Genomic DNA, 288,358 nt, shown 5'->3' on the forward strand with positions numbered 1-288,358 from the left:
TTTAATTTTTACTTAAATAATTTTTATATTTGCATAAGAATGCCAGGTCATAGTAAAAGGTTCTAAAAGAGCTATTTTACTAAAACCTTTTAAGGTAGATTATCCTTCGTAAGCCACTTGGGATAAAAGGTGACAGTGAACTAAAAAGACAAACGGGAATTTCATTTTTTCTATACGTGTGTGTGTGTGTGTGTGACAGACACACACACATACACACAGAACTTAACAAAAATTAAATGAAATTTAATGAAAATGTAAGACATGGCAGGACTAAAAACTCATCAAGTAGCTGTTAAAAATCCCATCCCCCGCTCTCCCTTTCCCTCCCACACTCTGCAAGCCTCCCTCCCTCACATCCCACAAGTACTTAAAGTCTATTATACTAAAACAATACAAAGAGCTGGATTTTTTGGTTTGTGTTTTGAATAATTAAGTATCATGGTTGAAAAACCATAAGGCAGAGCCAGCAGTGACCATGAGAATAAAACATTTTTTTGCTAGATTTTGAATCTCTGCAGGCTATGGAAAAGGGTCAAACTGACCTCATCTATCACTTATGGGCCAAGCTAGTCCAACTAACATCTGGAATCCACATGTGGCAACACAGGCTGCCTCTTCTTATCTCACTTCCTATCTTTATAGCAGTGTTGGGAATGTGCATATTTGCACTTTTGGAGAGGGTTCATCGGTGTAAGATTTAAGGCACTTCCACAAACATACAACCTTAGATTTGCTGGTTCGTTTTCCATGTGCTTGGGAAAGAGCTGCTCAGAGAGGACTGTGTAGGGAACCTCCTTGCTCCCTCTTCATGTCCAAGACTATGCCTGGATTTTTTTGTTCGTTCATTAATTTCTTCACTCATTAATTCAACAATTACTTATTGAGAGCCTAGTATGTGCCAAGCATTGTTCTGGATACTGGGGATCGGCAGCAAATAAAATAGACAAAAATATCTATCTTCATGGAATTTATATGCTAAGTCATTTGTTCAACCATGTGTTGCACTAGGACTTGGGTCTGATTTGACAGTTTCATTGGGGGAGGAGAAAATAATCACATTAGCATACAGCATGATAAGTGCTCATACAAAGGTAAGCACATGGTACCATGCAGTGAGTGAACCTATCCTGGGGAACCAGGGAGAGCTCCCAGTGGCGATGTGAGACTTGAGTAGGAATTACTTAGATGTCATAGTCCATTTAGCATTGATATAACAGAATGCCTGAGGCTGGTAATTTATAAAGAAGATAGGTTTATTTAGCTCATGTTTCTGCAGGCTGGGAAGTTCAAGATTGGGCAGCTGCATCTGGTCTTCCATGCTGCCATGCTGCTTCCACTTATAGCAGAAAATGGAGGCAGAGTGGGTTGTGCAAGAAATCACATGGTGAGAGAAGAAGAGAGAGCAAAATGAAGGAAGCCAGAACACTTTTTTTTTTTCTCAGAGACAAGGTCTTGCTCTGAACTCAGGCTAGAGTATGGTGGCACAATAATACCTCTTACTGCAGCCTCCAACTCCTGAGCTCAAGGGAGCCTCCTGCCTCAGCCTCCACAGTAGCTAGGACTACAGGTGCACTGTCACTGTTCCTGGAAAATACATACATATATATAGTGTGTGTGTAGATTGGGGTCTTGCTTTGTTGCCTATGCTGGTCTCAGACTCCTGGTCTCAGGCAATCATCCCACCTCAGCCTCCCAAAGTGCTGGGATTACAGGCCTGACTCTTTTTAACAACTGGCTCTCATAGGAACTAATTTATTCCTGTGAGAGTGAGAACTCACTTACTGCTGAGGTATCACGAGGAATCTGCCACAAGAACCCAAACATCTCCTACTAGGCCCTGCCTCCTAAAACCACCACACTGGGTATCAAGTTTCAACATGAGTTTTTCTGGGGACAAACCATATTCAAACCACAGCACTAGGTGAGAAACTGGGGCAGGCATTCCTGGCAGAGGAACAGTAGTATATGTAGTGGCCTGGGGGAGCTACCCTCCAGTGTGGGATGGAAGGGGAGGAGTGGAGGCAGATGAGGCTGGAACTGTAAGCAAAGTTTCATTATTGAAGGCTGATATGGTTTGGTTGTGTCCCCATTCAAATCTCAACTTGAATTGTATCTCCTAGAATTCCCACATGTTGTGGGAGGGACCCAGGGGGAGGTAATGGAATCATGGGGGCTGGTCTTTCCTGTGCTAGTCTCATGATAGTGAATAAGTCTCACGAGATCTGATGGGTTTATCAGGAGTTTCTGCTTTTGCTTCTTCCTCATTTTCTCTTGCTGCCTTAATGTAAGAAGTGCCTTTTGCTTCCCACCATGATGCTGAGATGTCCCCAGCTGTGTGGAACTGTAAGTCCACTTGAACCTCTTTTTCTTCCCTGTCTCAGATATGTCTTTATTAGCAACATGAAAACAGACTAATACAGTAAATTGGTACCAGGAGTGGGGTGTGGATGAAAAGATAACCGAAAATGTGGAAGCAACTTTGGAACTGGGTAACAGGCAGAGGCTGGAACAGTTTCGAGAACTCAGAAGAAGACAGGAAAATGTGGGAAAGTTTGGAACTTCCTAGAGTCTTGTTGAATGGCTTTGCCCAAAATGCTGATAGCAATTTGGACAATAAAATCCAGGTTGAGGTGATCTCAGATGGAGATGAAGAACCTGTTGGAAACTGGGGCAAAGGCGACTCTTGTTATGTTTTAGGAAAGAGATTGGTGGCATTTTGTCTCTGTCCTAGAGATTTGTGGAACTTTGAACTTGAGAGAGATGATTTAGGGTATATGGTGGAAGAAATTTCTAAGCAGAAAAGCATTCAAAAGGTGACTTGGGAACTGTTAAAAGCATTCCATTTTAAAAGGGAAACAGAGAATAACAATTCAGAAAATTTGCCGCCTGATAATGGAGTAGAGAAGAAACACCCATTTTTTTGAGGAGCAATTCAAGCTAGCTGTAGAAATTTGCGTAAGTAGCAAGGAGCCTATTGTTAATCCTCAAGACCATGGGGAAAATGTCTCCCAGCCATGTCAGAGACCTTCATGGCAGCCACCCCCATCACAGGCCTGGAAGCCCAGGAGGAAAAAGTGGTTTCATGGGCTAGGCCCAGGGTCCCTGTGCTGTGTGCAGCTTAGGGATTTGGTGACCTGTGTCCCAGCTGCTCCAGCCATGGCTGAAAGGGGCCAACGTACAGCTCGGGCTGTGGCTTCAGAGGGTGGAAGCCCCAAGCCTTGGTAGCTTCCACATGGTGTTGAGCCTGTGGGTACACAGAAGTCAAGAATTGAGGTTTGGGAACCTCTGCCTAGATTTCAGAAGATGTATGGAAATGCCTGGATGCCCAGGAAAAAGTTTGCTGCAGGGGTGGGGCCCTCATGGACAGCCTCTGCTAGGGCAGTGTGGAAGGGAAATGTGGGGTTAGAGACCTCACACAGTGTCCCTACTGGGGCCTTGCTAGTGGAACTGTGAGAAGAGGGCCACCATCCTCCAGACCCTAGAATGGTGGATCCACTGACAGCTTTCACTGTGTGCCTGGAAAAGCCACAGATACTCAATGCCAGCCTGTGAAAGCAGCCAGGAGAGAGGCTGTACCTGCAAAGCCACAGGGATGGAGCTGCCCAAGACCATGGGAACCCACCTCTTGCATCAGCATGACCTGGATGTGAGAACTTGGAGTCAAAGGAGGTCATTTTGGAGCTTTAAGATGTGATTGCCCTGCTGGATTTCAGACTTGCATGAGCCCTCTAACACCTTTATTTTGCCCAATTTCTCCCATTTGGAATGCCTATATTTACACAGTGCCTGTACCCCCGTTGTTTCTAGGAAGTAACTAACTTGCTTTTGATTTTACATGTTCATAGGTGGAAGGGATTTGCCTTATCTCAGATGAGACTTTGGACTGTGGACTTTTGAGTTAATGCTGAAATGAGCTAAGACTTTGGGGGACTGTTGTGAAGGCGTGGTTGGTTTTGAAATGTGAGGACATGAGATTTGGAGGGGTCAGGAGTGGAATGATATGGTTTGGCTGTGTCTCCATTCAAATCTCAACTTGAATTGTATCTCCCAAAATTCCCACGTGTTGTGGGAGGGACCCAGGGGGAGGGTAATTGAATCATGGGGGCTGGTCTTTCCTGTGCTGTTCTCAAGATAGTGAATAAGTCTCACAAGATCTGATGGGTTTATCAGGGGTTTCTGCTTTTCCTTCTTCCTCATTTTCTCTTGCTGCCACCATGTGTAAGTGCCTTTCACCTCCTGCCATGATTCTGAGGCCTCCCCAGCCATGTGGAACTGTAAGTCCAAGTAAACTTCTTTTTCTTCTCAGTCTCAGGTATGTCTTTATCAGTAGCGTGAAAATGGACTAATACAAAGGCCTCGTGTGTGATGATGTAACAGCTTCCTATTGCTGCTGTAACAACTTGGCTGAACACAAATTTATCATCTTATAGTTCTGAAGGTCAAAAATCCAAAACAGCTATCACTAGGCTAAAATCAGTGTCAACAAGGCTGCATTCCTTTCTTCAACATCTAGGGGAGACTCCATTTCCTTGCTTTTTCCATCTTCTAGAGGCCACCTACATTCTGGGCTTGTCACCCCTTCCTCCATCTGCAAAGCAGCACCATAATGTCTTTAAATTTCCCTCTGACTTGTGCTTCTGTTTTCTACCTTTAAGAAAAGTAGAAATGTGATTAAATTGAGTCCACCTGGATAATCCTGAATCACATCCTCATCTCAAGGTCAGCTGATTAGCAATTTTAATTTCATCTGCAATCTTCATTCTCTCTTTACATCCAAGATTATATATAGTCACAGGTTCTGGGGATTAGGATGTGGACATCTTTGGGGGGCAATTATTCTGCCTATTACAGAAGGGCAGCTAATACTGAATGTAAGCAGAGGAGCAATATGATCAGATTTGCATTTAGAGTAATTGCTGTTATGGTTGTGTGGAGATTGGGCTGGTGGTGGGTTGGGTAGGCTAGGGCAGAATGGAGCTGGGGGTATCTTACAGAGATTTTAAGTGAAAAGCCCAGTTAAGAGACTGTTTCAGCAATTAAGTGAAAAATGACATGTGTCTGTATGCATATACTTTAGGTAACTTAACCCTAGGGTTCTTAGAAAAGTTTAATCTAATTAAGTTTGAGACATACCTCATAGTGTGGAGAAAAAGAAATTGTTTTTAAATCCTAAAGTCATGATTAACTTTGGAACAAAGGTTAACTCTTCATATACAGTTTCCTTACTTTTCCCAAGAAGAAATGTTTTCTTAGTTTGTAAAATAAGGATGTTGGACTAGATTGCCTCTAAAGTTTTCTCCTTACTAACATCTCTGACTCTATGAACAGAAGAGGAGAATTGTTTCCATCTTACCTAGATTGTGGCTTGGAGATAAATTCACAAATAATGAAAAAGACCTTTGCAAACATAAAAACAGAGCTACTGCTAAAGCCAAGTGCTTTCATTTACTGAACTACAAAAGACTAAAGAAAAATGGATGGATATGTGAAATACAAACAATTCTGTGAATCCCAAGAGCTGGAGACTCCATGAAATTCTCAGAGTGTTTTCACAGGAAATATAGCAGGCTTTAGCTTCACTTCTTTTTACCCTCGTGGATGGGAAGAATGGACTGAGAGGTGGATTCTTACCATGTCTATCAGGACTTTTGGTGGCATGCAGCAGAAACTGACTGATATGGTTTGGCTCTGTGTCCCCACCCAAATCTCATCTTGTAGCTCCCATAATTCCCATGTGTTGTGGGAGGGACCCGGTGGGAGATGATTGAATCATGGGGCCAGGTCTTTCCCGTGCTGTTCTCATGATAGCGAATGAGTCTCATGAGGTCTGATAGTTTTAGAAAGGGGAATTTTCCTGCACAAGCCCTCTCTGCCTGCTGCCATCCACATAAGATGTGACTTGATCCTCCATGCCTTCTACCATGATTGTGAGGCTGCCCCAGCCATGTGGAACTGAAAGTCCAATTAAACCTCTTTCTTTTGTAAATTGACCAGTTTGGGGTATGTCTTTATCAGCAGCGTGAAAACAGACTAATACACTGACTCTGCCTTGGGAGGGTCTTGAGGCTGCTGATGGTCTGGGAGGCTGTGTGGACAGGGAGGACTGTCTGGAAGCAAAGAAGCACAGAGCCTCAGAGCTAACTGCATGGACAAGGGGTGCTGCGGAAACATCCAGGACATTGTTTAGCCCCAGCATCTGCAGAGAATCTGGGATCACGTTGTTTCCTCCATTTTTGTGTAACCAGCTGGAGAGTCAAAGCCCCCAGAGCAAACATCTGATTGGTACATGTCCACCTCATTAGCTAGAGAGGAAGCATCCATCCACCTCAGCTTTGCCTCCTATCTGGCTCACTATTCACAATACGAAATCTCCTACAAGGGAGAACAGATTTGAAAAAGTGTGTGGATGTGGGAGTGGGATGGTTGGTTGCCAGATGGCCAGAAAATAACAAACGTCTTCCTATTTTTGTTTTTCTCCCTGGTCCTTTGGCCTCCTCTTGGCTATCTTTTCATTTGTTAACTTACTATAAGGGAGATATGTCACATCCATCTAGACTGGTGATTAAAGTAGGATCTTAATTACCAGGATGAGTCAGGGAATGAGATTTAAAGAGTCACTTTGATTCTTTTGAGATTGCCATTCTGATATCACATCACACTGTAAATGGTAACCCCCACCCCAAGGCAGATTAGGTGGAATTTTTCCAGCCAATTTCTAACTGGTCTTTGTGTTGCAGACATAGCTTATGACTGCTTCTCAGCCAAGGTTGTGCAGGCAGATGGACAGGGGGTGGCTAATAGCCCATAGAGATGATTGCTTTGGGAGATGGATGCATTTGTGACAGTGATGTTTGACCACACAGCCCATGACGCTTAGCTGGTTCAGTACTGTCCTTGCTATGTAGTAATTCTCCTAGTCAGTGCTCAATGGCAGAGATTAGCTAAATTGACTGCTTTGTTCTCTGGAAGGGTCTGTTTACTGTTAATAGGACCAGAGATAGAAAAGGATATTAATTAGTGCTAAATTCCCCCATCATATTGATCCAGAGTGAGAAAACAGATGAAATCCAGCCACTTGGGAAGAAAATGTCTGGATTTTAAGGGGTCACCCTGTGTGTGTCTCTCTGTTTGGCAGAGAGACTGGAACAAGCACAGGCTTGCCAGGAGGAGAGGAGCCAGGGGGCCAGAGTGGAGAGCTCCAGTTCTATGGTTGTCCCTAAGATGCTGGTTGCACAGAAGCAGATAGAACAACCACTTTTTCCGAATTATTGTAATGTGTGTTTGTTTGTGTGTTTGTTTTGACCGAGCAATGGCTTCGGATGAATTGTTGTAATGCTGCAGAAATACCCAAAGCCAAGGATTTGGGGGTAAAAAGCAGCAGCAGCATTTAGTAAGTGGAATTTATACAATAACTCTCTCATCATTGTCTTATGATAGATGAAGATTCCTTGAAGCCTGAAGTGGGGAGGCAGAATATCTGAAATGAAAAGCAACTTCCTCTGTTTCCCATTGGACATCTTATTGTGCCAAGAAAGACAAAGGATGAGCATTCACAAAATGGTCACTCATGAAGCGTGGTGTTGCCAGCAAGCCAAATATGAGACATGTCTGTGCCTTTTTAGCCATTTATGGGTAGCAGCTGTTCAGGAGAGAAGGGTTGGAGGCTGTGTTCACTTTTGGCCACATTGCCTTCAGATCCATTCTGAAACCTTTCCCTGCTCTGCTATGGGTGGCAAATTGGGGGTGAGGAGGGAGCCTGCATTTCCAGGTGCCATTGTTTGCTGTCTTCTGATGGGCTTGGGACCATGGGAGACACTGGCAGAGACTGGAGGCCAGGAGGGCGGCAGGAGCTAGTGTTTCTCTCTGTCTCTCCAGGCTTTGGGCCTCATACTTTGCTACTGCTGTGACTCTTCTGTGGTGGCTCAAGTGTCCCTCTGCCCCCAACATTCCTGCCAGGGTTCTAGCTTCCACCAGGTGCCCAGTCTCTGGGCTCTGGTAATTCCATCTCTCCCCTTTTTCTTTCTAACCTGAAGACAGTAGTGCCTTCTCCAGTGTGGATAATCACCGAAGCACCTCGCTATCCCATCTAGCTTCTCAGCAAATTCCATCACCTGGGTAACCAAGTCCCTGCATTAAACTCTACTTTTAAAAATACTGAGATGATATTCCAAATTAGACCATGACTAATACAGGCAGAGAGGTGTCTTTCTAACAAGAAACATTCCAGAAACTATACAGGACCCAACCTGTCCACCCCCGACCATGGTTTGAAACAACAATCAGCTTCCTCCTTTATCGCTCCTGGGCTCCTCTGCTACAGACACTTGCATCTTTCTGTAGCCTGACACATCTTCAATTTCAGGTTTCTCATTCCATCTGAATTCTGAGCATCTCTCTGCCATCCTCGTGCCTGTCCTCAGAAGCAGCACTGTGTTGAGTAACAGCACTGGCTTTGGCATTGGGCAGACTTGTTTCAAATCTCAGTTAATATCTCCAAGCTCCAATGGCACTGTCCAATAAAGCACAATGAAAGCATCATGTGAGGTTTTACATTTTCTAGTACCATATTTAAACACATAAAAAGAAACAGGTGACATTAATTTTAATAATATATTTAACAAAGTAATTTCAAAAATCATGCAATCAATACAGAAATACTGAGATATTTTACATTCTTTTGTCTAATACTAAATCTTTGAAATATAGTATGTATTTTATACTTATAAAATATATTTTTTCTTTTTTTGAAATGGAGTCTTGCTCTGTCGCCCATGCTGGAGTGCAGTGGCGTGACCTTGGCTCACTGCAACCTCCACCTCCCGGGTTCAAGCAATTCTCCTGCCTCAGCCTCCCAAGTAGCTGGGACTACAGGCACACACCACCACGCTTGGCTAGTTGTTTTGTATTTTTAGTAGAGACCGGGTTTCGTCATGCTGGCCGGGCTGCTCTTGAACTCCTAACCTCAGGTGATCTGCTCACCTCAGCCTCCCAAAGTGCTGGGATTACAGGCATGAGCCACTGTGCCTGGCCCACTTATAGAACATTTTAATTCAGATTTGCCACATTTTAAGTACTCAGTGTTCATATGTGGCTAATGGCTACCTTACTGAACAGTGCAGATCTATAAGAAGAGATAATAAAATTGCTGTAGCCATTTTTCCTTTTTGTTTGTTAAAGGTTAGAGATAATATGTACAATGCTTGGCATACAGTAGGAGTTTAATACAGGTGAACTGTGATTATTATTAGCTATGAGTGCTCAATTTCCTTTCTGTTTCCTTTACCAGCACTTTGAAATTTTCATTGCTCTTCTCTCTCTTCATGGCTTTTACCATGATCTTCCATTTTCAATGGATAATCTTATTTTCCCCTTCAAAGAGAACAGTGGTCAGCTGAATATTTCACTTCACTGACTAGTGATCCATCTGTAATAGAAGCTTTATTAACTGATAGAATAATTTTCACAAATTGAAAAAGTTGGTTAAAATAAACAATCATTAAAAATAATTCATAGTGCATTAAATGTATTATCTTAAAACATAAAGAATGTGATTCCTGGGCAAGATGGCTGAGTAGGAATAGGTCTGGTCTACAGCTCCCAGTGAGACCAACGCAGAAGGTGGGTGATTTCTGCATTTCCAACTGAGGTACCTGGTTCCTCTCATTGGGACTGATTAGACAGTGGGTGCAGCCCATGGAGGGTGAGCAAAGGAAGGTGGGGTGTCACCTCACCCAGGAAGTGCAAGGGGTCAGGGAACTCCCTCCTTTAGCCAAGGGAAGCTGTGAGGGGCTGTGCCATGAGAGACTGTGCTATTCGGCCCAGATACCACACTTTTCCCATAGTTTTCACAACCCGTAGACCAGGAGATTCCCTCAGGTGCCTACACCACCAAGGCACTGGGTTTCAAGCACAAAACTGGGCGGCCGTTTGGGCAGACACTGAGCTAGCTGTAGGAGTTTCTTTTCATATCCCAGTGGTGCCTGGAAAGCTGGTGAGACAGAACCATTCACTCCCCTTGAAAGGGGGCTGAAGCCAGGTAGCAAAGTGGTCTAACTCAGTGGACCAATAGAACAGAACAGAGGCCTCAGAAATAACGCCACACATCTACAACCATCTGATCTTTGACAAACCTGACAAAAACAAACAATGGAGAAAGGATTCCATATTTAATAAATGGTGCTGGGAAAACTGGCTAGCCATAGGCAGAAAACTGAAATTGGACCCCTTCCTTACACCTTATACAAAAATTAACTCAAGATGGATTAAAGACTTAAACATCAGACCTAAAACCATAAAAACCCTAGAAGAAAACCTAGGCAATACCATTCAGGACATAGGCATGGGCAAGGACTTCATGTCTAAAACACCAAAAGCAATTGCAACAAAAAAATTGACAAATGGGATCTAATTAAACTAAAGAGCTTCTGCACAGCAAAAGAAACTACCGTCAGAGTGAACAGGCAACCTACAGAATCGAGGAAATTTTTGCAATCTATCCATCTGACAAAGGGCTAATATCCAGAATATACAAGGAGCTTAAACAAATCTACAAGAAAAAAAAAAAAAACTCCATTAAAAAGTGGGCAAAGGATATGAACAGACACTTCTCTCTCTTTTTTTTTTTTTTTTAGACAGAGTCTCGCTCTGTCACCCAGGCTGGAGTGCAGTGGTGTGATCTCTGCTCACTGCAAGCTCCGGCTCCCGGGTTCGCGCCACTGCCTCAGCCTCCTGAGTAGCTGGGACTAACAGGCGCCCACTACCACACCCGGCTAATTTTTTGTATTTTTAGTAGAGACGTGGTTTCACCATGTTAGCCAGGATGGTCTCGATCTCCCGACCTCGTGATCCACCCGCCTCGGCCTCCTAAAGTGCTGGGATTACAGGCATGAGCCACTGTGCAGACACTTCTCAAAAGAAGACATTTATGCAGCCAACAAACATGAAAAATGCTCATCATCACTGGTCATTAGATAAATGCAAATCAAAACCACAGTGAGATACCACTTCACGCCAGTTAGAATGGCAATCATTAAAAAGTCAGGAAACAATAGATGCTGGAGAGGATGTGGAGAAATAGGAACGCTTTTACACTGTTGGTGGGAGTATAAACTAGTTCAACCATTGTGGAAGACAGTGTGGCGATTCCTCAAGAATCTAGAACCAGAAATGCCATTTGACCCAGCAATCTCATTACTGGGTATATACCCAAAGGATTATAAATCATTCTACTATAAAGACACATGCACATGTATGTTTATTGAAGCACTATTCACAATAGCAAAGACTTGAAACCAACGCAAATGCCCATCAATGATAAACTGGATAAAGAAAATGTGGCACATATATACCATGGAATACTATGCAGCCACAAAAAAGAATGAGTTCATGTCCTTTGCAGGGACATGGATGAAGCTGGAAACCATCATTCTCAGCAAACTAACACAGGATCAGAAAACCAAACACCGCATGTTTTCACTCATAAGTGGGAGTTGAACAATGAGAACACATGGACACAGGAAGGGGAACATCACACACTGGGGCCTGTCAGGGGGTGGGGGAAAGGGGAGGGAGAGCATTAGGAGAAATACCTGATGTAGGTGACAGATTGATGGGTGCAGCAAACCACCATGGCACATGTATACCTATGTAACAAACCTGCACGTTCTGCACATGTATCCCAGAACTTAAAGTATAATAATAATAATAATAATAATAATAATAATAATAATAATAATAAAAAGAATGTACAGTCAGTTGACATTCTTTTGCTATATAGAACCACTTTTCTTTTTTGAGACAGGGTCTCGCTTTGTCACCCAGGCTGGAATGCAGTGGCATAATCTGAGCTCACTGCAGCCTCAACTTCCTGGGCACAAGTGATCCTTCTACCTCAGTCCCCCAAGTAGCTGGGACTACAGGTGTGCGCCACCACACTTGGCTAACTTTTTTGAATTTTAGTAGAGAAAAGGTCTCACTGTGTTGCCCAGGCTGGTCTCAAACTCCTGAGCCTAAGTGATCCTCCTGCCTCGGCCTCCCAAAGCACTGGGATTATAGGTGTGAGCCACTGTGCTTGGCTGGGCTACCTTCTTTTGAGGGTGGGTTAGCTGATTGGGTTCCCGTTGTGATATTCCCACAAATCACACATAACTCATTGTCCATGAGTCTAGCTTGGGATTCTTGAAAGTGGAGGAAAAACTGAAAAGTACTTTTTGAAGAAATATGATTGCAGAACACCCTCTATAATGTGTTGTAGTTGTCCCACCCACACCTACACTAATGACATTTTTAGTGAGCCACACTTGATAGACTTTATAAAGCAATTTTGTTTTTAAGAAAAGGCAACTCTTTTCATACATGCATTCTATTGTTTTATATAATATTTAATTAAAATTTGTAATTCCGATAAGAAATGCATAGGCATACTTTTTTCAAGGTTTTTAACTTGGAACCAACCCAAATGTCCAACAATGATAGACTGGATTAAGAAAATGTGGCACATATACACCATGGAATACTATGCAGCCATAAAAAATGATGAGTTCATGTCCTTTGTAGGGACATGGATGAAGCTGGAAACCATCATTCTCAGCAAACTATCGCAAGGACAAAAAAACCAAACACCGCATGTTCTCACTCATAGGTGGGAATTGAACAATGAGAACACATGGACACAGGAAGGGGAACATCACACACCGGGGACTGTTGTGGGGTAGGGGAGGGGGGAGGGATAGCATTAGGAGATATACCTAATGCTAAATGATGAGTTAATGGGTGCAGCACACCAACATGGCACATGTATACATATGTAACAAACCTGCACGTTGTGCACATATACCCTAAAACTTAAAGTATAATAATAATAAAATTAAAAAAAAAAGAAAAAAGAAAAATAGCTTCATATCCACTAGCATGATTGTATTCAAAAGCACATAATAACTTGTGTGGTCCATGTAGAGAAATTAGAATACTCATGCCTTATTGGTGGGAATGTAAAAGATTACAGGTTCTTTAAAAAACAGATTTTTCACCTTCTCAAAATGTTCAACATATGATCCATGAATTTCACTTCTACTTATATATTAAAGGGAAGTGAAAACACACTCCCACACAAAAACTATATACAAATGTTCAAAGCAGCATTATTCATGATAGCCAAAGAATGGAAACAATCCATGTGCCTTTCAACTGATGAATGGATAAATAAAATGTTGACTAACCATATAATGGAATCTTATTTGTTAATAAAAAATGAATAATTACAAATAAAAAAAAGAAATGCATAGGCATAAACAAGCTTGTGGAAAAAAAAACACCACAACAGAGTTTTTGTCAATGTAGAACTGGGGAAGCGGAAATGCATGGGTTCTAGCGAATGTCCAGTTGACCACACAGAATGCCAAGGGCATCCTTCAGGATGTTCTAGAAGAAGGAGGCAGAGTAGAGCACCATTTAATCAGTGAGTTGGTGAAGTGGAACTGATGATGAAAGTCCCCACTGTATCCAGATTGTCCTTATCTGCATTCATTGTTCTTCTTTTCATTCCTGCTCAGGGGAAGCTAGTTCCCTTATATAGTAGCCAGGAATTCTCTAGAGAAACAGAACCAATTGGATATAGATAAAAAGAGATTTATTAGAAGGTATTGGCTCACATGATTATGGAGGCTGAGAAGTTTCACAATCAGCAGATTTTCCACAGTCTGCAAGCTGAGGACCCAAGAAAGCCAGTGGTGTAGTTCAAAGGCCTGAGAGCTGGAGAGTGGAAGATGAAGATTTTAGTCCGGGGAGAACTGGGAACACTGAGGGTGGAGGGAGATGGATGTCACAGCTCAGAAGTCAGGCAAAGAGCAAACTTAGCCTTCCTCTGCTTTTCGTTCTATTCAGGCCCTTAACAACTTGCGTGATGCCCAGCCACACTGCGGAGGGCCATCTGCTTTACTCAGCCCACCAATTCAAATGCCAATCTCATCTAAAAACACCTTTGTAGATGCAGGCAGAAATAATGTTTTTCCAGCTAGCTGGGCATCCCTTGGTCCAGTCAAGTTGACTCATGAAGTTAAACCTTCACACCCTCCCATCCCAGGAAATCTCTCCACCTCTTCCCCAGATCCATCCAGCCCTGTCTACTCAGAACACTTGCTCTGCCAGTTGGCTACTCTTATTTTCCTGATCTTCTCCTCTTGTTCATTTCCCTAGACCTACAAGTATGCTAAGGACTTCCTAATGCTAAAAAGGATCATTAATGAATAAATGAATTGAGATGCAACATTTCACCAATAATCTGTTCCTTGATCTTGCTCTTTTATCCTTCTCTTCCCATATTTCTCCCCTTGCTGCCAGACTTCTTAAAGGAATAGCTGCACTTTCACTTCTCTGAATATTTCTTCTGTCTAATGCCTTCTGGCCTCCACACTACAGCTTTACTGAAATTGATCTTTCTAACACCCACACTATCCTTCTAATTCTCCATTTCATCCTGATTCTATTCCCCCTCTCCACATTGTCTGCTGCCCTTGGTAAACTCCTTTTCAAATTTTCTGCTCCTGTGACATTTGTGGCATCATCTTCTGAGTAATTATCTCTTCTTCTGATGTGTCTTTTCCGTCTCTCTGTGGTTTTCTCTTCCTTGTTCTGTCTCTTAAATGTTGGTGTTTCTTGGTGTTTCACTTTTCGTATTCATTCAACATATTGTCAGGGCCAGGGCCTGTGTTCTTTCCCTACCTGTCTGGAAGCTGAGCCGCAGATTCTGACACCCATCTCAGCATAGTCCTGGGGAGTAGGGCTGGGGTGTAGGGTGGGGACAGTGAGAGTTCTTAGAAGGAACTGATGTTTCTTATACAGATCAGTGCCTGAGTCTGGCCTTGGGAAGTAAAAGCTGGGAGGCTAGGGGAGACATCTGGGATAGCCAATGAGGGGAGAGGCAGTGGCTACGCTTCCCATGCTTGGTGGGGCAGGGACACTGGAATGCCCACAGGCACCCAAGATCTCTGTCTGGAAAGAACTCAGCCCTGGAGATCCAGCCCGCACCTAAGATCTTTGTCCTGAAAGAACTCAGCCCGTCACCCAGGCAGGGCAAAACTGTTGTGGTCACCAAGGGCAGTAGCACCAGGGGCAGGAATTGAGCCTGGATGAGAGGTCACTGCTGGTGCAGCACAAATGTCCCCCTTTGGCTGTCTCTGAAGGTCCCACTGCTTCTCCACTTCAAAGAGCCAGCATTTGGATGCCATTCATGACAGAAGGACCGGATAGCTAGGTTAAAGGTGTTTTTACTTCTTTTCTTTTCATCCTCTTTTCCTGTGCTTTCACTCGCTGCAAGGAGGGGCTTGAAGTACCAAGCAGGGGTGGCAGCAAGAGAGGCAGATGTGGGATAAGCAGAAGGAGAGCCTAGACTCTGCCTCTGTCACCTCTGGGCCCTGCAGAGAGTTACTGTCAGGGGAGAGGGGCACTAGTGGGCTGGGGAGAGAATCAGGTAGTAGTTAATGCACAGGTTAGGAAGTAGTGGTCTAAGCAATAGAGATAAGAATCATTAATTCAGGTGTTTGAACAGTCATCTTGTGGCAGGATCATGACTGTTTATGTCATTGGAATGAAAATGGTGAAATGTGGCCATGCCATTTCCAGTCACTCAATAGGTATTTATTGGATGCTTACCAGGTGACCAGTATATCTAGAGCTGGTCTTTACTTAGCACTAAGAAAGTTTCAAGCCCCTTCTTGGCTTTCTACAGCTGTTAGTAAGACTCTCCTAGTGACTCTCAGAAAGCTCCATCTTACTGAAGACACAGATGCATTCTTTGCTATCAATACCAGCATCGTTTAATCTAAAATGCATACACCGTAAATCAGAGGAGTGGTTCCATATTGAGGAGGGAATACTTTATTTTTGTACTCCAACAGTTTATTTTTCAAATATTTCTAAATGAACCAAGTGCCCAGAAATGGTGAAACTTTAATTCCTCCAGTTCCTGGTGGATAGGTTCAAAAGTGTGAAAACACTCACCACTATGTTCCTGCCTAAAATCCCTAGGAGAAGGGGGCTCATTTTCTCACCTCTCTATTGCTAAATTAGAATTCAGCTACTTTCTACAGCTGAATTAGAGCCTGTACTTCAGCCAAAACACAGTGTGGATTAGACAACTAAAGACGTCTTTTCAAGTGAAACAAAGCAACTTACGCCAGGCAGGAAGTGTCCAGTGTGGCATCTGACTTTGTATGCGCTCTCAGGCCCTGTGGGTGCCAACAAGAGAGGTGCAATGAGGCAGGTAGTTGTTGGGAACCTGAGCCAAACATAGAAGTTAACAGAGAACCCCCCAGGGACCCGCAGCTGCCACCACTGTTGGTGCAGGTGAGCAGGTTGTGTTTCCATAGGGAGGAGTCAATGTCAAGTGCGCAAGTGTGCGTGTGTGTGTGCGTGCGTGTGCATGTATGTGCGTATGTGTGCGCATATGTGCGTGTGCGTGCATGTGTGATGTGTGCGCATGTACGTGTGGGCGTGTGTGTGTGCGTGTGTATGCATACGGCCTTTCATATATGCTATTCCGTGTAACCCTTTAGATGAGTATTGTCCCATTTTCACGAATGAGTAGACTGAGGCAGACAGAGTGGCCAGTGTAACTGATGCAGGTTAAATGGTGAATACATGGTGCTGTTGGGATCTGAATTCTGGTCTTTGACCCCAAAGCCCGTGGACATCCCATTCCCCACACTGCCACTCCGATGGCTCCTTCTTTTTTTTTTTTTTTTTTTTTTTTTTGAGACGGAGTCTCGCTCTGTCGCCCAGGCCGGACTGCGGACCGCAGTGGCACAATCTCGGCTCACTGCAAGCTCCGCCTCCCGGGTTCACGCCATTCTCCTGCCTCAGCCTCCCGAGTAGCCGGGACTACAGGCGCCCGCCACAATGCCCGGCTAATTTTTTTGTATTTTTAGTAGAGACGGGGTTTCACCGTGTTAGCCAGGATGGTCTCGATCTCCTGACCTCGTGATCCGCCCGCCTCGGCCTCCCATAGTGCTGGGATTACAGGCGTGAGCCACCATGCCCGGCCAAGTGTCCTCATCTGTAAAATGAGACAGATGAAGTAGATGAGCCCAAAGTGCCTGGTACATAAAACACTTAGCAATTATTTGGTGAATGAATGAAAGATTGAATGGAACCCAGGGCTCAGTCGGCTGTGTGTTGAGGATGGGGTAAAGTGGGAGAACTAGGCAGGCGGAGGAACATAGAGACGTTTCTGTACATAACAGAATTTAGAAAGACACTTACTACTAGGGCCACGTGGTGAAACCTGTAGTCTCTTTCTCTCTCCCTTCCCTTCCCTGCCCTGCCTTGCCCTGCCCTGTCCTGCCCTCCTCTCCTTTTCCCTTTCCCTCTTTTTTCTTTCTTTCTTCCTTCTTCCTTCCTTCCTTCCTTTTTTCTCTTTTATTTCTTTTCTTCTCTTTCTTCTTTTCTGCTTTCTTTCTTCTTTTTCTATCTTTTTCTCTTTCTTTCTTCTCTCTCTCCTTTTTTAGCTCCCTCCCTTCCTTCCTTCCTTCTCTCTTCCTTTCTTTTTTTCTTCTTTTCTTTCTCCCTTTCTTTCTTCTTTCTTAGCAAACAAACAAAGATCCAGTTTCAATGGGTTGGTTAAATGACTTACTTTGATGTGGCTACTTTGTAGACCTAGACATACAACTCAACACTGGCTGTTGTGTGGAAAAGAACAGAAGCGAAACTTGAAAGCTGTTGCCTGTTTATATTTGCTGCAAAGAGGGATATGCAGAGTTGATGATTTTCTTGTATCTGAGCCCATTAATCAGTCTTTGAATATGTGATAGAAGTTCTTGAGCCCAGCAGGGAGTGGAGAATGGAATTGCACAGCATATGCAAACAGGAAGGTTGGGAGGCAAGAGTGCTGCTGAGGAAGAGCTTTGGGGGTGGGGGCCAGCGGTTCAACTGAGATGCTGACTTATTTTGTTCTCACTTTTATCTTCAGCAACATCTGTTACCATCATGCATGCTTTGTGATTTTGAGGGAAATTTAAAAGGTGCAGTATGGGTTATCGTAGAAGAGGAAAGAGAACAGCTGCCGGAGCTAAGAAGAAAGTGAGTTGGATGGTTTAGCAAGGACCAAGAGCACTCAGCCCCTGTCCAATGCTCCTGGCATTCCACCGAAATCGAGGGACAATCTCCGACAACCTCTAACCTCACCTTGTACAGGAGCTAGTTTTGTTTACATTTCAAAACAGAGCGTGACCTTAGATGAAAATGAGAGTCTTGAGCACATGGGGCATTGCAAAGGCAAGGACTCCCGCTCACTAATTAGAGGGAGAGAGGGGCATTTTGTTTAGGGGGCACAGTAAAGGCAGGGCCGGAGTACACACGGTTGCTTTATGTTAGGACCCAGTGGGAGACCACTGGTGTCAAGGGATATGAATATTTAACATTTTCCCAAGGAAACACTGAATCTGTTAGTTTTATCCTTCTGCATATAACAAGATGTATGCAAGAGAAAGACAGAGGACAATTCAGGGTCACTGGATCCAACTAGTTATGAAACAGAACGAAGTGAGAGAGAAGCACCAGCAGACTGAAAACCATGTAGAAAAATAACACTAACAGTAACTGTGGTTGACAACAGCAATCTCAGAACTAAAAACTTTTCATTTTTAAAAAGCTTCCTAGTAATTAATAAGAGGAGTGAGAGTAGGAAAGGTGTTTTGTGTTTTTTGTGGGAAAATTATTTTTACCTCAATTTAAAAAAATGTTAATTGGAGGCCAGGCACAGTGGCTCACGCCTGTAATCCCAGCACTTTGGGAGGCTGAGGCAGGCAGATTGCTTGAGCTCAGGAGTTCGAGACCAGCCTGGGCAACAAGGTGAGATCCCGTCTCAACTAAACGTACAGAATAGCCGGGTGTGGTGGCATGCCCTGTAGTCCCAGCGACTTGGGAGGCTGAGGTGGGAGGATCACTTGAGCCTGGGGGGGTGGAGGTTGCAATAAGCTGAGATCGTGTCACTGTACTCCAGCCTGGGCGACAGAGTGCCCCTGTCTCAAAAAAAAAAAAAAAATTAATTAGATGGTACTGGGCTGATACAGTTTATTTCTGTCCATTCTTTCTTCCCTTTAACTGCTTGCCAGCTCTCTACTTTGTTGAGCCTCTATTCAATTACTCAGCTAGTCTTCATTTAAATGATCAGAGATTCTTTCATTCAGTAGTGCATATGATTATCACATAACATTTATTCATTGGGGGTGGGGTTAATGGAAGATAACTATGGGTTTCAGGTAAACCCATATCTGATTAATTATGTTTCAGTGGGAACTCCATAGTTTTTCAACTTATTATAATTGGGGAGTTTACATTCCCCTGATAAAAGAAAAACTTCAGCTGAATTAAATTTAAAAGAGTTTAATTGAGCAATGAACGATTCGTGAATCGGGCAGCCCCCAGAATCACAGCAGATTCACAGAAACTCCAGGGGTGCCTCATGGTCAGAACACATTTATAGACAAAAAAGGTAAAATGGCGTACAGGAATCAGAAATGAGGTACAGAAACAGTGAAATTAGTTACAGCTCGGCGTTTGCCTTCTTTGAACGCAGTTTGAACATTCAGCAGTCTATGAGTGGTTGAAGTATGGCAGCTGGGATTGGCCAGCGCTCAGCCATTGTAACAGGTGCATACTACTAAGCTGGGTTTTCAATTTTGTCTGACTATTAGGCTAAGTTACAGTTCATCCACAAGGACTCAAATATAGAGTACAGAGTCCTTCTCAGGCCATATTTAGTTTGCTTGAACACTGCCATCATGATATTGCAAAATATTTTTTACCAAGAAGCTCAAAGCAATATTATTGAATAGTTATGAAATCAATTGAAAATAGGTAAATATTCTATAACTAGTTGTAGAAATGGAAAGATGTACATTCTGAGTCCAATCTGAAATCACTGCCTACCTCTCTTCAACCTTCTCCTTCTATATCTGTAGTTCATTAATATCATCATCTTCTATCCAGAGACCCAAGAGTTGTCTTTTCATCTCTATGCCCCTAATTCTGTACATCTTATGAGTAGCCAGATCCCTTTGTTACACCACCTACTGATGTCTAAAATTAGCATTTTTTCTCCCCATTTCCTCTGCCCTGGTCAAGCCTTCATTGGCCCATCTGAACTGATCTCCCAGCCTCTGATCTCAGCATCCCCCCTTGCGAACTTCAAGTGCCTCGGATGCAAGCCCCTTAACTCCTTGCCATCATATGTACAAATGTTGCCTGCATCGCCTACAAGGCTGTGAGTTCCAGAGGGGTTGGCGGGGGGGGTCTGTCTGATCCACCTTTGTGTCATCAGTACAATGCCTGGTAGGTTGGCTGTGAGTAAACCTACATGCTATTCATCTATCTGTTTATCCACCATCCATCCCTTCAACATATATTAATGAGGCCCTATTATGGGCAGGCACACTTGTAGGTAAATGAGAATATGGAAGTAAACAAAATAGATATTGCTGTCCTTAGATATGTTGCTTCTTACACTGATGCATACACTTAAACCTTTATAAAGACATTTTATAAATTTATGGAGTCAAACAGATCAGTGTTTTCCTCTATGATTTGTGCTTTTGTGCATTGCATATTTCAGTTCTAAACCATACATAATAAAGCCATAATAAATATCTCCCACAGCAGAATTTTAAGAACTCAGGCTTGGAAATAAAATTACCTGAGTTCAAATCTCATCTTTGCCACTAAAATCTGGACAAATTTGTTAACTATTCTATGCTTCAGTGTGATATCATTGATTACCATGAGAATAATTATTTAACTCATTAAAGTTGTTTTGAAGATTAAATGAGCTAATACAGTGAGATGCCTGTAGAATGGTAACTCATAAATAGTAAGCTTATATTATTGTAGCTAGTATGTTTGTTTCTTATTATTCTCTCTTTCGTCCATCTGAAGTTTATTTTCATTTATGGTGTAAGTTGGGAATTCAATTTTATGTTCTTTTTTGTTATTTTCTTTTCGTATGTGTTTTGTTTTGAGACAGGGTCTTGCTCTGTTCTCCAGGCTGGAGTGCGGTGACAGAATCATAGCTCATTGCAGCCTCAACTTCCTGGGCTCAAGTGATTCTTCTACCTCAGCCTCCCAAGTAGCTGGGATTACAGGTGTGTGCCACCATGCCCAGCTAATTTTTTAAAAATGATTTTTGTACACAGTGTCTCACTGTGTTGCCCAAGCTGGTCTGAAACTCCTGGCCTCAAGTATTATGTTATGTTTCATATGGAAAACCAATTTTTGCCAAACTTCTGTTTAAAATCTTTCAGTGGCCTCTATTTGCTCCTAATATCACAGTACAATTCTTTTTTTTTTCTTTTTTTTTTTTTTTGAGATGGAGTCTTGCTGTGTCACCCAGGCTGGAGTACAGTGGCGTGATCTCGGCTCACTGCAACCTCTGCCTCCTGGGTTCAAGCCATTCTCCGGCCTCAGCCTCCACAGTAGCTGGGACTACAGGCGTGCACCACCACGCTGGCTAATTTTTGTACTTTTGGTAGAGACGGGGTTTTGCCATGTTGGCCAGGCTGGTCTCAAACTCCTGACATCAAGTGATCCGGCCGTCTCAGCCTCCCAAACTGCTGGGATTACAGGCATGAGCTACTGTGCCTGGGCTATCACAGTATAATTCTTGATTTGATCTACTCTGCTCTGTGGAATCTGGACCCTGCCTCTCTCTCATATTTCCCTTTTTTGTGACTCTATCTGTGGTTCAGATACCCTGCCTTCTTTTGTGGTCCAGGAACATACCAGTGTCTTTTCCTCCCTGGGGCCTTTGCACTTGCTATTTTCTCTTCTTGGAATGTTTTTCTCCCCAAGTTTTATACTGATGCCCCAAGTCATTCAGGCCTTCCCTGACCACCCAGTAGAAAAGGTATCATTCTTCCTGCCCTAACAAACCAAGGCAGTCTCTATTTTATCATCATTTCATTAACTTTATTCCATTTTGTTTTACTCATCACATTTCGGATCTGAAATTTGGTTTGATTAATTATTTTTCTTCCCCTGCTAGAATGTAAGCTTCATTGGAACAGAAACCATTAGCTGTTTTATTTATTGCTGTATCCCCAACATCTAGAACAGTGCCCGGGAAATAGTAGATAATAATTAGTGATTAGTCTGTACTTTTCTCCTGATCCAAACAGGCTTGCTTTCTAGATGGATAATACTGGCAACAGTACGGAAGGTTGATTTGAGGTGCTACAGAGTGACTTAGGATGGGGACTGGCTGGACAAGGGCAGGAATGGTGGAGAAGGAGACATGCCGGAGGCCTGGCAAGCTGGCCCGTTATTGATTTATGTGTGCTTGTGTGAGAAGATCAAGGTTTTCCTGGCTTGGAGCCCTGGCGTTGGCTGTGCACCATGCCTGGAATTTCTTTCACTGGCTTATTATTTCAGTCTCACATTAAATGTAACCTGCTCATAGAGGCCTTTCTGGAGGCCTCTCTGTAAAGTGGATCTCCAGAGACTTGGTACAATCAGTGGAGACATTGAGATGCTGAATACCCTGAGAATTTAAACGTGTATGTCAAACATTTAAAGGTAGGCACTAAGGCCATTAGAATGTGAGCTCCAATGAGGCAGGAGTTCTGTCTCTTCTCTCTCACCCTGTTTCAGCTCCTGGCACATAGTAAATACTCAGCAAATATTTATGGAATGAATCAATATTTGGTTTTCCTGTGGCTTGTTTTGTTTTCCTGTTAACTTTGCTTTTCTACTTTGATGTTGCGATGATTAATTTTTTTTCCTTTGGGCCTAAACATTTAAAGCTGTTGCTTTGAATGACGTGTCTGTTTTAGAAGACACTCTGCCAGATTGTGGTGCTGTTTATCTGCATGTCAGATGTCTGCCTTCTTCCCCGTGCCACTGCTTTTTGGGCTGGTTTGACTTGGAGGATATCCCTATCTTGTTACCCTGGCATCTCTTCAGAAATTCACAGTCACAGAGAAGCTTTCGGTGGGGGAAGAGTTCAAGTATGAAATCCTAAGATTCGTAGGCACTAGTTCAAGACAGGCTTGTAAGATTATGGATGATAGAAAGGTAGGAGAATTCAAATCAAACCAAACATTTATTTAGTGCTTGCTGTGTGCAGGAAATTGTAGTGTATGCTACGGGGAATATTTCAAAGTTAATGTGCCCTGAAGAGCAAACAAGGCAGCTCGGAAAGATGATTCCACTCCAGAACAACCACATTTACATTGGGACATACCGAGGGAGACATTGTGGAAACAGATGTGATGCCTGGGAGACAGCTGGCTTTGGAGTGCCGAGGTCCAGCCTTGAGATTTTAAGAATCATCTAGGATGGGAGCAAACATTCAAAATGGCGACCTCAAAAGTACAGTAAGGTCCTGGATAACTCTTCAAAACTGAAAAAAATCGTATTGCAGATTGTATTCACAGAGGTAGAAAGATGGACCCAAGGAGAAACATTTAAAAAAAAAATGATAAAGTCTGGACTGTTTGGCTCACCTTAACTAGGGTATCAGAATTCTCCAGTCCTCTTAATGAGCACTTGGTAAATGTCTACGTCCTAGAATCGGCAGTACACCCACCTCTGACAGAAGAGGCGAGTGCTCCATTCTACAGGTGACAGGGAACCTTCGAAACTGCTGAGCTCTGGAGCTTCCATTTCCCCAGACAGCCCAGGTGGGAAACCAGGATCTGTGTTCCAAAGACTCAGAACAAACATTTCTTAGCGCTGAGCCTCCACACACAGAATGGAGTTGTGATTAATACTCTGGGAAAGGAAAGTTCTGCCCGTGTGGTGAGAAATGAAGCCAGAGTTTGAAACCAAGATGGCCAGGCCCTTACGCACATCTGCCTCTAGGTTGCTATCATTACATCACATGCAAGGAAGCAACCAGGCAAGATGAGACCCTTTGACAGGGAGCAGCAGGCACGGCCTCTGTGAGGGCTCAGCAGGCATTTGCTGATGTGGCGTGTGATCTGCGGGAGCCTCTGTCCTCTCTTCTATGCCCAAATACTCCCAGCAGTCTCTCAGGAGTTTGCCGTGCCCATGAGAGTGAAGGGTGGTTTTGCTCAAGACTGTGATAGGCAGCAAGCTCCTTAAACAACTGTAAACAGTCCTCGGAGTAGGAGGGATATTCACTCACTGTACAGGAACAGTTAGTTGGGTAGAAATAAGCGGGCTAGTCCCTGGAGAAATATGGAACAGGGTGAGTATTTATAATGGTGCAGATGGGGTGGAACAGAAGGAGAAAGCAGAGAAAAATCTCAGAAAGGGAGGCTGGGTTGTGGTGGGTGTTAAAGAGGCAATCTGGGGGTTTGGGGTGTCCTGTAGTTACAGGGCACAGACAAAAATAAGACAGGAGCATGCCAAAGAAAACTCTCACTGCTTCGCCTTTTGGCCCCAAGGCCAGTCTTAAGTGACTAGGAAGGGGGCAGCCAGGTCAGATGGTGGTTAAAGTCATTTGCTCTGAGACATCCTGCTGGGGCTGCATCCCCTTCACACAACAAGCAGATGGATTTTCCTCTTGGCCTGGGGAATTATTTGCTCTCAGGTTGCACATCTTCATAGGAGTGCTTGGCAAGTGTGGGTAAATGCCATCAAAAATTTCCCAGCCCTTTTGTGAAGATGGTCTCTTACCATGCACAGAGCACTTAGCACCTTGCCAGGTACCATGCTTAATATCTCATTTAATCCCCAGGACAACCCCATTAGCAGGTTCTATACTATAATCCCCCATTTCCTAATGTGAAAAGGAGGGCACAAAGAAGTCTAACAGCTTCCTCAAAGTCATGATGGAGCCGGGATTCAAACTCGGGTCCTTTTCTGCAAAGTTTTTGATGCTAACCTCTACACACTTTGGTCTGATTACCAGGAACATTATCTTTCCTGTTATGGTGGTGAGTTGACTGCTGGAATCCCAAAACCCTGGTAATGTATGAAAGGTACATAAATTAGCCATTCTTGACCTTTTCAAATACCAAATAAATTTTAACAAGCCTTTATGTAAAACTGACTTTTATTACAATTAAAAAAGAACAAAGACAATTTGATAAGTGCCTTTAATTACAACATACCTGCTATTTACATGTAATCATACTTTTATATATAGCTTGAATAAGTTTTATTACATGTAAACTATAAGATATTACAAGTTAAACTCCAGTCTTTTCTGGATATTCAATTGAAATACTACTGGCAGAAACATACGAAAACAAATACCCATTTCAGTTCCTCAGGTACCATTACTGGTTGAATGATCAAGATCTGGCCACAGAAGAGAAGTGGAAATATGCATCAAAACAAAACTTATTCTTAACATGACTAACAGTATTGTTATTTAAACCCTAAACATAATTAATAATTGGATCATTAAAAACACAACTTCAATTTATATAGCACCTTTCTTCCGAAGAGTTGAAAGCATTCGTGCTTATCTCTATTATTTCGTTTGTCCCCATAACATCTCTATGAGGTAGGCAATGGTTAGTATCATTATCCCCATTTTGTATATGGAGAAACTGAGGCACAGAGAAGTTAAATCATTTGCTCGAGGTCACATAGTAAAGTCAATGCTGGAACAGGGACCACAGCCCTGTGCTCTTGTCTCCAAAACCCATGTTTCCCTTTACACTAAATTGTCCCACTTGAGAATTTAATTCAATAACTCTACACTTTTCCAATAAATAAAAAAGTGCATTTTTTTCACCCATAAAAATTTTTGAAATACTATGAGCAAGATACAAACATTCTGGGATGGATGGTAGATGGATGCTACACTCTTCTAGAAAGTGCTTATGGAAATGTTTATTTTAATATGAGGAGTTTCTTTTCCTAGTTAAAACAAAGTAGATGTCTTTACAAGAAATATATTTGAAAAAATGCTTCTAGTCACCTACTCAATTATAGCTCTAGTAGCCATATTATATTATCTACAAACCAGGTTTATTCCTGAGTTTAAAAAGAAGAAAATATCTAAATAATAAGTTAAATCTTTGAGATAATTTTTCTCATTTACACACATTTACTCAAGAGACTCAGAGTGGCAGATAGGGAATTGGGCCAACACATTTCTCAGAGAGACATGAGAACTGAGACACACAGGGGCAGCAAGTCTGAATTTTGCTCTCATCTCTGCTCCCTTCGCCCCACTAGAGTCAACTATACGGTTGATACTCGAAGCAAATAAAAAGATAATTTTTAAAAAGTGTCAAGGTCGCAAGCATACTAGAATGCTCACAAATGTTTGCTGACTTGAACGTAAGGTTCAGCTTTCCTGATGCTTTTCACATTGCTTCTCCTCAAGACATGAGCATTGCTGCAGGCATGGCCATCTTCCAGGACATGGGCGGGTAGTGGCACATAGGAATTAAATCCTAGCATGGCTCCAGGAAAAACAAGACAAGTACTATACTCAAAAAGTAAAGTTAAAAAAAGCAAGCATGCTTAAGGGATGGGTCATGAACACCACATCAGGTTCATTTATGAGTCTTATATTAAAAATACATAGAAGCTTGTCAAAGGAATGCTCAAAATCCTCAACCCATAGACTCAGGCTTTTGGTCCCAGCCTCTTCTTCCAGAGAAGGGCACTGCTGTCTTTCAGGGAAGCCTTCACTACCTAAATGAGGAGCTAAAGATTAAAAAAAAAATTCTCTTTAAGCTTAAGAAAAGGAAATAGTTTGCTTTAAACTCATGGTTTCCAACTTGTTGAGTTAAAAACAAACCAAACCAAACCAGGACATGACAACAAGATAGTTCTGAACTGTAGGCTCTAGGGAGCAACTGGTCCTTCTTTTAGCTTTAACTGTGTCCTATTTAGAGTGCCTAACAGGTATACTAGGGGAACTTTAAAAAACTAAATGTATAAAGAGAATGAGCAGAGATATCTGTTCTGCTAATTTTGAAAAAAAGTTACACTCTAAAATGTCCATTCAAAGAATTAACTGTGATGACTTACAGCAAAGTTTTACAAAACCAAATGAAACACCCTGGCTCCTGAAGTATGTAGAAAATGGGAACTTCAGCAGCTGCACCTCCAATTCACCTATCCTAGGACCTAGAAGGTGCTTGGTTTCTCACTCCAAAGTCAGGCAGTTTGCTATAAATGGCCAAGTTATTCTCCTTATCTGGTAGCTCTACCTTTGCATGCTGAAGCACTCACAGTTTTCTTAGGTCCTGGGGGATCAGAGCAAACTGGCTGTAACTTGACATCATCCTTAGGCACTGTTTCCTGGGGGAGAGGGTGCAATGGCTTCATGGTGAAAACATTTTACACTCAATTTACTTTAAAAAGGTTTTTTTTTTGTTTTTGTTTTTGAGATGGAGTCTTGCTCTGTCGCCCAGGCTGGAGTGCAGTGTTGCGATCTCAGCTCATTGCAACCTCTGCCTCCCAGGTTCAAGTGATTCTCCTGCCTCAGCCTCCTGAGTAGTTGGGACTACAGGCACATGCCACCATGCCTGGCTAATTTTTTTTGCATTTTTAGTAGAGACAGGGTTTCATCATGTTGGCCAGGCAGGTCTCAAACTCCTGACCTCAAGTGATCCACCTGTCTCAGCCTCCCAAAGTGCTGGGATTACAGGCATGAGCCACTGCACCCGGCCTAAAAATGATTACTTCTTATAAAAAGGATTTCTTCCCCTTCACAACACTCAGCTTCCTTTTTCTTTCCTGGTAACTATGGGTCTGGTGTTGTCATAAGGATCTACCTTCCACATGCTGGACAGTGGGGGTTGCTGCTTGAGGAGACTCAGGCCAGATACAGATCACTGTGGGGAACACTAAGCTTACTTGGTTAGAGCACGGCACTAACATTTCTGCCTCTGTGAGTTTGATTCCACCACATAATTTTTTAAAAGTGCTTTTCCATGGCCCCTTAGTGTCAACCATTCTTACGAAAGATGTGAGCAACAGTGTACATGTTTTGGCAAAAGTCGTGACAAATAGCACCAGCATCTGCCGCCCTAGGTGGACCTGTGGCCTCATCTTGGCAGCCTGTGAGTTGGGCAGAGCTGTGACGAGGCATGGTTCTGTGCCGGCTGGCAGGGTCTGTGATATGGCAGCACTGTGATCCGTACTGGAAAGACATAATGGCATGTCCTGTGAACAGCAGATACAGAAGGCTGAGTGGGGAAGCGACCCAGGGGTATTGCCACACAAAGCGATAGGCCAGCTAAGTACCAGGAGACAAACTGAGGTGGGAGGAAATAGTGACTTCATGGCCTCATTCTTTAGACTTACTCCTTAAAAGGACTAGATCCGGGGAGGGAAAAGTAATCACAAAATGTTCAAGCTAATAAGAGATATTTTTGGTCTTAAAACTAAGGTTTAAAAATTCCCAGTACTGAAAACAACTTTCTCACTCTTTTGTGAATTGGACAATTTGACCATTATGAAGATCTTTTGAAACAATCAATGAAAATGCTACTAAGTGTCATGAATTATTTTTTAATATTTTTGAGTAAGGGGAGTACTTTAATACTGATTGGGCCCATGTAATAGACAATATGTCACTTTTGGTGTAACTATTTTTATGAGGAAAAAACATTAACAATGAAATGCCAATTCCTATTTATAACAGACCTTTTTTGTTTAGATATATTTCAAGTTTCCCCAGAAAATATGAGGCATGTTAATACAACACAATTATTTAAAAGGTAACAACATTAAAACATTTTACTGCTGCCAATGTAACATACAGACATCTGAGAAATGACAATTATCAACCTTTGTAATACATGATTACGCAAGGTGATATGAGACAACCCAAGGGTAGCACATTTTAAAAAATACCCACAGTATATAACTGGCAAGCCAAAAAAACTTCCTGTATTAACAGAAATGATTACTGAATTGAACGCTTTTTAAAAAATGTCTTTTAAGCAAAAATTGTATTTCTCTTTTCATGTTACATTAAGAATTTGGAATATTATTTTTCAGTTAAGTCAAAGAAGAACTTGAAAAAAATAATGACATACTTCACAAATAGTAGAGACTAGATGTAAACACAGACCTAAAAATGAGCAGTAGGATAAAAAAAACCATGAATGTTTGTTCTCTTCTGGACCATGATTTTAAATTTTAATTTGGTAATTCCAGATAAAGATTCTAATTTATCATGGTTTCTGGACTGATCTCTTTAAGTTAAACACTTTCAGTCTAAGTGTGTTCAACTGGCCTAAAGCCACTGTCAGGAAAAATGTATTTAGGAAAATATACAACACAGGGCAAGAAAATACTACTGTAGAATAAGGAATTTAGATTTCACTGCAAATAAAGCCATATTTGATATTAAAGACACATGTTCCTATTTTCACATCAGTCATTTATTAACACCAAACATTATACTTTAACTTTTCCCCATTACACAGTACAATAAGCCTGTCAAGATTTCCAGGAAGTAATCATCAGTACCTACTGTGCTTCCAGCAGCCAAAGCTAAGCTGGCTGGGTACCAGAAATCAACACCTTCAGGAGAATGGCATCACAAGATTGCATGGACTCATATTAACTATTACAAGGGGCACTGGAAAAAAAGGTCATTTGCTCATTTACAAAATCCTAATTGAACTAAAGCTCTGTAATTATAGCCATGGTATCAGACCAGCTTTTTCGCACATCCTATCACATCGCTGCCTGCTGATGTTTTACACTGCCTATAAAGTCTCATAATTTTAAAAGGGAATGAAACAGAATGCCACAGGTGACCGACCTCTGCTCCTGCTACTTGGGAGTCACGTTGTCTTGGCTTCGTCCTGGCTCAAGGTTACTAGTCTCTTGCTGCTTTGGGCCAAATCTCTTATCTCTTTACATTTCCTCCTCTCAGGCTGAGTCAAAAGTAAGTCACATGTATAACAAAACTGTCTTAAAATACCACTGTTTTTCAGCCAAGAGAATTACGGATGCAATTTAAAGTCTAAATGTATTAATTGGAAAAATTAAATTAGAGCAACTCAAGGTTTTCCTGTAATTACCAAATGAAACTGATTGAAAAACTGTTCCTTCTAATTCTGCTTTTCCAACAAAAGTTCATCACACTAGCAGGATAAACATTCAAAATACATAATAGAACATATCCTAATTAAGCACCAGAGTTGTGTCAGAGCCAAGTATATACACACACACACGTATACGTGTGTGTGTGTGTGTGTGTGTGTGTAGTTTATTACTGGTTAAGTAAATGCTCTAATTAGCAAAAATCATGAGAAATATATACAGTGATATAATGCGGTTAAATTTTAGTTCTCTGTGTTAACTACTTACTGTTAATTTAGTACTCAATTAGAATTAACTCTGGGATTTTGAGGGCAGATAAATCAGTAATTAGCCTTTATCCCAGAAAGAATAGTGGTAGCTTCAAAAGCTTCAACAGACCTAATGATGTAATTTATTCAGGACAGAAAAAAAAATATGTAGCCAACATTCTTGCAAGAATTACTTTCTTATGGAATTTAAGATTTCCTCAAATATTTTCTTTTCTATATAGCGTTTTGTTCTTGTGTAGTTATCTGCCTAGGATACAGACAGGATATTGAGACTATTTCAGAAAGTAGACACACTAAAAACATTTGACAAATTAAAAAAATTTTGCATAAAACAGGTTACCCTTTCCTGCTGACTATACTTAAGAAATACCAAAGTAGCATACAAAATGCTTCTAAACTTTCAAAATATCTGAATAAAAACAAAGATCCTACTTTTAACTGAGATAGATTTATAATTCTTACTTACAAGATAAAAAAATTTCCTAAAATTTATTTTTAAATTTCACATAACCTGCTATAATTCGCTGTAAAAAATGGATGTCAAAATAGAATTTTAAATATACAAATTGTTTTTGATAACTACCTTTCATACATTTTATTTAAACTGTAGCATTAGCTCAAGATGAAACTTTTTAAAAGAAACCATAGGCTTTTGTCCAACTCAAAGATTCAAGCCCAGATTCTGAACAAAGTAAATGTGATGAAATTTATGAAAAACTATACTGTACAGTCAAAACAGTGATGGTGCCTCAGTAAATAACTTCAGTAAAATATCCAGTGCTCCAAATAGCTGAGCCATCTTTCTAAGGTTCACTCTGCTTCTCTCCCCCAGCCCTCATGGCCTGTGCTACCATCTATTCTTTTAGCGTTTATGCTGGAGGGCCTTATAGTTCCTTTAAAAGTACACTGAAAATACTTTATATCACAGCTTATTCTAACCACTGGTTCTCAAATTAAAAGGTATATTTCAGTGCATATTTCATAGCCACATTGCAGAACTAATATTTGAAAACTCTTGGGGGAAATTTTGGTAACAAAATTGCAAAATGACATGATTATTTATGAGCTTTCTATAAAAAGTTTTTTTTTTTTTTTTTTTTTTACTTTAGAGATCATACCTACTTTCCTGCCTTTTTGATAAGTAAGGCATGAAATGAAACAAAAGTTTTGAGCTGTAAGGTGCCTATAAAGGATGTCACTACAGCATTCACAATGCTAGGTGTGTAAGATGACATGGCTGTTACCATGTACTAAAGAACCCCATCATGTGAGAGATCGCTCAAAGTCATTAACACAAAGCAGTGAAAATCATCCAGCAAAGCAGTGCTTATGAGAGACTAGAATTCAGAGAAATGCAAGGTACGAACTTCTCTCTAATCCAAGGGTATTCTGCTGTGATCTTCTAATCAGTGATGATTGTGCTTATGCACACGACATCTTCATGGGAGAGACCAGGCTGATTGCAAAATAATGACAACCAACCAGTTTACCTCAACATAGCTCACTCTGCAATGTCAGACATGCAGTGTAGAGCAGTCACAAAGTCAAGCCATGAATACAGGGATGGAAAAACATTCCAGTGAGCTGGTCTCTACAATTTTTAAGACACTTCATCCTCCCAATTATATTCTTTGTCATAAAGAGGAAAAACAGCAAGATTATTAAATCCAAAAAGTCACAGATGTCACAAGGGGATGAAATAATTTCCTCATTTTTTTTCTTTATCAGTGTAGGAAAAGCTGTCTTTCCATAGCCCACACTCATAATAGCACTTCAACTAGGCTCCTTTGAAAATGAAAAGTGAACAAGTTTCCTAATGCTGGCCTTATAAGATCTAAAGAGATGATTAAATTCAAACCAGGCTGAGCTCTTACTCTGAGCTATTTCAGCCACTGATGTTTGTAAAATATAGGAAGAAGATTCCAATAGGCAATTTGCATTGGCAAGCACTGGACTACAGAATTCATCACTGTTTTCTGAAAAAATATAATTAAACCTTAATGGAATTATGACACTTTTATGAGGTTTATAATTCACAGCCACCTCTCATCATATTTTGTTCTTCTTTCCATTTTTACCATTTCAAATATTGCAATATTGCCCACCATAAACCACTGAAAATGATTATTTATGTATATTCCATTTATTTCTCTAGGGGGTCTAGGTAATTTGAATCAGGAGCTCCAAGTACCATTTAAAAAGGTGAGTCTTTAAAAACCATCAGTGTTTTAAACACTTGATTAGAAAAAAGATAACAGCTCCTTGTAGTGATCTAGCTTATGTGCTTTATGGTATCTTTTCAAAAGGAGAGTATAAATCATTGTACATAAAATCAAAATAGCTAATATACATTTTTTTCTGGCACTTTTGAGAAATTAGGCATTGAACATAAAACATCTTATAAACTTACATAACAAAAATAAATGTTTACATTTTAATCTTAGATTACCTTAGGGTAGCAGTTAACTTATGAGATGCCACACTGTTGGTGTGGGCAGCGGAGACCATGGGAAATACACATTCATGTCCACAGCCCTTCAGCGATGGATGCATGGCTGCCGTCCAAATATGTGGTCTGTGTCCCAACATAAAGATTAAGGCTCTCTGTTTTGAAGGAATGAGTTCTGGGCTTAAACAAGTCTAGAAGTACCACAATACTCATGGAAAATACTGAAAAGATTCGGACGAGTTTTCAAACACTGGGGGAAACACGTTTTTGACTAGAAAAATAAAATAAAGCATCTAAAACTGACTTCAAGTACTTTGGGGAGAGGCTGCTGATATCGAATGCCAAAATAAGAAGGAACAAAGACAGAAGAGACTCCAGGGACGTCCCTCCCCATCCCTTCACCCGCAGGGTCCAGATCCCCAGGTGCTGATGCGCAACTCTTTGGGGAGGACTGGCGAGCTGGGCAGAAAGCAGCAGCCATGGTTTGTCACCATCCTAAAACACCTATATTGAGGGCAAAGGCCAAGCTTTGTGTGAAAATTTCCTTGGGATGAACCACAGGAATCTGGACATTTCAAGGGGGAAAAAGCCTTAAAGTCAGTAGCAGACAGAGAAAAGGAAAGAGAGGAAGAAAAACCTGCTTTTCTGAATGGCAGTACTTTAGGCCGGGGGCATTGTGGTCCTTGGTGAGTGCAGCTTTTCCATACAGCTTGGCTTTCCTCACTAATGAGATGAGACCACTGACAGCTGGGATCTTTTGTGGGTGGTGAGGGTGCAGCAGGGAGATGTGCTTGGGTGTACCTGTCCATCTGGCAGGCAGGGGCACACTCAGGTGCAGCCTAGTCCGTACCTCTCTGTCTCAGAAACTGAACAACTGGGAGAACAGTCGACAGGGCCTCTCCAACCATCTTCAGGTGACTAAAGCAGCATATGAAGTATAGGTTTGTGTCACTTCTTCTCTTCCACAGAAGAAACGTCTCCAGACACTGATCACAGGCTACCCAGGGTTGTCTTCTGGGTTGCTAGAGCCTGGTAATATCTCTGCCTTGCTGCAAGTCACTTATGCTCTCGTAGTCGTTCTCCTTTGGGACGAGACCGTGGTGGCCATTGGTCCCCAGGGTGGCCTTTTCTTCCTCTCTGTTGAGAGTCTGTATCGCTTCATAATCAGGCTCTGGCTCCTCGCTGGGCCTCCCTGCTGGTGGAAGTGTGCTGTTTGGAGTTTTTTCGAAGTCTTTAACAGTAGCATAGAGATCATTACAGGAGGAGGGTGACCTCTGTGGGTCCCCTTGAATGGAGGTGTAGGTGGACTCCGGAACTGTAAGCGACTGCCCCGATTTATTCACTAACTGTCCAGGTTTATTTACTGATGAGTACATAGCTGAGATCTAGGAGACAAAGGGAGAGTTGAATAAACTTCCAGCTGTGACTTCCCCCTCCCTCTTTTTAGTGACAAGCTACATACTGAGCACTCCTGGGTTTCTGTGTGTGTACTCCTTAAAGATTTGTTCTTTCTTATCTGTACTAATTATGGAGCACATTACTAGAGAATAATTACACACACTATCTTCAACTATGTTAACTAGATCAGTCATATTCCCTTAATTCCGTGAAAACCCAGTTCTCTTGGGTCTGCCGAGGAATTTGAGGAGAGGTGGAGTGGGAAGCTCCTGAAGGCCCCGGGGACCTGACCACAGCATGTGTTTTATTTCATTTCTTTATCAGAATGATATTTTGCCTGAAAAGGGGCTCCACTGCTTTACAAAAAAGGACAGAAAACACATAGTAGACCGGTGATTCTCAAAGTGTGGGCTGTAAACCAGCAGCAACAGGATCTGGGAATTTGTCAGAAAGGCAAGTTCTCAGGCCTCATCCCAGAACCACCAAATCAGAACCTCGGGGCTGGGGCCCAGCAACCGGTGCTGATTCTGATGGCCAGTAAAGTATAAGAACTCTGAATTAGACTACTCCATGCTTCCTGCATCACAGTGGTCTCCAACACCCGTTGCTGGATTCTCGTTGGTGGTACACATATATCTGAAAGGGTATTCCTGTCCATTATTTCTTGACTTAGTTGCGTATTACTGGTTAAACAGACATTGACAGTCCAGGTCTAGTTTTCTTCAGTGGGAAAACTCATTCTCGCTTGCAACCAGCCAAGTCAGAAATGACAACTTACAGGATACTATTAAGAGCCAGTGGCTTTCCAAGCACACCCCCACAGTCTCACTAATAAATCCTGTATCACCTCCGATATCAACAGGGATTTCATTCATTGTGAAGATTAAATATACTAATTAGGAGACTTTTGGGGAGTATTATTTTATTGTGAAAAATCACGGTTGGAAATAAGTAAAAATACCCTTCATTACCTGTGTTTATTTTTATCACAGTGATTTGATTCATTCAAATACCCAGGAAATACATGAACATGCTTCCTCACAGATGCCTGGCTTCCCAAGGGCTGAGGGACATTTTCCTGCTTCCACTTTTCTCACATACTGCAGGTGAAGTTTCCAGCTTCTTAAGACAGGCCTGTCTTAAGACAGGCCTTCTTATGTCTCAAAAGCTTCTTAAGACAGGCCTGCCACATGCTAACTGGTCATTTGCATGAGAACTTTTCATTACAGGCTGGTGGCTGGCTCAGTTTGGTGAGGCCTTGACAATCCAAGGGTTTACAGTTCAGAAAAACAGTCTTTGGAAAACTCTTACTATGTTGATCTGACTATCCTAATGAATATGAAATGATTAACATTCTCACCTTAGAGGTTTTAATGAAAAAACTGCTCTCAGAATACAAGAATTATAATTTCTTTGAATTTAATAAAAAAAATTCACTGCTGTTTATAAGGAAGTGCAAACACAGAATGTATTATCTAAATGGTGGTCCAAGCCAAAAATTATATGTGGACAGATTATAAAAAGGTAAACAATGGATGACAATGGTGAGGGGAGACGGCATACCAGCGTATTCATCACCTGGTAACATCAAGGAGGACAAATGTACCTTGACCTAGATTGTAACAATGAGAGTCAGCCCCTCACCACCGTTAGCTTCTCTCCTCAGCTTTCTTCCCCCTGGTCTTTGTAATTAATGCCCCTCACTCTTTGTAAGAGTACTTGGTCTTCTTGGCCTTTGTCCTCATTCATTAACTTGCAATTTAATATTGACTCTGGGAATGAACCTAGTGTGCAGAGGGTCTCACTGTACATTTCAACTTTTATAAAAGCTTCTTGAGTCTTCTCATATTCCTTTTGACTGTTTTCTATGACCATTATGACTATTATTTTTATTTTGTATACAGGTTTCTCTTCCAGCCCCCTTGCTATTTAGCTTCTCAATTTTTCTCTTTAAAACTTTCATCATTATTCCTCAGTCTGTAAATTGTTGCTATATTCCCATAAGTTACTCTCTTCCTTTTCCCCATTTCTCTTCTTTTTCTAATCAATCCTTTCCATAACATTCTGTTAAATTGGGGTAATAGAACTTAAAGCTCAGATCTCAGCTTCAGTCTGGACTGTTTAACATTAAATTACATAAATACAAAAAAAACTTTCATATTTATTTTTCCTCTTTGTCCTAAAATGAATGTCTGTGAGTCATAGTTCTGTCATGTTAAAAATTCATCAGTATAACTAGGTCCTGTTTCAAAAAATACAAACAAATGTAAGATAAGGAGCAATTTAAAATTTTACATAGTCTTTAATTCCCAGAACTCCTATATATTTTACCTTCTTGTCCCAGATGGGATCACTTTGGCTGCAGAGTAGAAAACAGAGTGGAGGGAGGCCAAGGAGCTGCCAGGGATCAGCAGGAGGGGACTGCTCTGGCCTAGGGAGGGGCGGCCGCAGTGGGCTTGAGGGAGGTGGGTACACAAAGAAAACAGTTTGGAGGTGCAACTGATGGGTCTTGGCAATTGACTGTGTTGGAGGACAGTGAGGAAAAGGAAGTATCGAGATGACCCCTAGGTTTTGGTCTGTGCAACCAGATAGACAGATGGCAGGTCCATTCTGGAGGTAGAAACATGGACGAGGGTGGGCAATATCACCTAGGGAAAGCATTTTTGCTCTTTGAACATTCAACGTGGGTGTCTATGTCCATATTCTAATGCTTTACTCAGAGTCCTATAGGAAGTGATGTACCTGCATATGTACTTTGCTCTTGTACATGTACACAATTTACTCTGCTAGGAATTCCAGATAGAAGCTATATACAGCTAGATCAATTAAGGTGTTTAGCTCTCTGAGCATAGCTCAACATTTATATATATACATATGAAATATGTATATATACACATATTTCATATTATATGTATAATACTGGCTTTAACAATTTTAATGCTTCATTGAAAATCTAACTCGTGAATTTTGCACCCTGGTGCTTGGGAATATGCGATCTGCTCTTGTTGGCTGCTATGTCTGACCCTAGCTCCTGCCTGGAACTGTACTTACTGAAGTTAATCTGCTCTCAGCATCCAAATTTCCCCACGGAGACTTCCTCTTTCTGTCTCCCAGGCTGGAGCAAATTCCCTACACTCACCTGTTCTAATTTCCTGAATTTTCCAACCCATGATTCATTTCCTTCTGATGTGGTCTTCCTGACTGCTGACTGCTCCCACGCTGGAATTTTTCTCTTCTCACTCTTCTCCCCTGCCCTCTCTATTTTTCCTGACCCTGCTTTCCTGCTCAGTTTCTTTTCCTGAGCTGACTACTTGTCCTGCCATCCTTCTTGTCTGGCCTGCCCGTCAGTCTCTCCAAGCCATTATAAAACCAGCATCCCAAGTCTTCATCTCCAAACATAGGCATAGGAGAATATTTCAGCTCTTTCAAAGGGTAACATTACAGTGCATTTATTCAAGGGGGGAAGGTCTATTCTTTACTACAGTTTTCCCTTTTTAAAAAGAAACAAAACTTACCTCTTCTTCTGTGAGAGTGGGGTCTTCTTCCCGAGACTTGTATGACAATGAGCTAAATCTCTGTCAGAACAAACACAAGCCAAGGAAAGTAATTCAGCGTTAACAATCTAACCTTTCTTTTGCACATGTTTCCTCATAATCTGTCTAGCAACGTTTTCAAATGATTTTTATGGAACCACGAAGAAATTATGGGAAGAGAAACACTTATGCAATCTATTACCACATGTATGATGTTCGGGGATATCTAGTAGTATTATCCTTAGAGAAATTTCCTCTAATTTTGTATTTGCATCTGTAGGTACAAAGAAGCCAAAATAATTATTTAGACTACTGTTTCAATTCCTAATTGTCACTGAAGGATTGATCATCCATGGAGGATTAATATTTAAAAACATGGTGTTTCTTTATCAAATGCCTGAATTTTATACTTCTACAGTTTGCTGGCGTCATCAGAAAGATCCTTAAGTCATTTGGAAACTTCAAAGCTAATGGAGAAACTGACTCACATTTTGTGTCTTGCCCCCTGCCTGATTTCTGAAGGATTTTGGCTCTTGGTTTACTGATTCTCTAACACATCCCTTGTCTTAATTTTTGGTGACCTCAACAAACGTGTACCCTTCTAAATCCCGCCCTTCAGTTCCTTGACTTTCCCTTCCCCCACTGATTTTATGCTCTATCTGTGTCCCCTCTCCATGTCCACCCCCGGCCTCAGCACCCTCATGGCTGCACCCCAGGCCTTTCTAAACCACAGCCTCTCCACCAGCCCAAGTCCTTGCAACCCCTTTCAGACCAGCGCTCGTTGTCAAAGCTCACTCCTTCTGTAACCCAGTTCCAATGCTCCTTCAACACCATTGGGACCCATTCATGCTTTCAAAGTCTGCCCTTCTCCTTGGTGTCCTGTACTGCTTTACTAAGCTTAAGCTCCATAGTCAACTGCCAATCATACGTGAACTCAACCCTCTAGTGAGCCCTTAAAGCCGCTCCGTATCATCCGATGCTTCCCCAGTATACTCAGTCTCTGCTCAACTCACAGTCTACTTTGCATCTTCTCCTCTTCTCCCCAGACTTCCAACACCTCCTCACCTATCTTCACTCTGAGCAGATGATCTTGCTTCCTAGTTGGCTAAGAAAACTGAAGGAATCAGAAGAAATTTGTATCAACTCTTAGCCCCACCCTCAGCCTCTGCGTTAATCTATTTTCTTTCCTCCCTGTCAAATGGATTTTCCATGTTCCTCCTTCAGGTGATCCCCTCCTTCCTACACACTAGACCCTGTCTCCACATACCTATGTGTGAATACTGAGCCAGGAATTCTCCCAGTGTGGGATCATTCCCAGCCACATGCAAACATGCTGTTGTTTCTCTCATTCTAAAACCAAAACAAACCTAGTCCTACTCCGAAATTCTACCTACTCATTATCTCACTTCCTTTTTTTTTTTTTTTTTTTTTTTGACAGCGTCTCACTCTGCCATTCAGGCTGGGATGCAGTGGCGTGATCTTGGCTCACTGCAGCCTTGACCTCCCAGGCTCAAGCCATTGTCCCACCTCAGCCTCCCAAGTAGCTGGGACTACAGGTGCATACCACCATGCCCAGTTAATTTTTGTATTTTTTGTAGAGACGGGGTGCTGCTACATTGCCCAGGCTGGTTTCAAACACCTGGTTTCAAGTGATCCACCCACCTCGGCCTCCCAAAGTGTTACGATTACAGGCATGAGTCACTGCGCCCAGCCTGTCTCACTTCTTTATAGCAAAATCTTTTAAAGAGTGGTCTAAAAAGTCAACCGAACAATTTTTCTCTTCCTATTCTCTTTCTAATCCATTTCAGTCATGTTTCTGCCTCTACCATTCCACAGAGACTGCTCTTGTCAAGGGCACCAATGAGACTCGCCTTCCCTGACCTACCCGCTGCATTTGGCAGAGCGGCCCGCCACTCCTTCCTTCCTGGACACGTTCTTCACTGCCTTCCAGGACTCCACAACTTTCCTGTTTTTGTTTCCTACTTTGGTCTCTTCTGCTGGTTCCTTTTCCAGATCTCTATTCTTGGAGCTCTTCCAGGCTCTATTTACACTCACCTATCCTGTGACCTCACCCAATCTCATGACTTTTAAAACCACATTCTGTGGATGACTCCCACATCAGCAAATCCAGCCCTGGCCTTTCCTCTTTACCCGGCTCATCAATCCAGCTACCATCTGATAAGCTCTACTTGGAAGTCCAATCGGTATCTCAAGTTGAACGTACCCAACACTGACTGCTGGTTCTCCCCCCAAAACCTGCTCTGCCTGTATCCTCTTCATTTCAGTTAATGGCAATTCAATCTTTCCCACATGTTGGGCCCAGCCTCGTACTCATCACTGCCTCTTCTTTATCTCACTAAGCGTAGGATCCATCCGCAAATCTCTTGGCTCTGGCTTAGCTTTTCTCATCACCTCTGCTGCCTCTTCCCTGATCCAGGCCACCGCCATTTCTAATCTGGTTTATTAGAGTCACTACCCAATTGTTCTCCTCACTTCTACCCTTTATTTCAAAACTGGAGTCAGAGGGATCCTTTGAAAACATAGGCTAGGTTGTGCCATTCTGCTGCTCGGGACTCTAGTGACATTATTAGTGTTCAGACTATAAGCCAAGGCCATCCAGGATCGAGCTCTGGTTCTCTTTCTCCTCACTGCTGTCCTTGCTCTTCCCTCTCCACCCACAGCAGTCCCCTCCTCTTCCCTTAAAAAGCCAGTTGCAAGCTCTAGCTTCAGGGGCCTCACACTGGGCATCCCCTCTGCTTCACGTGCTCTTTCCACAAAAGCACAAACCTCACCCCCTTGGATCCTTTAACTCAAACGTCACCTTCATAGCTGGGCAGACCCTGACCACTCTATCCAAAACTGTACTCCCCACCTGTTTTCTCAGTTCCCCTTATTCGGTTCTATTTTTTTCTCTTATAAACTTTAAACTTTATGTCTGTCTCTTCCCACTAAGATGTAAGTTCCACAGGGCAGGGATTTTGTTCATGTACATGTTTTGTTTCCAGGACTAGAAGACTGTGTGGCACACAGCAGGTGCTTATTAAGATCTTTTGTTAAATAAATGAATGAATATTAAATACTTCAAACCCTCAACTCACTTAAAATTAGGGTTGTTTATATAAAGATGATGGATTACTCATTTTTACTATATTGTGGAAGGATAATTTTATTTCCAGATGATTATTTCCAGTTTTTAACGTGAAATCTGGAGAACTGTTTACTAGCAATGGTTAGACAACTCAACGTCTTATCTTTCTAATGCTTGTAAGTAAAAAGCTTTGTCTGGTTTAGGCAGCATGAACTTTACATCAGGTTTATGGTCTTTGGTTCTATGAAGGGCAAAAAATTGGACTGCATTTTTATATTTTATGAACATGTTCATAAACCCTTTTATTGGTGCTCTCAACAGCTGATTTCATGGATAATATGAAAAGTTGAAATGCATTCAGAGAACAGCACAAAGAATGATTTTCTTGGTCTAATTTATACAAACAGAGTGAGGGTTCACCTCTGGCCATGAACTACGGAAGGTTTTTAAGGCTACTAGTGACTGGCTAACCTGCTACTTGTCCTTCCTACTAAAACTGAATAGAAGAGAGAACCTTCCTCTTTTTCTGTGTAGAAAACAGAAATTAATTATTAGTTGCCTGAAGTAGATGGGCCTAGTTAAATCCCAAAGAGATTTTAACAACCAGGGATGTGAACTTCATCGTGGCTCAGATATCAAGTTATCAGACACATGCAGAAGGTGTGGATTGCTAATGCATTTTACAGCTTTGTTGAATATCTAAATTTAGGAAGTATAGGCTATAGTTTAGAAAGGGTCACAAAATAAGATCTCCTACTGATTTATATGAAGGTTTGTACAATCAGATATAACCAGGGGCACCTGTGAGTTGGTTCCCATGGTACCTGTTGCTATGCATGCTGATTTTTGGGGATCCTGGAAGGGGAAAGGTCACCATGCTGCTGAGGCAGCCAACAAGCAGAATGGGTAAAATGTGTGGGCAAAGTGTCCAGTTTCTGTATTTAATTTGTGGACATCAAAATGAAGCAAACAAGATTTGGCCCTAATTAGACATGATGGAAAAAATGTGAAAATATCCAAGTAAGGTGCTGAGAGAAATATTTGATAAATACAAGTTTTTGGTATTTTATTACTTGGAGGGGGAAAAAGCCAAACACAGCTTACATGAAAACAGCTCTCATCATTCAACAAACTGGAAAGTGTTTGCAGATATTTCCCAGAACAACTCCAGGGCCAGCTAGATTCCTAACCAGAACAGGAACCCACAAAGACAAAACAAAAACGCCAGTGCCCACCTTGTTAGTTTCACTGGTCGTGTCTGTGGCACTCTCTTCCGCCTCTCCCCCTTCCTTCTCCTGAAGGTTTTCATTCTCGTCCAGAAGCTTAACAGGGACAGGTGGTGGGGCCTCCTCTTCTGGATCACATGAATTTCCAAGGATACTCTCTACATTAACACTTTGACGACATTTTTTGTTTCTGTCCACCGAGGCATATTCAGCAAACTCAGCTTTGCCTTCAGTCTGGGGCCCTGGGAGCTCTTTCGAGGCAGAAGTAGATTTTGCCTTGCCACTGTGGCCTTTCTCCAGGTGTGCAGCTGCAGCCACCTCCTTGATCTCTTTCACAGTTTCATACAAGCAGTCCTCCACCATGTTTTCTTGGGAGGAGCTGTCCTTGAGCACTTCATAGGGCCCTTCCATCCCCAGCCCCTGGTCCCCGTCCACACTTCTCGCCGTGAGCATGGTATCCACTGCGCTCTCGGGAGGGATTCTGGGCAGCTCCCGACTCTGATGACATTTTGGTTTCCCTGTGCTGTCCTGGGAATCCAGCAGATCCGAGGCCGATGTCTGGACTTCCTCGTAATGCTGCATGCAGGTCAGAGTACTGTCCTCTGAAAGAACTAAAGCAGCACACACATTAAAAGCGGAGAAAGGCAAGTCTTTCAATAATTATTACCGAGAATCAGGTAATATAAAGTTAGGTTAAATCAAGATGCGTGCTTTTTATTTAAGTCTCAGGCACAAATTATAGTTGTTATGACCATCAGTTGGTATCCTACTTCAATCACAGTTTAAAATAAAGCTGTTCATTATATCTTTCCCAATACAAGATTTAATAAGTTATCTTGGCTCTAAGTGTAGTTCACAATTACTTTCCTTAATGTCACTCCAATGAGAGACTCTTGTAGGCAGATTGTCCAATGTGACCAGAAGATGACCAGTTTGATGCCGCTGAACTATGGGAGGCTGGACACCAGAAAGGCAGCATGTGCAGTGACCACAGTCCCCAGCACCACTGACCCCTGCCTGTGTGGAGGGAATTATTGGTAGCCACCCCCTTTCACACAGGTGACTTTTGTTTGGCAGACATAATAGAAACTACAGGGCAAACATGCACCCGTCAGCCATTAGCACAAAGGGACTGGCACCTCATACCTTGCTTCCATCTCATCCCGCCACCAACATTCCTACCTCAAATTAGAAAAAAACCAAATGTGAAATTCTTGGCCAGCCACAGATATGCTATTGTGTGAAGCTGTTCAGTCGTCCCTTTGTCAACCGTGTTGTGAGTGCCTGCCATGCACCAGGGATGGTGCAGGGTGCTGCAGACACATCATTCAATGAAACAGAAAGCCCTGCCCTTAGGATGCAGACACAAAGTAAGCAAGTTATTCCATTAGTGTCTCACTCTGGGGGAATTAGAAATAGTGTTTCCAAGGGGTATGTGAAAAAATGACAACGGATCCCCCAATCCTTCTGAACTTACCAACACCCCTGTGTGTTCTAAATCCCTGATCATCACGGAGGGGGTGAACTTTTGCTCTCTGGTTCTAGTTGTCTACATCATGGTAGACAGAGAACAGGCACTGGTGTCCTGATTACCCCACAGTTTCCTCATCAGTAAACAGGGGTAACAGGACGCCCTCTTACCTCAGGTAAAAGCATGGTGTAAACTCTAAAGCATGAAGGAAACCTAGCTGCTCCTTCCATCAGCAAGAGTACACAATGCATGATGCAGAGGTTATGCAGAGTGACTGAGTGCGTGCCCAGGGATCAGACTGCCTGGTTCCAACTACAGATCCTTAGCCCGCTGACTATATGATATCAGGCAAATTAGCAACATCTCTGTGGAAGGCAGAACGACCCTGAAAAATGTCTGTCTCCTAATTCCTGGAACTTGTGAATGTGTAATGTTTTGTGGAGGGTATGGAGGGATTAGGGCTACAGGTGGAATTAAGGCTGTTAATTAGATGACTCCCGGATGAGAGGGAAGCCTGGATTATCCAGGTGGGCCCAGTGTAATCACAAGGGTCCCTATAAGTGAATAGGGAGGGGGGAGGGTCAGAGAGGGATGTGAAGAATGAGGGAGAGGCCAATGGATTCTCCTTGAGGCTTCAGGAAGGACCACAGGCCTACGGATGCCCTGATTTTAGCCCAGTGAGACCCATTTCAGACTCCTGACCTCAGAATTGCAAGTCAATAAATTGTTATTTTAAGGCATGAGGTTTGTGGTAATATTGTTACAGCAGCAATGTGCCCAGTTTTGTCACCTTTAAATTGTGAGGAGTAATAATACCTATCTTACAGAGTAGTGTTATTATTAATAACAGTAATCTCGTGGGGTAAATGAATTAGTACATGTAAATGTACTAAAATGTACTAAAAGAGCAAATGAATTAGTACATGTACCAGTCTTAGAACAATGCCTGGCACACAGAAGTGGATTAATAAGTAGCAGTATTCATCCAAATGAGGGGTTCTGCTAAAACTGCTAGGAATACTAAAACTGAGCAATAACACATTTCCTACTTTTTGAGCTATGTATTTTGAAACCTAGGACTTCCAGAGGTGATGAGGCCTGTGTGGAAAGCTGGTGTTTTTGCAGAACTTACTGTCCCCATTGGTGAGTGCCCCATTCTGCTCACTGCTGGCAGGAGCATCTGTTGCCAGGCTAGTAACTGAACGGCTGAACATCTCCTTGTCTGAAGGCTGAAAACAAAAACAAAAACAAAAACAAATGCATCACATTGCTAAGAATCTGGACTGCAGAGCAGAGGAGAAGATCCATGGCTTTTTCAAAAAATTAAAACAGCAGAAACAGAAAACAGAATCTCCTATAATAGTCCCCCCTTATCTACAGAGGGTACATTTCAAGACCCCCAGTGGATGCCTAAAACCATGAGTAGTACTGAACCCTATATAGACTATGTCTTTTCCTATCCATATATGTTATACCTATGATGATGTTTAATTTATAAGTACAGTAATTTAACAATAACCACTGACAATAAAACAATATAATATAATGAAAGTTATGTGAATGTGCTCTTCCTTTCTCTCAAAATATCTTGTATGGTTCTCACCTATTTTTGGATTGTGGTTGACTGTGGGTAACTGAAACTGCAGAAATCAAAACTACAGATTAAGGGGAGCTACTGTTTTTAGATTTAAATTAAGTAAAATAAAATACACTAAATTGAGTTCCTTGTTGACTAGTCACATTTCAAGCGCTCAATAGCCACATGTGGCCAGTGGATACCATATCCAATAGGAGATACAGAACACTTCCAGCACTGCAGAAAGTTCTATTAGACACTGTTGTCCCAGAATCTTAGGGGCACTGGGAATCTTCCAAAGCCATGTGCAGAGCTTCCTGCCTGGTGACCTACACAGGGCTATAGGCAGGTTGTGAGATATCAATTCCCTTAGCTCAAGGCAGGAAGGGAACTGGTTGAAAAAGACCACAGCAGCCTCATCCTTACAACACAGGTGCTGTAAATCATTATTGGTAAAGGTGTGCCATGCTATGAGAAACGTGGAAAGGCATCACCCTTTGTCATGTGAAGGGAACAGACTTAAATCTGGTCAGAGATAGATAAGGCTATTGATTTCTGAAACTATTTTAGAACCAGCAAAGCCTCTGGCTGCTAGGTTCACAGAAACAATAATATGCTGAAAATTAGCTCTGCAAACTTTTTATTTATTTATTTATTTATTTTTTAAGATGAGGTCTCACCTTGTTGCCCAGGCTGGAGTGCAGTAGCATGATTATAGCTCACTGAAGTCTCAAACTCCTGGGCCCAAGAGATCCTCCTGCCTCAGCCTCTGGAATCGGTGGGACTACAGGTATGCACCACTATGTCTGGCTGCTCCCATAAGAGATGGGATCTTGCTATGTTGCTCAGGCTGGTCTCGAACTCCTGGCCTCAAGCGATATGCCCACCCCAGCCTCCCAAAGTGCTGGGATTACAGGCGTGAGCCACTGTGCCCAGCTCTGCAAATCTTTCTTATTCTTACAAATAAACTTAGGACATTTGGAGGGAAGAATGGCATCAATAGTTGGTTTTCTGCAGGGATAGAATGTGTAGATGCTACCTAGAACAATATGCCTGGCTCAGCTATAGCTAAGAGTAGTCAGAAAGCAAGTTGGTGTTCATGTATTTCTTTAAATACCCAACTTGTCTCAGGTTGCAGCCCAAATCACTGCAAATGTGATTTGCTCCCTGTTCTTCTCACAGCCTGCACGTTCCAAGAGGCTATCTCATGCTCCAGGATTCTACAAGGAAAGTTGTGATGTAAACAGCACACAAACCTTTGCTAGTTGGCCTCACAAATTCTCTGACTCTTGATTGGAAGCCAGTAATACACAGCAGATAGTTCATGCTGTGCAATGATCCAAAAGTGTATTGGAAGTCAGCTGTTTCCATCCAATGCAGCTCATTCACGTCTGATGAGCCCCCAGTGAGATGGGTCACTGTGTTAGGTTGCCAGGAACTTGCAATGCAGGTGCTAATATCCCAGAAATGATGTTATAAATGGGCAGGCATGGGTGTGGGGAAGGAAGACTCCCAGGTGGGCCCATAACAGCATAATCGATCACAGCTGAAGTTACCATAATCTAGACTCTAACTACTATTCCTAATCTTTGCTTCTATGAGATGAAGAATCCGCAAGTTGTATAAGATCTAGGAGCTGAAAAGCTCTTAAGGAGAGCTGGGTGGGCGAGCGTGTGTACATGGGTGCCAGTGTCCGGGTAAGCATGCGTTCCTGTGTGTGCTCGCGCTCTCTCACAGACATTCACATCCATATAAATGAGGCTATGGGTTGGGGCAATAATGAATTATATGGTGGATGAGGAAGAAGGCAGGGGATGGAAGCCAGCTTTTTCCTTTTATCCACCTGCCACTCTCTTCCTATCTCGCCCAGGGCTGCTGCTGACCTTGAGTAGAACAGCGGGAACCCAAGCTCTAGGCCAGTGGCTCTCACACTCGAGCATACAACTGGATCACCTGGGGTGCTTGCGAGCCTTTTACTGGGCCTCACCCCCAGGAAAATTCGCATTTCTAAGGAGCTCCCAGGTGCTGCTGCTGCTGTGGGTGGAGGTCCAGGCCACACTGCAGAAGAACCCCTGCTCTAGAAGGAAGTGAGGAATGGCGGTGGGAGCCCTTCCCCAGCCCCACCTCACCACCCAACTGGCACCAGGAGAATGGTGGAGTGACGAAAGGCAGGGGCCTGGAGTCTGCATGGGGAGAAGCGACAGTGGGGCGTTCCCTCCATCCCTCCCACCCTCCCTGCTGAGGCCACCACAGCAGCAATCACCAGGCAGAGCAGGGGCGCTGGGAACAGATGAGAAGTGGCGACAATGTGGACAACCAGGGATGGGAACAGGGCGAGAAACAGAGTAAAGGGAGGAGTGGTGATGAGGGCCCAGGAAAGCTGCGAAGGGTGAGGTGGGCATGTGGATGCAGAGGGGAGGGAAGGAAAATCCTGGGGGTCCCAGGAGGAACGGGGAGTCCTGACAACTTCCTGCCTGCTTGGGCCAGAGGAGTCCTGAGAATTGGCAGGTCAGGAAGCCTAGACTGGAGATGCCCCTGGTCATCTCTGCAAACGTCTGCTGGCTGCGGGTTTTACGCCAGACCTTGGCTCATCCATGCTTCCTTGTTTGCACCCTCTCCTCCCAACCAGTTTTTGCTTGACCTTGAGAAATGATGTCCTGAACAAGAAGCATCTTCTGTCTTAGCACTGCCACAGGACTCAGGGCAGATTCTGAACTCTGCCTTGCTAATGTGACGATGGGCCCCCTCCCCAGCGGCTGGGACTGCTCAGCCATTCAAAAGCACGGGCCTGGGTCAGAGAGGACAAGGAAGGACCTGGACACTCTCAGGCTGTTCCTCGCCAGGGTGGATCCCTGAGGGCCTCAGGATCATCAGGACCCTGTAAGATACTGAGGGCTGGGAAAACGCCAGCAAGGCTAGGTTATATACCTAGGGTGTTGTGGGTCCCAAGCTCCCTCCAGCTTAATGACCTGTTGTTATGGGTTGAACTGTGTCTCTCCAAAATTCATGTCCAAGTCCTAACCCCCAGCACCTGAGAATATGGTCTCATTTGGAAATAGGGTCATTGCAGACGAAGCTAGTTAATATGAGGTCGTGCTACAGTAGGGTGGGCACTAGTCCAATATGTCTGGTGTCTTTATAAAATGGGGAAACTTGGACACAGCCAGCCATACATAGATGGGAGGTGATGTGAAACACAGAGGTCACCATAGGAAGATGAAGGCAGAATTTGGGGTGATGCCTGTACAAACCAAGTCACACCCAAAGTTTGGCTGCAAACCACCAGAAGCCCCAGGAGAGGCCTAGAACAGACTTTCCCTCAGAAGCAACCAATCCTGCCAACACCTTGATTTTTGGATTTCTGGCCTCTAGAACTGAGAAACAAACTTGTTATTTAAGCCACCCTGTTTGCGGTCCTTTGTTATGACAGCACTAGCAAATTAATAGAGGCAAAAAAGTCCCATCCCTGCAGTAGGTTGGAGCCATTTAAGGATCATTCCGGCAGCAGCACTACTGCATCCATTTCAGAAGCCACCGTTTAACTTAGGCTTAGCTCTCCCCGTGGGTTCTACTCAGGCTGTGAGCACATGGGAGCACACTTAGATAAGTAGCTGATGTTCTGGAGCACGCACGGACAGACAGGCAGACGACACGCGCAGGCTCACCACGTTCATCAGGTTCTCATGGTCCCCACTATGCTGTCGCGGCTTCTTTTCCCTGAAATGAAAAGTGAAATGTTGTAATGTCAAATGTGCCCCCTTAAAATCAAGCGCACACTACCCTTTCCTATCCCAATTCTTATCAGCTTTTAAATCTCTCGTTTTAAGAACCATGTTTATTTTGTCAACAAAGACAAAATCAGACAGTGATTTGATGGCCCGTTTGCAGGTGCTGGGGAAGAGGAGTTCAAGCCTCAACTAGGGACTGTCCACCTCCCCTGGCACCCCTTCTTCCGGGAAAAAACATACAAGTTCACAAGGAGAGGACCGAGGCCTGGGCCTGCGTAGAAATTGTTTATACCTAAACTAGCAGAGTAAGTTATACCTTTTTTTTTTTTTTTTTGAGAAAATGAAGACAATTATCTGAGTCTCTGCAAAGTCACACACTGCAGTGGGATGGAGAAAATACAGATTTTTGGCACGCCAGGAAGGGTACATGCTCTCAGGGTGAGTCATATGTACTTCCAGTCTATGGGAAAGTCTGTCAAGTAAAAATAGAATTTGTTTTTACTCGGGACAGTCTAAAGAAAGCCATCAGTTGTAGAGAATACGCCGCCCATCCACGTTCTCTATAAAACAAGGGTGACACCTAGTGGGAACATGAGTAACTACAGAAGCAGGCCGTCCAGGCCCCGGGAAGCCCCGGCCCTGCGGCCTCTTTGTTCATCTTCCCAATCATTCAGACTCTGTCCCAGCCACAGAGGTCTGGGTCCAGGCTGGGCAGGGATTAGGAGGCTAGCTGGGTTCAGAGGGTCTTGGCTTTTCTCCTCCTGACAGATTTTAGGGTAGGAAGCTATTTCAGAATTTTAAGTGACGCTCCTGGAGTTGCTTCCATGGTGGAGGGAGAGTTTGGACAGGGCTGGCTGACGGTCAGCTGGTCTGCATGGGCCTCTGGTGGCATCTAGCCTATCAGAAGGTTATGTGCTTTGTAACAGTTCCAGAATGTCCTGAAACATCACTTCTGGTTAGAAAGAACTTCTCTCTGAGCAAAGATTTCTCTTGTTGGGGGTACTGACATTTTATATGAGACAGAGGAGAGAGAGAAGTATAACTCTAAAAAAAGGACACTGATGATTATTTCATATACAGCATGTTCCTCTCCTTGGAAAATAATCTGTTTCTTGAGAAACTGAAGGTCTACACTACACATTTTTAATCATAAACAATCCCTCCGAAATCACGTAGCAGCAAACATTCTGTGACTTCCGCAGGGTGGTGGCAAAAAGATGCGCATCACACAAGATTTCAAAATGCCCGCACATGAAAAAAGACAAAATCCATTTTGACAAGGGTGTGATCGAAAGAACAGCAAGACTTTCATTCTGGGAAGTTTAAAATATAAGGGCTCTTCTAGTTGCTCCCTAGCAAAACCAAATATGGGTTTTCCTTCAGTGAATAAAGAATGTCCCGAGACGCTCTGCAGCAGAGAGAAGAGAGTTAAAGCTAATGCACAAGTTTCTGGGACGGCTCTGTGGCGGGATTCCATTCCTAACAGGCTTTCCACAGAAACTCTTCTGGGTACAGGGGATGTATTAGTTTAAGGCACAGGTATATACACTCTGGTTCTCACCTGTCACAACTAGAGCACAGGAAGATGAGGAAGGTGATGACGAAGAAAATGGCGACAGCAGCCAGACTTCCCCACAGGGTGATCTGCATCTGTCCGCTGCCCAGCAGGCTCCCCGCGGGCCCCATGGCAGGAGCAGGCACTGGCACCAGCCGAGGGAATCAGTCAGTCCTTCAAAGGTGGTGACATGGAGGCAGAGAGCTGTGTCCTGCAAAGAGACCAGTGCGTTTGGAGAGTAATTCTCGGGTAAAGTGGCAGAATCTGTAATTCGGTCCCTGTCAGGAGCAAGACCTTTGCGCAAAGTCAGGGAAGCGTGTGCTGGATGCTGAGGAGAGCCCCGGACTGGACTTGAAATTGGACTCTGGGCAAGTCCCCTCCATGGTCTAGGTCTTCATTTTTCTTACCTGAAAACGAAAGCGGGAACATACAGCTGCCTGGCCCAGTGTTTGAAGCAATGGATGTCTTATCTTGATATGTTTGGGGGTGGATTCTTCTTGTTCTTTTTTTTTTTTTTTTTTCTTCAACCAGGGTCTTGCTCTGTTGCCCAGAGTACAGGGGCGCAATCATGGATCACTGCAGCCTTGACCTCCCTGGGCTCAAGCAATCCTCTCCTGAACCACCCCCCTGCCCCCCACTGCTGGGACTACAGGCATGCGCCACCATTCCTGGCTAATATTTTTATTTTTTGTAGAGACGAAGTCTCACCATATTGCCTACACTGGTCTTGGACTCCTGGGCTCAAGTAATCCTCCTGCCTCAGCCTCCCAAAGTGCTGGGATTACAGTGTGCCACTGCACCTGGCCTGGATGGATTCTTAATGTCTTCAAATAAAGATTTCAAGTACTCCATAGCAAATAAATCCATGCTCATTTAGGTTCATTAAAAAAAATCAGAACAGTATATAACAATTCTTATATAGCTTTTGCAAAAATGCAACTCATCACCTGCCCCTGCCCCCCACTGCCATCTCTCATCTCCCTAACCCACTGCCATCTCTAATCTCCCTAATCCACTGCCATCTCTCATCTCCCTACCCACTGCCATCTCTCATCTCCCTCACCCACTGTTGTCTGAGAAGGTTTAAGGTCAATGTAACTAATGAAATAGAATGTCTTTATATTCACCTGCATTTATTTATTCTGAGTATGTTATGTATTCTGAGTATGTTTACACTACCCTGCTGTGAGTACCCAATAAATGCATTTTCAAATGAATGAATGAAGTATGTGCTAAGAATACATCCCTGGGAATAAATAAGACCTATTTATAAACAATTGCAAGAGAAGCATAAGAGCTCTACCTAGTACATTTCCGTACCTGGTATGTACCAGGGATTCTGCTAAATGCTTTCCTCATTTAATTGCTGTCACCACCCTGTGTAGGAGGCACTGTTAATCCCCCTTTTACAGAGATGGAAGCTAAATCCCAGCAGAGCGGTGACTTCCCCTGAGTGTCACAGGAGCTAAGTGGCAGGGAGGGATGAGTCCAGCTGTCTCAGACTCCAAAGCCTGTGCTCTGTGTCCATCAAGGAAAGCTCGTTGTCACTGTGGGGATGCTGGGACTCACAGGGTCACTGCACCCTGTCCCAATACTTCGAAACAGAAATGGTCAGATTCCTTGTGTGAAATATTTTAAGAGCTACAGATATTTTAAAAATGGAGTCGTATATCAAATGATCTGTCATCACAGAGGCCTTGTTTAAAGAATATTTGCTTTGCTCAATTCTAGAACATTCTAAATGAAAAGAAATAGCCTTTAAGTTGGTCTCAAGTGTCATGAATAAGCAAATACTTTGGTTTTTTGATAATAGTGCAATATCTTCTTTGAAAAAGTATTTACATTTTCGTTTGCTTCAGTGATAAAGCTGTGACTGTTTTCAGCCATCCCTGAGCACAGACATCAAGACGGCAGGGGTGGCTTCGCAGCAAACCAGGGTGCCTCCTAAAACGGGGAGAATAAAAGCCATTTTGGCAAATGTGGTTCAATTGGACCAAATCATCTCCAGGTGAAACACTGTCACATTTATTTGAATATTCAAAGTTAAAGAATATTAAAAAGCTGAAGAAAAAGAGACTTTTACCTACAATGTATGCAGAGAGAGTTCTGAGAGATGAAGTTGTTTTCCTCAATCTTTGAATCAACATGAACGTCTTCTAAGGCTCTATAATTATATAAATGCAGGACTCCCTGCGTAATACAGAACTTCTTTCTTCCTATGTTTGATTGTATGTATATTGTGCCTGTAAACACGACAGGCGTACAGTAATAACAAGTCAAATTACTTTGCATGTTTGCCCCCAGACAGCTATAAACAAATGAAAATAACCACCACTTCTGTGATTTGTTGATGCAAAGAATAATTCACTTTAAACTGAGACTACAAATTGGCACCACAATAGGTTTTAAAATACATTCAAGCAAGCAGCTAAATCATGATGACCAATGAAAATATATAAAATACATTTTTATACACAGGTCCAAAGCATACAACATTTTAGGAATCACAGACAAAAGGTATCTATCTCCTGTGCAGGCATCTGTTTGTTCTTCATTCATTCATACAACAGATTAATTGATGCCCATTTATAAAATGCCATGTTCTTAAAAAGAGTTTGCTGTGTGAGTTATTCAAAAGCCAGATATCCATTCATGAAACCTAGTGTGGAATCGCCAACAACTCTCTCCTTTCTGTACATGTTTCTCTTCTCTCTCTCCTCTCTCCTAATAGAAGGAGGTCAGTAGAATATGATGAGAGATGTGGGATGCCCAGCCTATTAGTACAGTGCAGGGAGAAAGAGGATGAAAGGGGATTATTACAAGCTGTGGAATAAAGGATGGAACCAAGAGAAAATGTGTTGAAACTCCTGGCTCACTCCCCTTCAATTAGAATTGTCTATAAAGCCACTGAAAGACTTTTTCCCAAGTTCTTACTGTGGACAAAATTCTCACAGCGAACAGAATGATCATCATCAGGTGCACGTTTCTGAGTCAGATGCACTGCAGTCCTCAGGGACAAAGGCCCCAGTTGCGGGGGCAGCTTTCTCCTCTTGGACCCTCTAAGTGCTGCTCTGCAGGAGGACTGTGGGACACCAGTCCCCGTGGTCGTGGGCAGTGCTGGCGGGTTGAGTGGCTGCACCAGCAACTGCCACCTACTCTTCTTTAGGGGCCTGGCAGAGTGTGTGAGTGTTGGTGGTGGGGAGGTGGGAGGAGTGGTGGCTGAGGGGATCTAGACTAACATAATCTTTGATCCTTACAGCAGACGTCCTTGGTGGACGGTTCCCATTTTGGAGAAGATCTGTGCACTGCTACCCTTCTCTCCTGGTCTCTCTCTCTTTTTTCTGGATGTTTGTTTCCAAAATTCTGCTGCCCATGCCTTCTCTGGCTATCTCCTTAAATTTTGGCAGCTCATCTACAACTGAGCCAAGACTGCCTCCCGCTCACCCTCCTGCTCACAGGTCTAGATGGACTTCCTGGTAAATGTGTGTCGGTGGACCGGCTCCTCCCCTGTGCATGGGGATGGCCCCTCCCCATGTGTGCAGATGTACATGGATCACTTTGTGTTTCACCTTCTTGGAGCAGCTGAGGGTAGAGGCCTCATGCAGAGGGCCCAGTGCTCTGCCCCTAGGCTGGACCCTCATGTGTCGGTTTAACTGCCCTTAAATGCAGTGCTTGGGGGTCCTCGTTCTGTTCTTTTGAGTGAGGGGAAGGTGGAGGGAAATCAGTACCCTTTCAGATGGCCAGCGAGGCTTTTCTTAGGATGAGTGATGGGGGAGACAGTAAGCGGATAGGAGGCATAGTGTATGGATAGTAAAAGCTACCCTGAACAGGAAGGTCCCTGTGGCAATCATGGCATTTCCAGACTCTACACTGTGCCACCCAAGGCAGTGCTGTCCTGTGACAATCATGGCATTTCCAGACTCTACACTGTGCCACCCAAGGCAGTGCTGTCCTGTGACATGGTTATGGTCCACAAGGACCATCTTATTTTAGGCTGATTCAATATCAAGTAAGTTATGTCTTGACTATCAGGGATGATCTCTTCCAGCAGAAATATCTGAGCCATTTGGAGGAGCATCCCCTATGTTTTTTTCATGAAGACATTTAAGTCTATTTCTCCGAATCCTGTTCTTACTTGACTCAATAAACTTGCATTCAACTATATAATATTACATAGAATATTATTTCTTCTTTTTTTTGAGACAGGGTCTTGCTCTGTCACCTAGGCTGGAGTGCAGTGCTGTGATTACTGCAGCCTCGACCTCCTGGAATCAAGCAATGCTCCCACCGCTGCCTCTTGAGTAGCTGGGAACACAGGCATGCGCCACCATACCAGGATAACTTTTTTGATTTTCAGTAGAGATGAGGTCTTGCTATGTTGCCAGGCCGGTATTGAACTCCTCCCACCTCGGCCTCCCAAAGTGCTGGAGTTACAGGCATGAGCCACCACACCCAGCCTATTTCTTCAAAGTTTAAAAAATTTCTCTTATCAGACCACATGTGTAAATATTCTTTGAGTTATTCAACACAGGGCAAAGAAGGACCATTTATTTTAATTGTTAACTCTACTAACACTTAATTTTGGCACCTGAATGCTGTACTAAGATGAGCCACAGAAGATGGTAATATTAATGTGATCACAGATTTAGATTAATAGTTGTACATTAATTCTGTTTGCTATAAAATAGGCTTCATTATTGGCTGCATTGATGTAAAGTCATGGCTGGAGACTGTAATATAATACAAGCATATAGTATTGCTGTAAAAGACTCAGTGGTACTACCTCAATCTCCACCCCAATTTTGTATAATTTCGAACTACTGTGAGAACTTGTTGTTTAGCCTTGAGAAAGGTCAGTGCTTATGGTTAAAGGACTTTCATTGGGGATTCTTTCAAAGATTTATCTCATTAATTATTTTGGACTAAAAGGTCCATACTCTCTTACCCTTTTATATCCACTAATTTGTTTTAATGCATAAGTGATTTAATCACTAGAAAAACCACTGGCCTTTAAATTTAACAGCAGGTGTCCTTTTTTTTTTTTTTTTTTTTGAGACAAAGTCTCGCTCTGTCGCTAGGCTGGAGTGCAGTGGTGCTATCTCAGCTCACTGCAACCTTCGCTTCCTGGGTTCAAGCAATTCTCCTGCCTCGGCCTCCTGAGTAGCTGGGACTTCAGGCGCGCGCCACCATGCCCAGCTAATTTTTGTATTTTTAGTAGAGACGGGGTTTCACCATGTTGGCCAGGATGGTCTCCACCTCTTGACTTGGTGATCCACCTGCCTCGGCCTCCCAAAGTGCTGGGATTACAGGCGTGAACCACCATGACCGGCCAGCAGGTGTCACTTTTAACCACAAGGTGGCAGCATAATTCTGTTCTCAGCCCTATGCAGCACTTTCTTTAAGGAAAGCTGCTCAATTATTGTTGGTGCCTTATGCTTGGCATTTGAATTGTCTTCATTAGCCTGCACTATCAGCCACCAAAATCAATTCCAACAGGAGAAAAAAAAAACCACACAAATTAATGAAAGGTGCAGACCAAATGGCAGCTATTTATTTCTTTGGCCAAACATCCTTAACAGGTAGGTTCTCTGATCATAGCAAATTCTATAAATAATAATTTGGTAGAGATGGGATGGCCAGTGAGATTAGATATGGAAACAGACACTTTAGAGTTCTTTTGAAGCAGGTCTAGGTCAGTAATGATAGTCATTACCTTTTTACAGCTGTTGCAGTTGACACATAATTAAACATGATAGAAACCACCTCCACTCATGACCCCTCACTGTTGGATGAAATATGGTCAAGGGCCCAATCCCAGTGGGAATTCTTCCTTCCTGGTCATTACCAGGCGTGGGAACCATGTGGTAAAATGACACTTTGTGGGCTCTAAATTAACCAGATTTAATGATGGCGGAGGAAGCAGATTCTTTGGTGGGTTCCCTGGTCCTGTGAGCACACTGACAGCTGCACAGGCTAAGATGAAATAAACTCTGAACAGAATCCTCAAGCCCCAGAAAGAGTTTTAAGCTAAAGTGTGCAAATTCAGGTAGTCTTCCGTTCAGGTTACAGGGACTGTGCTACAGAAAAGCCTGCCACACTGAACTCTGCACGGATGAGTGTCTGTTGGAAACACATGGGGAATCACCTACCCAGATATTTACTATTCCATCCTGCTAAGGTACAAAGGCTTTTGCCTACACATGATTGTTATCAAGATCGCCCTATTCTGATCCTGCACTGAGTCAGGGGCAGAACACACCCAAAGCACAGAGGGTGGTGGAAGGTAAGCTTTTCTTGTTTATAGATTCCTGAATCCTTTTCTAATGTCCCCACCCAGTGATATCTTGACATCTCTTTCTGCAGCAGTTTAAGAATGAGTGTAGATGAAAGAAACCTGGAATGCCTTAACATCACCAGACCACAGTGACCCTGCTATCAGGACTCACTGCTCATGGGAGAGAGACCGGCACTCATCCTAAAAGCAAGTTATAAATCCTCATGGCTGTCTGTCAGCATAACCTGGTCACTTTTTGTACACACCAAACCTATCGATCTGCACAGAAAACAGGAAAGCTGACCCTTTTGGTGGAGGGGTATGTGGGGCTGTCACTTGTCTTCAATAATACATTAAACTTACATCACAGAAATAATATAGTTTATTGTTTATAAACACTTTTGCCCCAGACAAGCCAAAAGGCAAGTGAATTTGATGGGTAAGGAATCACTTCTAAGGTTGGTTTCCCCCAAATTCTGACTTGGAAGCCAATTCTCAAGGTTCATTTTTAATGGTGAAGAGAGAGAGACAGAGAGAGACACGAGAGAGGGAGGGAGGCAGAGTGCAAGGGCATGGTCTTTCTAGAAGTACGTATCACATGCACTCTGACAGAACCCTGAGATGCGCTTCTATTTGGGCTAATGCGGTACGTTCTACACTGACTGCATAAGGAGCACGGGTAGTGGGGATTCACTTTGCACAAGAAGGCTTCATGGAATGTTTCAGACAGTGTGTATTTTGGGCTTTAGGTTCTATTTCTTCCTGCCTTGCATGTTGGCTCATCCAATCTAATTTCCTTGAGGGCAGGGATGTCTCCACCTCACTTCCCACCATATTCCTAGCACCTCTATGACCTGGGAAATAGGAGCCAGTCAGGAATTTTTATTGAATACATGTTTCTGTAGGAAGAATGGTGAGTAGATTCTCAAGCAGATTCTCAAAATGCAAGTTTAATTCATAATTTATACCACAAGGAAGGGAAGGAGAGTAATAGGGATGAGCGCACTAAGCAAACAATTAAAAAATAAGCTAAGAGTGTCTTAAGGCAAATCCTTTTTTTTTGAGACAGCATCTTCCTCTGTCGCCCAGGCTGGAGTGCAGTGGCGTGATCTCGGCTCATGACCCTTTAAGGTAGATGTTACTGAATCGATTGTAAGGACTCCTGGGTTTAAGTGATTCCCTGCCTCAGCCTCCTGAGTAGCTGGGACTACAGGTATGTGCCACCACGCCTGGTAATTTTTTTGTAATTTTAGTAGAGATGGGGTTTCACCACGTTGGCCAGGCTGGTCTTGAACTCCTGATCTCAAGTGATCTGCCAGCCTAGGCCTCCCAAAATGCTGGGATTATAGGCATGAGCCACCGCACCTGGCCTTAAGGCAAATCCTTCACTCTGGAATGAACACAGCCATCTGGCTTCTCTGTATTGTCACTGAAGCAGCTGAACATCTCCTGAGAAAAGTCACAGCACCGTAATATCAGTGTCTTCATCCCCCGCAGCAGGCCTGTCAACTCCAGTAATCTCACCATGTCCCCAAGCTTAGTGTTCTTCTGACCCCTCTCTGCAATGACAATTTCACACCTTCTCCAGCTCCTAGGTTCCTCACACAAGCCTCAAGGGGGCTGGACCTTCCATTTCTAAAGGAAAAAGGAGCCTTAAACATTGTTGGCTCTCTTTCCAACATTTTTCATCTGACAAATCTAAGCATCCTATGAGTCTCACTTCCTTGGGGCAGCTTTCCTGATGCCAAAACCCTCCCACCTCTCAGGTGTGGCTGAGGCCCATCTTTTACAAGTTTTTTCCTTCCTTACTCAAAATTGAAATTATGAAGCAATTCAAGTGTCTCCTCTGCTGGGCTAAGCCCCAGGAGGGAGGAACTTCAAACTGACCTATCTGGTTCATAACTGTAGCCGTAGTGTGTGGCACCCAGTAGGCACTTAATATTTATTGGATGAATTAATAGTTAAGAGGAAGAAAAGGAGGCAAGAGGAAGTGCATATTGGTCAGATCTTCAAAGGTGGTAAGAGTTGGAAGAAACCCTTTTGCTCTGTCCTCTCAAGTGATGCTGAAACTTGATGGGGGCACAAGGAACCTACAAAAGCCTGCTTGCCCGACCACCTGGCCAGGGTAGGTTGGTCTCCATGGTGCTCCTGCTTGCATATAATCCATTACTGTGGCTTTACCCAAGTTCCCTCCAGGGCCCCCAAGAGGCTCGCTACATACCAGTTTTGACTCATAGGCTTGACATAAAAAGCACCGAAAAATGGAAGTGAGCACAGACTGTGTGTCTGCCAGCTACTTTACTGTGGGTTATTTTATTTCGTCCTCATGACCCTTTGCGGTAGATGTTATTGAATCGATTCTATGGATGAGGAAACTGAGGCTCAAAGTTCAGTGCCTTATTTAGGGTCATGCAGCTACAGGCTCTGTCCCCAGCACTTCCTCTTCTAACACACTGCCCAGCATGCTCTCAGCCCCAGGTATTCACAACCTCCAGGCGTCTGGCCTGTCTGGGACAGCAGCAGACAGGTGAGGATGTGAGAGCCACACCCATCTCCCTGGCAATCTTAACTTCACTCTATCAGGACTTGTTTTAGGGCCAGAGAGAAGAATGTTCACTCCCATCTGGTACACCCACTGCTTACTCCCAGCCATGCATTAATCATAAACCTCCTTCCAAGGTATCTGGAGGGCTTTACAAACATCCCACCAGCTTTGCTGTGATGGATGTGGTGTCTACAGGCAGGCCAGTTTACTGAGACCAGCACTATTTGCAGTCACGCTCTGTTAAGCATTGCTTTGCACTGTTTTTATTTGGCTTCTGAGGGCAGTAATTCAGCCACCTTTTTTTTTTTCATAATAAAAGACTTAAAAAAAAATAAACTTCAGTTTCTTTGCCAAGAGGTTCAAAAATGTACCACTTGACACAAATGCCTCTCAATCAAATTTCCTACTCGTGGCTCATGATATTGAAAAGATCCACTTCCTTTTAGCACTTGTTTAGCCTGGGCTAACTACAAATGCCCCCTTTCGGCAGACAGCTACTACCTCACTGGGACTGCACAGTAAAAGATGCTTGATCTGGGAAAAGTAAACCCTCAAGACTGGAGAAGTAGAATTTAAGAGCAGATGGTCATTTCATATGTCAAAGGAATGTCAACAGAGGAGTTTGTAACACCAGTTCACTGTGAGCTAGTGCCAAATTAGAGAACGCGTCCTGTGGTCTCTCCCACACCATTAGATGTACTGCCATCGTAAGGACTGCTGGCTTAACAGTGCTAATATTGTACCCAGCAATGGCAAAAATGTGGCTGAAATCATTACGCAGTACTTAAATAATGGCTATCTTTATGAAGTTTTAAAAATATTAATAGCCAGGCAAAATATTTCTTGATTCATAAAAATAGAACCAAAATCCTCAAAACACACATCCCTCCAAGTTATTTACTGGTGTTATTGTGAATTACTTAGGGCTGGGGAAATGTTTCAAGAGAGACTAGCTTGATTAGAGAAAGTCAGAACTTGTATTTAAAAATATATGTCCAGAGCTTATCCTCACAGCTTTCTGCCTGGAGAGGGCAGGGAAGGCAGATGACTCAAGGGGTGTGACTCCTAGGCCCCTTGTAGAGGAAGGGACAGGGTCATGGTTCTTGTAGAATGGAACTTCCCCAAGGGTGGTCCCAGTTAGCAGCACCTGGGAACTTGTTGAAATGCAGAATTCTGAACCTTCCCCCAGACTTATGACTCAGACACTCGGGGGTGGCGGGGCCCGGCAACCTCTGTATTAACAAGCCCTGCAGGTGATCGTGACGCACTCTGAAGTTTGAGAAGCACTGTTCTAGAAGAGCTGCTAGATGTATATATGGTGATCTGGGATCTTGTTACAGATTCTGATTTGGCAAGTCTGGAGCGGGGCTCAAGAGTCTGCATTTCTAACTGGCTTCCAGGTGACATCCAGGCTGCCAGTCTGTGAACTACATTTGAAGTAGCACTAGTACAGATGCTGAAGGTTATACAGCCGGATCCCTGGAGCTGGAACCTAGCCTTCAGTTTACTCAAAGATTATGGGATGATAAAGTCAGAGCTTTTGTTTCCTAGGAGCCTTCTTGATTCCCTTAAAGGAACTTGAATATAAGGCAGCTCTTTCCCACTCCAGAGTCTGGTAAAATGGCAGTGATCGGGTACATTGCTGCTACGTAGAAGTACAGACCAGGTTCTGCTCCATTCTTTTCCACTGAATTGCTGTGTGGCCTGAAGCGAGTCCAAGCCGCCCCATGCCTCAGTTTCCCCTTCTGAAAAATGTGGTCATTTCAAAAGAAGCTAAGGGTTCTTTTGAACCCTTAGTTTCTATCATTTTATAAGTTGCCAGTGATTCCTAAAGTCTAAGATAAAAATTCAGGACTTTCCACACAAAGGAGAATGTTGCTCCAGCAAGAATCTTAAATTCTTAATGTGATCAATAGTTTCAACTCCCAGAAAGCACAGTCTTAGTAATTCAGAGGCAAACCTGATGAGGCCACAGCAGTTAGGTGGATGTCAGGAAGAGAAGCCATGGACGGCCTTTTTAGTCAGCATGCAGTGCCGGGAATCACTCCCGACAGCCCTTCCAAAACACCATTTGCACTCTGGCAACATCACCATGGTACACCGGCTGCAGGGCTGACTTACAAGTCTCGTTATTTTTTCATTAACATGTACTTGGCATATTTACATATTTACAATTCAAATTTAGAGTAGCCTTTCAACAAAATGCGAAGACAGAACCAAAACACACAGATGGTGCACGGACAGGTAACGCAGAAAGAAAACACTTCTCCTGAAAGCTTCCGAGGCTGATTAAAGGCATATACCCAAAATATTGAAAATCTTACACAAAAAGCAAGTTGGAAATGGATCCATTTAATTTCTAATCTCAGGACTTGATAAGCTTGAGGAGGTTCCATATGTGATAAGAGATTCTGGAAAGCTTCTCTGTTTCTCTTACTACAGGCAGTCTGCAACTCGGGTTGGTTTCACTGGTTTCTTGACCAATACCTCGCATGATATTTTCTACTTGCTGACACTCTGTCATTCATTAAACACATAATTGATAAATACCTACTATGTGCCAGGCACAATTTCATCTTCTAATCACACCATGAATATGAAACAATATTGGACCACTATAAACTTTGCAAGAGGTAAAAACCTGTTTAGGATTAAGTTCCTAATACAGAGCTGTATTTTGACCACAAATGAAAAGCCATTTATTGTTGAACTCCAAGCTTGTGCAATCAGAACAAAAAAGCCACAAGTTCTTTCACTTCTACCATGTTGCACTAGAAACAACATTTAATCACAATAATTGCTGCTTGATTCTGTTTAGCCTGGCAGCAGAGGCTCCATGGCATTGATGCAGCTGCAATGCCCTTGGACTGATGTTGTTTCAAGCTGAGAACTGTCCCCAATGTGTCTGGTGGATTCCAAAGACAGCCTTTGCATGTTCACACGGTGGAAAGGACTCCCTCCCACGCATGCACTTGACCACAGCCAGGGCCAGCCGGCCTCTGAGGATGGGCTGGATCCCAGGGACCAGGAAGGTGCTGTATAGAGCCTACCTCCCCCACTTTCTGAATGGAAGAAAACTGATTTCACTTTACAGTTAAAGTGAAAGCTTAAAACAGAAAATATTCATGCAAGAGGTGACACATGCATTCAAAATCACACAGAACATAAATGACTGGCAACAGACCAAGTCACCTGGTGAGGAAAAGAGGGGAAGGAGAAGGATGAGAGGGCTGAGGCCAGGACGCAGGGGCCTTGTGCATCTGAGAGAGACAGGACATGGGGGAATAGACTTAGGGGGCTTTCCAGGTAATTGTTTTCTGCTTCACCTCTTTGCCTGTGGCTGGCCTTAATCCAGGGGGAATTCTGAGAGAATGGCATATATATGTATGTATGTATGTATGTATTTATATACTCCAATACATTGATCTCCCTCTCCTCCATTCTCCAATTTAGGGAAGTTAAAATTAAGTCAACACAGGTGGGGGAAATCAGTACAACAGAATAGTAACACTCGTGCAGATCTTGTTCTTTCAGTCTGACATGGCTGAATGTGGAACTCAGTGATCAGAATCAGTCATGCTCTTTGGAAGAGGTTCTTGTTCATTTCAAAGGCTGCTAATACCTTGGAGAGCCAAAAAGACCTTGGACCCGATACAAAAGGCAATATGGAGAAAACTGGAGGGTCTCTAGTAGAGACACAACAATGGGACAGAACATTTCTGAGCAAGTGCGTGTTCTGTCAACTGAAGTGATAAGTGTGATTGTGGCCCTATGGAATACCCAGCCTCCATCTGTATCAGAGCGCGTGTCCTGCAGGTCCGTTCAGCACACCTGCCCCTCCATCTGTCAGCCTCATAGGCTTCACTTGCCGTCCTTCCCAGGCAAAGATGCCCTCCAGAATCCCTCACTCCCTGACGTTCTCCCAGTCCTGCCTTGTAACACATGGGGCAATTTGTTAAAGGGCTGAGGCCCAGATATAATAGAGTTGGAGAGGGGCCCAAGAATCTATATTTTAATTTTTAAATTTAAATTTTAATTATTTTTTGAGACGGAGTCTTGCTCTGTCGCCCAGGCTGGAGTGCAGTGGCGCGATCTCGACTCACAGCAACCTCTGCCACCCAGGTTCAAGCAATTCTCCCACCTTAGCCTCCCAAGTACCTGGGACTACAGGCATGTGCCACCATGCCTGGCTAATATTTGTATCTTTAGTACAGATGGGGTTTCATCATGTTGGCCAGGCTGGTCTCAAACTCCTGACCTCAAGTGATCTGCCTGCCTCAGCCTCCCAAAGTGCTGGGATTACAGGCATGAGCCACCATGCCTGGCCAAGAATCTATATTTTTATCTTGCATCCTAAGTGATTCCCAAGTAGGTAATTCACTAGAAAACCCTTTGAAGGACACAGGTCTCGTGCTTGTGAGTCCTGCACTGCCCAATCCTGAATCTGTTCTCTATCCCTTCTCTCTCTGTGTGGGCACTGAAGTGCCACCTCTTCCTGGTCCCTTTCCATCTCACTGGTTCTGTAGACAAGCCTCACTGTGTTCCTGGTTCATAGTGTGAAAGTAAAAATCTAATCTCATAGCGGGTCCCCAGGGGCAGAGGCAGTGAAACTCCAGAAGTCCACAGGGAGAACTCAGAAAACTGACCCTCCTTAGAAAGCCATGGAGCCAATGGGATTACAAGACCTCATGCACCAAAAAGAATGCAATTCTGAACATCTTTAAAATCACACTGTCTTCCTCGAGATTTTCCATTTTTTTTTTCTATTTGGAAATCATGAATAAAATGGAAGTTATGGGTTAAGGCTGTGTTTATGAAAAGTCTTGGAGTATAATGTGAAGAGTTTTACATTTTGAGTGTCACAGAGGTTTTCAAGTTGAAGGATCATATGTGGAACTCACATTGTATGCCACAGTATTAAGAACTTTTTTGGAGAGGCCTTAGAATATGGATTCATTAAGCTAACATTTTAAAGAGAGCCTTTCCCTGTGCTGAGTTCAAAGCCCTTTGTATGTAAGGCAGTCAACATGGTCACTCTACCCCCAATTTCCATTTTCTTTGGAAAGTAGAGACCAAGGAAAGTCTTCAGGTTGTACAATGAGAACAAATATCACAGTATGGCTCTGACAGCCCTGCCCCCTTCACTTCTCTATGCTACGTTTTCACTCTTTTTCTGGAAAGGGTATTTTAAAGGCATTCAACAGAGAGGCAGAGAGAGAGAGAGTAGCCTATGATACAGCGGCAAGGTTTGCAGGTAGGGACAGGCATATATTAGAGACATGTTGTGGGAAGTGCGGGAAAAAGGTGCCAACAACATCTTCTAGAAATGTGGAAGTTATTTGATTTTAAGTTAATTTATCATAAAAGAAACATGGATCTCATGGAGTACAAGGTTCTATTAAGAACTTAAAAAATAGGCCAGGCATGGTGGCTCACGCCTATAATCCCAGCACTTTGGGAGGCTGAGGTGTGTGGATTACCTGAGGTCAGGGGTTCGAGACCAGCCTGGCCAACACGGTGAAACCCCGTCTCTACTAAAAATACAAAAATACAAAAAAAAAAAAAAAAAATAGTAGACGGGTGTGGTGGCGGGCACGTGTAATCCCAGCTATTCAGGAGGCTGGGGCAGGAGAATTGTTTGAAGCCAGAAGGTGGAGGTTGCAGTGAGCTGAGATCGTGCCACTGCATCCCAGCCTGGGTGACAGAGCAAGACTCTGTCTCAAAAAAAAAAAAAAAAAAAAAAAAGAACTTAAAAAATAAAACACGGGAGCTTGAAGAATGACACATGGAGTCAGGAATGTGAGTTCACACTTCTCTGCCACTGAGGCTTTGAGGAGGTCTGGCTGTACTAAGAGCATAGACTATATTTCTGTGAGTGGCACCTCCTAGAGGCATGAGGTTTGCACTAAATAGCCGTGGCAGTGGCCCTGCCAATGCTTACTGTGAGAAATATAACAGTGGAATCTGGTCCGGGGGAATCACTGTGTGCTTATTTCTCATGCATCTATTACAGGAAAACTTCAAGAAAAATATATTTACAAAACAGGACAAGAAGATGTGTTTTTAGGACAAAAAGAAAACTCATCTAGGAAAATCAAGGTAGCCACTGACATCTAGTAATTGCTATTGGGAAAAGAAGTTAGTATGTATCATTTTGTCCATCGGATTAAATAATATAAGCTATGTGGTTTCATTCTAGTTCTTTTTGTAAGCAATTATTTCTAACAGTTACGTGATTTCTAGACACAAATTGTAAAACAATATGCTATTATCCCATAAACAAGAATAATTCAGTCTTTTTCACATCACATATTTTAGACCTTTCTCCAAACTCTTCAAAATTCTACTTCATTATACTTAATAAATTGCCATGTTATAGTGTTTCAGGAATAAACAAACTTTAGGGGCAACTGGCTCACTAGTAGTCACTGGTAACACTCTGCTTCCCTTTACGAAGAACATAATTAAGAACAATGTAAGGTGTTCTGCAGTAGCCACTTATCTATCATACGTTTTTGATTCTGTAGCCAGGATCCATCTAAGACACCAAGATGTATGACTACAGTATAGTTCTCAAACTATTAATACTCTCCCAAAGTATAATACTACATATAATATATATAATACTACATATTATATACTAATATATAATATATATAATATAGTAGTATATATAATACTACTACTGTAAGAATTTAAAAGGGTAAGGTGAACCTGACAGATCAAATTCCAATCTCACGTTTCCTAACAGAGTGGTGTTCTGCTCCACTTCCTCTCATCTGTGACTTCGTATGGCTTTCAGATGAACTGAAGGACATGCTCTGCCACAGCTCACTGGAATACCAACATCCTCCAGGACTGCAGCTGGCACAGTCCTACTGACATGAGCTCAGGACTCTATGAGGTAGCAGCTGAACCTACTGATGAAGTAATGTCATAAAAGTAGCTTTTATAAAATATTAATATAAGAAATTATCTTGATTTATCTGAATTTCTCATAAAACTATTAAATGACATTGTTCTACTGTGTGGTACATAAAGCTTTATGTGTCTGTGTGATAAACTCCTAGAGATTTTACTTCTCAGAAGAAGGTTTTCTGTCCTGGTGAAGTAGTTTGCCTTTTTGTATAAAAGATAAACTACACATACAAAAATCATATTTCCTTTCTTCTTTTCCCCTCACATGGCTGGCTGGATGCTCAAAGCTGTAATTATCTTTAATTATAGCAATTATCTTCGTCTAGCTCTTTCTTTCCTCTGCCTACACCAATGCCAATTACAAGTTTTTTATTTCATATGTTTTAAAAAACCTTATGTGTCTTTATTATAACAACTTCAATATTTTTAGAAGCAGATATTAATTTCTGAATAATGGATACATGAAACTTGAAGTTTAATTACCATGGACTATTCCTTTATAGATTTTAAAAGTTCTCAATCTCCAGATTATGCTTTAGAAGGAAAATACATTTTCAAAAGAGCAAAGAATAAAAGGAAAAAGGAAGTCAGAAAGGAAAAGACTTTCCCATCAAACTAACCTTAGGGACCATAAGCTCTGATCTCTAAAAAAAATAATGAAGTATTACCCAGATGATAAGATATGAGATATAGAGACTAAGATGCTGAAAATCAAACCAACGGTATCCTAAAGACTATGGCGACCTATTAAATTAGACCAGTGGTTTTCAACCCTGGCTATCCATTGCCAACTTTTTTTTTAAGACAAGGTCTCTGTCACCCTTGCTGGAGTACAGTGGTGTGATCATAGCTCACTGAAACCTTGAACTCCTGGGCTCAAGAGATCCTCCCACCTAGGCCTCTTAAGTAACTAGGACTACAGGCATGTACCACCACATCTGGTTAATTTTTATTTATGTATTGTTGAGATGGAATTTAGCTATGTTGCCCAGGCTGGGCTTGAACTCCTGGCCTCAAGTGATCCTCCTACCTTGGCCTCCGAAAGTGCTGGGATCACAGGTGTGAGCCACTGTGCCCAGGCCAAACTTTTTACAATACACTAATGCCGAGGTCTAACTCTCAAAGTTGGCTTAATAGATCAGGAATGGGGCCTTGACATTGATATTTGTGAAGGTGTCCCCAGGGTATCTGAATATATGTTTGGGGCTGAGAATCACTGAGCTAGACTATTCATTCATATTTCTAAACTCTTAACTAGCAGATGCTATTCCATCTTATTTCTCTTGTAGTATTGGAACATGTCATAATCAGGATGTGGCAATATAAAACAGATACAGCTCATTGTTCCTCTTCCCACATAACGAGTCTATGCTGCAATTCACATAAACCAAAGTTTCTCACATGTATATCCTTAAAGCCCAGGCCAAAACAGATCATGTTTTGAATCTATTCCAGAGGGTGGTATCTGAGCTCACACAACATAAAGACTCAGATTTAGAAGATAGGGATTTTGAGCCACACTTTTTTTTGCTTGTTTGCTACATTATTTCTATGTAGTTTTCTCTGCATCCCTCAAAAGTTATATGGCTATTGTAATTTATTATAGAAATTAAAATAGCATTATTTTTAAGCATTTTCAAATATAAAAATTTCAACAAGAAATATATAAAATCTCTTGGCCTGTTACTTGTTTGAGGGTAACATACCACTGTTTTTAAGCGTATGTCAAAGCTGATCCAAAATACATTTCTCTATCCACTTGCAAAATGATCCATAATTCTTAGAAAGAATGTACAATAAATCAACACATTATTATGACAATAACTTTTCTTTATGATTTAGGCTATTTTAGCTTTTCTATTGACCTTCATTGTTTAAACGGACACAGTACACTTTGTTCAGCTCAGTTTGACCAACATTCATTGAAGGGTTCTCATGGGGCAGGTGGACCCAACCATTCCAGCCTCAGCTGGTTCCTTGGTCTCCTTGACCATGACTTCTCATGTGCTTTTTCTTTCTAGCCCTTGACCATGTCAAGCTTCCCCTCACCTGGAGCTTTTATACTAGCTGTTTGTTTTCTGGAATGAACATCCTTCAGGTCATCATACAGCTGGTTCCTCCTTATTTTTTCAGTCTTGCTTAAAGATCGTGTTCTCAGAAAAGCATTCTATGACCAACCATTCTGAAACTCTCCCGTCCACTCCACTACACTCAGCCTTCATCTCATTACCCTGCTGTCTTTTCCTGTTATCCTTATCTGAAAGCATATTATTTATTGGCCTTTGTGTTTATTGTTGTATGTACAACCTCTAGAATAGAACCTTCATGAGCACAAACTCTATGTTTGTCTTTGCAGCTATAACTAAGGCACTGATATGGTTTGGCTGTGTCCCCACCCAAATGTCATCTTGAATTGTAGCTCCCATTATTGCCACATGTTACGGGAGAGACCTGGCGGGAGATAACTGAATCATGGGAGTGGTTTCCCCCATACTGTTCTCATGGTAGTGAGTAAGTCTCACAAGATCTGATGGTTTTATAAGGGGAACTCCTTTTGTTTGGTTCTCATTTTCTCTTGCCTGCCGCCATGTAAGACATACCTTTCACCTTCCTCCATGATCGTGAGGACTCTCCAGCCACATGGAACTGTGAGTCCATTAAACTTTTTTTTTTATAAGTGACCAGTCTCAGGTATGTCTTTATCAGCAGCATGAAAACGGACTAATACATGCACTTACAGCAGAGCAGGTGCTTAGTAAATATTGATGGAGTGAATAAATGCATATCTTTGCAGTCTTACTAAGAATAGTACCAAATACAATCCTGTATTCTTTAAGGTTGTAACTACTGATGGCTAATAGATAATGAATGTGTACAGTTGCAATTTCATTTTAAGCTATAGTCCCTCATGCAATATGCACATGTTGGGATTTTAATTAGATTCACAGTGCCAGCTACTTTTGCAGAGAAGGCGTTTTGCAGCCTGTGCTTTGCTGACCTCTGGCTGGCTCCAAGCTTCTGGTAGAGAGGGCTTCTCCATTTGCACATTTTGCAATCTTAGTTGTTCCTTTCAATTTCCAGCAGAAGGCAGCTAGACATTAATGTCTGAAACTGTACTTCCAATCGTCTGTTGAGGTTTCTTTAGATCACTTTATCGGGAGTAACACCATGTTTATTTGGCATAGGGTCCTCAGTCTGCCATGGTAAAGTTTTTGGGTCTCTTGCAATTGTTCATTTCCATACATGTCAGCTTGAGATGGGAGGTACATTGCAGAAAGCATCCATTTAATGTTAGTGGACTCATTATAGCCTGGGATCTTTTGTTAGTAATCTTATCCTTCCATTATTACCACATGATACTGAGAGTACTGGCCAAGAAGTCAGCTGCAATATCTTCAGGACAAATCCTACTGACATATGGAATGACAGTTGGGCACTACCACTATTTTGAGGCACTTCTGTTTGGTCTAGACTAGCACTTTAAGCCATATTGATAACACACTCTGCCAGCCTTCCAAACATGTGCCTATGTTTGCATGTCAGCTCCATTCAGTATCTTCAGTATTTCAGATTGCCATTCAGCATAGAAAAGTATATTTGAAACCCCTACCAAAATCAGCTACATTTGTATCTTGTGCAACATGCACAGTTCAGTGCCCTTGCCCAGAGTAGGCACCCAGTAAATATTAACTCCTTTTGCTGCTTCCCTGGCTGGTTTAACATAATCTTATTTTATTCAAAAACATACTTAAAGAAGAATCTGCATCTTCCTGCATTCAAAGCAGCTGATTCTTCTATTATGATTTATAATTTATAATTGAATTTAACACAGCTGTAACTAAAATAAAGAAATAATCAGATACCAGCTGTCCATTTGAATATATTATATATACATTGAGTTTTTAAAATAAGCAGGTTCTTCTGAATCCACTGATGAATTTTAATGTCAGGAAAAGAGGCACAACCAGACATTGTATTGTGTGATGCAAAAGGAAACCCTGGGCACTAGCTAGAAAGTCTAACGATAATGCAAACTCGCATTGATCAAGCCTCTAAGTCTACATACCAGAATTTAAAAAATTTTTTTTCACTTCTGTCACTTAAATCATCAAATAGCAAGCAAGAATTTTGCCTACCCATGTCCGTCAACTCACATCCACAAGACAGAGGTTTGTGTATAAGTTTCTGTGAGAAAATATCAGACCAAATTTCAGACACTGTATAACTATCCAGAATCATTATCATCCATATGCCAACTTAAAAGGCAGAGGTATGGGTCAAAGGATGATGCCAAATTATGGTAACCACACATTTGAGAAAACACCCCAGGATATTGGCTCCTCTCCCTAGCTATGAAATACCATAGTTGTTTAAGGTATGGTCTTGGGTTCTTTTCCTGATTTTGCTGCATATTATCTTCCTGGACACATCATCCAAAACCATGCCTTCATTTCCCATCAGGTTGCCATGATCCCAGATCTGTATCTCTGGCCCAAGCCTCTTTTCAGAGCTGCCATCCCATATCCAGCTGCACCTGGGCTTCTCTGCCTGGGTGTCCCCCAGGCCCTCGGCCTCAGTGTGCGCAAGGCTATACTCTCCATTGTACCCTGCCCCTGGGGTCATCCTCCAGGGCCCCTCTCTCTGGAAATGGTGCCACCTTCAGCTAGTTGGCCAAGGTCAAATCCCAGGTCCTCCCTGTTTACCACCCTCTCTGTTTCCTCCCATATCCAACTCAACATCAAGTTCCCCTTGCCCTTTGTTTTTGAGACAGAGTCTTGCTTTGTCACCCAGGCTGGAGTGCAGTGGCGTGATCTCGGCTCACTGCAGGCTCTGCCTTCCGGGCTCAAGCGATTCTCCTGCCTCAGCCTCTGGAGTAGCTGGGATTATAGGTGTCTGCCACCATGCCTGGCTAATTTTTGTATTTTTTGTAGAGACAGGGTTTCACCATGTTGGCCAGGCTGGTCTCAAACTCCTGACCTCAAGTGATTCGCCCGCCTCAGCCTCCCAAAGTTCTGGGATTACAGGCGTGAGCCACTGCACCTGGCCTCAAGACATATGCTTAATATAAAATGTTCAATATAATATAAATTCTCTACAGTGCCAGTATAAAGAACCATAGAATGTTCAGGGATCTCTGAGATCTCTGAAATCTAGTTCCACATATTTGCATTGACATTTTATTTACTAAAAAATCATTGCGGTAATTTAAAATATTTGTAGGGTTTGCCAGGGTAAAATTCTCAGATTTTGGGCTTACAACTTTGTACATAACTTCTAGTTTGGCAAACAAACGTAAAAAATATGGAATCCCCCTAAAAGATATTATGTGTAAATAGAGTCATCAAATTTAGAATATCAAGCCCCAGATGGCTTATCAGTAGCAACAAAAACTGCTTTCCTTGCCAACACAAATTTTATAAACCGGAAATCATTCTCAGGCATGCAAAGATAGACATATCAGGTCTACAAATACTTATTACTATGTGCTTAGCACTATGTTAGGTACTTCATTACATGGCCCATAAAACATTACTTTAAAAACAAACTGAGAGTTCAAAACAAACTATTTACTCTGTAGCAAAGGCACTGAAGCCTTTCCAGAAAGTGACCCATACTCCAGTGCTGCAGAGCAAGATGGGGACTAGCAGGCTTTGAAAGCCAAAGCAACACCATCAGCAAACCTGTGTTGGGATGTCTTGAAAATGTTAATTAATTTATATTTGTTTTTCTTTTCTAATGACATAAATCGTTGGGGATTCAATATTTCTGTTGTTGTTAACAGCAAATGACTCTAAATGTGATGGAATGGCCACGTAAACATGTCTTTGTACGACCATTATTAAGGAAATAAGGAAGGAGGCTTGTAGCTTCAGAAGCTTCCCCTGTCACTCAGAGAGGAAGAAAGTGAGAGACATGAGGATCAGAGCCACAGTTCTTAATCACTCCACCACTAAGACTTTCTAAAATCTTAAGAGGAACAAGCAGTACAGTGGACATTCAGTGTTTGGGAATGAGGTGCAATCGGGCGGATAGAGGGCCCTTTTGTGGGCTTTGGAGCTTTTGGAGGTGGTGGGTTGGGTAAAGCAGGCTGAAGTCAGGAGGCAGAGCGCAAGAACCATCTGATCTCTATCATTTAAGGACTTAGAAGTTCCATAATTATAAAAAAGCTGGCACCACCCTCAATGCACATTTGCCATATTTCTGCACTACACATTCTTGAATACCCTTTGATGTTCTATTTATTTCAAAGAGTATAGGTATTTTTTGATCCAGTTCACATCACTGATTAGAGGTATTTTAGCTGCCAGATAAATAAATCTCCATTGAATGCAATTTATGGGATCCAAAAGCAATGTGTGGATCAATCTAGAACTATATGAGGCTTAGCTGGTTTTATGAAAATACTCATAACAGTAAAAGAAATCAATAACAATTTATTAAGGTTTTTGTTCTTTGTATAGGTTTTGAAATGAGTTCTTACCCATTATAAAAGGCCTTGAATATTTTGGGAACTGAAACATTGTACTTGACCGTCTCTGGTTCTTTTCCTGAGTTGACCCTTTATGTTGAATAAGCATATTCTACACATTGCAGCTGCCAGACTGTCAGGCCAAGATACACATGCACTCAGAGGCAGTGAGCTTTACCCACTTACATTATATTTCTGCAACAGGGAAAGAATGTATAATGTTTAACCTTTGTAAGAAGCACTTGGAGGTTCATCTGATATTCTATAAAAGTAAGCAATTAAAGAATTTGGCTTAAAATCTGATTTCTAATTTTCATAGGAAAAAGTTAATACTTTCCATGTATTGAACATCTATGATTAGCCTGGTACTTTTTAGGTTGGAGCCTCACCTAGAAAAATCAAGTTATATTTAACTTTTTCTTCACAGGATTGTTGTGAGCTATAGGTAGGTATAGAAGATTCCCTAGATGGTCACAAGTCTTCCCCTCCCTGTATCCTCACTTCTTGCAACGTGACTTTGGAGCTCCTTCCAGCAAGAAATGCTGTCTGTTTCTCTACTCTTAATGGTGGGCTGATTTGTGACTCCCTTTAGCTCATGGAGCTCATTGGAAGCAATGGTGTGTCAATGTTGAACCCAGCCCACATGCTTTGAATGATTCTACTCTCACTCTGGAATTCTGCTGATCCTCTATGTGAATAAGCCCACACTAGCCTGCTGGATGATGAGAAGGTGGTCATCCAGTTGTCCTTATTGTTCCCCCAGTAGCCAGCCAATCCTCAGAAGCAGAGACATCTAGCTGACTGCAAGCTGACCAAAGACACAGGCATGAGCCCAACTGAGACCAGAAGAACCTCCAACCTAAGATGGCCCAAACTATAAAACTGTAGAATGAGCTGCTGAGTAAATGGCTGTTGTTTTTAAGCCGTTAAGTCATGGAGTGGTTTGTTATGCAGCAAATGCTATAGGAGGTATTATTGTCCTCATGGTACTAAAGAGGCACAGTAATTTGTTCAAGGCAAACTAGCTGGTAAATGGTAAGGCTATCAGGTTATTATACCTGCTTTAAGGGCCTACACTCTTAGTCACTTCACTGCCCTTTGATGTAAATGAGAAAGTACATGCTGAGTGCCTTCCACATGCTCAGTTGTCGGCTAGACATATTTTCTACGTTTAGGGAACTTACTACCTCCATTTTGTTTTTCACTAATGAAAGCACAATTTGACAGTTCTCCTTATGCTATTGCCTCACCTGAAATATATTTTCTACCCTTGAAACCTGCTCAAATGTTACCATTTCTCAGGAACACCCTCTAATGTCCCAAGATAGAACTGAAGTTTTCTACCTGTGGTTGATTGCAAAAAATAACCATTAATTGCTCACTGTTTCCTTTCTCCTTGCCCTTTAAAATGTGACTTTTTAGTACCTTCCATCAAGAAATGAAATCTCTTTCCCCACTCCTTGTGTCTAGACTGGGCTTGTGACTTGCTTTGGCCAGGAAATGTGGCAGAAGTGATGGTGTGCCCATTCTCACACCAGGCCTAAGGTGCCGTGGATACTTAGGCATTCTCTAGGAAACCCTAACTCCATATTCCAACAAATCTAGGTTGACCCTGCTGATGACTGAGAGGCCAAAGGAACAGAGCTTGGTCAGCCAGCTTGTCTCAGTTAAAGCTCCCAGAAAAGTGAGAGAGCCCCACCAAGATCAGCAAAGCTGAACCACAGCTGACCATTGTTGCATGAGTGAACCTGGCCAAGACGAGAGGATTGCCCAGCTGAGCCCAGCCTAAACTATCAATCACAGAATCAAGAGCTAAATACATGTTCATCTAAAGCCACTAAGGTTGTTATGAAGCAACAGATAATGAATACAGATCCTTTGTATTCTTTGGGCATGTTTAAACTTATTTTTGGAATAGCATATGTATTCAACAAAGGTCACCAGATGAATAAAGAAATCACTAAATATTTATGCAATTACACTAAGATTTCTCTAACAAAACAGAACTCTGACTTTTTATTTCTAAGTGAATAATTCTATCTTTCCTGGCTGTGAGACAGAGTGATGTTTATAGCACAGGACCTGATACTTAGCAGGTGCGCTCAATAAATTTTAGCTCCCACTGATCTTGTAGGTGAAATAAGATGCCAAACAAAAGTCAAAGCAAACACCATGCGTTGACAAAAGCAGGATGTTACCTCCTAAATCCTTTCAAAATCAGGACAAACTCTCCTGGTATTTGTAGGATGGAGACTTAGGGCAAGCAACACGTGCTTTCTGCCCCTCTCCAGATATTGGTAAGTTTCTTTCTTTTTGAAAATAATCTTCTTTAAAGAACTTCACAGCTACTCAAGCTACCCAATTACAAAGAGCAGGAGCATTCCACTACAGAAAGACCTCCCCAGGAGGCTTTCCTTGCTTGTTCTCAAGGCCTGTATTTCTCAACTTTGGCTGCATATTCAAAGGACCTTGGGAGCTTTAAAAAAATACCTCCAGAGATAGACTTAATTAGTTTGAGGGTATACCTGCACATGGGAATTTAAACAGCCCCTTGGGTAATTTTACTGAGTAGCCAAAGTGGACAGCCACTACTCAACCTTTTCCTAGAGTGCCTCTACTAGTCAAATAATTATGATCAGATTTAATTTTAAAGGCAGTCCTAAATAAACCCTTTTTATATGTCTATAATCAAAACCCAGCACTGAAATACTACAGCTGGAAAATAATTTCTTATAAAGGACAATGACTGGCTCAATAGAAATTAAGAAACAATGATCAGATAAGTAACTTCCTGATAATTAACTCGACAAGCATAATATGAACATTTGGCAAGGTCTCAACTGTCTTAAAGGCCTTAACATAATTAGGTATTCAAAACTTTATTGGCCTAAATTAAATACCACATAACATTATTGACTATATTGAATAACAAATTCAAGCTAAATTGCATTTAAGTGTACAATCTTAAAGTACATTAGCCTAAAATCTTTCTTTCTCAAAGTGTACATTATCATTTGGATAGTAATACTTTATCACAAATTAAGGCACAATTTAATATTTTAATATGATTTTGAGCTCAGATTCAACATGGGTATTTCAAAACAACTGGTCTTGCTTTCCTAGTACATAAGTGACTCACATGGCAATATGGTTTGGCTGTGTCCCCACCTAAATCTCATCTTGAATTGTAGTTCCCATTATTCCCACATGTTGTGGGAGGGACCCAATGGGAGGTGATTGAATCATAGGGGCAGGTCTTTCCCATGCTGTTCTCATGATGGTGAATGGGTCTCATGAGATCTGATGTTTTTATAAATGGGAGTTCCCCTGGCACATGCTCTCTTGCCTGCTGCCATGTGAGACAGGCCTTTGCTTCTTCTTTGCCTTACACCATGATTGTGAGGCCTCCCAAGCCATGGGTAACTGTGATTCCATTAAACCTCTTTCCCTTATAAATTACCCAGTCTGGTGCATGTCTTTATTAGCAGTGTGAGAACAGACTAATACAGTAAATTGGGACCAGGAGTGGGGTGCTGCTATAAAGATACCTGAAAATGTGGAACTGACTTTGGAACTGGGTAACAGGCAGAGGTCGGAATAGTTTGGAGGGCTCAGAAGAAGATAAGAAAATGTGGCAAAGTTTGGAACTTCCTAGACACTTATTGAATGGCTTTGATAAAAATGCTGATAGTGATATGGACAATAAAGTCCCTGCTAAAGTGGTCTCAGATGGAAATGGCAAACTTGTTGGGAACTGGAGTAAAGATCACTCTTGCTATGCAAAGAGACTGGCAGCATTGTGCCCTTGCCCTAGAGGTCTGTGGAACTTTGAATTTGAGACAAATGATTTAGGATATCTGGTTGAAGAAATTTCTAAGCAGCAAAGCATTCAAGAGGAAGCAGAGAATAAAAGTTTGGAAAATTTGCAGCCTGATGATGCAATTAAAAAGAAAAACCCATTTTCTGGGAGAAATTCAAGCCAGCTGCAGAAATTTGCCTAAGTAATGAGGAACCAAATGTTAATCACCAAGACAATGGTGAAAATGTCTCCAGGGCATGTCAGAGACCTTCACAGCAGCCCCTCCCATCACAGGCCTGGAGGCCTAGAAGGAAAAATGGTTTAGTGGGCCAGGGCCCCCCTGTTCTGTGCAGCCCCGGGACATGGCGCCCTGCATCCCAGCCGCTTCAGTTCCAGCCATGGCTAAAAGGGGCCAACATACAGCTCAGGCCCTTGCTTCAGAGGGTGCAAGCCCCAAGCATTGGTGGCTTACACATGGTGTTGGGCCTATGGGTGTACAAAAGTCAAGAATTGAAGTTTGGGAATCTCCACCTAGATTTCAGAGGATGTACAGAAATGCCTGGATGTCTAGGCAGAAGTTTGCTGCAGGAGTGGCAAGCTGATGGACAACCTCTGCTAGAGCAGTGTGGAAAGAAAATGTGGAGTTGATACCCCTACACAGAGTTCCCACTGGGGCACTGCCTAGTACAGCCATGAGAAGAGGGCCACTGTCCTCCAGACCCTGGAATGGTAGATCCACTGACAGCTTGCCCTGTGCACCTGAAAAAGTCACAGACACTCAACACCAGCCTGTGAAAGCAGCCAGGAGTGGGGATGTACCCTGAAAAGCCATAGGGGTGGAGCCGCCCAAGGCCATGGGAGCCCACCTCTTATATCAGCATGCCCTGGATGTGAGACATGGAGTCAAAGGTCATTTTAAGGTTTAATGACTGCCCTATTGAATTTTGGACTTGCATGGGCCCTGTAACCCCTTTGTTTTGGCCAATTTCTCCCATCTGGAATGGATGTATTTACCCAATGCCTGTACCCCCATTATATCTGGGAAATAACTAACTTGTTTTTGATTTTACAGGCTCATAGATGGAAGGGATTTGCCTTGTCTCAGATGATACTTAGGACTGTGGACTTTTGAGGTGATGCTGAAATGAGTTAAGACTTTGGGGGATTGTTAGGAAGGCATGATTGGTTTTGAAATGTGAGGACATGAGATTTGGGAGGGGCCAGGGGTAGAATGATATGGTTTGGCTATGTCCCCACCCAAATCTCATCTTAAATTGTAGCTCCCATGATTCCTACATGTTGTGGACCTGGTGGGAAGAGATTGAATCATGGGGGCGGGACTTTCCCATGTTGTTCTCATAATGGTGAATGGGTCTCGTGAGATCTGATGGTTTTATAAATGGGAGTTCCCCTGCACAAGCTCTCTCTTGCCTGCCGCCATGTAAGACGTGCCTTTGCTTCTTCTTTGCCTTCTACCATGATTATGAGGCCTCCCAGCCATGTGGAACTGTGATTCCATTAAACCTCTTTCCTTTATAAATTACCCAGTCTTGTGTATGTCTTTATTAGCAGCATGAGAACAGACTAATACACGTGGCAATAGGGTTCCTTTTTGTGATTATTTAATTCCTTTTTGGTAGAGTTCAAAAGTGCCGAAAATGATGGGTAATCTTATGTTTTAAGCTATATATTGCATATATAATGCATGCAAATTGCTTTAATGCCAAAATTTCATCCTTAATAAACTCTATGCTGTAATCACAAATGGACCTCCAACACACATTCAGAGTCAGAATTCTCCACGCCACAGGTTCTGAAAAACCTGGTTCGACCCTCTGACTTCACAGATACGAAAAATGACATCCAGAAAGGTTAAATAAGTCAAACAATGCCCACAACACCAAATGGCTGGGAATGGAGCCCAGATCATCTGAGCCTGCATCCTCTTGCCCCGCTAGGGGCATCTGGAAGATAACAGCAGAAGTGTGTTCAAGCCCTACAGAAACAGATGGCAGGGCTGGATTTGGTCTCCAGCTTTTGCCAAATACTTGGATTTTGCCAGCCTTTGCTATAGATGACTATGTTCAGTAGAAGACATTGACAACAGGAGATATCATTATCACTTTGTATACTTCAATTCTTCTTATCACAAAACAGGCTGAAGTCAACTATGGTTTTTAATACGTTAGTTATAAATGAATTTGCTGTATTTTTTCTAGTCTATTATTAACAACTTACGTCAGCATGGTACATGTGTTACAATTAATGGACCAATATCGGTACATTATTATTATTATTTGGATTTCCTTAGTTTGCACCCTATGTCCTTTTATTTTTGGTTCCAGGATCCCATCTAGGATGCTGCATTACATTTAGTCTGCTCATTTTTCATTACTTCAAGTGTGTGTGTGTGTGCATGTGTGTGTGTGTGTGTGTGTGCCTCTGTGTTTGTGTGTGTGTGTGATAGAGAGAGAGAAAGAGGGAGAATACAAGTATTTCTTTTCTATGTAGCAAATTAAGGGCAAAATCCTACAAATTACAATTCTCACGTTCTCTAATGTAAAAGAAAAGGGCAGATGTTAATGAAGTAATCTGTGGTTTCAATTATGAGGAAAACATTGTGGATTAAAGGAAGGTTAGGTTAAAAAGAATTCGACATTTAGAAGGACCTGGAAACAGAGTTTCTGATTCCAGCATGGATTAACAAAATCTAAAAAGCAAGGAATGTAGTAGAGTAGTGTGAGAATTTAAAGTAATAAAAGTCAGTTCACATAGAAGCATGGTAACGCAGAAGAAAGAAAAAACATTGTGCAATTTGTCACCATTTACTTTAGAGGAGTCTGCATTTTAAAATCCACAGAAATGCAGTGATAGTTTCCTTGCCAGTATTTGTGTAAAACATTTTCCAAACAAGACTGATTCATCTTACTCTGAAATGAATTGTTAGATCACAACAGTGAATGTTAAGGCATTTGCATCCCTTATAGAAATGCCAAACATTTTACTATGCCTGATGCTGTACTATAAATAGGGAAATTCAAATGCTAAAAATGTTCTCTAAGTTGCCAAACATAGTTCTTTACCATGTACTTCCTGGTACAAATGACTTGTTCTTCCAAAGTCTGAAAATGAAAGCTAACTGCAATTCAGAAAAATGTTGCAACTTACTTCAATTAATCAAATGTAAAAGTTATTTCATTTCTGTATATTTCTTTTTCCTTAGATCATATTTACTGAAAGGCTCCTTTAGACATTTACCAAAGTTTTATTAAATCATAGTTAGTCTGATAACAGTTGGGTTTTAAAATTAACAATTGGAACAGCCAAGCAATGTCAATATTGCTGGAAAATAACGATGCTTATCTAAGTCATTCTGAATTGTTAGCCACATTTGGATGTAATAGTAGATGTAAAATTTACTTACTATATTTTTTCTAAATAATATATGGGCACAATAGTGTCCATAAATCCATATATTAAAGGTAAAAGGTATTTCATTTCACAATAATGCCCATATATTATTGGGAAAATTGTACTAATTTATAATTGGCATTTCAAAATAGTATGAATATCTATGTATATCTTCAATAAAAAGAGAACATAAAAAACAGTATAGGGATTTGTTTAACATATTTAAGATTAGTATTCATTTGAAGAGGTGATCCCTGATTTTCACTGAGAGCTGGGACAGGAAATTATAGGAGATTTTTCTATGATGTGGACAGGGCAAAGCACAGCAAGAACTGCTTTATAACATGTTCTTCAAATCAGCTGACTACCCCATTGGCCTTTAATCTCCCTTCTGCAACTGACCAGACCTCATATTATCCAATTACCAGTAATCTACTCAAGAACAGCAAGGTTCTCTTTAAATTGGATACAAATAATTATTTTAATATCTTTTCCTGGCTTCTTTAAAGATTTCATGTTTTTTGACTTGCATAAACTTTTGCAAACCTCCATGGAAGATATTTTAATTATTTTAAAATTTTATGGCACATAAGAAGTGCCTTAAGTAAAATTACTTGATTTTAAGTTAATTATTATTAAAGGTTACATTAACAAGTTCATTTAAATACAAATTTTACTAATTCTAGTTTGACTTTTTTCTTATTTAACAGTGATGTGCTACTTAGTCTACTTTAAATTCATCATGTAATGAAATGCATGACTTGTTTTTGAAATTTTTGAAATGACAAATTTTTGAAATGACAAATGGGCATATACTTGGTTTTGGGACCAATTATATAAATTTCAAGCTACAATTAATATGTCATGATAGATAAAGAGATAAAAGTTTTCATTCATGAATATTTGGTAATCTTGCATTTTGGACAAAAATAATCAACCTGCAATAATTTTTGTGTTTAATTATAAAATAATGAGACAAGATAAAGCTTTAGGCTGCTGTTTGTATGCATTTCTCTGCAGTATATATATATATATTTGTGTTTCATTTGACTCTGTTGTCAGCTTATCAGGAACAATGTAAGGAGAGAGAGAGAGAGAAAGAGAGAGAAAAAAAGGGAGAGAGAGGGAAAGACAGAGGGTATGAGTGATATTTATTTCTAATAAATCAAGGTCAAATTACATATGATTATCATTACTTTTTCTTTTATCAACATTGAATTTTATACCATATAAATGTCCTAATAGACTAATATAAAACTCCACAAATACATTAAGATATTTAAGATTAAAAGAATAATGCAATAAACACAGGTTTAGGAAATACACACCCAGTTTAGGAAATAAAACATTATCTACACCATGAAAAGTCTGTAAGAATTTTGACCAGATGACTGCAAATGATAATCGTCACAACATCAGTTGCTTCTTCTGCTTACTGTCTGTAATCAGTTATCCATTCTATGTATAAAGTAACAGTAAATGACTAATTATAAAAACTAATTAAAGCCCCCATGGGGGCTTGCAGTGTTTATGTGAGTCATAAGCATGTTCACTCATCTGACTGGCACTAATAGCTTCACTTACATTAAGAGGTCCTGAAGCAGTATTATTTTCTAAAACGTATTTAAGCTATCATTTTATTTATTAATAATTACTTAAAAAATAGAACCTAGGTTTGAACCTTTACCACCCTGAACAACACAAAACCCCTGGGACAGCTTTGCATCGCTGTGATTTTGTGAAAAGGCTGTTGGAAACCCCGATCCAGGCTCGGCCAATGCTAAGTTAGAGATGCAGGAAGGAGAAGGGTGCACCCAGAACTGATGTGAGGATGCACAAAGGAGGCCATCTGGAGAGCGGCTGACACCCCCGGGCTCCTGGCACACGGCCCCTCCAGGATGGAGAGAATACTCCGGAGTCCAGAGTCAAGACCCAAACACCTCCACATATACGCAAGTTGGGCTGGGCTACAACATGTAATGGTTCCGTAAATGAGGATGATGTATATTAAATGTATGTATCCACAAGACCTATGAAGTGTATCTACTGAGGTTCCAAATCTTGGTGCCATCCCACCACAGAGCTGAAATTTCTACCTAAAAGACTAAAGGGCCATACCACAGAGTTAAAAGCCATGGGAAAAATTTGTTCAAACTGGGAACAGTTGTTTCTTTTAGGAAAATGTTTGTTTTTAGTTTAGGAGTCTGTTAATTACAAAGCTGTGGTCATAGTTCCCTTTTCAAACTGTTCCTTAGAAAGCATAGAACCAAATTTGGTTCTATCATATTAACCATGAAGGATTTCACAGAATGTATTTTGCATAATAACTTCCCTCCTTCTTCCATCTTTTCTACCTTACATTCTCTGTGCCTCATTTTACCCTCACCAATTTTTCATTTGATGTGTTGTGTATTGTATCTTATTCTTAAAACTCTTCTGGAACAAAACAGTCACCAGCTTATAAGGATGAAAAAAGCTTAGGGATAATTCAGTTCTATCCTCCATATTTTACAAATGAGAAATTTCAGGCTCTAAGGTCCCAATAGCTATCAGTTTAAAAAGGGACTGGAATTTAGAGACCCCAAATGTAGCTTATTGATTTTCCCTCAATATCTGTTTGCCTCCTATGACGGTGGATTTCTTTTTTTTTTTTACCTCTCCTTAAGACAACACTGACCAAATGATGTTGACAGACATTTTCACCCACCTGAGAAAATATAAAATGTAGGACATTCTGCATTCTACATGTTGCTTTGGAGAGTCACAAGAAAATTCTGAGAAATCCTGCAATAAGTAAATCAATTTAATTTTGCTGAACCCATGTCTCCCAAACATATCCAACCATGAATAAACCTTTGTTTGTTTTCTCTTTTGGGGGCGCCCAAATGAGAGAGAGCTGCACCCATCAAACTCCTCAGATTCCACTTTGGGAAGTTCTGTGTTAAGACAAGGCCTCCAGGAGCAACTGTCTAAATCCCCATGGCAGTGGGGAGGGAGGAATTGTCAAATGTCCATCCTGGAGAGCGGCTGCTCTCCACACTGGCAGGTCGTGCTACACCACCGTGCCCAGGGCCATGGTATGTCAAAGGGCCCAGGACCCACCAGTGAAGAAGCTGTAAAGGAGGGGCAGGGCAGTACCCTGGTCCTTTCTCTACATGCTGCTCGGGCGTTCCTCTGCAGGCATGTCACAGGATGCAGTTCACCCTGACAGCCACAGGAGGAGGTGCCTGGAATCCTGTTTACCATGTAACAGGGATTAGTCCGCACCCACTTTGAATTCTAGAAGGACAGGGATGACAAATTCTTCCTCCACTGCAGCAAATGCCATCAGTCAATGGGGATAGAGTTCCAAAAATGACAACATAACATGGTGTGTGTACCTCTGTGGGGGCAGTGTGTGTGTTTACAGACCCTAAAGGGGCCTGACAGTTAAGCAAGCTCTGCTATGGTCCAGGAGACACCCGTGTTTAGACGCATGGAGCCCTAATGCCTAGACCCTGGAGTAGATGCCAATGCTGTTTCTACCCTTCCTTGGCAAGTCACTTACCCTCTCTGAGCTTTAGTTTCCTCTTTGGTAAAACAGGAATGTTAATAATAGTAATAGGGTGATCAGGCAGATTAAAGTTTAATACTTGCAAAGTGCTTAGACCAGTGCTTGCCTCGCTGTAGGTACAATATGAGTGTTTGTTAAATAAAATAGTATCATTCACCTATAGTCCCAGCTACTCAGGAGGCTGAGGCACGAGAATCGCTTGAACCTGGGAAGCAGAGGTTTCAGTGAGCGCAGATAGCACCGTTGTACTCTAGCCTGGGCAACAGAGCAAGGCCCTGTCTCAGAAAAACAAAACAAAAAAACCCCAAAATAAAAGAGTGTCAGTAAGTGTTTACTCCAATTTCCCTCGACCGATAAACATTTTCTTTCATACTAGATGGTGACACATAGCATTGGTGAAACAAGGCCCTTGCACGCCTTGCTTTAGGGCATCCTCCCCCGAGCCACGATGATGACACACATGAGGCTGGTGCCCACACTAACTTAGCTGCCTGCAGGCTCTCCCAGCTTTCTGGCGAACTGTGGTCACAGGGTATGGAGACCCAGCTGTCACTGGTGTGTGCTAAAGATCAGGTCTCAGTGGTTACCGGAAATTCCGCAGGAAAGGAACAAGCAGGCAGGATAGGAGGCATGGCTGCTGAGTCACAGATGGGCCAGCAATTACCCTGCACACGAAGGTGTCTTCCAGGGACCTGCCAGTTCTGCTGCTGCAGGCAGCACCTCCAAGGAGTCCCTGGAGGGAGCAGGAGAACCTGGCCCTGCCTCAACCTCACGTCCCTCAGTAATCCTTAACTCAGCTGTGAAAAACAATAAAATAAAAACTGCTTGAAAAACAGACCAAAAAAATGTACCAAATGGAAAGAATAAAGGGAGTTTATTCAAGCCTTGGTGGTTTTTTCTTGCTATCTTTGTGATGTACTTCAAAATATCATCATATAAATATATTTCTATACTTTTTTTTTTGAGACAGGGTCTTGCTCTGTCACTCAGACTGGAGTGGAGTGGTATGATCTCAGCTCACTGCAGCCTCTGCCTCCCAGGATCAAGAGATCCTCCCACTTCAGCCTCCCAGGTAGCTGGGACTACAGGCATGCACCACCATGCTTGGTTAATTTTTGTGGAGACAGGGTTTTGCCATGTTGCCCAGGCTGGTCTCGAACTCCTGGACTCAAGCAATCTGCCCACCTCGGCCTCCCAAAATGCTGGAAATTTAGGCATGAGCCACCACAGCTGGCCAATTTCTATACATTTTTAAAAAGACGAACAAATGCATCATCAAAAAGATTGTCTAACAAATACATTTTAAAAGACTGAGAAACTTAAAAACAACAAAGCAGATAATACGTGTGAATCATGTCACAAGTGGTGGAGTAAAGGACCTGCTTTTGTTACATAAGATTAACCCTTACACAGGCTACATAAAAAGGGATTTGCAATAATCCAATGCTCTACTGTATACTGACACTACTACGGATAGAATTTTAAAAGTCTCATAATTTATATTATGTAGTTTTTATAAAAATATCCAGGGAGCTGTTCTTAAGAATATAGGCCAAGAGGCCGGGCGCGGTGGCTCATGCCTGTAATCCCAGCACTTTGGGAGGCCGAGGCAGGCGGATCACGAAGTCAGGAGATCGAGACCATCCTGGCTAACATGGTGAAACCCTGTCTCTATTAAAAATACAAAAAATTAGCTGGGCGTGGTGGCGGATGCCTGTAGTCCCAGCTACTCGGCAGGCTGAGGCAGGAGAATGGCGTGAACATGGGAGGCGGAGCTTGCAGTGAGCTGAGATCACGCCACTGCACTCCAGCCTGGGCGACAGAGCAGGACTCCGTCTCAAAAAAAAAAAAAAAAAAAAAAAGAATATAGGCCAAGATTGGGCAGCCATGAGAAATTTCTCTTTAAGCCTAAAGACGAGGGTCCCCCACAGCTGCTGTTGGGGCTGCTGGGTGTGGGGCAGGCTCTCCCACTCTCTAGCTCACACTGTCTGTGAACACAGCAGCCTGGCACACATGCACACACACAAGGTCCCCAGACACCTGGGGCTATCAGGGCCCATCATATTGTGCAGTCTCTGTGCTCAGGGAGAAGTGGGAACACATAGCCTCAAGAAGCAGAAATGCCAGGCCTCAGTCACAGCCAGCTCAGTTTCCAGTTCACGGTTTGCATGCTGCTTTGAGCCTTTGCTTTTACAGTTGTTGCCTTTAAAGTTCTGAACATTTGGAGCATGGCTCCCTCTCACTAGCAGTGCATCTCTTACCTCAATGCACATCTTTAAATGCGTCTTTTTTCTCTTATCTTTGGCAGCATACACTTGCTTCTGTGAACCACCAGATGACGTACATAGGCTAATTTTCATTTGTACCAATGTGAATGCTGACGTACAAAGGGCAATATCAAAGCAGGTCTAGTGTGTTCATCAAGTATTTCTAAACTTTCATGATTTTAATTCTTGTTACTACAGTACTTGGATAGGCATACTGCATCTTAAAGACTTTTTTCATGTAACACAGGCATAATGCAATGTGAAGAAAATTATCACTGAAAGGAAAACTGTTTCTCCAAATTATGACTTACGTCTACAGTAATGAGAAGCTATTAAAATAGATTTTTGCAAAATCTCTAAGCTGATCTGCTGCTTAGAATTTTGAGATTTCCCACTGCTCTGCTATTTTCCCATTCTGTACGCACAGCACAGATTCCTGCCAAGCCTATTACAGTGAACAAACAATGTCCTCTCTGTCAGAACAGAGAATGAATAGTATCACAAAATTCTCCTCTAATGTACAGCCTACATTTCCCTCACCCCAAGCCCTTCAGAAGAGAATAACCAGGATGAGGACCGAGGAGGAAAACAGGACTCTCCCCTGGCCAATCTGAAACTGCCTTCCAGAACACTAAGGGCTAGGTAGTATCAACCATATCATATTAACTTCTAAACAGAGAAAGTTGACAAGTTTATTTTCTTTTAAGGGGGATCATATGTTTTTGCATTTCTGTGTGCGGGTACACAAATATCTTTATAAGGAAGGAGGTGTTTCATCAGATAAAACAAGACAGCTTTTAGCTACAGACTGAGCAGCGACAGGGGAACTTCATAGAAATGACACAGCAATTTGTGCTAAAACATTGGCAGCTAATTCATGAATGCCAAAGCTGACTATGAATTCAGCTGCTTCTGTTAAGCCTTTATTCCCACTAAGCTCATGATTCACAAAGAAAGCGCCTAGAGTTACTCCTCTGAAACCTATAGTATCATGCTGACAGATCCTTCTTTGGTCTCTCTCTCTCTCTCTCTCACACACACACACACACACACACACCCCTCCCCACAAGAGGCATTAAAGATATGATTTCCAAAACAAGAACTTCATGAAGCATTCCTCACAAACCAATGAAAGGCTTACTAAAGGCTTACTTAGCAGGTATTTTCATAGAAGAACATGGAGTTCCTTAAAATCTTTCATACTTGTCTCAGTTGGTGTAAAATATTATGATTCAGGCTTTTCCCTCTTGTGACATGAATACAGCATATATTTTATTTTAACCTCTAAAGGAAACTACTCATTTTTTTCCTCATAAAGGATGAAATGTTATTTTCATAATCGAACCCCGCTGGCTTTTGTGTTCACGAGTATCTGTAACACGAAGAAAAAAGGCCAGCCTCTTCTTTCCTCCTCATTTCCCACACATTTTTCGTACAGCTCAGTGAGCTCCCAGATTCTGATGGCATTCTCCTGGTAACACATTTAGAAGAGGCTGCAGGATACCCCAACAGCACTGCTTTCTTCTCTCTCTCTCCCTCTCTCTCTTTCTCTTATGTCACTCTAGGTCTGTATGAGACTAAACAATTAAACCTTTGTGCTGTACCACTGCCATTCAAAAATTCTAGTGATGTGTCCCTTTATTGGTACAATGGTAATATTTACCTTGGAGGAAATGTTTGTCCAGTAGAGTATTCCAAGTTCTGGCAATGTATTCCCTTTGAAATGTTGTGGTGAGAGTTCTCTCTTCTTTCTTGGCCTATAGCCAAAGAGAAGGAAAGTTAGAAAAAAAGGCAGATGGATATACACTGTGAAAGATACTTGTTCAGTTCACTGTAAAAATGCTAGTGTACTTATGCCAAACACTGAGATTTATATTCTTATATTCCTTCCTGAACAAAGCAAACTGAAATGTAGAGGCACAACTATAGACAGTAATAATTAAATAAAAAAATTTCAATAAAGAAAACTTCCTATCTCCCCATCCACCCAAAAATTTTTAATAAAAAAGCCACGTAAGTGTCTAATCAAATACAAATCAATTTACTTGCTCTTTCTATATTTTTCCTAGTTTATGCCAAGTAAACCTCTGTGTTACTACAGTGATACTAAAATTCAAATAACTGTTTTCTGAATTTGAAATAAAACAAGTGATTTATTTGAAAAGAGCATTTATACTTTTTGGTAAGGTAAGCTGTGATTCAGTTCTGAAAATTTCTTATTAGAAGGAGACTTTGGTGCAGCGTGAACAGTGTCACCTGGACGACATGCAGATCTAGCCCCGAGTTGTCCCTTCACGCATTCTGCTGTGGAAATGGGGAAGATGTTCAGAAAAGAGAGGCTACATGGGCGACTTCCCTCGCTCTCCCTCCTGATTCAACAGCTCCCCAATCCTACCTGTTGTTCTGCTGTTTTTGGTGCCTAGCCCTTCCTCCTGCCCCCTTCCTCTCTAGTTCTCTTCCCATCCTCAAATAAGTCTCTCCCATATTGAACACTCACTTTACATAAGACACCATGACAAGTGCAGTAAGAAAGGGAGGAGGGGAGAGGGACGGAATGAATGAATGAACGAACGAACAAACGGATGAAAGAACGGCTGTGTTTATGCTCTAAGGAGAATATCTTGGCTGTTGACTAAGATTCAGAACCTCTCAATCATTTTAACCAACTGAGGCATAATTCCTGATTTCTGACATAACAAACGGAGTGGAACGTGAGCCTTCTAGATTTGCATCTACTGATGTTCTTTTGTTAGAACCACATATTATCATCTTAGACTGTGTGTTGCTTTCTCTGATAGCAGAGTCAGCAGAATATTTATATTATCTTGAGGTATATCTATTGTTTCCCTGACAGTTAGAAAGTGAGAAACTGCTGTCTTTTGTTTGCCACTGCATTTAGCTACATTATTATTTTCTTTTAATAAGTTTAAAAAGATCAGAACAAGACACACAATCATGGGCTGTCTTCTTCTAAGCCGACTCCAGGTCTTTCTGCTGTCAATCTCATCAACTAGGAGACAGAGCTTCGCTGGGTGCAGGGCTTGATAGACAACTGAGTTCCCAAGCCATCGTTCCACTCTTTTATTAGACTTCAAGTCAAGCCTCCTTCTGAACCCCTGCCATGCAGATATATTTAGATGTGGATTCCAACCATAAACCTCTCCACTTTTTCTTGTCATCATGGTCAATCCAGGGAATTCTCCTGAATTAGCCAGAAATATGAGCAAGATTTAATTATCTAAATCAAATTGCTGCAATTAAAAGGTAAAATTTAAAGAACTAACAATTTTTTAAAAAATGTCAAATTCTATTAATGTGTATTAAAAATAATGTTTGGATGTGCTTTCTCTATCACCAGATATGAGTAAGATCCTGACTTGAAAACTGGAGACAAGATTTGACAGTTAATTTAATAATATAAAAATGGTGCACAGTTTTGAATTTTCAAAATATACATTTTGCGACTTAAAAATATTCCAACGAAACAAGGTCATCAAGACACTGTGGTGCAGTCATAAGGATAGACATACAGATCAATACTTTAGCATCCAGGAATAAACCCATATATTTATATTCCTTCAATTATATGGCCAGTTGAGTTTTTGGCAAGGGTGCCAAGACTATTCAACGGGGAAAGAACAGGCTTTTTCAACAAATGGTTCTGGAACAACTAGACAGCCATATATAAAAGAATAAAGTTGGATCCTTAACTCAGACCGCAGAAAAAGTTAATGCAAAATGGATCAAATACCTAAATGTAAAAGCGTAAACTACAAAACTATTAGAAAAAAAACCAAAGGGCTAAATCTTCATGAGCTCAGATTTGGCAGAGGCATGTGACCCCAAAAGCACAAGCCAACTAGAGAAAAAGCAGATAAACTAGATTTCATTAAAATAAAAATATTTGTAATTTAAAGGACAATATTAAGAGAATGAAAAGACAACCCAAAGAATGGGAGAAAATATATGCAAATCGTATGTGATAAGGGACTTATATATGGAATATATAAATAACTCTTATAACTCAATAATAAAAAGACAACCCAACCAAAAATGGGCAAAGGATCTGAAGAGACACTTCTCCAAAAAAGATACACAAATAATCAATAAACACATGAAAAGATGCTCAACATCACAACATAAGTAGCCATCAACAAAGTGCAAATCAACCACAATGAGATACCACTTCATACCTTCCTAGTGATTTGCTCTTGGCCATAATAAACACGTCTAAGCTAATAACAAGTGTTAAGAGGATGTAGAGATATCAGAACCCCATGCCCTGCTGATGGGAATGTAAAATAACGCAGCTGCTTTGAAACAGTCTGTTAGTTCCTCAGAATGTTAAACAGAGAGTTACCATGTGACCCAGCAATTCCACTCCCAGGTATATAGCAAAAGAAATGAAACTATACGTCCACACAAAAACTTGCACATAGATATTCACAGAAGCATTACTTGTAATACCCAAAGAAGTAGAAACAATGCCCCTCAACTGGTGAATGGGTATATACAAAATGTGGTATATCCATACAGAAGAATAGTATTCAGCCATAAAATAGAATAAAATACTGGTACATGTTACAACATGGATGAACCTTGAAAACATGCTAAGTGAAAGAAACCAGTCACAAAAAAATATTATATGATCCTGTTTATAAGAAATGTCCAAAATAGGCAAATACATAGAGATAGAAAGTAGATTTGTGTTCCTTAGGGCTAGGGGAGAAGGGGTGATGAAAATGTCCTAAAATTGATGGTTGCACTTTAAATGGATGACTTGTATGGTATGTGAATTGCATCTAAATAAAGCTCTTATGAAAAATAATATTCCAAGGATTTGGATGTTATAAGTAAGCATCAGTCATTTTTCAGATCAGTCTTAAAAAAAAATGGCAAACCCCAAAACAATTTTAGCTGGAATCATGGGAGTTGTTACACTAAGCAGATAACCTAGCTCCATTGCAAACTATCATGCCCTGACTGGGACAACTTGAGTATAATTCTGATAGACCAAACACTTCTTCAGGTCTCCTTTCATCTTGCTGATTATTTCCAAAGGTGATAGAGATAATTAGGTTATCAGGGTATAGAGATAATAAGGTTAATCACTGCAAATGATTATTGACCCAATCAAACAGAAATCCCATACCTTCAATATTGATTTCTTTTTCCACCGAATGGAATTTTAGGACTTCTGATACTGACGATTTAGTCAAACATGACCTCTCCCTGAAACCCACATATCCTGTCCATGGAATGCCACGCCCAGCAGTTTCTGTTACATCTGGCTCTCTGACAGTTTTCATGAGGACGGTTGGTGACTTCTTAATACTAATGATGACATTCATAAGAAGGCCCAAGCAAGTGAACTCCAGTTCAGGATGTGTTTTTACCAAACTAACCTGAACTCTTGTTCTGGCTAAAGCCACCCAGCAGAACTGAAACAGAGCTCCATTCTGGGACACTGAAACCCTGAGGGATGAGATGGGCACCTGACAGATGGCCTGGGCTGAGCCCCCGCTGGCAGTGCTGAGGAGGGTCTAAGGAAAGGAGTGTTTTCTCGAGGTTATATCCTAACAGTCTCTTCTGGGGAAGGAGTAATGATGTTGAGAGTGTATCTCCCTGCTATCTGGGTAGACAAATACAGGGATTGAGGAGAATAGACTTCAGCAATCTACTCCAAATTCATGTCTGACTTTTAAAAACTGTACCTGGAGGCAAGATAACTACTCAGTATGAGACCAGAATCATGAAACTCAATTACAGATTCTCAAATTTAAAAGAAACTTAAAGGTCATCCATAAATCAACCCCACTTGATACTTGAATCCTTTCTACAATGTCTGTGACATCTCATCGATAACTGCCATGTCAAAAGGACTTGGTTAAATAGAACAGTTCAACGTACTGAGCATGGAATGAATCACAGTGCTTGGAATATAGTAATTGCTCAATATTTATTCACTGATTGAGTGAATTCATTTTAAAAAAATCAGAGTAGGCTCAAGGATGTTGCTATAATAAAACCTCTCTCACTCACAGTCCCTGAAGACAGAGAAGAGAGTAGGATTACCGGCTGCTCATGACTGGCATACTGCTGCAGCAATATTTCCCACATGCAAACATCATTCCAGTAAATACAATACTTTATCTATGTTGCAATGGAAATAAACCAATAAACAAAACTTAGACCTGCTAATCTACCTATGCTGAATTCCCTGCCACAATAAAGGGCTTCCTCCATCCCAAGGAATCCCTTTCTGTCTCTGAGAAGTGTTGTTAAATTTGAGCTAGGAGTAAGAAAGGTTCTTCTGTGCTCCAGAGGCTTAGTGGCTTCAACCTTGTTTGAGTCGTGGTTTTAAGGTCTAGGGCCATGCAGAGCAAGTCCAATAGTTCCCTGACATGGCAACCCTTCAGATACTGGAAGACACCTATTTAAAGAAGTTCCTCTTCCCCTGCTCTTGAGCTTTCCTTCTCTATTCCAAAGAATACGATTTCATGTACCACCTGCCATAACTCAAAAGAACACAAAGGCTGCCAGGAGAAGGGAGCGGGTCCCTGGCCAGGTCTGCTCACAAGAGCAGAGTAGAAGAGCCTGCTGCAGCTACAAAGCCCAACCTGGGAGGGGAGCCCAACAACCAAGCACAACCTCCAAGGAACAAGGCAACATCGACCTGATTTAGGAAATAACCCTTATTTGGGTGTCGGTGGTGGCGGTGGGTGGGGATTTTTGGGGCCCAGCTATCGCAGGGAGGCAAAGCTATCAGCAAAGAGTAAATAGGTTGGTGAAGTCAGGAGGGTCGTCCATTACCATCCTGGAGGTCTAGTCACAGCAACAGAATCTAGCCACTGAGCAGCTACTCAGAGTAAGAGCCACAGTTCTCAAGAAGATCACCTGGCAAGACCAACACAGACTATGAGACCCAAAGAGGATCTTCAGTCCCAGACGCTTGGTTACACAGACACAGAAACAGCTGAAACTTGGAAGGCCAAGGAGTAAGGATTATGGGAGCCTGAGAATCATCTTAGGATACCAGAGCCTACATCTGCATGACAATAACATCGCTGGAATGTGACATAGTCATCCTAGTGTTCACTGGGGCAATAACATCTCAACATGGGAGATTCAGCAAACAAACACAGCTGGCATTGGGCAAGATACTACTGTGGGCGAGGCACAGAGAGAGTATAATTAGTGATGTGCTCCAGTGGACTGTGGGGTAGGTTTAAACATTTAAAGTGTTTTCTGCTTTAGTCAGAACAAATTCAGATTTGGGGAGGGCAACGATGGCACATGCAAGAGGAACAAATAGTGAGGGAACAAGGAAGGCAGGAGGAGATGTACTGGGGGCTGGCACTGTCATTTTCTGGATGTTCTCTTCTAAAAGATCAAGCTCAAAGGCAATTCTCCAGGTGAAGAAGCACTTCATCAGTGAAGAGTGGAACAGGTCTCTTATTTCTGTCCACCCACATTATTTAGAAGGCCAAAGATCACAGAAGCCTTTTTAACAGCTACCCTGACACACATACACACATATATACACATGTGTATATATGTATTAACATATATATACATGCATATATACACAGTTATAAACACATATTAACACATGTGTATATACATTTATATTTGACTAAAATCTAAATTTCTGTGAAATATGATGCTGCTAAGCTTCATCTCTCCTTACTGTTCCTTTGCAATTTAACTGGGGGAGCAGGGTGTTTATACTGATCCCTGTGACATTTCTGCTTCTTAGATTTGGGTCACTGTGTTAAATGTCAAGATGGTCCTAATTCTGTTTCCATCAGTTTTTACATCTGCTATCTCTCCCAACTTTGGGGCATGCATTTATACAGTTTTACTCATGTGAGGCCTAATGTGGACTAAGACTGGATAAAGTTAAAATACCAAAAACCTCTCTTCAGGAAGAGAGCAATTTATTAATCAGTGCTCTCTGGATATGCCTACCAAACCAGTTATTAACCCAGCTAATTACACACATTCCTTATTTGTCCAAATACTAAATGTTAGCAATTTGATATACTTTTGGTAGAAAAAAAAATGTATCCTTAAACTAATGCATGATATTTCTCATTAACCTGTCTGAATTCCCTGACAGGTTTAGTACATTATCAATATAACAGAGATCAACCTCAAAGTACAGATATTTCATTGATATTTCAATATTCAGTCCATAGTAATCATGCAAGAAAACTGTATTAAATATGCTCAATGACACAGCAATTAAAGAGGTAGCCAAAGACAATGCATATGGGCTATGATGCACTGTGCAATATTGGAAAAACATAACTAACAACGCTTCTGCCTCCCTTATCCTCGGATTCTTGTTTTCATCAGCCGCTCTTCTCCCCCTGCTAAGCTCCCTCATGTTTCCTGGGGCTGCTTTTTCTTGCTGCTTCTCCCAGCTGTGCCTCTCGTTTTTTCCACTCCCCAGCTGCTTTGGCTCACACTTTCAGCCTTTCTGGTATTTACTGTGTTAACAGTTCTAGTCTTCATGCCATCTGATGTCTCCTGTTTCATTTTTCACACACTCGAACAGCTGAAATCCCTGATGTATGCAAAGCAGCAGTCCATTAAAAGAGGGTTTTCTGGGTTTTATTTTTTTTTCGTTGAGTACAGAAAAAATGGAAGCAGCAAGAAAGAGTAGTTCACAGAGCTGCCAAAAGAGGCCACTGTGAAGATAAGATGAAGGCAAAATATAATAATAATCAGATTTCTTTAGGCATCAAAAAGATTATAAGTATGACACCGGAAAAATAGTTCTTTCTGCAAATCCTCTTCAGTGGTGTGGTTTAATGAAAACTCTGTAATCTCCTTTCCAAGAGGACCATAATTTTCTTGAATTCTAGGAAGCTGAAGATAAAAATCCTTAACGATGTATCCTTATACTATCTACAACATACAGGACTCAGGTAAGACAGATACAGTTATAATACATACATTGATTTTTTTAAAATGACATTTTACTAGCAAAAATCTTCTATTTCTAAGCATGCTACCTGGAAAGAGGCTTAAAATGCCATAATTTAGTATAAGCCTTATCCGTATGCATCCATCCCAAGTGTGGCTTGGATATGAATTCCTTGCAGTTTCAATATCAGCAGAGAAGTAATCAAATGACCGAAGTGTTCAAAACAGGAAAAGAAATCTTTCTTGTTGGCACAGAATAGAATAGTTTATAATGTGCAGCACGATGTGTTTAAGAGAAGCTCTATAGCATGCTTCTCAGGCATCTGAATACAAAGTAAGATTAGATTCAGTACTTAAATGTTGCTTTAGTGAATAGAAGACATATAAATTGACTCCTCTAATTATTAGCTTATAAATTGATAGTAAAATACAGAATTTAAAACATCTTCTTTTAGGCAATGTAAATAAGCATGAGATAATAGCCAGCACAACTACAGAGGATATTCATTCAGTCATTTGTTCATTTTCTTTATTCACCTCTCAATGTTATTTCCTTGCTTATGAATACAATGAACAAAAAGTAAATATTATTCCAGTCCTTTCCACTCTGCACATTTAGGAACTTTCTTTTGGACTGGGACTTTAGCTGTCATTTATAGAGCTTTGATTGTCTTGGCCTAATGCACATGCCCTATCCTGCCATTGTGCATCATGGGCAGCTAACTGGGTAGCCACCTGGAACACCGGGTTGTCTCTCACAAAGCCTCAGGTCTGCCTCAGGCATTTCCTGATGAGAAACAGTTCTCTGACTTCTAAGTTATCTAATCTGGGGATCACTCAAGGGGTTATGGGGTTGGAGGGTTGCTGCCCCAGCAGAAGTTGTGTGAATGGGTATGCATGTCGGCGGGGAGGGGCAGGCAAGAAAGACTTCCCTTTCCCCAGGAAGCCGAGAAAGTTGTGGGGTCAGTAACTAACTTGAAGTCTGCCCAGGTATGTGTTTGAGATGCCAAACATTCACAAAAATCTGCTGTGAAGTTCCTCTGCTATGAAAAGTCCCAGCCACGGGGTAACTTCCCAGCCACAGAAAGGACCCTGGCCTCCGTTCTTGGGGTTCTGCAAAACTGGCTGGGCTGTTTGTGTTGACCTGAGGCAATGGCTCTGCCTGTGGGGTCAAGAGAGAGACATTTAAGCTCTGGTTATTCGCCTGGCAGCTTCCACATTTTGAAAGATTGTTGTCCGTAAAATGCCTGAGTTTCAGAGGGGTATGCAGGGCCGTGTGTGAACTGGGGGTTGGTAGGTTGGCATTTTACAGATGGACCATATGGGATAAAGTAGTTTGAAGTGTCTTCCTTGCTCCTTCACACTCTATATATGTAATGAGTACATATATATGTATGTGTGTGTGTTATGAGAGAGAACACACACACATTTGACCACTTCAATCTTAGACTTTCAATGCTGCTTGCAGATACCACAACAGAACTCTGCCATTGATAATGTGCCCGTGTGTACACTCTCGCATGACTTAGGGTGGTTTTAAGAGATGCTAACATATGTATGACATTTAGTTTCTCTGAAGGAAAGTAACTACTAAATGATCTACATGGAACTTTAGAGAAATTCTGAGACATTCAGTGAGATGTAATGCTCACTATCACAGAGATAGTCAAGGAGATTCACTTGAAGGGAAATGACACATGAACTAATGTATGTTTAAACACCCTAACAAGAGTTTTGCAATAGTTAAGTGCCCAGTAAATGTTAGCTACAGTATGATTGGTAAAATATGGTGTTTAGAAGAACTACAAGTATCATGATGGACTCTAATAAGAGTCCATGTTCACAGGGTGGCCACAATTAGAGAATCTTATACTCTGTGTGTGTGTGTGCATGTGCCTATGTGACGCTTTTCTGAGCCTGTTAGGTTTGATTTATGTCCCCCAAAATTCATGTCTCTAAGTCCTAACCTCCAGGACTGCAGAATGTGACCTTACTTGGAAATAGCATATCACAGATATACCATAAGTAGTTAAGATGAGGTCACACTAGAGTAGGATGGGCCCCCATATAATGTGATTGGTATATTTATAAAATGGGGGGATTTGGACACAGGGACACCCACACAGGGAGAATCTCATGTGAAGCCTGAAGGTATGCTGCCATAAGGCAAGGAACTGCAAGCAACTAAGAGACAGACCTGGAACAGATCCTTGCCTAGAGCCATCAGAGGGAACACGGCCCTGCCGACGCTGGGATCTCAGACTTGCAGCCTCCAGAATGGTGAGACAATCAATTCTGGATGTTTAAACCACTCAGTTCATGGAACTTTGTTATGGCAGCCCTAGAATACAGGGTCAGTGCATGAAAAGATGGTCAAGTTACCTAATATTCCAGTCCTGACTTAAAGACACAGAGATTAGGGTAAGGAAGGTAATTCTCATTACTTTACATACCTCATATCAAGAGGTTTACACATCAATCCATCTGCTATATGGAGTTATTTCTTAATTATATAACTTCAAATGAACATCAAAATAACAGGTAGGTTCACGCAATTCATTATACAATTTCAAAGAGGGAATCTGCATTTTCAATTGTATTTTTTCCAGTGATAGCTTGAGAGATGAATGACCAAAAAATATGCAGCATACTTAATGAAACAGCTTTCAATAATTATTTTAATTGTGAGGAAAAATTTTAAAGAGCTCTGTAAGAATTTATATCAACCAAAATTCCTAGGGAATTTTTTTGCTTTACTGGGACACAGTATCTTAAGACTGATATGCTACATCACTTATTTTCTTAGACTCCCCTCTTGGTTAATTCATGTCTTTGAAAAGTCACTCAAAATTCATGCTTATGAGTCCACCCTGTTTCTCTATGTACATTTTTTCAGCCCTTAGTGTATAATGATGTTTCTGTTCTATTGTTTAGTACTTATGTATATTTCAGAGTTATATTAATATACTTTAGAATTAGAAACAAACTCCATGATATTTCTGTTCAGTCTCTAAATTTAGTGGCAAGGAAACTGAGCCCTGGCTGTAATCACACGGCTATCTGAGGTCTGAGCCACAAACATAACCCAGGCCACTTTTCATTACCTTCACCTCCACCTCCATTGTGGTGGCTTAGCCATTTCACCTACGCTACCTGTGCTTCTTCCCCTAATCAGGTGATTTGGTGTTAGAACTGGTGCCTTAAAAAAAAACAACAAAAACCCTCATCCAAAGATTCTTCTGCAATGCCATGTCCCGATGAGGCATATCAAAATGCTTGCTTAAATGTGGAATATTTATGATATAGCTACATATGTATAAGAAGAGATTAACCAGTTATCATATACGACTGTTCTTCAGTACATTATTATTTTTTAAGGCTCTTCCATTTATTTACTATCTAGAATATATTTCTTTCAAACTGATTTGTTTATAGAACAAATTGGTATTATGTATACCCCATGTTTTACTTTATTAATTGTTTTGATATCCAGACTAATGGCATTTTAAATGAGATGTGAAATTTGGACTTTACTACTGCAGACCTTTGGCTATCTAGTCAAAGAAGGAATATGGGCTCACCTGGTTGATCAAATAAGGGTAGAAGAGGAAAGAGAAGAAGGAAAAAGAGAGGAAAGGAGAAGGAAAAAACAGACGTGAAAGATTGTAAACTCCCTTGTACAAAAGCACGATGTCTATTACAGTTGGTAAAAATCATGACAACAAATGCTCGCGAGGGTAACATGGCCGCATCTTTGCATGGAAAACTGAAGCAGCAGACAGCAGTTTCCACATCGATCTGCCAAAATGGAGAAAACTAGTGTCACCCACAGAAGAAGAAAGAAGGAGAAACAAAAACACCCCTTGAATCTTAACTGTGAGAGCGAGGAGCAAGAAATATAGGAGCAGCCTCCACCCTGTGGAATCACATTTTTTTTTTTGTCTGTCATCAACAGGTGTTGCCATGGTAACTATCCTTTAGTTAAGAAGTAGTACAGGCAAGAAAATCTATACAAAACCACAATAGAGGGACAAAATAAGAAAGATATATTATAGCCAAACTAACCTCAGACCTACCAGAATGAGCAGCCAGAGGCTTGACTGGCCATTTACCAGATCTTCATGTTATTTGAAAGAGATGCTGGAAGGAGAGAAGATGTCAGCCCAGATTATGGTCCCAGGAGGAACCAACACCAGGGAAGTATTGCGGGGGCTGCTGTGGCTCTCCATTTATCTTCAGTTCCACTTTATATCCCTATTCCCATTTGTACATTTTAGCTCTTTGATGACTTTGCGGAGGAAAGCTGCAGTTGTGCAGTGTTATGTCTGGAAACTTTTAAAAAGTAAACATATCACTGAATGACTTCTTGGTTATACTTCTACCTCTTTTAGGTAGTACATTTAGTAATAATTTCTCCATTTTCTCCCCTTCAGATGGAGAACCTCAGGATTGCATGCTACGAATTAGTGAAATAATTAATAGCTAATTCTTCTTATGAACAACTATTGCCAATATTTGTAGGCCAGGTACCAGGAAATACCTCAGAGTCTGGCTGGGATCAAAATCTCATTTCTTTGGCTCTTTCTCCATTGCTCACGGCTCACCATAATATCCACAAGTAGTACCATGAATGAGGAAGTAACACTATCTCTGAAATTAAATTCTGCATTTTTACTTTGTAAGCTATTGTTGGTGGTCCCCCAAAGGGTGCAATCTTATCCCCTTTATCTACCAAACTTCTTGTTGTTCAAATGACCACTCTGCTTTATAAATAAATGACATAGATTAGTATACTTTGCTAACTTCTGTGATTCTTCAAGATTAAGGCAGGTGACAGAACAAGATTTGGGAAGATGAAGTCTGAAAGGTTTAGCTCGAGAGACAAATCCATGGGGTACCAACTATACTCTGCTGAGGCCATGCAGGCATCAGAGTGTCATAGAAAACAGAGTCTATGCCTCACCAGTCAAGGCTCTTGCCCATTTCTGGGACTCAGTGTCCCCTTCCATAAAGACATGGAAGCATTACCTCAAAGGGTCAGTGTGAGGCTCAAACGAGATAATGCTGTGAAAGCATTTGATCACTAACTGCAAAACACTAGGCATATAAAAGCTGATTTGGAAATATGGTTGTCACTTGTTTTTCAAGCTTTCTGCTATGTTAACATTACCTTTAACACACTTTTTTTCTGATAAAATAAGTAGGCCATGACAATTTTCACATGATAATTTTGGCAGAAAATCTTTTTCCTCTTTATCATTTGGAGGTGCTTATCTGATTTGGACGTCATTTTCTTCTATGAGTTCCCTTTCTTTAACTTTTTGTTCAGGCTAGTAGATTTGTATCACGGGGTGGGTAGGTGTATGTGTGTGTAAAAGAGAAAGGGGGGTGAGGAAGGGAAGGAGGAACAGGAGAGTCAAGCGGAGATGGGAAAACACAGACAGGAACAAGTAAAGGTGTTAATGAAGAGAAGGGGTAAAGACTTTTCCCTCCCATTTCAGAGATAAGTACCTATCCCTGAGGTGTTACTTTGTATGTAATTTGTGGATCACTAGGGATAAGTCATTGGTGGCTGTTTTGGTGGCTGTATACACTCTTTAGCAGAAGAGATTCTGGGAATGACATTAATTTCTGCAACTGGCTCTCATCTCACGGCACTGTTTCTCCATTCTTATGCTGATGGGCTCCACCAATCATAGTTGAAGATGCATAAATCCTCCTATTTCTCAAACTAACACTCCTAGACCCCTTTTACAATAAAATACATACTTTCTGTCTTTTTTATTTTTTAATAGTTCCCTTTAAAATGTTGCCCTTTTGCTTCTGAGTGTTTTGAATTCATGCTATCCCTATCCCATCCCTTCCACCCCTCCTCTACTTTCCCCTCTTTACCACCCCACTGTTCACCACATTCGCCCACTGGTGAAGTCTCAAGTCTCATGGATTCTGTCTCCTTAAATGTTTTAGTAAATGTCCAGTTTTGGTATACTGCATGCTTACTGAAAAAGTTCACAGAACACACAGGATATAGAGTATTATGTTTTAAAAAAGAATATTCCTTTTCACTATATTCCCTAATCCCACAGGTAAGCACTGTTAGAGTTCAGTACAATACTTTAAAAAGGTCTGGAAAGATACAAAAATCGAAAGAGTCTTTCTTTCTTTGTTACATATATAGTACCCTATACTAGTCACTGTTCAACAGTTTCATTGTGTTCATTTACTGTGTGTTAGAGAATGTTCCATGTCAGTACATATAGGGTTATCTCATTCCTTTGAGTAACTATAGAACATTCAATGAATGGTGTGGTTATACTATAATTGGGCATTCTGTGCCAACGGATATTTAGATTATTTTTGGTTTTCCTCAATTACAAATGACATTACAATGATTAGTCCTGCATATATATCTCAGCACATGAGTGAGTATAGATAGGATTCCTAGACATGGAGTTGCTGAGTGAAAGGGCATGCACATTTTCATTTTATTCTCCTGCTCCTTACTGACCTAAAACCAAAGTTTTATTAATATACAGTATGTAATGGTAAAAGGGAATATAATCCTTTGTTCTTCTGGATTTCACTACCAATCAATTCATTTCTTTTAGTACCTTCTGGGAATTCTTAAATATCCTTCTCCACTGATGGTAGTTCTCCCTGACTTTCTAGTTTTGCTGTGGATGTGCAGATTTCTTTTTCTTCTTCTTTTTAAACTTGAAGAATCTGGAGTGTGAAGGATAAAGTAAACAGCCCACAAGGCTTCTTGAACGGTCAAGGCCAAGAGGTTCCCAACTACTCTTGCCCCTTTTGCATTCATCCTCCACACAACTCTCCAAGTGACTTTCTAAAATGCAAATATTAACACTTGACTTCCCTGCAGTAACATCTGAATGCCTGGGGGCAGTAATGGGTTGAATTTTGTCCCCTAAAAATGTTAAAGTCCTAACTCCCAGTACCTCAGAACGTGACTTCATTTGGAAATAGGGTCTTTACAGAGGTAATCAAGTTAAAATGAGGTCATTAGGGTAAGCCCTAACCCATTAGGATTGATGTCCTTACATAAAAGGTGGAAATTTGGATACAGAAACAGATGTGCCTAGAGGGAAGCAGATGTGAAGAGACACAGGGGAAATGCCATCTGAAGCCATAGGCAAAGGCTGGAATTTTGCTGCCACAAGCCAAGGAATGCCTGAGGCTACCAGATGCAGGAAGAAGCAAGGAAACATCCATCCCCTGCAGGCTTCAGAGGGAACATGGTCCTGTTGACATCTTGATTTTGGACTTTTGGCATCCAGAACTGGGAGAGAATACATTTCTACTGTTCTAAGCCACCCAATTTGCTTGCTTTGTTACAGCAGCCACAAGAAATTAAAACAGTGGGTCAAGTCCAACTCCTTAGAGATCTCACATAGCCCCTTTCACACACTGATGCACAGCCTCAGAATCCTCCTCACAACCTCTCCTGTAACCACCCTACTGTCTTATCTGCTCACATCCAAAGGCTCTAGGATGTTTCCTATGTCAGTGCATTTGAACACACTGGTCCCTCTACCTAAATTTGCTTCTCACATTCCCTAAGCATGACTAGTGTTCCATTGCTTATCTGCAGCTCCACCTTCTCCATGAGCTGTTTCTGGCACCCCCCTCCCCACCAGTCTCCCCGGGCATAACTGGCTGTCCTTGTAAGTGCCCCCTATGCTGCACCTGGAGTATTTTGCTGCTATTTTGCACTTGCTTGTTTATGCATACCTATCATCCACTCCTATGCTGCTCCTTGAAAGCAGAGCCATTCAACATCTCCTAGCAAAGTCACCACACACAGAATGTCCAAAGTGGGATTTCGCTGGGTGAACCATACACCAGTGCCATAAAAATATAACAACTATAAGAAATGTATCATGATTTTTTATTTTGTTAAACATGTCTCATGTAATGAGGTAGAGTATGTCAGGCTGACTGCAAGTGACTGAAGCACTCCACTGATAATGGCTGAAGAGTACTCTCCTAAGCACTGAATTTGTGGCTATTTTCAGGTTGTTATTTTTGATGACATTCATTCTTCTGGTCAATATCACTTAGAAACTAGATTTTGCCATCAGCTACTGCAAACTCTAACAGCTCCAACCATTAAATAGATGTGTCTGGATAAAGCTGCACTATGGTGCTTAGTCTCTGATGTCCACTGACTGTCTCCTTCATTAAAGAGCAGCTCACTAGAGACAGAAAGTAGATCAGTAGTTGCCTAGAGCTGGAAGGAGGGTGAGATGGGGAAATTGGAGGTGGGGTGACAGCCTAGGGGTGAGGGGTTTCCTTCTGGAGTTATGAGAATGTTCTAAAATTGATTGTGGTGATGGTTACACAGCTGGATATACTGAAAGCCACTGAACTGTATACTTTAAATAGGTGAATTGTACAGTATGTGAAAGATACTATATCTCAATAAGTTGTTTCTTTAAAAAAGAGTGGTTCATTCAACCCATCCCAAACTAAAAGGATTTCTGTTAAAACAAGCCAATTCTTTCATAAGCAAACATCCACACAGACAAAATAAAATAGACCTTCTGCATTAATAAAAAAGAAAAATACTGCAGCCTGTAATGTTTATAGTATCTGAAAGAAAACTTGACAGATAAGGATCTCTCATGTCAGGCCCATTTACTCTGAACCATCCTATTGCTTCAGCATTGGGCGTGTAACAGCATAACTCGACCTCACAACTTTCCTTTTGTCTTACATTATCCTGATTCTCTCCTCTTTTTCTCTGTGTCATCAGGGATACTCTTAAGTCGGTAAATATTAGAGCCGGGAAGGAACTAAGACATTCATTTGGTTCCAAAGCCCTCATTTTACAGATGATAAAATGACAGCCAAGAAGAGAATCCTAAAAACTTACCAAGCTTTTGGTCTTGGAGAGGATATCAGTTCCAGAGTGAATCCAATGACCTCTGTGCAAGGCAGTAATATTTGACAGTGTATCAGGCAAAAGAATGCATCTCTAATGCTTTGCAAACTGTTTAGCAAGCCTTCTGAATAAATGAAGCATTGGATGACTAAAAGCAGGCATCCTGGTGTTTATCCATAAACTGTTTAGTTTTTACCACCTATGATGTGAATACTTGTCACATCTCCCCAGTGAAATTTCAAACTCCTCAATGATAGGAAAGGCAGCTGATGTGCCCTTTCCCCCTTCTCTTATCACCATTTGATACCCAAAGCATTCAGCAAAGAGTTAACAATTGCTTTATGGGTACAGGACAGACCTATAGCAAAGTTTCATATTAAAATGTTTTTCTTTTTAGTAACATTGTTTTTGGGCAAACATAATTTAATGCACGGAATAAGAAAATCTATGTAGTAATCCTGTAATTGATTGTGACCACTCTTGGAAGCCCCGTTTCTAAGGTCTTTTTTTTAAATTTCCAATTTTTATTTTAAGTTCAGGGATACATGTGCAGGATGTGCAGGTTTATTACACAGGTAAACGTGTGCCATGGTGGCTTGCTGCACAGATCATACCATCACCTAGGTATTAAGCCCAGCATCCATTAGTTATTCTTCGTGATGCTCTCCCTCCTCCTACCCCCCAACCCTCCGGCAGGTCCCAGTATAGGCTGTTCCCCCCATGTATCCATGTGTTCTTATTATTCAGCTCACACTTATAAATGAGAACACTTGGTATTTGGTTTTTTCTTCCTGTATTAGTTTCCTGAGGGTAATGGTTTCCTGCTCCATCCCTGTCCCTGCAAAAGACATGTTTTCATTCATTTTTATGGCTGCACAGTATTCTATGGTGCATATGTACCATATTTTCTGTACCCAGTCTATCACTGATGGGCATTTAGGTTGATTCCATGTCTTTGCTATTGCGAATAGTACCGCAATGAACATATGTGTGCATGTATTTTTATAATAGAACAATTTACTTTTCTTTGGGTATATACCCAGTAATGGGGTTGCTGGGTTAAATGTATTTCTGCCTCTAGGTCTTTGAGGGATCAACACATTGTCTTCTACAATGGTTGAACTAATTTACCATCCCACCAACAGTGGAAAAGCATTCCTTTTTCTCTATAACTTCGCCAGCATCTGTTTTTTGACTTTTTAATAACAGCCATTCTGACTGATGTGAGATGGTATCTCATTGTGGTTTTGATTTGCATTTCTCTAATGATCAGTGATTTTGAGCTTTTTTTCATATGTTTGTTGACTGCATGTATGTCTTCTTTTGAGAAAAGTCTTTATTTTGGAGGAATGTATACAATAATCACTTAAACAGAAACAGAAGCCTTTAAAATCAAAAGGCTCTTGTCTCATGCATCTGGGCATGACCTGGTAAGCAGGATTCCATAGGGTCCACTCAGATGGACACACACTACAAACTTCAATTTTAAAAACTATCTCAGAGCTAAATGTCTTTTAGAGGTAGCTTCTAATGTAACCACAAACAAATTTTTACTATGGTAAAGGAAACAGCTTCTCTCTGCAACATATCCTTACATAGGTCATACACTCAGGAAATTATAGGCTCTTTGCTATCGAAATCTGATGATTAGTCATTGAGTTCAACATATAATTGGAGAGCCCATAGTTAAATGTAATTAGCCAAGATAAACTATAGAGAGAATCATGCAAATATATGAAAACCATTGTTAGAGTTCAGTGTTCTAGGATAAAGAAAAAAGTAAACCTCTCCTACACATGTTCACAAGGAAGTACTCAAATGCACCATTTCCGAAAGCTCCTTGGGTAAGGAACTCCCTAGTTCCTGTGGTTAGAACTTTCCAGCCCTCTGTAACCTGATTCACCAGCCTTGACTTCTTTCCAACACAAACTCCTCATCCCTGCTTGTGCCTTTGCTGATACCATTCATGACTGGAATGTTCTTCCCCCTTCTCCCCTGACCACTTAGCTCTAAGTCCTGACTGTCCTTTTTAGCAAGGCTTGTTCTTTTCCTTCTGCTCTTAGATTCTGCCCAGTTCACTTGACATCAAATATTATATTACCTGTCTTATATTGGGGGAGAATGCTTTTTTCCCTACACATTTCTAGCATATAATACCTCTCTTTCCATCTCTTCATTTACTCTACCCAAGGGGAGGTTGAGTGACATACATGTCTAATGGGCAATTTGGGGAAGCATCTCCTGGACTCAGCTCTTGCCTTCTCTCTGCAGGGAGTAGGGCTACCATCCATGAATATGAATTCTCCTCTGATCCTCCAGCAAATAATTTGAGTTGATTCTCTGGGCCCAGAGAGGCCTGCCCCAGCCGCTGTGACCTGTGCTTAATTCCTGGGTTCCATATTAGGAGAACAAATAAACCATGCCCTGCAGCCTGGCCTTTACAGATAATAAGGGTGATGTTTGAGCCTTATCTGACAATGATTTTATCTTATCTTTCAGTTTTTCTCAGAACTTGGGAAATTCAGGGTGGTTGTCATTATTATGATTTACATCAACGACGCTAGCATCATTCGTATATATAAATGTACATACATTTATTAGATGATCTTAAAAGCTGTTGTGAGATTGTGTCCCATCTCCCTGCCTGGACAAAGTTTTGTCTTATATTTCATAAGTCTTTGCGGCCCAGTGTTTCACTGCAATATATAATATACAGTACAAATAAACTCAAATGGGTTCAATCATTAATACATCATCAATTAAGGACATACAGAGAAAATAAAGCAAAATTTAGGACTACAATACTTGTGATTCTGGCTAACGATTATGACTTTATTAATGCATTTTTGGTGTCACTTAGAAGTGCTAGCATACAATCATTACAGGCAGGGTGAATATAAAATTAATATATGCTCTATACTGTGATCCTGCAGAGCAAACCTAATTACACATTGAGCAAGAAGAGAGAATAAAAGATAAGGCATATACCGATAGATTTTCTTCATCAAAACCCACAAACCCTCACTTCAACAAAGCCCTGTCATTAGCTTCACAACATATCTAAAAGTGAATTTAATGTGATATATGCCCTAATCTAATTTCCAAAGAAGTGACAGCAATAAGCCAGCTTCTCATTTACTTACATCTTAAACCTTTATATTATGTGCTACATTCTTTTGCCAACTCCTATTCACATGTACACAAAAAGCTATTAATGTACAATGCTGCAGAAAAATAATGATTTAGTTGTCTATATATGTTTTTCAATGTCCACCTATGAAAATGCAAAAGTAAACTAAGCACATAAAGGAATTACAATTATACCTAAATAAATATAGGGTTTAAAAAATGCTAAGTCAAATAATGTATGATAAATTGCTAATGTGTCCTCAATTTTACTGTGAGTGCATTAGCTTATTTTAAATATGCATTCGTTGAATGCTAACTGGATGCTAATACTAACAAACACTGGGCACTAATAAGCAGCACATAGCAAAATAATAATGCTAGAAAGGATTCCTTATATCACCATTTTCCAGTTTTCTAAAATGTGCCACGTTTTCCCTTTAATTCTCACAGTCTTCCATTAAAACGACAGGAAACATTGCCATGCCTGCTTTACAAATGGGGAAACTGAGACTGAGAGGTTCAGTGATATTACTGAGGACTAACAGGGCTGGTACTCCAGTCTAGACTGCTGACTCCCAGTAGTTAATCATACATTTGGAGATTCAGTAAATATTTACTGAGTACCTACCATACAACAAACCCCACGCTGGGACTGGGGATGGAGAAGGTCCCTCCCTGCTCTCCTGGTCTCTCCCCGAGTCTGCCCCATTTGACACAGGATGGCATGTTTAATGTACTATTTTCATTTTATATATGGATAAAAACAAAAATTAACTTGTAAATATTTTTCCTATAAAAACAAAACTAGGGAAAACTGCCTTAAAATTAATTCAACATAATCATTACTTTATAACTTAAACACGTTTCATTGCTATTCCTCGATGCTCAAAACAGAATGATAGTGTTGCAATTAAAATTGAGACTGTAAATTAAAAATATCCTTCAGCATTTTGCAATGAAGCATTTAATCCTCTTATTAAATGAATGAGAATTTAATCACATAAATTAGTCTACCTCATTCATATACCCAAATGTCAGAATTTATCTAATAAAGCAAACTTAGATTTAAACATTCACAGGAAGAGTGGTAAGAAGGTGGCTGGAGAAGACCCTCTTTGAAATTCAGTTTTGAGTTTTACGCATCTAAAATCACAGAGATCTGAGGTTCCAGCACCATGTTGCAGTTCTCAAGCCACAATTTTAGTATAAAGTTACCCCTTCATAAGTGTAGCTGTCATAAAATGCCATAAGACATGGGAGAGACCAAAGCTTAGTCCTGAAATAAAAAAAAAATGGTACTCACAGTCCTTTCTATCTGTATTTGTCTATAAGTTAATTCATGTGCGGTAAATACATTTGGATTTAAGGCATTTGGATTCCTTCCAGATAGGAAAACAGAAAGACAAGTAAACCCAGTGAGATAATGTAGAGAAACCCACTGAGGCAATGAAAGGAGAGAAGTAGGTGCTTGAGTCCATCAGCTGGTGAGTCAACTCCGCAATCGCATCCTCACATTCCTGCTGCATGAGCTGGCAGAAGCCAGTAGAACATGTGCTCATTCCAAAGGAAACACAAACTCACTGCCTTCAGCCTCCCAGAATCATCAGTCTTACAGAATTGAACAAGTAGAGAAGGTGGCCAAAGTGAATTTGAGTTGCCCATATTCTTCTATCACTCTCTTTCTCTACAGGATGGTGACTTTACGTTTGTCTTACATTTTACTTTTCTTGAGATAAAGCTTATACATATATATGCCTCTTAATGAATGCAGAATTATTTCTTATGCAGTGGGTTTTTCTCCATCCATCTGTAAGCTGTCTCTGATACTGAGTGCTGGGCTGGATGACGTGATGCCAGCTCTATCACATGCCCAAGTTAAGCCTGAAGGCTCTGCTCTTATGTAAAATGAGCACTACTGGATTAGTGTCCCTGTTAGATGTGATAAGAGGAAATAGAAAAATGAGAACAGAGAAGTCCTAATTTATATGAATCACAGGCAGGTGCCCTTTAAAAACGACTTAAGATTTTTGAAACCATCAGCCCCAAACTGTCACATAAATTTCTATAGAATGGCACATCTACTTAGGTATTTCTCTATTTGTGTTCGATTAATTAGAAATCTAAATCTTCTGTTCATCTTCCCACCTTTTTTGGCTTATTGCACATATATAAGATTTTGGCAACCCAGAAAAAGAAAAACATCAGAAGAGACCTAATTTATAAAAAGACTTCATTCCAAAAATTCAGTCATTAGGACGACTGAACATCCTTTCTCATTAGAATGATGAGAAAAGGAGGGTTTTTACATTCTTAAGACAAACAGGTCATAACAATTTTTGTAAAGTTAAACAACTTTATAGAAAACAGAGAAAACAATGAACATTAAACTCTATTGTACTCTGATGTTTCCTTTGATCTTTGATTTTATGTAAATATTTAGCAAGTTGCCATCAGCAAATACAGTGTCATGTGCCATTTTCAGTTACGTAAAAAATGCATTTCTATGTTTCAAAACAGCCTGCATAAATCATTTTAAAGACTATAAACTATTGGCCGGGCGCGGTGGCTCACACCTGTAATCCCAGCACTTTGGGAGGCTGAGGTGGGCGGATCACGAGGTCAGGAGATCGAGACCGTCCTGGCTAACACGGTGAAACCCCGTCTCTACTAAAAATACAAAAAATTAGCCGGGCGTGGTGGTGGGCGCCTGTAGTCCCAGCTACTCGGGAGGCTGAGGCAGGAGAATGGCGTGAACCCGGGAGGCGGAGCTTGCGGTGAGCCGATATCATGCCACTGCACTCCAGCCCGGGCGACAGAGCGAGACTCCATCTCAAAAAAAAAAAAAAAAGACTATAAACTATTAAATATTTTTATATCCTTAGTCACGTCCTCATTGTTGAAGAAAGTAGTTTCCAAATTTTCATTTTCATAGCTAAAACCTATTTAAAGACTTGAAAGTGATTTTTATGTGATACTCTGTGTCGAGACTTTAAGTGCCACCTCTAGCTTAGGTGGGAGGCCAGCCAAGGGCACCTGCACTCCCAGCAGAAGGCAGAGTGAAATTGTAAGTTCAGTAGCCCCCACCACTGCATGAGGCTAGTTGACAAAAACGGCATTGAGACATCCTTAACTACTTACTTTTTTTCTTCTAAGTATTTCAGCTATTTTGCAGACTGATGGTGGGTGGCATTTTTCTCTAAAGCAGAATGTAAAATCATCCTTAATTTGACAGTGATTGAGCTACACTGCTTCTTTACATGTCTGATCAAAATATAGCTTTAAAAGTCTACAGATAATTAAAATTTCAGGAAGTATTTGGAGAAGCTTATTAATATATTACATAATCATTAACCACAGAAATATATTAATCTTTAAGATCAATTGTGAGCACCGGGAACTATTATTCTTGGGATTATTTTGTGTGAACAAACCCAAATCCCTGTGCTACACAAAAGCTAATGTCTTTGCTCAGAGGATTAGAATTAATTTATTATCTCTGCTTTTGACTTAAATGCTATAAACATCTCTGTTGTTCTTGGAAAACAAAGGCTGCTCCTGCATAATTTTTCAGATAAAGAAACTGAAATTAAAGTACTATGAAAATATTTGCTGGATAGAACAAATGCCAAGATCAAAGATGATAAGACAATGAGCGGATATTTATTATCCCCACTAATCCTTTCGTATTTCAAAGTTTATTTATTTTTACAATGCTCTTCTGTGCTCTTCATCAGTTATTATAGCATAATTGTAATTGTAAATTCATAAAAGAGAATGCAGAGTTAATAATATCATAAGCTTTGGAATAATATTCAAGTGATATTGATAAGAATGAACATGAATGTATTATCTGAATATATTATTTGGATGAACAAGAAAAAATGATAATCTGATGTTAGAATTTTAACTTCTTACCCTGCCAGCCAATGAGGCCCTGAATAAAGAATAGAGATTTAATTTTAAAACATTAATGACGAATAACTTTGAAGTGACAACTCAATAAGTCATAAACCTGTGTTCTTTTCCATATATTTGAGTAATGGCTACACATTTTACAATATTCTGACTTTCTAGCATTCTTTAATTCTTACTTGTGAAACAGTATCTAAAGTCGAGAAATGGATTCATATTTCCATGGCTTACTTGACAGAGACAGACCATAGTTATTTCTCACTGAATATACCTTAAAGCAACTTCTGACAGACTGTCAAAGGAATTTCTGGTCTAATCGCACATGGGGACTGAGAATACTAGAATGATCAGCATTGGTTACTTAAAAGCCTAGGTTACTGTCTTCAAAAAGTGTATGTATTTAGGATAATCAATGAACAGCCCTTTTGAAGACATCAGGCATGAGCAATAAAAAGGGGAGATACACCTTGGGCATATGGTGGTGTCATTAACTGGGATAGGAAAGTCAGGAAGAGGAACTGATTTCAGGGTGGGAAATGGACATTTGAAGAAATCAGGTTGGAAAATGTTAATTTTAAGGTAGATATGGGGCATGAAGAAATTTGGTGGGTGGCTAAATTTAGGAATCAAGATCTTATGAGAAAGGTTGAAAGTAGTGAGCAAGATCAGGGTATGCGAATGCTTTCTGTAAAGGGCCAGAGAGTAAACATTTTAGGCTTTGCAGGCCATAGGATCTCTCACATCTACTCACCTCTGACACTATTGCACGAAAGCAGCCATCAACAGTAGCTAAAGGACGAGTGTGCCTGTGTTCCAATAAAACTTTATTTACAAAAATAGGTGCCAGAATGTATTCAGCTTGCAGGTCATAGTTTGCCAACCCTAAATTAGATGGCAAATGAAGCCCTTGGAATGGACAAGATCACCCAGGAAGAACATATGTACGTAAGGCAAATTTCTATGCTAAGAAATTTGAAAACATGTAATTGTGAATTCCCATTCTGTTCAATAAGGATATATCCCATATACAAGGCCTTGCAGTCAGACAGATGGTTCCAAAACGTTGGCTCTGATTTATACTGACTGTGTGAGAAATGGGGCAGGTTATTTAACCTCTGAGGCTCAGATGCCTTGACTGCAAAATGAGGATAATGACTCTAACAGCTAACACGAGGCACAGGGTTCAAGAGTATATCAATATTTTCCTGTAATCCCAGCACTTTGGGAGTCCAAGGCGGGCGGATCACGAGGTCAGGAGATAGAGACCATCCTGGCTAATACGGTGAAACCCCCTCTCTACTAAAAATATTTTAAAAATTAGCCAGGCGTGGTGGCAGGCGCCTGTAGTCCCAGCTACTCGGGAGGCTGAGGCAAGAGAGTGGTGTGAACCTGGGAGATGGAGCTTGCAGTGAGCCAAGGTGCGCCACTGCACTCCAGCCTGGGCAACAGAGCGAGACTCCGTCTCAAAAAAGAAAAAAAAAAGAGTATATTAATATTCCTATCAATCCTCAGAATGAGATACTATTATCTGTTTTATAGATGAGTATACTAAGGTACAGGGGGCCGGAAAACATGTCTAAGTGACACAGCTGGTAAGTGGTGAAAGAGGTCTGATTCCAGCCCAAGGAGTCGGCCCTATACTCCTCACTCTCAATCATACCTACATTTCAAAAGCTCATGATGAAGACTGGATGGGAGAAGGGGGAAACTTTTATCACTGCCCTTGGTGGGTAGAAAGAACCCAATGTGGCCATTATAATTATTATAACCTTGAGGCACATCAATAGATTCAGGATACAATGACTAAGCCAAGGTCAGTCCTGTCCAAGACACTAACTCATCACTGAATTAATTTCTTTTTTTTTCTTTTTTTTTTTTTTTGTTGACACAGGGTCTTGCTCTGGAGTGAGGCAGTGCAATGATAGTTCACTGCAGCCTACAACTCTTGGGCTCAAGCGATCCTCCCGCCTCAGCCTCCCAAATAGCTGGGACTACAGGAATGTACCACCATGCCTGGCTAATTTTTAATTTTTTTTTACAGAGACATGGTCTCACTATGTTGCCCATATGGCAGTGCCATTAACTGGGATAGGAAATTCAGGAAGAGGAACTGATTTCAGGGTATAAAATAAACATTTGGAGAATTCAGTTTGGTAAATGAATGAAATGAATGAATTCATCCTGGGGTTCATTTTTTTTTGAAAAATTAAGAACTGACTTTAATTCCATCTTAGCAATAACTGATAGTTAAATACATTTAATAACTGAGTATGTTTCTGGGAAGAAAGTCACTGGTAGCTTGATGGGGATGGCATTGAATCTATAAGTTACCTTGGGCAGTATGGCCATTCTCACGATATTGATTCTTCCTATCCATGAGCATGGAATGTTCTTCCATTTGTTTGTGTCCTCTTTTATTTCGTTGAGCAGTGGTTTGTAGTTCTCCTTGAAGAGGTCCTTCACATCCCTTGTAAGTTGGATTCCTAGGTATTTTATTCTCTTTGAAGCAATTGTGAATGGGAGTTCACTCATGATTTGGCTCTCTGTTTGTCTGTTATTGGTGTATAAGAATGCTTGTGATTTTTGCACATTGATTTTGTATCCTGAGACTTTGCTGAAATTGCTTATCAGCTAAAGGAGATTTTGGGCTGAGATGGTGGGGTTTTCTAGATATACAATCATGTCATCTGCAAACAGGGACAATTTGACTTCCTCTTTTCCTAACTGAATACCCTTTATTTCTTTCTTCTGCCTGATTGCCCTGGCCAGAACTTCCAACACTATGTTGAATAGGAGTGGTGAGAGAGGGCATCCCTGTCTTGTGCCAGTTTTCAAAGGGAATGCTTCTAGTTTTTGCCCATTCAGTATGATATTGGCTGTGGGTTTGTCATAAATAGCTCTTATTATTTTGAAATATGTCCCATCAATACCTAATTTGTTGAGAGTTTTTAGCATGAAGGGCTGTTGAATTTTGTCAAAGGGCTTTCTTCATAGAATTGGAAAAAACTACTTTAAAGTTCACATGGAACCAAAAAAGAGCCCACATTGCCAAGACAATCCTAAGCCAAAAGAACAAAGCTGGAGGCATCACGCTACCTGACTTCAAACTATACTACGAGGCTACAGTAACCAAAACAGCATGGTACTGGTACCAAAACAGAGATATAGACCAATGGAACAGAACGGAGCCCTCAGAAATAATACCACACATCTACAACCATCTGATCTTTGACAAACCTGACAAAAACAAGAAATGGGGAAAGGATTCCCTATTTAATAAATGGTGCTGGGAAAACTGGCTAGCCATATGTAGAAAGCTGAAACTGGATCCCTTTCTTACACCTTATATAAAAATTAATTCAAGATGGATTTAAGACTTAAATGTTAGACCTAAAACCATAAAAACCCTGGAAGAAAACCTAGGCAATATCATTCAGGACATAGGCACGGGCAAGGACTTCATGTCTAAAACACCAAAAGCAATGGCAACAAAAGCCAAAATTGACAAATGGGATCTAATTAAACTAAAGAGCTTCTGCAGAGCAAAAGAAACTACCATCACAGTGAACAGGCAACCTACAGAATGGGAAAAAAATTTGCAACCTACTCCTCTGACAAAGGGCTAACATCCAGAATCTACAAAGAACTCAAAGAAATTTACAAGAAAAAAACAAACAACCCCATCAAAAAGTGGGCAAAGGATATGAACAGACACTTCTCAAAAGAAGACATTTATGCAGCCAACAGACACATGAAAAAGTGCTCATCATCACTGGCCATCGGAGAAATGCAAATCAAAACCACAATGAGATACCATCTCACAACAGTTAGAATGGCAATCATTAAAAAGTCAGGAAACAACAGGTGCTGGAGAGGATGTGAAGAAATAGGAACACTTTTACACTGTTGGTGGGACTGTAAACTAGTTCAACCATTGTGGAAGACAGTGTGGCGATTCCTCAAGGGTCTAGAACTAGAAATACCATTTGACCCAGCCATCCCACTACTGGGCATATACTCAAAGGACTATAAATCATGCTGTTATAAAGACACATGCACACGTATGTTCATTGTGGCACTATTCGCACTAGCAAAGACTTGGAACCAACCCAAATATCCATCAATGATAGACTGGATTAAGAAAATGTGGCACATATACACCACGGAATACTATGCAGCCATAAAAAAGGATGAGTTCATGTCCTTCATAGGGACATGGATGAAGCTGAAAACCATCATTCACAGCAAACTACCACAAGGACAAAAAACCAAACACCACATGTTCTCATAGGTGGGAATTGAACAATGAGAACACATGGACACAGGAAGGGGAACATCACACACAGGGGCCTGTCGTGGGGTCGGGGGAGGGGGGAGGGATAGCATTAGGAGATATACCTAATGCAAATGACGAGTTAATCGGTGCAGCACACCAACATGGCACATGTATACATATGTAACAAACCTGCACGTTGTGCACATGTACCCTAGGACTTAAAGTATAATAAAAAAAATAACTGAGTATGTTTCATGTGATTATTAAATTTTTGAGAAATGTTTGGAAAAATAGTATCACTGGTAAAATGTACTAGAATATCAAAGTCCAGTCTTTTACTTATAACGTAAATCCCTTTTTCAAGTTAATGACTTTTCTTGTACTTCTTTCCACCATATATATAAATCCTTTGGTAGCCATTGTTTTACATATCAATAACAAAAGCAAAAATAACTCCAGTTCCATTAGTTAAACTCCTTGTCTAGCAGAAGGGAGTATTTACTGATAACAGTAAATACTGCCTTAAGGGAGGTATCAAAAACTTGCCAAGAGATGTGACATGGAAGGGATTAGGGAACTTTTTGCAGAGGAAGGGAGATTTGAGCTGGACATTGGTGCATATATAGGAATTGTTTGGTGAGAGATTTCTTTGTTCATTTTTCCCCAATCCTAATCTTAGTTCCTGCTAAGATTAAATGAGTGTTAAACCATAATCTACCATGGACCCAAAAAGGGACCTGTAGATTCTTATAGCAGTTTTGAACAACAGCAGCACAAAGAAAAGAAACCATCCTTCTGCAGGTTTCAATGTGTGTACATAAAGGAGAATAAAGCAAAATTTACTAGGAATACTTGGGAAAAACAAATTAAAAAATGCCAGGCAAGTGGTAATAAAAACTGATACTATTTTCTTTCTTAACATCCCCACTTAGGGGAAAGACAGACTGAAAATTAACAATAGAATTGATTTGGGGGTCCTTTTAAAGCTGGTGGTGTGTGCCTGTAGGAGGCTAAGGCAGGAGGATCGCTTGAGCCCAGGAGTTGGAGGCTGCGCTGAGGTATGATTACACCATTACACTCCAACCTGGGCACCAGAGCAAGATCTTTTAAAGCTGGTGTTAGAAATTCAGGCCAGGCCTGGTGGCTCATGCCTGTAATCACAATGCTTTGGGAGGCCAAAGTGAAAGGATCACTTGAGGCCAGGAGTTTGTGACCAGCCTGAGCAATATAGAAAGACCCTGTCTTTACGAAAGATAAAAAAGTAGCCAGGCATCGTGGCATGCACCTGTAGTCCCAGCTACTTGGGGAGGCTAAGGCAGGAGGGTTCTTTGAGCCTAGGAGTTGGAGGCTGCACTGAGGTATGATTATACCATTGCATTCCAACCTGGGCAACAGAGCAAGATCCTGTCTCAAAAAATAAAATGGATCTTCTTAACTCAATAAGTGTTCTATATAACTATTTCTTTAATAATAATTGTCAGCATCTTAAATATATACTTCATTGCAAAAGGATTAAATACAGTTGTTCCTTGGTATCTGGGGGACTGGTTCCAGAACCCCCCTCAGATACCAAAATCCCCAGACACTTAAGTATATATACTTAAGTATATATATAGGCATAGTATTTGCATATAAACTATACACATCCTCCCATGTACTTTAAAACATGTCCAGATTACTTATAATACTTAATACATTGTAAATGCTATGTAAGTAGTTGATATACTGCATTGTTTAGAGAATAACAAGAAATAAAGTTTGTACACATTCAGTACAGAGGCAAACATTCTTTTTTTTTTTTTCTTTGAATGCTTTGAATTAGAGGTTGGTTGAATCCATGGATGTGGAACCCAGAGATACAGAGGGCCAACTGTAAATGTTGTTTCTGTTTAGATAAAAATATTACAGCATTTTATAAAATTCAAATATGCCTGGGGTGTTATGTTACTACCAGAAATTGAAAGACCAGTATTTACAGCACAAAATTAAACATACCTCCTGCTTGGAAGAAGTAAGTCAGGGTTTGTTTGCCTGGAGTCCTATAGATAGGTGCCAACAGGATCTTGGCCAACTTTCAGAGGGTCTGTAAACTACCTGCAATTATGTCAAATTTTCTGTGCATGTGTCTTTCTTCAGACAGTCTAGAATATTCATTAGCTTCTCGAAGGAGTCTATTATCTCCCCATAGCTAAATCAGCCTCTGCAAAAAGGTCTCCCTAAAGCACACTTATCTTGCTTTAAAAGCCTACGTATTTTGGGGCTGGGTGTTGTGGCTCATGCCTGTAATCCCAGCACTTTGGGAGGCCAATTACTTAAGGTCAGTAGTTCGAGACCAGCCTGGCCAACATGGTGAAACCCCATCTCTACTAAAAATGCAAAAATTAGCTGGGTGTGGGAGTGCACACCTGTAATCCCAGCTACTTGTGGGGGGCTGAGGTAGGAAGATTGCTTGAACCCAGGAGGCGGAGGTTGCAGTGCGCCGAGATTGCAATACTGCACTCCAGCCTGGGCAAAAAGAGTGAGACTCCATCTAAAAAAAAAAAGCCTAAGTATTTTTTTAACCCCCTGCCTCTGAAAATAATTAAAAAATCTGATTATCCATCCAAATTAAGCAAGTAAATATTTGTGTTTCTGCACTGGACCACTGGCATTAGATCAAAAAATCAAAATTTTGTCCATTAGTAAGAAGGCAGGGTTACTCATTCTTAACTTAGCATTGTAAAACAATTCAGTGTTTTCAGGCATCTAGCTTTTTTATAAAACTCAAAAGAGACAAAAATCAATAAATACCCTGAGCTAAGGACTTCTGAAATGTGTAACTATTAATTAGTACACCTAACTTTTAAATTAATCTATACAATTAACTCTACCTAAAAGTCAAAGAGCAGAGCAGCCACGGATGTTTTTCTTACAGGTTGATTATTTTTTTGAGATAAACCACAGCAAGTTGATGGCAAAATTAAAGGACTGAGAATTCCTGCTATTCCATTCACAGGCAATAATCCATTCTTTTATAAATGAAAGGTATTTTAGAATAGAAGAAAGCTATTCTTTCCAGAACAAAATAAATTTCTCTCAGGGATTAGATTTTGGAGACTTTATGGCATGTACAAAAGGCTTTTGATATATCCCCCTGCTAATTTAATTTACTGCCTTTGCTCTGTTAATGGCCAGAACTAGTTTGGAATACCTTCTCTATATTATTGAAAATCAATGAGCAGGAGTCTCACTAATACTTTGAGGCCACTAATGTATAAGAGGTCACTACTTCAAAGTGTGAAAGATGGTTGAAAACAAGTTGAGCTTAAATTAGGGAGTAAGTAGCAAAGGCTCTGAGATTCAAAAGCTGTTTTTTGTTTTACCTGAAACTATCCAATAAGCATTACCTTTGATGACCACAGAACCAACATTTGCTTGTGTTAACCTGACATGAGGGCCCATAAAATTGTATTTAACAGGCTCTACAGCAGCCTCTCTGCTCCCTTGAAAGAATAGCTTCATTCATACACATTCCAAATTATATCTGTTTTGCATAAATTAAGTAGACTTTGTAGAAAAGACTGGATTTATTATCATGTAAAATACAGCCATTAGCAGAAAATCTAGTAACTCTATTCCCAGACATAACAAGATTAGACTCAGGCTACTGGGCTGGAAGTCGGGGGATGAGAAGTGAAGTATTCTTAAAGCCTTCCTTCTTATAGCATTACTCACGGGGGTAAATTAAATAACAGTACTAAAAAAGGAAGCTACAACATGCTATTACTCAGGTCTACCATCAGAGCAGAACATTCTGGCCAATTGATCTTGAGGGTTAACACCAGCATAGGAAAGACTTAAATGTCTACACATTTCTCTCTCAAAACCTTTCTTAAGCTCTCTTGTGGCTGGAAAATTTGATAGGACTCACTTGCCACAAATGCTCATCATGTTGACATACAGTAGTTGTGTTATCATCATACTAATCAGATGCTGCAACCAGGGAGTAAAGGCTGGTTAATGACAGAAATTCAGAGAATACAGTACCACAGATTCCAAAACAAGGGCCTGATTCTAGGCAATGATGATGAAATGCTCTCAAGGTCAGGCACAGGGGTAGGTCCAAAGGAAAAAGCCTGCATATGGAACATCTAAAGAATGCCTACTCAATGCCAGGTACAGCTCCAGGCACTCAGGACACAGGGTGAACAAAACAGATGGGGTCTTAGCACCTTGTAGGTGAAGACTGACAAAAGACTAGCACCAAAGTACCAGATAGGGAACATTTAAAACGTAAAAAAGGAAAGGTGAGAGTGTCTTATGGGGTTTCCTGAGCCATGGATGCTTGGGGAAGTCCTCTCTGAGAAGGTAGCCCGTAAGCGGAGATCTGAATGACAAGAAGGAGCCATCCTCTATGCTTTCAACCTATAAAAGCCATCTTTCATGGGAAAAGGATGATAGACAGCAAATGGGAGGGATGGGAGGGAGCAGTTTAGTCTCGTAATTCAGTGGTTTTCATCATTTTTGGTGTCTTTGAGGCATATTTTAAAATACTACATATTTATTATATTAAGAGATTATAAAACAAAGCAATTTAAAATGAGTCAACAATTACAATCCAGCCACTCTTGACACTTCAGCTAACAACACCTCAGTTATCTATAAAAGCACCCACACTCATCGCAATAGTCACCAGTCGACATCAATTCTGAGGTGCTATCTGTGGCCTATGCCACATTCTCATATACTCAGGAGGCAAACTTAACTCTGTAAAAGTAAATGGAAGTTCTTTTGTTAGCAGAAGTTTAAGAACACACTAAACTCCTTGCATTCACACTTGTTTTCTGCAAACATAACCTGTTTGGCCTAATACTTGTCTAACAACATCTTAATGGTATATATCCATTTTATAAACTATATATATTCAGCTATAAAAAATACATGTAAACATTCATATTGGCAGCATGCCTTTGGGCTATGGGGCATCAGATGGGTAATGGCAAAGGATCACATGAATGAAATCGCAAACCCATTTCTAATTTTCTAAGTTTTCCAGCTATCCCATTATCAGATATTTTTCATTTTTCACATAAATCTCAATCTTTTGGTTCTTCCCTTATAAGAAACACTAGAAAAAAAATTATTTATTTAATTTACTGCTGGCTGATTTGTCATAGTTAAAGCCACCATAGACAGGGTTAACTTTATCCTCTCAACAGAAATCTTTTTTTTTGTTTGTTTTGTTTTAAGAGATGGGGTTTCTTTGCCCAGGCTGGAGTACATAGTTCACTGCAGCCACAAACTCCAGGACTCAGGTGATCCTCCCACCTCGGCCTCTTGAGTCGATGGGATTAAGGGCACAAGTCTTTTATCAGGAATCTTCAGAAGCACATTAGCACCATAATTAAATTTCACTATGGCTGGTCTAAAATCTATTCTAGAAAATATTACAAAATTATGAGAGTTTCCTGTTTGGCAAAGTGCTATGCCACACAGCATTTTATTTATTTTAAAAATCCACTAAATAAAGGGAGAAAGGGAAGATGATGAAAAAAGAGAAAGGAAGGAAATATGTGAGTGAAGGAATAGTGCAGAGCTGCCCCTTTTCTTAGTCATGAATAACTATGAGAAACTTGGAATTTAAATATCTAAAATGAAAGCCCTATTTGGAACTGAGTCATCTCTCCCAGTGGGCCTGGGCAGGGCCATTCCAGCCTGCGTGGGTCTCCTCTATTCGAGGCTCAGATAAGGCCATGAGAGCCAGGTACTTCCTTCTTAGGGCAATATTGGTACTAAGCAGTTGAGGGAGGGTTTTTATTCCTAAAGTGGCAGGCCCACAAAAGAAGTATCTTTTTTCATGACATGAAAAAGGAATATGGAAGGCAGCCACAGCTTCATTAAACCTTGCTCAAGAGACTGGTCTGGAGCTCTCTGCGACTGAACAGGAGAGGCCTCAGTGAGCACCTCTGGCCACCTGCAAGACACAAAGACCCAACAGGGAAATTCTTTCTCCACTGGTGAGGATGGAGCTTTCATAAGACGGAGTGGGAGTCTCTAAAAAACATTTTTTAAAGTTTTTTTTTAAGTACTAGAACCTGTGGTTGATCCTAGAAATCCAGCATTCAAAATCACCTTATGTTAGTAATTTGGATGTGACAGGTGTCTGGCTGTGAAAGTATCACTCCATTAATGACCAGGTGTTTCACGAAAAGGTCATATAGGCAAAGCAACCCCCAAACACAGAAGGAGTCAAAAAACCAAAGAAGGAGGCAGACAAGTCCCTCTTGTCATTACAGGGTGATTTTATTGGGGAACTTACGGACAGGGGCATGGTCTTGGGTAGCCACATGACAAGCAGATCTCCTCGTCATTAGACCCCCAGACCCAAGGATTATATACCCAGGGAAGGGGTACACATGCTCCAGAGGAAATGAGGAGGAATTTGATCTAAGGGCAGGATTTATAGTAAGTACCAGTATGTCAAGGTTGATCTGCTCTAAGGGCAGGATTTATGGTAGGTATATGCTCTTACACAAGGAGCAAAAGACAAACTGGAGATCTCAGAGCATTCCTGGAACTGTTAATAAGAAGTCAACATGGTAGATTAGCTTACAAGATAGAATTACTTTAGCTTCCACACCGGGGTTGACTTGGGGAGCCAAGAGGACCTCTAAAGCAGTGGTCCCCAACCATTCTGGCACCAGGGACCGGTTTCATGGAAGACAATTTTTCCACAGGCAGGGGGAGTGGGGATGTTTTCGGGATGAAACTGTTCCACTAAGATCATCATGAGTGCACAACCTAGATCCCTCACATGTGCAGTTCACTATAGAGTCCATGCTTCTGTGAGAATCTAATGCCACCATTGATCTGACAGGAGGCTGGCCCACCACTCACCTCCTGCTGTGTGGCCTGGTTCCTGCAAAGGCTGAAAACCCCTGCTCTAAAGGAACCAAACACAGGGTCAAGGAGGATGACTTCCTAATCAGCTTCCTATAGGAGTGCATAATTAATTAATGCTAAAAGAGCAAAAACATACTATTAAAGAATATAAAGCAGATTATATTGGAAGAATGTAAAAAAAGACCTTGAAGGACTTGACTAAAGCTAACTAGAAAACCTAACACACAGACCTTAACATAAACGGTTAGATTCCAAACAGCTAACTCTCTCTTCTTCAAATAGGTCCTCTAGTGTGCTTTTCATGTCAGGCACCTCGGGTTTCTACTGAAGCAGAGACGGCAGCCTCGGTCCTTCAAAAGTAGTTCTTACGATCTTCTCAAGACATCCATTCATGAAGTGAATAGCAATCAATGCTCTTGGAGCTTAATGGGAAAAACTCGAAGACACTGACATGCCACCAGGTTATCTCCATGCCTGAGGCTGATGAGGCAAAGGAGAACAACTGTGACCAGCAGTGAACAGGTACTGTAGTGAATGGCATTTATATGCTTTCCCTTCTAATTCCTAGAAGCCTCCTCTGAAGAGGCTCCCAATGTAGCTATCAGTGGAGAGGAAACAGCAGAGATCCGAAGAGACAGCACCTTTAAGGCTTCTCCCAAACCTCTGGCAAGGGATCTGGGCATCCTGGGAGCCACAGACCTGGCAGAGCACCAGCTGCTCTTGGGGGGAGGCGCTCAAGGCCCCAGCCTCTAACTGGAGCTGTGTCCTCCCTGGCCCCCTTGGTGTCCTCAATGGCACAATTTCTAAGAAAACTGTGTGGCTCCTGGTAGCTGAGCTAATCATCTGCAATGTTTTCACAGAGAAGTCACAGGCTTTTAAAACTGGAACAAACCTTATTCTTCATGAAGAAATAATCCTCACTTCTGCATTCTTTTTTTTCTCTTTTCACTTCCTTTTCTTCTTCTTCTTTTTTTAAATATCAACTAGTTACTTTCAAACGGAAGAGTCCTGATGTATGGAAGTCTATGGAAATCAAGAAGTGAAATCTGCCAATTTCTCACAAACTCACTGCTGTTTAAATTAGGGGAAAAAAACAACAATATAAACAAAATGTCCCAAAGAAGTTCAGAAACTCGCCATAGGTCACAAAGCAGCCAAGAGTGGATAATGAAACTAGCTTTTACGTCACCTGACTCTCCAGCCAGTTCTACTGTGCTAAGATCAGACTGCTAATAAAAAACTGGATATTTAAAATTCCAAATGGTGCCATTCTACCCATTAGAAGCATTTTTCAACCATAGGGAAAAAAATCAGTTAATGTTGAGGGAAAAGTCAGGGCATATTTTCTTTAAGTTAAAAAAGTCTAACAATAATTTTAATATCATAAACACTTTTAAAACAGAATAGACTATGTATTTTATATATATATGTATATATATGCATGTGTGTGTATGTGTGTATATATATGTTTATATATATCATATATATATCATATGTCATATATATATATCAACAAAATGAGTACACTTTTAGGATTACACTTGACTTACATGGCCTAGCTACACAGAGAGCTGTTACATGTACTATAACACACCAACAAGTACATAGGGTTATTCCAAAGTGAATGAAGTATCCCAAAGTGAACATTCTCATGTTAACTGCCCCTTGGGCAGAAGTGCCCATCCTTTGGGCCAGGGAGCAAAATTACAGGGGACAGATCAACAGGGCCACTACATCCTTCCGGAGCAAGCTGACATTTGGTGTCAACAAGAGATTGTGGCTGAAGCTTTGATTCTATCCAGCCTGCTGTTCCAATAACCCGTTGTGCATCAGACACAATCATGGCTTGGCTTCAGTCACAATGTATTTAGGTCCATTTGCAAAGTAGCATAGAAAACAGAGGAGTAAAACTTAACGATATGCTGAAATGTTCCTTTTACACTTGCAAGCATCGCAAATGCACTTTTTCAGGCTTATGAGGATACCCTCTAGCATCAGAACATGGATTTTTGAGTGTTACAAAAGCTCTTCTTATTGTGCCTGCACCACAGATTTACACTGCTGTAACTCCTGTCAGACATCATCTTAGCTTTATGAATAAATAAAACTATGCCCTAGGGAAACATTGATTTAAGAGGAAAAATCAATACCCATCTAGCATGCAATAGACTTGAGCTTTAAGGCAGCTTATTCCCAAAGTACAATACAATATGAAGTGTAAAACCATACTTTTTGCTTCCTAATAAAGGATAAGTGAGAATATGTGAAATTGGCAGGCAAATACTTGCTTTCCATAGTCCTCAGAATATCAAGAGTCATCTTTTCCTCTTAAAAGTAGCTTAGTTGATATTTCAAAAGAGGAAAGAGAAAGGGAGAAAGAAAAAAGGGATAGGTGAAGCCATGGTGGCAAAATCTTGATACTCTGTGAATCTAGACTGTGAATATGTAAGGACTCAGTGATTCTCTCGTGTGTGTATAAAATTTTTCATCATAAGCAGTTTAAAAGTATGAGGCTGGGCATGGTGGTTCATGCCTGCAATCCCAGCATTTTGGGAAGCCAAAGTGGGAGGCTCGCTTGAGCCCAGGAGTTTGAGATCAGCCTGGGCAATATGGTGAGACCCCATCTCTACAAAAAATAAAAAAAAGTAGCCAGGCATGGTGGCACGTGCCTGTATTCCTAGCTACCTGGAAGGCTGAAGTAGGAGGATCTCTTGAGCTCAGGGGTTTGAGGCTACAGTGAGCTATGTCCAGCCTGGGCCACAAAGTGAGACCCTGTCTCTAAAAGCAAACAAAACCAAAAGGAATTTAAAAATTATGTATGTTTGCCTGGGAAAAATTCTCAGGGAAAAGTACCAGCCAAGATGCTAACAATGGTTCTCTTTGGGTAATGGATTCACAAGGAAACTTTTTTCTTCCTTGAGAGTATTAAATTTTCCAACTATCGTGACTATGTATATGCTTTATAGTTCAGAAAACACACACACACAATAAACACAAGGAAGGATAGCAAAAAGAAAATGAAAGATTAATTAGACTGACTGCAAAGTATTTTGTTGACTACTGGCCTAGAGATAGCTAAGATTTATACTGTAACATTTATATTCCAGGCCAACTCTTTCTTACTGCTCTTGGATGTTTTTCAGGGCATAAGCAGGCTGCTATTAAAATTGACTGATTTAAAAAATAAAGCTAACAGCTTATGCTGAAATTAACCTCGTCTTTGTGAGCCAAAGATCAAATGCGAGACAAAAGCTGGCTAGAGTCATCATTTCCTCAGCTCTGCAATCACCTTACAACTTAAGACCATTTTCACAGTGGAGACAGTTGTTAAAAGTTCTGACAAGCCCTGCGGTAACCTTTGATTACAAAGCCACTCCAGAAAGCCAAGGCTCTTGCTTAGAATTGGTTTGAATTAAAAATGAATCCCATTATTTTCCCCTAGCTCCTCAAAGACGCAGTTCATCACTAATTGTGTTAACTCTGGCCTCTCAAGAAACACACTTATTTGTTAATTCAGCTTAGGAGTGCACATCTCCCTGGACGGTTGCTGATTCTGTGTTCTCTTTGCTTGTGTTTCTCTTTTTTGGGGGGCAATCCTAGCTCACTGAAACCTCTGCCTCCTAGGCTCAAGCAATTCTTGTGCCTCAGCCTCCCAAGTAGCTGGGATTACGGGTGTGCAACACCATGTCCGGCTAATTTTTGTATTTTTAGTAAAGACGGGGTTTCACCATGTTGGCCAGGCTGGTCTCGAACTCCTGGCCTCAAGTGATCTGCTCGCCTCGGCCTCCTAGAGTGCTGGGATTACAGGCGTGAGCACTGCACCCAGCCTGCTTTGCTTATGTTTCTAATAACTGGAAAGAACAACTATGGAAGTTTGAAATACATTTCCAAGGCACAGGCACATTGGAAGCCTGAAAATGGGTTGGGACAATTTAAAATTTTGAATTTCAAATTAAAACATCATAAAGTCGCTACTATTACCACTAAAGTTGGTGCAGATACTGTCTGAATCTACTTCCACTGTGGAAATGACACACAATTACAAGTTTCAAAAGAATGTAGCCACCATGTTAGTTCTGATCTCAGCAGAAGAGGGAAAGGGGACATAAATTGGTTTTGGTGGCACTTCTTTAATGTGGCGAAAATAACAAGCAAAGCATTATTGTTGAGAAGAATGCTTATATCTAGTCAGAAAAAAAGCTCAGCTTGAGATAAATTACTTTTCATGAATTCTATCTTCTTTAGTGTCAGAGATATATTCATTTAAAGAAATTAGAGCATTCACTGTGTGTTACTATGCTCCAGGCATTTATTAGATGTTGTAGGTACTAAAATAAGATACAAACATTGACCTCAAGCTTAGCTTCTATAGGAGGGTCAGATGGAGTAAAACTCAAGAAGTCAGCCATGTACAAAAAAGTACCACACAACGCTTTCCAGAAATTGGGAGGAATGTGATTCTATTACAGAAACATGTGATGCCTATTCTAAAGTATATAGATTCTTGAGTTAAATCTTCATTACCCCCAACCGGAAAATGCTCTACATTTCAGGCCATAATGTGTGTAAGGCGAGCAGCTCTAGTGGAAATGGAAATGCATTAGAGAAAATGTCTAATCCCTGAATCGAGATTCTTGTCAAATATTAGGAGATCAGAGGAAGGCGTTTTTAGAATGTGGATAATCAAAGGTCTTAATGCACTGATTCTTTAGCCTAAGTTAACTAACAAAAGGCAGGCTGATTTCCAGGATCTGCAGTTATATTTAGAAAGACTGTGGCCTCAGAGGGGAACCAAAATAACCCTGAAATAGCTCCCTGCTCTCCTAAGAGGAAAGGGTTACTCTGGCAAGAGAAGGAATTTCTCAGTAAGTTGAAGCAAAGATTTAATTAAAAGACAGTGGCCTATTTTACAAGATTCCTTTGGTGAAGAGATTGGGAAAACTTAGACCAGATGAATTCCTTTCCAGGCCATACAGGCATTGGATAATGATTTAAAATGAATATGAGTCGGGCAGGCCATAACACTTGAGGTTTGTAAAATAAATCTTTCAAATGGGTGGACATAGTGCTTCGAAGTCCAGGATTCATTATAAACACTGATAACCATTGTAGTAAATGAATTTCTAAAATAAAAGACAGAATGTCTTTGTGTTAACCTGTTCATTTAGTCTGAATGATTTTTCCACATTTGGTCTGTTCGCAGAAGATGACCCAAGGTTATTAAGGAATTATTAACATAACTTTATCATCAGCACAAAATGAGATTATTAATACCATGAATAATGATAACCAAAAACACAGCCTCGTATATTTTTGGTGGTGGTGGCAGTGAGCACTGTGTATCCTATTAATCTCTCTATCAAGCCCATGAGACTATCCAATTATTATCCCTGTCTCAAAGATGAGGAAAGAGATTGAGACAGAGTAGGCATTTAGCCCAACTTCACAGAGGCTTTACAAAGCTCAGCCATGGATGGGCTTACCACCAATCAAAGGGAAACACCATGTTGTAGGAAGTATACCCATTGGCGTCTTGGTTTCTATCGCAGAAGACCTAAGTTGCTAAATTCAAATCAGACAAGCTCATTCCCTGGATGTTTTTCAGCTTAGAAGCTGTGTGTCTGCAGACTTAACCCAAACAGAGTCTCCAAATCAACAACTGATGCATGCAAAGTTAAACTAAAAGCCAGTTTGAATGAGTAATAATGTAGAATAAACCAGATAAATAAATACTTTGAAATCACCTTTTCCCAGCAATGAAGTTGTGGCCAACTGCTGAAATAGGAGAAAAATCTCGTGTTTTCTGGAAAAGAAACACAAGAGAAAACAATTTCAAAATTCTGAACTGGATTAAAACTGCAACAATTAAGAGTAAAATGATCATCTTGTTATTTACTTATTTAACATTTGGCCAACAGTAAGCAACTGAAAAAGGCTTATTTAATTAGCTTTTACTGCTTTAATACTATAATAAAAGAATGTTAAAAAGCAAAAGCTAAAACCTGCTCTTAAAACATCCAGACCTAAACATTATCCCTAATTTTATACATGTAGAAAAGTAAAAATGATGGCATTAATTGCATGTAGTAATAAATTATGTCCATACTTCGTTTTAATCATTGCTGCCTTCTAACTCAATCCCACCAATGATAACAGTAACTAGGAGTTATCACCAGCACTGCACCTGCACACCTCAAACACAGACCCCTAGAGCCCATGTGCAATGCACATGGATTAAGCAAAAACAAAATTGGTTGTATGCCTCAAGAAGATGAAAGTCTTTTCAGCACAAAAAAAAAAAGGTGAAACAAAATTGTATAGAGACGTGATAATTGTTATATTTAGCTATATTATTTAATGTCTTCATCTTTAAATATGCTGTATTTTTGTTAACATGGCTTCTTATGCTTAAAAATAAAACTATCACTTATAAAGATCACTTCTCCAAGAATAAGTGTGATTTGAGTTTGAGGAATGTAATCTCAAATCGAAAATTCTGTTTTTGTAGAACTGTGCATCTAAGTAGACATCTGAAAATATGCTAAGTGGAAGTAAAAAGCATGGGTAGTTAAAGAATGAACCTGATAACGAGACTGAATTTTCTCAGGAGAAATATCCACTGGGGGAAACTGGTGCCTCCTCTCCCCTCTTTTCTTTTTTGGTAAAGTTTAAAAGAGAAAAGAAAGAGCTATTTCTTTTCTTTTTTGGTAAAGTTTAAAAGAGAAAAGAAAGAGCTATTTCTTAGAAGAAATGAAAAGCAAAGTAACATTTGAAAGACCAAATAGTCAAGCTGACAATAAGCAAGGTGGTAATTCCTCCATGAGCTCCAGTGTCAGACTCCACAGTGGCCAGCAAGACATGAACACCCAGACTCTTAACCCATGTGGTCTAAGAGCCGCCTGAATATGAGTACCAAGAGAAAAGTGCAGTAGAAGGTGAGAGAAGGTTCCATGCCAAGAGAGGCAGTAGAATGGTAAAGAACCCACTTGCCAAGAGTCCACACACAACGAAGAAAGGCAATGGAAACTCTCTTCTCTTGGCCTTTTGCTGGGAAATCCCACATCCTGGGCTACTAAGCATTATGGCTCAACAACACTGTGGGTGCTGGGAAATTTCCCCACCAGTCTGAAAACCTATCATTTATAAAACCAGGAGGATGCATTTCAAGCTCTAAACAATTGCATTGGGAACAAGTATTTGGGAATAGTACTTGTTCAAAAGTGGAGAAACAATTATTTTGAGAGGCTGCTAGTGGTGTCTAAAACACCACCAAATCTGTTTAATAAACACTTACTGATAAATCTCTGTGCTATATACAAGGGGCACACAAAGGCAAAGATGACAAGGCCCAGTTCAGGAGCCCAAGTTACAAGTAAGTAGCACAATACAGAGAGACGCAAGGGATAAGAGGAGTATGAACAGGTTGTGAATACAGTACAGAAAAGAACAGGATAGTTTGGCTCTGGAGGGCCCCATCCGTGCTTGTTCTCCACAGCCCTTGTGACAAAACCCAAGCCCCTGGCATTGTGACAATTTCCCCATCACAGTGCCCAGCCTGTCCAGTGTCATCTCATCATGCTCACTGCCCTCCTGAGTCCTCCGTGCTTCTGCCACCCTATCTGCTTTAGAGGCTTAACCAGTATAGAAGAGAGAACAGACCAGCGGCACAGGGGCCCACTGAGATGTGTGCTCCTTCAGCTACACTCACCAGCGTAGGTGAAGATGTGGCGTGGGGAGAGAGCTGGGTTATGCAGGGTTGGGGTTCTGCTAGTGAGTATATCTAATAAAGCACTTGTTTTTAAGCTGGAAACTGTAGTGTGCTTGTAAAGAGTCAGTGAATCCTGGCACCTGATAGGTGGGTCCCCCAACTTGTTCCAACCTCCTGTCCCACTGTGTCCTCAGCCAGTCACATCCTTCTCAATTCTCTCCTTCATTTATTTAGAGTCCAATGAGGAAATAACTATAAACACCAATGTAAAATACATGCTCTAAAACAGGGCTTTCAACCCTGGCCTTGCTGACATTTGGGGCTGGAGAATTCTTTGTTTTGAGGGGCTAGCATTTCCTGCCCTGAGTTGTAATAAACAAAAATGTCTCCAGACTTCAACAAATATCCCCTTAGGAGCAAAATCATCCCCATGTTGAAAATCACTGGTCTAAAATGAATGATGACTTATTAAAACACAATAATTTGAGCATAGTGGCTCACACCTATAATCCCAGCTACTTAGGAGGCTGAGGTGAGAGGATTGCTTGAGCCCAGGATTTTGAGGCTGCAGTGATCTATGTTGTGCCACTACACTCCAGCCTGGGCGACAGAGTGAGGGCATCTCTTAAACACAAACACATACTCACATACTCTCATATTTATATCTTAACTTTCATATCATGCAGAAAAACAGTAGTGTGGATGGGGACCATTGGAAAGGGCATAGATGAGGGAGTGGGTGCATGTAAAAAGCACCTGTTGTATTCTCAGCCCTGCATGAGGTCAGTTATCTCATCCAATACGCACAAAACACCCTGTGCTTTTCCCTCTGCATCACAGCTGCTCAAAACCTTGAGAGACAATGATTTAGTGCATGCTGACAATGTTATTAAAAGCAGAACTCCTCAAAATAAAATAAGAAGTATTGCTAGATATGCCTTTCCTTCACTTTCAGTAGACTGAACGCCTGACTCCTTGAGAATGACCAGCACAACATATTTTCATGGCAATCAACTTCATTCTGTGCCATCTTAGGACATTTCCACTGCCAACTTGTCCTGTGGTTGTTTTCATCAGGATTGGCCCACATGGAGTCCTAGGCATAGCCATGATATATCTCTTTTCCTCAAACCACAGCGAATTAGGCATATTTAGCCTGCAGATTTGTAAAATAGAACTGGTTACAGCTCTGCTAGTGTCCCAAGTGAGTATGACAATGCTACGGAGTGCAGAGCAGTGTCGGGTGGTTAAATCCTGACTCACACTACCAACCTCCCTGAGAGCATCAAATGAGACAAGCGACAGGATTCTCAGATGGAATTTGATGTTGGTCCTTTCCCCTCCTGATCCCCAAAGGGCCTGGTGGGCTCAACAATCTCTAGTAAATTCAGCATATTCAGGTCCAAAAGTATCCCTGAACAGGGATCTTCCTTAGCCTTGTCTATTCAAAAAGACCGGGAGTGGCTTTTTAAATACATGTGTGGATATGCAGTTCTTCCTAGTTGGCTTTTTCTGATTCTGTCCAAACACAATCACATCTCCCATGCTAGTATCTATCCAAATACTTTCTTTAAGGAGAATGTCCATATGTCAGCCACTATTCTAGGTGGGGGTTTCGATATTGACCAAGATGAAATTCCCTGTCCTATGTATCTTTCTAGTGGAGGTGGGGAACAAACCCACCATCTAGCAGCATAGCTGTGACAATCACTGAAGAAAACCACAGAGGCACTGTGGAGGTAGGGACTGCCTGGGGAGTGGGCGCTGCTTTGAGTTGGGGAGTCAGGAAAGGCAGCACTGAGAAAATGTTAGCTGAGCACAGACCTGAAGGTGGGGGGGAGGCAGGTCAGAGGGGGCTGGTTCCACTGGCCCCTCCATGTGCCCACCTTGGGCACCCCTCAGAGAGCTACAGCATGCCTGGTGCTTCCACACCCACTGAGGGGAGCACTGGCCAGGTGTGGGCACACGTGCAGACATGTGGGCAGATCCAGGAAAGGCAGCAAGATTATTAGCTGAGAATGAGGATGGAGAGGGAGGTATTTGAGGTTTGAGGACAGGACACAAGAAGATGATCCAGAAAAGCAGAACAATGGACAGAATAGCGGCACAGGGACCCACTGAGACGAAAGTGGGACCTGTGAGCACAGTGATGTGTGTTCCTTCAGCCGCACTCACCAGTGTAGGTGAAGATGTGGCGTGGGGAGAGAGCTGTGTTACGCAGGGTTGGGGTTTTGCCAGTGAGGATCATGAGGGAAGAGGGAGCAGCAAAGAACCTGAGGGTGGATGCAAAAGAATAATTATAACACAAGATCATGGAATCTAAGCTAGATAACTAGGAAAGGAGAACTGGAGGGGGTGACAGACAAGGAAAATTAGCAGGATCACTGGATGGTGAGTACTGGTGGGCCACAAATGGTTGGAGTTAAGGCACAGGGGATAGAAGACAGAAGGTGGTGATCAGAGGATGAAATGGTTGAGGAGAGAGTGGATTAGACACTTGCTACTTAAAGTATGGTCCCAGACCAGCAGTTTCTGCAGTATCTGGGGACTTGCTGAAAATGGCAGAATCTCAGACCCTACCTCAGATCTACTGAATCAGACTCTGCATTCTAATAAGACCCCCAGGTGATTCACACTAAATTTGGGGAAAAACAGCCTTAAACCACTGTCACATCTGCACCATGCTGGCTCAATTTGCAGGCAACCAGAAGCCACAGACACCCTATAAAAAAGGGTGAGTGAATAGCATTCTGAGGTTAGGAAATTCCCTGGGGCTCTGTTTCCCCTTCAAACAGCTCCACTTTAAGTCGCTCATTTTGGTTTCTTGGGTTTCTATCCAGCTGCCTCATGCTCTTGTTCTGCCAGGCCTTGCAGTCTTATGATATGGTTAGCAGGCTTAAAATTCAATTTCCCAAAGAACGCTGCCCCTCCAAATGCTGGTTAGCCTTCCCTCACTGTCTGTAGGCAAAGAGCATCTCCTTACTTCCTGCAACCAGGTACCTATCTCCACTCTCGTTTGCCAGAGAGAAGGCAACCAGATACTTAGTGTCCTCAATTCAGCCTGTGTAATTCCATGTGTCCATATAGATCTATTCCAAGACCCTAATGCAAAATGTATAGTATTGCCATTTGTGGCTTTTTAGAAGTTTAGCTTCCTGCTATATAATAGTCAGGGTTTTGTATCTTCTAGTATGAGTAGACTGACTTGCCTCTTTATAATTTTATAAAAAAGAGAAAACAGTTGTGTATGACATTAGCATGAAAGATGAGGTTGAGTCTAGTTAATGGAGGCTTTGCCTCCTTAAAAGCTTTATTCATAATAAAATGAGTGTGACATTTTCATGAACCCAGACACTACCTCCTGTACAAACACTTGCATGTGAAATAATTAAGAATCTCTAACTTCTTTAAAGACAAGTAATTTCAGATGCTGTCGTGTATGAGTTTTACTATGATTACTAATAATCAAGTACTATTTGCAGACACCATGCTATACATTCCATATATCCTCATCTTACTTAATGCTCACAAGGATTCATACTATTGTTACACTGATCCTACAGATGGGGAAACTGAGGCCTAGAAATGTGAAGTGACACAGCCAGTGAGTGGTGGAGCCAAGTTTCAAACCCAAGTGCACCTGATTCCACAGCAGCTCCTCACGCACACACACAAGATAACACACAGCTGAAGCCCAAGAGCGTGGCACACACAGCTCCCTCCGCTTTCCCGCATCTCTGAGCATACACATAGTCACTACTAAATATTATATGTGCCTACTTGAGTTGAGAAGGTGTAAACAAGGGTCTCTAATCTCACTGTTGGTAAATATCTGATACAGAGACCCTTGCTTAGATGTGACCATTTTCTAGATCTGTGATAATTCTTGTAGCTCTTGCTAAGTTACAATAATCAATGAAATGAGCCATCCTGACATCACTCTGCTAACCTGTGATACAGTTATAACAAACTGGCTTATCACTACAGGTACCTGAACACAATCTCTGTTGGTTGGTGACCTGGCCTCCGGGAACAGAACCTGTTCTGCTTTCAAGAGAAAATGCCAGCAATGACTTCTTATCTGATCCTTTCCCACACCAAGGCAGATCAAGTCCTTAGGTCAGTTCAGCAAATGCAAATGTGTACAGAAGAAACAGAATCAAATCCAAAGCTTCCCATGTGAATTATCACAAGGCTTTGGACATACCAGTTTCCTTCTTGGTATCACCTAACAGCCCATGATTCAGAGATAACAATGTCTAGCTCTGCCTCCTTTGCTTCCCAAGGATGATGTGAGGGTGACTAGATGGGCCTGAGGTCCTTGGGTAGGAGGAGCTGACGCTAATTTAATAAGCCTATGTACACACACAGTGCTGAGAAGCACAAAGTCAAGCCAAGGCACCTGCATATGGTAATTAGGGTTAGGCATTCAGGGCTGATAAAATATTTCTTTTTAAGTCAGTGAGGCCAAAACAAAGCAAACAACAACATTAAAAGTAGCCTCAGAAACTGACCTTCCCATTTCCAACCCCTATCTGCAAAACAGAAAGAGAAATCTCTTACTTTCATGTAAAAATTATAGGGCAACTTCTTTGGTTTCTCAGATTTTGAAAGGAAGACAAGCTGTAAGAAAATAAATATCCTAGGGCCCATGCTAAGTACATACTTTTTAAAAAATTTTAATGTGTTCTATATCTGGATGAACATTTATTACTCAATATTTATTACTGCCTCAATATTTATTACTGTCTCTATACATATTTCTCTGTCTTAGGTTGTCAAGTCTGATAAGGCAAAGACCAAATATACTTTTGTAAAGCATGGGAAGCTGTTATGCATAATTAGGCACTTAAAGAGTTTTTGATGAAGATGATTATGAAGAATGAGAATGGTTAATACCATGGTAGGCATGTTTCATGAAACCTTCCTGTCTTTTCTAAAATGTCAGCTGACTGCACGTTCATAGAATCGTAGAGTTAATGGAAGCTTGAGCTTAGAAATCGTGCAGAGCTTGCTAAACAGTGTGTGATCTGCAGACCAGCAGCATTGGCACCCCCCAGGAGCTCGTTAGAAAGGCAAACCCTGGGCCTCACTCCAGATCTACTGAGTCAGAATCTGCACATTTAACAGGATGTACATTAAAGTCTAAGAGGCACCAACTAGAGAACCATTAAGTTCAACTGCTTCATTTTACAGCTGAGAAAGTTTGGGACCCAGACAGCCTAAGTGATTTGTAAGCCCTTCCACATCCTGACCTGGGATTTGTTGCTCTCTATTCCAACCTTCTACAGCCTCTTCTACTTCAGGAGTACTCCTCCTTGCATTTCTCTTCTGTGGGCCTACAGGAACAAAACTGTAAATAAATAACAACCCACAGATTGCAGGGAACACTGCAATAATGGTAATATTTGTTTGCCTCAGTCTTTATTCTTTTCCTCACTCACATTTGAATACCAATTGTCACCCTCCTAACATATGGTGACTTTTATCGAAAAAACATTAATTTCTTCAGGTGTAAAGAGAATGGCTGTACTTTTGTCCACAACTAAGTTTTTTTTTCGCATTTAGAAATCTGAAAGGAATTTGTTGGATATAAAAGAAAAATGCTGTCTTGAAGAAGATATGCCTTAAAAACAGCAGAGATTAATCAAATCAATAATGCAAGATGTGGAGTAAAGGTTTGAAAATAATATGTAAATTTTGCTGAAAGCAAAATGTTTAGATTGGTTAGAGACAAGGACAGACTGACCTGTGTTCCATCATTTCCTAAATAAACCCTGGGAGAGACCACCCTATCAAAGAGAGCCAGAAGGGAACAGGCTTACTTAAAAGCACTCTCCTTTCCCTCAAGGCATGGTCTTCATAAGAGAACATCATCCCATCATTTGGGATCAAACCCACGTAAATGAAATAGATCAATAAAAATCCATAAACCCAAAAATATTATTTCCGACATGGCCATTGTTATAAATGTACACAGCAAATGTCTTGAGGTACAGAAGTAGGAAAATACACAGAAGGTGTCTGCTACTTTATCTCCTTCAGTGCCAGAGTTTCTGGGTTTGAAGTACTTAGTTGTATGTGACTTCATATACTTGTTTATTGAGGTTAAGTGGGCTTAAATTTTTAATCTGTTTAGTAAAATCAACTGCAAAAGTATTAAAACCTATTACTAAAGACATTTTGTAGACAAATATCTAAAAAGAATTGAGGTCAATCAATTTCATTGTAATTTGAAGGTTTTTCTTCTCTATCCCTTAGTTAAGTAGGAATAAGAACTAAGTCCTTCTTCACCAGGGCAAAATACCTTCCTAACATATTATAAGTCATGAACAGATGTACTTAGAAAATGAGAAGATTTGAGTTTAGCACACAGACTGAATCTGAAAAATCATCTAAGGTTGGAAACAAGTTCTCCAAAGAGACACATCTATGTTTCTTTGGAAAAGAGACACATTTTCTTTGGAGAAAACACACATTGACAAGGGTCTCAAATGCAGGCAATCCTTCATCCTTGCTTATTATTCCTTTATCCTTCCTTATTTTCCCTAAATTTCTTCTTAGTCTCCTGACTCCATACACTAAGGGACAGGCTATTTAGATGACACTGTAGGTACCGAATAAAAAGAGCAATTGACAAAAGAAAAATTGTCCAGTGCAGAGATGCTGCTACTTACTGGCTGTTTACACGATGAGGTAAATACTATTATTATTCCCATTTTACACATGAGGAAACTGAAGCATTCAGAGATAACTTATTTGCTCAAGCTTACACAATAGTATGACAGAGTGAGGCAGAAACTAAAAACGCACAATCTGGTTCCAGAGTACAGGCGCTTTATTCAATATTTATTTCATTTTTCACCCCTTCACCCACTTCCTTATCTTCCATCTTGCCTGCAAATGCTAGAGTTTCACCTACAGTGGAATTATAAGCTAAGAAGTCACTGATCTCCTGCTCTGGTGATATCCTTGCCAGGACTCAACCTTTGCAGGCCTCCCCTTCCAGTAACAATAACATAGATTAGCAACCAGAGGTCAGACAGAAAGAGTCTACAGATTCCATCCCAAGCAGCCTTTCCACTCCTTGATTTCCCCCCCTTACTTCCTATCAGCTCAAACACTAATTTCTGCATTGATATAGGAGCCAAACAAGTAGCCACTTCTTCAGGAATCACATGCCCAGCCTGGAAGGTCATCCCAACACCACTCACGCAAACAAGGCAGCCTCCAGTCATCTACTCCTCGACTGGAAAAAAACAAAAACAAAAACACTTCTGACTGTAATATAATTTGCAGGACTATTATCCTCAGACAATATTGAATTACTTAGGAGTTCAGCATCAAACATAATCATTTCACTTCTGGATGTCTACTCTGTAACGAGAATGTGCTAGGCATTACAAAGGCGATCAACAGGAATAACTTATTAACCCTTCCCTCATGGCAAATTCCCCTTCCGTGAAATTCTTTACTTCCATTTCCTACTTGGTCAACTATTTCAGACTGAGCATATGAGACTCAGGAGAGACACTCAGAGTTGGGCCCCTTAAGAGAAAGACCAATAGGGGTGGAGGGGCCTTGAATTGTAGAACTGAAAATACTTCAGTAGAAAGCCAGACACAGAAGAAATACTTATTATTATTATTATTATGCGTATCGCATGCCATGAAGCAAAATCAATTTATTTCATTTATTTATTTATTTTTTTGAGACAGGGTCTCGCTCTGTTGCTCAGGCTGGAGTACAGTGGCACGACCATGGCTCACTATAGCCTCAACCTCCCAGATTCAAGTGATTCTCCCACCTCAGCCTCCTGAGTAGCTGGGACTAAAGGCACATACCCCCATGCCCGGATAATTTTTAAAATTTTTTGTAGAGGTTGAGTTTTGCCATCTTGCCCAGGCTTGTCTCAAACTCCTGGGCTCAAGTGATCCTCCCATCAAGGCCTCCCAAAGTGCTGGGATTACAGGCATGAGCCACTGCACCTGGCACAAAATCAATTTATAAGCACCTCATTGAATCTCCGCAAAACTACTAGAAAGTCTTTACAAAGGAATGTTAAAGCAATTGTAATGACGAACACAGTGACTGCGCAATACTCATAATTTTCTAATTTAAGAAGTATTGAAGGAGATATATTCTAGTTCATGTATGCCTATTTCGTTTTAGTGACTAGCCTTCGTAGATGGACTAGTGATTTCAGCACCTTCAATTCTATGGGGGTCTTAAGTTTAACAACTGCAAATCCACTAATAATGGAGATTTTCAGAAATAGAACTTTAAGTAGTTTATAATCAGGAAGAATACAACCACCCAAATTATTAAGATAAAAGGTAAAACATAAAAGCCATGATTTGGTAGCTAGGTGGGTAGAGGCATTTCCTCTACTGTAAGAAAAACAACAGTGTTGCACAATAAAAACCAGCTGATGGTTGGTTGTGGTCTCTGGGTAAGTAGTGGTAAGGACTGAGGCAAACAACCTCATCTAAAGAGGCTGTAAGAGGCAGTCCCTAAACATCCTATATCTAACTCCTTTGAGAGAATTTGAGAATGTACACCCAGTGTTGGCAGATTTTCTTATTTTTCCTGAGAAGCTAGAAGCCTGGATTTTTACATATCTCACAATGTTTAAATATATACTGCTAATGTAAATTTAAAAAGAATAATCTACTGCCCAGCACTAAGTGAGCAAACAAAATATGCTTGAGGATCAGGTCTGAGGGCCATTTGGAATATGGCTTCTCCCAGGTGGGAGTAGGATGGGATTTTGATAGGAAAAGTCTTGAATTTCAGTCTCACAGCTATGACTCTGTGACCTAGGAAAAGTGCTTAAAACTTCTGAGGTGAGTGTCCTGCTGCGGAAAGATACTTGGATACTAATAGCCTATGCAGATAGGCCAAAGAGTATAGTCAGTAAGAAAGGATGCAGGCTTTGGGACCAGACTGTCCAGTCCAAATGTGGCCTCACTACTCATCAGGGCAAATCATTCCACCTCCCTGCGTCTCAGTGTTCTTCTTTACAATAATGCTGACCTCACACGGTGTTTAGGAGTTAACAAATATTATCTATTTTTTAACATATATGATTGATAAAACAGAATCCCTTGCCTTCCTTCCCAATCTCCAAACAAATTAAAAAAAAAAACAGACTTTAGAAGAGGCAACTTCGTACTAACATCTTTCTGAACTTGGACATGCAAAGTTCTTTATATATGATATAGCATTGTGTTTTCAAATTGATGTAGCTACAAGAAATTTTTAAAAGTTATTTTTTAAATTAAATTTTAAAATTTTAGATAGTTATAGATTCACAAGCAGTTACTTATAATAAAGAGGGATCTCATGTACCCACTGCTCAGTTTCCCTCACTGGTAACTTCTTGCAACACTATATTACAACATTACAACTAAGGTAAACACACTGATAGAAGGAAGATATAGAACATTTCCATCACCAAGTATTACTCATGTTGCCCTTCTGTAGCCCCACCCACTTCCCTCCTGTCCCTACCACATCCTTAACTCCTAGCAATCGTGAATCTCATCTCTATTTGTACGACTTTATCATTTAAAGAATGTTATATAAATGGAGTCATGTTACATGTAGCCATTTGGGATTGGGCTTATTCACACAGCATGGCTCTCTGGAGATGCACACTAGCTGCTGCATATATCAATAGCTCCTTTGTTTTATTGTGGAGTAGTATTCCACGATATGGATGTACCGGTTTGTTCAGCCACTCATCCATTAAAGGATATTTGGGTTATTTCCAGTTTTGACTATTACAAATAAGGTTGCTATAAGCATTAATACACAGGTTTTTGTGAGAATGTGACTTTATTTCTCTGGGATTAAATGCTGAGGAGTGATATTGCTGTATCTCAAAATCCTTGGCCGGGTATGGTGGCTCACGCCTGTAATCCCAGCACTTTGGGAGGCCGAGGCAGGCAGAACACCTGAGGTCAGGAGTTCAAGACCAGCCTGGCCAACACAGCGAAACCCCATCTCTACTAAAAATACAAAAATCAGCCAGGCATGGTGGCACACACCTGTAGTCCCAGCTACTCGGGAGGCTGAGGCATGAGAATTACTTGAACCTAGCAGGCAGAGGTTGCAGTGAGCCGAGACTGTGCCACTGTGCTCCAGCCTGGGCAACAGAGTGAGACTCTGTCTCAAAAAAAAAAAAAAAAAAAAAGAAAAGAAAAAAAAATCCTGAAATTAATTACCTCTGCAAAATCCCTTTTACTACATTAAAAAATAAAAAGAAAAAAGGAACCTGATTCCCTAGTTCTGGGAATCAAGACATGAACATCATTGGCGGGGGAGCCATTATTTGGCCTACTACACTCAACTCCTTGTATCTGTAGGTTTCAGTCTTCTGTTAAATGTGGCAAGTCTTCAGCTATGATTGCTCAAGTACTTTTCCAGCCCCTCCCTCTTCCTATGCTTCTTATGGGTCTCTAATGACACAAATGGTAAATGTCAAGTGTAGTTCCACAGGTCCTTGAGGCTCTCTATTCTATTTTCTCTCTAGTGTTGAGACAAAATAATTTTGATGGTTCTCTCTTTACTGATTCTTTCCCCTGTCCCCTGCATTCTGTTGTCCAGCCCATCCACTGAGATTTTTATTTGGGTTACTGTATTTTTCTGTTCTAAGATGCCCCCTAGGTTCTTCATTATATTTCTTATTTATTTCCTGAGGTTTCTATTTTTTCATTTGCATCCAGCATGTTTAGAATTCCTCAGTGATGCATTTTTATGATGGCTGTTTTAAAATCCTTAGCAGACAATTCTAACATCCCTGTCATTTTGGTGCTGGCCTCTGTTGACTGCTTTTTTTTTTCTTCATTCAGTGTGAGATCTTCCTGGTTTTTGGTATCACAAGTGATTTTTTTTTTCATTGAAACCTGGACATTTTGGGTATTATGTTATGAGACTTTGGATCTTACTTAAACTTTCTATTTTAGTTGCCTTCCTCTGTTACCACTCCCAGAAGGGAATGGGGAGACTGTGTTATTATTGCTGGTTCATCCTGATTACTGGGGTAGAATCAGGTTCCCTACTACACCTCCCCTGATACCTGAGGGGGATGCATTCTTACTGCTAGTTAGGAGTGGGAGTTTTGGCTCTCCATCGGGCCTCCAACAATACTTCCTGGCTGGGAGAAACAGTGTTTCTGGTTCCCACATGATGTCCACTAACACCACCCCAGTTGGAGAGGAAAAGGGCTCCTCATTACTGTTAGGAGTTGGGGAGGGTAGAAACCCAGGTTCCGCATATGGTTTCTACTTACATGGGGTTGAGGTGGAGGCTCTTGTTACTACGCAGCAGAAATAAAAGCCTTGGCTCCCTACTCAGTTTTCTGTGACACTACCCAGTGGCGAGGGCTGGGGTGCCTTGGGACACCCCAGCTCTCAATTTAGAGCTGGCAAGGGTGGAAGTTTAGGCTTCCCTATCAGCTTTTGCTGGTAGGGTGAGGCCACATTTTTTTTTCTGTGGGGCTTGGCTAGAGTACAACAGTTATTATCTAAAAGTTTTCCATTTTGCTAGGCTCTACCTTTTCTAGTCCTCTGGTTTCAGAAAACAGATTTTCATCTTTTACTTATTTGTTTTTGTATGTGCCTGTTGGTGTTTTCCACTTGCTGCCTTCTTCATCAGGAATATATGGGATCTCAGTCAGGTGTGGTGGCTTACACCTATGATCCCAGCACTTTGGGAGGCTGAGGCGGGTAGATCACTTGAGGTCAGGAGTTCAAGATCAGCCTGGCCAACATGGTGAAACCCCATCTCTACTGAAAATATAAAAATTAGCCAGGCGTGGTGGTGCATGCCTGTAATCCCAGCTACTTGGGAGGCCGAGGCAGGAGAATCACTTGAACCTGGGAGGTGGAGGTTGTAGTGAGCCAAGATGGCACCACTGCACTCCAGCATGGGCAACAGAGCGAGACTCCATCTTAGAAAAAAAAAAAAGGGAATATGTGAGCTCTGGGAAATACGACTCAAAAAGAAGAAAAGCCAGGTAACTCACTATTGTGTGTTGCTTGGGTTTTGAGGTCTATAGATATTCTGCCATCTTTCCTCTACCTTTCAGAGTCTTCTTACGTTTGTTTTATGAACAATGTCTAGGAATTTTAGTTGTACTTAGTGGGAAGAACAGGGAAAAGTATGTCTACTCCATGTTCCTGGAAATAGAACAAATTTTTCATTTCATTTTGAGGTTAAAAATTAGAAACCTCATTAAGTAAGGACATTGCATTTGCTATGCTGAAAAGGCTGCATCCAATAGTAGCAAAAGTTTACATAAAATCAATTTAAATACTTTCAAAATACTTTAAGAAAAACTTCAAAACCATGTATTTAACCCTTAAGAAAATCAATTTTAAAATAATATATTTTAAAGTTCTCAAAAGGTACCCAAATGATGTTAGTTAACTTTTTGTTTCAATATATTTCAAGAAAATGAAAGGAAGGGACTTTTTCTATGTGGGTGTCATTTTGCAATTATTACCCTTAATACGAGAGGTTTTTAGTTTTCTTCCTACTTTGGTAATTATTTGAAGGCTTCTTTCTTTCCTAAGCTGTCTATAAGAAGTGGCTACACAGGTCTTACGTAAGATTATATTTATATTATCTCAAAAATTTTCTTCCCAATGGCTTTTTATGGGATTTAAGAGAACTGGATGTACATTATGAGTGTCAGTCACGATATTAGAGCAGACAAGTGCCAAAAATTACATCTATTTTCCTTTAACCAACCCTTTATTATAAGCAAAATGTACAGAGTGGCAAAAACACAGTGAAAAGTAATGGAAATCTATGTGAAATACATTAAGATGAAGTCCGTTTTCTTTTTTTACAGTTCAACATGAAAGGTTACTGTTAAGAAATTTGAGAGAAAGTATCAGAGTCAAATAAGATACAATGAAGGGCAAGAAATGTATAAATACAAATACTCTTCAAATTGATGAACGCACTTTAAAACAATCTAGGAGTAGCTCTGAGTTAAGATGGTTGTTGGGCCTTTACTTGGAATAGTTCTTAGAAAAATCAGGGCTCTGATTTTATGCTCCATGTGCCAATTAGAAGCAAATGGCGATTCCTCCGGCTAGACTCTAAATTCATCACATTATTGCTTCATATAGCCATTTTCTCTTCCTTCGTTGAACAGAAGGAAACTGCATGGTACAGTAGTCAGTGAAATGTAAAATAAGGATTAACAAGCCATTCTGGAGATTTAGCAAAATGAAGCTTCATCAACCAGCTTGACTCACAGCCAATCCAGCAAAAAGCACCCTAGAAAGAAAACTAAACAGTGAAGTGACAAGTAGCACAAAAAATTAAATAACTCAGGCATTAAAATCATGAAAAGGTGCATTGTGTTCTGTGATCAACCAAGCCCATTCCTAGAATAACAAGAGTCCATCCTGTACTCAACATGCAAGTCCAAAACAGCCCACTGGCCTACCGTGAAATGTGCTTAGGAAAGAAAATAGTACATTACCCTACCTATGTCCACAGAAGTAAATTTACCAACAGAGAGGAATAGAGGAATATATAGGATTTTGTGAGGACTTATTTTCCCTTTATGTGAAAAGGACACATGACACATCCTTACACAGCTGAGGTATAGCACAGGCTACCATCTCCAGGTGCCTGAGACCTAAAAATAATGTTGAATAAATTTGAGTTTTGTTTGGTCAGAGTAAGTCTTTCATATGCAAAACTGAATCGTTAATACAGTCAGGTAAACCTAAGTACACTGTCAGTATTTGAAGTCTTTGAATGCTTAATGTTATAGCATGCATTTTGGTCAATTATGTTTTTTTGGTTTAGGATCTTTTTCATACACAATTCTAATTCTTCTAGCAAGTAGTTACGCTTTTAATCTGGCTTGTTTTTTTTTTTTTTTTTTTTTTTTTTTGAGACGGAGTCTCGCTCTGTCGCCCAGGCTGGAGTGCAGTGGCGCGATCTCGGCTCACTGCAAGCTCCGCCTCCCGGGTTCACGCCATTCTCCTGCCTCAGCCTCCCGAGTAGCTGGGACTACAGGCGCCCGCTACCACGCCCGGCTAATTTTTTGTATTTTTAGTAGAGACGGGGTTTCACCATGTTAGCCAGGATGGTCTCGATCTCCTGACCTCGTGATCCGCCCGCCTCGGCCTCCCAAAGTGCTGGGATTACAGGCGTGAGCCACCGCGCCCGGCCAATCTGGCTTGTTTTTACAGGCTATTTCATAATAGAATTTTGCCTTATTTAATAATGAATATTTACTCTAAATCAATTTATTACTGAGAGTACTGTAAAAAGAAGTCATCTATCTAGTTCATTTTTTCATCCTCAGACAGGAATACATTAAAGCAGTTCAGGGCAAACATGAGTAGTTCTTACTCTCACTGTTAGGGAAGAAGGCAAGAAATGTGTGTGTGTGTGCGCGCGCGTGTGTGTGTGTGTGCATAAAAGGATGCAATAACAGGACATAAAAGAAAAAATATTTGAAACATATAGAAGTGGAATAGTCTCTGGAATATATAAAAATGCCTACGTATTGATAAGAAAAACATAAACAGCCCAAACAAAAAACAGGCAAAAGATACAAACAAATATCTCTCATGAGAAAAAGTACAAATTGTTCATAATTGTAGGAAAAGATGTTCCACCTCATTGGCAGCCAGGGAAATGCAAATTGAGGCCCATAATAAGATATTATTTCATATCTACTAGACAAGCAAATTAAAAAGTATAACGTCAGGTTATGGTGTGGAGGAGGTGCATTGGGGTACTCTCATGTACTGCTTGTGAGAAAGTAAACTGATATAACCACATTGAAAAAAGTTTCTCATTGCCTTTTAAAATGTACATGTCCATGACTGATGATAAGTACTTCTATTCTAAGGTATATATCTGAGAGCAGGGGTCAGTTTGCTGACCCCTACTCCATGGCCCACAAGCTAAGAATTACTTTTACATTTTTAAAGAGCTGTAGAAGCGGCCAGGCGTGGTGGCTCATGCCGGTAATCCCAGCACTTTGGGAGGCCAAGGCGGGCGGATCCCGAGGTCAGGAGATGGAGACCAGCCTGACCAACATGGTGAAACCCCGTGTCTACTAAAAATACAAAAATTAGCTGGGCTTGGTGGCATGTGCCTGTAATCCCAGCTATTCTGGAGGCTGAGGCAGGAGAATCGCTTGAACCCAGGAGGTGGAGGTTGCAGTGAGCCGAGATCACACCATTGCACTTTAGCCTGGGCAACAGATGAGACTCTGTCTCAAAAAAAAAAAAAAAAAAAGAATTTTAGAAGCATCAGCAGCAACAGTGACTACATGTGCCCTTGTAACGCCTAAAATATTTAGTACCTCGCCATTTACAGAAAAAGTTTGCTGACCCATTTTAAAGAAATTCTTGCATATTCTTTGCATTGTGTTAATAACAGAACAGAATGATAAAACCCAAATGTCTATCAACAGGAGAGTGGATAAGTCAATTGAGGAATATTCATACAACAGAACTGTATTCAGCAATGAAAATGAACCACAGCTAGATGCAACATACTGTAATCTCAATAATAACTGAGTAAAAGAAACAAGTTACAGGGCACACTGAGTAGGACTTGACTTGCACAAAGTTACAGAACAAGCCCAGCTAATGTTTCGGGGATAAGCGCATGCATGTGGCTCTGTGGCTGCAGGAGAACAAACCCTCGGCTGCAAGGCTACACTGCAGTCAGTCACCTGGGCTGGTCAGGCACCCTGCGCTGGGGCCAGAGACCCAAATAAGCCATTTTGTATGTTGTCCACTATGATTTAAAGATTTTTGACAGTTTTAGGAAAGGGAAGAGATCTGAGATGTCATTGGGCCCCTCCTAAATACATATCAAAGATCAGTGGGGGGAAAAAATACTGATTTAAAGCTGAAGATTTCTCAGAACCAACATTTACTCTAATTTTAAAATACTTTTGTACTGTCTAATTACCTCATTTTTTTCCCCAAAAATAACTCCTTAATATCTATTATCTCAAGAGAGCTTTGGGTCTGGGTGTGCTTCTTTAATTATGTATTATTTACCTCCCAACTCCTTCCTAAAAGGATTTGAAGCAGCCTGAGTAATTTACATGTTTATGAAAGAAATGTACTAGACACAAGTGGAACACTGTGTTTCAGCAGTAGTTCATTAGAATTACAACTGGTTATCAATGCTATTTTTATGATCTTTAATCCCCCAAAGTCCATTACCCTTCAAAAGAATAGTTCCTGGCACTAAAATAAGCATTCCATAATCATTATTAACTGCGGATTTTTTTCACCTCTCTTATTTTTTTCTCTACTGCATTTAACACCATGATGTGTTTATCCTTGTTATAGTTAGGGGGTTAGGGTTACGGCTGGGGTTAGGACAAATTGCAAAATGACTATAATACAAATAGCAAAATGACTATAATACAAATAGCAAAATGACTATAATACAAAATAGACAAACAGCAAAATGACTATAATATCTTTTGGTGTAATCAGAGAGAGCTGGGTAAGGAGATCTAGAAAATAGTGGGAAAGTACTAAGTCACAAAAAAAGAGCCCAAATAAATCTGCCTTGCCTATTTAATACTAGCAAACAAATATTTGAACAGACAAGCAAACTAACCCCACCACCCACCTTCAGAAAAGAAGCTAGCTTAACATGCCAGTGGAAAGATATAGAAATGCTAAACTCTAATAAGAGCAAAGGAAAGTTGTTATGGAAAATATCAAAGTGAAAGGATTTAGATAAATTGAAGAGGTTCATTTATCATCCTTAAGGAAAAAAGGCAAATCAGCAAAGGACAGTTTCTTTCTTGTCAATAATAGCTGATCTATTTGTTTTTAGCTTTTTGAGAAAGCATTGTACTACATTCTTATTGTTCACTGCTGTAATTTAATATGCTAAATGATTTTTACAAGTGGAGATTTATCACAATGCTTTTAAGAACTGTGAAAGATCTGAGATTTCACCCAACTTACAAGTTAACAAGTTGGCCTGCACATTTTTACAGATGCTGGAAGAAGATACAAAACTCCTCGGTCTGAGACAAAGGACTTAATTATTTATGGGATAGTTAACAGCATTAAGTTTCATGTTCAGTCACTTCTACTTGGTGTCCAAATACAGGGGGCACTGTGGAGGGACTCAGGCAGACGCTGTGCATGCAGTGGGTTTGTATCATACTTAAAGAACCCTGATGGGCCAGGCGCAGTGGCTCACGCCTGTAATCCCAGCACTTTGGGGGCTGAGGTGGGAGGATCACGAGGTCAGGAGATCGAGGCCATCCTGGCTAACACAGTGAAACCCCGTCTCTACTAAAAATACAAAAAATTAGCCAGGTGTGGTGGTGGGTGCCTGTAGTCCCAGCTACTAGGGAGGCTGAGGCAGAAGAATGGCGTGAACCCAGGAGGTGGAGCTTGCAGTGAGCTGAGATCGCACCACTGCACTCCAGCCTGGGCGACAGAGCGAGACTCCGTCTCAAAAAGGAAAAAAAAAAAAAGAACCCTGAGTTTAGGGAACATGAACTGTTCATAATGGAGCCTTGCCCTGCTGGGAGACATTATCTTTATTGGATTGTACAGTAAACAAACCTACCCTTTGCTCTGGAGGGAAACACTATCTTTAGCTTCTACAGCTTTATCTTCTACAGCTACATTACAAACATCCTTGAAAAGACAGTTTAGAACAAAAGGGTTGTTAGTGCCTCTGCTTGCATGACATGCAGAAACGTGAGAGTCCATAAAGAATGGTCTCCCAGCATGCTCATTTAAAAAACAAAACAAATCTGTGAAGGAAGATGTTGATTGAAATTGCATTAAAATTATAGATTAATTTAAAAAATCAAAGATGATCCTATATTGAGTCTCTCAATCCATAAACTCTGCATATATCTTTCCACTTACTCTTAGCTCTTTTATGCATTTCAATAGTTCTATAATTCTCTTCACAAAGGGCCATGAGTAGTTTCTGCTGCTAATGTAAATGGTATTTTTATATAATTAAAACAATCTCAAACAATTACCTAATTTTCCTGGTGTACAGGAATACAGCCATGACATGTCCCACAATTTTTCTACTCTCTCTCCCAGGTAATTTGTGGAACTCCCTCTTGGCTTTATCAATCGATAGCATTCTACAAATATTCAGTGAGTATTCTATGTCCCTGGGGTGGACTATAAAACAAGAACACATCTATGGAGCTCTTATTCTGTGCCAGACTCTGTTCTGATGCTTTCTATATATTAGCTCTTTTATTTCTCACAAAACCCTATGAGACATTCTGTTACTTAGATGAGGACAATTAAAAAGATAGGATATGTAACTTGCCCAACACCACAAATAAGTGATTGGTTCCTACAGACTAGATCCAATGCTAGACACTGAGGAAATAAATATTAAGATGTGACATCGGCCTTCAAGAAGCTCATAGTCCAGTGGGAGAAAGAGAGACCACTAACCAGCAATTACAGCAGTGTGAAAGGCATTTTGAAAGGGATGTAATAGAGCACATGGGAATGCAAATGAGGGACATTGAAACCAGATTAGGTTGAGGTGGTTGGCCAATCAGGATCAGCTTCTCAGAGAATAGGACACCTGAAGAGGGAAGTCAGCTGACGAACTCTAGGGAGTGGTTTATGAAAGCCTCGGGCCACACGTGAGGAACTCTGAGTTATATAACTAGAACACAGATCACACAGCAGAATGCAAGAAATGAGGCTGACTGACCACCAGGGGTCTGATCGCAAAAGACTCTATGCCACATTAAGGAGTTAGATCTCTTACCTGGAGACAATGTTCAGAAAAATCAATGAAGGATTTTAAAGAATGACCTGAGCAGATTGGCATGTTAGAAAATTCTCCCTGGCAGGAGGGTGGAAAATATTGATAATATAGTCCTAGCCAAGTCTGGCAGAATGGAGACTAGCTAATACAGGAACATATGTCATCCAGATGATAAGGGTCTAAACTAAGAGAATGGCCGAAGGATTTGAAATCAAAAGCAGATTCAATATTTAATAGATAGAGCATACAGACCTTGAAGGAAGAGGCATCAAGAGTGATTTCCTGTTTTATTGGCCTCCTCTATTGAATGGGAGACAGTAAGGCAAAGACTACAGGAAGATGTAAGATGTGGAAGAGGGAAGCATATTGGGGCACACTGACAAGCTGGTTATTTGCACATGCCGAATTAGAGTTTCATATAGCAAAAATTCATTTTGTATCAGGCACCTAAGGGATTCTCCAAAAGATGCACTAAACACAATTCTTTTCTCCTATGATCTAGTAGAGAATCATGTTTCACTTAATGACGGGGATACATCCTGAGAAATGCATCACTGGGCAATTTCATCATGCGAACATCATACAATGTACTTACACAAACCTAGATGGTATAGTGTACTACATACCTAGGCTATATGGGGTAGCCTATTGCTCCTAGGCTACAAACCTGTACAGCATGTTACTGTACTGAATACTGTAAGGCCATTATACTACAACATAGAAAAGATACAGTAACAATATGATTTTATAATCTTATGGGACCACGGTTTTATATGTGATCCATCACTGACAAAAATGTTGGTATGTGGTACATGATTACATACATATATAAATAAACAATTCACAGTAGGACTTGGTAAATGCTAAACTCCATGAAAGCTTCAACAAGCAGTCCAAGGACCAGTTTTATCAATGGGATTTAAAAAATGCATCCTAAGTCACAGGATGAAGAAAGAAGAAGAAGAAGAAGAAGAAAAAAAAACACCCTGTCCAGGTGCAGTGGCTCACACCTAAAATCTTTTGGAAGGGTGAGGCGGGAGAATTGCTTGAGCCTAGGAGTTCAACCCTGTAGTAAGCTATGACTGCATCACTGCACTCCAGCCTCAGCAACACAGCAAGACCTTGTCTCAAAAAAAAAAAAAAAGAAACAAAACTTGGATAATATTAGTTTAGGCATCTGTCTGAATAAAAGTAAATCCAGGCTGGGTGCAATGGCTCACACCTGTAACCCCAACACTTTGGGAGGCTAAGGAAGGTGGATGGCTTGATCTCAGGAGTTCAAGACCAGCCTGAGCAACATGGCAAAACCACATCTCTGCAAAAAAAAAAAAAAAAAAAAAAAGGAAAAGAAAAAAAAGAAAAATTAGCTGGGCATGGTGGTGTGCACCTATAGTTCCAGGCTACTTGAGGCGCTGAGGCGGGAGGATTGCTTGAGCGTGGGAGGTCAAGGCTGCAGTGAGCTGTGTTCACTCCACTGCAGTCCAGTGCAGGTGACAAAGCAAGACTCTGTCTCAAAAAATAAAATCCATTTGTGAATATTAAAATGACAATATCATTTCCTATAATGAGGCAGTGAAGAAATACATTTATTCTGAATATAATTTGATCTCTGTTAAATATGACAAATCCATAGAATCTACATGTCAGAATGAAGGGGTTTCTAAATGTCAACTAACCATCAAATGTTGATGTCCCTCTACAGATTCAGCAACATTAGCTTGATCCAAAATTGTATCCCTCGTCATGGAACTAATTCAACAAATGAAACAGCATTACAACTTTTAAAATTAAGTTCTTCATTGAGCAGTATGCTTTTCTCCACCTCATATAGAAAAAATAATGAAAATTGTTTCTCAAGTTCATGGTATATACCACTTTACCTATGTCATAAGGACATGGGTCTGATTTAATAAATCACTTTTAATCCCTAACTGATCTCAAAACTAATGCCGATTTCTTGTGGTAGTGAGCTTTAACAGGAGAAATTATATGAGAATTGACAGAGAAAGCACAAAACACGCCTTGTATCAGATCTCTCTTTAAATCTCAACTCAAAACCTTCTTAGCTGCATGATATAGGCAAGTCACACCACCACTTCAACTAGATTTTCTTTCCTACAAAGTAGCAATTGTGAGGCCTTAATGTACGATACATATTACTGCACTTAAAAATACTTGCTCCTTAATAAATGTTTAATAAGTGAAGACATATACTAAAAACAACAACAAAACAGAGCAAATGGTATGCTGACAGCATACAGCCTTCTTGGCACCATCACAACCAGCTGCACAGAGAACAGAACTGACTGTATGCCTTACCTGAATCTGCCCCAGGTAAGGCATCTACCTTCAGTGGGTGAGACATGAATCCAGGATGCAGCTAGAATTGGGGAGATAATCTAACATGATTAATTTTAAAAAGTCTGAGGGTGGTCCGAAAGTCTAGAAACCAATGAAGACCCATGTATAATTAATGGTATGTTCATTTTACTTCACATAATATGTTCTAGAACATAGATGTTTCCAGACTTTACGAACAGTCTATGTAATCAACACATAAATGCTTTCGCATTTTATCACAAAGCTAAAGCCTCTCCCTCATGCAAATCCATCATTCTTAAAATTGCAGTTAACTGTCTTCCTTTCAAGATTGTCTCTGAGGTTCCTCTTTCACTTAGACACAAATGTAGGCACAGACAAGGGGGTAGACACGTTGCCTTTACAACATGATCATGTCTTGTATGCCATACCCCCAGATGTGGCCCTGAGCCCACCTTACACCATAAATGATGTGAGACTGACCACCAAGACCAAGCAGCACAATATCCCCCTAGGGAAACCTGTGACAAGAAATCACCCTCTCTGGACGATCAGCCACACGCAGTAGCAACTGAATTTGATCGTTGCTGATGAAAATAACCTCAGGAAGGAGTGTTCATCCAACATTCCAAAATAATCAAAGCAGCAATCTACACTGTGACAATCATGGTGTGGTCTGTAAACCAAACGGCCTGCCTTGCCCTGGTCAATTCTGCAGGACGTAATGGCCAGGCTTCAGGGGGAGGTATAGCCCCTCCATCACTTCCTGGCATCTCATTCAAACTGGGTTCATGCCAGAGACAGGCAGTTAACACCCTGCAGTCTGCTGTGGGGTGTGGGCTGACATTCTAGAGGATGCTGCGGTAGGGCTCACTGCGGTTCTCCCCAGCTGAGAGCGTGTGGTGGAGCAGGGGGCCACCATAGGAAAATGTTTTCTTGTCTTTTTTTGTTTTTCATCTTCTTCCTCTCTACCTATACCCCAGGAGGGACATCGTCCTAAAAGTCAGGCCAGGCTAAACTTATTATGATATTAAGTCTTTCAGATAAATATGTTCAATACCCTATCCACATGAGCAAATTAAGCTAGAACCTTCCTCACACATTCAGATGGGGGCAGGCAGGTAATTTATTGAAGCAAATGTGTTTTCAAGCCAGCTTTTAAGCAAGATTTCTAATTATCAGTGTGCTTTTCACTCAGCAACCCTCCTCCACATCTTCAACATCATTTTTGCAACTCTTGGTTCAAGAGCCACTTAAGAAATAAATGATTCATGGCAACTGAAAGCATGACAATTTTCTGTGAGGCCTAATGGTTGGGTTTCTAGGTCTATGGGTGATAAAATTATGCTACCCCTTAAACCTTTCAACTTCTTTTATGGGAAAAAGAGGCCCAGAAACACCAATATTAAGATCCAAGCTCTTCTTTGCAATATATATATATTTTCCCCTAGAACTTAAAATTCTAGCTTTGAGGGAAAAAAAAATTAAACTTCTTCAGAAAAGAGAAAAGCTAGCAAAAATGAACACTCTGGTTCTATCCCAAGATGGGATATATTGAGTCCTGTATCTGAGAGATTGACCATGTTCACTCATGAAACAACCCTCAAAGGTGTTCTGAATTTTGCAGGGTTGTTCTTACCATTTTCACACAGGCAGGACTCTCTATGAAAAGAAGCACATTGCTTTGCCAGCCATAACATGCACCAGCTGTGTGACCTTGAGCCAGATGCTTAATCACACTGGGCATGTTTCTTAATCTGGAAGCTAGGAAAAATACGTTTTTCTTACAGGGTTGTTTTGAGAATTAAATGGAATATTAAAGTGAAAGTACAGTCTTTAGACACAATATTTCTCAAAGATTGGTCCATGAACTCCCTGCATCAGGTCATTTGAAGTTTTAATGAAGTCTTCGATGCCAATCCACGTCATTAGATGAGGACCAGGTACACAAGTTGGCATTTTAAAAAAGCATTTTAACAAGTTCATTAGGTCTAGTGTACTCATGGGGCTGTGAGGTCCAATCTGGGTTTGGACAGAGGACAGAGGACAAAAGAGGAGCCCAGCATTTCAGCATCAAGTCAGCATGCTGCCTGTTCTATTCTCACCAAGTATCCTGGTTTTGAGTTCCCAGCATTGCTGTCTTGGATTCCAATTCACCCTTTGTGCTGCTACCAGAGTTATCTTCCTAAATATAAACCTGGCCATGCTGCTTCCCGATCCTGAGTACAGGCACCCAACCTCAACTCTCTGCCCTTCTGGCCTCCTTCAACTGCCTGCATATACTCTGTCCAGGGTGGTCTCAATTCATGCAAACCCTGGTTGTTTTGGTCACATTTCAGCTTAAATGTCTCTTCCTCAGGGGGACCCTCCCTAGCCTCCCAGTCACTCCTAACGATGTATATATATTTTACTCTCTGCTAAAACCAAATGTCTACTACTGATAATCCCTTGGTTATGTGATTGTCTCTTTCCACTAGGAAGTAAGGGTAGATAGCCTGTTTGCTTCTATATGTACTACCTATCCCTGTGCCTGCTACATACTAGGTACTCAATAAATGTATGCTGCATGCCCCCTTAATTAATTATTGGCCTGCACCACTGCCAGCCTTGGCAAGGTTCTCACACTATATGTGTAAGGCTGATAAATACAAAAGCTGCATTTCTTACCATGCAACAGGACAACAGCAGGGTGGTATTTGCTTTGTGCAATATCTGTGCTCAGGGAAAATGAATGAATAAACAGAATTTCTGTAAACGGACTCCATTAAAGAAGGCTGGCATTTAAATAATTCTTATGAAGAAGTTTGTTAAGTGAAGCGTTTTGTCTTAATTTTTTTGTACAACTGGATATTCACGTAAATTTCACATTGGATTTCCTTAAAACAGCTCTGAATCCTTGTTATTAACACCAAAATCACCTCACTTAAATTTTCCTACTTACTAATAAAAATAAAACTACTATATTTGGAAGAAATAATTCCTTAATAATAAAGCAATGAGGTCCAGAGAGTACTGTAAGGCACTCATGTTGTAAGTGTTCTCAGCTCCTTTAGAAACTGTAGAGCCGTGGGGAACAGCCAATGGTCCTTGCGTATGGCCCTCTGGAAAATGAACATGCATTCTGACCCCCAGAAAGTCTTGAGAAGAGACTTCACAAAGATCACTTTATAAAAAAGGCTACCCAAATGAATCTCTGCCCAACTCCTGGACTTGATAATATATAAAAAGGGATTTTAGAGGCCCATAGATGTATTAAGAATAAAAGAAAACTACAAAAAGATGACAGCTCAATTTTGGTAGTGGCCTCCCCTCTTTAATTCAGCAAAATTATGTTCTACACAATAGTTTTCCAGCAAAGACTCTGCCATCCATCTTTCTTGCAAGTGAAAAGTGAAGTGAACAATCTCTACTTGAGAACTTTAATTGGTTCTGCTGTGTGTGTCCTTTGGGCTGGTGAGTTTCAAGTGAGCTGACAGCAGATGAGCGGGGAGGGTGCATGGCTTTGGTTTACAGAGCCTTACAAAAAGGAAAAATGGAAATACGAGGTTGCAAAGTAGGATGCCCAGTTAAGAAAGGAAAATCAGGCCCCTGGTAGGCTGCCTCATGATGAGATAAGTAAAGGCCTTGCCTGGAATGGTTTCTGGCCTGCTGGGGGCACAAGGCTGTCAGGAATTTACTGATGAGAACACAGGCCTAAGGGGAAGAAGTCACACCAGCCAGGTGGGCATAGGTGCCACTTAGCAGAACTCATTCTCTTCAGCTGAAGCTGAAAGCAAACAGAGGGATGAGGAAGAGTTGTTTGTTTTTTAATCTCTTTTCATCCTTTTTCAAAACTCCCTGCTACCCCTTCCACAATTGCTCTCATTACCTACAACAGACAGGTATTACACCCTATGCACCAGTGGTTCTCAGTGCTGGCTGCATCCCCAGGGAAAGCATTTAAAAACTACCAAGGTTGGGGCCCCACCCCCAGGGCACTTTAACCAAAATTACTGGGGGTGGGCCCTGGAAATAAGTTATAGTAAACGTGAAACTTCCCCAGGTGATGTTAATCACAGCCAACATGGAGAACCACCCTCTAAAAAGCATCACCAGAGCTGGGGAGGGGTAGGGGTGGAGGATGTCATTAAATGTGGAATGGGGTGCGGCAGCAATAAGGTGAGGTTGTCAGCTTCTTAACAACAGGAAATGTACTAACAAGAAGGAATGTGTGCAAACTCAGGAAGACACTTGGTAAGAGGAGGCAGGTGCAGTACCAAGGCAGGACAAGTTTAGCTCTTGAAAGCTGGGAGGTAAAAGAGAAAATGATATCTGCAAAGAGGCTGTAAGACTTGTGAGAAAGTTATTGGCAGAGGCTGGAGGAGGAGGTGGGGGTACACCAAGACACCTATGAAAGAAGTCTGTGGGTAGGAAAGGCGAGGTTCGTAATTTCACAACCAAATGGCAATGATTCAATTTCATACTGATGGTTCACCTTCAGACAGAGATTTTGGTGGCACAGTTGAATCAATTAAGAACTTTAAAAAAAAAAAAAAAGAAGTAATAAACAGTAGTAATGTAGTCCCTGGTACACGCTTCTGAGTGTCTACAAAAGCATCCAGAATTACCACCTCACTCCCATGGGTAGACCTTAAGCATTACGTTGCTCTTTGAAAACTTAGTACTGCCTTGATGATGCTCTTGAGTCCTTAGAAGACAACATTCTTGAATGTTCCTATAAATGTTTTATCTGATGCTGGTGCAACACTACACTCTGCTCTTTCCTATAATTTGCAGAAATTGGATCCCCTTGCTTGTAAATGGGTCCCATTATCTATAGTATATTCTGCTTAAGTAATATTGCTATAAGAGTATGCATTTTATTTGTAAGAAAGCAAATTGTACACATCCATCAAAATATTCATTTACATTCACGATGGGTCTATAGCAACTCAAGAGTGCCACAGGAAACCAGTTAAGACCCACTGGCCTGCAGTTATAGTTTTCTAAGTACTACCAATGGAAATCTGGAAATTAAAACAGACGTGAAATTTATGGTTAAAAGACTAATGGGCTTGCTAAGGACCATTAGGCAAATTACATAAGATGATTATGCAAAATTCAATAATTTGCAACAAGTCTTTAATGTCTTGGTTTGGACTGGCGTCCTACTTCTGAGCTGTGTGGGTCCACTACAGAACCCCACATAGTTTTCTTCATGTCTTTATCTTTCTTGAACTCTAAATATCTTTCCTTAAAGAAAATTTACTCTAGTGGATTCTCCTCCCTGGTTTGACACTCTTTCTATAGCAGTCTAGTCTCATGGCCCAGGATTTCATGATGGGTGTGAGGGCTTCTGAGCATGAGTCTGGGGCTACCTGGGATGGCAGCTGCCATTGCTACCTTTGGATTTTTCTCCATGGGTATCTTTTTGACCCAACAAAACCATGTTATTCTTCTTGGGCCCCGGGGCTGGTGCAGATGAACATGGCTACAATCCAGGCCTTCAGCAGAGAGGTGAACCACAAACCACAAACCTAGCTGGCCATAACACATCTGTACCTGGCCTTCATCCACCAAAAGTGAACAGCTAATTTGGCATTTTGTCAAGTCTGATGGGAAGTTAACGTGAAAAAGAAAGACAAATATATCCATGGCTAAGTTAAATGAAGTGTGTATATGGCAGAGAGGATTGGAGGGTGGGGAGCTAGAAAGAAGATGAAATGCAATAGTTTGAAATGCAATATCCTGGGATACACTGAGGCAGTCTCACAAACCTTTACCCACAATTTTGAAATGCAAAAATTTCTGAAAACAGAGTTTGTTATTTTGCTACGAAATGAGTTTGTTCCCCAAACTGACCTGAACTGACATGTGGTTAGTTTTTCTCTAACTAAATGTGAATATTCATCTACTTTGCTACAAAAATTACTGTGTGTTGCCTGGATCCCATGGGGGTATTACATTAATATACAATGAATACACTGTATTACCTTTCTAAAAGCTGAATTCTGAAAGACATTTGGCCCCAAAGGGTTTGGCTAAGAAATGGTTGACCAGAATACAGCTCCCAAACAGGCATGTTCTCCAGATTTAATCCTTTTGTAGTTTCCCCACATCTTGAGAGTATTTATCTGACTTCAGCTTTTCAATGCTTTCTATAACATTATTTTTGTAGACAGAGTTACAAAAGTAGTAGAGGGGGTGACCACCATTGAAACAGGGACAAAGCTGAGAAACAGGCACACATTCCACTCTTACACATGTGCTTTACTTCTTTGCTGCATGTTTCACTTTATTAGTCTGAGAGTTCCGATAACTAAGAGTCCCTGAACCTGCACTGTAGCATGTGTATGGTACAGGCAATATAAAAAAAATAAGGTGATGCTGATCTTGAAAAAGAAGATAGAAACTACATTTTTATTGGTAAATATTAATATCTCAAATGAAATGTCCAGAGATTTGCTAAAAGGCAAATATATAAGGACAGAAAGTGAGACAGAAAAGAAAGCAAGCAATAGAAAGATTGGTGGCTTCCTGGGGCTGGCAGCAGGAATGAGAACTGCACACAGGCACAAGGGAGCTTTTTGGGGTGATAGAAAAGTCCTAAAGCTGAATTGTGGTGACAGTTCCCTAGCTCTGTACGTTTACTAAAAATCAGTGAATTGTTCAGTTGAAATTGGAGACTTTTATGGCATGTAAACTAGAACTCGATGAAGATGATGAAAAACTCATTTCCTAAATTCCTGAAGTAACACTTTTTATGTCAACACCTTCCCTTCTTTCCTGACATTTCACAGTAATGCCAGTTGAAATTTAAAAAGACAATAAATAAAACTTACTCCTAATTGTCAAGGAAAAATTAGAAATTCTTTACCCACAAATGACTGATATTACATTTAGTCAGAGAACAATCCCTTCCAGATATTCTCTTATATTTAGCAAATGAAATCTAAATTATTTTTATCTTAACATGCCATGCATACCTCTAATCACAGCATACATCACATCAACCAGTTTGATTTTATTTACTAATCATTTTGGCAAAGACAGGGTATACCCCTGAGGCAAGAACCATGTCATAGTCTTCATTGTATTCTCAGAGCCTAGTAGGTGTTCAATAAATGATTACATTATATGCAATGATTTCTTCACCAGAACTATCACTTTTCGTTTGCGTAAAAAATATAATACAAATTAAACAGACATCCCCTACCTTCTAAATCAGGGTTTCTCAAGCTTAGCACTCTAGACATTTTGAGGTAGAAAATTCTTCCCTGGGGAGGGCTATTTTGTGCATTGTGGAATGTATAGCAGCATCCCTGGCCTCTACCCACCAGATGCCAGTAGCATCCCCATCCCCAGCTGTGCCAACCAAAAATGTCTTCAGACATTGCCAAATGTCCTCTAGGGGGTTAAGAACCACAGTTCTAGACAGAAAAAGTTTAACATGGATCAAACCAAACCGATGGCGGACGCATTTCAAAATGCCTTTCATGCTATGGCTTCTGAAGCTAATGAGAACATCAAGAAAGAAAAAGCATACGACTAGCAAATGATGATTCTCTGACCACAGTCCTTGGCATATTACAGGGAGAGAAAAGGAGAGATATTCTTTTCATTCTCCATGTAACTGTGGAGAAGCAAAAGCTAATTCTAATATAAGGCTGACAGTTTTTAGGAAATGTGGAGCTGTGGAAATACATAAGAGAAGTGTCCAAATGCCAAATAGCCTGTGGCTATAAAACAGGCTGAAAGAAGCATGCTTGTTGCCAGCGCTGCGCTGTTCATTATGAATTGTATCTAGGAGAACGATTTTGAAAATGCTATTGAATATTTATTAAAAGGAAAGATCTATAATTCAGGATGTGACATGCCACTATTAGCAAATAACTCAGCCAGTTGGAAAGGTTAAGAATGGTGGTAGCGAAACCATTAAATTAAGTGTAAGTTTAGTACATCAGTGTTATTTTTCTCAATGACCACAGTATTTAGCAATCCTCTTCCAAATATCTCAGCCCCAAGACTAAAAAGCTGTTATCCATATTGTATCCTTTTAATAAGACTCCAGATGTTTTGGTTTCAATTCTACCTCGGACATACTGAGCATTCCATACTAAAGGTCAAGATGTACATTTTGGGCAAAGTGACCACTACATAATAAAGCAAAAGAAAAATATTCGTAACACTAAATATGTACAAATATTTATCAGGACTTATGATCAATATTTTAAAGCATCTTTATTTCTTATTTAGCAAAACAAAGGAGTGGACTTCTAACCTCAACACCAACAATTTAGGCAATACAATGACACCATTCTAGTTTTCAGCCATGTCTATATTTCTTATCAATCTGTTCGTATAAGAGAAAACTACCACAGACAGTTACGTGTTAATTCCTAACACTTAAAAAAGGAAGCATATCTTTTCCAATTCTATTGGCAAAAATATTTATATTTTGCTCTGTGCGCCTACTGATAAACATAAACAGGCTTTGGACTCTTTAGTATTAAGCATGTAATTCCTAAATCCACTAACAGAAAGAACATACAGGATGTGCAAAAGCTCTCCATTCAATCAAGCTCTAACTGTACACATAATTATGGTATTCAAATTAGATTACTAATTTAGACATGTTCTATCATGTCAAGTATACACTAACATAAAAATGTCTGAATAAAATTCAATAAGAATAAGAAAAATAAGACAAAGAAAATTTAATTACTTTTTAGAAAATGAAAACTCCTAGTACATAATATTAAAATATATACTCATAGAAAGATGAGTACGAAATGCAGTTTAATTGTTCATCTTGGAAGTGATTAATAAATACAGTAGTGTCAAATCACCTGAACAGAACACTAACTCTATGCCCTGGATTATCATATTTGCATTTGGATGAAATTGGGATACATGAGGCATGAAATGACCAAATTAATCTTCATTTTACCTCATTTGAGTTTCCTCACATATTATTATAAAGTGCAATAAAAATCAAATATAAAATACCATATTACTTTGTATTGTTATTTAAATTTTCACATGCCTATATTGTAATTTTTCAACTACATTGGACTAAGGCTACTACAATGCACCATGTGTAGTGATAATTCAGAACTAAGATAGCTGCCTAACGTTTTTTAAAACTTTTTAAAATTTATAAATGTATTGTTATTTTTAAAAATCAGCACCAATAACAAAAGAGCAATCCACCAAATGTCACAAAGGCATAAGCCCCTTTGGATTCAACTTTTCCTACCAAAGCTAAAATGTAAAATAGGCACCATGAAGCTTGAAATTGAGATTTAGGGATAAGCATTAGCACCAGCATTTTGCTACTTGCTAGAAATTGCTTTCATCTGGAAATTGCAATTTAGTAAGCCTCCTAGATATTTTTTGTGAAAGAAAAAAATGCAGCATCATAAAGTTTTTCCACCAGCCACAACATTCTATGTACTTTTCATGATTCTAATATTACTGTATATTAACAGCTAATATCTGCTTCAATAGTAGCAAAATTAGGTAAATAAAAAATTTAGACTATCAGGAGCCAAAATACAAGTTGTAACATTAAACTAAATCCCTTAGGCTCATCCTACATCATTTTACATTGCTTACCGAAGACAAATGCTTTAACACTTTGGCATTAAATGAGTAACATAATAGCTGCTTTGGCAAGACAAAGCAAGCAATATCATTTAATGTATCTGGAGAATTCAAAAATATTACAAAAGGAAAACCAATAGTTTAAAATTAATTAGGCTAAATTTTATTTTTTATACATGCACACACAGGTACGTGTACACACGGAATGCCTCTTACAGACAACAGCCATTGCAATTGCTGAAAAATAAATTCCCACTGTATCACAAATAAGTTTATCTACAATAATTTTATAAGTTAAAATATTGAATCCTTATATTTATACTCAGATTCTTTTTTAGTGCTCTTGAGATAATGAATGCAAAACATGTTCATTTTGTGGGAAAAAAAAAAAAAAAAGCAGATTTTCCCCCAATCTAACTTAATCACATATATTTGCATAAATAACCTGTGGCCCATCAAATATAGAAATTGTAGCTGATACAGCTTCTACTGTTGGTGCTTTGAGCAGACTAATAAAGAAAATCTCTTAAACATAACACCCCCTAATTCTTCTTTAGTAGCTATTCACAAAGATACAGCAACATGATGGAGTGGTACGAACCCAGGACACCTCATTTTGGATCCTAGAAGCTCTACCACTTACTAGCTGTGTTATCTCCACCCACCCATCTGAACCCTGTATCTCAGTTTCCTCATATGTATAACGGGAGTGATTCTACCTTTAGGTCAAAATTAAAGGACAAACGTTTGAGGACTGAAAGGCATAATATTTAACTAAAACATACGGTAATTATTTCCATCATCTCCAAATACTCCAGTTAGTCTATAATATAATGTGTCCTGTTTTTATAAGACAAGTGAAAATTATAGGATATTTTACTCAGCATACATCAAATAATCCAGTGAGCCGAAAGTCTCATTAATAATTACATAAGCATTGGCTCAAAGGTCCAAACCCTCTAATAACATTATGGCCATGATAAAAGCTTAGTTTTTACAATCCGTCAAATAATGGATCATTTATCACCTTCTCTTTCAGTGTGTTTATTTTGTGGATAAAATGAGATATGCCCGCTATGGGGAACTGAGGCACTTCATGCACCAACAAAATGATTCTTTCATTCTTTCCATTCTCCCATGAAGCCTGTGTCCTGCTGTCAATGAAGGAGAAAAACAAATGGAAAAGAAAAATAAGAAATGATAATTCTATAAGCTTCTTGAGATCCAGAAAAAAATAAGAAATGAAAATTCCATGCGCTTCTTGAGATCGAAATTCATGCCTTGTTATTTTATTTCTTCCCCCCATCCCCTTTCCCACCCACCTTCCACATGGTAGGTCTTAATATTTATTGACCAGAACCGGAAACTCTAGGAGTAAAAGCCACCATTATCTGTGTAGATGGAAGCAAGTTAACAGTCAGACCTGTCCCTTTGCTCTCTTTTTATTTCAATTTCATTTCTTTTGTCACTCAGTTCCCATTCAATCAAGCATCTCATTCTGCTTTGCCTCTGGCTTCTGCCACTTTGTGTCCAAGCACTTGTCAAAAACTTCTCTTGCTTAATCTTACTATGCCATCTCTTTTTCTTCTGACAGCCACCTTGGCCTTCGTCCTTTTTTTTTTTTTTTTCAGTCCACACGTTCTCACAGGCAGATCACAACCTCAACAACAATTTCAAATACACGGAAGACTTGCAAACCTGCATTTCCAGTTCGGCCTCCGTTTTGAATTCCAGAACCACAGGCTGTACAACTGCCAATTGCATCTCAGGTCCTGAATGTCCCTCTGGTGCCTCACAGTGCATAAATCCACAACCTGTCATCTTCTCCTGCAAACTGCTCCATCCTCTGTATTCATTATCATCTCCAATGGCAGCCTTATGGATTCAATTCCCAAGCCAGACACCTGGGAGTCATCCTTAAATTCACCATCCTCTCCTTGCTTCTCCCCTTAATGTCCCCACGCTTATCAGTGGGAGTTTAGACTTTAAATCCACACCAGTATTCAAAAGCTTTTTTTGCACAGCTTACTTTGTCTGTCCCTTACCCCATCCATTCTGTGTAATATACCCAGAGTGATCATTCTAAAAAAGTACTCAAATTCATCTACAAAACTAAATATGGCCCACAAGACCCTCCAAAAGTGGCTCCAGCCTCCGCTCTCCATCTCCAGTCTCACTCCCCACCCTCAATGTGCACCAGCCACATGGAATGACCAGCTGTTCCACAACCCGCCTCTCCGGTACCTTTGTTTCACCATATTCCCTGTTCCCTCTCTCAGAATAATTTCTCCCTGCCCACTCCCACCCTTAGCCTCCTGGTACCCTCCTACTGGCTCTTCCAGACTCCATCAAGCCCGGCTGCGTTAGGAAAAGTCATCCCCTTGGAGTCAGGCACCCCTGACGGAGCCAAGCATCCTTTAAGCACTGGTTCCAACTGCTGCTCAGTGTCTCCTTCCCTCATGAATCTGAGATTCTTGAGGGCAGAGAGAGGGATTTTCTGGTATTTGAGGTCTTATCATCTAACAATGTGCCTGGTATCATATTAATATATATCTGGTGAATGTATAAATGAATAAATACCACCCTTGTGATATTTAGTGACCCTTCAGTCACTAAATTTGACTGAAAACACAGACAAGCTGCTAGTGATTGATTACATGTGAATTAGAGGCTCACAGCCCTCCTTAGAAGGTGCCAGGAAAAAATTAATAAGGCCACTCTGGTTGCAATTCCCAACTGCTGAATGCAGAAGGTGTGGTGTTCTTGTGTATAGCTATGTTAGGGACTGGCTTTTTTTTAATGAAAAGAAAAAAAGTATTGTGTTATGTGTTTTTTCCTTTGACTTAGAACATGAGCTCCCTCAACACTTAAGTTTCCCAATAGTTTCATCATGTTCCACCACAATGGGCATGATGAAGGAATGGGTATGGTTTGGGGTGAAAGGATGGCGTAGGGGGAAGCAACTTTAATAGTAATGATGGAGTCACAAATACAGTGAGACGAGATGCCTGAGAACTTATCTGATCACCCTTCATTCCTCAGAGAATAAATTCACATAAAAGCTTACATATGCAACCCTGGGGCTCTCTCAACACGGAGATGGCAGATGACAGTAATGCTGATTTAGTCACACCTTTTGGTACTTTTAGAAAATCAAGAGAACCTGATTACTTGCAAATGAATACATGATACGGTACCTAGGGATTGGGTCAGCTGGACATCTGTGAAATGGGAGAGGGAAGTACAAAGCTGTTAGTGACCAATTTTATTTTTATTTATTTATTCTGAGACAAAGTCTTACTCTGTTGCCCAGGCCGGGGTGCAGTGGTGTGATCTTCCTGGCTCACTTCAACCTTTGCCTCCCGGGTTCAGGTGATTCTCCTGCCTCAGCCTTCCGAGTAGCTTGGATTACAGGTGCACACCACCATGCCCAGCTAATTTTTGTATTTTTAGTAGAAACTGGGTTTCACCATGTTGGCCAGGCTGGTCTCGAACCCCTGACCTCAAGTGATCCACCCTCCTCAGCCTCCCAAAGTGCTCAGATTACAGGCGTGAGTCACCGCACCAGGCCTAGTGAGCAATTTTAAAACTACTTCTTCTTCCGTATTTTTTTTTTTACTTGCTTACTCCATAAGGTTCACAGGATTTCAGGAGCTCTGCATTTTTAGCAAATGCCCCCAGTCAGGCCAATTTCCCTGTCTTCTGCAATAAACAGTCTACATTTAGGAGACTAAATTTTTAAAACGTTTTTAATCACTTCTCAGGTTAAAAAAATCATACAGTCCTATAACATCAAGGATGGGGGCAAATGAGAGATCAACAGGATATGCCAAAATATTATAATCACAATAATTCCTTTATAATTCAAACTCCAGGGGATGATATGAATTAACTTATTGAACAAATATTGGCACCAGTATGAAATCGAGAAAAAATAGAGGGGGCAGGGCTCAGGGGAAGGGTTTTGAAAATATTACGAGATGGTTTTAAAATTGTCCTTTTACCCTCCATTTTGACTGGAGTTAGAAAGGCTATGATACAGACATGGACGATTTGATGCAATGTTCTTACTATAAGATAACACGTTTAAGCCTTACTGGTTAGACATAAGTGTTCGTTTCCTTTGAAAACCATAGTCTCATGGGATGACAGATGACACTGCTGTAGTAATGTGGTTCTCCCATGACAGTTCACTGCTGATACTTCTTTAGATTTAAATAAACTTATTTTTCTTTTAAATCACCCAAGAAAATGTCAGGTCTCCACACTTCTCCTTTTTTTTTAGTGAGAATGATGCAAGTATGTGACACTAAACACAGATAAAGTTAACATGCCTCCCCACTGTGCTCTACTACCAGTTGAAGGCTTTATGCTTCCTATTTCACAAAGCAGACATGTGGTTTTCTTTTTTGAGCTCATTGCGTGAACTAAGCTTAAGCTCTTCTTCTACAAAGATAATGGAGATGATATTTCCTGTGCTGTCAATTCCTGCTCCTGGCAGTGGCTAAGAAGGTAGGCATGTGTCTTCCCACCATTCCTTCACCTGGGGACCAAGCAAGATAGTATAGGATTCTTCTGAAAAGCATAATATAGTCCATCTATATTATGTAATATATAAATCCATGCAATAGAGTTTAGCTATCACAAAGGCTCAAAAATCAGTGGCAGCAGAACGTTCTATAAGTATCACGGGCCTCCTTGCACAGTTCTGGGCTCCACTCTTTACTCTGAAGCTCACTAGTGTCACCGTGGACAAGTGCCCTGACTTTTCTAGGCCTCAGTTGTCACTTCCACAAAAGAGGATAATAAAGTACTACCACACAAGGTCACAGTGAGGATGAAGGGCAGTTCTTAACATGGCAGCCAACACACAGTAAGTGCTCCCTTTAAGCTATTCATTCCAATTCTTATCCAGAAAGATAACCAGTAAGGACTAGAAATGTGGTCATATAAATTATGTACAGAGCTGTTTTCCCCTCATACTTAACCCCTGCCCTTGAACTCAGCAATGAGCGAGCCCTCAGGGGCTGTCTCTGCGGGGCTGCACATGAACTGCTTGCGTGTATAACTTGTATAACCTCCCAATGTGCCTCTCACAATGCATGAGGCAGGAGCTCTGGAACTATCAGCTCCCAACTCCTCAAGCCCAAAGTGAAGAAAATTCAAAACAGTACATATGACTGTCAATGGTCTTCATTCATTTATATCCATATTAAAATTAGTTTGCATTTCTTTTACATGTATCTTTTGATGGATGTCAGAAGAAAATTATTCAGAGATTTAAAAGTGACACAGATAAGCCACTAAATAGATAACAGATAACATAGATGAGAAATGAAACAACTATATGTATATTCTGAGGAGTTAGTTAATAATAAATCATGAACCTCATTCAAGTCACAAAAGTGATCAGGGGAGACTTTTACTATAGAATAACCAACCCAGAGCAGGGGAACACTTGAAATTAACTATTAAGTAAGCAAAAGGGAATATCTGTTCTCTGAAAAGGAGGGTTCAAGTTGAAACAGAAGATAATTCAGAGATGTGAGATGACTCAGTCAATGGCAGGGGCTCTTTTGGGCACTTTGCAACTATGGTATTGTGTCCCCAGGCACATGGAGGCAGCCTACAGGAAGAGTAGAACTCTCGAAGAGTTTTGATTTTTTTTTTAAAGCCAACTTTGAGCATTTATATTGAAGCACCATTCAGTGTTAGCATACATTAGCTAAGAGATTTCATTAAACATTAAATCAGTCTGTGATTTAAATTAAATCAGACTGTGAGCAGTCTGTGGTCTATGTGCCCTATACGGCAATTAGATTTTAATCTCTAGAAATAAGACTTACAAAAGGCGAGAACACTATCTAGTATTTGGGTGATAACCTAACACAGCCACAAAAATGCCATGACCTCTCAATCATTCCCCACCTCTGGAACCCAGCTGAGAAGTCTAACAAGCTATGGAAACCTTAAAGGAAGTACTGCTCACACAGCACCCCGGAATCTGCTTCCCATGACATGGGGTACTAAGGCTTGAAGGAAGCATGCTTATTTAATGGTAAGTATAAATTATTTCTTTTTCTGAACATGCAGTTTAATATGAGGCAAAGTGCAAGGCCTCTCTCTGCCCAAGGGAGTTCTCCAGCTGGGACTGAATGCATATCCAGGGATGACGCTGTTTGTGGATTGATTACTGCTGCCGTGGTGGTTTCCTTGACTGTGTAGATTGCTGCAGCTACACGTGCAGGCAGGAAACCAAATGGAGACCACCACCCTCCAGTGTAAACTCTAACATCACACCAATTTTTCTTTTTTGACTCTCTGAATGCATGAATAGAAAAATAATAAAGCAACAGAATCCACTTCAAATTGAAAGACCTGGCACCTCTACCACACATTAGGAGGTATGGAAGCATGGGCAAGTTATTTAACAATAATTATGATCATTTCTGTTGTGGGTGCTGTTAAGCACTTTGCATACTTTAATCCTTAAGCTTAGATTTCTTCATGTATAAATTGAGGATAATAATGCAACTACTTCATTTGCAAGTTGAGGCAGCAGGGTCAAAAAGAACACAGTTTCAACACAGACAGACGTGGGTTAAATGCCAGCTCCAATTTCTACTATTTGATCTCACTGAGCTCCCATTTTCTCATCTCTAAAGTAGAGATGAAGCCACTTACCTCAAAGGACTGTGGTGGGGAATTGAGCAAGACAGTGTTAAATACCAGTTGGTGTCTGTATCGCTAGACAGTGCACAATAAATGTTTATACCTTCTCTCCTATTATACACATGAACTGCTTCTGTTAATATTCATCAGCAGCAATTCAATGTCCATAGCAGCAATTCAATGTCCATAGAGTCCAAAGATGCATTTCCTTTCATAACAATGAAAATTTTTCCCAGAACAAGCTTAATATGCCAGATACTGGCCCAACAGCTCTATGTCTATGAACTCATTTAATTCTCACTACTGTTCAGTGGGGTAGGTACTACTACTGTCATCCCCATTGTACAGATGAAGACACTGAGGCACAGACTTTGGGTTACTTGCCTAGATTCAAACAGATGGTACCAGAGCTGGCAGCCTGGCTCCATAGCCTGTCCTCCTAACCAGGCTGCAATAGGGCTTAATGGGTCAATCTGTTTGAGATTCCATGCTTGGATGTAATCTCTTCTAGAGATAAGCACTGGATGCTCTCACAAACCGCAATGTGTTGATGTGACTAACTTTTCAACTTCTGAAATAACATTTTGTGTATTTTCTTAGTATTCCTAAAAAAAAACCCTTTACACTTTAAATAAGGTGCCTATAACTAGTTCATCTTGTTCTGCATGCTGAAATACCATAAATAAATGCACTTCTCTCTTCAAAGATTATGTAAATAAATCTTACATTAAAACATACCCCTGAGCTTTGGTTTAAACAATAATTTCAAGTCCAAATTAAACATTTATGTATGTGTATATATATTTAGCAGGAAAGTCTTAATATGACCTATTTTGTTAAACTAATGACATCTATACCCAATACTCCAAATATTCCTCTTATTTATAATATTCGCTGTGTAACAGTCACACAGCAGTACTGCATGGTACTTCAAAGTACTATTCCTTTTACAAGTTTAACCAACTCAGGTATTAAACATCAATGATGATAATCCATAGCTCTGCTTAAAAGGAATCTCTCGGGAACAGCTGAGAAAGAAAGGTTAAAGATTTCTATCCTTCAAAGTAGGGCACTGCAGCTACCTATAAATCATGCTCTTTGTTTATTAAGATAATTAGGCCCATCAGTACACTTAACTTTTAGACTCAACAATTGTCTGGCATGAACAATTTCCACTTTTTCTAAAACAAAGGGGATGTGTTCAAAAAGCGGTCCTCTGCATGCTCTCTGCACAATGCATGCTATTTTAAAACATGATTTATGGGTCTAATTCCTGGAGCTGCCTTGAAAAATATAGTGGGTTGTTCCTCCCATGCTCCCTATTAGGAGAAGACACTCCAATTTGAAGAGTGCACTCTGTTTCAGACTTCAGGCCGCTATATCATGTCAGCATTTTCAGTAAATACTGTTCAATTGGACTTTAAACAAATGGAATGGAGGGCCACAGCTGCAGCCACTGCAGAGATAAAGTTATCCAGCCGGGAGGCTTACATAAGAGGTGCAGGACAATCAGGGTGAAATCCAAGTGTCATTATCTGAATCCTATTTCTTGAGACTTGCCTACATTCTTAAAGTGTATGAATTCACACGCCCAGAGCTCGTTTTATTTGCCTTAGGGCATAAAACACCGGGTCGACATATAAGTTGTTTTTTCCCTAAAGGACTAGGCTCCAATTATGAAAAGGTTGGCAACTTCTGCCTAGGGGAAGAGTAAAGCGGGATGCGCGGGAAGCCTGCAGGCCTGAAAGAAATGGCTCGCCCAAAGATCCATCGCAGTGCTGGCCACACTCCCCAGAGGAATTAGGATGGAGGTGACAAGACCCTGCCCAGCCCCTTCACCCCAACGTAAACACAGAGTCAAGGAGCTTGGAATGAATAATTAGCACGCAGCAGTCGAAATGCCCTAGGAGTACCTGTCCTCTCCCAGCATATTTCCAACTGGCACATTCGTGAGATGCTGAGGTCAGCCAGCCCTGGACTCCAGACCTTCCAGCTGCCTTGTCCCCTTCTTGGCACCCCGCACTCCCTCCTCGAGCTGGAACTCTGTTAACAAGAGGTGCCACCCTCGGCTTCCCACAAGAAGATAAAAACGAACCTCTCCTTCCCACGGCTCCCTCCAACTTCAGAAACTACAGTCAACTTACTGGGACTCAGGAGGCAGGGAGTCTTCCTGGCGGACGGCGCTCGGAGGCAGCCTCTGCAAACTCCGGCGCGCAGCGCCGCCGCCCCGGCACAGCCCGGCAGCAGCGGCAAGTGCAGGACCAGGCGCCGCCGCTCTGCACCAGTCGCCTTGGCTCAGCTGTGCCGGGCGCCGGGCATTCGCCAGGGCACACGACTCAGCGAGGCGGCGGCTGGGACTGAGGCTACTGCACCCGGCCGCGCGGACCCGAGCGCTGCAGCTGCCTCCAGCCCCGGAGCGCGGCGCTCCGAGCCCCTGGTGGGTGTCTCTGGCTCCAAGGGAATCACGGCTCAATTAGGGACCTGCCAGGAGAAAAACCGATGCGCTGCCGCAGGCAGAGCCGCCAGCCCGCCCCCAGTCGGCTGGTCACATCGCGGGCGCGCAGACGGACAAGCGAGCGGGAGGGTACCGCAGCCAGCACTCGCCGCCGCGCCGCGGAGAATGACAGGCGCCGAGGCGGAGCAGCCGCGCGGGGAGCGGGGCGCGAGTGCGCATGATCCTGGCCGCAGCGGCACGTCACGGGGGAGGAGGGGCGGGCCGCGGGGCGGGAGGGGGCGAGCCGGGCGGGGCCGGGCTGGGGGTGCACACGGGTGAGGACCGGCGCGGGGCCTGGCTTGCTCGCGGGAGGATGCAGGAAGTCTTCCCTGCCCTGATTTTATGAACCCAAAGCTCTGTGGTTGAACTTGTCCCAGGAGCCCATTGTCCTTTAAACAGCACCGTTTAAGCGGTCCTTAAGGTCCCTGGGGAGCCCACAAAAGCCAATTTAATTCAGGTTACAGCTTAACCGTAAAGGGTTGCCATTTGGGGGACAGTGATCTTCTATTGTGGCTGTGCATTAAAATAACTTGGGGAGCTTGTAAGAACCCTTTGCCCCGGACGCATCCCAGAACAAGTACAGGACAATGTCTGGGTGGGGCCCACCCAGGTATCAGTAGGTATCTAAAGATACCAAGGTACAGCAGTGCTTCTCAAACCCTCAGTGTGTGACAGAATCTCCTGCGGATTGTGATGAGATGCAAGATTCAGATTCAGTAGGCCTGGGATAATGAGGGAGACATCCTTTCTAACAAGCTCTCGGAGGATGCCAATACTGGAGGTCCAGACCCCCATCCTTGCTACTTAACGTGTGATCTAGAGCCTGGAGCAGAGCTTCTGAAACAGTTGGCCTGTCTGACAGTCACCCGAGGGGCTTATAAAAAACGCAGAACAAATGCCCAGGCCGTACCCCCAGTGATAGTGGTTCTGGCTCAGCCCCTGGCAAAGGTGGGCTTCTAGAATTCCATTTGGCATCAACACTCTAAATAAATCTGATAGGGGTTTTGTTTGGGCCAAACTTCAAGTTTACACTAGCAACCTGGAATTGGGAATAAACTTTTGCACTTACAAGGAGACAAACCAAGTCTAGAACTCAGGACATCTGACTTTGAGTCAGGGATTCTAAACCAACGGGTGCTTTATCTGACTAGTCCCAATTTTCTAAAATTATGATGCATTACTTAGCAAGAAAAAACATATAAATGGCATTAAATATACACACACACACTCTATTGAACACTCGTTACACATATCATTAATGGGAGCTTAAAGGTGGCTGGGGAAGAAGGCTCATCAGGAGAGGGTAAGGAAGACAGTGATGGAGTAAGGGATGTTGTTAGTGTGTCGCAGAGGGAAGGGTATGTGGGAGGAAACAGTTTAGACTCAGCCTACAGCTTGGAAAAGCCCATTGGGGAAGCGGACCCAGGAACCAGACTTGGCCTCTTGCTTCAGAGCATGGTATGAAACTCAGGTGTTTAAGAACTTATGGAGTATAACATTTCACATACGTTACCTCACTGAAATTTCACAGTGGTCTCTTAAGTTGAATAATAATATAAAAAAGTATCCCCATTTTATATATTAAAGAAGACATCCTGGACATGAGTTGACTAATGGTGGAACTTGAATAAAAGTAGGGATCTCCGTGTTGGACTTGGCTTCTACAACTCTGGAGAAGAGGACAATTTAGACCTTATAAAGCAAATGGTTTCTGTGTTTACTAGTCACATCTTTTACAGGCTGTGCCTAAATTTGGAGTTAGGAAGGCTTTCATTCTTGTGGGGAGGAAATACATTTTGTGTCTTCCAGTTTTGCTACACTTGTTAGGATACACTTAGAACAAAATGTTCTAAGAGCAACCCGGTCCTAGGACATTGCAGTTCCACAGTGCAGGCTTCATTGAGGAGTTTGAAGGGCAATATTCACGTTATCTGGTGACAAGTGTAATTACCATCCTCATTTTACCCAGGCTCAGAAGCTAAGTGATTTAGACAAATTCACGAATGCAGGCAGGAGCCAATCTCTAGCCTCTGTCCTTTTCCTCTGCTCTCTTTTCACCAAGTAACATGCTGAGGATTGTTTTTCATTTCCAAATTTTTCATATCAGGATTTGCCATCAGTAAATTGGAACTCAAATGTATTTCAAAGCCACTCCTAGATAGAGAACCAAAAGTGTCAGGATCAATTCTTGTGCTTGTGGTAGATGCTATGGGCTATACTCTCGGTCTGAGTAATGTTTTGGAAGCAAGTATGTGATAGTTATATACAGTCTTCTAATCCAGAGGTTTGACTGGGAATGCTACACTGCCAACTGTGGTCTACCTGCCTTTATCTTTACTTCTTATCTAACTCTTCCATTACAGCCATTCTTCGGTGTGATTATGAAATTAATTCCTAAGAAAAAAGAATTCTTTGAAGGAGCTGGTACATCACAGGTTGTAAAACTTACTTCAGTTTTTAATAAGAAATATATATATATTTTAAATATGAAGGTAGCAGAATAGTCATGTTGGGACCTTTAGAAGAACCCAAAGTTGTCATTGTTTTCTTAGGTGCCCGACATTTCAATCAAAATATTTACATAATTCATTTGTATATTGATTTCAAGAGATCCAAGATTTAATTAAATAAAAAGTTACTATTAATTGGTGTGTCCTACTGCTATTGAATTTTGAACCATTGTTATTGGCATTAAATACATGAAATATATAATATTGTCTTGATACTATATTGACTGTGCTTTAATATTGACTGTGTCTTGATATTGACTGTGTCTGTATTTAGAATTTATTTCACATCAGCTGCTATTGATTGTCTGGCAGAAATCGCAGCTACATCTTTTTCTCTGAGGTCTGTATTCCTTATGGGTCAGCAAGGCCTACTCTTTGGCTGAGAATTCCTTCCTTCAATGCCTCTAAAAGTCCTAGTAGTGAGATATTCAATTATATAGACACTAATGACTCCACTGAAACTATTCTTCCCTCATGCAGAAACTGTACCTAGGATAGATTTTTATTAAAGTCTTTCTGCTAAAAATCACAGGCTTACCAACTGAGCTGGAAAGCTTAGGCTCAAAAATTCTCCACCTTTATTAATTACATTTCTTCATCCATTTCACTCAAAGGGATTCTTTGACATGAAAATCTTCACTTACTTCATAGACACAGTCCAGATAAGAGAACTGTGGGGAGTCCAAGGTGACTAGCAAGAGTGAGACAGTTGGGAGGAAGGAATTAGATGCCACTTGGTGAAAAATAAGCTTGCCATAAAAATTAATACAAGTTGTGCTTGATTTGTGGACATGGCTTATTACAAAGTTTGCCTTGTTTGAACACATGCAGCAGCTGATAACTTCACTGGAAACCATCACTGAATCCCTGGTGTAGATGGGATTGGGGGAGATTAGGGTCCTGTCTTCTTTCCCGAGAAACTTTAGAAAAGTATTAGAAAGCCCAATTCTTGCCCTAATGCAGGAAACTTACGACGTGCCTGCATTGTAAATGTTCATGTCTAAGTTATCTCACTTACAATTTAGAGCAGTCAATATAATAAATAATCAGGATTTTCAGGCTAGCTCCATAATGTTTTTTAAGTCTCTATTAACAACAAAAAAAGCTAATAGAGTGTTAATTATAACCCTGAACCTGAGAAGAAATAGGTGATGGGTAGGGATGTTGGGCTAAGGCAGGAATGGGGTCGGGGGCTGGGACAGGATGGAATTTAGGGATGGAAGAAGGAAGGCAGGAAGTGGCCTTTGGTTGCTGAGGAGCAAAGGCTGGTGGAGACTGAGTATCAGCAGCTTCTGAGATAAGACTGGGCAATGGCCTGTGAGCAAGATTAGAGAGCAAGCAATCAAGACTCTGCTGGCAACTCACAGCTTACCTGAACTTAAAGTGCTGAGGATTCCACGTGTGACTTTGTCTATAGGAAAGAGGGATCAGAGGTTAAGAAATAGATTATAAATTCCTTAAAACCCATGATAGATGCTTTAAAGAACTACTACAAAATATACCCTCAATTTCAATCTCTAAGAGTTACTTTTTCCTCCCTCCCAACCAAATTGCCCACTAATAAAAGGAGAGAGCAGCTGGGGGAGAGGCCATGCTGCACAGTGCGAACCTCACAGGCTGTCTGGCCCCCACTCCCAGCATCTCCATCCATCAGCTGTAATCACGTGACTGCCATCTTTGATTACCTAATACACAGTAACAAGAGCTTCAAGCACATATTAGGTTCCGAATATGCTAGCTATTAGTGGTGGGCTTTACAAAATCTCTCCTAGAGTTAAAATCTGAAACTAGACATCTCTTAGTGTCTATTTTATCATTTTAATGTAAACCATGATGAACTGTAGTTTTTAAGAGAGTACTTTCCTTCTCCATCAGAAGACTTAAGAGTGACTTTAGGGCTCCTCTGAGGACAGGAGAATCGTGTAGAAAAGGCTTTCAAGGGAGATCAGGGCAAAACCTACTAATGTAGCTCTGCAGCCTCACACTATACTGTAGAGGAAAAGTCAAGGCTTAAGGACTTGACATTTTCATATCTTTCTACCGGGAGAAAGAAATTATGGTGGCAAGAGACAGTAGCTATAAAAGTGAAAATAGAGTGCTTTAAAGAAATGCCTTTATATTACAGATTTGAGAATGGACATTTCCATTGTCCTTTGTCATCCTGACCTTACACATTCCTTAAAGTTCTATCCTGACATCAACACTCAAGATGTGTGCCTGTAAAACTGATGTAGATACTCAGAATGTTGGTAGAGATTCCTTAAGCTCACTTTTAATTCTTCTGCCTTTATCACTTCAATATAATACAATTTTTATAAACATATTTTAAGCAGGCATCAGAGAAAACTGCGTGTTTCCTTAGTAGCCAACCAGTTGCCTGCCAGCAAGCAAAACTTCAGCATTGAGAAAGGAAGATTTTGAAATTCAATTCCAAAAGAAGTGAGTTGTGCCATCTCCAACATTAGAAATATGTGAAAGACTTATAGTGGCTAAAGCATTTCTGTCATTTCTTGCCTTTATACATCTTCCTCCAGTCCCGCCCTCTCAACACCTTTTCAGCAAATAGACTTTTCTGCTCTCAGTCTTGTACTCTCCCTAAAATGGAAGCTGTCTCTTGTTATATAGCTACAACAGATGACAGGAAGAGGAAATTCAGCAGAAAGTGGCTTTCTCTGTGAGCCACAAGCCCATTAAAAGTGGAAGATTATTCTTTGTTTACATGGCTTTCTTCTTCAGTTTGCATAAGGTTCCTTATCTGAAAAATGGGGATAATAGTATCAGAAAATAGTATCAGTATCCACAAAATAACATAATTATTTTCTGAAAGAATCAGCCATTTACCTATTCCTACTTCCCTCTGAAGAGCATTCAGTTTCTGCTGAATTCTCTTCTTTTGTTCTCTACTCCCAAAGAAGAGAACACCTTCTAGAGAGGGTTGATGGTCAATGCTAGTGAGTGCTAGTGAGAATGCAGGCTCCCCAGAGTTTTCATACACTTGGCAATGGTCAAACCTGTGGTTCTGAACAGGTAACAAAAACTGGTGCTTGAGATGTTACTTGTGTGGCTGGTGGTCAGACCCTCAGCAGAGTCTGAAACAAATTCTTTGGGGGATGAATAAAAGCACAATTGCAGTCTGATAAAAAGTCAAGGGACCCTGGAGATTTCACAGCAATTCAGAGAGAAAAAAGAATTTCCAGAGGTAAAAGCCATAAAATAAGCGATCACTCCAAAAGGTCTTGTAAAAACAGCAGTTGCTTTTAGAAATATTTAATCCCAAATTCCACTGAAGTGCACGTGGTATTTCCTGTTTCTGAAAACTTAGAGGAAAATTAAACTCTTCTTTGAAAAAAAGCAAGCAGAGCCAGATGTTGGCGTTGGTAATGATCTGCAGAGCCTAACACACATGTGGCGGCAGTCAGGGAAATGCATGACAGCTGTCTGAAGCCATGGGAACCTGATTTCTCTTGGCTAGAAAAGAAACAAAGAGTAAGGGTTGTTTTGTTTATATATACAAGGGGACAGCTGAGTCCAACAGACATTATTTTGAGCTGTAGAGCCAGAAACAGCAGTTTAAAATATTTTATCTTTCCCTTTGACACACTCAGTCCAAATAATTTATTCAAGGAATGTTCAGTATCCAATCAGATACAGTGACATTCTAAAGTATTTTTTTCAGAAAATGCTAGACTATACCGTTTTGAGCCCAATTATAGGCAATCTCATAGTAGCTTGCTTTGTTCATATTAATAATCAGAATTTTTTTCTGAAAATACATGACTGGACTTCTTGATTAAAAGAGCCTTTGGGTATACAGGAATGATTACCATCGGCTTTATCTTTCACTACACCCCATCCTGAATCTTCTTCTCTGGTCAAACTGTTTTACTATTCCAAGATTCATTTCCCTTTGTCCTTTCTTGCTTTTGTTTTACTGCTGTTTTTTTATTCAAATCCTCCTCTCCCATCTCTGTCCTTCAAAATACTGCCCATTCAGGTGCCTAATTCATACCTCACCACATCTGTGAAGTTGATCTTGATCATCCTAGCTGGAAGAGTGTCTCCTCCTGGGAACATCTGTAACACCTACTGTCTGGATCATCCACATGGCACTTCTCCTAAACTGCTTTGAATTAAGGACATCAGTGTATGTATTGCTGTTCAATGAAACAGCAAGCTCCCAAAGGCAGGCATTAAGTTTTAAACTTCTTTGTATCTTCTCTCCTTCTCCCGCTCCTTAACTCTCTAGTTATTTTGTACGTGATCACAAGGGTTCTATTCATGTCCATGCTTATGACGTTGATTGTGAGCATGTTGACTGGAGAGAGAGGTGTAGGTTTGTGGAGGAAGACAGATAACTAACATCCAAAGAGTGATTCAGCACCTAATCCCATTTGGATTGCAGCATTGGGCAGATTATCAAAGCTTATCTAGTTATATATTAAATACTTATTGCATCTGAGTTACAGGGTGAAGGCTTGATCCCAAGAACAAAAATTGAATTCTAATTACTACAATAGAAGCATGAGGTGTGAACCAGATTATTTATATTAATATTTAATTTATATTGAATTCTGGGCTATGGATTCTTCAGTATCCACCTCCCACTGACAAGGGACAGGATTGAACCTGGAGCCTGGAGAAAGACTGAGTCTATTGTTGGAGGAAAGGTGATCATCTATGAAAGCAGAGATGATAGGGGAGCAGAAAGCCAGGCAGGACATTTTTCTTCCTACAATGCCTTTCATAGCAGGTTGTTTGACATGAGAAGTGTCATGTCAGTCATTGTGTTTACCCATCTCTGTGCCACTAGCTTCCTCTGAAATATGGACTAGAGAATATGGAATGGACTGAACAGTCTAGGGAGGAAAATGGGACAGATACACAGGGAGAGGCAGAGATCCAATGGAAGACAGACAGAGCATTCCAGCCAACGTAATGCTTTTCCAGACCCTTCATATCCTTAAGTAAATTTTCCTTTTCATTGCCTGATCCTTGTAAGACAAAAAAATCTAACATACTGCTCAATGAATGTTTATAGAACAAATGACTAGAAATGAGGTGTTAATATTATTAAGAATTGATAAAGCAATATTCATATTCATTTGTGATAAAATAAAGAACATATCTGGCTTTTGTCTCTGGTTCCTAGCAGAGTTTCAAAACTCCTAGTATTTCCAGAGTGATAAGAATGTCTTTTGTTATTCATAATTAACCTCCTTGGACTGTACCTGAGTTTGTGATAATGAATGGGGGAAACCAACCATGTGATTAGAAGGTTGGAACTTTCAGACCCTGCCCCCAACCTTTGGAGAAGGAGTGAGACTGGAGATTAAGTTCAATCACAGGGCCAATTATTTAATCAGTTATACCTACACAATAAAATTCTGACAAAAAATTCAGGACATGGAGATTTAGGAAGCTTCCTGTTTGGTGAAGATGTTGCTGTACTGGGAGGGTGATGTGTCCTCCTGGCTCCACAGAGACAGAAGCTCCTGCACTCAGTGCCTTTCTAGACCTTGTTATCTGTATCACTTCATCTGGCTGCTCATTTGTATCCTTTCTAATAAAACAGTAATCATAAGGATAGTGCTTTCCCAAATTCCATGAGTTCTTCTAGTGAATTATTGAAACTGAAGAGGGGTCATAGGAAAATCCCCAAAATTGTAGCCATGTCAGACAGAATTGCAGGTAGTTTGGGGACCCTGCTTGTAACTGGTGTCTGAACTAAGAATAGTCTCATTAGGAACCTTGCTCTTTAACTTGTGGGAGCTGACTCTCACTCCGGGTAGTTAGTGTCAGAATTGAATTGAATCGTAGGACATCTAGTTGGTGTGAGCGACTTGATGTTGGAACACAAGATTACATTCTTTGTGCATTTAAAAATACACCATGTTTTTGTGACATCTATTTACAGTGTTGATTAACACAGAGCAGAAATGGCATCAACATCTCAAGATGAAGAAGAGAGCAATTATATCAGGTGACTATGTCCGTATCAGTCAATCTGCACATGTAGGTTGATGGTCAATGTACTAATCAACAAATTTCAATATATGTACCCCTTCTTTCCTGCTGGACTGCAGGCTTCTGGGAGTCAAGCTTACATATCCTACGTCTTTTTTTTTTTGTGATGGAGTCTCGCTCTGTCGCCCAGGCTGCAGTGCAGTGGCACGATCTCTGCTCACTGCAGGCTCCGCCCCTCGGGTTTACACCATTCTCCTGCCTCAGCCTCCCGAGTAGCTGGGACTACAGGGGCCTGCCACCTCGCCCAGCTAATTTTTTTTGTATTTTTAGTAGAGACAGGGTTTCACCGTGTTAGCCAAGATGGTCTCGATCTCCTGACCTCGTGATCTGCCCACCTTGGCCTCCCACAGTGCTGGGATTACAGGCGTGAGCCACCGCACCCGGCCTCCTACATCTTTTTATTTCAATCTATGCCTTATGAATTGTCTTCAAAATCCTAAGTACTACTGAATGCTTTATGGTTGATATGCTGATATGCAAATAAATACTTATTAATTGTAATACTCAACTTGCATTGCATGCCTATTGAATAGTCTTATCTCTCTGGACATTACTTTAGTAATCTCTCTCTCTCTCTCTCTCTATTTCACAAATGGGAAAAACTAAGCCATAGGTTAAGTGTCTTACCTAGGATTTCAAAGAAAGTCAGGACTGGACCTACATTTAAAAATGCATTTCCCCTGAGTTTCCAAGCCTATTACTTAGCTTATCACACCTTCCTTAAATATCAAGAGCTACTGGTCATTTCTGGGTTCTGACCATCATGTGGAAGATGATAGAGAGTGAAGTGGCCATTGAGGTTCAGAATCAGGTTCTATATGGAAGTACTTTCTCATTCATCTTAGAGTTGTTTTAGCTTATGTTTGTGCTAGCAGCTAAAACCAATATCTTCTTGCCAAATTAAGCCAGTGAATCACTTGTGCTGATATGAAAAGTTAGAAATATTACTTAATTTAGGATATGCTCTCTTAAAAAGACAAAGAAATAGACTTCAAGCATTGACAAAAAGAGAAAGAAGAAACATTTTTAAAGAAGAAATCTTGAGTGTAAAAATAATCGTGATGCTTATCTAGCAGATTAAAATGTAATTAGCTCTATTGAGTTGTAGCTGGATTCACTCTTTGAATCTTCTATAAATCAGAATTGAAACAGCAACTTTGCAACCAGAGGCATTTTTAATGACTATGGCGGATAACAGCCAACAATTTATTTCAGACGAGGAAACAGAGACAGAAATCTTGTTTTATTTTATCTGATTTAATGTTACCGTTCAGAAGAAATTACTTGCTTTTCTAACATACCAAACTTTTACTTTATTACTAACAAATCTTCAAAAATGACAGCAAGTAGAATTAGGGAACAGTCATTACTGTAACATTCTATTTGACAACATGTAATCATGTCCATTAAGAGCTTTAAATTCCCCTCAAACATGTGATAGGAAACTTCAAAGTTTGTTTAACCCAGTGCTGAGTACATAACAAGTTCAATAATAAACATCTGTTGATAGTCTGATTCTCAACATATTTCCCAAGAAGCTTTATCTAAATGGCAAACACTGACAGAAATAATTATTTCCTGGAGTCTTAAGTTTACACACAGTTGGGACGCAGTCTCTGAGACAAAGCAGGTGATTTTTGTGGCCATTTCGCAGTTAAGTGAAATAGTCATGGCCCTTCTGTTCTACCTCTGGATGGGGCCTTTTTCCCAAAAGACACCAGGTAGATGTTGATGTGCATCTGTTCCGTACAAGCTCTGGTACATGTATGCTCTTGATTGAGAGACAGACTTGACTTTTCAAGAAAAGCTCTCAGAGATTGGCCTGACTTTGATTATTACAAGGGCATTTAATTTCAGGGAAGTCCAGAACAGTTCTTTTTTGAGATCCACCTATAGTAATTATAAACTTCTTGATTTCCAGAACAGTTCGTTAGCCAATCTGGACTCTTCTAGATTAGGGATGATATGGTCCACTCTAGGACCACCCTTCTGGGGCCACAGGAGAATTGAAGGAGGCTTGGTTAGGAAACAGTGACTTTGGTTAGGGAGTTCTGTGTCTGCTTCAATAAGAACTCCAAAGCACATTTTTCTTTTTTCACAAGGAGGCAAGCTAATAGTGAGATTCAGCCCTTTGCACAGTGGTCAACATGTGGGCTCTGGGGGAAGGTGCCCTAGGTTTATATGCCTCCTCTGACAGGCACTAGTATCTTTGTTAAGTTGCTCACCCTTTCTATATCTCAAGTGTCCTTGTTTTAAAATGTAGCAATGGCTTATCTTATTTAGTATTTAATAATATGTGAAATACGTATGCTAATCATAAACCTAATGGTTTTTAAACACTGGCATAGTCTCTGGAACCTATGAAATGCTCAAATCAGTACCGCTATATAGTACTTTGCCTATGCCAGGTGCTGCCTGTGCACTTTGTATCTGTAACTCATTTAATTTTCACAAAGGCAGGAGGAGATGCACCCATTCTCATTTTACAGATAAAGAAACTGAGGCACATACAGGCCAAGTAACCTGTCCAAGATCACACAGCTAATAAGTAGATTACTTCTATACATTTTAACCAGGCCATGTGGCTCCAGGTCATGTACTAAGTCACTATTTTCTTCTGCTTGTCCAGTAAATAAATACAATATTTTATTATTGTTGTTCTCCTTCCTGTCAGTTTTTTCAACTCTGTGACACAGCAATGACCTCTGCTCCTTCAGGCCGTTTGTCCCAGGAAAAGCAGCAGCTGACTCTTCCTCTTAGTGAGCCACTGTGATCCATGCCAAGCCATTTGCCACTCTCATGATTCCCAAGATGAAGGGGAAATGGTAGCAGGAAGGGCCAAAAGTCTGCGTAGATGGAGTTATACTTCTGCTTAGATTCTGGTACTCTCCTAGCTACATAAACTCGAGATTTTCTTTGGGCTTTAATTTCCTAACTTACAAAATGCCAGACTCCAACTGGAACATTTCTATGCATTTTCCATATCTAGAATTGCACAATGGATAGTGTATTTACTTAAACTTAACAAACATTTACTGAATACCTGCTCAATGCAGAGCATTATGTTCTTTGCTGTGGACAGAAAAAGAAATGAATAAATAGAAGCCACGCTCACAACCACAAGGAATTTTTATCTAGGATGGCGGGCAACAGTATAAGTAACCATGATGGAACACCCTATGTGAATTGGGAAGACCTGGGTTCAAATATCATTTTCTGTTTCATAACTGTGTATCACCTTAGACAAATTATTATTTTAACCTTAATTTTCTCATTTGTAAAATAGGCTCGATAATACTTTTCTCATGAGATTTGGATCATTGATTGTACTTGTAAATGTTCTTAAAAGTATTCAAAGAATGCTTTCGAAAATACATTACTGAAAAGAAAGAATATAGGGATATCAGCAAGAAGAATATATACTATGAGAATTTAAAACTGTATATGGGATCATGGACTAAATTAATTTCCTTCCACCATTTTCAACATAACTAAGCAAGATTTCAGATTGCAATATGCATCGTAAACGGCATAAGGATTTAAAATCTAGACACCAAACAAAAATTTTTCATTAAGCCCTCTTTTAACTCACAACCCACAGAAATCACCATATGCTTTTGGTGGAAGATGTGTTTCTACTCATGCATGGTTTGTGTGAGGTCTTTTGTGAAGATGGCCAAGGATTGTACAAGTTGCCTGCTATCTCAAAATCCAAATTTCTGTAAGAGGCAGCAACATGTATAGGAGTAAAATAAATAAATAAAATGTATTTTTCAATGGTAAGCAAAAAGAGAAGAAGCCTTTCTTTTCCACACTTGATATTTTCTTCCACGTAAAAGGGTATTGACTAGCATAAAATGCATGGAGCCTCTTCTCCTGCTTACTCGTTCCTACCCAGAGAGGGTGACTCAAACCAATAGGCTGGGTTGAAAGAAGAAACAGGGCATGTACAGCCTGCATCCTCTTCTTCTCATTTCTACACTGCTCCTTCTCTCCTGTTTGCATTACAGAGCTGGGTCTGCTCCTGAAGAGGGAGACGTGGCTTGGTGCAGTGCTCCCTGCAGCAGAGAAGAGGAGCCAGCCTATCTCTATGGTGCTGTGCTGACATGCCGGCTTGCCCACAGATGTGTTGTCACATCCTACCGTAACATCTTTATTGGTGATAAATGCTATACTGTGGCCTACATCTACCTAACTCCATCTTGTGTCTTAATTTATTTGTAATGCAAGTGAGAGAAAAAAAGCGTTAATTATTGAGTTTCCTTGATTTCCAACATTCAAGAAGCTGTTGACTACCCCAGGGGGCCTCTGGTTTCCCTACCTAAATAGATGGGTTTATACCGATTCAGCTGCATTGTCTTCTTTCCTCACTCCTGATGGTTTCATGCATTTTTCAGGGTAACTGTGGGCTAATGCAACAAATTCCCACATTGACTCTGAATATTTTAAAGCTGAGTCAATGAGTGGGAAGAATTTAATTTAATAATCATTTCATCCCCTGCCTGTGAAATATTCCATAAAAAGATGTCAAGAAATACTCTGATAATTACAAACATAAAATTTTAATATATCATTTTAATGTTAAAAGGAACTTATTACATTGCATTACTATTAGACACATGACAAAAATAAAATACATATTAAAATGGGACATGTATATGCAACATGAGGCGCATGCCACTTAACCAGTTTATAAATGAAGAAAAAACTGAAGTGGAAGGAGATGAAAGTTACACTGCCCATTAGTAGCCAAGCTGGATGCAGATGGTGGATTTGGGAATGTCGTCGTTAAGCCCTGATGCTGGTACCTTTCCTAAACATTCATCACATGGCAGAGCTCACGCACTGACTACTGGTAAATTCGGAGCTCCCACAAAAATGCTGTCTGTCCAGATCAATTTAGCAAATACTAATTTGACTTGAACTTTCCATACGCCACAGTCTGTGTCATTTGGGTAAAAGGACAATATACTAGATAGATATGGACCATACCCTCATGGAGAATATTGGAAAGAATCCAATTGTATTTGTCAGTTAAATAAGCAATAGCTAGCAAAAAAATATATATTTTCTAAAACTGAAAGTGCCATTTAGAAAATATATGTATTATGGTTTTTATTGCTATGTTTCTTATAATAGGAAAAAATAAGGAGAAAAATTTGAATGTCAATCATTAGAAGATGGTATAATAAATACTTGTATGTTCACTCTATGGAAGGCTAGTGCAGTTACTTAATAAAATGAGATAGATGTACAAGAAGGGTTTTGGGAAAATGTAATGATTTATTTAAAAAAATGAGTTGTGTGGATGATTCTATTTTTGTAAAAAAACAATAGCAGCAATAGTATTTATGTATCTACCTTATATGGTTGTTTAGGAAGGGAACAAGTAAGGAAGATTCATACCAAATTTGTATAGTGGCTACGTCAGCTAGGCCAACTTTTGAATTGTAACACAGAGAATTAGTACTTTTAACTAAAAGCACTGAAACAAATGATTTACTGGTGAAAAAAATGCAAAGTGCTAAGTAGAAAAAATAGACTACATCTCAACTAAGAAAAATAAATAGGTAAATGGTAGAGATAAAAGTGTCAAGATGTTAATATTTGCCTCAAGGTAGCACAATGATCATTATGGTTACATTTTGTATCTCTCTCTGGACACTTTTATGTACTTTCTAAATAAGCATGCATTAATTTAACAATCAGGAAAAAATTAAATTTGTAAGGAAGTTAATTGTGCTCTTTGACTTATTAATTTCACTCTTCAGTTTCTTTTTAAACATAAAACATACCAAAAGGACACAAATGAGACTACTTTCTTTTAATGTAATTATAAGGTGAGACTATACCCTTATTTCAGTAAAGATTATTTAACAGTTTTTGGAAATTCCTCTGGATTTTCAACTGTATTCAGCAAAATCATTGGAATATTATACCCATTCCAATTAAGCGGACATTTATCTTTGAGCTGATCTGGGCGTGATAACCAATTTCCAGTCCTTCTGGGTAAGGCTCGCTTCACACTAATCTGTAGCATCATGACGTAAATTCACAGAAAAAAGCACATCTCTCAGAAATTCCGCAGGACTTTCCCCTCTAGCTATTAACTATTTAAAAAGAGGCCTACTCTCAAGCCAATAAAAAAAAATTAATTAATAGAATACTTCTCGCACAGAGATTTATATTCTCAAACTTGAGGAGCTTAACACTTGAATAATTGCTGATTTGTATGTGTGTGAAGAGTTAGGATAAAGTCTACTATCTACTCGAGAAACATTTATTGGTTGTCCAATTGTTTCATCTTCTCATCTTTCGGAAGCATAGTGGCAGATTAGATAGAAATTACCCTAAGGGTGCTGTGGACATTTGCCCAAACCACTTCTGAGGTGCTGGGATTGGTCATCCCTACATCCCAGGGAGTAGGGATGAAGAGACGGGACGTACATAGGGAATTGTGAGGCTTGGTTCTATAGAGAAAATCCAGGATTCTGTTAGAACACTCTGCACATGGAGTGAGTGAAAACCTGAGATGAAGTTCTGTCACTTTCAAGTGTTTTGAATTTGAGCAAGTCAGTTAACCTCTGAGCAGCAAATCTCTGAATTAATCTGTGCTGAACTGAGAACAGTTATAATAATACACAAGTACTTTACAAAGTTATTGTGAGGGTTAGAGTATATATGCAAAAGTATATTTTATAAAGCATGAAGTTCAATATATAAATCAAATATATTAATACTTAAGGACATATACCTATCCCTTGGGATAGGTAACACAGTGTCTTCCACTTGGTCATTACTCATTAAATATTTGTTACATTTATTTCATGAGACAAGACATATATTGGTGATAAAGTGGTGTCTTGGCAGCTATTTTAACTAGAAAAGCCAGGGTTCTCTGGGTAATATGAAATTAAAGAACAGTTATCAAACGTTGCCTGGGCACACAGTACCTAGCATCGTGCAATCTGAGAACTGGTGTGATAACCTGTGATCACTTGACTCAGCCTTCTACTGGTGGCTGGTATTTTCTCATCTACTCTTTTCTAGAGTGCCAATTCATTGTTTCAGTGATTCAATGTGACTCATTCATTCAGTTATTCAGCCAGCAAAGATTTTTTGAGAACTAAGTATGTTGTAGACTCTCTACCAGGAACAGTTGATATAATGGTGAGGAAAGACATACACACCATCTTGTCTTTATGGCACTTAAGACAGATAATTGTCAAGTAATCACACAAACCACTGTAACCTCAACAATTGACGGGAAGGAGAGAGACATGATTCCACAGAGGCCTGTAATTTCCATGCTTGATTTAGTCAGAGAGGTCAGGAAAGACTTCTCCAAGAGGAAGGTGCATGGACTTAAATACAAAGATGAAAGGTAATGTCCAGAAGCTGAAGAAGGAAAAGAAGGACATCCTAGGCAGAGGAAACAACTTGTGCAAAGGCCCTGAGGCAAGAGGAAGCACAGCAGTATGAGCAAATGTAAGAAGGCCAGAGTGGCTGAACTGCAGAGTTAGGGACTTGGAGGGGAGCGTGAGGCTGGGAGGTTCATGGCAGCTGAAGACCATGCAAAACTTGAAGTCTATGTTAAGGAGTTTGCAGTGTTTCCAAAGAGCATTAGGAAGCTATAAGTAAACAGAGGTATCATGACCAGATCTGTATTTTGGAAAAAAAAAAAATTGCTTGCATTATGGTTGCAACGTTAGACGAGAGATGGGCCAGGGTTGCAGTATTAGTTTTCTATTGCTGCTGAAACAAATTACTACAAACTCAGTGGCTTAAAACATCACAGTTTCTGTAAGTCAGGGATCTGGGCACAGAATGGCCAACAGAGTTCTCTGTCTAGAGCTAAATAAGATGGAAATCAAGGTGTCGGACAGGGCTGCAATTCTCATCTTAATCTCACTGGTTGTTGGCCTACTTCATTTCCCTCTCCTGCTTTCCACGAAGCCTCTCCCATCTTCAAGGCAGCAAACCCAAGTCAAGACCTTCTCACACTTTTTCTCTCTCCTACTTCCCTCTCTGTCCCTCTCTCTTACTTCCTCCTCTGCCTTCAGCTGGGAGACAGTTCGCTTCTAAGGGTTCATGTGATTACAATGGGCTCACCTGGATAATCCAGGCTATTTTCCCTATTCTAATGTTAAACTGAGAGTGTGTTAAATTGATTAGTATTCTTCCTAATCTGCAAATTCCCCTTTTCCATGGAACTTAAGCTATCTACAGATGTGACATCAGGGGGCCAAGTCTGGGATCCAAAATTCTTCAAGCAGATACAATTAGCAAATTATTCTGATAGTTCAAGCCAGAGAGGTTGGTTAGCTGGATGTGGATGGTGTTGGTAGAGATGGAGAAAAGTGTATATGTTAGAGGAATTTTAGACGAATGATGGAGAGAAAGCTATAAAGGAAGGCTCCTAGATCTCTTGCTTGCACAGTTGGATGAGTTAGGTGCTCACCCATTCATGTATTCTTCTCCCCTGTACCTCCAGTCTTACTGCCCCATTTCTAGCCTATTTTGATCCTGCATGTCAAATTGTCTCTGCATTTCTTTATTTCTGCAGAGGGGCTGTAGCTCTGCAGGAGCTCCTGGCCTCCTCCCATTACTGAAAATAAATACCAGGGAAAATCTGTTTCTTTAGTAATTTGTTTCTGATTATAAATATTGCACATGTATTGATTACATAAATCCATATACTATAAAACTGATATTTAAGAGAATAAAAGTCCCAACCTCAGAATTAACTACTGCACCCCCCTTTTTTTTTTTTGATGGAGTCTCGCTCTGTCGCCCAGGCTGGAGGGCAGTGGCGTGATCTCTGCTCACTGCAAGCTCCGCCTCCCGGGTTCACGCCATTCTCCTGCCTCAGCCTCCTGAGTAGCTGGGACTACAGGCACCCACCACCATGCCTGGCTAATTTTTTGTATTTTTAGTAGAGACGGGGTTTCACCATGTTAACCAGGATGGTCTCGATCTCCTGACTTCGTGATCTGCCCACCTCAGCCTCCCAAAGTGCTGGGATTACAGGCATGAGCCACTGCGCCTGGCCAACTACTGCTTTTAAGGTAGACTTTATCTCAGTTTGCTCAGTAGATATAATTTTTTTTTTTACAGAAAAGGGATAAAACACACTCTTTTATAACTGGATTATTTTCCTTAGTGATGTACCCTGACCTTGTATGTCACCATTTATAGATTTTTTGGTTCTTTTAAACAGTGGCATAGCATTTGATTTTTAAATGGATGTACCATAATTTATTTAACTTGTCTCTTACTAGTGGGCATAAGGCCTGTTTTTAATTTTTGCTATTATAAACAATGTTCTAATCAGTAGCTAGGTATAGATATCTTTGGCCACTTTTGTGATAGGTCTCTGGTATCACTTTCTAGTATTGGAACTGCTAGATCAAACATTATACATATTTAACATTTTAACTGTTATTACAAAATTGTCCTTCAGAAGACCTCTGTAGTATGTTTGTTTCACCTTATCTGGGAATGCCAGGTGCAGGGAGAATTCAGCTTCACCTAGAACCAAAGGAAACCCTGTCAGTGAAAAGTCTCAGATGAGACCAAGGCTATCTCTTCAAATAGTTTAGAATATGCAAGATTTAACAAAGATAACATATTTGCCTAGTGTTCCTGGTACTCTGCTGGGTACTGGGGATAGTACCTCAAGCCTCCCTCACCCTAGTTGGTAAACAGCAGGCTAGTGCAGCGGTTAAAGGAGCATGGGTGAGGGTGAGGGGATTAGTTGGGGGATGTTTCTTATTTAAGCTGAATTATTTTGATGAAAAGGATTTTGGAGGGAAAATGTTTTTGTGTCAGTCATTAAGTAGCCCAGTGGATTAGTAGAATGATAAACAGATTTTTGCAGTTTAAGGAATGGGGTACAGGAAATGAAAGCAAGTGATCTCAGCCTGTTTCTCAACCAGTTAAGAATGTTTTCTACTGCAAGTGACAGAAGTGGATAATGATGGCTTAAACAAGTAGGGGATTATTTTTTTCTGAGACAAAGGTCTAAATGTGGGAGGCTGAGGATTGGTTCAGTGGCTCAATGTGTCAGGGCCAGTGTCTCTGCAGTTCTCTTGGCCCTTCTCTCATGGTGGCAAAACAGCTGCCTCTATATCTGGTGTCACATCTGCATTCGAGCCAAGAGGAAGGAAGAAACGGCGGTGGCGGGACATCTGCCTCTGCATCAGGAAGGCAAAGCTTTCCCAGAAGCCCCAACAACAGATTTCTGTTGCTGTTTACTGGTTACCACTAGCTGGAAGAGAAGGCGAAAGTGTAAAGAACAGAATGGCATAATTGGCTTAGTCTGACTATGACCATTGCGGGGATGTGGGCACACGGATTCCCAAACAAAATCCAGGCACTTCTAACTAAGAAGAAGAGGGGTATAGATATTAGGAAATTACTACAGCTATCTCTTTGTGGGTTAGATTTTGAAGGGCCTGGTAAACTATGCTGAGGAACAGGAACTTTCTAGTACACCAAAGGCAACCACCCAAGTTCTTACATGGTTTATAAGGGTTGTTAGTAGTGGCCATTCTTTCCCAGATAATTTCAAGATTCTGGACTTGGTGGAAGATTATTTCAGAGTGACAGCTACTGATCAAATGAACAACTCTCCTTACTTGCCTTATAATATGAAAGGACAAGATTGTGCTATCTCTTTCATCTGTAAAGCTTTCCTTGACTTCAAAAAGAATCTTATAAACAAAAGCTTTTCACAGGATGTGGAGATGAAAACAAGTTATAAAAGCAGTTTACATACCATGGTTTAGAACAAATCATAAGGGATGAACAAACAAACCCTTTTTAGTTAAAAAAAATTTCCATGTTTACACACACGTGTATAATTACTATCAAGATATCATGCATTTTGAAACATCTTTATTTAGGTGGTCATACAGCTCCCATGGGCCATAATGTTTATGGTTGCACATAGTTTTTTTTGTTTGTTTTTGTGGGTTTTTTTAAATTTTTTTTTTATTTTTTGAGACAAGAGTCTCACTTTGTTGCCCAGACTGGAGTGCAGTGGCGCAATCTTGGCTCACTCCAACTTCCACCTCCCAGGCTCAAGCAATTCTCATGCCTCAGCCTCCTGAGTAGCTAGGACTACAGGTGTGTGCCACCTTGCCTGGCTAATTTTTGTATTTTTAGTAGAGATGGGGTTTCACCATGTTGGCCAGGCTGGTCTTGAACACCTGACTTCAAGTACCTGCCTCAGCCTCTCAAAGTCCTAGGTATACAGGCAACAGCCACCATATCTAGCTCAGTTTTTCTTAAATATAAAGTAATTTTTGTCCACACCAAATCAGAGTAGCTGAGAACTACTGCTAAATACTCCATAGTTAGTTTATCTATAAATTAATATTTATTCATTCTGATACATTGATATGTTTATGTTTAGTACAGAGATACATTTGAACATAGAAAATCAGAATAGGAAGTTCACCATAAATATTACATAAGTGAAACACTAAAAGTGACCTGTCATAAACCTCAAGAGAATGCTTGGATATTATGAACTGGCTTTATCATTACTATTCTCTTATTAAACATTTAAAGTCTTTCAATATAATAGGGAAGGATTACTTTCATAAATAAACTATTGCTCTTTTAAAAAACTAAACACTATTGTAAAGGTATAATTTCTTGTGTGGAAATATTAGTAAGAAAATTGTGAATCAAACTATATTCTTTATTCTTTAGTTACTCTTCAGGGTTATGCCCCATAGCATATGAGTAAATGGTTTTAATATTTTTAGTAAGAAAATTTTGATCACATTAAATGTTATTTAATGTTGTTATTGATAGCAAAGAAAAAGGGCATAAATGTTTCAAATTTGCCATTACAAAAATTACTTGACACGAGCGACTAGGTTTATCCCACATAAATTAATGTGAACACACCCAGAGGGACACAAAAGGAAAAAAATACCATAGATGAAGACTCAGCAATGAGGAAAACACCAATATTTGCCCATAACCCTGCCCCACCATATATGAAAAATCCATTGATGATTGAGTGCTTTCAAAATAATTGGCACAATCCCTTCTCTCACAAGAATATTGGAGATGATCAAACAAAACCTGCTTTTTTATTTTTAAATTAAAATTTTTCCTTTCCCTTTCCCTTCCCTTGTCCTTCCCCCTTCTGTCTTGCTGGTACTGAGCACTCTGGGCTGCCCTGCATATTACTCCAAAATAAGATCAGGGCTGTCATCCTTCCTGCTTTACCAGCTGTGTCAGTCTGGGCCCCGTGGGAAGCCGATGCCGAGCATGCAAGAGGATTACCTGGGGAATTGTCTGTAGAGAATGCAAGGAGGGAGTAGGAGTCCAGTCCACTGAGAGAGGCTCCAGACTGATCTACAGATCTGACACCTACAAGAGGAGAAAGAGTAGGAAGGATTACGTACAGAGAGTCTCAGATCACAGCAGTTTTGAAAGTCTCAGCCAAGCCAACGGGAAGTCCCTAAGACACTGAGCTTTACCACTGAAGAAGCTTCATGCTGGCCAGGAAGGATGACTTTGGAGTAAATAACATTGTGGTCACAAAGGAGTAACTACTGGAGAGACTGTTCATCAGGTCTGCTCCCCAAGCAGTTTCCCCTGAAGGAGGCCACCACACCAGCATTGTCTTCCTTTTTCAGCATTATCTTTCCTTTTTCCTTCCAGAAAAAGGATGTTGGATGTTATTTCTCTATCCAAAAGCCTTCAGTAACTCCTTTTTGGCCAGAAAATAATGCTGCAACATGCATTGAAGGTTTCTGAAAGCTTGACCTTGGCTTCATTTACACCTCTATTTTTAGAGTATTTCTCCCTAATTTCTATTTTCCAGCCACAGACAACTTCGCACCATAATCTGGAGTTTGAATGCAGTGTGAAGCCTCTGAGCTTTTGCTCACTCTGTTCCTATACCTCCATACTCTCCTGAGCCTCTCAAAATACTACCCTCCTTTCCATATCCAGGCAGGTGTCTTTCTTGAGCCATCTATTCAGAATGCATCACTTTTGTGTTCAAATACCGTGTGGTTCAGATGTCTACTTGGTGTGAATTTCACTTTACTTTATTTTATGTCTTTCCTTCAAAGATCTAGAAGACAGAAACTATATTTCTAGGACCCTGCTAGGTCTTGTGCTTAGTGGTGGTCATTTGATGAGTGTTTACTGAAAATAAATTAACCCAAATGCAGGAGAGGACGTTTGTTTGTGAGGAGGTGAGTTGCAGGAAGAAAGATGGAATCATCTAAGGAAAGTCAGAGACATTTCTGTACACATTGTCACTGAATTCTCTTTGCTTCTCAAGGAGAGGCCGAAGATTTCCTTTCCTGGAACTTGAAACAGAGTGTCCAGAAGGCTTGAGAGATAAGGGGCAGGGAAGCAAAGATGTCTTCCCTTTTATGGAACTCTTTGGGAGCCCAGCTCTAAAGGAGAGAATCAAATCCGTGTTTTCCTGTGTAATTCTTCCCTTTCTTTCTTACGTGTACCTGTGTGGTCCAGGATTCTCCCTCCTAGTTCTCGTGTGGTACCTGTGTGGTCCAGGATTCTCCCTCCTAGTTCTCGTGTGGTACCTGTGTGGTCCAGGATTCTCCCTCCTAGTTCTCGTGTGGTACCTGTGTGGTCCAGGATTCTCCCTCCTAGTTCTCGTGTGGTACCTGTGTGGTCCAGGATTCTCCCTCCTAGTTCTCGTGTGGTACCTGTGTGGTCCAGGATTCTCCCTCCTAGTTCTCGTGTGGTACCTGTGTGGTCCAGGATTCTCCCTCCTAGTTCTCGTGTGGTACCTGTGTGGTCCAGGATTCTCCCTCCTAGTTCTCGTGTGGTACCTGTGTGGTCCAGGATTCTCCCTCCTAGTTCTCGTGTGGTACCTGTGTGGTCCAGGATTCTCCCTCCTAGTTCTCGTGTGGTACCTGTGTGGTCCAGGATTCTCCCTCCTAGTTCTCGTGTGAAGATTAAACTGTGAAGTTTCTTCTCACGTCTGCTGATGTTTACCTTTGGGTCCCCATCACCCAGCCGAGGGCCTGACAGGGAGTGGGCACAGAGTAAATGGCTGGAGCAAGCTGCACAGAACTAACTGTGGCGTGCAGTGAGCGAGGAAGCAGAAATCTGATACTCAGAGGGCGATTGCGAAGGAATCACAGGGAGAATTACAGTGACTGAAAAGTAGCAGGAGGTGAAAGGACAGATGGCAGGATGCAGTAAAGAAAATGGAAGGGAGACACTTGGCTTTGCCATGATTAGTTGAACTAGACGACTTTGGACCCACAATAGAAGTAGAAATATTAATTGGATTCAAGTTAGCAAGTCTTTATTGCACGCTCATTTCTACAATGAGCCATCCTCATTTCTGTAGCTGAGTAAAAAAAAGAGTAGAAGAATATGACTAATTTCTGATTGCAAAGTAATTATAGTTCAGTTGAAATACATGTACAAACACACGTGAGATTGTTTAATTATGACACAGTAGAATATGACATCGAACTTCTTTCCCCTGCTGCATTTAACTTACCCATGAGTCTGAATGGCTTAATGTACAAAATAGACCCCATATCTGCCAACTTTTCTCCATGTTCCCCATACAAAGTCTCCACCTCTTTTGTCTCCCCTGGACCTGCAACAACCTCTTAACTGGTCTGCCTCATTCTAACTTTGTACCCTCATGGTCCATTCTCTGACCAGTAGTCAGAGAGATCTTTCAAAAAACACAAATCCTGTCTTGCCACTCTCCTGCAGAAAACCCTCCCATGCGTCTGGGTGCACCTGGAGTAAAAGGTAAAGTCCATGCGGGATCTAACTCTTGCCTGACTCTCAGCTCCTCTCTTCATGCCTCTCAGCATGCTTCCCTGTGCTTACTCTCCTCCTGCCACACCGCCCTTCTTCCTGTTCCCCCTATCTTTGCAGGGCTGGCTCCTTCTTGTCATTCAGGTCCCAGCTCAGATGTCACCTCCTCAGTGAAGCCTTCCCTGACTATCCCCCCAACCTAAACTATCTGTCCCCTCTCCAGCCACTTTCTTGTATTACCCTGTTATAGAGCTTCATAGTACTTAGCAGCATCTGAAATGTGTAAAATGCATTTATTGTCTGTCCCCGCCTCCCAGAATGTCCCCAGCTCCTTAAGAGGAGAGATCTCGTTTGTCTTTTTCATTGCTCTATTCCCAGTACCTAGCCTGATATCTTGTGCATAGGCAGCTCTCATCAAATAGTTATTGGGTGAATGAATAAAAAACAGGAATTATTAGAGACAAAGAATGGAGATTGTAGCTCAGGGTAGTTGGGCAAAGTGCTTGGAGGAAGAAATATTATTTTAGCTATGAAGAATGGTGTGGGGAACAGAGGCTAAGAAGCAGCAATGTGCACATTTTTGTCAAAGGAAGACCCTGGCCAGGCTGGAGCAAAAGGTACACAACAATAACAGTGGGGCAGGTGTCATGACAGGGAGTTAAATTTGTATGGAATCAGAGGGCAAAAGAAAGTCATTACACTGCCAAACTGTGTGTGTGTGTGTGTGTGTGTGTGTGTGTGTGTGTATTTTGCCTTAGGTGGCAAGACATTGAAATTCCACAGGGTGCCTAAGAGCTAGGATATCTATTTATCATCTTATTTCCAATTTTGACAAATATGAAACAAATTATAGTCCCTGAATCATGAACATAATGAAAAAAAGTTAGTCGACCCCATATATTTCATATTTATGCCAGTGATGGTGATTTGATTTGATTTTTTGTCTCCTCTGTTTCTCATGAAGTGGTTCACTATTTTGATAGAGCAGCTCCCTGAATTATTCAATCGAGGAATAGTTTTCGTTTGCTTGATGTTTCATTTTCTCTCAGGAATGGCCCTTATAGAATATGCATTTCTTTTCCTTGAGTGAGATAATGTATGTGAAAGTACTTTGCAAACCATCAGGCGCTAAGGAAATGGAAGGTAGAATGATTATTACCTTTTAAGGTCTTAAGAGACATAAACTACTAACAGCATCATCTTATTGCTCTGCTTTTCTTGCTTTTTGTTGCTGTAAAAAGAACTATTTCCTCTCAAGAGATTATTCTCTGCTACAGTCGGGAGGCAAACATGTTTGTCTATACATCGTCCAGTTACTACCTCTAAGAAAATTAACAAAACTCAGATGTTCCTGAGATAAATGTTGGATAAACCATTAGTTGTAGAGAATATTCTTTGTCCAGAAGAACAAAAATATTAAAATTCTGCCGATTTTAAAAAAGCGCTTCTTCCTGACATCCCTCCTTGGCTCTTCCCTTGTGAGCACAGAATGTCCACATGCAGACTCGGGAAGAGTGGCAGTTCCTGTGATCACCTAAGTTGCCATGGACGGCAAGGATTGGGAGACTTCAGTTTTATGTTCTAGTTACCAGTGAAACTGCCCCATTAAATATTTTAAGGAACACATTCGAAGTATGAAAATATTTTCTAAAATAGAATCCATCTCTTCGTTTGTCCTCTAAATATAGCTGATGTGTCCATCATGGGACCTGATCATAATATTTTTATGGTGACATTGATGCTTTCTTTGCAATTTTTGAAAAGTAATAATTTTCTCCATGTTATAGCTATCATAGGAAAAAGCTGTTCTTGGAAATACTGGGATGCCTGGGCCCATCTCCATTAAAAAAGCGAGACTTCAGCAGCCACAAAAAGGAAAGAGATCATGTCTTTTGCAGGGACATTGGTGGGGCTAGAAGCCATTATCCTAAGCGGACTAACACAGGAACAGAACAGCAAACACCGCACGTTCTCACTTATTAGTGAGAGCTGAACAATGAGGCCACATGGACACAGGGAGGGGAACAACACACACTGTGGCCTGCTGGTGGGGACGGGAGCCCCGGGGCAAGGGAGAGCATCAGGAAAAATAGCTAATGCATGGTGGGCTTAATACGTATGTGATGGGTTGGTAGGTGCAGCAAACCACCATGGCACACATTTACCTTTGTAGCAAACCTGCACATCCTGCACATGAAATTAAAATAAAAAATAAGCAAGACTTGGAATTCAGTTAGGAGGCAAAGGACAGAGAGGCAGTAGGGGTGGAATGGTTTTGAGTTCTGGCCTAGATGGAATTCCAATGAGATAAGCTGAAGTGGGTGAGTAGAGGCTGATGGGGGTGGTTTTACCTGAACGAATGTAGGAAAATAGGGACCCAGGCAAGAGCCTTCCAGCGGAGAGGCAAAGCAAAAAAGTGCAGCTTTTTTAGGGGAGAACTAGATGGAATGTAAGAGCAAATGCAAACTTCTAAAAGAACAAGGAGACAAGGACCTTAACTAGTTTAGGAACAGGTAGGGATTAACATTTATCTGATAGGCCGGATGAATTTGGAGTTTGAGTGCAATAATAACAATAATATCTAATATTTATTAAACTTTTAATGCACCAGTTACTATAGCAATCATTTTCATAAATTATCCTGCATTATCTCCTTAATCCTTACAACTTCATAAGATAAAAACTTATTTTAGGTTCTTATCTTATTTTAATGTTGGAGAAAACAAAAGTTTAGGGAATCTAAGATGATTCAGTGGTGAAGCCAGTACCCAAGTTATGCCTGTGTGACCCCCTAATTTATGATATGTATATACTTCTTAAAGATATAATATGGCTTGTGTGCTTGTATTTTTAATTTGAAAAATATGAACACACACACAGAAGTTAAAATTAACCTTAATTCTACCATGGAAAATAAATATCACACAATCCTTCAACAACCCCCATCCCCAAAGGTAACATTACCACTTTAGTATGTGTGTGTGTATATATATATATATATATATATATATATATATAATGTGTATAGTATGTGCACACAACTACATATATATGTAGCCGTTTGTTTTCTGCAACCTTTTATATTAAAAAATAAAACAATCTTTCAAGAAAATGATCTTTTCATATTTGTGCATTTTTCTTCCATAGAAAATAGTGCTGCAAAAATATATATTTACATATATATGTATGTATATAGACAGACAAAATTTTGACGATAAGGGGTTGCAGCAATTTATACTTATGTGAGGGTATGATATGAGGGCTCCTTTTTACTCACATCATTGTGGAAACTAGTTTTTAATTTAAAAATTTTTGGTTATTCTGATAGTGGGGAAATGGTATCTCATTTGTTTTGCCTTTTTTGAGTTATTATTGAAGATGAATATTTTTCTCATATTTTATTGACAACATAAATGTTTCTTAAATATATTAATATAAATGTATTTTTCTCTTAACCATTACAATGTTTTCTGTGTTTCTGTAATTTTACACATGTTCATAATTCCTAATATGAGAAGTAGGGATGGAGAGTGGCAGGGAAAGAATGAATGGGATTAAAGGGAGGGTTGGGACAGAGTGAATGGGACATCGGGACAGCACTTTGACTGTTTCTATAGCTGACCCAGAAATATTTCATGATCGAGGTTACTAGAAGGAAATGACAATGCTTGAATGGTAACAAAAGCATTTTTGAAAGCACTGCTTCTAATCTTTGATCATTATACTCACTTATTATGAAGTTTCTTTTCACCTCTAAATATCTGATTTTCAATTTGTAAAGTGGGAATAAAACTTCCTTTTCTTTTGAAAGATATCTTGAATGTTAAAAAGAAAAAAAAAAGAAAATACTTTGAAAACATCATTACTCCATATCATGATAATTACTTTCATTTTCTTTTGTTTTACCAATGACATCCTCTCAGATCTGGTCTAACACATTTCAAATCCAGCCGCACTCTTTCTCATCCCTCTAAAAACACCTCATTTTAAAAACAGTGAAAACAGCACGTCTGCCATATTCTCAGATTGCTATTCAATCATCTTAAAGGGTTAAGGAAGGATGTCTTATTCCCAAGTTAAGATTGAGTATTATCCGAATTGTCTTTTTAGTTAAGGACTGAGAGTAGGAGAGTTTAATAAAGAAACGCAAAGCTCTGGAATTTTTTTCTTTTGATTCAGAAAAATCTAAACCTGTTGTCCCTCAGGGCATCACATAAAGCACATCCGTTAAATCAGGATTTTCCTAATGTAAATGGACATGGGTTCTCTTGACAATTTTACTGGTTTGAATTCCGTTGGGCTGCTATACATATGCCTGGAGGGCTCATCAATGAGTGGGTATTATAAATCAAAATTTTAAAAATCACTTGTATTAGAACTATTATCTATGACCCATTACAAATAATCCCCCAAATCTTCATCTAATCAAATGCGGTTTTGTTAACCGCTACATTTCAGCTCTCTCTGTTCATTGTAATTCAAGGTTGTGCCTCTGCTGCCATTCGTAAATCACTTGTTAATCGCTCCTGCTTTATAATACCAGCCTAATCATTTGCTGTGTCTTGCTGTCAAAACATTCCAATCTGATTTGATGCAACTTCATTCTGCATGTGTGCATCCCTATCTAACCTATAGAATAGCAGAAATAATTGCCTACATCTGAGAAGTTTTTTCTCCAAACACCTGTACTAATTAAAACTCCAAATACATGAAAAATTATTGACAATAGTGTTCATCATTAAGAACCTCTTTTCATAGGCACAGCAAGCAAGATGTGGACTGTGTACAATGGCTAGTCAAAGATGGATAAATAATGGAAGCTTTATTTGCTGTGCATTCTAAAGGATCCCATTTACGAGCCAGCTAAAACATAATTCAATGGATCCATCAGTGGTTCCCACACCAGTGTCAGACTGGCATGAAAGACCCACATTTCCAGGCCTTATGAAATGGTAGCCCTTTTAGTGCACAAAACAAAAATCATTCTGTACCACTTCCTATGTCGATGACATGCTTGTATTGATTTTTCTCTGATTGTTTTGCAACACGTAGAGCTTCTTCAGGTATTTGGGTCACACTCACCACACTGGTGCTCAATCCAAAGGGCCTCCAGCACCCTGCACCAATAGCGATTAGAGAGACACTCTGATGGACGTAAAAACTGAAACCGGCCGGGCATGGTGGCTCACGCCTGTAATCCCAGCACTTTGGGAGGCCGAGGCAGGCGGATAACGAGGTCAGGAGATCGAGACCATCCTGGCCAACATGGTGAAACCCCGTCTCTACTAAAAATACAAAAAATTAGCTGGGCATGGTGGTGGGTGCCAGTAGTCCCAGCTACCCGGGAGGCTGAGGCAGGAGAATGGCATGAACCTGGGAGGCAGAGCTTGCAGTGAGCCAAGATCGCGCCACTGCCCTCCAGTCTGGGCAACTGAGGGAGACTCCATCTCAAAAAAAAAAAAAAAAAAAAAAAAGAAAAAAAACCCCTGAAACTTCCACATTATAGAGATTTAACTAATGATGTAGTCTTTTTTTTTCTGTTAATTGATACTGAAACACAAATGATGTAGTTTGGCTGATAAGTGTTTTCTTCCTGCTTTCTATTTTTATACGTATACTATCAGAAAAGGACACAGGAAGTCAACGACAGCCCAGGCTACATAGTTTGGAAAGCAAGACTGGAAATTAAGTTTCTGGCAGGAAACCACACGCATTTTGAAATCCTGTAATCCTGAATAATATGCAACACAAATATCTCTTCCTCTTCTTTCGCCTCTGACATTAGTTAGTATATTCTTTTACTAGAGAAATAGGCTTTTTGTTTTTCTTTTGCTTGTAGGGGCACATGAGGCATCCTTTATAAGGAAATGGACTGGTTAGCTGACACTGAAGTATTTGCACTCTTCATGTACTTTTCCAGCAATTAAAGTCTGAGAAAAACTTACTTCTCCTTTTAGTATTCCTCATATGGTATCAGATTTCATTAAATTCTTTATCTACAGCTTCCTTAGCCATGTCATAGACGCAAACTGGGAACCAATTCTTTACAAATAAAAATGAACTTATATACTTTATTGCTTCTGACATGAAATACACTGGAAGTACTGAAAAAAGATGTTTGCTTATCTAGGGGAGTAGTGTTATGTCATTGCAGAGAATAACTTCAAATGTATCACAGTATTTCTGCAGAAAATTGGACTTCTCCTTGATGAGTGGCTTGGTGCCAAGGACCCAGATTAAAAGTACAAAATACACAATATCTTCACTGTAACTGTTTTCTATGTATGTAACAGAGGAACCAAATTAGTGACAATGTGTATCATGTATCTGCTTTATGTGGATAAATATAGTGTATGACACACGAAAGGCCACTGAGCACAAGCCCTAGTGTTGTGGGCTGAAGAAAAGGAGGGCATATCTTAGTCTAATCAGGTTCAGAGAATCACTTCACAAATTAAAAATACACAGCAGTTATGGGATGGTCCTATTTACTGATGCTCAGAGACATCAAATGCAGCACCAATTGCATACAGGAAGGGTTAAATGACCAAATATTTCTGCAGGTCTCTTATGAATGCTCTTTAATGAAGTTTTACAAGGAAGACATTCAAGAGGGTAACAATAGAAAAGTAAACATTTGCTAATTCACATGTTTTTTCATTTAATTGCACTTATTGCATCTTCCTATATGTCTGATGCAAAGACCGATGCATATAACATCATCACTAACTTAGAACTCAGAGCCAGATGAATTCACTTTCTTCAAGTCACTATGATAAAATGTGATAAGTGTGATATTTTAAAAGTGTATCTAAAGTGCTATGGAAACAAAGGCAAGTAATTCACCATGTTTATTATTGGAGGATGGGGTGAATGTTCCGCTAGCATCCCCTATTCCTCTTTCCTGCTGTATTTTTTAGAGCACCTATTATCACTTGATATAGTATATATTTAGTTGTTTACTGACAATTTGGTTTTTTTGCAGTGTGCACTGCCCCGCCCAAATATGATATAGACCCTGTAAAAACAGGAACTTTTCTTTCTTCTCCCTTCCTTCCTTCCTTTCTTGCTTTCTTGCTTTCTCTCTTGCTTGCTTTCTCTTTCTTTCTTTCTTTCTTTCTTTCTTTCTTTCTTTCTTTCTTTCTTTCTTTCTTTCCTTTCTCTTTCTTTCTTTTCTTTCTTTCTTTCTTTCTCTTTCTCTCTTTCTTTCATTCTTTCTCCCTCTCTTTCTCCCTCCCTCTCTTTCTTTCTTTCTTTCTTTCCTTCCTTCCTTCCTTCCTTCCTTCCTTCCTTCCTTCCTTCCTTCCTTCCTTCCTTCCTTCAGAAAATGTCTTGCTCTGTCGCCCCCAGGCTGAAGTGCAGTATCATAATCAGGGCTGACTACAGCTTCAACCTCCCAGGCTCAAATGATACTTCTGCCTCAGCCTTCTGAGTACCTGGAACTATAGGCATGTGCCACCACACTTGGCTAATTTTTATTTATTTTTTATTTTTTGTAGAGACAGGGTCTCACTATGTTACCCAGGCTGGCCTTGAACTCCTGGGCTCAAACAATCCTCCTGCCTTGGCCTCCCAAAGTGCTGGAATTACAGATGTCTTTTCAATTCTATTCACAGCTTATATCCTAGTGCCCAAGACAATGGTTGACACAGAGTAGTTGCTAATTAAGTATTTGTGGAATGAATGAAAGGAATACATGTTAGACTACATGAGATGCTGGAAATACAATGGTGACTAATACCCACAGTAAACCTGACCTTAAGCAGCTTATGTTCTAAGGGGAGAGATAGACAATATTCAATATACAAGTAAATGTGATGGTTTCACACACTGATGAGTGCTAAGAATATAACCACTGTAGGTAAGTCATATAGAGTGAAGAGGACGTTGCTTAACAAGGGAGCCAGGAAAGGCCTCTCTGAGAAAGTGACATTTGAATTGAAACCTAGGTCCTGAGAAGGAGGAAGCCATGTGAAGAGACGGAGAAAGAAAGAGCATGTCATGGGTTGTTATGGTTTAAATATATCTCCTCCAAAATTCAAGTGTTGAAACTTAATGGCCAATGTGATAATAGTAAGCGGTGGAGTCTTTCAGAAGTGATTGGGTAGTGAGGGCTCCTCTCCTTGTAAATGAGATCAAAGCCCTTATAAAAGAGGCTTTATGAATGATGTGGCTGTCTTGTCCTTCTCCCTTTCACCATGTGAAGATCCAGTGCTCCTCATCCTCTGGAGGATGCAGCAACAAGGCACCATCTTGGAAGCAGAGAGCAGCACTCACCAGACACCAAACCTTCCAGCACCTTAGTCTTGGAATGATCAGTTTTCAGAACTGTAAGACATAAATTTTTGTTCTATATTAATAATCCAGTCTGAGGGATTTTATTATAGTGGTACAAACGAACTGAGACTCAGGCCATCAGAGCTTGGTGTTTTGCCAAAGAAGCCTGTGTACCTCGAATGAATGGATGGAGCAAGAAGTGAAAAGGTGGGAGGTGTCATATCACATAGTGCCTTGCAGGACAAGGTAGGAACCTTGGGTTTTATTGTGGTCCTAAAGGGAAGCCACTAGAACATTTCAAGCAAAGAAGTGGCATGATCTGATTTATGTTTTAGAAGGTGCTTTGCACACTTGCTTGCAGTTAATGTGCAGAAGGTGGTGGATAGAAAAGAGTCAGAGAGGCCCCTTCGAGGAGTCTATTATAGAGCCATAGAAAAAATACAGTCTTAGATGAGGCTAAGCTTGTAGCAATGAGGGTGGCAAGAAGTGCTTGGAGTTCAGATATATTAGGGAGGTAAAACTTACAGGTCTTGATGATAGATTTAATGAGGAAATTGAACAACCGAGTTGGTGAGTCAATGGCAGAAGGTGATTTGCTTTAGTTGAGCAGAAAATAGGAATAGATTTGCATTAGTTAAGTAGAAAAATAACTAGAACATTATAAGACGTGAGGAAGGGTGTTGAGCTTCCCAAAGTCTGTTCTTTAGAAGTCTGAGTCAATGAGATAGTGAAGAGGACTGATTTAGAGGTTACCAGTAGAAAGGGTACTGGAATTTGATCACTGTGGCTGAGGCAGGCAGGGCAGAATGGAGGTGAAAAAGACTGTTCTAGTAGCCTGCAGTTGAGAGTGAAAAAAATAGCTTTGGAAAGAATAAAGCTTAGAAATGTTACAGGAAATTGGTAGCATACTGATTATGCCAAGATACTGCCAAAAAACCAGCTCCATTTATCAAATGTAGAGAAAAATCACTAAACCTAAGTGGAGCATCGTGCAAATATCACAGCCAACATTTTCCCACAATTTCCCACTTTTTAGCTACTTGTTTTTATACTACATACACAATACTTTTTTTTTGTTCAAAGGATTGGATGTAATGGATGAGGCAAAGGAAAAAAACCTGAATTTGATTTCAAATTTGTTTTCAAATTAGTGAGGCTGCACTACAGTGCTACCAGATATGATCATGGAAAACAAAGGAGAGAAAAAGAAAAAGAGATGAAGACAGTCGACCCTCCATGTCTTTTGGTTCCACATTCCTGGATTCAACCAACCTCATATAAAAAATATTTGGAAAAAAACCCAAACAACAAAAATAACAACCCAATAATACAAGTAAAAAACAATGCTTGGGAGGCTGAGGCAGGAGAATGGCGTGAACCCGGGAGGCGGAGCTTGCAGTGAGCAGAGATCGCGCCACTGCACTCCAGCCTGGGCAAAAGAGCGAGACTCTGTCTCAAAAAAAAAAAAAAAAAAAAAAAAAACAAAAAAAAAAACAATGCAGGATAATAACTATTTACATAACATTTACATTGCATTCGGTATTAAAAGTAATCTAGAGGCGATTTAAAGTATATAGGAGGATGTGTGTAGGTTATATGCAAATTCTATGTCATTTTACATAAAGGACTTCAGCACCCCAGAATTGTGGTATTTGAGGAGGGTCCTGCAATCAATCCCCCATGGATACTGACTGTAGAATTATCTGAGCCAATGAAAGAAAGTCACTTCTTAAGATGGCTAATTAAAATCCTTGGACCTTTGGCTTAGAAAATGTTTTCATGTTTACATTTAAATACAAGAGGTTGTGGCTTTTTGGGAAATCCATTTAACTATAATGAATTAGTAGAGTGTAAGTCAGACTTAGAGATGCTGGGAAGCGACTTCATTTCTCAGCATCCAGTCTGTACCAGGAATAGATCACTTTCTTTTGATTCTTATGGAAGGATGACCTTTCTTGAGCCACTCCAGTAATATTATGGGAAGAAGCTATGCATTTGTGTTTAATATCATGAAAAATAAGAAGGAGTTGAGATGTCAACAAAGCTATAATTAAACTCATTCATTTATTCATTTGACACATTTGAGTTATAGTCAAGTCTAAAAGTGTGTGATAGATATTCAAACCTCCTTGAGGTCAGGGACCATATCAATGCATCTCAGCACTAGAAAGTGCTAGGAACACGTGTGAATGAAATGAATAAGGGCCTAGTGAAAGGAAAGGTGACTGTGGCTGCAATGTTTAGAGAAGCCTCATGGACAAAGTGCAATTTTAACTTGTTTTTCAACAGAGAGATAGTCTATATAAAAACTAAATAAGGGGAAGAGTTACAACTATTAAAAAATTTCTAAGTTAGATTTGCCTCTTAATCCAAATGTGGACAGAATGACTTTAAACAATTGATTCATTTATTTATTCGACCATTCATTTAGTACCCAGTATGTTCTAGGCATTGTGCCACACCCTGAGCATGGATTGTACAATAAAATATACACAGTCTCTGCCCTTGTGAAGCTTATAGTCTAGTGGGGAAGATGGACTAGAAACAAATAAATAGGTAAGTAACTGAATTTAAAACCAAAATCAAAACCAAAAAGGAAACCTAGATTGCTCTAACAGAAAATATTGCAGAAGCTGGGTGCAGTGGCTCACGCCTGTAATTCCAGCACTTTGGGAGGCCGCGGTGGGCAGATCACCTGAGGTCAGGAGTTTGAGACCAACCTGGCCAACATAGTGAAACCCCATCTCTACTAAAAATACAAAAAATTAGCCGGGCATGGTGGTGGGCACCTGTAATCCCAGCTACTTGGAAGGCTGAGGCAGGAGAATCTCTTGAACCTGGAAGGCGGAGGTTGCAGTGAGCCGAGATTGTGCCACTGCACTCCAGCCTGGCGAAAGAATGAGAATCTGTCTCAGAAAAAGAAAAAAAAAATTGCAGAGATGACTGCTAATCAGGGACATCCTTTCTGGGGAATGACATTGAATTTGGATGAGAAGCAACCGAATATCCTAATAGCAGAGAATTGGACAAGGAGAGGAGAGTGTGGAAGTAGTTGATGTTCCAGGCAGAGCGAACAGCATGCAAAAGCACAAGACAGGAAATATTTTGGCTTTTTGGGGAAACGAATAGAGGACATTCAGCCCAATTTTTGAGCCTGACTTTGAATAAAAATGGGATATCTGAGTGGAGATCTAGAATAAGGAGGAAATTAACAGCCTAAAAGTGGGTGAAATGTCACTGGTAATATTCATTCTTTTGATAAATATGTATTCAGTCAGTCATTATTGTGGGCATTGCGGGGATAGTAGTCAGGAGCTTACATTTTAGAAGGGGAAGATAAATCAGAAAACAAGTAACTCAATACGGAATTTAATTTCAGATCATAATAGGTGCTATGAAGATGACACAATATCATGGGAATGACGGTGACTATTTTAAGTAGAAAAGTCAGAGAAGACTCTCAAGGAGGAGACACCAGCTGGGTAGCCTCAAGCAAGAGCATCTCAGGCAGAGTATGTGCAAAGGTCTTGAGATCTGCTGTTGTGTGCCCCTTTATCCAATGTCACAAAGGCTGGCGATATTCTCAAGGTCCCCTATCTCGCATCACACAAGCATACATCACTCCATTGTATCCAAAGGCACACACCACATCCGGGAAGCCAAGGTTGTCTCTGGCCTACACAGCACCTCTTCTCTCTCCTCGACTCTTGCCTCTTTTTTTTTTTTTCCTGTTGCCCTATACAACTTATCTTCCTACCCAGCTACACTGCCAGCAGCACTTTCTCCTTCCTCAGGCAAGTATGGTAAAGTGCTGTGGGCTGTAAGTGGGAGGAACCCCCAACAGCCAAGAGCAGGAACCATGTGTGGACAAGAGGTCATAGCAGGAAATGGGTGTAGCATAGTTCACTGCCAAGCCTGAGATTCAGTTCAACCACCTGTCCACCAGTTTCCTGCTGTGGGGGCTCCGGGCCAGGTGCTTGCATGTTCCTCAACGTATGTGTGGATGTTCCAGCTGAGAAACTGAGCTCTAAATTTGGAAGCAAATGCATGGGTATCTATGTATAAGATGAGACAAAGTGGAGAATTAAACTCTCAAATTCAACCCTGAATTTTATCAAGTCGCTATTAAAGATGAAATGAGATGTTATCAAGTTGCTATTTAATGTGAAGCTATATAAAACATACATATATTTTTATTATCAAATATACATATATTTATTATACAAGAATCAGATGCAACAAACATTGAGCACTGATTATATACCAAGTAATCTGCTTGGAAAACAGATTTAATTCTTACATTGGTCTTTCCCAATAAGTCTGATTTTACTCATTTTACCAGCAGGGGTGAAGGAACAGTTTGACACACTGCTCACATACCAGAAAGTGGCCAAGGAAGGCCTTTGACCACAAATGCTGGGGTCATCTCACGAGCTACCGTTTGCCTTCTCAGCACATGACAGCAAGTTTGGAGGCAGCCTGGTGAGCAGCCAAGAGCAGCAGTGGTTACGCCTAGGGAAGAGCATGAGTTAGAACATCAGCATTACTTCTTTCCAGCCATGGGAGCTTGGGCTGGTAAGTTTACCTTCCCAAGCCTCAGTCTCCTGATCTCTAAAATGAGAATAATCATAAAATGGGCCTCAAAGAATTGTTAAAGGATTGAATGAACTTCTTATGTCATGCCTGGCATATTTGGCACTCAGTAAATGGGAGCTACCTATCATCTCAGAGGAGAGTGCTTAGCCCTTAAGTTGCTCTTTTTAAGCTCGGGCACATTCACTCACTCATTGTATCCTCCCAGATTGGAAGGGTTGGGCACAAGAGGAGCTCCCCAAGACAGGTGCTCCCTGGTCTCTAGCCCTCTTTATGGAGAGATAGTGCACCCAGTACCTCCTTAAGACAAATACTCCCCACCACCCAGCCTCTTGTCTGGCACCGGAGCAGAATTGTCAGGGAGTGTGAGTAAGCAGCCGGCAAGAACCCTCACTGTCTGGAGGCATATCCACACCTGAAATCTCTTATCAGAGAACATTGAGGTTTACTGCAACTGAAGGGCCTTGTGCTGGTATCAGAGTGCTGCCTTTCTAACATAATCACTTCTCTCTTGTACCTTCTAGATGTCTAAGTAGGAAGATCTTCATAAATATTTCGCACACCATGTTAGAACCTTTAAATCTGTTTGAACTGGATTCTTGTTAGGAAGAAATTCATTTCTAATTTAATTTTAATTTTTTTGGCATGTTTACTCCATCAAACAATTATCCTGCCTAACAAATTATGTAAAAAAAAAAAGTTAAAAATAAGGGAGTCACATGACCTTTGAAGTTAGAAAATAAATCAGAGAAGAATAAAAAGGGGAATGAATTGTTCTAAGTATATCAGAAAGGCTTTATGTGTTCAGAAACTCATTTACTTTTCTCCAAATCAATATGCAGTGCTCAGCACAGAGAACTATCAGAGAACTATTGAATATAAAGCACAGAAGATAACAGCAGTGATTACAACATGCAATTGTGCAGCTGTGATATCATCCCCTCCCGCTCCACTGGGTCCTCCCCATCAGATTGGTTGCTATGTTAATATTTTAGGCTTAAAGGACCAGAATTAATTCATTCAGTCTTATCTCTGATGCGTTGGTTTTCTGTCAAAAATTCCTGACAGAATTAACAGTCAAAATGAAGCAGGATAATTGGAGACGGAGCCATGCAGCCGATCATGCCATCCTTGGAATTATTGGGCACACCATCATCTCTTGCTTGGATTCAGGATCTTGGCGTGAGTTGATCCCTCTTCCCTATTCTACAGAGCGACAATTTTGAGCTATAAATAGACCACCCCATGGTGGTTTTCTATGAATAATGAATATGGAATATGATCTTCCTCTGTTTTGATGAACAACTACTACAACAATCAGACGAAATCTAACAGGCAGCTGGACGAGGTGTTGCAAAGCCCCTAAAAGTGACAAAGTGTGAGTTAAATGTATATAGGCTGATTATCTTACAGCTTCTTATTTCACATGATAATGAAGTAGTTTTCTATTAACAGAGAGGTCCTATGACATAGATAAGATACTCCAGAGGATTTTCCAGTTCATTTGACCTTACAGTAAAATAGAGAAGTGTTTGGGGCAAGACAACAGAAAACTGACAGCTGGAATGAGAATGTGAAATTTACAGCTTTTTCATACCTAGTTCCATCTCTGCCCCTCCCCCAGTCCATCCCCTCGGATGTTTTCTTTCTCAAATAGGAACGTGGAGAAACGGAGGAGGGAAAGAATTATACAAGTGTCTGGCTGCCAATAAAGACAGCACCTACTTCATGGTCAGAAATGATTAATCTTTATGACCGTTCTTATCACCATTTACTCAGGAACAGTTGAGAATTCAGTCATGTGGTGGTGAGCAACTATAATCTTTCTAATCCAGATTTTCTACTTCTGCCTTTTAATCCCTGGTTGGTTACTCCAATCTAGATTTCTTCCCTCTAAGAAATTTGCTAAAGTCCCCAAAAGATTTCTGGAGGGAAAAAATGCTGCCAAAGATCATTCTGGAATTTCAGGTATGATCACTGTGTAGATGAGGGTGTTTTTGAACTTGGGTAGGCCGCCCAATGGAACAATTCCCTGTGCCTCAAGAACAGCTTTCTGAGTTTGGCTAAGGAGGCCAGTAGTTAGGTATCAGCAGGATCTTGGAAGAGGTGGTAAGCTGGAGGAGGAGGAAGGTGAGGAGCAGATGAAATTGAAGAAATGAGATATCTCCCTTGATTATTTCTTCATAAGTCAGCAGAAGTTGGTTAGCAAGGAGGGAGGGAAATATTTGGTATGTTATTAACAAAGCTGCTGTAATAAATTATGAAACAGGCTGTGGCAAAAGGCCTGTGAAGTACACCATGTACCCTTATCAAGATGGCTTCCCTTTGCCCTAGGAAATTGCTTATGATTAAGATGTTGGTTAATACCTGTGTCTTACAGCACCCATTACAGATTTGCAAATGCCTCATCACTGTCACTAGGCACCAAACCTCATCTTCTCTGATTTGCAGCTTTAGTGGCAGTGACCAACATAAATAATTAAATAATTAAATATGCACATAAATCTTTTCTCCAATCACTTGTCTAAAATTTTCACTTTTCTAAAGAGTAGAGAAGATTAATTTTTAATGTTATTAAATTAGGTAGGATAAAACCTAAGAATAGGCACATTTGAACATTTGAAAGAATGATCTTGCTCTCATTATGAGAGTGACATCTAAACCCCCCGGCTACACCCACCTTATTCAGCTGTTACTGAAACTTCAAAGGGAAAATAATTCATTAAATTAAAGGACTAAGTATTGAAAGGCCTTAGTTGAATTGTTGGCTAATATGACCAACTAAACTTAATTAGAAATATGGTCAAAAATAGCATATACTTTCCAACTCTGTTATCCACAGAAAGGAAAGGGAGGTGAGATGTAGCTAACATTGTAATGTTTGCACGATTCTAAAAATAATTGTTATTGGATTAAAAAAATACATTATATACATTTTCACAGCAGGAATTGGAGGTTGAGTCAGACGTGAATGAAAGATCTCATTCCAGTCCTTTGCACTTACTATGATAACTTTTAATTGTAGGACCACCAGCCTACTATAGCCTCTTAGCTTGGCTCTGGAAAAAAGTCATGAACAGTGTGTGTGTGTGTGAGTGTGTGTGTATGTGTGTGAGAGAGAGAGAAAGAGAGAAAGTGAGATCACTTGGAATCATTTTGAAATATAATTTCCCCGTACTATTTCCTATCATAATGACATGTAACATTGTATAAATGGTGAACAGTGAGTTTATTTTATTAAATGTGGTTTAAAGTGTTTTAACTAATAGCAACAACCATAGCAAAGAAGATAATGTTTCGATTCTGGTCCTCCTTAATACCCATCTTTAAAATATTTTCTTTAAGAAATATTTAAGAATATTTTCTTTTTCTAGAACTGCAGCACCAGTATCAATACAACGGTGGGTTCTTTGATCTTTTTGTTAAAAATTTTTTTTTTAATGAAACCGGTAAGAATGATGTAGATATTATCAAGTACACATTACTAGAGCAATATTGAATTTCTGTATAAAGAAATTTAAGTATGTAATAATAGACCACTCATTTTATAAAATACTTAATTCTATGAAATTATAGTCAAGATGATTTGATTAATCCACTAAGTTTCCTTCAAATTGAATTTGGCTAGCTCTTACTTAGGAAAACTGACTTCTATTGAGACCAAATTGCTGCAAACTGAATCATTGTGTGTTCGAAGTATGCGAATCTCCCAGGTGAGACTCAGGATGGCAACACAGGCATCTAGAAGCAATTTAAGAAGTGATTAAAGCCCAAGAGCATAGTGAAGGAAAAGAAAACAAATAACAAAGCAATGGCTGCATAGCACGTGTTATTAAGTCCATCAAAGGTAATTATGAAAAATATCTTAGACAAGGGATTGATGATCTCTTCTTAGAATGAATACTTTTAGTAAAACATCTTTAAAATATCTCTGTTTTAAAATTTTTGTATATAGATCTATCAGAGATCTCTCTTTTTAAACTAAAGGGAGACACAATGAAAAGTTTGGAGATCAGTTGTTCAAAAAGTTTAAGATTAGCCGGGCGCGGTGGCTTACGCCTGTAATCCCAGCACTTTGGGAGGCCAAGGCAGGTGGATCACGAGGTCAGGAGATCGAGACCATCCTGGCTAACACGGTGAAACCCCATCTCTACTAAAAATACAAAAATATTAGCCGGGCATGGTGGCAGGCACCTGTAGTCCCAGCTACTCGGGAGGCTGAGGCAGGAGAATGACGTGAACCCCGGTGGCGGAGCTTGCAGTGAGTGGAGATCATGCCACTGCACTCCAGCCTGGGCGACAGAGTGAGACTCCGTCTCAAAAAAAAAAAAAAAAGAAAAAAAAGTTTAAGATTAGAGTTATTTAACCTGATGATGTCTAAAAGCACACCTTTGCCTCTCCCAGTGAAGCAAACGTTGAAGGAAAAAAAAAAATCCTAAAGAATGAAAAAGAAACTTGAAGCAAAGTATATGATCCACAATTTGGTGTACAATGTCATTCACAACAGTCTTACTGATATGACTTCTGGAGCTGATTTTTTTCATGTGTGAGCGTTTACCATTTTATGTTTAAGTTTATATCAATTTTTCAAATTACCTTTAAACTGTTAGGCCTGTAAAAAAAAAAAAAGAATTAATTCTGAAGGGAAATAAAATTATCATGCAGGTCATTTAGCTTAAGATAAAAGTCATTTCATTGTATGCCCCAAGTCTTACTCAAAGAAAGTCTGTGAGTTCTTTTCAAGGCTCAGGAATAGAATCCCAACTAAGCAGGGGGAACTCTTACTGTAATTTTAACTACCTGTATTCAATAGTCATGGTGATTTTGATTTGCTTTTCTTTTACTAATTTTTTTTCCTGTTCCATGGTTTCCATGGTGAATTCCTATAATACAGGTAGACTAATCCTATCTTCCTTTGAGTCAAACAGTTCCAGAGGTGATGTATCACAGTGGGCCCTATGAAATCCAATCAAACCAGGGAGAGGCTAGTTTCTAGTTTCAGAAAAGAAATTTACTCTCAGACAATATATAAGCTTCCAATAATTAGAAAGGAAAATCAGTTTAAAAGATTTAACGAGTTTTTATCTTCATAATTAGTCACATCATTTTGTTAAAAGGGAAAAAAACAGGCTTCAATGAGCCTTCTGTACCATAATAACAGATTTGCATGGTGTGTTGCAGTTTACAAAGCTTTCTTACATCTAATTGCATTCTAATTTATATGGTGTCTGTTTACTTTTCTATCAGATTTTAGAACTCTGTTGTGATCACTCATAATCTGAAACTTGAAGCTATAAAGATGGCTAAGCAATAGCAGATAAATTGTCTTGAATAAAATATAACAGAGAATGATAATGACAGCCCCGGAAGATGCTTGTTAATATATGATTCCACCTCTAGCATGATCTCAGAGCCGGGGCTTCAGAGATAACATTGATGTGAGACTCTACTGGACTTAATTTGATTTTTAAAATTATTATTCAAAATCACTTCCTAGGAGACAGTATTATTATTTAAGTTTAGTTTTTAAAACCATTTCATCTCTACCACTATTGCTTTTAAACTTTTCTAGATTGCATTCTTACAGAAAAGCCTCTTTGCAGTCAACATCCACAGAAAAGAAATAGAAGCAATTGATCTGCAAGGACCTGCCTTTGAAATATTGACACATTGAGGTAAAATCAAATGCTTCACATTGTGAAAATAGCTAACGCTCTTGTTTGTGAAATTCAAATAAGCATTTCCTCATCATTTGCATAGATCCAGTTTCGCTTCCTAATTTCCATACTGCCACCTGGATGCATTCAGGCTGTTCTGTGACACAGTTGAACTAGTTTAGAAGGTTCCTCCTTTGTCTCTGGGCTCCTTTTCTTTTATTCCCCTAGGACTCTTTGCTGCAAATGATTTTATCTGAAGCTGTGTCTGAACAAAAATAGACAAATGGAGAACTGAGGCAATTATACTATTAATTCAAGCAGAGAAAAAAGCACTTCGCCTGAGTTATCTGGCATTTCCTGGCAAAAATCTTTTTCTATGTCAATGATCTAGAAGATTGCCTAACTTCTTTTCTTCAGGGGTGTAGATGTGGCCTATGTCACATGGCTCTCATTGCCTCATTTCCTGCTGCTTCAGACTGTGTCTATTCTAGGAAGGCTGACACATGATGAGAAGAGTCAGTGGTCCTGAGGTACAGTACTTAAGATAACCCTGTGAAGGCTGAGATTGATATTTGAAATTCACAACTGATCTTGGAGCCTGGTACAGCAGTCATGGTAAGCTGGACATACATACACACACACACACACACACACACACACACACACACACATATATATATATATTTTTTTTTTGAGACAGAGTTGCCCTCTGTTGCCCAGGCTGGAGTGCAGTGGCGCAATCTCAGCTCACTGCAACCTCTGCTTCCTGAGTTCAAGCAATTCCCTTGCTTCAGCCTCACAAGTAGCTGGGATTCCAGGCATGAGCCACCGCACCCGGCTAGTTTTTGTATTTTTAGTAGAGACAGGGTTTCACCATGTTGGCCAGGCTGGTCTCAAACTCCTGACCCCAGGTGATCCACCTGCCTTGGCCTCCCAAAGTGTTGGGATTAACAGGTGTTAGCCACTGCACCAGGCCTGGACCAATACTTTTATTCATTCTTTTACTCACTGAGTGCGTGCTCTGTGCTAGGTCTTGGAGATACAAAGATGACAATGTCTTGGCACTTGTACTAGCAGTTTAATACACATTAAGAAGTAGTTACAACACCATACAATAAGTTTGAACAATGATTCCATTGAGGGGAAAAGCGTATACCCTCTAAAAGATTTAAAGTAATAGAAGCAGAGCCACAAAGGCAATTCTCCACGAATGCACTTCTTCTGTGTTATCTTGTTTGCTTTCGCCTACAATCCCTTAAAAATGACATAAGCCAGTTTCACTGGAGATTCATTTACTATCTCTTAAGGATACTCGGTCTCTGAGAGTTGTGGGGTGGACACTTTCAACAGACCAGGGTTTGGCAGAGGTTTGTCATGCCTTTTTGCCAAGGGCTCACCCTGGCAGATGGCAACAGCTGTTTGTGATTGTCAAGAAAGTGCAGGAGGAGCCCTGCAAAAATGTCCTTTTTATTACACCATTGACTTCTTTCCTGAGAGTGGTTTTTCACTGTATCAGTGCATAATTGATTTTGCTAACGCATTTACTCTAATCATACAAAAACCTAATTACTCTATGTAATGAATCATTAACAATTTCCTTAAATTCATTTCAGTGTTTGCATGCTGGTATTCAATTTATGCTAATAAACCCAAAATATTCATGTCTTTAAGTCAGAGATTGCAGACTATGCTAAAAAATTTGTTTTACTAAATGTACATTTTAAATCTGTATTTTATAAAATACTGAGGTGTAAAGTCTGCAAGATTATTCTGAAATACACAGCATTCAAATTTTCTATTTACTTTTTAAGCAGAGTTCTTTTTATCTCCTTCACACTCCGAATTCACTTAGCTACAACAAAATGACACGTGGTCATGTTTAACTTAAGAGCATTAATTGGTGTTTGGTAATGAAAGATCAAAAGTGACTGATGTCAAACTTTTTCACTTTGATTTATTCACATTGAGATTCAGCCTTTGATTCATTTGCTGAAATAGATATTAGGAATAAGTACCTTATTTTTATTACTAATGAGTACCTTATTTTATTATTTTAATCAAAGAAGAGGAAATTAAACCTTGAATTCTAGCCATAAAAATATATCACTATAAAATCAGATTTTTTTACAGTACTGCCATTATTATTATTACCTTATTATTAAACACATACTATGCACTTAAGTGTCCATTTACTCTGATAAGTGCTTAATGTTCACCAATTCATTTAATCATCTTCTAAACCTATGAGGTCAGTACTATTATTATACTCATTTTATAGACAAGAAACAGATTTAGAGGGCTGGGCACCGTGGCTCACACCTGTAATCCCAGCACTTTGAGAGGCCAAGGTGGGCGGATCACCTGAGGTCAGGAGTTCGAGACCAGCTGGCCAACATGGTGAAACCCTGTCTCTACTAAAAATACAAAAATTAGCCAGGTGTGGTGGTTCACGCCTGTCATCCCAGCTACTTGGGAGGCTGAGGTAGGAGAATAGCTTGAACCCAGGAGGCAGAGGTTGCAGTGAGCCGAGATGGCACCACTGCACTCCAGCCTGGGCAACAGAACAAGAGTCCATCTCAAAAAAAAAAAAAAAAAGAAAAAAAAGAAAAAAGAAAAAAAAAAGAACAGATTTAGAGAAGTGAAGCAACTTGCCCAAGGTTACACAGTGTTGCACAGTGGTTCTCAACTGGGTGTGATTTTTGCCTCCCTAGGGACACTTGACCATGTCTAGAGATATTTTTTCTTGTCACAACTGGACAGGGGGCAGCTGGCATGTAGTCAGTAAAGTCCAGGGGTGCTGGTTAACATCCTACAAGGCACATGCCAGTCCCCATGACAAATAATTATCTAGTCCAAAATGTCAGTAGTGTTGTGGTAGAGAAACCTTGGTGTAGCAGCTGTGTGTGATGCCCATGTCACAGCTTCTTGGGCTACTGATTTCTGAGCAGCTGTGGTGGGCAGCTGTGATGGACAGCTGTGGTGACAGTGGCATGCAATTACTAGTGTCTCACTTCAAGCACATGTGGTAGTTGCTCTTTGCTTTTCTGCCTTAGGGCTTTCTCTGAAACACCTGTGCAGGTGTAACTTGGGATTGTGCTGGTGTTATCATCTGGGGGAAACCTTCAACCAGGGTTCAACTTCCCTGTTATTTGATGGGACCATTCCAAGGGCATTCTTCACAATTCCTCTGTGTGTCCCCAGAGGGATTGAGTCTCAATTGCCTACAGTGGTAACTGGCTGGTACAGCAGGCCCTTATTCACCCTGCCTTCTCCCACTGGTTGAGGGTTGCCTAGAGTTCTTAACACCTCTGAAATTTCAGGCTGTGTTGTTAACTGAGCTTTAAAGAAAGCTTTGTGGCAGAGAAACAGAAACATCATCACGTGAGCTTGAGGTGGGATTCCGGTAACTACACTGCAGACTTTGAACTGTCAGCAATAGTTGGCTGAAATCAATAACACACATCAGTTTTTATCACTTCCTTGTCTTACTCCTCATATTCTTTTTCCTAGCCTAGCCTCCCTTATAAACCACCTGTACCCAAGCCCTTATTTTAAGCTGTGCTTTCAAGGGAACTCAAACCAAGACATTAAGCTAGTAAGTCTGCTATATTATATTGCAAATCCAATGAAACAGAACCAAAGGCTGAGTTTCAGTCCATTCTCATCCTTTGGCTGAGGATTCCCTCTACAGCGTGAATTCCATACTCAACGATTTCATATTGATTTTTCAGGACTCTAAATTCTCTCACCTCTGTATCTTTTTCCAAACCCAATTGTGCATCTTTAATGATCAAATCATTCTTTTTTTTTTTTCTTATGCAGGAGCCATATTGGATTGTGAAAGGAACTCAGTTGACCTGGCCTATTGCAGATTTATTCTGAGAATTTCAATTCAGTCTTTGCTGCTGTTTGGAAATCTTTCATGAATCTTTTAATAACTTCCTTACATACATCTTGTTCCATTAAAGCCCCAAATTTGGCTTTGTCAGCTCTCTTTCTTCATAATCTTTAGGTAACATTTGATATCTTCATCATGAATTTTTTTTTCAACTTCCATGATTATATCACATTTACTACTCCTTTGATCTCTCTCTGACAGCTCTTTTTCTTTAATCTCCTAACATCTGATTTTCCTCCTCCCTCCAATCTGAGGCTAAGACTCATCATGGGTCCTTTTTCTATAACCACTCCCTGGGGAGCTCATTCACTTCCATATGGATGACATCTAAATTTCTCTTTCCAGCTCTGAGATATCCCTTAGGGCTCAGGGTCATTCTTCACTGCCTATTCAATTACTAATAAGGAAGCCACAGTATCTTTGAGTAGCATTTTGCAGTTTAATATAATCTCTCTAAAAATGGAGTTTAAATTCATCTCTGACCCTCAAACTAGTCTCTCTTACCTGTCATACCACTGAATAGCTAGAAACGAGGAATCATCTTAAATTCTGTTCTCTTCTTCATTGCATTGTTGGCTGTACACCCAGCATCCCTTACCCCTTTCCTCTTCTCTTAAACTCCAGTTTTGGTACAGTATCCAAATCCTCCCCTAGGCAGCCCATGTGGCTCAGAAGTCAAACTCTCTCCCAAGCCCAGGAAGGCACTAGAATGGTCCAAGGAGAATCCTCTTTCTTCATGCCACATTGCTTTAGTAATTGGCATACAAACCAGTTAATGTCCCTGAGATTCAAGAAAAGATTTATTAGTGATTCTCGGGAAATTCTTTATTGCATTTCTGAAAAAGCTTTCAGGAGTAATTCTTTCTCTATGTTTTTTCTTGCTTTTTCTCAGGATTTGTTCATGTGTGGATGTGATGGAACTGAAGTCGCTAGGTTCATGCTACCTGGAACATGAGACTGACAAATAGAGGAGCACTGAGTCAAATGAATCTCGGAGAAATGGAGCTGGAAGAAAACTGGAGTAAGCCTGTCCCTGAAAGGGCACTACATTTGGATATCCAGCAGTGGGACTCAATATTTTTTCTTGTTGTTTAATCTCATTTCTGTTACTTGCAGCCAAAGGCTCTTAATGAGAAAATGGCTCTACCTAGTTTTCTGAAATTGCCTCAGTCTCTCCACTCTTCCCTATTACAAAGGTCATCTCTTTAATTCACATCCAATAACTGATAGTCTCTTGACTAATCTACATCCTCTCATTCTCTCCTAATTCACCTTTCATACTGTTGCCAGGTGACTTTTCCTAAAAGACAACTTTCATGATGTCACTCTACTTCATAAATTCTTATAATGGTTTCTTTTTGCTTTTAGTCCAAACTCCTCAGGTTCGTTTTCAAGGCTTTTCATAATTGAATTTCTTTTATATACCTAAGATGATTTCTCTGTGTTCCCAAATGTACAATTGACAGTCCTTCCTCCTGATGTTCTCTCCAGTAGGAAATGTTTGCTCTATGTAAATTCAGTATAGCTTTTAGTCTCTATTCAAGTTCTACCTTCTTCATAAACTTCTCCTGAATAGAATCAGCCTATAACCATTTAAACTGTCTTTATTAGGTGCACACTATGTGCCAGGTACTCAACAAGGCAGTGGAACTATGAAGACAGATAATCACAGTCCCTCTTGCCTCTGGGAGCAGGCAGTTGAATGCAATGCTTTTTAAAGTTTTAAGTAACGTGGTCATGCAAAATCTTATAGATATACATTTGAATGTACAGAGTTTAATTACCAAGCTAGTGAGACTTAATGTTTCAATTAATAAAAAGTTTGGAATCAAGGTATATAGATAAGTATAGTGGTCTTATATTTAGCCTCAAACTGAAATTTATGTCTTATTTTATTATGGTTACTTAATATTTTAAAAGACTATGATTCATCGGGCGTGGTGGCTCACGCCTATAATCCCAGCACTTTGGGATACCGAGGTGGGTGGATCATGAGGTCAGCAGTTCGGGACCAGCCTGACCAACATGGTGAAATCCCATCTCTACTAAAAATACAAAAATTAGTGGGGTAGGCATGGTGGCGGGCACCATATATCCAACATTATGGTACAGTCATTTGTTGCATAACAACATCTCAGTCAACCATGGACTGCATATACAAGGAATGTGCCATAAGATTATAATACTGTAACTTTACTTATCTTTTCAATGCCTGTAATCCCAGCTACTCAGGAGGCTGAGACAGGAGAATCGCTTGAATCCAGGAGGCGGAGTTTGCAGTGAGCTGAGATCGCGTCATTGCACTCCAGCCTGGGCAACAGAGCCAGATTCTGTCTAAAAAAAAAAAAAAAAAATGGACTATGATTCATAGAGTCAAATAGTTATAAATATTAACAATCTCAGAATTTTATTTTATTTTATTGTATTTACTTATTTATTTATTTATTTTTTTGAGACGGAGTCTCGTTCTGTCACCCAGGCTGGATTTCAGCTCACTGCAACCTCCAGCTCCTGGGTTCAAGCAATTCTTCCACCTCAGCCTCCCGAGTAGCTGGGATTACAGGCACGTGCCACCGCCCCCATGCCCGGCTAATTTTTGTATTTTTGTAGAGACGGGGTTTCACCAAGTTGGCCAGGCTGGTCTAGAATTCCTGACCTCAAGTGATCCACCCGCCTCGGCCTCCCAAAGTGCTCGGATTACAGGCGTGAGCCAGCATGCCTGGCTTCAATCTCAGAATTTTCTATTAAACAGAAGGAACAGAAAAACTTTCTGAAATTTGCATAAAGTTATTTTATATTGCATAAGTTAACATGTTGATGGTATTCAGTGATAAATTTTATGTATATATATTATTTAAATCATTCATTTATTCAACATATAGTTATTTACCATGTGCTATTCTCAACAGCTAGTTATTTACCAAGGCCTTATTCTCAATCATGTACCCTCAATATGGTGATAATATGCCAAGGGAGAAAATATTAGTTATTGAGGGTGAAAAATGTTAGATATTGAAATGGTTTGTGGCCCCCCAAACATAATCATATATACAGCCTATCTGTGGTATTAAAATTTCATAGGGTGGCGATTAGGAAAAAAGATGCCTGAAAAAGTCCTAGGGGAACAATAATGAAAAAAATATTGAGAAATACTTTTTCAGATACTGGGAAAACAGCAATGAACAACACGGAAAAGAAAACCCCTGTCCCGATGGAGGTGATTTTCTCATGGGGAGGATGAGCTAACAATAAACAAGATAAATAAGTAAAATATATAATGTGCTATGGAAAGAAAAAAAGCAGCACAGGACAATGAGAACAGTCAATTAAAGGAAGGAGATAGGAAGTGGATGTGTGAGAGAAAGGGCATTGGCACTAGCTAAGGTGACCATGGAAATCTGAGTAAAGAAATTCATGGTCGAGGGAGCAAGGGAGGAGCTCTCCAGAGATGGAACAGGCTGTGCAAAGGCCCTGTGGAGAGAGCGAACCTGGCACACCGGAGGACCAGCAAGCCTGTGTTCTGGGTGAGGAGGCCAGGAAGGGTATTAAAAGGCCATGCCAAAAAGTTCACATGGCCCAAGTCACAAGGGTTATGTAAAAACCTTTTGTAATGTTCATGAGAAAAGAAGAAGTCATGGGTGTGTTCTGAGGAGGACATGATGTAATCTGACTTACGTTTTTACCAGGATCACTCTCAGCACAATGCTGAGAATGGGCTGAACAAGGCAAAGGGAACGCCAAGCAACTAGTTGGGAGGGGTACTAGGTGGCTCAGGCTGCCAAAAGAAAATAGCACAGGCTGGGTGTCTTAAACAACAGACATTTATTTCTCATGGTTTTGGAGGCCGTGAAGCATAAGACCAAAGTACCAGCAAGGTAAGTGTCACTGGGAGGCCTCTTCTCTTAGCTTAAAGGCAGCCACCATCTCGCCATGTGTTCATATGGCCTTCCCTTGATGGGTGTGCCTGGGTTGGGGGAGGAATTAGGAGAGGAAGAGGAAGAGAGGGAGAAAGAGAGCGCTTTCTTGTGAGCCTTCTAATAAGGACACTAATCCATTGTACCAGGGCTCCACCCTCATGACCTCATCTAACCTCCCAAAGGCCCTGTCTCCAAATACCAGCACATTGCAGGTTAGGGCTTCACTTATGAATTTTGGGGAGACATAGACATTCAGTCCACAACAAGAAGCTACTGCAATAATCCAGGTGAGGGATGATGGGAGTTTGGACAACGTGGTATGGTAGACAGAAATGGTTGGACCGTGAATGGGGTTTTAAAGGTAGAGCAGACAGAGCAGTGTTGCTTGATCTAATGTGGAAGATGAGAGAAGAGAGGAGTCAAAGATGTCTAAGGGTTTTGCATACACAGGTTATCAGTATTATTTTTACTATGGTTTTCAATATTGATAAGTTGAACAGGATGCACCAAAGCACTTAAGATTCTTTGGAACACTAGAGTTTGAAAATGTTTGGTCTAAAGAGTCTTAATTTGTAAATAAATGTGAGAGGCATTTGAAATTAAATTTATTTTTGTTTGACACAATGGCTGGGAACACCTGGCATTTAAAGGACAGGGGCCAGGGATGTAAGCAATCTTACAATGCATGAGAGAGTTCTGCACAAAGAAAGAAATGTTCTGTCACTAATTCTAACAGCACTCCTATTGAGGAACACTGGTGGAGTTGTTTTCATGTATTTGTTATCTTTTTAAAATATTTTATTGCACTTTGATGCAACAGAAAACAGTATCTTTCGCTGCCAATTATTTCAGGTACAGTTTCCCCCAGCTAAGTTCTAAAGGCCTTGAGGGCAGAAGTCATCTTGTATATTTCTCTTGTATCCTTATACAGTGAAAGCAGAAAAATACCTTTATTTTGCTATGTCTCTTGTTTTCTCCATATGCAGTGGCATACTCTCATTTTATCCATTTCTGACAGGAATGAAAGAAAAGATATACGCAAAGTGGATTCTAATCATAGGTGAGGACTAATTTTTGTTTTAAGGACTCAGCATGCAGGAAATAATATACAAGTATTAGCTCTTATTAATGATAACAATGGGAGGCATATATAATTTCTTGATTAAAGCAAATGCCAGCCTTAGTTATCAGGTTTTCTTTTTGTCATCACTTTGCCCATTTTCTTAAACTCATATCTTTACAATAGAATTAAATTTTTTTTGGCTAAATCAATCAACAAAAAGTCTATTTTCTAAATCACAACATAATCCCAACTCTCTAATAGTTATTTCTTCGTGTTATTTCACAAATTTTGTCCACATGTAGTTAATTTTTAAAAATAAAATCTTTATTTTTTAGAGCAGATTTCAGATCACAGAAAAATTGAGTGGAAGATATAGAGATTTCCCATATGTCCCCTGCCCTGAGACATGTATAGCCTCCCCCATGATCAACATTCCCCTCTAGAATGCTACATCCATTACAGTTAATGAACCTACATTGACACATCATTATCACCCGAAGTCCATAGTTTACATTAGGGTTCACCCTTGGTGTTGTACATTTTATGGGTTTGGATAAATGTATAATGACCTATATCCAACATTATGGTACAGTCATTTGTTGCATAACAACATCTCAGTCAATCACAGACTGCATATACAAGGATGGTCTCATAAGATTATAATACTGTAACTTTACCGTATCTTTTCAATGTTTAGATATGTTCAGATACACATATACTTACCATTGTGATATAATTGCCTATAATATTCAATGTAGTAACATGCTGCCTAGGTTTGTAGACTAGGAGCAATAGGCTGTATGTGTAGGCTACAGCATCCAGATTGGTAGAAGTATATTCTGTGATGTTCGCACAGCAATGAAATTGCCTAATGGCGCATTGCTCAGAATGTTTCCCTGTTGTTAAGTGATGCATGGCTACGTCATACAGAGTAGTTTCTCTGCTCTTAAGATTCTCTGTGCTTCACTCCCTTCTGACCTCTGGAAACAACTGATATTTTTGTCTCCATTATTTTGCCTTTATAGTTGGTTTTTAAATTAGAAATAATAAATACTGAATATGTAGTTATTATGACTTTTTTATTCACTTAGAATCATTTTGTAAATACTTTTCAATGTTTCTACCTAATGATCAGAGTTATAATTTTAATAGCTGCATATAGTCTAGCATATTTACTGTAGCTTTTTCCTTTATTGTTGGACAATTTGTCTTTGGTCTTTCATGAGTTACATATAATATTTCTATCTAGTCTTTTTGCCATTGATTTTTCTCATGCTCTATTACATATCACCCCCCACCCCCAACTTCACTCACCAATTATTGTCTACTTGCTTGGCTTCTGACTATTGTGGTTTATAGATGCATGCTGACATCAATTTGCCTACCTGCCTTAGCTTCGATCATTGATAGTGCTTGATCTTTCCAGCTTTTCTTCAGTATTCACATTCTTGGCTCACAATAGCTGGTACTTCTGATACTATGCTGCTCAAAAAGTACTTGGTCTAGTGTGAGGCCCATGTGGGTAATCAGTTGGATGATTCATGGTAAGAGAAAAGACATATCCTAGAATAATTGAAATTTTCTTTCTTTCTTTCTTTCTTTTTTTTTTGACAGAGTTTCATTCTTGTTGCCCAGGCTGGAGTGCAATGGTGTGATCTTGGCTCACCGCAACCTTGACCTCCTAGGTTCAAGTGATTCTCCTGTCTCAGTCTCCTGAGTAGCTAGTATTACAGGCATGCACCACTATGCCCGGCTAATTTTGTATTTTTAGTTGAGATGGGGTTTCTCCATGTTGGTCAGGCTGGTCTCGAACTCCCGACCTCAGGTGATCCACCTGCTTCAGCCTCCCAAAGTGCTGGGATTACAGGTGTGAGCAGCCGTGCCCTGCTGAAACTTATTTGTTTGAGCAATAAAAGCCACATATTTCCTCTTTTGATAAAGTGTAAAATTATAGTACTCTTCCAAGATACTCATGGATTGATAACAAAAAACTAACAACTGGATATTGTTTTAAATATTGAAGAAAAGCAAACAAATCAACATCAGCCATAACATTGCTTCATATGCCAAAACCAGGATGAAATAATGCTTTTATAGAAGATGTGACCTGGGATCAAATAGCATCATTTACCAAATGCAAAGGATTGGTGTAGCTCTTGACTTCAAGGCATATTAAATCTAGCAAAGCTAAGATTCAATATAGATGTAGGTCCAATTTCATGACAAAAAATCAAAGAAACCAACCAAAATCAGAGAACTTAGTAAGTTTGTGGGTATGCAATCTACAGAAGTGAATTATATATATATGATAAAAGAGAAGAAAAGACTCTATTTACAATTCAACAAAAAAGATAAAACGCTTAGGAATAAGTATGAGAGATGGGCATGATTTATATAAAGAACATTTTAAGATGCTACCAAAAAACACAAAATAAAATGAATAAATGGGAAAGCATATAATTTCTTAGATAGGAAAAGTCAACATCACAAAAATTTAATTCAATAAAAATAGCAACAGCATTTTTATTTTGTAATCAGAGACAAGCTAATACTAAAGTTCAAATGAAAAAATAAAAAACAAAAATAGTCAAGAAAAATCTGGAAAAGTGATCATAAAGAGAACTAGTTCTTTCACACATTTAAACACATTTTAAATCTTCAATAATAAAAATAATGTGTGAGATCTGGCAAGCTGGCCAAATAGGAACAGCTCTGGTCTGCAGCTCCCAGTGAGAACAACACAGAAGGTGAGTGATTTCTGCATTTACAACTGGGGTACCTGGCTCATCTCATTGGGACTGGTAATACAGTGGGTGCAGCCCATGGAGGGCAAGCCAAAGCGGGTCAGGCGGTGGGGGGTGGGGGTGGTCACCTCACCCAGGAAGCACAAGAGGTTGGGGAACTCCCTTCCCAGCCAAGGGAAGCAGTGAGGGAATGTGCCTTGAGGGACGGTGCAATCCGGCTCAAATACTATGCTTTTCCCACAGTCTTCGCAACCCGCAGACCAGGAGATTCCCCTGGCTGCCTACACCACCAGGGTCCTGAGTTTCAAGCACAAAACTGGGTGGTTGTTAGGGCAGACACTGAGCTAGCTGCAGGAGGCTGGAAAGCCAAGCAGAGCCAGAATGGACAGAACCATTCACTCCCCTGGAAAGGGGGGCTGAAGCCAGGGAGCCAAGTGGTCTTGCTCAGCAGATCCTACACCCACGGAGCCCAGCAAGCTAAGATCCACTGACGTGAAATTCTCGCTGCCAGCACAGCAGTCTGAAATCCACCTGGGATGCTCCAGCTTGCTGGGGGGTAGGGGCATCCGGCATTACTGGGACTTGAATAGGCGGTTTTCCCCTCACGGTGTTAAAAAAAATGCCAGAGGGAAGTTCAAATGGGACGAATCCCATCGCAGTGCAGCAAAGCTGCTGTAGCCAGACCACATCTCTAGATTCCTCCTTTCTGGGAAGGGCATCCCTGAAAGAAAGGCAGCAGCCCCAGTCAGGGGCTTATAGATAAAAACTCCCATTTCCCTGGGAGAGGGCACCTGGGGGAAGGAGTGGCTGTGGGCACAGCTTCAGCAGACTTAAACGTTCCTACCTGCAGGCTCTGAAGAGAGCAGCCGATCTCCCAGCACAGTGCTTGAGCTCTGCTAAGGTACAGACTGCCTCCTCAACTGGGTCCCTGAACCCCGTGCCTCTTGACTGGGAGATACCTCCCAGCAGGGGTCGACAGACACCTCATACAGGAGAGCTCCGGCTAGCATCTGGCAGGTGTCCCTCTGGGACAAAGCTTCCAGAGGAAGGAACAGGCAGCAATCTTTGCTGTTCTACAGCTTCTGCTGGTGATACCCAGGCAAACAGGGTTTGGAGTGGACCCCCAGCAAACTCCAGCAGACTTGCAGAAGAGGGTCCTGACTGTTAGATGGAAAACTAACAAACAGAAAGCAATAACATCAACATCAACAAAAAGGATGCCCATGAAAAAACCCTATCCAAAGGTCATCAACATCAAAGATCAAAGGTAGATAAATCCACGAAGATGAGGAAAAACCAACGCAAAAAGGCTGAAAATTCCATAAACCAGAATGCTTCTTCTCCTCCAAAGGATCACAACTCCTTGCCAGCAAGGGAACAAAACTGGATGGAGAATGAGTTTGATGAATTGACAGAAGTAGGCTTCAGAAGATGGGTAATTACAAACTCCTCTGAGCTAAAGGAGCGTGTTCTAATCCAATGCAAGGAAGCTAAGAAACTTTATCAAAGGTTACAGGAACTGCTAAGTAGAATAGCCAGTTTAGAGAAGAATGTAAATGACCTGATGGAGCTGAAAAACACAGCATGAGAACTTCATGAAGCATACACAAGTATCAGTAGCTGAATTGATCAAACAGAAGAAAGGATATCAGAGACTGAAGATCAACTTAATGAAATAAAGCATGAAGACAAGATTAGAGAAAAAAGAAAGAAACGGAACGAACAAAGCCTCCAGAAATATGGGACAATGTGAAAAGACCAAACCTACATTTGATTGGTGTACCTGAAAGTGATGGAGAGAATAGAGCCAGGTTGGAAAACATACTTCAGGATATTATGCAGGAGAACTTCCCCAGCCTAGCAAGACAGGCCAACATTCAAATTCAGGAAACACAGAGAACACCACAAAGATACTCCTCGAGAAGAGAAACCCCAAGACACATAATCATCAGATTCACCAAGGTTGAAATGAAGGAAAAAATATTAACAACAGCCAGAGAGAAAGGTAAGGTAAACCACAAATGGAAGCCCATCAGACTAACAGCAGATCTCTCTGCAGAAACCCTACAAGCCAGAAGAGAGTGGGGGCTAGGCCAAAATATAACATTCTTAAAGTAAATAATTTTCAGCCCAGAACTTCATAGCCAGCCAAACTAAGCTTCATAAGCGAAGGAGAAATAAAATCCTTTACAGACAAGCAAATGCTGAGGGATTTTTGTCACCACCAGGCCTGCCTTACAAGAGCTCTTGAAGGAAGCACCAAATATGGAAAGGAAAAACCGGTACCAGCCACTGCAAAAACATACCAAAATGTAAAGACCATTGACACTATGAAGAAACTGCATAAACTAATGTGCAAAATAACCGTAACCAGCTAGCATTATAGCAGGATCAAATTTACACCTAAAAATATTAATAAGTTCTTTGAAACCAATGAGAACAAAGACACAACGTACCAGAATCTCTGGGAAACAGCTAAAGCAGTGTTTAGAGGGAGATTTATAGCACTAAATGCCCACATGAGAAAGTGGGGAAGATCTAAAATCAACATGCTAACATTGCAATAAGAAGAAGTAGAGAAGCAAGAGCAAACAAATTCAAAAGCTAGCAGAAGACAAGAAATAATAACTAAGACAAGATCAGAGCAAAACTGAAGGAGACAGAGACATGAAAAACCCTTCAAAAAATCAATGAATCCAGGAGCTGATTTTTTGAAAAGATTAACAAAATAGATAGTTGGCTAGCCAGAGTAATAAAGAAGAAAAGAGAGAAGAATCAAATAGACACAATAACAAATGATAAAGGGGATATCACCACTGATTCCACAGAAATACAAACTACCATCAGAGAATACTATAAACACCTCTACGCTGATAAACTGGAAAATCTAGAAGAAATGGATAAATTCCTGGACACATACACCCTCCCAAGACTAAACCAGGAAGAAGTTGAATCCCTGAATAGACCAGTAACAAGTTCTGAAATTGAGACAGTAATTAATAGACTACCAACAAAAAAGCTCAGGACCAGACAGATTCACAGTCGAATTCTACCAGAGGTACAAAGAGAAGCTGGTACCATTCCTTCTGAAACTATTCCAAACAATAGAAAAAGAGGAACTCCTCCCTAACTCATTTTATGAGGCCAGCATCATCCTGATACCAAAACCTGGCAGAGACACAACAAAAAAAAGGAAATTTTAGTCCCAGGTGGGCAGATCAAGAGGTCAGGAGATCAAGACCATCCTGGCTAACACGGTGAAACCCCGTCTCTACTAAAAATACCAAAAATTGGCTGGATGTGGTGGCACACGCCTGTAGTCCCAGCTACTCAGGAGGCTGAGGCAGGAGAATCACTTGAACCCGGGAGGCAGAGGTTGCAGTGAGCTGAGATTGCACCACTGCACTCCAGTCTGGGTGACGAAGCAAGACTCCATCACAAAAAAAAAAAAAAAAAAAAAAGGAAATTTTAGGCCAATATCCCTCATGAACATCAATGTGAAAATCCTCTCCTCAATAAAATACTGGCAAATTGAATCCAGCAGCACATCAAAAAGCTTATCAACCACGATCAAGCTAGCTTCATCCCTGGGATGCAAGACTGGTTCAACATATGCAAATCAATAAATGTAATCCATCGCATAAACAGAACCAATGAAAAAACCCACATGATTATCTCAATAGATGCCGAAAAGGCCTTCGATAAAATTCAACTCCCCTTTGTGCTAAAAACACTCAATAAACTAGTTATTAATGGAATGTATCTCAAAATAATAAGAGCTATTTATGACAAACCCACAGCCAATATCATACTGAATGCGCAAAAGCTGGAAGCATTTCCTTTGCAAACCGGCACAGGACAAGGATGCCCTCTCTCACCTCTCCTATTCAACATAGTATTGGAAGTTCTGGCCAGGGCAATCAGCCAAGAGAAAGAAATAAAGAGCGTTCAAATAGGAAGAGAGGAAGTCAAATTGTCTCTGTTTGCAGATGACATGATTGTATATTTAGAAAATATTGTCTCAGCCCAAAAACTCCTTAAGCTGATAAGCAACGTCAGCAAAGTCTCAGGATACAAAATGAATGTGCAAAAATCACAAGCATTCCTATACACCAATTCCTATACAACAGACAAACAGAGAGCTAAATCATGAGTGAACTCCCATTCACAATTGCTACAAAGAGAATAAAATACCTAGGAATCCAACTTAGAAGGGATGTGAAGGACCTCTTCAAGGAGAACTACAAACTACTGCTCAAGGAAATAAGAGAGGACACAAACAAATGGAAAAACATTCCATGCTCACGGATAGGAAGAATCAATTTCGTGAAAACGGCCATACGGCCCAAAGTAATTTATAGATTAAATGCTATTCCCACCAAGCTACCATTGACTTTCTTCACAGAATTAGAAAAAACAACTTTAAATTTTATATGGAACCAAAAAAAACAGCCTGTATAGCCAAGACAATCCTAAGCAAAAACAACAAAGTTGGAGACATCATGCTACCTGACTTCAAACTATACTACAAGGCTACGGTAACCAAAACAGCATAGTACTGGTACTAAAACAGACATATCGACCAATGAAACAGAACAGAGTCCTCAGAAATAACACCACACATCTACAACCATCTGATCTTTGACAAACCTGACAAAAACAAGAAATGGGGAAAGGATTCCCTATTTAATAAATGGTGTTGGGAAAACTGGCTAGCCATATGCAGAAAACTGAAACTGGACCCCTTGTTTACACCTTATACAAAAATTAACTCAAGATGGATTGAAGACTTAAACATAAGACCTAAAACCATAAAAACCCTAGAAGAAAACCTAGGCAATACCATTCAGAACATAGGCATGGGCAAGGACTTCATGTCTAAAACACCAAAAGCAATGGCAAGAAAAGCCAAAATTGACAAATGGGTTCTAATTAAACTAAAGAGCTTCTGCACAGCAAAAGAAACTACCATCAGAGTGAACAGGCAACCTACAGAATGGGAGAAAATTTTTGCAATCTATCCATCTGACAAAGGGCTAATATCCAGAATCTACAGGGAACTTGAACAAATTTACAAGAAAAAAACAAACAACCCATCAGCAAGTGAGCGAAAGACATGAACAGATACTTCTCAAAAGAAGACATTTATGTGGCCAAGAAACATGAAAAAAAGCTCATCATCACAGGTCATTAGAGAAATGCAAATCAAAACCACAATGGGATACCATTTCACACCAGTTAGAATGGTGATCATTTAAAAGTCAGGAAACAACAGGTGCTGGAGAGGATGTGGAGAAATAGGAACGCTTTTACACTATTGGTGGGAGTGTAAATTAGTTCAACAATTCTGGAAGACAGTGTGGTGATTCCTCAAGGATCTAGAACCAGAAATACCATTTGACCCAGCAATCCCATTACTGGGTATATACCCAAAGGATTATAAATCATTCTACTATAAAGATACATGCACATGTATGTTTACTGCGGCACTATTTACAATAGCAAAGACTTGGAACCATCCCAAATGCCCATCAATGATAGACTGGATAAAGAAAATGTGGCATATATTCACCATGGAATACTATGCAGCCATAAAAAAGAATGAGTTCCTGTCCTTTGCAGGGACATGGATGGAACTGGAAACTATCATCCTCAGCAAACCAACACAGGAACAGAAAATCAAACACTGCATGTTCTCACTCATAGGTGGGAGTTGAACAATGAGAACACATGGACACAGGGAGGGGAACATCACACACTGGGGCCTGTCAGGGAGTGGGGGGCAAGGGGAGGGATAGCATTAGGAGAAATATCTAATGTAGATGATAGGTTGATGGGTGCAGTCAACCACCATGGCACATGTATACCTATGTAACAAACCTGCATGTTCTGCACTTGTATCCCAGAACTTAAAGTATAATAAATAAAAAATAAAGATAATAAATAAAAATAATGTAGCACCTGAATAAAAAGACATCAATGGAATTAAATAGGAAATTCAGAAGTAGGTCTAACATAAAAAAGGGAATTTAGCACATAGGAAAGATGTCACCTCAAATCAGTAGGTGAGTCCAGCTGAGTGGGGGTTGGGGGGTGTTATGGGCTCGTAAGAGAGAAAGTGCATGCTGATTGGTTCATGGGTGGCCATGGGTGGCCATGGGCGGGCCCAGAAAAAGCACCATGTGTTTTCACTCTGGGCTGTGGATTCCACCATGAACTGACAGCCAGGCCCCCAGGCTTCAGGGCATCCTGGCTTGAAGGTGGGGCTTCACCAGGGACCCGCCCCTTTCCACCTAGGGGCTTGTCTGCCTCCTGCCGCCATCAATCATGCCTTCCATGGCACCGAGGCTGTTTGTGCCAAGGGGTGCCTGCCGGCCTGCGACAAGTCTCCCTCAGCGCCCCTTGGCCTCCCTTCCGGGTTCCTAGGTGCCCAAAGTCCAGAGGGGGCCAAGGCAGCAGGGGGCTGGCATGTTGCACCACCCCACGCATGCACACACTGAGCTGGGTCACAACAGCACCCGGCCTAGCCTCAGCTTTGCTGTGAAATCAGAGTGGGTGCTGGGAGCAGAGAGAGACCAGGGACGGGAGCAGGCATGAGCCTTTGGGGGTGGGGGGCTTTCTTGGGCCCCCGAGAGCACAGGGATGCCTGGGTTCGGGGCCGCAGCTGGGTGGCTGCAGCTGTGCCTGGGAGCACAGGGCTCCCGCCCTGCCAACTCAGAAGGAGGCAGAGCTCCCGCCTGTTCCCAGCTGCCGCTGGCTCCATGGAGCCCACAGTTCTGGTCGCACCTCCCCTGCTGCAGCTGGCGTCTACACAGCAGCCACTCCAGACGGGCCGCTGCCATCAATACCATCTCATACCAGTCATAATGGCTATTATTTAAAAGTCAGCCAGGCTCAAAACTGTAACCCCAGCACTTTGGGAGGCCAAGGCAGGACGATCACTTGAGCCCAGAAATTTGAGACCAGCATGAGCAACATGATGAAACCCCCATCTCTACAAAAAAATACAAAAAAAATTAGCTGGGTGTGGTGGCATGGGCTTGCAGTTCCAGCTACTTGGGAGGCTGTGGTGGGAGAATCACCTCAGCCCAGGAAGTCAAGCTGCAGTGAGCTGTGATTGTGCTACTGTACTCCAGCCTGGGCGTTGGAATGAGACCCTGCCTCAAAAAAAAAAAAAAAAAAAAAAAAAAAGTAAAAAAAAAATATAAATGTTGGCAAGGCTGCAGAGAAAAGGGAATGCTTATACACTGTTGGTGGGAATGTAAATTAGTTCAGCCACTGTGGAAAGCAGTTTGGAGATTTCTCAAATAACTTAAAATAGAAATACCATTCAACCCAGCATTCACATTACTGGGTATACACCCAAAGGAAAATAAGTCAATCTACCAAAAAGATATGCACTCATATGTTCATCCAGCATTATTCACAATAGCAAAGACATGGAACCAACCTGGATGTCCATCAATGGTGGATCAGATAAAGAAAATGTGGTACATATATGCCATGGAATACTAAAAAGCAGTAAAAAAGAATGAAATCATGTTCTTTGCAGTAACGTGGATACAGCTTGAGGTCATTATCCTAAGTGAATTAACACAGGAACAGAAAACCAAATATATGTACTCACTGATAAGTGGGAGCTAAGCATTTGGTACACATGGACACAAAGATGGGATCAATAGACACCGGGGACTATTAGAGAGGGGAGAATTGGAAGGGGGCAAGTGCTGAAAAATTACCTATTGGATACCGTGCTCAGTACCTGGGTGATGGGATCAATCACACCCCAGACCTCAGCATCATGCAATATACCGATGTAACAAACCTGTACATGTACCTCCTGAACCTAAATGAAAATATCTATATATCTATGTATATAGTTAGATGATAGATAGATAGATATAGATAAAAGTTGAAATATATATATGTATGCATGTATGTATGTTATGTATGTATGTATATATTGATGGCATTAATGAGGAGATTCACCATTGCTTACAGAAAAACTTAAGATTTCCGTTTGGAACACAGTGGCATTAAATGAGCATTTCTCTTCTCTTCTTGAAAATTATTCAAAAAGCAAACAAGCAGTATAAGGGGAAAGAAAACAGAAAACACCTCAAACTCTATTTCTGGTGCCATTTTTAGTGAAACTAGGAGACAGCTAAAACTCCAGACTCTACAAAAGTGGGAAAACCACCAAAAGCATAGAGATTAGAGGAAGAGGCATGTAATTAATACTGTGCAGAAAGAACTCAATGGCGGCAGATCTCAGACAGCAAAATAAATTACTCAAAGCTGGGGGAATATCTGAGATGCCAAACCTAAACTCAGCCATAATGAAAATGGGGCAACCAAATAATAACATGAGGTTGCTAGACCTGCAATAAAGGTTTTTTGTGCAAGTACTTTACTGGAAAGCATGACCTAGAGAATGAGGATGAAGGATCTATTCCCTTTTTGAAAAAGGAAAACAGAAGAGGGAGAGTCAATACAAAAGAAGAGAAGGTGGAGTTAAATGGGGAATCACACAGACTAGCTATCTTTGCAGGAAGTGGTCAATTTTTTTGGCAGTGGAAGAAAAGAAAGGCCTTTTATTGTTAAAACAACAACCACAACAAAACACAAAAAATCAGTGACTGTCTATTTCCACAACCTGGGGAGAAATAAGAATTCATTGTACTGAATCACAAGAAAAATTGAAACTAGGCTGATACAGAATTTGTGGCCATATTCTAACTATTACAGACACTCTATCTTATTCTCTGTTCAAATATTTGCCACTCTCCTTGGATCTCCTAGCTTTTCATATATTCCTACATTTAGAAGATAAACGGTCTCTAACTTTACAGAGAAAATGGATGAGCTTAGGCAAAAATTACTTCCCTCTCCTGCTCCTACCTGGCAACTAGTTTACTGTAGATTGAGGCTTCCCATTCCCAAATATTAGCCCATCCCCACCAAATCAGCTATTCTGGTACTTGTCCTTCTATTTTTTATTCCAAGGTCAGTAAAGGTGCAACTCTTCTTCCTGAAAAATGCTGGTCCCTTTACCCTCATGCCTAATTTCTTCCCCTACTGTTTCTTCAGGAAACTTACATCATCTCTTTTAAGTTTCATGCCACTTTGTAAACATGCTGATATGTTTTTCATCTTTTGAAAAATACCCCTCTAACTTCTACCCTCTCTTTTGCTTTTAGTCATATAAAAATATTTTCAAAAAGATATTATGACTTACTGTTTCATTTTCTTTACCTTCTAAACCCATCTCAATTCATGTTATCTGGGATTTACACCAGTTCTCAAAAGAACACTACCTAGTTTTGACCAAGGTCATCCATGACTTCCTAGTTGTTGAATAGATTTGCTTGATTCATCACTGGAAGCTCCTTTACAATGTCCTTCACTAATTTCTTTTTTCTATTAATGTCTTAGGTGTTGATTTAAATTATCACCTTTGCCTATGACTAAAACAATATGCCCTTATATGGGATAATCTCAGGCAGTGCATGACATTGTGATGGTCATATTATCTCGCATTTGCTCCAGACTCATTTCTAACTCCAAATGGGCATCTCCTCCAGGACATTCTATCAGCAATACATGATTTCTCTATTGCTGTACAATAAGCAATTTCAAAATGCAGTGTCTTCAACAATTATTTCCTTGATCATGATTCTGCAATTTGGTTGGGTGGTTCTTTTGCGTGTCTTGCCTGGGGTCACTCAGGTGGCTATAGGAAGTTAGTGGGTTTCATATCTCAGTCCTCAGCTCAGAAGGCTGGAATGGCTGAGCCTCTTTTTGTCTATGTGGTCTCTTGTCCAGGATAACTTGGAATTCTTCATTTGGTGATCACAATGTTCAAAGAGGATGAGAGTGAAAACTGCAAAACCACTTGTGGCTGAGACTTGCCAGTCACATATCACTTCTACCATGAGACCTGCTATATTTCATGGAGTGGGGAAGCAGATATGTGTTAGGCCATTCTTGTTTGCTATAAAGGGATACCTGAGGCTGGGTGATTTATAAAGAAAAGAGATTTAATTGGCTTATGGTTTTGCAGGCTGTACAAGCATGATGCTGGCATCTGCTCAGCTTCTGGGGAGGCCTCAGGGAGCTTTTACTCATGGCAGAAGGTGAAGCAGGAGCAGGCATGTAGGCATATCACATGGCCAGAGCAGGAGCAAGGGGATGGGGAGGTGACACACTTTTAAACAAGCAGATCCCTTGAGAACTCATTCATTAGTGCAAAGACAGCACCAAGCCATGAGGAATCTTCTGCCGAGACCTAAACATCTCCCACCAGGTCCCACCCCAACACTGGAGATTACATCTCAACTTGAGATTTGGGCAGAGACAGATATCCAAACCGTATAATTCCTTTCCTGGCCCCCACAAATCTCATGTCCTTCTCACATTGCAAAATACAGTCATGCCTTCCCAATAATCCCCCCAAATCTTAACTCATTCCAATATTAACTCAAAAGGCCAAAAAGCCCAAAGTCTCACCTGAGAAAAGGCAAGCCCCTTCCACCCATGAGCCTGTAAAATATAAATCAAATTATATACTTATAAGATACAATGTGAGTATAGGTATTAGGTAAGCATTCCCACTCCAAAATAGAGAAATCAACTAAAAGAAAGGGGCTATAGTCTCCGTACAAGTTCAAAACGCAGCAGGGCAGTCAAAATCTTACAGCTCCAAATACTCTCCTTTGACTCCATGTCCAAAAACCAGGGCACACTGGTGCAAGGGGTTGGCTGCCAAGGCCTTGGGCAGCTCTGCCTCAGTGGCTTTGTTGGGTGCAGCCCTCTTGGCTGCTCTCATATGTTGGAGTTGAGTGCCTGTGGCTTTTTCAGGTGCAAGGTGCCAGATGCCATGGATCTACTGGGGTCTGAAGGATGGTGGCTCCACAAGGCAGTGCCCCATGGGGACTCCACGGGCCTCCAACTCCACATTTCCCCTCTACACTGCCCTAGTAAATGTTCTTTGTGAGGTCTCTGTCCCCACAGCAGGCTTCTGCCTGGGCACCCAGGCTTTCTCATACATCCTCTTAAATCTAGGTGGAGGCTACAGAGCTTCCTTTACTCTTGGACTTTGTGCACTTACAGGCTTAAGATCACATGGGAGCCTCAAGGCTTATGGCTTGCACCTCTGAAGCAGCAGCCCCAGCTGTATCTGTGCCCCTTTGAGCCAAGACTGGAGCCAGAGCAGCCAGGATGTGGGGAGTAGTATCTGGAGGCTGCACAAGGAAAGAGGCCGTGGGCCTGGCCCACAAAACCACTCAGTCCTTCTAGGCTTCAGAGCCTGTGATGTGAGGGGCTGCCTCAGAGATCTATGAAACACCTTTGAGGCCTTTTCCACATTGTCTCAGCTATCAGCACTGAGCTCCTTCTTAGGCAAATCTCTCTAGCAAGTGGTTGCTCCACAGCCTGCTTGAATTCCTTTCCTGAAAAAGATTTTTCTTTCTCTGTTACATAGCCAGGCTACAAATTTTCCAAACTTTTGTGCTCTGTTTCCTGTTTAAATATAAATTCCAACTTTAAGTCATTTCTTTGCTCCCACATGTGAGCACAGGTTGTTAGAAGGACCCAGGCCACATCTTGAACACTTCTGCTTAGAAATTTTTTCCATCAGGTACCCTAAGTCATCACTCTTAAGTTTAAACTTCCACATATCTCTTGGACATGGGCAGAATACAGCAAAGCTCTTTGCTAATGCATAGCATGGGTGATCTTTGCTCCTGTTCCCAATAAATTCCTCTTTTCCATCTGAGGCCTTGGCAGCCTGGCCTTCACTGTCTATGTCACTATCAGCATTTTGGTCATAACCATTTAACCAGTCTCCAAGAAATTCCAAACTTTCCCTCACCTTCTTGTCTTCTTCTGAGTCTTCCAAACTCTTTCAACCTCTCCCTGTTACCCAGTTCCAAAGCTGCTTCCACATTTTCAGTTATCTTTATAGTAATGCCTCACTCCTCAGTACCAATTTTCTGTTCTAGGCCATTCTTTCATTGCTGTAAAGGAATGCCTGAGGCTGGGTAATTTATACAGGAAAGAAGTTTTCTTGCTTCATGGTTTTTCAGGCTGTACAAGCATGGTGCCAACATCTGCTCAGCTTCTGGGAAGGCCTTGGGGAGCTTTTATTTGTGGTGGAGTGTGAAGTGGAAGCAGGCACATCACATGGCCAGAGCAGGAGTGAGAGGGGGTGGGAGGTGTTTTAAACAACCAGATCTCATGAGAACTCACTCAATATTGTGAGAACAGCACCAAGCCATAAGGGATCCTCCCCTAAGATCTAAATGCTTCCCACTAGGTCCCACCTCCAACACTGGGTTTGGGCGGGGATAAATATCCAAATTATATCAAGAATCTATTTTTTTTTTGCAGTTTTGCAAAGAAAAACTGCAAAGATTTTATGGCCACATTTAAATGGCCACAGACACTTTATACTCAACATGCCCCTAACTGATTTGCTAAATTTTCTGTTTAAATTCACATAGTCTCCCTGGCCAGAAATCTAACAGCAATTATTGACAATCCTCCTTTACTTACCAAGTGAAATTATCTTCAGATTCTGTCAATTCTGTGATTACACATTCTATCGAATCTGTTATTTCCTCTCCATCCCCTTAGCTTCATAGTGTCTTGCATGCAGCTTCAAACTAAAACTCCAATTTTGCCTCTGTAATTATTCTCAATATTGGTATCATAGTGATCTTTCTAAAGTGCAAAATGATCATAATACATTGTAGTAAATATATACCTTTTTTTATAAAGTTATTTTTGTTGTCTAGCATCTGAACCTCATTCCCTGGTTGACCTATTTTGCCTCTTGTTTTTGAAGGTAAAAAGAATTGTCACTGTTTTCTCAGCCTTTTGCAGCTGAGGTGCATAACCTGTGCTAGCCCAATCAGACATGCCTGCTATAGAATTAGAATCCAAAGCAAAAGTGGCAGCAATATCCAGTCTCCAAGGTAATAGTGTCAGGAGTGGCTTCCAGGGTCCAGTGCTGTAGGTAGCAGTGGTGGTAGTTCCAGTGCCCAGAGGTCAGATATAGAGCTTCAGTCTCTTGCCCAACCAGTTTTATATCATGAACCAGCTGCCCTTTGTTCCTGGCTATTTTCTGAGCCTGGTTCTCTGACTTGTAGATGAATCTGTGTGCCACCCAATAGCTTTTCAATATATCGTTTTTCTTTTCTTCTTAATTTGACCAGAGTATTTCTGCTGCTTGCAACTCAGAACTCTGCCTCATACATTCTTGCTTCAAAATTTTTAATGGATCCTTCATGAACTAATATTCAGAAAACATTTTTGAATGAATTATTGAATTTCGTTTCTGACTTCCAGTGGTGTGCAATTTATGGAGGGAGGAGACACTCATAAAAATGAAAAAAAATTCATAATGTTATTGTCAGTATTTTAGAGTTGGATAAATCATAATGGCTAGATGTAGTGCTCTTTGGGCAAATATGCTATGTTGGTGCTGTTAGAGAAGTACCATTGTGGGCTAGACCCTTAGGACTAGCATTTAAGAGATTTCTGGGACATATAAAACATGTTCAGTTTTAAGAGAAATACAGTAATTCCCATTCTTACTAATAAAATGTTGTATAGAAAGCATCATTTAATCAATTAAGCATGATCACAATATGGAGCAATGGCAAGGAAAACAAGGCAGGTGGTGCCACTTTCTATTTTAAATCACAACAGATTTATGCTGACCTAATCATGTAGGCACTATTTGGGTAGAGCTGGCTTACTAATGACAAACATGCATTCATAATTCCACATGGAATTATGAGATTTCGAGAGATTTCCAGAAATGTCATTCTATTTCAGCTGATTCATGTTGAGCTAGGTCTTTACTGGTTGAAAGTACAAAGATACACACTATTTACTGCTAAATGAATGCAACAAGAAGCAAGTATAATAGTGGGTTAGAGAACTTGTATAGATAATATCTTAATTTCATATTAATATTTCTTTTCTATTTATTATACTTTTGAATACATATACTGGCAATATTTTGTGAACCAGAGAGAACAAAGAAAATCTATTAGAGAGGTCAGACTTGAGTTGGGTTGTGAAGCATGGCAAGGATTTAAATATTATGAATATGTAGAGAGACTAAGGAGGTCATTAACGAGTGGAGAGTGAACCGGACAAAAAGTATGGAGGTGGAACTATGATTGTCATGTTACGATGGCAGTAAAATTCCAGCTTAGTTCACGAGGATTAAAATAATGCAGTAGTTGGAGAAGGGGTTGGGGAAGGTAAAATTAAGGATAAAGAATTGCCATTGACAGTTTCTCAGTGAAGGAAGAAGAATGTAATGTCTAGAAGGGTAAATTTGACAGTTGTGTCCATGACAGATGGAAGAAGGTCATGAACTAATATTATTTCATTAGTGTTGGAGGTCAAGAAGAGTAGATGCAGTGGTTACTATTATTATCACCTCATGGGGTTATTGTAATGATCACTTCACAAGGAAGTGGTTGTAAATCAGGTAATAGAAATGAAAGGAAACAGAGGATTTTAAAGACATTGTGAAGCATAAATTCACAGAATTTAACAATAAGAAGCCAAGGGAAAATAAGTGAAGAGTTGGACAATGAGTTTAATGGTTTATCACTGGGGAGAAGAATAGTCCCACTAATAGACAGGAAGTCAGAAGAGGACAATCAATTTTAAAGACAAGAAGACAAATCCAGTTGCAGCTATGTTGACTTTGAGCATCCATGTGGAAACGCTCAAGTGCCATTTGTATATTGTACCCTAGGAGAGATATTCAGGGCTGGAAAAAAAAGATTTGAAAGCCATCCTCATAGACAAGATGATTTGATATGGGATGAATGAACCAAGAGAATAAAAAGCAGATCTCTTGGAAAGGATCAATCATAAGAGATAAAAGGAGAAAGAAAGCAGAAGGGATTGAGAAAGAGCTATCTGAAAAGATGGTAGAAAAGTGAAAATAAAACCTGGATTTGAAGGGCTGCGGAGAGGTAGATTAATAATATCAAGTGCTATTCCAGCATGTAAGCATCCTTGGAATTATTGCATTTATATCTGTATTAGTTTATATCTATTGGTACATAACAAAATATTTAAAAGCAAAAATAAACTTTTGCTATATCACACTGTTTCTGTGGATTAGGAATTCAGGAGTGGCTTAGCCGCATGATTTTGGTTTAGGGTATCTCGTGAGTTTGCAATCAAGATAGCGGCTGAAGTTGCAGTTATTTGAAGGATTGTCCAGGGCTGAAGTTTTGCTTCCAAGATGGCTGACTCACATGTGTAGAAAGTTTGTGTCAGCTGTTGGCAGAAAGCAGTTTCTCTTCATATGTATCTTTCCATAGGCTACTTAAGTGTCCATGCAGCATGACAGTAGGAGTCTTTTAGAGTAATAGGAGAGAGAAACCAGGAGAAAAGCCACAATAGCTTGTATGACCTAGCCTCAGAAGTCCCACTCCATCATTTTTGCAATATCCGACTGGATGGATAAGCACAGGGTATAACCTCAATGAAATGTTCATTTTGAGGATACTATAAATTTTATCATTCATACTAGACCAGAACACATATTATTCTCTTGGAAAACTAGTCAAAGGGTGCCATCATTAATTAAGGAGTAGAACTAGATATTGATATCTGACCCCACTGTGTATATAGTCTTAGTAGTTTGCTATATATAAAAACAAAGAGTAAAATATACATGATTCTTATCTCAATGAGTTTAGTCAGGTCTATTCAGTATGGGAGGGGACTACACAAGGGTATGAAAACCAGGAGGTCACGATCACTGGGTGCCATCTTGGAGGCTGGCTACACAGCATACCTCTTCCTGTTACCAAACAGGAACTTAGAAATATTTAGACTTTTCTATAAAGCTATTGACTTTTAGCAAATCAAATTGATGGAAGACTTTTGGATAATGAGAATAATACATTTTTTAAAATGAATTCTTTTCTTCTTTCCAGTCCATTAGATTTCATTGTCAATACATGTACTGGAACTTGTAACTTGGATTACAGTATTATGAAATAATTGGTGAAATCCACTAGGGTCAGTAACCATACACTAAAATTGTCCATCTTAATGAGACATTTAATGTAAAGCAGATGGATTAGTGATGTTTTCAGGCTCATTTGTTGAGTATTAATGCTTGCTTTCCTTGTCTTCCTAACAGTGTGAATGTAATCTCCTTTAAAGCTGCATTGATTTTTTATTATAATTTTATATTTAACTTTTTATAATTTTTAAAGTTTCTTCCCATATGATTAGTAGGTAAGGTCTCTATTAATAAATTAATGAATTAATTGAACTAATATTTAGTGAAAACGCAGATGGCATTTTCAAAATAGGCCATGGTTCTCAAATTTGAATGAATAAAGGAATCATCCAAAAAGTTTATTTACAAATATAGTTATCAGGGCCCCACCCTCAGAAACTAATTCATTAGGTCTGACATTGGACCTTGGAATGAGAATTTTAAACAAGTAAAATTATGAGGATACTATAAATTTTATCATTCAGACTGGACCAGAACACATACTACTCTCTTGCAAAACTGGTGAAAGGTTACCATCATTAATTAACGAGTAGAACTAAATATTGATATCTGACCCCACTGTGTATATAGTCTTAATAGTTTGCTATATATAAAAACGAAGAGTAAAATGTATATGATTCTTATCTCAATGAGTTCAGACAGTCTCAAATAATACCTACATGCTGCAAGTTAAAAAAAAAACAAACAAAAAAAACAAAAAACCTTCTGTGTTAGTTTCCTGGTGTTGCTGTCAAAAAGCACCTACAAACAGAGTAGCATAAACAACAGAATTTAATTTTCTCACAATTCTGGAGGCTAAAAGTTTGAGATCAAGGTGTCAGCAGGATATGTTCTTTCTGAAGGCCATGAGGGAGACACCTGTTCTAAATCTCCCCTTGGCTTGCAGATGGCTGTCTTCTACCTGTATCTTCACATCATCTTCCCTCTATACCTGTTTGAATCCTAGTATCCTCTTCTTATAAGGACACTGATCATATTAGATTAGGGTGCACCTGAATGACTTCATTTTTACCTGGATTACCTCTGTTAATATCCTACCTCTAAATAAGGTCTGACGTAATGAGGATTAAGACTTCAACATGTGAATTTTGGAAGGGGCATGCTTGAACTCGTAAGAACCTCTATAAACTCTTTTGCAAAGCCACATTTTATTTACAGACTTTGGGATTGGGATTCAGAATCTGTAATAAGTAGTTTAGACTATAATACACACACACACACACGCGCGCGCACACACACACACACACACACACACACACACAGGCAAGATGGGCAAAGATCACTCGTCCCATAGACCGCTTTTGTAATAAAACTTTTTTATGGTGGGGGGAGTATGGTGGAATTAGGATTGTGAGCAATATAAAGGGGTGAAATACCTTGTTCTTGCCCTTGAGGAGCTTATACTCAGAGGGCACCTAAAAAATACATGTGTGGGAAAACATGAAATAACAGGGCACAAATCTCTGCTGGTTGAGTTGAATTTAGCTTAGAATGTGACCAAATTTAATAAGTGATGATTTGGGTGGTTCAGAGGAGATGCTCAACAAATAGTATCCACTCTCACTTTAATACTATGCTAACCTGGTGTTCTTCCAGAAAGACTTTACATGAAACAAGTAAGAGTGGGCTATAAGCAAAGAGAAATGGCCTAGTAAAGTAAAATCAGTAGAGCATGTTTGTCTGGTATTGGTTATCTTGTTTATAATCTTGAGCAGTAGCAACTAAGTGGTTAATCAACTTTACTTTTAAAGTAAATAACATTATAAAGCTTTCCCTCACTATTTTCTTCATTTCTATCCTTTTATCTCTTTAAATATTGTCATATTACTATACATGATTTTGTAAATCCTCTCTATCTTTTGGAACAAGATGGGATATAAATGCAATAAAGCGTTCTGAAGGGATTGATTTATTTTGTTTGCCACAGAAATATACTTTGTATGTCAAGTCAGCTTTCAAAAGCTTGAAACTGAAAATAGGAAATATGAGCGAAGGAAAGGTCAAATAATGGGTAAAACTAAATCATGTAATTTAGATAGGATTCTCTTTTTTTATAAGAGAGTGAAATTGTGTCAATTTAGTCAATTGTAGATTTAATAGGAAAAAAGGTCTCAGATCCATAGCTGCATGTAATAAACTAAAACAGAAGCTAATAACAGTGATTTATGGGATTCCTCTTGATCCTGACATTTCATTATTTTTATACAGAAATAGCATTTCTGGTACATGTTTTTAGCATTTTGTTTCCTCATCTTGTTCTCAAATATATATACTGAAAACCATCTTGTTTTATAATTTTCTGACTTCTGTCAGGAAAATAGTTGTACCATAAATAAAATTCTTGATCTATTTTCAATTGTGTTTCTCTACAAATCTTTTTGAAGGTCTGGGGGGAAATGGTGCATATATGAAACCTAGGACTTAAAGCTTACTTCCTAAAAATTCTACACACAGAGACACATACACATAAACCATTTCGCTAAATTGGTATATGCAGTTTTAAAAGAGACAACAGAATTAAAGTGGTATGGCTTTAGGCTTCTTTTTCAACTGAGCTTTTATTTGTGTGTAAAAAATTTAATTATATTTTGAACGAATACAATTACTTAACTAGAGAACAAAGTGTCACTTGTAGCAGAACACTTTATTAATAGGGTTTTTTTTCATTGACTAATTAGTTTTTTGTTTAATATAGGATCTCATCATAAGTGATACAAAGCACAGAATTTTTAAAAAAGATGAAGAATTTTTTTTGTGTGTGTGGCAAAAATCTCTGGCTTGTGTATTATGTCTCAGCTAAAAATTCATCATATGCTTTGACTCCTAGTCCCCTACTTTAGGGTAGTCGCTGTAGTCAGCTGGACCTGGGCTTAAATCTCTGCTTTGACACGGAGTTAGAAAAGGGTACTTTTATCTTTTTAAGAATTATTTTCCCCATCTGTAAAATGGAGATGACAATCTCCATTTTATAGGATTTAGGCATTACTGCTCATAGCATTTACTTTCTAAAAATAGTTAAAGGGTTAATTAATTGATTGAAATTGAAGTTTAAAAAATAAGAATAATAAAATATTAGACTTGGAGGGAACATGGACATTAGATAGGCCAATTGCCCACTCCAAGCAAGCATCTCTTACTTTGTAGCCTGTACTTGAACACTGTCGAAGGGCATTCACCATCTGCCAGTGTAATTGCCTCTACTATGAACTATCTTAGTTACTCCCCAGATTTTCTGTGTCACTGTATGCATAAACTATTGACACGTTGCCTCAAAACTAACATTAGAAAAGGAGATAACCTTATTGCAACACATGGCTTGTGGACTTCACACTTGCAATGATATGGCTCACATAGCAAGGATAATATAGCAGCAGCGCCATAATATCTAAATGAAATATTGCATGCCTGGGAGCACATCCTTTAGAAAACAGATGGTTCTTTGTTGAAAACAAAATATGATTATGGTGTTTGCATGCAAGAAATCTTATACTGTCTACTTATAAGAATCAGACTAGTTGTAGCTGTTGGCATACAAAGTTTCTTCAGATGAGTAGAAAAATGTTCTACTCTTGACTATGCAACTGAGAACAATGAGATACAGGTAAAATATCTCTTTGACGAATACCATTATGATGTCTAGATCTATGTAATAAACTAGTGCATTTACAGACTGGTTTCAATATACAATATTGGAACCAAAAAGCATAACTGATGCTATGTTCACCAGTCCTTGTCTATTTAAGAGTTTGTCTCCATAAATGTTGCTTTGACATTTACCATTGCGTTATAACTGAACTTTAATGCAATGGGACATTTCTATAAAGCGTGAGAGGTTTGCATGAAGAATGACTACATTTGTAGGCAGAGGAGAGAGAGAGGATGAAGATCAGGTGAATTAGCAAAATCATGGAGGAGAAGAAAAGGGAAAGTGGTATCTTTAGTTGATAAATTAGAATACAGTATCCTCTAACTCAGTGGCTCTCAACTGGACTACTTTTGTCTCAAGCATTTGGAAAATCTAGAGACATTTAAGATTGTCACAACTGTGGTACTACTGGCATCTGTTGAGTAGAGGCCAGAGATGCTGTCAGACATCCTACAATGCACAAGACAGTCCCCACAAAAAGAATTGTTTTGGCCAGGCGCAGTGGCTCACAACTGTAATTTCAGCACTTTGGGAGGCTGAGATGGTTGGATCACCTGAGGTCAAGAGTTGGAGACCAGCCTGGCCAACATGGTGAAACCCTGTATCTATTAAAAATACAGAAATTAGCTGGGCATGTTGGCATACACCTGTTTTTGCAGCTACTTGGGAGGCTGAGGCAGGAGGATCACTTGAACCTGGGAGATAGGGTTTACAGTGCGATCATGCCATTGCACTCCAGCCTGGGTGACAGACCAAGACTCTGTCTCAAAAAAAAAAAAAGAAAAGAAAAGAAAAGAAAAAGAATTGTTTGGTTCAAAATGTCAATAGTGGCAAGACTGAGAACCCTAGAACTAGAGAGCCTGAACCACATCCCACTATGCGCATTGTATCAATAGATATCTATGAAAGTGGACTTATAATATAATACAGCAATTATTATATCGATCCCATCAGCTTTATTTCTTATGGAATTCTACCCAAATTCTATCATTGTAAAGATGCATTCCCACTCACTGTGGGAGCAAAAAAACTTGGTCTCATGGAGACAGAGTAGAATGATACTTACCAGAGGCTGGGAAGGATGTGAGTGTGTGTGGAGAGGGAGATGAAGAGAGATTGGTTAATGGCATACAATTAGAAGAAATAAGTTCTAATGCTCAATGGTAGATTAGGGTGACTAAAGTTATCAACAATGTATTGTACATTGCAAGTAGCCAGAAGTGAAGACTTGAAATATATAGAAATGATAAATATATATATATATATAGAAATATATAGAAATTATAAACGCTCATGGTGATGATTATCCTAAATACACTGACTTGATCATTGCAAATTCTATACATTTAAGAAAATATCACATGTACCATATAAATATGTAGAAAAATAATGTATCAATTAAAAATTAAAAATTTCTTTAAAAATTAAAAGAAGAAACAGCTAATGAAAATAAAGAAATAAAACTTAAGGTAGATTAAATCTTCAAAACACCCACCAACTTCACCTATCTCTTTGGATTACTGCTTTTATTCTTTTGAACAATGAAGACTTCCCTTATTTTATGATAACTTAAAAATGCACCTAAAGTTATTTTTTACTGCCTTTCCAGGAGAGGGTGTTCATTATATCAGTTCACTTGGGTCATTCTACTGCAGGCTGGGGAAGTCGTCTCTTCCTCGAATGAAGAGAGCTAATGATGTTTAGATTCTCTCTGATCATCTTTACTGTCCACATGAGAGTGGTTAAAATTCTGACCTCTGCAGTTCTAACATTTCCATGTACATTATCCCTATTCAAATTTCAGAGTCTGGTGGACATTCATCTGATTTGGCACTGCTAGACCAAGGTTCTGTGGTCACCCTAGGAAACAATTCCATGAAATAGGAGTGACAGTCATATGTTCACGTTGGTACACACTCTGCATTTCTAAGCTAATGATAGGAAATGTTTTTCTCTGAATGTTACATGCAAATAAGATTTTTACAGTGATAAAATCTATACCAAAGAAATAGTGACCTCAGAGCTGTCTTCCTCCAAATACAGCAAAAGAGCAAAAATATGCAGAAACCAAATCTGTAAATACCTTAAGCCCATTTACATTCCTCGGGATTCCACAGATTGCCCTGGGCAATAGCAGTGTAGAAGAGGAAAGACTTTCCCTTTACTCTCTGAGGGTTTGATAATTGAGTCTATAAAATAAACTGACAGTAGCCAGATTAGCAGGAGAAGAGGTGTTCAAATTTATTACATGCATGGGGGCATCACGTGAAGGAAAAGTAAATACCCCAAAAAAAACCCTATAGAGAAGCTTATATACTCTCTTCACTGGGGAAAGGGGAGGAGGGATGTAGACAACTTAGGGGACAGTAAATGCTTTGGGAACAAGATAAATAAGTCCTCAGAAGAAAAGGTGACAAAAGTCTGTCTGTCTGGGCATGGGATTATCCAGTTTTCTCACCTGCAACTCAAGTATAAGCTTCTCTGGTTGATGAGATTTCTGGGGAGAGGATTCAGAAAATTGCATTTCATATGGAGGATTTCTCTTTAGGTAGATAAGGGTAGTTCAGAGAAAGCCCTTCCCCACATTTGCTGTTCCCCAAGTGCCCTCAGTTTGAGGTCCAAACTGGCATATTTCAAGGTGGCGTTTCCTGAGAACTCCTTCAACATAAAAAGCCAAGCAACGTGGTACGCACAGGTTATGGTAATTTAAGTTGTAAATATTGCAGCAGTAGCAAAGAAAACTAAACAAAATTTAGTTGCAAAATGATGATAACGGCTGGGAGCTGGAGCAAATCACCTTAGCCTAGGAGAATTAGGGCTCAAGAGTTAAAAATAGGAAAAGTAGCTCAGAAACAGACCTAAAAGGAAATCAACTATCTTCAGACCCTAGACTGTAGACCACATAATTCTCATCCATTTGGTCAGTTATTACTGCACAACCATAACGTCTCAGTGCCATTCAACAATCAGTGCTTATTTTTCTTTTTCTTTCTTTCTTTTTTTTAAAAAAAAAATTTTTAATGAGTTTGCTGGTTGGCAGGAGTTAGTTTACCTGGGCTAGACTCAGCCAAGTAAGTCAACTTTGAACTACAGGTTTGGTTCTGGTCTTCATCCTGGGGCAAATAGGTATGCAGAGGAATCTTTTTCATGGCAATGTCAGAGGCACAAGAAGACAACTATGCGAGCACATTTCAAGCTCCTGCTGATGTCATCATGTCTTTCAACGGGCCATTGGTCAAAGCAAGTTGCGGTGGCAAGCCCAAAGTCTAAAGACAGAGTACATCACTCTTTCTATGGAGGTAGGGAGGAAGAAAGAATAATTTTAAGCATTCATATAATCTACCATATCATTTATAGTTGAGCTTAGATTTTCAGAAGAAAAACAATTTCTATGTATTCAACTGCGATATCATATTTCTAATTTTCAGAAAGAAAGGATAGTCCAGGTAATAAGTAATGTAGCTGGATTCCCAGGTTCTGAATATTATTCTCTTTCTTGTTGTTGATGTGAGAAGCTGCACATATCAATTTTTCTTGCAGTTTCATCTCTGCCAACTGCTAAATGTAAATAACATTTCCTGTTGACCTACTATTCTATGTCTTCCAGGAAACAAGGTAAAAACTCAAATTGGCTACAAATTCTTAGGTGGAAGGCAGTAACAAAGGATTTATCATTATTTAATTTTTTAGCCTCGATAGTTTTTCTGCAGTTCTTTTGACATTATTTAGAACATTTAAGAATAGAGAAAAAATTTGGCAAGACAAGCATTTGAACGTTTTTCCTCATCTGTTCCTCCAAGGGATACTACTTTGAATTTGTTTAGCATTTTAGTCAATCCATTAACCTTTCACCCTAGATTTAGAAAATGGATTTAATGGTTTAATTCTGTTCCCTAAGGAGTCTATAACCACATCATAAGCTGCCTGGTGTTAGACATTAATTGGAATGCACTTTCAGGGCAAATTCAGAGTTAGGATAATGAAAGTATCGAAAATAGGTACTAAAGAAAGAGAAAGTTGCTCATCTTGGCTCTTGGTAATTTTGAAATACATAGTTGTATTAATTTCTGTTGATGGGAGTGGTATTAAAAACAGCGGGGCTGCAACAATAAACTGAATTTTAAAAAATATTCACTTAAGCATATTCTCTTTCCTGCATGAGATTGCCACTTAATATCCTTTATTTAATCTCTGACAATTCCTCTAAGTACTCTTGGTTTCTCCAGATACTGTGGTGTTTGGGGTTTGGAATTAAAAGGAATATCTGAGAAGATAGGAGCTCAGTTTCTGAAAAGAAGGGCTAGTCCCGAAAGTCAGTCTTTGCTTTCCTGTTGTCTCCTTTCACTTCCAAAATCAATCCTGAAAAGCGGGAAATACATAAATAGTTTCCACATGAGGGTCAATGTGAGGTGAGAACAAAAGAGCTAGACCTTATTTCCTTTACTCCACACACAGGTGTGATTATTGCTAGGAATGGACAGCACAGAGCAATAGCAACCTTGTGCCTTGCCTGCAATCTACCACCTGGATAGCATGCCCCACCTCTATACTTTTAGCCATGCATGACATGTGAAGATAGTGAGTGCCTGGTGCCTGACCTCACCTTCTGCCTGCTATCCAGCAGCTGGATAGCAGGCTCCACCCAGGAGACTCGCTCAGTTCCTTTGGGCACTGGGTGCTTGCCTTCCTAACTGGCTTTGCAAAGGTTAATCTTGTAACCAGATGAATTTCCTTCAGCATTTTTTTTTGTCTTTTTGAGATGGAGTCTAGCTCTGTCACCCAGGCCGTAGTGCAGTAAAGTGATCTCGGCTCATTGCAACCTCCACCTCCCGGATTCAAGCAATTCTCCTGCCTCAGCCTCCTGAGTAGCTGGGATTACAGGTGCATGCCATCATGCCCAGCTAATTTTTGTATTTTTAGTAGAGACAAGGTTTCATCGGGTTGGCCAGGCTGGTCTCCAACTCCTGACCTCAAGTGATCTGCCTGCCTTGACCTCCCAAAGTGCTGGGATTATAGGCATGAGCCACTGTGCCCAGCCTTCCTTCAGTTTCTTCTGTTTGATCAAGGGTTTCTCTCCAGTCCAATTTTCAATGTTGTGGAGATACCAGAGAACCACATGTGATTTCAGATGAACAATAACTTCAAGGAAAGGAAAAATGTAGATGTGAATCCTAACATTTCCCACAGTTGTTATTTTATGAAACAGCATTTTACTAAAAGGCTTAAATTATTGACTAAATAGAGCTTCTTTATTTTGTGGGATGGGAGTGGGTGAAGAGGGTATAGATAATAGGCCTCATATTTTACTTTTATATTTTTTGAAAAATGAAGGGAAAAAAAGGAGTATTCATTTAAAATAAGCTTCCTTAAAAGTCACAGCATATTAGTAAGTCTTACAAGTTCTTTTTTCTTTTTTTTTTAGCAAGAGATTTAGGAAGTCAGTAGTTAGTATGACTCTACTAATGCTCCACACTAGAGCATTAGAAAGGAAAAGAAGTATTGGATAAGAAGGAGTAACAATGCCATTAAGAAAGGACAAAATAATTATATGTAGTGGGAAGCAGAATGCTGTTCTTTTCAAATGAGAGGGAACATTTAAATACTTACATGAAACTAAGAGACCTAGTAGTTAAAATTAGTAAAATATTCTTCAGAAAAAAATAACCACTTCCAAAATTATGTTGACAATTTGGTATTATTTTATGTGTGATTTATAGTAACCTAGAAACATAGAATTTTGGCCTACGAAGAGATTTTTTTAAAAGTTCATTTAGTATAAGCCCCTCACTTCACAGTTTTGGAAACTGAGGTGTGGAGAATTTAAGTGACTTATTTAAGATCTATTGATTACAGAACTAACATGTGAATAAACAGCCCCTAATCTAATGCTCTGTGGCAGGCTGAACAGTGCCCACTCAAAGATGTCTACATTGTCATTCCAGAATGTGAATATGCGTGAATATGTTACCTTAAATGGTAAAAGGGACTTTGCAGGTGTGATTCAGTTCAAGATGGTTTGTCTGGGGCCCAGTACAATTAAAAGGATCTTGATAAGAGAAAGGCAGAAGGGTCAGAGCAGAGAGAAGATGTGATGATGGAAACGGAGCTCAGTGATGTGCTTTGAGGATGAGAAAGGGGCCACAGCCAAGGAATACAAGTAGCCTTGAGAAGCTAGAAAAGGCCAAGAAGCAGATTCTTCCCAAAAGCCTCCAGAAGGAACAAAGCCCTGCCAACATTTTGATTTTAGTCCATAAATCTTATTTCAAATTTCTGACTACCAGAAATATAAGATAATACACTTGTGTTGTTTCCAGCCACCAGGTTCATGTTAATTTGTTATAGCAGCAATAGAAAACCAATACATGCTATTTCCATTTACACAGCTTACTTCCTTTCTTGAAAAGAATCATGGAAGTTATTGAAAGCAGTAGAGAAATCCAGGAACCATACTAAAAATTCAAGTTGCAGTTACAGATAAACTGTGATGCAGGTTTATGAACCAACTGGCTAGTTTTCCCACAGGCTGGCATATGTACTAAACTCATGATTTAAAAACTTTAAAAACCCACTAAGTTTAAAATAATGTCAAAAATGCTGTTAAAAATTTTTTGAATGAAATAAAATAACTGTGTCAGAAATCATTTTGTTTTGAGACAAGTAACTCTGACTAGTTTAAGTAAAATGGAAACTAGAGGTTAGAGAACGCCAAACTGCAGAAAGAACAGGAAATCTTGCAAAAATCAAGGTGAGTACCTTTTCTGTCTTTCTGTCTCTCTTTGCACAGTCTCTTGGTTTTTCCTCTTTTCATACACAAGTTTATTTATAGCCTAGTTTTTTCTTTTTTTTTTTTTTTCATTTCAGTTTATCTTGGGTTGAATATGGCTGCTCAAATTCTGACTTTTTCTTATATCTCAGTTGGAGTTCAGCGGACACCAACAGGAGTCACTGTTTTCTAAGTCTGGTCTTTAAGTAGAGAAAAATCTGATGATTGGTCCAGTTGAATCAGATGCCCAGCCCAGTCTAAGCAGTTAGGACTAATTGGATCCCGTATGATCAATCATGGGACTGTAGTGTCACAAGTCCCTGCTTATTAGAGGCTGTGGAGGCACACTAACAGAAAAGGGGAATGTGCAGGATGAGACAAGTGACCAATATGTCCATTACATACCAGGTAAACATCTTTTTTAATTATTTTTTTTTCATTTAAGGAAGTTAATTTAAAAAGCATTGAGTCTACGCACAGACTGCAATTGTTAAAATAGAACATTAAGGAAATAACATATTAGGTTATTATTAACGATTAAAAGAGTTTCCCAAAAAGAATCTATTAGTCAGTCTATTACTTAGTACTGAGGGAGAGAGGAGGTGAAGCAGGCATATTTCAAGGGAGGTAGGTCATGAAATATCCAGGTAAGCCCGATCTGGGAAGGACATCACAGAGGAAGGGCCTGACTACCACATGGCTGGCTATGATCTCTGAGCAAATCTCTTTCACTGCCTATTGTTCTTAGAGTCCTCAGGAATATACACTCTCCTCATTTCCTCTTCATAGTTTCCCAGGGAATATCTCTGAGGAAAGAAGGAAAGAGCAATCACGTAAACCTTCAGTTTTCCTACTTTAAACTTCAAGGGTGAACTTGACAATTTCTTTTATTTACTTGTTTATAGTTTGGGCAACTTTTGCTTCATATATTTATTTTTTTTTCTTTTTTATTTCAATAGTTTTTGGGGTACAGGTGGTTTTTGGTTACATGGATGAGTTCTTCAGTGGTGAATTCTGAGATTTTAGTGCACCTGTCACCCAAACAGTGTACACTGTACCCAGTATGTTGTCTTTTATCCTTCATCCCTCTCCCAACCTCCCCCCGAGTCCCCAGTGCTATTGTGTCACTTTGTATGTCTTTACATCCTCATAGCTTACCTCCCAGTTGTCTGAACTTGGTAATTTCTAAAGCCCCTTCCAGCTCCGAAATTAGTATTTTTTTAAAAATTGTTGAGCTTATAAGAGTAGTTTAAATATTTATGTATTTGCCATTTTGGCTTTTGAGTGGTCTTTTAATTTAGCAGTTTCCCAGCTCTGCCAAATCATAGTGGCCTTCTGTCAAAATATATTACTTAACAGGCCAATACGTCTGGATCAGTTACACCCACTTCATGCTTCCTTCAGATTAGTCTAATGATCTCTTTTCCTCACAAAACATTATTGAAAGTGACTTTCTTCAGTTACTTGGGATTTTATCATCACGACCATGTTAACCAAAGAGGTATCATCTGGACACTGAACCAGAAAGAAAACCAGGCTGTAGTTCCTGTTGTTACTCAATATGGCTGCCCCATTCAACCTTTTTAGAGGCAGAGTGCTGAGAACATTGTCCTAAACTTCAGGAATTCATGGTTCAATAAAAGGAAGGTACAATTAAGAAACGTAAGCATCAATATACTGAACATGCACTAAAAAGGTTGTTTTAAAAGGTATACATATTTGCAGCTACTATTTCTTCAGAAATATGCCTTTCCTTATGGAGAAGGGTCTTTGTAGCCACTCAAGAGTCTGAGGTGTGTGAACCTCACTGCCCTATTGCAAACAACTTACTTGTGGCTTTCTTTCTTGGCATAAACTTATGCAATTCTCCAGCGTGAGAATAATATTCTCACAAGACTGTCAAGATGCTACTTCACAGCTGTAATGTCCACACTAATTTTTCCAAGGAAATTATAATTTTATAGAGAAATTAAGGAAAACAAGTTCTCTGTAGAGAATCCTAAAGAACTTCACAGAAGTTATGTAGCCAATTAGTTTTGGATTGTATTCCAACCAGATTCATTGTTTTCTCTTTACTATCTTTATGACCAGTACTTTAGACTGAGTTTAGTTTTAAAGCCATACGAAGTACAGAGCCTTCAGAATGCCAATAATAGCATGCTGGGGTTAATCATCGACTCAGAAAGGAGAATGCCAACTAATGAATCATCAACATATCTCTTGCCACACCTAGGGTTTTCTCTGGATGATTTCCACCCAAGTGTTGACAAAACTTGACCTTGAATAGTCACTAAGATGTGTTGGGACTATGGCCAAAGGTGCTTACGTGCCAGTGGGACAGGCTGCATGTTCATTAACTAGGTTATTCTGCTCCACATATGACAAGAAGTGTACTTTTTGCATTTTTCACATTATTTCTGATTTTTAAAGCTTCCAGACAAAAAGCCTCTAATTATTGTAATCTCATGCAGTGCCCTGGACCCTCTCCAGATGTAAACTTCAGCGTGTAGCTAAATTGAAAGACCAAACCCCAGTGATGGGCCACCTATATATGATAAGCATGCCCATTTATTAAAGTTGAAAAACAGGCCCACAACCACAACACTACATTTTACCTTCTGAATGGTCCTGGCTGCAATTAAAAGCAGGATGATGCACTATTTTCCAGTTGAATAAACTGAGAGCCAAAAGTTCAGGAGTTCTGACTCTAGTTGTGTATCTGATTTGTCCTGGGAAGGGCACTTACACAGAGTCTCCCTTTCCCCCTGGAACATAAAGTCATTAAGTAACTGGCCTTGAAGGTTATTGTAAGCAGTGATGACATTGACAAGACAAGAAGTCTTGTCTTTGGGGAAAGGGAGCTTCATAGCATCTTACATGCCTCAGTGCTTTGACAGTGGGTGGTAAATAGAATAAGGAGAGTGACAAAATGGTAATGAAAAGGACATTCTGGTAAAAGACTAAATACTGCTGTCCAGTCTGTTAAAACTTCTTCTTGTTGCTATTATCTATAATTTTCAGGTCAATTATGCTAATGTCAACCCAGGGCCTCACTGAGTTAAGGAAAGAATACAGGAAGGTTTATATTGACATGATGTCAAGAGAAGAGTGGCATGGGGTATGGAAATGCCTCATCATGGCTCCATTTGGCTATAATAGCCTGATTTGGCACAAGCTTCTAATAAAGCCTGAAGGTTAATCATACTGCTGTGGAGCAGGACTGGAGTTTTGCTAGATCACAAATTTCAGGGAAAACTCAGTTTCACAAAATGTAAGGTTGATATGAAATTTTAAGAATTAAATTTTTCAGCCTTTCAAAGATTCTAGAAAGTCAGGCAATAGTATATCTTGAAGAGTGCCTTCTGTATGCCAGGTCTGGGTTAGGCTCCTTAAGTTTAATCACAGATTATTGTCAGGTCATAAAGCAAACTTGATAAGATTAAATAACTACTTTGCCTAAACTATAAGGTATTTAAATATATTTTAAAAGCCACTGATAGAAAAATAAGGAGAAATAATCAGAAATACAGTTCTGTTATATTTTTAAATATATTTCACTCATTCTTTGACAAATCAAACAAGTGAATATAAAAAGTAATATAGACAATTTTAATAATATGCAATTAATAATGTTGACTTATTGATACACATGTGTATAAAATATACAATCTGTGTACATTATACCAGAAACTTGCACCAAATCAGGCTATGTATTTTCTCTTTGTAAATACATTTCCCCCAGAATCCATGAACATTAAAAAAACTGATCACCTATTAGGTCACAAAAAAACACAGTAAATTCTCCAAAGCAGAAGTTATACAGACTATATATACAATAAAATTATTTATTAATAACAAAAGTATAAAATAAGACCTAACTGTATGAACATTAAAAATTCTCTTACATAATTATTTAATGAAAGAATTCAATAAGCTGACAATGGAAAGCATTACATATTAAAACATATGAGCTGCGGTCATAGAAGTACACAGATACAAATTCATATCATTAAATGCCTTGATTGTAAACCAAGAATAATATTCTGAGGCCCCTGCAACTGTCAGAAGCATGTGAACCAAAACAACTCCATATTGAAAATGAGGCTGGAACCTACTGGGCTGCATTCCCAGACGGTTCTGGCATCCTAAGTCACAGGATGAGATAGGAGGTCAGCACAAAATACAGGTCATAAAGACCTTGCTTATAAAACAGGTTGCAATAAGGGAACCAGTCAAAACCCACCAAAAACAAAATGGTGACGAGAGTGACCTCTGGTCATCCTCACTGCTACGCTCCCACCGGTGCCATGACAGTTTACAAATACGATGGCAATGTCAGGAAGTTACCCTATGTGCTCTAAAAAGGGGAGGCATGAATAATCTACCCCTTGTTTAGCATGTCATCAAGAAATAACCATAAAAATGGGCAACCAGCAGCCCTTGGAGCTGCTCTGTCTATGGAGTAGCCATTCTTTTATTCCTTTACTTTCTTAATAAACTTGATTTCACTGTGGACTCGCCCGAATTCTTTCTTGTGTGAGATCCAAGAACTGTCTCTTGAGGTCTGGATGGGGACCTCTTTCCTGTAACACAACAATTGAATGCTCTTCCTCCTCAGCCAGGGCTCTTAAAATTTAATCTGAGAGACTGTTTTAGGCCATGATGGGAAGTGGGGGTCGAACATGCCTCATTTTATCTTTCCGGCATTAATTTAACTTAACAACAACACAGACTTTTAAGTCCGATAAGAAACATTTTACAACCTATTCTCTCTGAAGCCTGCTACCTGGAGGCTTCATCTGCATGATAAAACTTTGTTCTTCACAATCTCTTATCTTAACCCAGACATTTCCTTTCTGTGGATCCCAAGTCTTTAGACAAAGACAACCAATTGTCAACCAGAAAATGCTTATATTTACCTATAGCCTGGAATCTCCCCACCCCCCCACTTGGAATGGTCCCACCTTTCTGGACCAAACCAATGTATTTCTTAAATGTAATTGATTGACATCTCATGCCTGCCTAAAATGTGTATAACAAAGCTGCACCCCAACCACCTTGGGCACATGTTCTCAGGACCTCCTGAGGGCTGTGTCACAGGCCGGGGTCACTCATATTTGTCTCAGAATTAATCTCTTCAAATACTTTACAGAGTTTGACTCTTTTCATTGAAATCATTAATAAACAAACAAAAAAGAATACAAATGACTTGAGGCCAGAATTTCCAAAACTGGTGTCCTGTATGACTCCATGCCACGAAATGTTAATGTTATGCCATAGAAAGTGTTCCTGGGGTAAAAATTATTTGAAAATGCTGTGTTAAAAAAGCTAAGATATTGAGAACTCCTCAATATCTGTAACATTATAATGAGCATTGTGAAGCTGTAAGAGGGAATATGATATTCAGTGTTTCCCAAACTATTTAATCAGAGAAATTTTTTTCATGTTATCTATATAAACATCTCAGAGCGATGCTCTTCCAAATGGTTTAGAAACTTAAGAAGCATCTTAAGTTTCTAAAGATGCTTCTTAAGTTGCACACTTAAGAACACCTGGGAAGAGTGTTCAAGAACACCTGGGAAGAGTTAAGAAGCATTGAAAAATAAAAATAAAAGTTAATAAATTTAAGCCACCAATTGTTCAAATTAATACATTTATAATATGGCTTCCTAAAACTAAAATAAGGCTACTGTTTATTTAGCCCTAATATAGAAAAATAATAAAAGTATTTGATAATAATGCAACAGAAATATCAATGAAACAGATGTTTTTTGAGTAAATTATAAACTGCTTAAATTGACTTAAAAAGAACATAAAAAGTCAAGAAGATTACTATTGCAATAGAATTAGAAAAAAATTCACCTTTAATGAAAGGTCATAAATTATATAATTAGTTATTTTAGAAAATCAATGATAATTCACTTATTAAATAAATGTTTCAATAAAAGAGAACATAATGAAAAGCTTATTAGTTCATTTTAAATATCTCCTGTAATATTTGTACCAAAACTAAAACAGGATTGCAGAAAATAAGGCCCTCAATAAACCAACAAAGTCATTTATTTTAGCAATATAGATTTAAAATTTCTAAATAAGTTACAGAATCTTTTAAGTGAACATATATAAAGATATATTTTTAATTTATATTGATTTAAATATTTATTCCATTTAAATGCTTATACATTGTTTGTTGAGGAAGCAATAATGCTTATAGAAGCATTGGTGAAATATACTAACATAATTCATTAACTCAATAATCAGAGACAAAAAGGATAAACTTGATAGATGCTGGAGTGGCATTTGAAAAGATTCAACATCAATTTCTGACCAGAAGCATTTAGTTATTTTAAAACAGAAGGATTCTTTCTTAACATGGCAAAGAATATTGTCTCAAGTTCGTGCAGGATTTTCTAATACACCAACTAAATATGTAAGTAAAAAACAAAAGAATTTGATACTTGGTATTTGCAAAATACTCACTGAAAGTTATCTTGTGAAAACAGAATTGTTGAATTTCTTGACAGTATTTTACAATGTATTACTGTTTCTGTTTGGGATTGCATCTTGGATGGCAGCATCATAATTTTACATACTTAAAGCCTCTATAACTCTTTATCTGGCTGTGCTCAAGCAATAGCCAACCTAATTCTTAATGGAGGTTGCTTAATGCCTAAACAATGATCATTGCTAGTAAAGTAAATAACAAAACAATGATGGCCCTCATTATTTGCGTTTTAATAAGTTTGCCAATGTAATAAGGCAAGAAAAATAAGTAAGGAATACAATTATGAAATCCAAGAAGGCAAGATTGTCATTTTATAAGACTATGGCTGTTGACCTTGATAACCCAAGAAACCAATAACAGAAAATTATTAGATATAGTAAAAGAGTTCATTAAGGTAATTGACTATAAAATAAATATGCCAAGTCATCCATTTTTCTATTTACCTGTGATTTTAAGTTGGACAACAAAATGGAAAAAAATCTCAATTATTATACAAACAAAATTAGAAATGATCTTGGTAAAAATCTACCCAGAAAGAAGAGCTTATATCAATAAAACTATATATTTCTCTCCTTAAACACATAAAACATTGAATAAATGAAAATATGCTTAATTTTAGATGAGAAGGCTCAAAATTTTATAGACTGTCAATTACAACAAATATTTGGTATATATTTCATGCTAATCCAATTGAAATATAGAGAATTCTTAGATGTATTAGGAAGAATAAATTCTGTAGGAGTTAAACATTTAAAATACAACAATCAAAATTTTGGGAAAATTAGGAGAGGTCATTTAAATAAGATAGGAAGTCTAATAAAACTATAAAGAAAGAATAAAATATTTTTACTACACAAAATTTTATTTTAATTTTTTTATTTTTATTTTTTATTTTTATTATACTTTAAGTTCTAGGGTACATGTGCACAACATGCAGGTTTGTTACATATGTATACATGTGTCATGTTGGTGTGCTGCACCCATTAACTCGTCATTTACATTAGGTATATCTCCTAATGCTGTCCCTCCCCCCTCCCCCAAACCCATGACAGGCCCCAGTGTGTGATGCTCCCCACCCTGTGTCCAAGTGTTCTCATTGTTCAATTCCCACCTATGAGTGAGAACATACACTGAGGACATATGGTTTTCTGTCCTTGTGATAGTTTGCTGAGAATGATGGTTTCCAGCTTCATCCATGTCCCTACAAAGGACATGAACTCATCCTTTTTTATGGATGCATAGTATTCCATGCTGTATATGTGCCACATTTTCTTAATCTAGTCTATCATTGATGGACATTTGGGTTGGTTCTAAGTCTTTGCTATTGTGAATAGTGCCACAATAAACATACATGTGTATGTGTCTTTATAGCAGCATGATTTAAAATCCTTTGGGTATATACCCAGTAATGGGATGGCTGGGTCTAATGGTATTTGTAGTTCTAGATCCTTGAGGAATCGCCACACTCTTCCACAATGGTTGAACTAGTTTACAGTCCCATCCATAGTGTAAAAGCATTCCTATTTCTCCACATCCTCTCCAGCACCTGTTGTTTCCTGACTTTTAAATGATCGCCATTCTAACTGGTGTGAGATGGTACCTTGTTGTGGTTTTGATTTGCATTTGTCTGATGGCCAGTGATGATGAGCATTTTTTCATGTGTCTGTTGGCTGCATAAATGTCTTCTTTTGAGAAGTGTCTGTTCATATCCTTTGCCCACTTTTTGATGGGGTTGTTTGTTTTTTTCTTGTAAATTTCTTTGAGTTCTTTGTGGATATTAGCCCTTTGTCAGATGAGTAGATTGCAAAATTTTTTTTCCCATTCTGTAGGCTGCCTGTTCACTGTGATGGTAGTTTCTTTTGCTGTGCAAAAGCTCTTTAGTTTAATTAGATCCCATTTGTCAATTTTGGCTTTTGTTGCAATTGCTTTTGGTGTTTTAGTCAAGAAGTCCTTGCCCATGCCTATGTCCTGAATGGTATTGCCTAGGTTTTCTTCTAGGGTTTTTATGGTTTTAGGTCTAACATTTAAGTCTTTAATCCATCTTGAATTAATTTTTGTAAAAGGTGTAAGGAAGGGATCCAGTTTCAGCTTTCTACATATGGCTAGCCAGTTTTCCCAGCACCATTTATTAAATAGGGAATCCTTTCCCCATTTCTTGTTTTTGTCAGGTTTGTCAAAGATCAGATGGTTGTAGATGTGTGGTATTATTTCCGGGGTTTCCATTCTGTTCCATTGATCCATATCTCTGTTTTGGTGCCAGTACCATGCTGTTATGGTTACTGTAGCCTTGTAGTATAGTTTGAAGTCAGGTAGCTTGATGCCTCCAGCTTTGTTCTTTTTGCTTAGGATTGTCTTGGCAATGCGGGCTCTTTTTTGGTTCCATATGAACTTTAAAGTACTTTTTTTCCAATTCTGTGAAGAAAGTCATTGGTAGCTTGATGGGAATGGCATTGAATCTATAAATTACCTTGGGCAGTATGGCCATTTTCACAATATTGATTCTTCCTGTCTATGAGCATGGAATGTTCTTCCATTTGTTTGTGCCCTCTTTTATTTCATTGAATAGTGGTTTGTAGTTCTCCTTGAAGAGGTCCCTCAAATCCCTTGTAAGTTGGATTCCTAGGTATTTTATTCTCTTTGAAGCAATTGTGAATGGGAGTTCACTCATGATTTGGCTCTCATACACCTATAGACAAACATGTCTGTTATTGGTGTATAGGAATGCATGTGATTTTTGCACATTGATTTTGTATCCTGAGACTTTGCTGAAGTTGCTTATCAGCTTAAGGAGATTTTGGGCTGAGACGATGGGGTTTTCTAAATATACAATCATGTCATCTGCAAACAGGGAAAATTTGACTTCCTCTTTTCTTAATCGAATACCCTTTATTTCTTTCTCTTGCCTGATTGTCCTGGCCAGAACTTCTAACACTGTGTTGAATAGGAGTGGTGAGAGAAGGCATCCCTGTCTTGTGCCAGTTTTCAAAGGGAATGCCTCCAGTTTCTGCCCATTCTCAGTATAATATTGGCTGTGGTTTTCTCATAAATAGCTCTTCTTATTTTGAGATATGTCCCATCTATACCTAGTTTATTGAGAGTCTTTAGCATGAAGGGCTGTTGAATTTTGTGAAAGGCCTTTTCTGCATCTATTGAGATAATCATGTGGTTTTTTTCTTTGGTTCTGTTTATATGATGGATTATTTTTATTGATTTGTGTATGTTGAACCAGCCTTGCATCCCAGAAATGAAGCCAACTTGATCGTGGTGGATAAGCTTTTTGATGTGCTGCTGGATTCGGTTTTCCAGTATTTTATTGAGGATTTTTGCATCGATGTTCATCAGGGATATTGGTCTAAAATTCTTTTTTTGTTGTGTGTCTGCCAGGTTTTGGTATCATGATGATGTTGGCCTCATAAAATGAATTAGGGAGGATTCCCTCTTTTTCTTTTTTTTTTATTATTATACTTTAAGTTTTAGGGTACATGTGCACAACGTGCAGGTTTGTTACATATGTATACATGTGCCATGTTGGTGTGCTGCACCCATCAGATTCCGTCTTTTTCTATTGATTGGAATAGTTTCAGAAGGAATGGTACCAGCTCCTCTTGTACCTTGCTAGAATTCAGCTGTGAATCCGTCTGGTCCTGGATGTTTTTTGGTTGGTAGGCTATTAATTATTGCCTCAATTTCAGAGCCTGTTATTGGTCTATTCAGGGATTCAACATCTTCCTGATTTAGTCTTGGGAGGGTGTATGTGTCCAGGAATTTATCCATGTCTTCTAGATTTTCTAGTTTATTTGGGTAGAGGTGTTAATAGTATTCTCTGATGGTAGTTTGCATTTCTGTGGGATTGGTGGTGATATCCCCTTTACCATTTTTTATTGTGTCTATTTGATTCTTCTCTTTTTCCTTCTTTATTAGTCTTATTAGTGGTCTATCAATTTTGTTGATATTTTCAAAAGACCAGCTCCTGGATTCATTGATTTTTTGAAGGGTTTTTTGTGTCTCTATTTCCTTCAGTTCTGCTCTGATCTTAGTTATTTCTTGCCTTCTGCTAGCTTTTGAAAGTGTTTGCTCTTGCTTCTCTAGATCTTTTAATTGTGATGTTAGGGTGTCAATTTTCGATCTTTCCTGCTTTCTTTTGCGGGCATTTAGTGCTATAAATTTCCCTCTACACACTGCTTTAAATGTGTCCCAGAGATTCTGGTATGTTGTGTCTTTGTTCTCATTGGTTTCAAAGAACATCTTTATCTCTGTCTTTATTTCGTTATGTACCCCGTAGTCATTCAGGAGCAGGTTGTTCAGTTTCCATGTAGTTGAGTGGTTTTGAATGAGTTTCTTAATCCTGAGTTCTAGTTTGATTGCACTGTGGTCTGAGAGACAGTTTGTTAAAATTTCTGTTCTTTTACATTTGCTGAGGAGTGCTTTACTTCCAACTATGTGGTCAGTTGTGGAATCAGTGTGATGTGGTGCTGAGAAGAATATATATTCTGTTGATTTGGGGTGGAGAGTTCTGTAGATGTCTATTAGGTCTGCTTGGTGCAGAGCTGACTTCAATTCCTGGATATCCTTGTTAACTTTCTGTCTCATTGATCTGTCTAATGTTGATAGTGGGGTGTTAAATCTCCCATTATTATTGTGTGGGAGTCTAAGTCTCTTTCTAGGTCTCTAAGGACTTGCTTTATGAATCTGGGTGCTCCTGTATTGGGTGCATATATGTTTAGGATAGTTAGCTCTTCTTGTTGAATTGATCCCTTTACCATTATGTAATGGCCTTCTTTGTCTCTTTTGATCTTTGCTGGTTTAAAATCTGTTTTATCAGAGACTAGGATTGCAACCCCTGCTTTTTTTTGTTTTCCATTTGCTTGGTAGATCTTCCTCCATCCCTTTATTTTGAGCATATGTGTGTCTCTGCACGTGAGATGGGTCTCCTGAATACAGCACACTGATGGGTCTTGACTCTTTATCCAATTTGCCAGTCTGTGTCTTTTAATAGGAGAATTTAGCCTATTTACATTTAAGGTTAATATGGTTATGTGTGAATTTGATCCTGTCATTATGATGTTAGCTGGTTATTTTGCTCGTTACTTGATGCAGTTTCTTCCTAGCATTGATGGTCTTTACAATTTGGCATGTTTTTGCAGTGGCTGGTATTGGTTGTTCCTTTCCATGTTTAGTGCTTCCCTCCTGAGCTCTTGTAAGGCAGGCCTTGTGGTGACAAAATCTCTTAGCATTTGCTTGTCTGTAAAGGATTTTATTTCTCCTTCACTTTTGAAGCTTAGTTTGGCTGGATATGAAATTCTGGGTTGAAAATACTTTTCTTTAAGAATGTTGAATATTGGCCCCCACTCTCTTCTGGCTTGTAGAGTTTCTGCTGAGAGATCAGCTGTTAGTCTGATAGGCTTCCCTTTGTGGGTAACCCAACCTTTCTCTCTGGCTGCCCTTAACATTTTTTCCTTCATTTCAACTTTGGTGGATCTGACAATTATGTGTCTTGGAGTTGCTCTTCTCGAGGAGTATCTTTGTGGCATTCTCTGTATTTCCTGAATTTGAATGTTGGCCTGCCTTGCTAGATTGGGGAAGTTCTCCTGGATAATATCCTGCAGAATGTTTTCCAGCTTGGTTCCATTCTCCCTGTCACTTTCAGGTACACCAATCATACATAGATTTGGTCTTTTCATATAGTGCCATATTTCTTCGAGGCTTTGTTCATTTCTTTTTACTCTTTTTTCCTCTAAACTTCTCTTCTTGCTTCATTTCATTCATCTGATCTTCGATCACTGATACCCTTTCTTCCACTTGATTAAATCGGCTACTGAAGCTTGTGCATGCGTCACATAGTTCTTGTGCCATGGTTTTCAGCTCCAACAGGTCATTTAAGGATTTCTCTACACTGTTTATTCTAGTTAGCCATTCGTCTAGTCTTTTTCCAAGGTTTTTAGCTTCTTTGCGATGGGTTCGAACATCTTCCTTTAGCTTGGAGAAATTTGTTATTACCAATCGTCTGAAGCCTTCTTCTCTCAACTCCTCAAAGTCATTCTCTGTCCAGCTTTGTTCCATTGTTGGCGAGGAGCTGTGTTCCTTTGAAGGAGAAGAGGTGCTCTGATTTTAGAATTTTCAGCTTTTCTTCTCTGGTTTCTCCCCATCTTTGTGGTTTTATCTACCTTTGGTCTTTGATGATGGTGATGTACAGATGGGGTTTTGGTGTGGATGTCCTTTCTGTTTGTTAGTTTTCCTTCTAACAGTCAGGACCCTCAGCTGCAGGTCTGTTGGAGTTTGCTGGAGATCCACTCGATACCTGTTTGCCTGGGTATCACCAGCGGAGGCTGCAGAACAGCAAATATTGCAGAACGGCAAATGTTGCTGTCTGATCCTTCTTCTGAAAGCTTCATCTCAGAGGGGTACCTGGCTGTGTGAGGTGTCAGTCGGCCCCTACTGGAAGGTGTCTCCCAGTTAGGCTACTTGGTGGTCAGGGACCCACTTGAGGAGGCAGTCTGTCCGTTCTCAGATCTTGAACTCTGTGCTGGGAGAAGCACTACTCTCTTCACAGCCGTCAGACAGGGACGTTTAAGTCTGCAGAAGTTTCTGCTGCCTTTTGTTCAGCTATGCTCTGCCCCCAGAGGTGGAGTCTACAGAAGCAGGCAGGCCTCATTGAGCTGCATTGGGCTCCACCCAGTTCAAGCTTCCCATCCACTTTGTTTACCTACTCAAGCCTCAGCAATGGTGGATGCCCCTCTCCCAGCCTTGCTGCCACCTTGCAGTTCAATTTCAGACTGCTGTGCTAGCAGTGAGCGAGGCTCCATGGGAGTGGGACCCTCAGAGCCAGGCACGGGATATAATCTCCTGGTGTGCCATTTGCTAAGGCCATTGGAAAAGTGCAGTATTAGGATGGGAGTGACCCGATTTTCCAGGTACTGTCTGTCATGTCTTCTCTTTGCCAGGAAAGGGAATTCCTCGACCCCTTGCGCTTCCTGTGTGAGGCGATGCCCTGTGCTGCTCTGTGGGCTGCACCCACTGTCCAACAAGCTCCAGTGAGATGAACCCAGTACCTCAGTTGGAAATGCAGAAATCACCTGTCTTCTGCATCGCTCACGCTGGGAGCTGTAGACTGGAGCTGTTCCTATTTGGCTATCTTCTACAAAAAATTTTTAAAGAATATTTTTAAGAAATATTTGCAAAAAACATTGATAAAGGAATTAATAATATCTATTATAAGCAAAGGGCTTATATGCATGTAAAAGAAAAAACATAACCAATTTATATAAATAGGTAAAAGTTATACATGGACAATTCATACAAAAAGAAACCCAAAATCCAAGTGATTTGAACAATACATATGTGTAAAGACAATCCATTTTAACTATGAAATACTAATTCTTATCCATTATATTAGTAAAATGTTTAAGGTGATAACATCCAGTGCATGTACAGAGTTCGGTGAAACAGTATTCTCATACACTTCTGGCATAAATATGAAGCAATCTGGTAATATCTGTTACCAGGTACTATTCTTCAACTCAAAAGTTCTATTCCTGTAAGGCTATGACATAAAAATAAAAGCTCTGATGCCTTAGAATATATGCTCAGAAAATCTCTTTCTGTAGAAGAGATTTTTGTAGAAGAAAAAATCAGCAAGTTGTCCCTCAATAGGAAAATAATTGAATATATTGTGTTATATCCATCCATGGGATTTTATGTAGCCATAAGAAAACATAATTTAAAGACAGGCTAAATTTCCATTATTCAGTCAGAAAGTTAAGATGCAGCAAAAAGTATATGGAATTATCCCACTTTTGTGGGAAAAGAATTGATTTTAAAAACCCCATGTATGAGAGTGTGGGTATATAGATTATTTGCAAATAACTGAATGAGAATGGAGACAGAGGTATAAGGGCATTTATAGGCTGCCAGTGGTAATGTTCAAGGTATGAGGAAATAAAAACAGGGAGGATGAGAAGCAGAATTTCCAAAGAGTCACTGGAAAAATAAATATGATTTAGGGAATATAAAATTCAATCTAGATTATTGGTTCACATTATAAAAACTAAATATATACATGAAGGTAACATGAATGGATTAAAATGTTGATTTGCTGGGCACTGTTATTTCAAAATATGTACTGATTTTTCTGCATAAAGGGAAAAATATTACTGAAAAAAGCCAGGAAAACTTTGAAATGACAAAAAGGAAAGGAAAATTGTTACAGCCTGTTGATTCAAATATGCTTGTGCTGGTTGGGCTTCTTCAGATTTTGGGTTATCGCAGCTGACAGGGAATTAAAGATAAGGCAGAGTAAAGAGAAAAAGGAAATGGATCTCTGAAGGTCTCATGGAAATCTCAGACATTGCTAATTGCTATTTAGGATAGAAAAGTGGCCTTGGCCCTCTGAGAAGAACCAGAACTCTAGGGTCTTCCCTGCTCATTTACATCTCTGCTTCTTTTTCTGTTTTAGAGGAAGACAACTGAGGTCTCCCTTTCAGTGGTAATGGGATCATGTCTAGAGTGTGAGTAAAAGCCAGAATAGGAACGAAATTCTCCACATAGAAGTAGAAACATACCCCACTGGCACTCCCAGGGATCAGCTGTTGTCATTCAAATCTTTTGGAGCAGTATCTCTTTCTGGATTCTCATTCCGTAAGGTAGCATAAAAGTTTTTGGGCTCAGAGGGAGTCCACCATGAGACTGCCCTCTTGGAAGAATCCTCTGAGTTGCCACACATAATACCATGGAAGTCAGGCTGTGCTTTGCATGTGGTCGTAAGGCATATTCTTTCACCTTGTTAGTAGGTCATGTGTTTTCATTTATTGCCCATATGATTCAGTCCTACAATAAGGACAGACATATGTTCCCAAATCAGCTAGGTCTGGAACTCTTGAGGGACTCTGCAGAAAGGCAGGGGTTGCTGGTCCCTGATGGCCATGTGGCTCTAGCATAAGATATTTTCTGCATTTGGGGAGAGGAAAGAGAGGGGTAATGGGTGTCTTTCTTTAGCCTAAATTTGGACCTAACTCATAAATGGATAACTTGAGAGATAGGCTGATAACGTGTCTTTATCACAACTGTTGCTCCTCTAAATTATTCTAGTAAAGTTTTCTCATAAGTAAAGTTTCTCATAAATAGCACCCAAATTTATCTTCTCTTTGGAATTTACTGAATGCTTTTACATATTTCATGCTTTATCATATGCAGTTATATCTTACAGCTAAATTTAATGCATTCCAAGTTTTATATTCTTCATAAATATTTTAATTCAAATAAGTAAATTTCAAAGTGTTATGTTTCCACCAAGACTGAAAATATAACGTATTAATCATTTCTGATTTTACTAATGTTCTCTAAATATCATAAACAAAATTAAGATTATAAATCTTGGTTTAGGTTGCTATTTCCTAAAATGGTCTGGTTTATATTTGAGAAACTTAAAAAATTTCCTGAAAATATTTGGAAAAATAGTTCATTTCATCCACAAATTGCATCACCAATTATGTATCTCCAATTATTCTGTTTTATCTACCTGATTTTTTACAGCCTAACTGCCTAATTTGTCATCTGTGGCCTGTCACAACTGATTACTTTAAATATCACTCTTTTGTTTCACCAGTTGGAAAAGCTTGTTTTGATTCTTATGCCAACTACTCTCTTTAGGGAGAGATATAAACAAGAGAATTACAAAATGAAAAAATGAAGTTTTTTTTTCCACTTTGGCTGGGAGAAATGTACACTTAATTAAGGTTCATAGGTTTTGGGCTCTCTCAGAAGGATCAAGTCTAGAAGGGAATTTAACCACTAATAAATTACCTCAGTATGAAATACTCCAAATTTTGCAAGATTACTCTAAATTTATTCTCATTAACAGGAAAATGAATAAGAAAACCCACCTATGGAAAATTTTAATTTCCCTAGAGAATGAATGTTTTTGGAGATGAAGCAATTGAAAAGACACTTTAGTAAAACAACAAAGAAACTGCTAATCCAACCTTACTCTTGTTTTATATTTCAGAGATTCTAGAAACCGAATAGGTTGTCTCCTACATTCTCTCAATTATTTGAAACTTACTTTTGAAAGGAAATATTAAAAGACTGTGCTGAATGCAGAAGTTACAATTATTTTCTGAGTTTTACCCTACAATTTTTTTAAACCAAAATATCAGCTAGAGAATTGGTATGGTTTAGGAAAATTATAACAAATTGAATGCACTTGGTTAATCCTCAGATGTTAGTTTATTAGGAACTATATTTACTAATCAAAGAAACATCTTCAAAACCCTGAATACTGCTGGATACCATTTGGCATATACTATGAAATACTTCAGGAACCAATGGTTCCTTAGGAGACTAATTGGCATCCTTAATTAGATGTCTTGTTCCTGACCAAAAAGGCTAGTTAATTTAGAAGCTATCTTGTCAAGTCTGCCTCCCTCTCAATATGAACAGCTTTTGGTTCTATAAGCTTATTTTGTCTGCAGATGACAGTTCCTTTTTCTATTTTTTTCAAGTTTTCCTCAAAATAAGGTCTTAGTGAGAGTGGTAAGCACCTCAGTGACCCAACATACCCTACTTCTTTTCCTGTTTGAGTCATTTTGAATCTTTCCTTGCAAGTACTAATAGAGCACCTACCATGTGGATACCATAGAGACGGACTCTTGTAGCGTTGTCCAGGCTGATCTCGAACTCCTGGCCTCGAGCAATCTTTCCACCTTAGTCTCCCAAAGTGCTGGGATTACAGGTGTAAGCCACTGTGCCCAGCCTCAAACTGTTGGTCACTTCTTTGCTCCCTTGACTTCTAAAATAGCACCCTTTCTTGATTCTATTACCCCTCTGAGCATTGTTCCTTAGGCTTCTATATTAGTCTTCTCCTGACAAGTTATTTAAATGTCAGTAATGCCCAAAGGTTCTCTGGCTCCTAGTTTTTCACTCTGTTTGCCCTAAGTGAACTCATTCAGTCCAATGATCTCAGATAAAATCTTCACCCCAACTCAATCATCTATTTGGGGCTTAAAGGCTGTAGAACATTTCCAACTCAGTCAACCTAAATAACTGTTGTAGGTTGAGTTCCCTGAAAAGCAGACTAAGAATTTGCACAAGCTTATGCCTTATCTGAAACCCACAATCCAGCCATTCCTAAATGCTTGCAGTCCTTATCAGACTACTCCATATCTCTATGCCTTTGATCATGATGCTCCTTCTGCCTGGAATATTCTTTCATCCCACTCACTTGCTACTTAAAAATCCCTATTCATTTAAGCCTTAGGTCAAGCAGGAACCCTCTATGAAATCTTCCCTGGCTGCCTTTATCCTTCTCAAGTCATCCTGTTCTTTATCTTTATTTGTGGCTCTATCATGCCCCAACATATCGCTATCTTTATATCTATAATTCTTAATTATATTTTTTGTACCCAGGTCTATCTGTTCTATTGGTTGTATTCTCCTTGAAGGCAAAAATGGTGTCTGATTGATTTCTGAGGAGCATGAAAGAAAGAACGTTAATTAATGATCAATGAATAGATTGCTACACATAGGAGAGGAACTAGTTGCTAACAGATGGGATGAATCCGAGAAACAAACAACAAAACAAAAAAGCTTAGTTTTGCGACCTTCGTCAGCAATGCCAAACAACCTCGAGATAAAAGGGGAAGAGAATATGAAATACTCAGAGTGAAGAACTGAAAAGTTGGGTCATTGGAAGGATAAGGCATAGAGGAGACCGAGGCTCCCAGTGAGAACTTCACTGAAATGGCTCCCCATGGGGCAGTGGTCCCTAACCTTTTTGGCACCAGGGACTGGTTTCATGGAAGACAATTTTTTCATGGGACAGGGTAAAGGATGGTTTCTGGAGGATTAAAGTGCCTTACATTTATTGTGCACTTTATTTCTATTGTTATTACATTGTAATATATAAAGAAATAATAACTCACCATAATGTAGAATCAGTGGGAGCTCTGAGCTTATTTTCCTGCAACTAGGCGGTCTCATCTTAGGGTGATGGGAGACAGTGGCAGATCATCAGGCATTAGATTCTCACAAAAAGCATGCGATCTAGCTCCCTCACATGTGCAGTTCACAATAGGGTTCATTCTCCTCTGAGAATCAGATGCCGCCACTGATCTGACAGGAGGCAGAGCTTAGGCGGTAGTGCAAGCGATGGGGAGAGGCTGCAAATACAGATGAAGCTTCGCTTGCTCACAAGCTGTTCAGGACCTGCTGTACAGCTCAGTTCCCTACAGCCTAGTAGCTGTCGGTGGCCTGGGGGTTGGGAACCCCTGCCACAGGGAATGGTCCATGTCCAAGGCAAATGTGCCATTAGTCTGCTGGATGAGCTGCCAAGACAGAGGTGCTCCAGGAACTGGAGGAGAAAGGTCAGAATCAATAATAGTGAGGCATTGGAAAGGCAGGCAGGAAAAAAACATTTTAGAGCTTAAAATTTTGGAGATGAAGCAGTTTTCAGTGATGACAAAGTCCAAAGCACAATCTTAAATGTTGGTAGCTTAAGGGGAGGGTCATGAAGATAAAGGTTGTTTCCGCTGAAGAAATGGAAAATCTTTGATGTCAGGGATGGGGTGTTGATTATTAGAGTGACTATATATCCTGGGTTCTTTGAGTCCATCCTGGGTGATGCATGCTGTTTCAGCACAATTATTAATAACATTTCTTTTTCTCTCAAACGTGTCCTTGTTTAGATGATGAATTATATGTTCACTCTAGTTCTTATTAACCTCCATGACAACATGATAATGCTTAGCGTAGCTAAGATGAACCTATTCTTCTGGACTTTGGAAGAAAAATCAGGCTGTCAAAATTAGAATTAAAATACAGTAGGGAATTCAAAGAAGAGCTATTGCAATTTACTGTGAGAAGATAATAATGAATGTATTTTTATTATAATGTATATCACAAAAAGAATTTTAAAAATTTACATTTATACATAATGCCATAGTTTTTCTGTAGTGTGGTTCTTTTTAGGTTTTTATGTTTAAAAGCATAAGATGAATTAAAACAAATTTAAAAATTATGTGACTAAATAATCTACAGTTAAAGGGGAACCTGTCGACTTGGAGATGTTCTGAAATATAATTGCAGCATTGTATAGGATAAAGAGCAGAAGACGAAATTAGAGGATCTAGGCCAGCTCTTTACCAGCTAACATGAAGATAACCACATTAATTATCCTCTCTAAGCCCATTTCCTCACTGGAAAAGTGGATAATAATAATCATCTGACCTCTCACAGGGGTTGTGGTGAGGACCAAATGAAATAATGGAAAATTTATTTAAAACTGTACTAATGTAAGCATACTAAATGTCCTTTCTCAAAACAAACAAACAAAAATTCTAGGTGAGTTATTAGTATTTTTGTTTTAAATTAACTTGAATATTTTATGTAATTATAGAGTTAACAAATAAATGTGTCACCATTTAATATATAAATAAATGAATTGCTCATGACTTACAAATTTATTTCATAAAAGGGAATGTGATGAACATTGAGAATAATGGGAAAGCACAGTTACCTTGTTAGAGATCTGTCTCTTCCTTTTACATGAAAAATAGAGTACTTAGTGAACCAAAGTTCTGATGAGAAAATGAGGTAATTTTTGGAGACAGAAATATCCAATTCATTCCTTTGTAAGTATTTTACCCATAAAAACCCCAGCCTAGTCATCAGAAGGTCAACTGTTTTATAGATTAACTCACTCAACCCATGTCAGAGGTTAGGAACTCTCTGGTGAGAACAGCTGTGGGTTATTTGTCTTTCCACATCAAAAACTCAGGAGATTCTTTAGTAAATTAGGGAGGTATTAAGGGGATGAAATTAGTTCCTTGTATAAAGAAAGTTCATACCACAAAACTAGTTATAGTTTCCCTATAATGAAAATAGGAAGTATTAAAAATTAATTGGAGCAGTGAAGCCTCCTAGAGAATCTGTCACCAATGGTGAAACATGTAAGATTATTTGATTTTTTTATTATACTTAGGATATTTTATTCAAAGATTAAAAATATGACAAAAATCATATTTAAAACACCACATATAGATTTACATTGGAAAATTCTTCATTTTTCATGTAAAATACAGATTTTTCAGAGAGCAAACTCGACTTTATTAAAAAGTGACAACTTATTCTTTCACACAGTTTGCAGTAAGTTGCAGCCAAGAATAACAGGAAAAGAATACAGACTTTTTGAAAATGATTATACTTTTGTAAGAAAAGAAATATATTTTAAATTCCACCTAAGGCCTAGGAGATCTGCTAGGCATATTATATGAATTATGACATTTAATTCTCATTTAGCAATTTATAAGGAGGTGGGGTAATACCCACTTTCACTTTTTATTAAGGGCGGGTACAGCTAGGTTAAGTTAGAAGTGAGGGTAGGTAGAATTCTCAAGATTCTTGTCACCTTTCCCCCAATCCATTCCCCTGGTTATTTAATCAGACATTTATCTAGGTAGTGTTAGGGAGGGATTTTGCAGTTGTAATTAAAATCCCAAGTCAGTTGACCTTAAGACATGGAGATTATCCAAATGGGCCCAATCTAATCACAGGAGCCCTTTAAAAGGCAGATGCAGAAATCAAGAGAGAGTCAAAGTGTGAGAAGCTTCCTTTTGCTGCTTTGAAGAGGGAGGGACCACGTGAGTGTGGGCAGCCTCTAGGAGCACAGCATGGACCTTAGTGGATAGCCAGAGAGTAAATGGGAGCCTTGGTCTTACAACCATAAGAAAGTGAATTCTTGGCTGACACCTGGATTTTGGCGTGGGAGACCCTAAGCAGAGGACCCAGTTAAGCCATGCCAGACTTCTGAACTACAGACTTGTGAGATAATAAATGGGTGTTCTTTTAAGTTGCTAAATTTGGGGTATTTTGTTACATCAGCAATAGAAAACTCATACAGAAGCTCAAAGTCATGGAGAAAGTAAGCAGTGGATCCAAGAAATAACCCATTCAGCGTAGAGTATTGTGATGAAAATAAATGAGAGCAAGACAAGCAGGTTGATTTAAAGAAATTTTGTTCATTAATTTTACGTTCATTCATTCATCTACCAAATATTTTTGACTACCTTGTATATGGCAAGCCTATTGCTGTAAGGTCTAGAGAGAAAAAATTCAGCCCCTTTCCTTAAAAAGTTCACAATTTAAGGGCTAGGGGCAGACAAGCAAATGGATCAGTGCAGTGCAGTGCAGTGTGTCTCTTAACTACTATAAAGAAATAGGCTGAGCCGGATGTGGTGGTTCACACCTGTAATCCTAGCGCTTTGGGAAGCTGAGGTGGGAGGATCACTTAAGGCCAGGAGTTCAACACCAGGCTGGGCAAGAGAATGAGACACCTGTCTCTACAAAAAAATAAAAAAAATAATAGCAGGGTATGGTAGTATGTACCTGGGGGTCTCACTGTGTTGCCCAAGGCCAGCCTGGGCAACAGAGTGAGATCTCCAACTCTACAACAACAACAAAAAATTAGTGATGTGCGATGGTGCACACCTCAGCTACTTGGGAAGCTGAGACAGGAGGATCGCTTGAGCCCAGGAGTTCAAGGTTACAGTGAGCATGGTCACACCACTGTACTCCAGCCTGGGCAACAGAGCAAGACCCTGTCTCAAAACAAAAACAGAAACAAGATAGGCTAGAGGTTATAGTAGCACAGATGCTTTTAGTCTGATTTCTTACCATGTTGTCTGTGGTAGGCAGATAACGACCCCCCAAAGATGTCCTTGTTCTAACCCCCAGAACCTGTGAATAGATTATATTACATGAGAAAAGAAAATTAAGGATGCAGATGGAATTAATGTTGTTAACAAGCTGACTTTAAGATAGGGAGAGTTTACTGGATTATCCAGGTGGGTCCAATGTAATCACAAGAGTACTTAAAAGTAGAAGAGGGAGGCAGATGAGAAAATCAGTAGGATGTGATGTGAGAAAAACTGGATGGATGGAGAAAAACAGTAATGGCTTTAGAGACAGAGGAATGGCCACAAGCCAAGGCATGTGGGAAGCTTCTAGAAACTGGAAAAGACAAGGGCATGAGTTCTTATGATTTAAAAATGGGAAAACATTTGAAGAGACACTTCACTAGAGAAAATACACAAATGGCCAATAAGGACATGAAAATATGTTTAATATCATTCATTATTAGGGAAATGCAAAATAAAACCATAATGAGATAGAATTAAATACATAGAATGGCTAAAATAAAAACGATTAATTTCAATTGTAGGTGAGGATGTGGAGCAACTGTGATTCTCATATGTTGCTGGTGGGAATACAAAATGGTATAACCACTCTGGACATGGTTTGGAAGTTTCTTACAAGTTAAACACACACTTTCCACAGGCCAAGCAATCCGCCTCCTAGTATTTATTCGAGAGATGTAAATATACATGTCCAAACTGCGATACAGATGTGAATGTTTACAGCAATTTTATTCATAATCAACCAAACTGGAAACAACCCATCAACTGCTAAATGGATAATAAGATGTGGAACTCACAGAGTGGAATATCACTCAGGAATAAAAAGGAATAAACTATGGGCACACACAACAATATGAATGAGTCTTAAAAACGTTCTGCTAAGTGAAAGAAGCTAGAGACAAATGACCACCTATTGTATGAGTCCATAAGGCATCCTACGAAAGGCAAACTGTAGTGATGGAACGTAGACTGGTGGTTTATAGGGGCTGGGGATGGGGGTGGTGATTGCAAAGGGGCTTGAGGAACTTTGGAGGATGATAAAAATATTAAGCATCTTGTTTGTGGTGGTGGTTACATAACTATATATATTTATACAGATTCATCTTAAAAGATGAAATTTTATTGTATATAAATTATACCTCAGTAAACTTGACTTAAACTCCTCCCTCCCCTCAAAAGAAAATAGAGCACGTGGGCCGGGCGAGGTGGCTCACGCCTGTAATCCCAGCACTTTGGGAGGCTGAGACAGGTGAATCACCTGAGTTCAGGAGTTCGAAACCAGCCTGGCCAACGAGGTGAAACCACGTCTCTGCTAAAAATACAAAAATCAGCCAGGCTACTCAGGAGGCTGAAGCAGGAGAATCTCTTGAACCCGGGAGATGAAGATCGTAGTGAGCCGAGATTGTGCCATTGCCCTCCAGCCTGGGTGGTAAGAGTGAAACTCCATCTCAAACAAAACAAAACCAAACAAACTAAAAAGAAAATAGAGCACATGGTTTAACTAAGGGACTGACCAACTTCCCAAATATAATCTTTCTCAAGAAAATATGGCTTCTTAAATACATAAGGGCAGAAAACTCATACATGTGAGAAGCTTTACAATTACTGCTCATGCATTAAAATTCAGCTGTAGTGTACATTTCCTTGTCTGGTCTGTGGAATAAATGTGAAATTTAAGAAAGGATATTTTAATTAAATATAAGGACCCAGAGATGAAATAAGATAGTCTGAAAGAAAAGCAGGAAATGTTCTCACATCATCTTCTTGGAAAAAAAAGCATTCGGATAAACAGTTTGATGCACAGTGAATACTATATTGAGAATTACACAATAGTGTGCTGAAATGAGTATAATTTATCTCGCTCAACATTCAGGAATAGACTTTTAAAAGACTTTTTTACTAAAAAGAGAAACATTTTCAAGCCTCTAAAGTGCTCTAAGCTCCTCAGAGAAAAATGCTAAGTACAGGGTATTATTATTTCATGAGCTTTGGGCTTACTTTGACAGTCATTATAGTTGTTCCATTTATAATATGCTGGGACGGCTTCCATAAAGTGCATCTTTTGTATGTGCATTTGTAATTCATTAAAAGCGCACACTCATTTTGGGAAATGCCCTTTCAGAGATACGGGCATTGAAGTTGTGAGAAGGCAGCTACTTTGCCCAAATTACTTAGTGCCATCTGAGGGCACAGAGAGGGCCAGTCCCAACTGGAGCTCTTGGCATGATGTCTTCTGTTTCAAAATAGGGTCTCAGCAACTCTCTATGAATTATTTACACGAGAGAGATTTTTGAGAATTTCACTTTGCGGACAGCTCTTTTGAGGATATAATTTGGCAAGGAATTATCATCCTTGCCTCTGTTTCTATAAAGAGGCCTGAAGACTGTAATAGGAAAACCATTAGATTTGAAAAATGTAATTTTATTTTACTTACAAATTTTATAATCTACAGGAAAAAAAGCCCAATCCATTTCTTTGTTAATATCATTCAATTGCAGCATATTTCATTTGTAAATGCAGTATGCTTTCCACTATTTTAATAAGCATTTCTGCTGCTTCTCTTGGGGTTTTGTGATCGCAGTCAATAGCCATAAACTGTGAAGATGTAACAGGATGTTTCATCTCATTAAGATGCCACGCAGCCAGGATTCCTTCGTCTTCCTTCTTACATCTGATTTGTGCTCCTCAAATATGACCTTTAAGGCCTTCATTGCTTTGCAAACACATTGCATGTCCCAAGGGCACATAATTAAGTAGGTCACATGCTTCCTATTACATATTAGTGCTTGCCTTTCAACATGCATTTCCTCTGTTCCACTGTGGGAAAATTCTCTTTTTCATAAAGCATTCCTGAATAAGTTCTTGGCACTTTCCATAGAAAAAATGTCCTTGATATATTGTGGGAATACTTAAGGTCATGTGGGATTTCGTCAGTCATGAGAATAATTGGTCTCACATTTTTTAAAGAGTAGAGTCCACTTACACTAATTGTAGTATTGCCTTAGGCTTGTATTTCTAGAGCATAAAAGAACTCTCAAGGATAAGAGTTTCAGTTGTACCCTTTGCCAATTAAAGTATGTCAATAATTTTTGAATAATGCTCTCTATAAAATGTCACAATAAAAAAACCATTTCAAATGTATTTTGATAATCTTTGACATTAATAAATTGACTTGCATAAATGCATATGGACTTGGTCGAGTTTCTATTAATTCCTTTTGAAAATGGTATTTCCTATGCATGCTGTAGGATTTGGCAATCAAATAAATAAATATGCATGCGGTAATTGTTTATAATTTTGCTCTCATAATTTTAACAACTGAGTGTGAATTTTGAGCAACAAGATAAAATTTCATTTTGCTATGATTATTGTAAAATATTTTAAAATATTTATTACAAGTAGATATTTTCTTTTTTCAAATTTATTTATTGAAATTAACAAATAAACTTGTATGTATTTAGTATAAGTAGATTTTGAAGAAAATCAGGATTAGTGGCTCTGTCCCTCCACCTCATCATATTATCCTTTGTAAACTCAGCAAATTTTCTCCACCCGAGTAATCAACTGGATTAATTCAAGATGAAGCATTTGTGCCCTAATTAACAGGCCCATTTAATTAAATTGGATTTCGTGACTACTGACTTCTTCCTCCTAGTGAGACTAATAAAGAGATAGCAACAAAACTCAATTGAGTTTCACATGAAGATTGTGTTAAGAAATCAATAGGAGATGAGATGGTAGCAATGAAGACCCAGAACCGTATAGAACAGTGCTTCCCAGATTTGATGAGCTTAAAAATCACCTGGAGATCCTGTTAAAACTGGAATTTCAATTCAGTCATCCTGGAGTGGGCCAGAGATTGATTCTTTGTTTCTAAAGAGCCCTCAGGTGATGCTGAAGCTGTTTGGAGAGAGGAACCATGTTTTGAATAGCAAGTTCATAGACAAGTGTTGTATCACAGTTTACTATTTGTATAAGTACTATTGTTCAGTGCACAGTTCTGTGGGACCACTCAAGGATGAGCTGCCTCCTTTGGTTGTAAAAGAAGAAATACCTGAGGGAATTGTAGCAATGCATTGGGTTTCAAAATGTACCTTCCGGATTCAAATACAACTGTTTGGCTTCTCTCATCTTTGTCCCTTGCTGTTACTTTTGCACCAACCTAATAGAACTGTCCTGAACTACAGCTATTGACTTTAGGCAGGATGGCTGGTGTTGATTTTATTCTGAAATATATCATTGCGTGATAGTGACAAGTGGAAAGCATGGGCCTAAAGATATTATAGACATAGTCACAAAGGGCGACTTACTTGGGGGAACACGGGTGTGGAGGTGCTGTCAGACTCTGCTCATGTCTGGGTGCATGCTGGTGTGTGCTCATGTGTGGCTTACACCCTTAGTCAGGTGGATTTGCACTACAATGGACTTTTTACTTTTACTTTTTTTTTGGACCATGGAATGAAGCTTTCATTTTCAATATTCTTCATTATGAGGACCTGCCTTTTTTTTTTTTTTTTTTTTTTTTTTTGAGACACGGTTTCACTCTGTCACCTAGACTGGAGTGCAGTGGCATGATCTCAGCTCACTGCAGCCTCAAACTCCCAGGCTCAAGTGATCCTCCCTCCTCAACCTCCCAAGTAGCTGGGACTACAGGCGTGTACTACCACACCTGGCTAACTTTTTATAGGGATGGGGTTTCACCATGTTGCCCAGGCTGGTCTTGAACTCCTGAGCTCAAGTCATCCACCCACCTCGACTTCCCAAAGTGCTGGGATTACAGGTGTGAGCCACCACTCCCAGCCAAATACCTCCTATTTAATATTTAAAAATTAAGAAATTTTATTATCCAACTAAAATTCATAATCAAGATCTTTGAATTTTTCTTTAATCTTAAGATTATCTACAGAAATTTGGAAACAAAACCAGTACAGTTATGAAAAGCATATTCTTCATTTAACTTATAGCCAGTAGTTTTTCTCTGCAGCCATAGTTTCAAAGCCTTTTGTTTTCTTTTTTTCTTCTTGAGCATCAAGCCGAGTATGCTTTATTGGATGGCCAAAGAGCAGAGAAGAAAAAGCATGGCTCACAAATCAACTTCTCACCTACTGAGGGCATTACAATATAGGGTTTCTCTAACGAAGGGGCTGGACATTAAAAGTGAAGGGAGAAATATTTATGTCTTTCTTGGAAATAGGTGGTGAATTTCTCAGAACCAGAGTGCCACCTTCCTGTTTGTCCTTTATAGTTTTTTCTGGTCATTGTCATGACAATTATCAACTGTCATGGTGCTGGTGAGAGTGTCATTTAGCATGGAAATGAGATTATAATGAAGCCTGAGGTCTTTTTAAAGTTGTTCAGCTGACTATCTTGGTTGTAACTAGTCTCAGGTGGTCTGGTTACAAAGGTAACTTTTCACCGCAGGCATCTTACTGCTTTTTATTTTTTTATTTCAATAGTTTTTGGGGAACCAGTGGTGCTTGGTTACATGGATAAGTTCTTTAGTGGTGATTTCTGAGACGTTGGTGCACCCATCATCTGAGCAATGTACACTGTACCTAATGTGTAGGCTTTCATTCCTCGCCCCCTCTTCCTCCCCGCTCCCCCAAGTCCCCAAAGTCCATCATATCATTCTTATACCTCTGTGTCCTCATAGCTTGGCTCCCACTTATAAGTGAGAACAAATGATGTTTGGTTGTCCATTCCTGAGTTATTTCAGTTAGAATAATGGTCTCCAACTCCATCCAGGTTGCTGCAAATGCCATTTTTTCATTCCTATTTATGGCTGAGTAGTATTCCATGCTGTGTGTATATATATATATCTCTATATATATGACATTTTCTTCATCCACTCGTTGGTTGATGGGCATTTAGACTGCTTCCATATTTTTGGAATTGTGCTGCTATAAACATATGTGTGCAAGTGTCTTTTTTCATACAATGACTTCTTTTTCTTTGGGTACTCAGTAGTGGGATTGCTGGATCAAATGGTAGTTCTACTTTTAGTCCTTTAAGGAATCTCCAAACTGTTTTCCATAGTGATTGTACTACTTTACATTCCCACCAGCAGTGTAAAAGTGTTCCCTTTTCACCATGTCCACGCCAACATCTGTCATTTTTTGATTATGGCCATTCTTGCAGGAGTAAAGTGGTATATTCTTGTGGTTTTGATTTACATTTACCTGATAACTAGTGATGTTGAACATTTTTTCATATGTTTGTTGGACATTTGCATATCTTCTTTTGAGAATTGTCTGTTCATGTCCTTTACCCACTTTTTGATGGGATTATTTGTTTTTTCTTGCTGATTTGTTTGAGTTCCTTGTAGATTCTGAATATTAGTTTTTGTTGGATGCATAGATTGTGAAGATTTTCTCCCACTCTGTGGGTTGTCTGTTTACTTTACTGATTATTTCTTTCGCTGTAGAGAAGCTTTTTAGTTTAATTAGGTCCCATCTATTTATTTCTGTTTTTGTTGCATTTGTTTTTGGGTTTTTGATCGTGAACTCTTTTCCTAAGCCAATATTTAGAAGAGTTTTTCCAAAGTTATTTTCTAGAATTTTTAGGGTTTCAGGTCTTAGATTTAAGTCTTCAATCCATCTTGAGTTGAGTTTTGTATAAGGTGAGAGATGAAGATCCAGTTTCATTTTTCTACATGTGGCTTGCCAAATATCCTAGCATCATTTGTTGAATAGGGTGTCATTTCCCCACTTTATGTTTTTGTTTGCTTTGCTGAAGATCAGTTGGCTGTAAGTATTTGGCTTTATTTCTGGGTCCTCTATTCTGTTCCATTGGTCTATGTGCCTATTTTTATATCAGTAACATGCTGTTTTGGTAACTATAGCCTTGTGATATAATTTGAAGTTGGGCAATGTGATTCCCCCAGATTTGTTCTTTTGCTTAGTCTTGCTTTGGCTATGTGGGCTCTTTTTTGGTTCCATATAAATTTCAGGAATTTTTTTCTAGTTCTGTGAAGAATGATGGTGGTATTTTGATGGGAATTACATTGAATCTGTAGATTGCTTTTGGCAGTATGGTCATTTTTAAAATACTGATTTTACCTATCCATGAGCATGGGATATGTTTCCATTTGTTTGTGTCATCTATGATTTATTTCAGCAGTGTTTTGTAGTTTTTCTTGTAGAAGTCTTTCACCTCCTTGGTTAGGTATATTCCTAAGTATTTTATTTTTTGCAGCTGTTGTAAAGGGAATTGAGTTCTTGGTTTGATTCTCAGCTTGGTCCCTGTTGGTGGATAGCAGTGCTACTGATTTGTGTACATTGATTTTGTATCCTGAAACTTTACTGAATTCATTGATCAGATCTAGGAGGATTTTGGATGAGTCTTTAGGGTTTTCTAGGTATATGATCATATCGCTGGCGATCAGTGACAGTTTGACTTCTTTTTTACTTATTTGGATGACCTTTGTTTCCTTCTCTGGCCTGATTGCTCTGGCTAGGACTTCCAGTACCATGTTGAATAGCAGTGGTGAAAGTGGGCATCCTTGTCTTGTTCCAGTTCTCAGGAGGAATGCTTTCAACTTTTTCCCATTCAGTATAATGTTAGCTGTGGGTTTGTCATATATGGCTTTTATTATCTTGAGGTATGTCCCTTCTATGCCAATTTTGCTAAAGGTTTTTTTTTATTTTTATTTTTTGAGATGGAGTCTCACTCTGTCACCTAGGCTGACGTGCAGTGGGAGTGATCTTGGCCCACTGCAACCTCTGTCTCCTGGGTTCTAGTGATTCTTCTGCCTCAGCCTCCTGAGTAGCTGGGATTACAGGTGCCCACCACCATGCCCAGCTAATTTTTGTATTTTTAGTATAGACAGGATTTCAACATGTTGGCCAGGCTGGTCTTGAAGTCCTGACCTCAGGTGATCCATTACCTTGGCCTCCCAAAGTGCTGTGATTACAGGTGTGAGCCACTGCACCCAGCCCTGCTGAGGTTTTTAATCATAAAGGATGCTGGATTTTGTCAAATGCCTTTCTGCATCAATTGAGATTATCATGTGATTTTTGTTTTTAATTCTATTTATGTGAGGTATCACATTCATTGACTTGCATGTGTTAAAGCATCTCTGCATCACTAGTATGAAACCTACTTGAACATGGTGGATTATCTTTTTGATATGCTGTTGGATTCAGTTAGCTACTATTTTGTTGAGGATTTTTACATCTATGTGCCTCAGGGATATTGGTCTGTAGTTTTCTTTTTTGTTATGTCCTCTTCTGGTTTTGGTATTAGGGTAAATACTGGCTTCATAGAATGATTTAGGGAGGATTCCCTCTTTTGGAATAGTTTCAGTAAGATTGGTACCAATTCTCCTTCGAATGTCTGGTAGAATTCAGCTGTGAATCCATCTGGTCCTGGACATTTTTTCTTGGCAATTTTAAAAAAATTACTGTTTCAATCTTGCCATTTGTTATTGGTCTGTTCAGAGTTTCTATTTCTTCCTGATTTAATCTAGGAGGGCTGTATATTTCCAATAATTTATCCATCTCTAGATTTTGTAGGTTGTGCACATAAAGGTGTTCATAGAAGACTTGAATGATCGTTTGTATTTCTGTGGTATCAGTTGTAATATCTCCCATTTCATTTCCAATTGAGCTTATTTGGATCTCCTTCCTTCTTTTCTTAGTTGATCTCTCTAATGGTCTATCAATTTTGTTTATCCTTTCAAAGAATCAGCTTTTTGTTTTATTTATCTTTTGTACATTTTTTGTTTGTTTGTTTCAGTTTCATTTAGTTCTGCTCTGATTTTTGTTATTTCTTTTCTTCTACTTGGTTTGGATTTGGTTTGTTCTTGTTTCTCTAGTTACTTGAAGTGTGACCTTGGATTGTATATTTGTGCTTAATTAGACTTCTCGATGTATTCATTTAATGTTATGAACTTTCCTCTTAGCATCACTTTTGCTGTATCCTAGAGGTTTTGATCAGCTATGTCACTACTATCATTCAGTTCAAACAAGTTTAAAATTTCCATATTGATTTCATTGTTGACCTAAAGATATTTCAAGAGCAGATTATTTAATTTCCATGTATTTGTATAGTTTTGAGCATTCCTTTTGGAGTTAATTTCCAGTTTTAATCCACTGTGTTCAGAGAGGGTAACTGATATATTTTTGATTTTCTTAAATTTATTGAGACTTGTTTTGTGGCCTGTCATATGGTCTATCTTGGAGAATGTTTCATGTGCTGATGAAAAAAATGTATATTCTGCAGTTGTTGAGTAGAATGTTCTGTAAATATCTGTTAAGTCCATTTATTGTAGGGTATAGTTTAACTCCATTGTTTCTTTGTTGACTTTCTGTCTTGACAATCTGTCCAGTGCTGTCTGTGGACTATTGAAGTCCCCCCACTATTATTGTGTTGACATCTATGCCATTTCTTAGGTCCAGTAGTAATTGTTTTATAAATTTGGGAGCTCCAGTTTTAGGTGCACATATATTTAGGATTGTGATATTTTCCTGTTAGACCAGTCCTTTTATTATTATATAATGTCCCTCTTTGTCATTTTTAACTGCTGTTGCTTTAGAGTCTGTTTTGTCTGATATAAGAATAGCTACTCATGCTGGCTTTTGGTATCCATTTGCATGGAATATCTTTTTTCACCTCTTTACCTTAAGTTTATGTGAGCCCTTATGTGTTACTTGAGTTGAAGACAGCAGATACTTGGTTTGTGGATTTTAATCTATCTGTATCTTTTAAGTGGAGCATTTAGGCCATTTACATTTAATGTTAGTATTGATATGTGAGGGACTGTTTTATTTATCATGATACTTGTTGCCTGATTGCCTGAATACCTTTTTTTCATTGTGTTTTTGTTTTATAGGCTCCACTAAAAATACAAAAAAAATCAGCCAGGCATGGTGGCGAGTGCCTGTAGTCCCAACTACTTGGGAGGCTGAGGCACAAGAATTGCTTGAATCCAGGAGGCGGAGGTTGCAGTGACCTGAGATTGCACCACTGCACTCCAGCCTGGGTGGCAGAGTGAGACTTAGTCTCAAAAAAAAAAAAAAAAAAAGATTCCATTTTGGTGTATTTCAAGATTTTATTTCAAGATTTAGAACTCCTTTTAGCATTTCTTGTAGTGTTGGCTTGGTAGTGGTGAATTCTCTCAGCATTTGTTTGTCTGAAAAAGATTTTCTTTCTCCTTCATTTATAAAGCTTAGTGTTGCTGGATATAAAATTATTGGCTAACAATGATTTTGTTTGAGGAGGCTAAAGATAGGACCCCCATCCCTTCTGACTTGTAGGGTTTCTACTGAGAAGTCTGCTGCTAATCTGATAGGTTTTCCTTTATAGATTGCCTGATGCTTTTGCCTCACAGCTCTTCATATTCTTTCATTTGTCTTGACTTTGGTTAACCTGATGACTCTGCCTAGGTGATGATCTTTTTGTGATGAATTTGCCAGTTGTTCTTTGAGCTTCTTTTATTTGGATGTCTAGGTCTCTAACAAGGCCAGGAAGTTTTCCTCAATTATATCCTCAAATAAGTTTTCCAAACTTTTAGATTTCTCTTCTTCCTCAGGAACACCAATTATTTTAAGTTTAGTCATTTAATGTAATCCCAAATTTCTTGGAGGCTCTGTTCATTTTTTAAAAAAAATTTTTTTTCTTTGTCTTTGTTGGATTGGGTTAATTTGAAAGCCTTGTCTTCAAACTCTGAAGTTCTTTCTTCTGTTTGTTCTAGCCTATTGTTGAAACTTTTCAGTGCATTTTATATATCTCTAAGTGTGTTTTTCATTTCCAGATGTTGTGATTTTTTTTCTTTATGATATCTAATTCTCTGGAGAATTTTTCATCCATATACTGTATGGTTTTTTAAATTTGTTTAAGTTGTTTTTCACTTTTCTCTAGTATCTCCTTGAGTAGCTTAATAATCAACCTTCTGAATTCTTTATCTGGCAATTCAGAGATTTCTTTTTGGTTTGGATACATTGCTCAGGAGCTAGTGTGATCTTTTGAGGGATGTTTATAGAATCTTATTTTGTCATACTACCATAATTACTTTCCTGATTTCTTCTCATTTGGGTAGACTATTTCGGTGGAAAGATCTGGAATTCAAAGGCTGCTGTTCAGATTCCTATGTCCCATGGGGTGATCCTTTGATGTGGTGCTCTCCCATTTCCCCTATGGATGGCGCTTCCTGAGAGCCAGACTGCAGTGATTGTTATTGCTCTTCTGGACTTAGCCACCCAATGAGGTTACCAGGCTCTGGGCTGGTGCTGGGGAATGTCTGCAAAGAGTCCTGTGATGTGATCTGTCTTCAGGTCTCTCAGCCCTGGATACCAGCACTTGCTCTGGTGGAGGTGGCAGGAAAGTGAAGTAAACTCTGTGTGAGTCCTTGCTTGTAGATATGTTTAGTGTGCTGGCTTTCTTGAATGCTGGCTATGCCAGCAGTGAAGTTATCATGTGGACAGACTCAGGACCTCTGGTGATCCAGGATGCTGCAGGCAGTGGAATTAGCTGTAGTTTTCTCCCTTCTGGGAGCAGGGTTATTCTGTCATGAATTGCTGTAATGACCTGGGTTGGTTGGGCTCCAGCCAGGAGGTGGCACTTTCAAGAGAGCACCAGCTGTGGTAGTAGAAGGGGGATGTAAGCTTGCCCTAAGCTGGGCAGGGTAAGTATTTGGGTTTCTCAATAGGAGGGGCCATAAAGCTCCTAAGAGTTTATGTCTTTTGTGTTTGGCTACCAGGTGGATAGGGAAATATCAGGTGGGGGCAGGGTTAGGTGGGTCTGAGCTTAGACTGACCTTGTGCAGGGCTTGCTGCAACCATTGTGGGAGATGGGAAGGTGGTTCTCAGGTCAATGGGGTTATGCTCCAGAAGGGATTATGACTGTCTCTGCTGGGCCATATAGTTCACTAGGGAAGTAGGGGGGAAAGCTGGTAGCAATAGACCTCACCCAGCTCCCACACAGTTGGTGAAGCCGGTCTCACTCCCTCAGTGTCCCACTAACAGCACAAAGTTTAGATCCAGGCAGCCTGTGCATGGGACTCAGACCTTGCTCCAGGTTATATGCTTCCTCGCTGAGGAAGCAAGCATGACTTTAGGGCCTGGTCCCTCCCTGTCTGCCCATGATGTCAGCAGCAGCTCCTGTGCTTGTATATGTAGCAGTTCTCATTCACCCCCTGGATTCTGCTTAAGAAAACTTGTGCCCATTTGAAAATTATTAGGAAGCTCAGTTGGGAGCTTCTTTCACCCTGTGACTCCTCCCTAATTCTGTTGGCTTCCTTCCCCTAAGGCCCCTGTGAAATATAGTCAGGGATGGCTTCCCTGGGCTTGAGCTGGGGACTGGGACTGCCTACAAGGCTCTTTCTGCAGCCGCTTCTGCTTTTATGTTTCATGTGGCTCCCTAAATCCTTTTTAGCTCTGCATAAGGTTAGCTCTTTCTCCTGTGACCTGGATTTTCAGGTTCCCCAGTGGGGATGTGTGTTCAGAGGCAGGATTTCCCCCTCTCACACTTTGGGAACTCACAGTTTTTCCCTGTGTCATGAAATTTGCAGTGGCATGCCACTTCTTTCAAAGGATTTGTGAATGCATTTGTATTTTCTGGTATATTCCTGTGGTGGTTCTTTGAGCAAAAGTTCATGGTGTGAGTCTCCACATGCAGTTCTGTCCATACATGTGGGAGGTGCACATTAGCCTTGTCTCCTATCCACCATCTTCCTTCCTTGCCTGGAGCCACTTAAGATAATCTGACTGATGAATCTCTTCCTTCATCACACCACATTTATAGGTACTTCTGTTTTTCTCTTTCAGGATGACTGATTCCTTGTGAAGAGTAGAGAGCCAGGAAAAACTGGAGATTTTGGGCTTATACAGAATCCAGAAATGGAAGGCTCCTGAAAATTAATATTTTAAAAATAAGAAATAATGGGTGCTTGACTTTTCCTTAACATAATAAATGATGAGGAACTGACAAAAGAATTTGAAGATTCTATTTCAAAGATTCTTATGAACACCTCAACATAGTTTTTTGTTTCTATTTATTTTCTTTGGCTGGGTGATGTTTCCTTATAAATATTAAAACAACAAAGGCAATAGTAATACGTAAAATCTTGGCAAGTCCACGAAGATTCTGCCACCAACAGATTTCCATGTTTTCTGATTTTTTTATTTTGAGACAGGGTCTCACTCTGTCACTCAGGCTAGAGTGCAGTGGCATAATCATGGTTCACTGCAGCTTTGACTTCCTGGGATCAGCCTTCCAAGTAGCTGGGACTACTGGCCCACACCACTACACTGAGCTATTTTCTTAATTGTTATTTTTTGTAGAGTCAGGGTCTCACAGTGTTGTCCAGGCTAGTCACAAACTCCTGGGCTCAAGCAAGTCTCCTGCCTCGGCTTCCCAAAGTGCTGGCATTACAGCTGTGAGCCACTGCAGCTGGCTGATTTTCGTGTTTGGAAATAACAAACCAATGTCCCATCTGTGATGTGTCCTCCATGACTCATTTCCTTTTCTTCCTAGGCACTCAACTGTCAGGTTTTCCCTCCCTCCATTCCTGTTCACTGTGGCCACGTGACTGAGTTAGCTAACGGAATGTGGGAAGAAATGTGTTTCTTCTCTAAGGCTGTCTCATAAAAACTTGCCCACAAGTCTACACATGCCCCTTTCCCTCTTGTGATTTACTGGAGAGGACAAGAAGATCAGGAGAAGGGAGGAGCCACAATGGAAGAAGCCTCAGTCCATGAAGGATATGGCAGAAAGCTGTCTGGAAAGGGAACTCAACATTGGACTGCAACATTAGAGAAAACGGAATGCACATTTTGTGTTTGTTTGTAATGCAGTAAACCTACTCTGTGTAGCACAGGTGGAAAATCGGAATTCAATCTAGTTTTGATGCCTACTGTCCACTGGGGAGCAGGACCAAATTTTCATCTTTGAATATTGGATACCTTGTCTTATTAGGTGGATCATAAACCTTTGCCCAAGAGAATTTGGTGCTACTATCCAGATCCTGTTCCTTGTCCTGAGCCAGCCCAAAGGATAACAAGCTAAGAACCCATGTCCTGCTCAGACCTGTATCCAGAAAGAAATAGAGCTGTTTCATATTTTTTAAAAATTTATCATGTATTTGTCTATACCTATTGCTAAGGAACGTTGTAGACTAGGGGTCTGAATGAATTTGCCTGTTAATATTTTTCTTGAATAACTTTCTTCTGTTGCAATCTAAAAGATATTTTTATTTAGCATCAAGAAAAGGGCTGTCATCACTGTCTCAGCTCACTTCGCGGTGCTATAAGAGAACACCTGAGACTGGGTAATTTACAAAGAACAGAGATTTATTTATTTCAGTTCTGGAAGCTAGGAAGTCTAACATGAAGGTGCCGGTAGGTTTGTTGTCTGGTAAGTGCCTGGTCTCTGCTTCCAAGACCGCGCCTTAAATGCTGCATCCTCTCGAGGGAAGAAACACTGGTCTCTGTGTGGCAGAAGAGCCAAAGGAGAGCAAAAGTGGAGAAGGATGCACCCTTTTATAAGGGCACTAATCCCATCCATGAGGGTGAAGCCCTCATGCTAATCACCTCTTTAAAATCCTACCTCTTAATACTGTTACAATGACAATTACATTTCAACATGAGTTTTCGAGGGGACAAACATTCATACCATAGCAATCACTTATTTGGAAACGGCATCTGTTTAATGGCTAGGAAGCAGGAGAAAAGGATTCTTTGTAGAATAAAACATACATTGGGCTTAGTTTTTTTCTCCAAGAAATTTGCACTTTCTGAGAATAGAGGGGGAATTATCTTCTATGATCGCTTCAAGAATCTGCTCTTCATTCTAAAGAAGTCGTGATAATATGTAGAATCCTTCTGTTTCTTGAGGGCTCACACTCTGGGCTAGGTAGGCTACCTACAGAAGGACTTTTTATTTGGAGACTATTTTTTTTTTGGCTACATCAAAATGATGATGTGATCAGTTATCAAACAATACTTAAGTTCCTAATTCATTGCATAAGGTATCTAAGAAGACAGTGCATAGATACTCAAATAGCAATAGTTCCTGCTTTTTGTAAACGTGTTCTGCAGACAAAAACCACTAATGTACACTTAAAAAAAAAACACACACAATAAAACCACACAGGTGTCAAATACAGAGTAGATGGCAACACTTAAAAAGAAAAAAAATCTTTTGTGTGGGAGGATGAAAGCATACTGAGAGCATGTCCCAAAGAATAGAAGCAACAAATCTTTTTTAGTCCTGCTATTTCTCTTTAAGAATTCTTCATCCAGAGGCTCTGTGAAGGCTGCATCGTGGTCACTGTAGGTGTCCATGGGATATTGACATGAGGGTTGCCTTTATGGAACAGAGTAAATGGCAGTTTCATCCTTCTGGATCAGCCCCAAAACCTCAGAGTCATCCTCATGTTCTCTCATCCTCTCACGTTTGTACTCAATCTGTCAGGAAATCTTGTTGGCTATACCTTTAAAACATCTCTCTCACCTACGCACTCTCCCACCTTGACTGATACAAGCCTAAACTAAGCACCACCAGGTCTTGCTTTGATGACTGCAATAGCTTCCTAACTGGTCTCCCTGCTTCAAGCACTTGCCTTTCTACATTCTGTTTTCCTTGCAGAAGCCATGGTAATCCTCTTAAATTATGTCACTCCTCAGTTAAATTCTGCAGTGACTTCCCAAGTTAGAGTAGTCTATTGTCATCTGTAATGGTACATGATGTGGCCCCTGGACCTCTACAACTTCATCTTCTGGCACTTTCCTTATTGCCTACTTCATTCCAGCTGTACTGGCTGTCCTTCCTGCTTCTCTGCGAACACACGGAGCATGCTCTTTGTCAGGGCTTTGTACCTGCTGCTTTAATGCTCTCCCTGCTGTGTATTCCTTAAGAAATGATAACTGCTATAGTGAGTAGAACTAGAATTCTAGGATGCCTCAAACACAGTGGACATCTTTTTTGTCATGCAAAGTGTTGGGCAGGTGGACAGCTCAATGGGGAGTCCTTCCCCATGATGTCATACCCAGAGCCTGAGATTGGAACTTTATTCAGAAAAAAAGATTTTTGCCCAGGTAATTAAGTTAAGGATCTTGAGATGAGATCATCTTGGATTACCCAGATGGATCCTATATCCAGTGCCAAGTCCTGATAGGAGAATGGAGGGGAGAAGACACAGTGGGGAAGGCCACACGCAGGAGGCAGAGCTTAGAGTGATGCAGTCACAGTCAAGGAACTCCTGCAGCCATCAGTAGCTGGAAGAGGGAAGGAAGGACTATCTCCTGGAGTCTTTAGAGGGATCAGCAGCCCTACCAGCCACACCTTGATTTTGAACTTCTGGCTTCCAGAACTATGAGAGAATAAATTTCTATTGTTGTAAACCACCCAATGTGTAGTAATTTGTTACATCAGCTCTGGAAAACTAATACATCTCCCCTACTATAAGCTTCTGGAGGGTAGAGATTTTGTTTCATTTCTTATCCTATTTTCAGTGCAGAGAACACTGCCTGACATGTAAATACTTGTTGAATAAATGAGTGAGTAGAAACATGGAAATGAATCTCCGGCTTACTCAGAAGATGAAATTTTTTTTTAATAGCTTTTACAGTCATTATGAAATTGCCTGCCCCAGAGGACCATTTTTGTTTTTCTGGTCTATCCTCCTTCTGAGACAGTACATGTGGTGCTTAAGAGCTGAGGCTCTGAACTTTGACAGACTTGGAGTAAAACTTCAGCCATGGAATCACTGACAAGTGTGATATTGGACAAGTTAATTAATATTCCTAAGGCTCAATTTCTATATTTGTTAAAATAGGCCACTCACATAAGATTGGTGGGAGGATTAAATGAGATAGTAGATACACAATCCACTCATTGTTTACTGCTTGACCACGTAAATTCATAGTAAATTCGTATGATAATAATGATAATGATAATTACTTAGGATTTATAAGGAATGCCTAAAATTTTACAGACTCAATTATTTTTTTCATCTTGAATTCCTTTAAAATAACATTCATTGATTGTAACATTTCTTTACTAAGAATTTCAATCAAGTAAGCCCTTTCTATCCACAAAATACTCTACTGTAGTGTTTTAGGATTTGCAGAATTACTTTTATGTAACCCATATAAG

At 40.1% G+C, this 288,358-nt stretch overlaps 1 protein-coding gene and 2 long non-coding RNA genes across 29 annotated transcripts, besides 14 other annotated features; 1 reads left to right on the forward strand and 2 right to left on the reverse strand.

The window, feature by feature from the left end:
- Positions 1-24,988: 24,988 nt before the first annotated feature.
- PAG1 (phosphoprotein membrane anchor with glycosphingolipid microdomains 1) lies at positions 24,989-169,247 on the reverse strand. Of its 19 annotated transcripts, none has more exons than XR_007060746.1 (16): positions 149,726-169,247; positions 134,510-142,133; positions 127,291-127,349; positions 121,777-122,569; positions 105,940-106,043; positions 103,339-103,390; positions 101,057-101,168; positions 87,688-87,815; positions 87,175-87,268; positions 50,282-50,486; positions 48,658-48,709; positions 44,549-44,645; positions 41,955-42,556; positions 37,614-37,673; positions 32,701-34,085; positions 24,989-28,086 (listed from the first exon to the last, which is right to left on the reverse strand). XR_007060746.1 is itself a non-coding variant. In XM_047421989.1 (16 exons), exons 11-16 carry the CDS (start codon positions 50,404-50,406, stop codon positions 33,723-33,725), a joined length of 1,299 nt encoding a protein of 432 aa, XP_047277945.1. In that variant the 5' UTR covers positions 50,407-50,486; positions 87,175-87,268; positions 87,688-87,815; positions 101,057-101,168; positions 103,339-103,390; positions 105,940-106,043; positions 121,777-122,569; positions 127,291-127,349; positions 134,510-142,133; positions 149,726-149,798; positions 168,770-169,247; the 3' UTR covers positions 24,989-33,722. The 19 variants fall into 19 exon arrangements, 18 of the variants coding, with proteins under 18 accessions (XP_047277945.1, XP_047277943.1, XP_016869131.1 ...); XM_047421989.1 differs by having other exon boundaries at positions 24,989-34,085; positions 149,726-149,798; positions 168,770-169,247; XM_047421987.1 differs by having other exon boundaries at positions 24,989-34,085; positions 121,777-122,026; positions 122,439-122,569.
- Positions 39,486-39,585: an enhancer, noted in NCBI's record as "active region_27570". NCBI's record gives its function as "activates an Ori minimal core promoter by ATAC-STARR-seq in GM12878 lymphoblastoid cells {active_cell/tissue: GM12878}" and the evidence as "EXISTENCE:reporter gene assay evidence [ECO:0000049][PMID:35858748]".
- On the reverse strand, positions 56,914-83,442 carry LOC124901967 (uncharacterized). Its single transcript, XR_007060979.1, has 2 exons — positions 83,402-83,442; positions 56,914-82,475 (listed from the first exon to the last, which is right to left on the reverse strand). It is a non-coding gene; the product is annotated as an uncharacterized LOC124901967 (long non-coding RNA).
- Positions 92,436-92,485: an enhancer, noted in NCBI's record as "active region_27571". NCBI's record gives its function as "activates an Ori minimal core promoter by ATAC-STARR-seq in GM12878 lymphoblastoid cells {active_cell/tissue: GM12878}" and the evidence as "EXISTENCE:reporter gene assay evidence [ECO:0000049][PMID:35858748]".
- Positions 122,491-122,610: an enhancer, noted in NCBI's record as "active region_27572". NCBI's record gives its function as "activates an Ori minimal core promoter by ATAC-STARR-seq in GM12878 lymphoblastoid cells {active_cell/tissue: GM12878}" and the evidence as "EXISTENCE:reporter gene assay evidence [ECO:0000049][PMID:35858748]".
- Positions 150,899-151,098: an enhancer, noted in NCBI's record as "active region_27573". NCBI's record gives its function as "activates an Ori minimal core promoter by ATAC-STARR-seq in GM12878 lymphoblastoid cells {active_cell/tissue: GM12878}" and the evidence as "EXISTENCE:reporter gene assay evidence [ECO:0000049][PMID:35858748]".
- Positions 151,399-151,658: an enhancer, noted in NCBI's record as "active region_27574". NCBI's record gives its function as "activates an Ori minimal core promoter by ATAC-STARR-seq in GM12878 lymphoblastoid cells {active_cell/tissue: GM12878}" and the evidence as "EXISTENCE:reporter gene assay evidence [ECO:0000049][PMID:35858748]".
- Positions 154,541-154,590: an enhancer, noted in NCBI's record as "active region_27575". NCBI's record gives its function as "activates an Ori minimal core promoter by ATAC-STARR-seq in GM12878 lymphoblastoid cells {active_cell/tissue: GM12878}" and the evidence as "EXISTENCE:reporter gene assay evidence [ECO:0000049][PMID:35858748]".
- Positions 164,443-164,592: an enhancer, noted in NCBI's record as "active region_27576". NCBI's record gives its function as "activates an Ori minimal core promoter by ATAC-STARR-seq in GM12878 lymphoblastoid cells {active_cell/tissue: GM12878}" and the evidence as "EXISTENCE:reporter gene assay evidence [ECO:0000049][PMID:35858748]".
- Positions 168,693-168,762: an enhancer, noted in NCBI's record as "active region_27577". NCBI's record gives its function as "activates an Ori minimal core promoter by ATAC-STARR-seq in GM12878 lymphoblastoid cells {active_cell/tissue: GM12878}" and the evidence as "EXISTENCE:reporter gene assay evidence [ECO:0000049][PMID:35858748]".
- Positions 169,253-169,382: a silencer, noted in NCBI's record as "silent region_19326". NCBI's record gives its function as "represses an Ori minimal core promoter by ATAC-STARR-seq in GM12878 lymphoblastoid cells {active_cell/tissue: GM12878}" and the evidence as "EXISTENCE:reporter gene assay evidence [ECO:0000049][PMID:35858748]".
- Positions 187,596-187,675: an enhancer, noted in NCBI's record as "active region_27578". NCBI's record gives its function as "activates an Ori minimal core promoter by ATAC-STARR-seq in GM12878 lymphoblastoid cells {active_cell/tissue: GM12878}" and the evidence as "EXISTENCE:reporter gene assay evidence [ECO:0000049][PMID:35858748]".
- On the forward strand, positions 205,172-221,784 carry LOC105375924 (uncharacterized). Of its 9 annotated transcripts, NR_188116.1 has the most exons (5): positions 211,479-211,585; positions 214,793-214,982; positions 215,761-215,889; positions 219,804-219,845; positions 221,463-221,784. It is a non-coding gene; the product is annotated as an uncharacterized LOC105375924 (long non-coding RNA). The 9 variants fall into 9 exon arrangements; NR_188113.1 differs by lacking the exons at positions 211,479-211,585; positions 219,804-219,845; positions 221,463-221,784 and adding exons at positions 205,172-206,495; positions 210,886-210,988 and having other exon boundaries at positions 215,761-216,704; NR_188115.1 differs by lacking the exon at positions 214,793-214,982.
- Positions 211,339-211,388: an enhancer, noted in NCBI's record as "active region_27579". NCBI's record gives its function as "activates an Ori minimal core promoter by ATAC-STARR-seq in GM12878 lymphoblastoid cells {active_cell/tissue: GM12878}" and the evidence as "EXISTENCE:reporter gene assay evidence [ECO:0000049][PMID:35858748]".
- Positions 213,872-213,931: a silencer, noted in NCBI's record as "silent region_19327". NCBI's record gives its function as "represses an Ori minimal core promoter by ATAC-STARR-seq in GM12878 lymphoblastoid cells {active_cell/tissue: GM12878}" and the evidence as "EXISTENCE:reporter gene assay evidence [ECO:0000049][PMID:35858748]".
- Positions 253,545-254,119: an enhancer, noted in NCBI's record as "NANOG hESC enhancer chr8:82108601-82109175 (GRCh37/hg19 assembly coordinates)". NCBI's record gives its function as "activates a minimal SCP1, AML or CMV promoter by ChIP-STARR-seq in primed H9 embryonic stem cells {active_cell/tissue: H9 hESC(primed)}" and the evidence as "EXISTENCE:reporter gene assay evidence [ECO:0000049][PMID:30033119]".
- Positions 287,709-287,848: an enhancer, noted in NCBI's record as "active region_27580". NCBI's record gives its function as "activates an Ori minimal core promoter by ATAC-STARR-seq in GM12878 lymphoblastoid cells {active_cell/tissue: GM12878}" and the evidence as "EXISTENCE:reporter gene assay evidence [ECO:0000049][PMID:35858748]".

The sequence above is a fragment of the Homo sapiens genome, chromosome 8 (assembly GCF_000001405.40).
Source record: "Homo sapiens chromosome 8, GRCh38.p14 Primary Assembly".
Classification (NCBI taxonomy): Eukaryota; Metazoa; Chordata; class Mammalia; order Primates; family Hominidae; genus Homo; species Homo sapiens.

What these genes read in the sequence shown, in the direction of transcription:
- PAG1 (XM_047421993.1), bottom strand. Translation starts at nt 50,406, where the DNA reads ATGGGGCCCGCGGGGAGCCTGCTGGGCAGCGGACAGATGCAGATCACC. An exon ending in CGACCAGTGAAACTAACAAG is followed by an intron (nt 37,674 to 41,954) that starts GTGGGCACTGGC and finishes TTGTTCTGACAG; the next exon opens with AGATTTAGCTCATTGTCATA. An exon ending in CCACTCTCACAGAAGAAGAG is followed by an intron (nt 34,086 to 37,613) that starts GTAAGTTTTGTT and finishes TTTGTCTCCTAG; the next exon opens with ATCTCAGCTATGTACTCATC.